This window comes from Atractosteus spatula, chromosome 9, assembly GCF_055471065.1.
Source record: "Atractosteus spatula isolate fAtrSpa1 chromosome 9, fAtrSpa1.hap1, whole genome shotgun sequence".
In the NCBI taxonomy this organism is placed as follows: domain Eukaryota; kingdom Metazoa; phylum Chordata; class Actinopteri; order Semionotiformes; family Lepisosteidae; genus Atractosteus; species Atractosteus spatula.
Genome location: NC_142714.1, coordinates 15,855,802 through 16,144,159, shown reverse-complemented (window position 1 = coordinate 16,144,159; position 288,358 = coordinate 15,855,802). Strand labels below are relative to the sequence as shown.

The window sequence follows — 288,358 nt, the reverse complement described above, 5'->3', positions numbered from 1 at the left end:
ATGGATTTCAGCAATGGCCAAAAAAAAGGAAACACCCCTCATGTATTGTATCTGAAATGATACAGTCAAACCATAAAGTGCAATATATTTAGATTTTACTACCTAAAGCACTGACACTTGTCTCACTTAAGCAGTCGTACTGTATACTTCAAGAGAAGATCACTGTGTTTCTATAAACACAAAAATGTATATAATGTATCCAAGTAGTAACAGAATATGAAAACCAGTGCATGTCTCAGTACTGTATGTATTGGTCAGTAAGTTTTTATTTACCATCACAAAACTTAGAACATAAAAATATTACGTTTCTTTTCACTCACCTAACAGAGATCCTAAGAAGATGACAACCTGCATAGACGTAGTAAAGTCCCTGTAAGTTTGCTCTTGGCTGTATCGTTGTCTTTCCAAAGGTAAAACCTCTTTCGTAGTTTTGTTGTCCCAGTAAAGCACCGAATTGGAAGTATTTTGGAAATCCATAATCCTGTTTGCTGGGGTGAAAAACTCACTTCCATTTCCAGTTATTGACTCCCAACTGCCCATATTATCTTCTTCCATTTTTGTGCTTCTAATTTGCTCTCACAAAAAGAAACGAATTAACATGTTTGTTCAAATAAATGACAGCTTTAAGCATGGTTTGATTTTTTTTCTATTATTGTCTTCCAAATACTTCAGTTGACCTACTCTTGTAATCCAAAAGTATATGTTCAAAATTATTCTAAATCGTTTATCTGACAGTAGAAAAACGTGTCGAAAAAGACGAAAAGCCGCTGCGGTTTTATTTGAAAGTTGCAAAGATAGGTGTAAATCTACGCACATTTTTCTGCGGTTTTGAGACTGTCTTTCTTTGCTAGCTTTTACCATGTGAAGACTAAAAACAGGGCAGTGTCTTGCAGTCTTCAGCCCATGCAAGGGTTCGAAGTGATGAGTAAAACGTGCATTTGCCCACATCAACACTACATAGCAGCATTTTTACCGTGCAGCTCACTTGGGCGTCTTCGCTCTCCCTTAATCTTTATGCTTCGACCCAGAGTCTGAGGCAGAGGTGCCATCTTTCGTCAGTTGGTGTTGCCAGGAGACATGCATCTGTTGTATTTATTGGAGAAAACCACATCTTCATGTCACAGATTCCCTCTTTTTGAATCCGTTCCTTCCTTTTCCGCATTGTGTTGGCTTTACAAAGCCTATGTGATGGAGAAAAAATATCACCACACGGCACCTTGCACCTAACAAAAGCCTATCCGCTGACAAAGACAGATGTGAAACTATAAACTTCGGAAAAGCTTTCTCCCTTTTTATGCCGGATATTATAAGTCTGAGATAATACTATTTTTAACACTAACACGAAAAGCGTCATGTATAAAATTTTACATACAGCCTAAACACCCAGGAGAACCTGTTTACCGCATGTAAACATGATTAGTTAGAAACAACCACTAAATATTTAATTTCATTTTTAAACTGATTAAATGAGCCGTTGAGAAACGGAAAATAAATTATATTTATAAACAGTTACAGTAGGTTATGAATCACATAGTTTTTCCTCGTTGCTATTTTTACTGATTGATTGTTTCTTTCTCTTAATCGAGGTCCAATAAATAGGTAAGCACCTTCAGTCAATATAGAACATACCCGTTCAATCCATTTATTCCCAGAAAAATAACGATAATTTAACTGCTGCTCTAAATTCACCCATTAATTGCGCTAAAGCTATAAGGACACACGATCATAACCAATGATACGTGTTAGGAGTCAAATATTTGAAAACCCGGAATGTATTTTTCCAGCAGTTATCTGCTGCTTATTAGAAAACAAAAACGTATTCATTTTCAATTGTTTCACAGCTTACCGTATCTGTCATTCTATCGTCTGAAAGGTTCAAAACATGTTTTTGTGGTTCAGTTCCTTCTCAAAATGCAGTCTGAGTAGTATGGAGCTCCTCCTTCAACAGTCGTATTGAGATGGGGGAGCAAAGATGTGAACTGTAGTACTACTGAGCTTAAAATGTGTCTATTCATGGAATATCTGTGCTAATTTCAAATATCCCGTTGTAATGCATAATAAATGTTTATATTCAGAATGACGCATCAAATGATCAAATAAGCACTTTGGTTTTAATGGGTGTAGATGATAGCCTTTAACACCAACAATTGCTGCTTTAATTTAAATAACAAAATTTAAATTTTTGTTATATTTCACGAGTTCAGTTCCTATAGCAGTATTCTGAATTTCTGGAACAAGAAACTCCCCAAAAATTAAAATTGCCAAACGTTGAGCGAAAAATAATATGCGTCTTCTGACATTGTGAATTGTGATTCGTTCATAAACAAAACATATCAGGCTTTTTGTAAGACATTTAATGTAAACTTTGTGTGCGCAGGACTGTTTTGATATTCACACCCAGTGTTTTCTGTTACACCAGGAAGGTGCCATCGGGGAGAACTGTAATCCTTGAGCAATCTGAGTTGCTCTCTGAAGGTCATTATATTCGCCCAAAACGTCCTTCAGACATCATAGAACGAAGATAACATGCAGAAGAGAAATTCCTGTTAACTTATTCACAGTTTTCCAGCTGTCCAGAATGAGCACAGTCAGTGTATGTCAATGGATCCTTTGTACAGAATTCTGTCACATAAATATTAACGTGTCACAGACATACACTAAATACAACACCTTGAGGGAAAAATCATTTAATGAAAATCATAAAATCATAAAATGAAACAGGCAGAAAACATCTCATGTATAGTGTTTGTTTTATACCAGAGGAGTGGCCACAGAGGTTGTGTAATTGAGCAACAATATTATGAAAACCTTTGACCGTGTTTGCAACAAAATTTGGTAAATATTCAAATGGAGCCAAAGGTTTCATATAGTGCTGTATCATAATCATTACAAACCATTAAGGATTCAAAAGGCAGTTTAATTAAGACACAACGTAACAACCTCGGGTATGGTATTGTGGCGCCACGCGGGGCGCTTTAGCCATGCGCACGGAAGGCGGGCTGAAAACAGCGCCTGGGGGTGGGACTACGGGACTGTATATAATGGGACGGAGGCTGAGGAACAGGTTCTTCCCTTCTTGTGTGTGTGGGTGCAGCGTTGTAACCTCTGTCCCTGTGTGTGTACCTTTCCCCGGTTCTGGTTATTAAATGTTTTGTTCAACCCCGTTCCCTGAGTCCCACGCATGTTCCACTCCGTACCCCGAAGCCCGCGGTCAATACAGTATGTACAGTCCTTGTCCATTGGGAATGTCTCCATGTGGTTCCGTTTGCTTATGTATGAAATGTCATTGTTCCATGGTGCAGTTTTCATGTGCCTTGTTTGAGCAGGTCAACTAAACACTTAAGCACCTTACTCTCCCTAACCTAAGGGAAAATGGACCAGTTGATTATTTTTGGAATCATCTGGGAAATAAGTTTGCATTGATTTAGCATGTGTTCTACAGAGTGATTAAGTCTTAGACCAGATTCTTACTTGATAAAGACACAGATTCCCTCATTGCCCTTTTAAGGTGTTTTTGTGTTTCAATTCTAAAGAGAGGTCTGTGTTTTCTGTGTCTGTACAGAACAGAAAATTGGAAATATCTGTAAATAACAGTAGTAAAACATTGTAATTGTGTCCATGACTACAGTGGATGAAATGATTGTTGAGCTTAGAATTCGCTTGCATAGAGAGTTGGCGTCAGGATTTGATTTTTGATATTCTACTGACACTTCTTATTTTATAATTATTCTTATCCCCTATTTGCAACTATTCTGTTCACATACTGTAATTAGCTTCATATTGTTCTGAGGAAAATTTCCAAAGTGCAATTAAGTAGCAAGATGCTGGTGTGACATTGAAAAGGATCAAAGAAAGGCAACGTTCTACCAAATAATGACCCATGAACTTGCTTTTTAAAATGTGAAAGAGCTGGTTAGCAAACTCTAAAGGAGTTGAGATTCAGTAGAAAATAAAAACAGGAATAAGAGCGTTCATGATAGAGGACCACCTGGTTTGCATTGACAGGCTGGATAAGCAGTGCAACCCAGATAAAAAGGTTCACTTGGAGCCTGAGAAAGATGACAGCAGGCTACAGACCTCTTCAGCCCACCTTTGAGGAACACAATTTATTTCATTGAGCCTTGGTGTCAGTGTGTTCAGAAACCCATTTTCAACATGAAAGACTGTCACCACGACTCACCTTGCTACTGTGCATTATACACATTCTTTTTATTTTCTTTACAATGAGAAAAAATTCACTGCATTATCAGCTTCTTATTCCTCACATCACAAAATGACATGAATGAGATACTTTTTCATCTTTAATTATTCCTGCCTCATTCTGTCCTAGTTCTTTACAATTGAAGCAGTCTGTCTTACTGTAATGTTCTGTTAATCCCAGATCGTTTTTGCTATGTGAGATCTCATTGTATTAATTTCCAATTTAGTTGACAAGACACATCCCGAAGGTTTTTGATAACATACAAATAGATTGATTTAAAAAAATAATGATTTAAAAATATTTTATAATCATTGCCTCATTAATCACAAGGTTCACAGTTTTATTGTCTGTTTTAAGAATCCCAGACTATACGAAACTTCAAAAGGAGGCTCAGAGTGTTTGCAAAAGGGAATAAAAATAATTTAAGCCTTTACTCATATATTTTATAAAGCTCTTAAATACACTAAATTAAACACTTAGTTATAGAAAGGATCACACATTCTTCATCTTAGACTTTGTGTCACATAATTTAAAATATTTAACAATATTTTCATATAATTAATTCATTATAATTTGTTCATTATTAAAGTCAAAAATACTCTTAGGACTTTAATTTTATTTTAAAAATTAGGAATTTTGAAATTAAAGAAAAAAAATGACAACTCACTGTAACTGATGAAAAAACAGGAATACTGGAGGTTTGGTAGTTCCAATTTTTTAAAGTAATATATATATTATTTTAGACAATATTTCTTTTAACTGCACATGTTCATGCTTTGCCTTAAGAACAGCTTAAATGGAAGCTCAGCTGTAGATTTCAGCCAATAATGTTAAGAGCGGCTGGCCAGCTTCAGCAAAGTGTACTTTGGGATTAGCCTTCACAATCCTGATGGTGACTTGACTTGACCTTTAGGTACAGTAAACAAGGGAAATGGACAGACCTCTCCGAGCAGTCAAAGATTCTCTCCCTCCCACCCCTCACCATAAGGTCAATAATAACTGTGACCACTCGGGCTCTAATCCTGTGCCACACTGAGACCTTAAGCCTTCACACATGCTTGTGTCATAAACCGTCTTTCTTGGACAATTTGCACCGTGCACTTTAACAATGCACTATCTGTTTTCATATGGCGTTGTGCACGGACGGAATACTTACAGCGTTACAGCAACTGATGCCTTTTACAAATATAATGACAGAGGATCAGGTTTTGACTTTACTACTTTTTTATGTTAGTTTTTTAATATAGTATCTGTATCAGATAACGCATCTGCAAACCCCATTAGAACACGTTTTCCCATCATCAGTTTCCTTGCACAACAGCGTTAATAATGAGACTTCGGGAAACTACTGCAAACCTTGAAACAGCAGCAGACCGACGGTAAAGTAGCACAGCCCCCTCTAGCGGCATTATGACTCCTTGCTGATACTGTAAAGCGCCCTTCGACAACATTTGTATGTTCAATACCTTAATTAAATAAAATGTTTCATAGAAAATAGAACAATTATGTATTTATGAATGTAATAATACTTTTAAGAGGAACACTGACGGAGCAAAGTACTGGTCATTCTTAGGGGAAACCTGCTTCAGACCTAAAACTATGACAAAAAACTACCTTTCAGAAGGACAATGACTTAAAATACAACGCTGCTATCAATAAGGGATCAAAACAATCAACAAGCTATATCAGAGAGCTTAAGCAAATCTGCCTAGAATAATTGGTAAAAATTAGCCAGTATACAATGTTGGTATACGCTTACCCAGAAGCTGTAATTGCTAACAAAGGTGTTTCCACCAAAACTGAAATCAACCAATTGCATTTTTTGTCTTTAGTTTGTACTGACATTAACTGTAATTCACCTCACCCTTGAAAGACTTCAGTCAGAGCATTCAATTCTTGAATAAAATATTGCATTTAAAATGATGTTGTAATTTTAGCAAATATGACACCATAGGTAAGGGCTGAATACTTTTACAGGTCACTGTAGTTTAGATCCAATATTTTCTCATTTAGAATCTTGAGATAATTGCTAAAGTTTGGGGTCTGTTTGTATTGGAGGGCTTATTTCACACAGAGGAGCATAAAGGGGTTCTAGTTTACAGCTTTACCTTACCAAAGCTACTTGCTGTATCAAGGTGCTCCCTGAAAAATGCCTGGATCTTCCCCCAGAGATCTACCTGCGCCTCCCCATGACTCTTGGGCTCGCCACCCCACACTACATATTTTCTATTAGCTGCGTGCAAAGATGAGAAACAGTGAGGCATGTAGGGGACATCTAAATAATGCCCCGAACCAGGATACAGCACTACTTCAAAGTTGTCTTTTCCGTACTCAGTCAGGCGCTTGGCTGCCTGCTCTGCAAAGAAATGACTGTCCCAGTTCCTGTCATCCTCAGCCGCCACAAACAGGAATCTGCAATCTGCTCGCTCAATGGGAATCAGCGTTCTTCGGTTCTCTGGTGCCATCGAGTTGTAGATGGTATGCTTGACATCCAGGGCTCCAGACTCAGTGAGGACTGCTCTGTTTGCATCAAACATCAAGGGAGGAATGACTGTGTCTTTGTAATGCAGAGGAAACATCACATTGGCATTGCAGCCATTGATGCAGACGGTGGCTGAGATCCCAGACAGGAATGATGACATAGACAGAGCCAGATCTCCACTTTTAGAAATTGACAGGATACCTATCCCGGGACCTTTGACCTTTGGAGGAAAAAAAAAGCATGCTAAGTAACAACACAATGCAAAGATGCAGAAAAACATGTAATGTCATGTCATTTGCCAAACGGCTTTATACCATATGGTGTCGCAGGAAGCCGGAGCCTACTTAGCAAGCAACGAGCGCAAGGCAGGGTACACCCTGGATGGGGCGCCAGTCCATCCCAGGGCAAGAGCAAGCCGATGATAAATGGTGACAATTTGGAGGCTACGTTAAAGGCCGAGGAGGGAAATTTGGCCCAGACACCGGGATAACTCCCTACTCTTATCGAGAAATGCCCGGGGATCTTTAATGACCAGTGAGAGTCAGGACCTCAGTTTAACATCTCAGCCGAAAGAAGGCGCCCACTGACCAGGCTCAAGCCTGCTTAGCTTCAGTGGGTAGCCTGTTAAGAGCTGCAGGGTGATATGGCTGCTGGCAATAGCAGAAATACAATAAGCAGAAAAATAGACCTGTACAGTTATATAGAATGTTGCCTCATGTTCAAATATACAACATAACTTTTTCCTTTCCTTTTATCTTTTTCTTACAAAAAATTTAAGTATACTATAAACTACCTGTATATAGGAAAATGGTACAAGCCATTAGGTAGGCAGAAGCAAATACAAATGACATACAGTATTTAACAAATCCCCAATACACAGTACACATATACAGTATATACAGTATACTGAGTGTAAAATACATTACTCTTGTTATTGAGTATTGGGATCTTATTTTCTTTTTCTCACACATTTTTATCTTCAGCGTGTCGAAATGTGGTGTGCTCTATAACCTTCTGACCTTCTACCTATAAATAATATTCAAAACACAGCATCTCCTTGTTATTTGTACTTAGAGCAGAGTAACTAACATTACAAATGGAAAGACACTACACTGGATTTGCTGTCATTTTAGTTTTTGTTTCATTGACAATTTTGTGTTTTTTGTGTTGTTCTTGAAATGGAAATTAAATAACAATGAAAACAAATGCAAGTATATGAAAAACAATGTAGAATAATCCTATAAAAATAAAATAATATTGAAACAAAAAAATATAAAAATGTATTATTAGCTTCTACCCTGCAATAAATGGTATTAAAAATGTGGGTATTAAAGAGAATAGCACAGTAATAATGCTTGTACTCCATATAGGTCTGTAATATACAGTACCCATAAGAGGTCTGTAATACAGAGTACCAATCTGGCGTTGAAAAGAAAACCTGACTTCCAACCTCTGGTCGTCTGCTCAGGAAACTCAATGCATCTTCAAAGTATTCCAGATGAAGACTGCTGACATTGCTAGGTGTCCCCTGGCCATATAGGGCCAGAGCAAACACCACGAAACCTCGATTTGCAAGAAGGCAGGCTCGGGTCTCTGACAGACCAACCCCAACAGTATACAAGTCCAGGACACCTGGAAAAAGGGCCCTTGCCTGCAGAAAACAGAAAAAAATCAGACTGAGACAAAGGTCAGCTAGAAGGCACACAGCATTCTGTACCAAGATATGATAAGAAATGTGTCACGCCCTCTGCAGCCAGAGGGCGCTCCTTCTCTGTCCTGTCCCTAGTTTCCTGCCTGCTGTCCTTCCAGTCCCTCTCTTTCCCTTGGGCTATATATTTCCGGGTCTTGCACTCTGCCCTGGCTCAGCATTGATGTTCGGATGTCCTGAGACCCGCCTAGCACCAGGTCGCCCCACGTCCGCTACCTGAGGGCATAGGTTTCTATACGGCACTCCTGAACTCTTTGCACGAACGAGCCCGGGCCTTTTTCCCGTTCCGCCGCTACGCATATGGGTCTTTTTCTGCTCTCCTGCCTCTCCACGGTTAGTCCCTTTGGACGTCCGTGACAAAATGTTGATCTCTTTGTACGTTTTTTTTTTACTTTTTTTTTTGGTTAGCTTGTATGTTAGCCGTGGCCAGATGGTAGGTAGTTTGTGGTGTTTTGAGTAATAAAGGGATCCATATGCATGATCCAGGCTGTTTAATTGACAGGGAGGTGGTTGTACAAGGAGTGAAGGGGCAGTATAGCTGAGAGGATAATCAGGAAGCTGGACCAGGCCTGTACAGACTGCCAGTAAGCAGGAACCGGACTGGGAACAGAAGCAGGACTGAGGAGGTTCGCAAGAAAGCAAGACATGACCAAAACACAGAAGTCACAGAACAGGGCAAAGCGAGAGTGAAGGCAGCTCAATAACCCAGCCATGAGCAATGGTGCCAAGGGGCTTAAATACTATGCTTATTAACGTTAATGAATTGCATGTGGCTAGGAGAGCCTGTCGAATCTTGGTGTGTGTAGTACCTGGTGGGTTGAAAGCCTAAATTCTAAGTTGATTCAAAACTTTATAGGAAGCTAGTGCAAAGACTCTAAGACACAGGTAAAGTGATCACTTGCACGCAACCTGGTCAGGATTCTGATAGCCGAATTCTGGAGTGAACATATTGGAGTGCTTTCAGTGTGGATTTATATTCAGTACCTCATCAAGCAGGACATTGTAGCAATTAATTCCAGAAAAAATTAATGTGTTGAAAAGAAAACACAGGACACAGTCTAGCAATGCTGCTGAGGTGGAAGAATGATGTTTTAACAATATTCTGCAAATATGGGTCAAAATTCAAACCAAGATCGAATACCACCCAAAAAGTCTTCAATTTTGATTGAAATTCAAAAACAGTGCTATCCACAGATAGGGTTACTATCTGAGGGTTACCTCAGTCATCGCAGTTTAAGTGAAGAACATTTTGAGCCATGCAGATGCTGAATAGTAGTAGGCGCAGTATTGAACCTTGGGGAACACCGGATTTAAAGAACCCAACTTCAGAACTAAAACCCCCAAGAGAAATGAAGTCTCTGAGATGAGTGAGATAAGAGTTGAACCATTTAAGAGTGTTTTTAGAAGCTCCAAACACAGTCTCAAGATGGGAGAGTAAAATGTTATGATTAACAGTTTCAAAAGCAGCTAAGGGCTAGGAGAAGTAGGATAGACAGAGAACCAGAATCAGCTGCCATCAGAAGATCTTTAGTAACATTAACAAGGGCAGTTTCTATGCTATATAATTATATGAAACCATACTGGAAGAGTTCAAAGAAATTATTTTCAATGAGGTGATTGTTATATTGTATGGCAACAGCACATTCTAAAACCTTGGCAAAAAAAGCAAGTTAGATATTGGATGAAAATGTTTAGGGTGTTTAGGTGAGCCATTTCTAAGACCATTGGTATCATTCCAATGCTCAAGGACTCATTTATGTTGTTGAGGACAATGGATGGGGAAACTGGTTTGACTAATTAAGCTGTTATGGTTGGGAAAGGTTCATAATATTTCTTTAGGCAGTATTAAATCAAACCTATTTTATTATAGATACCTACAGTATGTACCATCAAAGAATTCTGGAGGGGAATTAATTTTTTAGGGAAACAATATAGAAAAGTAGAAAAAACGATGTCTAGAAAATGACAAAAACAATCCCGGGCCTCTGCACTTTCTTCTGCTTTTTTCTGTTCATACAAGAAAATGTGTTCTTACCAGGTGGGAGAAAGAGGGTTCCATGAATTCTTCCATGTTTAATGGGTAATCTGCGCACCCCCTCAGCCATAAAGTGCCTTTCATTGATCTCCTTGGCAAGCATCTCTCTCTGTCTTCCAGAGCTGTACAACTCAATGTGAACAAGACATGGGGTGAGTACGTCCTTCTTCACCAGTTTCTTATGAGGAGTTTCTGGTTTCAGAGACCAGAACAGACCCATGGGTTCAACACCAGAGAAGCTACCACCCAGAGCTGGAGAGCTGGATAAATCAATTTTTCCGCTCACATCCGCCCTGTATGTGGCTGAAGACTGAAAAATCACATTTTTCTGATCAGTGAGTCTCGCTCTTAACTGGACCTCCTGGTAGGCAGAAAGTCCCTCCACTTTCACTGTCACCAGCTCATCGAACAAGCACTTAGGGCCGGGGAGAATCTGGAGTCGGGAACTCATGGAAGTCGCACAAAAGGGGACTGAAACCAAAATAAAATGTCTTGGTTAATCTAGGACATACAAACATCATCAATTTAAAATATATCTAATGACAATATGTTGTAATTAGAAGTGCAATCAGATGCCAGAGTGACACCTGAAGAAGGCTCCACGGCCGAAATGTTATGTTCTCTTTCTTCTTTTTTTCATCATGGAATAAACCTATTACTTGTTCCTTTGCAGCCTACGCATGCTGACGCAGCTACCCACCTGAACTACTTAGGATGTTTATATTTAGTTGATTTCAACATTTGTTCCAAAACCCTAAAATTAAAATTGAACTCTTTAAGATACTCCTTTAAGGGTAAATTCTCTTGTTTAACTATTACATAGATATTTGACATACAGTATTCCCATATTATATTATATAATTTTAGATTAAATGCCCAAAAGCCAGAAGGATCGTGAGGCCCTGCTTTCGCGGTTTGTATTCATTCTGGAAATCAAAACCAAGCAAGCTGTTGCCCTTATGCTCCACAGGAGCCTTAGGACACCTGTGTAACAGTTTGACAGGTGTACGTCCCAGTCAAATATATTCTTATATATATGTATACAGTGGTGTGAAAAAGTGTTTGCCCCCTTCCTGATTTCTTATTTTTTTGCATGTTTGTCACACTGAAATGTTTCAGATCATCAAACAAATTGAAATATTAGACAAAGATAACACAAGTAAACACAAAATGCAGTTTTTAAATGAAGGTTTTTATTATTAAGGGAAAAAAAATCCAAACCTACATGGCCCTGTGTGAAAAAGTGATTGCCCCCTAAACTTGCGATAACTGGCATAAGTCTTTTACAGCGCTGTGGAGGAATTTTGGCCCACTCATCTTTGCAGAATTGTTGTAATTCAGCCACATTGGAGGGTTTTCGAGCCTTAACTGCTTTTTTAAGGCCATGCCACAACATCTCAATCGGATTCAGGTCAGGACTTTGACTAGGCCACTCCAAAGTCTTCATTTTGTTTTTCTTAAGCCATTCAGAGGTGGACTTGCTGGTGTGTTTTGGATCATTGTCCTGCTGCAGAACCCAAGTGCGCTTCAGCTTGAGGTCACGAACAGATGGCCGGACATTCTCCTTCAGGGTTTTTTGGTAGACAGCAGAATTCATGGTTCCATTTACCACAGCAAGTCTTCCAGGTCTTGAAGCAGCAAAACAGCCCCAGACCATCACACTACCACCACCATATTTTACTGTTGGTATGATGTTCCTTTTCTGAAATGCTGCGTTACTTTTACGACTGGCAAAACGTGTAATTACTACAGACTTTCGAAACATTACTACTGCACAGAAAATGTTCAAATTGAATACAAGACCTTATTACCTTTTTTCTGTAAAGTAGAAAAGAAATTCATGGAGTCTCCCCCAGGACCCACAGTAAATCTAAACCTATATACAGTATCTTGTATTTTAGTAATTATATGCAGCTGTTTTCATTTCATTTATTGATATGTATAATTTGATATGGGTCCTCTGGCTGTAGTCTTCTCTTCCACTGTTTTCCTTGTCTTTGCTTTCCTGTGGTTGTGTCATAACATGATCTGTAAAAAATAGGCGGGTCCAGGCCAACAAACACAACTGTAAGGTTTAAACACCCTAGTGCAATTTATTTTACACTGCAGGGAATTAAAATATCACAACCAAATAAATGATAAATTAAAACAAACGCCTAAACTCTTCTTTGAGCTACTGACTAAACTTCCTAAAGTTGCCTCTCTGTCATGGCCGAGCAGTTACACTGCCTTACCAGCCCCCGAACAACAGACGTCTCCAAAACACTCTCTCAGATCGTTCTCAGATTTCCAAAAAATAAAGTCTCTCCCTCTAAGAATCTTCACAAAAACTTCGAAAAAAAAATCCCCGAACTCTCAGTTCATTCGGTCCTCGGTCAGTCCTCCCCCTGACCTTCGCTCCATGAGTGGCAACACTCAGGAATTCAGCCTTCTGCCCTCCCACTCTCTCCCTCCACCTCTCCCTCCCTCTCTAACAGCAGCCATCCACGCTCCCACACTTCACAATACGGTAATGAAGGAACGCATTGTGACATTTCTTAAGATAATGCTACAGTAGTTTATGTTGATATAACTGGCAGCAATGCCTTTTGGGATAATTTAACATAATATAACAATACATTATCAAGATCAAGTTCAACACTTTATTGCCAAAACAACCCATTGCATGGAATTTGGTTTGGTGCGCTTATACAATTAAAGACATGAAATACAAATACACAACATAAAACCGATAATACACAGAATCCACCTAACACCTTCATAAACCATCCTAAACACACACCAGTAATAAAATCAATAAAAGTGAGATAAGTGGGACCTGATAGAATGAGCCATGCAAAAATATCAAAATTAAGGTACAAATGAGAATTCAGATGCACTTTTGTCAGACTTTATTTGAGCCAATACATTATGTCCATATGACATAAGCAATGTTGGGTGGCATGGTGGTGCGGTACTGTCTTTCAGCGCTGGGGCCCTAGATTCAGTTCCTGGGATGGAGTTAGCATGTTCTCTCTATGTAGTGTAGGTTTCCCCCATATGCTCTGGCATTCTCCCACAGTCCATATGTCACGATTGTAGTCCCTCCTCCTTAAGGGCGCTCCGGCTCTTTTCACTTTGGACTTAATTCTGTGCACCTGCCCCTTATTCCAGCCTCCTTCCCGTCCCCCTTAAAAGCCAGACACTCAGTCAGTTCCGGGCTCTGCATCTGATTTCCATATCGTGCGAGCCCGGGTCCTGATGCGTCTGGCTCCGTCATGTTTTTAAGTCTCTGTTCCTGTTTCCCCTGCCGGTTCCGACCCGGTTCCTGGTTTTAATCCTTCGTTGTGGATGGATCACCTGGCCATGGACTTTTGCCCGTTTCTTGGATTCCCCGTCTGGATTACCTTTGGATTGTTTGCCTCAGCCACACCTCCCCCGTGCACCAGCGCACTTTGGACACGCCCCCCTGTGTTCATCCCCGTATTCCTGCATGACCTTTTTCCCCAGTGTTTCCTCACTACTTCAGATTGTGTCGTCCGCATAGGGTCCGGAAAGAACTGTTCCGTTACACCATAGACACTCTGCTAGGCCAATTGGCCTCTATAAAATTGGACCTGGTGGGAGTGTGCATGTTTGTGCCTGTGTATGCCCTGCAAAGCACTGGCATCCTATCAGGGTGTATCCTGCCTTGCATCCAATGTTCCTGGAATAGGCTCCAGGCCACCATGACCCTGAATTGAATAAGTGGTTATTAAAAAATAATGGAATAATGTTACAAAAAAAACAGAGACCATTTCAGCCATCTAACATATATGATTATTGGTACCTCAGAGATCCAAGTATCTCATCCAGCCACTTTTTGAAAACAAGCAAAAAGTTTCTGAGGAGCTGAGGAGTTTTTTCCAGACTCCCTATTTACTTTGTACACACGTGTAGTTTGTATTTTACTCATTACTCATTTACTCAGCTTGATTTGTTTTCTAGCAGCCATATCACCCTGCTGCAACTCACAACTGACAACCCACTGAAGCTCAGCAGGTGTGAGCCTGGTCAGTACCTGGATGGGAGACCTCCTGGGAAAAACTAAGGTTGCTACTGAAAGAGGTGTTAGTGAGGCCAGTAGGGGGTTCTCACCCTGTGGTCTGTGTGGGTCCTAGTGCCCACTCTACTGTTCTGTAAAAAGGTGCTGTCCTTCAGATGAGACGTAAAACCGAGGTCCAGACTCTTTGTGGTCATTAAAAATCCCAGGGTGTTTCTTGAAAAGAGTAGGGGTGTTACCCCAGTGTCCTGGCCAAAATTTCCCATTGGCCTTTACCAATCATGACCTCCTAATAATCCCCATCTATGAATTGGCTTCATCACTCTGTTCTCCTCCTCACTGATAGCTGGTGTGTGGTGAGTGTTCTGGCGCACTATGGCCGCCGTTGCATCATCCAGGTGGATGCTCCACATCGGTGGTGGTGGAGGGGAGTCCCCATTACCTGTAAAGTGCTTTGAGGTGAGTGTCCAGAAAATTGCTATTTATGTGTAAGCAAAATATTATTCTAACTGTTTTCAGAATGGAATAAACCTATTACTTGTTCCTTTGCAGCGTACGCATGCTGACGCAGCTACCCACTTGAACTATTCTAACTATTATGCTCTCTTCAATTCATTTATTGATATGGATAATATGATATGAATCCTTAGTAGGCAGTACTTATGCCTTGCAAAATTCAATCACCCTTTAAGGTCAGATTGGTGTGGCAGTGTCATTACTTTTACTAGAAAGGGGATCCAAATCAATACTTGATTATTGATACTGATTTTCTAATATGTGCATGTCCTCCCCAAGCAGTCCTGAATGCAAGTTTGAACTTTCCCCTTGAGAAAGCAATGTCTTGTGCCTTAAACTATTCCTCAGTAATAGTAGTAAATCCATATTCCCCACAACTATAATTCGAATTATATTTCTTACAGTGTTTGAATCAGGCTTCTACGCAGTACCGGTGTCGGATCGACAGGTGTCGTTTGACCTTTGAAGTTTTCGTACAGGCTCTTCTCCTGAGCCAACGCACTTTGTAAATGTTTTGCGGAACTACATAAATTCCCTAAAAATAACGGCGTTGACATTTTTAATCATATTAGATTAAAAATATTACTGTTTGTAACCTATTATACTGAAGACTATCCATTTTAATCTAATCATGTCTGGCGAGCTCACACTCCTCAGAACATTTCTCAGATTACATGTTGACGTTGACGTTGCTGCGGACGAAGCAAAATTCAGACTGATACGTACATTGTAATTGAGGTCACATGTATATATAAACTACTTTCTTTTTAATCCTGTACATGAATCTTCGAGTTGAGATATTATAAGACTAAAAATTCGTTAAGTTTCCCATCCAGTTATTATGAAGTTCCCGAGACGAAGTTTAAGCAGTTCTGACTGACTGGGTTGAATGTTTTTTCCTTATTCTTAAGAATAGGCCCACGACGAACTAAGACAAATTTCTATTACATCGCTAAAGAAAGGGCATATCAATTGAGTAATTTTTCCTCAAATTAAGCTAGTAATATACTGGCCTGTTTCAATCAAATATTTTACAAAGATTAACGTGTTGTTGTTTTTTTTAGATTGGGGAAGTGGCATTCCTTTGTTTCCCCTTGAAGCACTCCAGTTTGTTGATGTTTTTAACCCCACCCTCAAAATTATAATTATATAGTATAAGGCTAATGGAACTGGCGTAAGGCTACAGAAGTTATTATCATACAGGGAAAAATCATAGACAGAAAAAGCAAAGTACAAGCAATGCAAATGTAATACCATCCACGCACTCTCTAACCTTTTCTACCTTGGACGGACACCAGTCCATCGCATGGAAGCCACACAAACACAGACATGCACAACCCTCACACCTACAGGCCAATTTTCACAAAAGTCCACTAACCTGCCATTGTTTTAAGACTGTGGGAGGAAATTGGGTCACTCGGAGAAAATCCACGATATCACAGGGAGACCATACAAACTCCACGCAGATAGCAATGCTAACCACTGAGCCACTGTGCTGTCCCGAATTTAATACGTTTCAAGTTAAATTTAATAAAAGTACGAATCTGTGTCAGAGCTCAAAAGCTCTGTTTATATGTTTAAAAGATTATTATCACGCCTAAAATATTTTAGGATACGTTAGTACAAAGTGACTTGGACTCTGCGGTAACGTTCATTGTAAAACCGCCCCTATTGGCTAACTTGTAGGTATTCCCTGTCTCCCGGGGCCATCTCACTGTCATTGTCGTTAATCATCGGGTTTCACAGTCTTCAGGAATGGGAAATGCTGCTATGGTACTCATATACCCATTTAAATGTGGTACTGGTGTGGTGTTCGAATACAATCCAACAACCCTCTCCTGACAGACGCATACAGAGCACAATAGCGCAATGCTGTGACGACAGCATCTGGGCTACCAGCTGATCTGTCAAGTGTTGCTAAGAGACCTGACGTTGCGCGCGCACTCCCCCAGCCTCCAACCTCTTTGCCTGCAGGCCCTTGTCAGTTCCCATGGAGACTGGGCGAGAGCGAGGCAGCTGCTGTGGTTAGATAAATGCAGGGTGTCCATTTCCGCTATTGCATTTTGCCTATGATTCCACTTACGGAGGCGGAGGAGAAAAGATAACGACTTATTCCGGGTTTGTTACCTTGAAAACGGGGCAAAAGGGTAATTCTCTCTTTCTCATACATTCGGGGTATATGTCCCGGCGGTGAGTGAGAAGAGGGGTGGCCCTGAGGCTTTGCGGTGTGTTGGTGAGTGAATAAAAGCCTTTTTTTCTTTTTTCAGCGTCTCGCTAGTCGAGCTATTTGTTGTTGTTCCTGTTTCAGGCCTGTCTGTCTCGGCGCCCGTGAGAAGTGAATATTATACCCTGCCATCAGACTGAAGTCGGAGTATGTGACAGGAAAGACGTCTATCAGAAATCTAACATGTCGGTCTTTGGTTACATGAAAACGAGGATGTGGTATCTTTAACCGCATTAAAATGAAGTGATCTCCGTATTACCCATCCACAGTTGCTTTTTCATGTGTTGAATAGTATTGGAATTAGTATTTTCCCTAAAATTCACTATATCCTCTATACTTCTGTTTTATGCTGATGTGTGTTATGTAGTACCCAGGTTTTTGTGTCTTGACAGTCCATCCTCACGCGTCTTTTTGTAGCATCTCCTGCTCGTGTGCCGCAACTGATTACTCTGCTTTTAAATCGCTTAGAGCTTAATAGTACTCTTGCTCTTTAGTTCAAAGCCAGTTATACTTGTGACAAGTTAAATGCTGGTGGTTTTACGCTGCAGTGTGTAGCTCATTGCATTTGAACAGTAAGTGGTTGTGCTGTCCTACCACCTCGGTACTCGTACTCGTATTTATAGTCAGGCTGTCACTGTTAAAACAGACTGTTCAGTCCCTTTAAGAAATTACACAATACATTTTTTTACTTTATTTTTCTGTACAAATTCGCAATAATATTATTACTGAAGATGTTCGCCTTCATATTTTTCTCTATGTTCTCTCACTAAACATTTTCAAGCGTTTGTTTCCTGTTCAGGCTGATGTGTGTTAATATAATTTATCTACCAACCCACAGTAGACGAACACGGGCTGAAATCGTGCATCTGTTGCAGTATGCTATGTACTGTAGTTGTCTTATAGTATTTCCATTGATCGGCTGTAGCTACAATCTTTTGGAACGTAAGTGTAGTTTAAATTTGGTCTGAAGAGCTTGTGAGCGTTGTATAAAATCGTTTAACTGCCTATGTAGAATCCGGCTTACAAGAATAAATGTATCCGGCTTAAAAAAATGAAATATCACTTGCCAAATATACAGTGCAAGAGTGGGATATTTTAACTGAATTATGTGTATCGTGATTGAAATTTACTAAGGCACAAAATGAAAGTATATAGTTGAATGCTCATCTCATTCTAATTGAGTTACAATTCATGTTTTTTTAAGTAATATGATGGAGATTTGTGTTTTTTATGGTTCATGTAGCAATTTGATTTTTTTTTTTTGCTGGTAAAATAATCCTCTGAGTGAAACATCCTTTCCATATTGTTCCCTGCACTGTAATGCCAGAAACGCAGATTGTTGAACAGAATTTCAGTTTTTAATGATCTCCTGTAATGTGCTTTTGCTGGAAAGTCAAATGCACCAAAATCCTTTTCGAAATATTCAATGAGACTTTGGTTTCCAGAAGGTCCATCCATTAAAATCTAGTTTATTAAATGCACTATGTGCCAAATAAGAAGGAGTAAACCAGTTCAAATCCATGCTGTTCCTATATCGGACTAGTGTGGATTTCCAAGGGCTTGATACTTGTGTGCATTATGAGCTTGTGATGCCTTAAATGTTATGCTGTGTTAGCCCTGTGTCCCAGAAGGTTAGCAAAATGATATACCCATTTACTATGTGCTGAAGACTAGAGTGCCTGTTCTGGAGGCCAAGTGATTATTGCCCTCACCTCTATCTGGGTGCCCTGAAGGATGTAGGGGTAAATTGTTTTCTATGGCCTCCTATCATTTGTAACCTTTCTTGTATTATTACTATCCAAATACCGTACCATGATGATGTGCAGTTAAAAATCAACTTCTATAAAATTCCAGAACTATTAGTACAAACAATATATGCTTAACTGCTGTACAAAGGTGCTGGGGAAAGGTCAACCATTGCTTGCATTATGATCAGGTTCTTTAGACTGCTGCAGACATAGTTTTATTCAAAGAGATCAGTGGTAGTTTGTGTATCAGGATCTAAATACTACCACTTTGTTAGAGATGAAGAACCATCTTGTCATGCATTAAGGCCAGCTATTGGCCTTTTTTCAACTGCAAATGACCGTAGACTTGAGAAGTGAGCTAAAGCTACCCTAGCACATCATGAACTCTACAGTGACAGCAGACATTGTACTGCTTTTGGAGACAATGGTGCATTTTGTTAAACTGGTGCTGAGATGATTGCTTGGAAGAAGCTGATAAGATTAATGATTAAAGATTACTTTTACAAGGCATGTGGTGTTTTGGGCATCACAGAGACAAATGGTAGAAAGTCCTAAATAAGGACAATCTTTGGGTGTCCGTTCAATGCAGCTTGGACACAACCTTTGCCCTTTCGACTTCAGACTCAAAACACCCTTTGACCCCTTGTTACATAACGGATGATGAGCACAAGCACTGAGACAGATATCATTTTGACTTTGATGGATAACTCATTCAAGTTTAGATTCAATATATTGCCAATATATTTATTGTATGGATTCAGTATATATGATGAAGATGGCTTTAATGTCTAGCATGAAAGCCTTAGAGCTATTGTACTACTAAAATTCAAAATTTGTCTAAAAGCTCCTTTGGAGTTTTTAAACTGCAGTTTAATATTGCTGTAGTCAGGTATTGTTGCATTTATTTTCATTGCTTATTTTAAGATGAGCTTTTTGTTTAATTGATTGTTTTATTTTAAGGCCTAATTGAGAACTTTTAAAATGAGCAAAATCAGATAAAATCCTAGCCACCAGGTGTAGTTTAAGGGATTAAAGGCAGTTTGCCTCCAAAGGTTGAGGTTCTGAAAAGCTTTTGGCCACTTTGACACTTTAGGACAGCACCTCAGATTACTTGTCTGGAGGGTAAAACAACGAAGGCAACCCTGCAGAGTTAATGTGATATAATACACTGCAACAAAGGGGCTTTCTTCACTGTTTCACTGCCCTCTTATTCCATAATGCCACAGGGCAGAATTGGCTCCACATAAGCCTGAAGCATTAGCTCAGCCCTCTCAGATAGCAATCTCTTAGCATCTGTTAGCTGCTAAACGGATTCTTTCTGTTTGTAGCCACTGACTCTCATTCCACATTCCCTTTGAGGTCTGTAATGCCAAATGCTGCTTGGACAGTCTGGGACTGGTACATATTTTAGTTTCAGTGTAAATTTATTGTAATTCAAAATGGTTTTTTTTTAACTTTGCCCCATTTGAAAGCTCTTGTGTTGCCTTGTAGCCTTGGTGTTTTGGGGCTATATTGGCCTTTTGAGGGCAGAAGCCAGAGTCAGGCAAGAGTTAATCTAAGCAGAAACCTATTGGGTCATGTGATGTATTCCCTGGAACCAAAACAAGGAAGTGGCAGCTGCCTTTGTGTCATTCCAGAGCTGGGTGTGGAACTATTTCTCCTGTGGAACAAATTGTCTGTGAAGTTTCACACACTGACAAAACAAATACTACACTCCGCAACAAAGGGCTCCCAGATGGCCAAACAGTTGATTGGAAGTTTCTTTGAGTGGGATTCTTTAATTCTGAAATCCATAGAAATGCAAGCACTTATCTAAGAAAATATTAAGGAGGGGCTTCAGCTCCTCATATTGGTTTGAAGAACTATCTCTGTCAAGATATTCCAAGGGAAACCTTGGTCCTCATGGGGACATTTGTTTTGAAGATCAGCATTTTAGTCTTCCTTGGGTTTAATCTTCTGACAGAGTTATAGGTGTATTGTTATTTCTATGTGGTCCGACACTAAGCTTTGTTTTAATTGTATGAAGATATTCTATTGTTTTATTTAGTTATATTACAGTGTCCTGTTAAATTACACAGAGGTAGTTGAGTAATTTAGTGATCTTTGCTTTACGGTTCCTAACAAAGACTTCTTAGTTGACCAAGGACGTTAATCACTTAAACGCATGTTCAGACTTTTCTGCTAGTCTAAACTCTTTTATTAAGAAATTTATAAGCATGTATGTGTAGCCTAAACGAAAAACAGAAATTAGTCTAGACCAGCATACCTCTTCCTTGTAATTTTTTGTAAACCCCCATAATGAAGGTGTTTATTTGATGAACTAATCTGGTTAATGCAAAAACACTTATGATTCTGTTCACTGCCTTCTAATAAGGAATTCTGCCCGGTAGCCATGCCTCTACTTTGATTTCTTCAGCTCAGCATTGTTTTTACATCTTATCATTAGTACACGCTGACTAACCGTTCAATACAGACTAAGCCTGGACTATGAATTGATGGTTATCCTATAAATATTCCTTTGCTTCCTAAAATTGTTGTTTTTCCATTGTTGGCTCTTTTACAAAGCAACTATGATGGTCCTTGGAATTCTTTAAAAAAAAAATGATTGCAGTACTCCCGATATTGCATGATATAGTAACTTAGCTCTGAAAGTTTTGTCTTTGAGAACCTCTATTTTTGTCCCATTTATCGCCTTCTTGCCTGATCTTGAAAGCTAAGCGAGAGTGACCCTGGTCAGTGCTTCAAGGCAAACTAGATTGTGGCTGTAAGTGGTGTTGTTACTTGGAATTTCTCAGCTAATATCCCAGAGTAACGACTGGAGACATTGTAGCACAGTTCCCACAGTGCTTTAGATGCTGCACTTACTGAGGACTTGAGTATTTTGTCATTCAATATGTTGTAGAACTTCTTAGTGTAGGAATGTTAACCCTAGTTTCTTAGCTAAAGTTTCATGCTGGGTTTTTACAATCTGACTTCTTACAAAAATGATGTTCTTCCTTTTCTGCTCTGTATCACCTGGGTGGGTGCTGCACTTCAGTGATGGATAAAATGTGTCACTCTTATGTGTATATACAGTAGACTGCTTTGGGATGAAAAGCTTTTTTTTACGTTCAAGGAAATTATTCGTTTTCTCACCAGCTTTTTTTTTGCACACAATCATGATGGCATAATCAACCTACGTTGGGCTTTTTACGAGTTTCACAGCACCTCAAGTTATTATGAAAAATCAGGTGTATGAAGTATAAGACTCAACAGTACCTGCTTCCACTGCCATTCTCCTGCTACACTATAGATAACCTGGCAAGTCCAATGTTACCACACCCTAGGCACAGCATGTTTAACCATTTACTGTCTCCTACCCAACGGAGGCTTTTTTCATATTTTAAAGGTGTTGCGTGATATAGTCGAGGAAGCGTTATAGTTTATTTGTGGACTTAAAGTCCTGAAGTCAGACAAATGTAGCTGATTAAAAGGAGTGCTAAATATTCTGTTGTGATAAGACAATGTTAATACGGAGTAACTAAGCAACATGAAAGATGTCACAATGTGTGTGTGTATATATATACACACAGAGATATAAGAGGAGTGCAATATGATGTTGATGTCATTATCTCCTTTTCAACAGGGTTATATATATCTACAGGTGGTCAATATTCAAATTTTAATGGAACAGATTGTAAAAAAAATAGGTTATCTTGAATCATTAGCTGGCACTTAAGTATATACATTTTTTTAATGGTTTTTCAGCACATTGTAGAAGTTTGCCAAATTGTCTACACCAGAGAAACTGCAAATGGGACACAAGCAGACTTACTGTATTTAGGAATGCTATGGCTGAAGTTGGAAAACAGCAGTTGACTCTGGAGAGCAGAGGGTGGGGGTATAATTTAACAGTGTTGCCAAAGAATGTTTTTTTTTGCAAACATTTTCCTGTTATGGAACAAAAAGGGCAAACCGTTGTCTCATTTCCTCTAAACCTTAGCCTGGCCAATCCAAAATGTACAAAGAGACGTGGTTAGTATTTAGTGTGATTTCATGTGTTCTTGCAAGGACTGATTAATTGTCTGTTTATGGTCACCGGTTTCCTTTCTATGATTCAGATTTTTTTTTCCCCCTATTGGAATTTTGTTGTACTTGCATTGCTTAATAGTAAGGCGTCTGGTACAAAAGTGATTCAGCTTTCATGCAATTAATAAATAAGAACATTGAATTATGCTCAGTTGAGCTTCCTTAAATTGTTTTTCCCAGTATGATTGTTCTCTTTACACAATGGAATAGCTTGGGTCTTAGCGGCTCATTTTCTGTGTTATTCTCCTTTTAATTTTAAAATATACAAATATAGAAAATATTTTAACATAAACTCATTGTCATGGTGAGATGGCTTTTTTATTTTGACCGTGCTCCTACCATTGTAAGGCTAATAAATGGCAATCTTAAAATTTAGTTTTTTAGGCAAATGTGGGAGGCATCTAAGTTACCACACTTTTTTAAAATAGCAAAAGGCCATGTAAGTTTAATAAACAACGTATATTGCAAATAAAAAGTATAATTGCTAAAAAGCATGCTAGAAAAAGAGGTATTTGTTAATATTCTATATTAAGTAGTATACAGTAGGTTAATGGAGAGTATCATAGAGCACACCTTTTGTCAAGAGTCATGCTTGGAATAGATCTCATGCTGTTTCTCCTAGTTTGTATGCGTCTCTGAAACTTTAGATATAAGAATGTAATTTTAGAACCTTTTATTTATGTTGCCACCCAGTACATACACAGAGTACTGTATATGCACATACTGCAACTATTTAGGAGATTCTATCTTGCGTTAAGATTTCTAATTACTTTTTGTGACCTTGTTTCGTTGTATAATTGATGTTGCACCAAAATATATAAATATGTATACTGTATATTCACATCTTACAACAGTTGAACCTAAGCGCACTAAGGATAAAAAACAACTTGATATTGAGATTGTTTTTGAAGTCATATTGCATGCATTTACCTTTCCTGGATAGCTCTGTACCTTATGTTTTCTGAAGGCGTTTTTTTTTAATGTATGAATTGTTACAGTTGGAAGACCATTTGACCCATGTAGCTATTTTAATAGCTTAAGTGAAAGTGATCTAAGGAGGTAGTGAGAGATGTTAGATGTGCTATTTCCATTGTAGCCGTTTTGCTTCTGGTGTCTGTGTGTAGACTTAAGTGTGTCTCATTCTTCACAGGTTTAGCCTGAAAGGTTTCTGCTTTGCAGTCAGAAAAAGATGTGCAATGGAATGGTAGCACCTCAGACAAGAGCCCTCATCCCTCTCCCTCCTGTTAATGACGGAATCCCACTAGCTCTGCTGCTGCTTCTTGCCTTTGTCTCCCAAGGGCTGGCATCAGGTAAGAAGAAACACTTTGCACAGCATTACTCATTTTGTCTGGTTTCTCACTCCCACGGTTATAGCCTACTTTTGTTCTAGCTGTCAGTACTAAGTGGAACTGTAAAAGAAACATGTTTTACAACCTACACCCCGCACTCGCAACTCACATTCACAGGGATGTTTGGCATCTTTTCAGGTAAGAAAAGCTTAAGTGAAACCTGTACTTTTAAGTTTCTTTCATGGGTTGAAATCCGATTAATTTATATGCTGTAAAGGAAGGGAGGCCTGGGAAAAAATCTAACAAAAGTAAAGATGATCAGTAGCATTTATTTTGCAAAATAAGTAAATATGAGTTTTTGCCATGGAAGGATAACTGTAGTTGGATGATTGCATTTCAGGTTTCTTTTTATTAAAATGTACAGTGTTTAACAATGGATCTAGAATTTGTAATACTGTAGATAAGTCTATGTATTCTGACGTTACAGCTATGTATAGAATTTTTCACTAATACTAAGGCTACTTAGTGATTACTTTCACTATTACTAATTTTAATCTAGCGGATGTGAGTGATTTTCTTATTTTTATTTTAGAATGCTGTTTCAGTGGTTTGAATGAAAAACCTGTTCGTTTTATACCTTGTCAGAAACAGAAGGTCTTTAGGGTTAATATTCTTTTGGTACAATATATTATCCAAAACAGTCCATAATGTATTATTCTTCCTGTACAGCACATTGCTTTGATTAAGGTAATTTGAACAAAAACATTCTTATTACAGCTATATTCTTGAGCAGAATGAGGAAGCAGACACGTTTCCCAATAAGGAATTTTAGCACTCCATATTTCCCGAGTTTCAGTGTGCTGTCTGTGTTTATTTAGTTGTATTACTCACAATAAATTTAACCATTTGTTGTGGTTTTCAACATATTACTTGTATTGCAAAAGTAAGATTCAGTACGTTGGGAATACCTGTACTTGTAAGTGAGCTTGAAATAGGTTAAGTCTATTTTTTTTTCTTGCTGCCTCGGATGTTCATGTTAAAACACACGCTCACCAGATCTGAACCCAATTGAGTATTTAAGGGCTAATCTGGAAGAACTATTTCCGTCATGAGCTGATAGATACCCCCCCTGCATAATTTCAGATGCTGGTAGACCCTGTGCTATGGTGCATAAAGGCATATATGGACTGGTTGCTCATGGTGGCCACTGTTAAGTGACTTTACACCTGGGTTTAGTTCTGGAGATGTGGCACCTGAATTCTAAAACAGGCACATGTTAGGATCTCTTTGCACCAACATGCAAGTGCAAGAAAAGGCAGTGTCTAACATGATTTATTGACCCTTGACCTTGAAACTGGAGCACTCCTTCTTGACAGACTGTGTGCCAGGAGGGCCCATCTGCTGCCCGTCAGTGTCAGGTTACACAGGAAGTGAAAGGCTAAAGAACATAAGAAGGGAAGCAGAGAACAGGATGTGGGGATGCAATCAATCACTGAATTTAAGTCAAAAATAACAAGGCAGCTGTTTTTGCTCTCACACTTGCTTTAACTTGGACAAAGTTTTTGCAACCGTCTAATGTAAGCCCTGTTTAACAGGAAACCTGCTCCACATCCAATTTCTGAAGGATTTTAAGGTGTTAACTATTTTATCATTCATTTTCCCATGTATTTTAATTAAGTAATTACTTTCCAAGGATGGAATAATTTTTTGGAGTGTGTTATACAGTTTGCAAAATTACTTCTGAAGCTGTTAGAAACGTAGAACTTAATTCTACTGCCTGACAAAACTAACATAGTTAAGCAAATTCCTTAAAATGTGCTTTTGCTTTTCATATAACATAATGAAGCAGCAAGGTATTGTGATGAATTTAAAATCAAAAACAGTTTTTTATTGGTCATTTTGTCTTTCTTCTTTTTTGAACTTTTGAAGCAAACGAGCCAAAGAAATGGATTTCATTTTCAGCAAAGTCTTTATATAAGAGTGACATAAATGACTGAGCAGCTACTTTTTATAGTCGATTGTTAAATTTATACAGGTATACCTAATCAATTACAATTATTCTAAGTAACCCTGTTCCAATACTATATCCTATTAACTATATACTGTAGCTATATAGCCTTTGTTGCTGGATTGTTGGGTTTATATTTTTTTTCTTTCTCCCAGCTTTTTCTTTCACAATGTATGCACTTATGTTCAAAATGTAATGTTTTAAATCAAGTGAGATTGTATGGCAGTGCTGCAAGCCTGTAATCAGAAGATGCCATCATAATGAATAGCCACCCACAAAGTGACTTGTTAATTTATTCCATTAAACCAACATTCTCTCTCTTAAATTGCATCTTATCTTTGTGAATGTTCTTCTGCTTAATCTATAGTTAAGTCTTCTGATTGAGGCTCTTTGTGCAGAGTACTACCTAGCTTTTACAGATAATTCTTGTCTGCTGAATTATTAACCAGTTGTTGATTTTCTAAAAGCATTATATTGCTTATGTACTTGGTTCAGAATCATTACCAAAGATTTTGGACAATTCCTACATGTATCTATCTGTCTGAAAATAATGATGCTAGTGAATAGACAGGTTTCAAATTGCAATTTATAAGAGCAGGGTGTACATGTAGCTGCAAATAAATGGTGCTTTTTAATGCATCTATTTTAGGGCACTAATGACATTGAAATATAAAAGGAAATGAACTATAATCATTATTTAATAGATCTGAATTGAGATAAGAATACTGTTACTAATATAATTATACTGAGGATCAAATACATGGGTAAAACTGTTTTTAGTTTTACATTTGTGTTCAACATGTGGTCAGTACAGTACACTAGATGGTGGATACTGTCTTCTCTTTGCACCTGGTCAGGTGTTTGCCTGTTTTCTGGTCTCTGAGCCCTAGATGCCATATTATCTGCTCTCATCCCAAAAATGTTCAATTGTGCTCGATTCTGGCAAGTAGGGCATCCGTGGCATAACTGTCATATTCTCATATTGCAAGAAAGCTGTTGCAGAAGCAGTGTGTTGCCCTGCTGGAATGTTGTAAGGTGAGGAGGACCCCAGGATTTGATTTGCTCATTTTAAGTTGTTGCTGCAGCTTACCAGTGACATGGATGAAAAGATGGTAGTTCGTTTCTTGCTAGGCAGGGACTTCTTGCTTTCTTCGTAAGTGATGTCTTTCACCACTTACAAAGTGATGTGTTTAGCCATTACAGAACATCTGGAAGTTCTATGCTTGCATCTTTCCCTTTGTACATTTAAAGGTGCCCTAATCAGACAACAGGTACACTATTTATGGATTACTTCTTCATAGATGTGTTCTGTACACCCCAGGATCTGACTGGGTATTTAATAAGTGATATAACTTAACACTTAAGACCGACATTTTATGTTGGGCACTTTCAAAAGAGAAAGACTATGCCTTTGGCAGGAGTACAAACCTTATCTTTGTTTTGCTTCTCATTTAACTTCCTACCTAGAATAGGATGTGGGCAATATGAGCTTTCTGGGTTTTGCAGATGTTAAAAGAAACATTTTCTAAATGCACAGAATTGCCTTTATATTAAAAGGTTCCAGCCCAAAGGTAGAAAAATCTACAGAGCTAGAAAGTGGAAGACTGCTCTGTGGAGTTCTTTTCTCTCTTAATTTGTTCTGCAACAGTTATTATATATGTGTGTGGTAAGACCTAACAGTTTGAAAAAAGGTCATATGTACACATTGCAGACAGACACGTACCAGGAATGCAGCTGTTCTGTCACTCTTAAATATTGCACATGTATTCCACACTGTAAATGAAAAAGAGGAGAAAAGTAAAATTAGCTGATAAGTTCGTTCAAGATGACATACAATTAATTATCTTAATATTAATGGCACATAAATATTTGTACCGTGTAGCAAGGGGAAGTGAAATTGTTAAAATTAAGGAAGACCCTTTGTAAAATTAAGTATATTGTTGAGAAGAAGACTGGTTTCCGAGTGACTGAATGTCTATCACTATATGTTCTTGAGAGCGATAGATAAGATGGCTTCTTTCATTGACCAGAGCTGTTGCTTTTGAGGCTAAGTGAGAGATGAGTAAGTGATAAAAGGAGTCTGTCCCACTTTCTGATCCAGCTAGCCCCTTGCCATCTGTGGGAGGAAACAGCTGCTCTCCTCACACCACCTTGTCCCATGCCTTGTTCTCCAGAGACACTTGTTTCATTACCATCTGAAAGGGACTGAGCTCCCGCAGGGAAGGTGGCTTTTGCTGGCGACTGAGCTGGAAATGGCTGAATATTTTTACTAATTATAGCAGAGCTTCTTGTCTCGATCATGTTTCATGTCTCTCTAGCTCTGGCACGCTCTCCTTCTCATTTTCCAACTTTCATTTGCTTGCATATAAGATGATCAACAAATATGAATGTAGTCCTTCTAAAACCCCTCCATTCTGTATGTCTAATTTGAAAGCTGGCAGTAAAATGTTATTAATATAAATAATTCTGAGCCTTGTGGTCAGGGTACAGCTCCAAAACCTGAAGTGGAAAGGTTGGCTTCAATGTTCGTGATCATGCTGTTCCAGAATTCTGGAATTGTTACTCCAGGAAAGTAAGGATAAAAAAAAAACAAATAGGAAATTTAATTTTCTGCCAGGTAAATCTTATGGTGATTGTGACACGGGGAGATTTGAGACCTTAAATGTGACCTAATATTTCTAGCATTGCATGATGGAAAAGCTACATTTATTCTAAGCTTGGCAGAAAGGCCGTGCTTTGGTTTCAGAATAGCCGTTCTCTAGACATACTTCTGTCTGACTGGTATCCAGGAATAACTGCCAACCCAAACTGGGATTTCATCTTGGATTGTGTAGCCAAGATTTTGCAAGGGATGTAGGAATCCTTCTTGAGATACTGCTTTTGTACCCTTTAAAATGGTGCTTCAGAACTACTCCAGTACCTCTTGTTTTTAACATTTATGCTCTTAAGTAACAGGCCACTGAACCATGTATTTGCAGGAAGTGCCTTGGTTTTGTCTGAGAAAAGGCTGGATAACATCCTTGGCTCAATTAGCTGCTAAAACAGGTGTGATGGGCAGATGGCCTCTTCTTGTTTCTAATGAATTGGAAGAACAGTTCCAACACCACAAAATGATGTGTAATAATCCTGGTCAGGGTTAAAGTGTAGACACCCCATTTTCATTTTGCTCCAGCATTCACTTAACTGTTGTAGGTGTTCATCTGTGTTGGAGACATGCTGTTGTCAGCAATGGCTCATCAAGAGGTCATTTGCTTATTTTTGCTTGTTTTTCTACAGTTTTTGTTTTTCTTCTTTCAATTACACTAGTGTTATTGTCATTATCTCGGCTAATATTGGTGACTTTTATACAGTTGGGGGGGAACAGATTGTGTGAGAGCTCAGTGCTAACTGGTGCCCCAGCTGCAGAGACTTGAGAGTGGTTCTGTGGGGTTGGGGATGACCGAAAACTAGCTATTCTATATTGTCCATTCCATAAGAAATGGAGCCATGCACTAACTACTCTGTCAGGAGTGTCTCTACAGTCTCTACTCATAAAAGTGGAGCAAGGTTCCCAAAATGAGGGAAGCTGCTTTCAAGACGAGAGCAGCAAAGCTCTTTACAGGGTACATCACCTCAATATACTCTGTCTTACCTTCCTTGAACGCAATGTGGCAAGCTGAGATAATGGCACTTCTATTGTAATTCTATACTTTTGATTTCAGGGTCTGAGAGTTTGTATACCAACTCACTTGCAAGATGAGTAGAATTTGACCATTTTTAAATTATTCCAGGAGAGAGAGTGGTGGTTTTGGTTCTGGTAATATCCACTTATCAGATAATCCAAATGATGGAGCCTTCTGTATAAATCAACTTCTCAATGTATTTCTACAGACAAAAATCTGGTTTTCCCCATAAATAACTGTCTTTAAATACAGCATTTATTTTGCTTAAATACTTTAGTATTTAAAATTGTTTGGGAGAATGTGCTGTTGAATACTGGCCTTCATGCTTAACATTGAGTTCAAATTCCATGTTATTTTTTTTTGTGTTTGCTGGTATTGAAAATTGTCAATTGCATTATGTTTAGTTTCTGAGTGAAGACTAATCTTTCTGAGCTGCCGTAGATCTATGCATTTTGTAATTGCTATTTGTCTGCTGATTTAATAGATTCAGTATTGATCTCTGCAGACATTTCACATTGGTATGGGCTGCCTGGGCTAAAATTATATGCCTGCAGACAACTCTATATACAGACTTTTTTTTGCTGGAAAAATGAGCACTTAGAAATTTATTTTTATTTTCAGTGTTACAAAGAATCTCTGCTTGCGGGTGACACATTTCAGATAACATGAATACTGTGGGACATTACTGATGCAGGTAGATGATGAAAGGGAAACACTGAGTCTATTCAATATATAGCTTCCATGATTAATATGGTACCTGTACTAAAGAAGGTAATGCTTGCTAGCTACTACTTACACATCAGGCTGATTATTAATTGAATAGGGCATTTTGTCTATTTTATTTTGTCTTTTCCCCAGTCTGGTCACCTTCAAAGTCAGGACACCCAGAGCTAAAAAAACAACATACAGCTTTATCTTGAATGAATGTTTTAGATTTTAACTTTCACTTTGTAGAGATTTGTTCTTTTCATGTAAATATTATTCCAGTAGTGCTTGCAATGTTTATTCCCAATTCATATATTCCTTGTTTGAGAATTGAGAACAGTTCTCAATTTTTTTTATACCTGAACCACAAAAGGCATCTTAATAAAGTCCAAGGTTCATGATCTTTCATAAGATTCAGTACACTTTTTAGTATGGATTTGGAAAAGAATCTGAATTTAGACATACATGATACTGTTATTTCTTGTGACTTTTTTTTAAAAAAAAGATCTCTTGCCATAGTATTATAATTGCCAAGGATGAAAGATCCCCAAAACTGCTTAGAATATCAAAGCAAGTGGAAATCCTGACCACATATAGCTGTCTTGTTGGGAGGGAATAATTATGAGGATTTGTATCCTCCCTGCTTCATGAATGCCATCAATCCATTCCTCTGTACAGAGAATATCCCATGCAATGATAATGGATGGTTTTTAATATAGTAATAGTTTTTGTTGCATTGATTGCAGTAGTTTTAATGTACTTCAGAATATGAAGCAGTATAATGCATTAAAGGATTTATGTAGATGTAGTACATCCACCACGTGGACATGCGTATAAACTGACCTTTAGAATAAAACGTTACTGTGTTCAGGGTGAATTATTTTTTGTGAAACAGAAGCCTGAATTACTAAAATACACAATGCCCTACTGTATAATTGCAACACTGTACTTTAACAGACATGGAATTTGTGGTATTGAATATTATTCTTTTATTTTAATTGGTAACCTGTAGCTTTTGTTTTTAAGTCTCTATCAGTTTTGAAGAGGCAGTTCTTCCTTGGAGAAGCATCCTTTTTTAGGATCATAATGCGGTGGTCATTAATGCTATAGTGATTTTATTGCTTTTCTTCTGGCTTCTTGTAAAATCCGAGACTTTATTTATTTTTGGATTTCAATGTAAGTGGAGAGGAATTCCCTAGAGAAGAAAATAATGAACTGACTTAATTGACAATTTAATGTGGTGTGCATTTTGTACCTTGTATATGGAACAACACTGAAGCAAGATAAAATGCTTACATTTTTTTTTGTTTGGGATCACTATAAAAAAAATAAGCTGATGGAGCTTTGGGGAAATAATCTCATTCTTGCTCCCGGTATTAAATGGGGATTTTTTTTTGCTCTGATCCTCGTGTACCAGTAAAGGTGTATTATATAAAAGGTATAGTGGCTCAGAAGTTGGACAGTTTATCACTGCTGCTACTGCCAAGTGTGAAAGAGACAGATGGAGAAGGATTATATAGAAAAGGCTATCATTTCCCATGTCTTCAATAAGTATTTAACAAATGAGGTATGCCTTCCCTTGGGACCTATAAAGTCTGTTACTTTTCTAGGCTGTTTAGCCACATTGATTCTTGGCTACCTATGAATGTGCTAGAATTTATTTTTAACCGGACTCTCCTCCTCATTTAGGAGATATTGGGATGCTACCCCAGGAAGCTCCTGCTTGGAGGAGTGTTGGAGAAGTGGGGTTCAGGATTACACAGATGAACAGGATGATGGTTATTTTATCATCGTGAACAAACACAGTGCTCTCCTAATAGATTCATTCTCATCACTAGAAGAATTGATGCAAAATAAAACCAGTGTAGATGGCTGTGGATGACCATATTGCTCCATATCTCCTAGGGACCTTTGAGACTGAACTGCTTTCTTGATCTTATTAAATTGAAAGTTTAACTCTTAAATTCACATCTTCTAAGATGACTTGTGAGGTTCAGTTGCAGTGCATACCAAATGAGATCCCAGCTTCCGCCATTTTATTGTTCCTACAACTGATTAGTCTTTCTGATGTGATCAGAGAGATTAAGATGCTTTAAATGTTAAATGGAATGAACCCAGTGAGTTGCAGTTGCAAAAGTGCCATTTATCTTCTGGTTTTCACTAAAACTACTAATTTGTTGTCATAACAAACGGAGTGACTGCTGTCAGCTGTTTGTTGTAAGAAGATGTGAAACTGCCAGACGGATCCTTGTCATGCCTGAGAGATCCTTTTCAATTTTGTAAATTGCTTTCAGTTTAATAAGCAATTGAACACATTTTCCTGTTCTTAAGGATTTAGTGACTCTAAATATCCCACACAACAGACGGCATTTTCCAGTGACCACGTTTATTTCACAGAAGCCTCTTCTCTTCTGAAAGAATATAACACTCCTTTCATTTTTTTTTTTTACTGTCCCCGAGTTGTAAGCATGTGATCCCCAGTATGCCAGTGACGGACGGACCTGAATGTGCATAATGAAAGCAGTTACTCGGTTGTGTCATTCCAGCAGCAGTGTGAATTGTAAAAAATAAATGTCAGCCAAATGTCCTTGGATATTTGGATTGCCACTGCAGTAAAATAGTTAAAGAAATGGTAATGCTAGGAATATTCTAACATGACAAGCTGCATGTGGTAACAATATGTTTTACTTTTAGTTTTGTGATGAAATGTCTACATGTGAATAGCACTGATCTCTACTGTCCTTTGATTTTCTTTTTTTTTTTTGCTGAAAACATTTGGAGTGTGCCAACAGCTGCTTGGTTGCCCCAAATCGGGGTATTGCATCCAAGGAAAAAAGAAATCCATGTATCCCTCTGATAATTCATTTTAGTTAGCCTATGATTTAATAACACGGCCGAAACGTTGTGTTTTCTTCTCTTTTCAGCACGGAATAAACCTATTACTTGTTCCTTTGCAGCCTACGCATGCTGACGCAGCTACCCACCTGAACTACTATGATTTAAGTAGTTGTGAACATTTCCAAAAAATTAGAAAGAAAAACGATGGAACAAAGCAGGAAAAGTAGGCAGCTCTTCATGACGAGTAAAACGACAGTTTAGCCATCTGGTGCCTAAAATGAAATGGTTGTATTAATCAGGAAGAATGGACTGATCTTTTTTTGAAGCTGGCATGAGTTGTCATGGCCTGTGAGAAGCCACTGAATTGTTTTAAAGATCTCTTACCTACTTGTTTATTCTAACCATCTGGATTGATTACTATTACTCTCTCTACATTTTAAATGTTTCATTATGATGGAATTGTGTGACCAATGAGCAGCAATTTGGAAAAATAGGTTCGACTAGAAGCATGGCTCATCAAGTAGAGTAAATATGAATCCCTTTTCCTTATCAAGAGCTTGCTTTTGGTTTTTCTTTCCATTGGTTATTTATTCTAATAAAAGCCTTGTATCTGGATTAAAGGACTGACTACAAAACTAAATGATAGATCTACAAATATATGCATTATTGCTTATTGCTCCATATATGAAAATGCATAAACTTTGTCCGTTTTACACCATGTTTAACACAAATACATTATTGTACACAGACCAAGTAACTAGGAGTATGCCATTAGGTCTCAACAAAGGGCATTTTGTTTGAGTGGTGTGTTTATCCTCCAACTCTTAACGTTATTTTTTTTAGTCAGCTTTGTTAAACCCATGCCTAAGATTTCAAAGAAACTGAATTGACCACTTCTACCAATTTTTTAACCTTTTTTTCATTCCAGCCTATTGCCATCAGCTAATCAATTACAACAGTATATTTGCTCATAGGACCATGATTAATGGGATTCTTGTTTATATGATAACAATTATTCTCATATTTGGTCATAATCACTGTCCATTTCTATCCCATCATATTTCTAGTTAATCCTAAGGATGTGAACTAATGTTGCATTTTCCATTTTTGTTGAGAACAATTTAGCTTGTAAGCAAATGTCTGACAACCCCTTTTTATTATTTTATTAGCTGAATAAAAGCTTTAGTCTGTATCCCTTTCCCCCCCCCCCCCCCACCAGCATTCACCCTTTTGTCATCGAAAGGATCTCATAAATGTGACTTTAGTAATAAGTTCACCTTAATCGCTACATAATCACAACTGTAGTTGTACAGCAGGCATTTGTCCCCTAAATTAGTCTTTCCAGAGATGAAGGAAATTGTAACATTTAGGTGCATTGCTTGCATGTAGTCTCTTATTGTTCATAATTGTTTCATCCAAGTGAGGTGCTTGATGTGGCAAGTCAAACCACTGTGCCTTGCTGTTCTAGTAACGACACTGGTATGTTCTAGTGCATGCTCCAAACATGATTAATACACCAACCCTACTTTACTGATGTGCTATACAGTTAACTTTCATGTACTTTTGTTCTGAATCTTTCTCCCCTCTGCTACAAATCCTTTGTAATATTACATGACACTAGATTGTAGTAGAGGGTCTTTTTGATTGTCTAAAACAGACATCAGGCTTCTTAAACTTAGAAACCTGGAGTGATAGACCCATTGTTATACTGAAAGCTGAAAGAAGTATTTATGCTGCACAGCTGTCTCCCGTGGGGAGGGTCTTGCCCTTGGTGTGAATTTGGGTGGGGGGCAATTGGCAGAAGACCATCTGCTTCTCTGTAACTGGCAGTGGGGGGGGTGACTAACAAAGAAAACTCTGCTCTTCTGTATTTTCTCCCTTGTAATGTAAACAGGCATACCTTCTTTCATCTTTGTGTTTTTGTTTCAAGACGGTAGAAGCTGTAGATAATTAGCTAATGCACTTGTAAAAGATGGGAGGTATTGTAATCTTGGGGGTTACACGGGGTTCGTCTGCTGGTTGGTTAGGACAAAAGATTCTTTGAATAATTATTATGCAGTAATTTGAAGCTTATGAGACGAAGATGTAGGTTTAACCCAGCTAACCAAAACTTTCCAGTTAAGCTTGCTCATACACCCATCCTAATAGCTGAAACTTGAGCTTCAGTGTCTGTTTGACAGACTGAACAAATGTTTTGTCAGGCCACAGCACAGTGTGACAGTCAAGCATCAGTCTGCTTTCTTATGTAAGTTTATATGCATAGACTTGTCGCTTCCCCCACGCTTCCTGTTATGAAAGTTTGTTAGCGTGGAGACAATTGATTGAAAGTCTGTCCGTTTACTGGAATAAGAGTATCTTGTTCACGTTTTTTAGAACAGAAAAAGTTCCCCTTTTCACTTTTGCATACAGAAAGAATGCACACAACGGTGGAGATGCAGTACTTCCACACATGGAATCACAGGTTATCTGAACTGCAGATTGCCATGCATGACCATTTAACAGGAGGTTTCTCAGTGCATTATTGGAGGGAACATCCATATTATGTCTTGAAGCTAGTAATGGTGAAACGTTGAACTTTTGTACAATAGCTGAATGCTGTGAAGTTTAAAAGGATTTATCCAAGACATTCCTTAGAGTTAGTCTAAACATTTTGAATTAACATTTCAGTTTTGTTTTACAATCTAGAAACATCCTGTCTGTATGATGATGATTCTATGAAATAGGATTGTTCTTTACAAAAACATTTTGTTATGCCCTAAAGGTTAAGCACAGCAGTTGATACTGTATACTGTATTTTAATATATGGAACAAAAAAGTAACCAGATTATTCATTGTATATTTAGTCCTTTTTGACGCAGGGAATTCAGTCCACAGGCTAATATTTTACTTTTTTTCTACAAATGTCCCTTGAAATCCTTGTATTGCTGCTAAATGATCAAATTAAACCAGGTCATGGAGAAAAGAGTGTTTTCTGAATTCAAATATGATATAATATAGTTATAATGGACACCGAGAACCTGAAAAATAGGTTTAAATCCTATATCCAACATTGCTAAATTACTAAGGGATTAACTGGGTAACACCTCCCCTCCTGCTCAACTCAGGTTTAAAATCCTGCTTGAAAAAGTAATGTGGAATAGAAATATGCTGGCAGTCTGTTCATATGCAGCCAGCAACAAAACCACGAGATGATTAACCTAATGTACATGATGTGTATCTGTAGCCACTGAATCAACCCCACCAGAAGTAAATCCACTCTATTGGGGCACCAGGATTATTGAAGGCATGGTTCCTTTGTCATTCAATAGACAGCTTGACTTCTAAATCTGACGGATTAGGAAAGATGAAAACGGAAAAGGAAAAACAAAAATATTTACAAAAGCATTTGTTTTTGGGGTGTAGTTTAGATTTAAATCTAGATTAGGGATCTATTTTTGTTATCCTAACAGATATTATTGACCTCTAAGGTGAACACACTGACCAGTGAAAAGAAACTATTAGCAGCACTGATCTGGTTTTGAAAATTGTGGTGTCTTATGCCTTCTGTTTTAATCAGAATGTAGCATCCATCACTAGGCTCTGCTCTGCTCTTTAGCACATCTTCAGATTAATCTGCTAGCATATGTTGTAATTCTGAAAACAGGTTTTTGATTTGTTCTGTTAACCAAAATGTTGATACTTTTATACATAAAGTGATCAAAATCATTTATTAAGAAAACTTAAAGTGCAGTGTTAAATATACAATGGTCAGCGTTCTATTAATGCTGACGACATTGTTCTAACCGAATTCCATTTTGATTTTTTTTTCTTAAATTCAAAATAATTAGACTTTGGCTTATGTGAAAAACTTCCCAGGGAAGTTTCTTTAGAAAACTAATGTAAAATGGTACTGTAAGTCGCCTTTTACCTAGTCTCTTGTGTACTCCGTCTACAGGGTTTACACTGAAAGTTTTGATATGCCCAAAGTTTTTATGAAACTGTTCTATGGTGGAAATTTTGAAACCTTTACATGCTGAGGCATGTAGTTGCTCTTTGGCTGCATATTTAAAGTAGAGGTGTAATATGTTTTGAAGTCGCCAAATAAAATCTAAGGCTTGTTTTTAGAAGATTAACTATGTCTTTGAGACAAATCCATCGTCAGAAAAGCCTCTTAATCCTGGTAAGGTTTGCAGCTTCTGGGATAGGCTCTGTGTTGTACCAGGTGGAAGGCAGGAAAGTGCCCTGTATGGCACACACACATTGATAAATTTAGAGGCACTACAGTAGTTAACTATCCAGCAAGTGTTTGGAAAGTCGTCAGAAACACAAACATACTGTACTGGTGAAAACATGCAAATATATCCATAAGGTTTGCCAGTCTAGTATTGAGCCCACTACCAAAAATACACTGAGGCAGCAGCTGCCATACCACTTTGCCACCCTTAAGACCAGTTAACTTATTGCTTAGGTCAAAGAAATTATCTAATATTTAGGTAAATGCACAAGAAGAGTTTTAATTTGGTAATGTAAAATTCTGACCGACTTTATACTAATGACTTCTGTACAACTCTATGATAAGAGACAATTTTCCAACCCCATTTCAACTTTTGAATTTTCGGTAATTTTCCGTCTCTATTTGACCACCTTTAGTGTTGTAAAACCTCAAGGACTGTTTTTTTTCCCCTGGATTAATAGGTTAAATTGAACTGTTTTTTGCTACATTGGTCAGCCCTTGTGTTATCTGGAAATCACCAAAGGCTTAAGTAGAAATTCTTCAGTATGGGACCTCAGTATGGTTTATATAATAGTGCATTAAAAAGCAATACTTTCAAAGCGCTAATGGTTTACTTTTAGTGATTCATATTTGTGCTTCTCATTACAAGCTTTGACACTCCTTTTACAATTGTCGAAGGAAAGACAGGCACAAGTTTAATGGATTGTTTGTAATAAAGGCCTTAATCTCCTTTGAGAACCACACTAACAAAAGAATAAAATTATCATGTTGAATTGATTACAACACAGCAATGAAAGTGATCTGTTTGGTTATGTACAGATTTAAATCAGATACTAAGAAAAATAGGTATTGCCAGTCTAGTTCAATCTTTTTTTTTGTCTAAATATACAGAATAATCCAGGCTGCCAGTTTTTCCAGGAATTCTTTGAGAAGGTTCCTAACCTTTTGCCCTTAATATCATACTCAGTACTTTACTTTGTACTTAATGACAGCCCCTTAAGGCTAATTGAAAAATTTTCTTTTGTGAGGTTATTCTTTTTCATCTTTTTTTTTTTCCCCCCCCACCAGGCTGTTTTCAGATCTCGCATCTAAATGCTATTCTGAAAATTTGTACAGTATAGAGTCTGTGGTCTCCTGTTTCTTCTCTTTCATCATTTCTAGTTATTTCAAAATAGCATTAGATTGCTTTCTATATTGTAAAAAATGCACTTGTTCATTATTGATCAATAAAATGACAGCAAACAACTGCTGCTTATTATGGTACTTTTTAATTCAGAATGTTTAACAGCTTTACATTTTGTGTAAGAATTTAAGAATATTAAAAAAAAATTAAATACATGAGAAAATGGAAATAATGCTGGTATATAGATGCTTAAGGTAATATAATGATCACCAAATATACCGTATGCAAAGGGACTGATATAGGGCTACCAAGGAGAGGCAAACTTAAACCACTCTAGAATGAGAAAGCTTCCTATTTTTGGTTGATAAAGTAGTCATCTCGGAATCAACTGTTTTTTTTTCTGGTTTTAAATGGATGTAACGCATTTTGAGTCCTGTCAATGCTGACCTCACTGATTTATTTATCTGAACAGGATGTTCCAGGCCATTGCCCATTCCTCATGGCTCAGTAAATCTGACCGAGACGAACCGGGGCTCGTTCCCTGTTGGCACAGTGCTGCAGTACAACTGCGAGGTGGGCTTCACCATTGAAGGACCCACTGCCATCACCTGCACCTCCGGGGGGAGCTGGTCCGACAACCCCCCTCGCTGCATCCGTGCAGATGGTGAGCCAGGTTTCCTTGAGCACTCCCCCTCAGACTGGTGTTGTATAGCAGCACACACTTAGGTCCTGTTTCCCTTCTGTCTGAATTAGACTCTCTTCTCATTGCTCGGTTAATGACCAGTAAGGCCAAAATTTCTACAATCTTTTAAATTTTAGAGGGAAAAAAAAGAAAAGTCAAAGCAAAGTTTAAATGATTTTTTTTTTGTCACATTTGGTTTTCTGTAAAGGACAAAAATTTTTGCTAAAAATATTTTAACTATTATGTAGAGTTAAGGAAAATAAGGGTTCCTGGTTCCAAAAAATGACTTTCTAAATTTATTAAAGGTGATGTTTGTGTTGATGCAATATATCAGGGAAAACAAAGATGATTGTTTTCAGTGCCATTTCATGAATAAAGCACTATACATATAATGTCCAATGATAAAAATATTTTAAACATTGGTTTGTTTATAAGGATGCATCAGTCAATCTGCCCTCCTTTTAAGAGCCTTTCTGTTTGCAGTATGCCGACCACCTTTTGAGCCAGAGAATGGGGGATACACATGCCACCCCTCTCCCTGTCATCGGCTGGCCCAGGGCACTGTGATTGAATATTTCTGTGACGAGGGCTATGCGTTGAAGGGAGAGTACAAATACCTCACCTGCCAGAATGGAGAGTGGGACCCCACTATGGAGATCAGCTGTCTGCTGGGCCCAGGTCAGTCTATTGCTTCAATCTACTACAGTAAAACAAGCTGTCAGAAAGGCTGGATTCTAGTTTGCCATGAAGAGCTAAACCTTTCCGTGGCATTGCAGCTTACCATGTTTACATACTGGCATTAGAAGAAGTCCTAAAGATGTATGGAATCTCAATTGCTGAATTTATTTCCTTTAGAATGCAGCTAGCTTCAAGTCCCTGTTATCACAAATAGCATTTTGATAACGAGACTGTATTTCAACACATGGGCTGGTGTTTTCTTATGAAAAATATTTTGCTTCATTACATGCCTCTTAGTTTTAATTTATTACTAGCACACTGCAAATGATTTGTCTTGTATCTCTCTGTCTTTTAGATAAAGAGTCGCATTCGCCACTGGGTGTGCCAACTCTATCCATTGTGGCCTCTACAGCCAGCTCTGTTGCCCTCATTCTCCTGCTGGTTGTCTTGTTTGTACTGCTGCAGCCAAAACTCAAATCCTTTCATCACAACAGGTACAAACCAGCACCTCATTCTCAAATTCTTCCCCACAGATAATAAATCCCACTTCTAAAACAAAAAGGTGTGATAGGCAATTTCACCAATGCCAAAACAAATATTTTTAGCTTAGCAGGACTCCAGTTTTCCCAACACAGGAATTAGAGTTCTCATTGTAGGTTCTCAGTTTACATACCGATCTCATTTACTTCTTCTCCTAATACAAGCTACTACATTTACCAGGTCTGATATCAGACTCCGATACAAGAGACTTTTGTTCTGTCACATGAGGTTTCCTCTTCCAAACTTTAAAAAGCTTGGCTTACTTAACATAAGAAGCTACCAACTTCAGGCATAATTGTGTATACCTTTTTGCTCAGATTAATTTTCAACTTGCCCTAACTAGTTTTTCTCCTACATGCGCAGGCGTGAGCAGGGTGTGTCTGGTGAGCCGGTCTCCATTGTGGTGGAGGGGGTGCAAGTATCTCTTCCCTCTTATGAGGAAGCAGTGTATGGCAGTGGCGGTGCCTTTGTCCCGCCCTCGGAGTCCCGCGTGCAGATCGTGCTTTCAGAGGGCCCCCAGGCTGAGGAAGAGGACCCCGTACAGCCAGAGTGCAGTCTCCCCTCCACCTCTCACCACTCTGAGACTGTTCTGGTACACCAGGTGCCCTCATCTTCTTCATCCTCTTCCTGGGCTCCTGAACCCCCTGGTGCTGCCCCTCGACCCCAACGCCAGGATTCGGAGAGCAGCGATCAGCACAGCCTGCTCTCCCTTACTTCCACAGAGGATTTTGCTGATGGTAAGTTCTTTACTTTCTCAAAGGTGACAATTATAAGAGTCTGTCACACCGTTTCATAATAGCTTGACAATTAGTATTGTCCTTTCTTTAAGGAGCTTTTTATACGTTTAATATTTAAATTGTAATCTTCAATGAGCAAATCGGTGACGGATTCAATATCTCATCTCAAATGCTGATCGTTGCTTAATCAAAAAGTAGAAATACTCATTCCCTTATTTAGATAGACGCTTAACTGCTTACCCAAGTAATCTGTTGCTTTCTCAGTTTCCCTCAGCCTAAACCTCTACATCCTTTTAGAATTTTCCTTTTCTAATTCTATCCAGTTTTGGTTCCATTACACTGCTTTACCTGTTAGCTTCTATATGGGCAGTTCCAGGATGTGAAGTCTGACTAATTGTAGGTATTTATACATAAATACTGTAGAGAGATGGCAGAGAGAGAGCATAAAAAGGCAGATTATGCATGCCGGAATTCAGTGTTATAATCCTGCTTTTTGCACTGAAAAAATGCTTTTAAAAATTAATATATCTTTAAATGATTTTACACTTTTGTAATGTCTGGATAGCCTCATATTAATCAAAGTATATTTAAAATGTTTTCTCTTTTTCCTTTAGATATTCCTTTACTAAAGGAGGCATGAAGTCGGCTAAAGCCAGCAGTCTTCACTGAGACCGTCATTGCTGCTGCCTCTGTGGTTTACCTAGGCCGTGGTGTTTGAAGCCTTTGTTTGAACCGCCCACAGCCAGCAATCCAAAGGACGGCACACACAGACTTTCCCCGCAGAGATTTGCTCCTCGCCATGAAGAGCTCTTACTGTGGTCTAAGCCTTCGAGGGATCGGCTTACCTCACCTTTTGGTGAAAGCTTCCAGCAAACAGCAGGCACTGAGTTGTTGAAGCTTAAAAGCCTATAAACAGAGACCTTTTTATTTTTTTTGCCCACCCGCTTTTACAATGATAACCTTTGAGGCTGTGATGTATATCAGTGATTTATAATAGTTGTAGAAATGTAAAACGCACTCAGTCTACAAGGTTTTCTTCTGAAATCTGTATCTGCCAAATTTAATTTCTCATATGATAATATATAACTTTTCTGACCTTGTGAACATTATTTTATCATGATCTTGAATCACGGATGCCTGTTAAAGACCCTCAACCTATCTTGCATGTACATCACACTTCACAGAAGCATCAAAGCTACAGATGTGTGTATCGGTACCCTATGAATGATGCATGAAGGCTCAGTCACCACATTGGCACGCATTGCAGTATCTGAGATTACTCACAGCACATGTACACTTTTATCAGAGTACACAAACTGTTTAAAAAAATGTATGAATCCACAAATCCACAAAGAAATCTGAGGATTTCTTTACTTACAAAAGCTGTTTTCCCTCCCATCATTTTACTTTCAGTGTTACGGGTGTATTAAATCTGCCCTGTAGTAGAAATTAAACCCTGCCTGTGTTTGCTGGAGATGGATTAGCACACCAATTTTTGCAATGAAGATGGCTGTCCTACAAAAGAAAAACTGATCTCAGGCTATTGGCCTAAAAACGGTTCAGTGTTTTGTAAAGAAAGGGATCAATTTAATTCTTGTGGAAAGCAGCTGTTCCCCTGTTCTATTAATGTTTTTTTTTTGTGTTTGCACAAAATACAAATATCTCCCATCACATGATTGTGCTTTCTTTGTCTTTAAAGGCAAGGAAACGGGCTGGAGATTGGGTCCTTGAGGATTGGGTATAGGGATGAGGGAAAGTTCTCCAAGAGCTTTCTTTCCCTTACCTTGTAGTCCTTACTGCTGATTTTTAATTTCCTCATAAAGAGGAATATAGAAGCAAATAAGCCTTGCATCTTTCTACCCCCAGGGATTTCTTAGCATAAGCATCATAGGATCATATTGGGCTGTCCTAACGAATGACCACTTTTAAATGACCAAATCCGTGCAACTCTGACTGACATCTGACATCAGTATTTATTTGAACTCTCTGTGAATTATACAACTGAAACAGTTTCCACTTTTTTCGGCTGTGGCGTTGTACCTAAAATGCCCCATACATTAATGTACAATTTCTAAATGCCTGGGTTGATTTTTTTTTTTTAACGATTAACTGTCGGAATAGGTAATGGCCATTTTTTGTCTTGAATTTTAAGTAATGAATATTTTTGTAATCTGCAACATGTTTACAATTCAGTCCTTGTATAAAAAGAAAAGTAAGTTATTTTTATCAATATAGGTTATTGATCAACATGGTGTTGAAAATTCTAGTGTAGTACAACTTTTTTTCCAAATATATTTGTTTGTTTGTTTGTTTTTTTCCATATACCCTTTGATTTAGGTTGTGTCTCCAAGACAAAATTATTTCCTGTCACTGCGCTCAACATCGAGTGCGAATGGAGAGGCTCTCCCTCTCTGAGACGTCAAAAGCATGGCTCATATACTTACCATTTATTGTAATTGCTACTTTAATGCACAGTGCTGTATTGTAACATTATTTTAGCTTCTCAGGGCTTGAGGTTGGCTAGGAAGTTTTTCTTGGTCTTTAAAGTGCTAATTTTGTGATATTCATGCTTCAGGCCATATAAAATGTGCTCTTTTATATCCTCAGGCTAGTGCAAGTCAAAGGCAGGTCAGCTATTTGCTTTGTTTTCTGATTACCTGAGATGCCTTGAAAGGCAAAGTAATCAACAATGGCCAATATGGCCTTAAGTTATGTACAGTAGCTTCATATATGCAGACTTGCTCTTAATGTATGATCTTACAAGATACAGACTTAAGGATATTCTCTAGTGTGCTCTGATGGCCTTACTTTTATTTTCTATGCATTAGCACTGTCTTCAATACCAACAGGATTTTTTTTTTAATCATCAAACTAAAGTAGAAATATCCTAGCTGGTGGTATGACTGTGTACACAATATTTCCCAAAGCATTATCAAAGAAAGCAACTTCAGAAAGAGGTTTATTCAATTTAACCTGAGAGCCTAAAGATGTTTGTCTTTTAATTCATTAAAAAGTTGTGAAATTTAAAGAACCTACTGCTCTTGTACAGTGATTTGCTGCAATTATTTAAAGATCATATTTCCAATACTTGTCATTTAATCTTCTTTGCACCACTAATGGACATATCTGGACTTGGTACTTGTATGTTTTCAAAATGGAAAAACTGGTTTTAATGACAAATTTGACAATGGAAAATTGTGTAATTAATGATGTACAGAATGCTAATCATTATTCTTTAAAATCTTTCAATTTTTTTGTTTTCCTTTGGGACCCTGTACATTGCATTGGGTGTGAAGATAGTATTTTAATATTTGTATAAAGTTTAATTTAATTCTACTGTGTATATAACTATTTCTAATTAAAAATTTCTTTTGAAGTGTGCAATTGTGTTTTTACATTTGCGTCAAACAGGAAGTGAATGATATACTGAGTGGTGGAAAATGTTTTGATTATTAAATATCAACATGGAAATCATTGAATGGGGGATGTTTTGGGAGGTTACTGGCTGCAGATGGCCCATTCCAGCTAAGTGGGATTCTTCATCCCTTGGGATTTTTGAGGCCATGGCCACTTCCTTTATAGACCACCAGATGGCATTGGTAAAGTGACATAACTGACACCACACGAGGACAGATAATCATATTTTGGCCATCCAGGTGGCTCATGATGCACTTATTTTTGTCCTCTTATGATCCATGTACACCACTGCACATTCTGCCATACACACCAGCAGCTTTTTGGCTTTACTTTGGACTTTCAAGACAAAGGTGATATTTTGTCTTTTGTTTTTTCTTGACGATTATCCTGCTAACAACTTATCCCAACATTCAGTAGCTTGCCTGATTTCCCTCTGGTTTCTGCTAAATTCCAATGTAATACCTATGCTGATCCTTCAGCTCTGACCTGTAACTTCTCCTAGCTAGCAATAGTCCTTATGGCATTCCAGTAATGTAACTATAATAGTTCTTATGATGTAATTCAACCTTCATCATTGCCTTAGTCTTTGACCTTGTGGTGGTGCTAAATGATTAGGGATTCCTAATCATGGTCCTGGAGGCCTACACCTGCTGCTTTTTGTTTAATGTAGGCTTAATTACTTAACTGAGCTACCAGGTTGCCTCATTGGAACAGTTGGCCAATTTTGGTTTCTGCTCTTGGGTATGGAATTTTTTATTGATTAAACACAGCATTTAATAAGTGACGTCTGGCATATTTGCAAGCTGCGCCCTGAACCAGGTTTGGGGACCTGCAATCGGCTTCAGCACTTCTATTTCAGTCTTTCTAGTCTTTGCTCACGCTAATGATTGACAATTGATTATAATTGACACTTTGATTATAAGTGATCCTTAACACCTCAGTTAAGCATTTAATGAATTGATCCTTAACTTAATACAATATGCGATATCATGTAGCTGTGTGAAATGGAGGTGCTTAAGTTAACTATTGTCTAGATGATTTCACATTCAATAGAAACCTATTTAACTGGTTAAGAAGTTAGCTGCTTTCCTAAATATTAGTGTTGGGTCAACATGCTGGTTTATGAAGCTTGCAGTTCCATCTAGTGGGTAACATGAGTCTTTGCATGGCCCACGTGGAGGAAAAAGCATTGTGTTAGGTGTCTCAGCACACCGCACAAAACATGGCGGAGGCTCAAATACAGTAATATACACTATAATGGGACAAGATCTGTTTCTAGACTAGCATAATTAACTGCAACCATTACATATAATGTAAAATTATTTAACATTTCAAATTTTTTATAGTTCTATGCTATAGTCAGCGGCGATTTATTCGAAATACTAATTAAATCTAGCACATTTTACTGGTGTGGCAAATATCTATATTATCATTTTCCGTAGCTGCTGCTAGTAGATCACGAATTGAGAGCCAGAAATGCTGTTGCCGATGGGTTAGCATTTTCAGCCAATGGCTGAGGAGAAGAAGTGGGTGGACTTGTACAGTACAGGCTCCATTTTGTGTTTTGCAGCTGTGCGTCATTTAAGAGGTTATTTAACAGAAGGTAAGCAACGGTGTTTTAACAATTTAGACGACAGGTAAGCTTTCATGTTTCTGATAGGCGTGTGGTTACTAATGCCTTTGATATTTTAAAGACCTAGCGTCTATCATTTAGAAACTGTCTTTGATTTTTTTAAACGTATTTATGTCATTGCAGTTTACTCCAGGCATTTTGATAAATTTGTGCGTGGCCTTAATGGTGTGGCAGTAACATACTAACATTAAAGGTTTGTCGGCCAAATAATCACTGTTCTGTAAGAAAAGAATACTTAACCTAATATTTTCCAAAAGAGTATTTTACGTGTGAAATCTAGCCTGGATATTAAGTCCATTTCTGGCTGATAAATAGGTAACTGTTTTGTAATTTTATCACGCTATCTATAGGAAAACATATTTTAATGAAATATAACGTGGCTTTGAATTCTCTTGGTTTTTATTTGTCATAATTTGTTTTGACTGCTTGGGGTGGAATTGGTGGGATGGTTTCTTTATTGCTATCTACGTAGTTTTAGTTAGCCTGTACTGCTACGTTGAATACAATGGCCTGGGAAAGTAGGTCATTTTAATTTAACCTGTATTGCATTACTGTCTCTACATCAGATGTTTAGAATGAGCTGCAAATGAATGTGGATTATACATAATTGCTGTCATTTCTGAGCAAGGTTATTGCTGCTCAGAAAATGATAACATTTAATATAGTTTAAAATAAAGTTAGAGTGCATGTTCTATGAAACTAACGAACAATCTGAGAATAAGATATTTTTATCTATATGTATTACGTTAATGCTGAATATGTTGCTTCTTTCATGATTTCATGCGTTACATCTATGTAAGGAACAGTAAAGCTAAGCCATCCCTGACTTTTGGCTTTTCAGATACTGGGCCTGTGTTGGCTTCTGGAAGCGATGTAATTGCATGTTGTGCAATGTAGCTTTGAGCATAATGAATTGATAGTTTAACTTCAGCCTTTATTCTTATTACAATTGCTAATTGGGTGCATTCTAAGAACCCATTTCCATTTGCTATCCTATAGAGTTGAAAGAGTGGCACGTTTTGTTTAAGCATCACAGTTAATATTTTTTTAAAAAATATGTGTATCTGTACTGTAGTTGTTTATGTGAACTGCAATTATTTAAACCTTTATAGTTACAAAGACAGCTGGATTTCTGTTCTTCTGTGAAAAGAAAACAGAACATTCCCATTGTTTGTTTTGAGATACAATTGCTAACAGTCTTAGAACTGTTTCCCTTAATTTAATTCAAGTTATGTAGGCATGAGTTTGTAAAAATATAGTGTTTGTTATATAATTCTTACTTCGCAAATGATAGTTGGTGAAGGCTGCACAGTTTTGTGTGACTACAGCAACCTGGTTACATGGTGAGCACTAAAAAGTTTTTCTATATTTTATTATATTATAGATTGCCATATACAATAATTGATGACCAGGTTTGTTTTGAATGCAAATATTTAGATCTTAATGCCAGTTTGAGAATCAAACAGAGACAGAGGTTAGTGGATGGTCGTGTTGGGGATGATGAAGATGTCAAACTTAGTTTGCAAAGCTTTTTAAATATCATTTGATTTTATGTGATTGACAGCAGGAAACCCCTGAAGATGAGTGGCTGTCGTGTTTTCATTGGCCGTCTTAACCCCTCAGCTCGGGAGAAGGACGTCGAGAAATTTTTTAAGGGGTACGGGAGAATTCGGGACATCGACTTGAAGCGTGGCTTTGGTTTTGTGGTAGGTTTTCCGTGTGGTCTGGTTTAGAACCGTCTTCAGAATGCACACCCCTTTTTATAGACAATATGAACATTTGTGTGAATTATTCTCTCTGTAATGGCAGTGGGATGCCATTTATTGAGCTGTAATTGCAATTATAGGACTGACATCAAATTCATTATTCAGTAATCCATTTATCCATCATTCTTCAAATTCTGTAGACAGTGTTGGCACATTGAACAACCACAATTACTCCAGTTTGCAAAGGCATCTCAAACATCAAAAATATATATTTTTTTATTTGAGATTGTGCGCTATTCACAGGGACTTACCTTCAGGAGTCAGTTACAGAACTGGAAAAAAATACTGGTGCAGAACACTATTTAGTGTAGATTATGTATTTTAGAATACAGTGTAATACAAGGAGTTATGTAGAAGCACAGTACACATTATATGTAACTCAGGATTTTCAGCAATGTGACACTGCTCTATGTGGGAAGGAGGAGTTTCGAGCAAACAGTGGAATGTAGGCATACATTCACACTGTACATCTTTACCCTGATACCCAAGTCAAGCTCTCTGAGCAGGTTTTACACACAGTATATTGACAAAGTTGAAGTCTGATTTTGCTTTTTTCTTTGGAGTTGAATTCACTCAGGAAAGTATGTTGATGCCAAGCTGTTCATTATTTTACATGAAGTTCTTATTGTTTAAAAACATGGCCAAAAGCCTATATTTTGGCTTTCGGACTGTTTGACTTTATGTGCTGTCAATCCTGTTTGTAACGGAGTAACATCAGACAGTGAGGTGAGCCCAGCAGAGTACATTGTCTCCACTCTTGCGCTGATGGTGCTTGCTGATTGCAGGAATTTGATGACCCTCGTGACGCAGAAGATGCAGTGTATGAACTGGATGGGAAAGAGCTCTGCAATGAGAGGTCAGCTGGATTGAATCTAATACATTCCACCCGGATATAATGTGGTTCTTCCTACCAAATGAGATTTGGGTTAAGATCCTAGAATAGGAAGGATAAGAGCAGAAAAATCCGTTTTTAGTTAGTAGAGGTATTGGCATGTGTGACTTGCTGAAATTCCAGGGAAATATTGTCAGAATGCGTCCTGACAGCAATCACTGTCTTTATTTTTTCTCATCTTGTTTTACAGAATATTAATTTGGAAGAAAAAGAGAACAGAATTATAAATATGGTCATTTAAATGTAATGTTTTAAAATTGTCCATTTTGTCCATTGCCTTGTTTAATGGAAGACTGCAGACCATCAGTTTGCTTCAGGTGGAAGTGGCCCTCAGAAAGCTGGATTGTGTCATTCTGGTTGTAGGAGGAGATAATTTTACGGCGAGTTAATGCACCTTATTTTTTTTCCGTCAGAGTTACAATCGAGCACGCCCGCGTGCGGCTGCGTGGCGGAAGAGGACGAGGAGGACGCTTCCCGGACCGCTACAGTGAAAGGCCGCGGGACAGTCGGAGGTATGCAGCCCTGGCCTAAGGCTTCAGGCCTGCCTATTCTCTTTGGGCTCTAAGCATCTCCCAGAAAAATCATTTTCTCAACAGGTAGTTAATAAGGGTGTGTCCTGCTTTATGCCTGTTACTTCCCAGGATAGGCTTCGGCTCCCCCACAGCTCTGAATTGGATGAAGCAGTTAGAAGATGGATCTATGGATAACAAATGATGAGCTATGATAGTTTACTTTGTTGCTGTGCGATGGCTACCTATAATCCTCAATTATACAATGCCAAGACATAGCACACCACAGGCAAAGTCAATATTAAACTCTCTGCCTCTCGTGCAGTTGAGAGTGTAAACCATGTGGCGCTTCTTTTCTGCCCTGATTGGGTGCCTTGGTTACTTGCCGTCAGTGAGAACAGGGTCAATCTTCCATCCCACATTACAGTCCTGGGCTCACAGTGAGGACAGACACGGATGTCTTGCCTTGGCTTAATTGTGTTTTGTCTTCATTCCTCCTTGCATGGATATGGAGTTTTGGGGTATTAAAATGGGAAGCTGAAGGGTTAATCACATATACGTGCTTACACGAATTTACCATTACATTATGAACTATTTTTTAAAACAAATATCAGTGTTTATTTGGCCATGAGCAACACATTCAATTTGATACCTAAAGGTCTCTGGAGATTCTTATTGATCTGGTCCATAGACCATACTGGGCTGATTTTCTTGTTTAATAATACAAAGTACTTCTTAAAAGTCAAGAGCTAGACGCCCTTGCCTGGGTTCAATCCCAGGTAGGGGCAAGCGATGTAGCTTGTTCTAATTCCTTCCAGACAGCTCCCAGGTCCACTCAGGCTGCTTTCCAAGTGAGTATCGGGGGTTAATCCTTCTGGGGGTAATAGGCCAGCCGGAGCGTGATGCTGACCACATCACCTCCACCTCCACCTCCAGTGTCGGTTGGTAGAGAAAAATGGTGGCCCTTGCTCCCCATTCCCCATGGGCTTTTATGGCCTGAAAAGGGACCTACCTACTTATTAAAAGTACTTATTGAAATTTGTGTTAATTATCGGCCACATGAGGTTAGATTTATCTGCAGTTAGAACTTGTTGAGGACTAGTTGAAGGTCAAATATGTCTTAACATGTAAAACTATAGAATTTTAAGGGGGTGTACTTTCTTTTTCATGTCACACTATATTATATTAATGTTTCAGTTGATTTATTCCCCTCCCGGTAGGAATCCTCCTCCTCTTCGTACAGAAAACAGGCTCATCGTGGAAAATCTGTCCTCCAGAGTCAGCTGGCAGGTGCGTTTAATTTCAGTCTTTTACCTAAGGTCAGTATTAGTTGTCAGAGTTTGTTTTATTCAGAAATCTCCGAAGTGTAACGTAATTTTTAAAAACATAAGAAGATTGTGATTTTCAGTAATTCATAAAAGCATTATGTAAAAGTAGAAAATGATTGTTTTTTAATGGCAGGCAGAAAGGGAAAAAACACAACTGTTAACATTTGTACAGTTAAAATAACGATATGAAAACTGTTGACATGGCTATTCTCATTTGCACTGACTTGGTATCAGATCAAGCAGTTACAGTTCTTCCTTAAATAAGCAGGATTAAAGATGACCTTTTATGTAAGGGTCCATTAGTACATTCTTCTTTTTAATTTATGAAGTTTTTTTTCTTTACTTGTTGCCTCTGTTTTAACCACGTGTTAACCCCTTTATTTGCCAGCCTCTGTTGTTTCGTATGGAAGAGATTGCCTTCGGGCGTGGAGTTCAGGGCCTCAGTGTCGGTCTCTCTGGGTTGAACGTGGTTCATACCAGCCAGTCTGTGCTACTACCACACCTAGTTGACACGGGGGGCCTCCTGCAGATCGTTTGAGCTCTTGCTGGGTCCTCGCTGTAAAGTCGCGGGCTGCACTTCCTTCAAAAAGTGCCGTCTGGTTCCCTTTGCTGCGATCAAGCAAGCGCCAGAGAGGGAGAGTGTGTGTTGATCGATTCGTTAATTTGAGAAGCTCCAATCCTTCCCCACGTGGTGCGAGTTGGTTCCAGGTGACACAGGAAAATTCGAGGTGCGAGCTTTTTTTTAGGAGACCCCGTGTCTTGGTCCAAGGTATTAGTGAACACTTCCACCTTTCCTTCGTCAGGTGCAGAGCCAGCCAGACAGTAAAACTGAGTGAAGGGTGGAAAAGACTGACACCCTGCTAATTTGGGGCTAAATTACATTTCCTATAGGGAAATTAAAAAGGAAGTAATAGAAATGTTTTAATGCAGCTTGCAATTTTCAGAATTCAAATGCAATAGTGCTAACTTTGGGGTCCAAGAATGTAAGCTTGGTTAAATTCAATATTCCAAATCTTTGCCATTAGCTGCTTTGAAAGATATAGCTGCACCACACTCTTATAAAGTGAAATGTTCTGAATCAAGTATTTTTTTCTTATATTTGGGCATGCTGCTATTGCAATTTATAAATTCCTGGTCATTATTTCATACTATGCATTTGTGTTCTGTGTTCTGGCCTCACAAAAAGTAACTGTCTTCTGTTGCGTTATATTGGAAGGTTTTCGTGCCAGTGTTAAAAGGACTTTCTGAAAGTAAATAATGTGTGCGATATAGATGTTTAAGGATCTAAATAGACAAACCTCAACATATTTTGGGAAGGGAAAAGGGGAATAAAACTGCCTTGAGAGTTCAGCTTGTTCAGTCCTATGGTCTAGTTAAAGTGAATGTGTTCTCAAGATTAAAATATAAGAATGTGTGTTGCAGCTATTTCTTCAATGTATTTTCCAAGAAAGTGCTAAGTTTATAGATTTATGATGTTACTTAATGTTCTTGTACACTGTATGTCACTGATCAGGAGCTCTGGAAGGTGCACTATCCTGGCCCTTCAGAACAAATAAGTACTGGACAGTGCTGCTGTTAGATTGTTTTATGAAAAACTTGAAGCTTTCTTTTGAAAATTATTTTGTCTAGAAAATTAAGAACTAAAAGTCATAAATACTACCTTTAATTGGAATCACTTCATTGCCAATTTTAAGTTGGAACTGGTAGTGATCTGGGTAGCACAATAACATGAGAGAATATGATTATATTTATATAGATTACTAACTCACAACTGTGCTGAATCACATTTATTTTTAAATAAATTAAAAGTATCTGTTTAAAAAAAGTGGCTGAAATCTTAATCTGGGTAATTCTTGGACCCCTTTCCCCAGCTAGGGTAGGCTGTATCTTTGTATACCTAACATTTATTCTTTTAGTTAGCCATGAATACATACATTGATTCTGCAACTTTTTACATTAAACCATCCCTAACTAGTCTGGTCTTGTATGTAGGATCTGAAAGATTTCATGAGACAGGCTGGAGAGGTTACTTTTGCGGATGCCCACAGACCTAAACTTAATGAAGGGTAAGATTTATTTATGTCTACTGTCTAATGATGCATTATTGTCTTACATACTGTATATTAATTACATTTATATACTGGTTTTTGGGTGTATAGAGCAAGCTGTCCAGCCATGTTTTGAAGCCAATACCCTGCATTCTTAAAATAAACAGCTGCATAAGATTCTTGGATCAATTAGCTACTTACAACCAAATGGGCTAGATGGGTCAAATGGCCTTCTCTTGTTTGTAACCTTTTCATTTGCAAAAGTATTGCATGCATTAATGGCACATACAAAGTGCTACACTTACCATTAACTCAGAGGTAAAAAGTAGTTTTTACTGTGGAACTGAGAACGTCTCCACTTCTTCATTGCCTTGAAGGCCAAGCATAGGTAATGCAGTGTATGAGTACAAATGATTCTATATACCAAGTCATAAAGCGAAAGATTTCTTTAGCTTTTCTGTAAATTGTCTTAACACTATATAAGATCCATCAGTCTGTAATATGCAGTTGAAATACAGAGCATTAAAAGAGACTGCCCTTCCCAGAGGCTCCAGTTGGCTTAACTGATACATGGGTTCGAGCCTGTGTCATGTCATTAACTATGACTGCGATTCCCCAAACTGCAGGAGAGAATGGACTGGACAACCATTGTGGTTATTGTGGGTTAAGTCAGCAGCGACTCTCAGCTCACAGCACCACATGTGTAGCCCTGTCACTAAGGGACACATCACCTCTCAAGTTGGTGCTTAGCCTCTGGTAGGGGGCTGAGTTGCTTTATGTCTTTATGGGGAAAGTAGGTAGATTGGAGGAGCCTGCCATGCGTGAGATCACAGGGTTCCTAGCTGCAAACTGAGATGAGAAAAATACTATTAGCTCTTCCAGATTGAAGTAGTATAATATAGTAGCATTAAAAAAAACATTTGTATTTTGTCCAAATAAGCTGCCTGCTTGCTTTGTTTTTATAAACAAATGTTAAAATTTGTTGTCCTGTTTAATCCTTTATTTTGGTGGTGTTAGAACACTTCATCTGTATTTGTAATATTTCTCTTGACTTTAATCTTCTGAGCAGAGCATATGGTTGGTTAACAGTGCTTTCTTGCTCTACAGGGTGGTAGAGTTTGCCTCTTACAGCGATTTGAAAAATGCTCTTGAAAAGCTGTCTGGAAAAGAAATTAATGGGCGAAAAATCAAACTTACAGAACTGAAAAGGAGGTGAGTCTTTTCCTCCACTCCTCTTGGTGGTGATTCTTGTCTGTGCCATGTGTGACCAGGAGAGAGCATATTTGGTCAGTGAGCAGGGATCACTGAGTAAACTCAGGGGCGTATTTTATAGAGTAGCCAATCAAACCCAATTAGATGTCTTTTGAAGTTGCAAGAAGACTGGAGCCTTCCACTTAGTTATATAGTGTGTAATTACTCTGGATAAAACAGCATTGCATGATCGAGAAGCTTAGCTGCCTTCAGTTACAAATGTAAGGTTGGTTTGGCCCTGTAGGCAATTGAGTCATGCACTTAGGTCATTGGAGATTCGGAGACCCAAGAATAATGTCCACAGGTTCTCCTACAGCAGACATAGCAAAATGGGCCATTTCTCTTTGGGAGGCACTGGATCAAACTACATTCATAAGCACATGAGTTTGTGGCTCCTTCTAGCACTTTGCAAGGCTGTTTCAGGTTTGGAGCACAGAAACCTTTGTGACACAGGAAGCAAAAGAATAATAATAATAATAATCGCTTACACTTATATAGCGCTTTTCTGGATACTGTACTCAAAGCGCTTTACAGGTAACGGGGACTCCTCCCCGCCACCACCAATGTGCAGCCACACCTGGATGATGCAACAGCAGCCATAGTGCGCCAGAACGCTCACCACACATCAGCTGTCAGTGGGGAGGAAAACCGATTCATAGATTGGGATTATTATTTAGAGGACATGATTGGTAAGGGGCAATGGAAACTTTGCCCAGGTAGCCGGCCTTACACCTCTACTCTTTTTGAGAAACGCCCTGGGATTTTTAATGACCACAGAGTCAGGACCTCGGGTTTACGTCTTATCCAAAGGACGGCAGCTGTTTACAGCACAGTGTCCCCGTCACTATACTGAAGCATAAACCCCAGGGTGAGTGCCCCCTGCTGGCCCCACTAACACCCTTTTCCAGCAGCAACCTTAGTTTTTAATCTCTATCCAGGTACTGACCCAGCTCACACCTGCTTAGCTTCAGAGGGTTGTCAGTTGTGAGTTGCAGGTTGATATGGCTGCTGGCGAAGAAGCTGCATGCACTTCTCCCATTTTCTGACCCCTGCTAAAATGGGATACTTTTCCTGCAGGTCTAGGACTCGCTCCCGATCCGACAGCTCCTCTCGCTCCAGGTCAAGCTCTCGCTCCCGGAGCCGCTCCAGGTCCCGGAGCTCCAGGTCCACCAGCCGCTCCCGGTCGGCCAGTGGTTCTCCCGCCCGTGACAAGGACTCAAAGCACGGCTCCCGGGCTCATTCCAGCTCTCCGCCCGCGGGCGAGTGTCCGCGGCCCCGCTCCGAGTCGCACTCGCCGCGCTCCGAGGGTGGCCACTGAGCCCCGCCGCGGCTCACAGCCTCTGGACTGCGTTGGCCCAGGTCCGCACTCTTGTAACAGGCCTTCTGTCCCTGGGCTCTGCGGACGTGCTGTTGACACAGGCGTGGGCAGCGCTGCCTGTAGTCCTCAGTCGCGGGGTTTGGAGTGTGCTGTGGACTGAGAGAACTGACATCTTACCACTTCGCCAGCACGAGGTAAGACCACTTAGGGGCTGGAAATCTAGTGGTTGTGGGCTCACTGATTTAAACACAATAAACAAAAATCCCTGTGAGATTTGTTGTTTTCTGACTTCATATTTAAAATTGATTGTAAGGTTCTGTATTTGTATCTTTATTTCCCGCATCTGCAAGCTGATTTCAAACCTGCCGTTTTCAATAACCGATAGGACTTGATGGACCTCTGAGAAAACTTTCGGCAAGCAGTTCTTCCTCTCTGCTGGGGGGATGTAAAATAATGTTTGTTTTTTTTTTAATGGTTCTGTGTTTTCCCAGGCTGTTTGATATAAAAAAATCAACTTGAGCAGCTGATGGTTCGATGCATTTTACATCATATCCTGGAAAATGTTTCAGTTAACATTGTAAAATATTCTTTATGTGCAACTTAAGAATAAATACAAACAAACAAACCAGTGTCGTTCTGTATCTCTTAGGGTTACAACTTTTAGAGCTTTTTGATCAAGGATAAGGAGTTTGAATAAGTTGGTGTTCCACATACCATCCTACTGTCTGTATCAGATCTTTAAGGTGTCAGAATCAGGAAAAGACTTCAGTTAGTCTACTTATGCAGTCAATCATGTGGAACAAAATTTTAAAATGACATTTCTTAAACATTTTGTATTCTTTATAGAAAGGATGTACTAATGGGAATGAAATACACTAGAAATTCATTAAACTTGAAGTTACAGCACATTTGATGGGGAAAGAATCTTGAAATGATGCATTTTCACACAAAGGATAACTTTAATGTTTAATGTCCAGTTCTAGAAGCTGTTTCAACAACAACAAAATATTTTTAGTAAAATCCTGTGGGACTTTGTCTTCCATCTATGATTTGGAAATCAAGTGTTAACAGACGGAGGTTGTTCTCTTATTAACAATGCATATACAGTACAAGTTCAGACGTGCTGAAATGAAAATACCAATTTGAAAATCACATACTATTTCTTTAAAAAAAAAAACAACAACCCAAGGATTTTAATTCAGGTACATAACAGTTCTGGTTAATTATATCTAATGCCCTGTAATTAATAATAAGAACTAATTCTGCTACATTAATAACTGATAGAGAGACTTTATATACAATTACAGTCCACAAGTTTGGTTAAGAGTTTGAAAGATGGGATTTATCAAAAATGTTTCATAAACGGGAACAAAGCCTGGGTGAATTTAACATTTTATAACTAATTTGAAATACCATGTCCTTTGCTGTTTTGTATAAATTGTTCCAATTACAGAAGTTATGGAAATTATTTGCTAAGAGCTTCGATGGTCATGTCATAAAGGTAAATTATAATATTTTCTCCACGTAAAACATTGATGAAGAAAAAATTATATAAACCAGAAACCCCATATTTGTTTTGTATATTTAGATGGTGCTTTTATGCTTTCTGTATTTTCACTGAAATTATTAAAGATGTTTTCTAGACCAACTGTGAGTACACTATGAAGCAACAGATACTTTGATCTCACTTTCCTATTTCATAGTTCAGGTGTGACATAGCCAGGTTTGTCCATATCAAAGACCTCATGTTTTATTCTTTGTGTAACTGAGGACAATTGAGAGACAAAGTCAGTGCAATGAAGTATTCTACATTCTACAGTCCAGGCCCCTCATAAAGCCACTGCTGCATGAAAATATCTTCACAAAACAAGATGTTATTCTTGCATTGTTAAGTGAAATCCTTAAGAGATTCACAAAAAGTAAGGGTGTTCACTTAAATATATTTGTTAGCATGCAGTTTGACCTTGCTCTGGCGTATTTGCTTGTGTATTTGTGGCAGCTTCATATCTTCATTTCTTCTGCATTAATGTCAATAATCACACAGGTCGTCTTTTGTGGCTCTGAAGTGGGAGGAAAGAAAGCAAAATCAAATAATATTATTTATTGATCATTGATTGCCGTTATTATAATTGCTGTGTTGAGTGGGTATATTAAGCCACGTATTAGATGAAATCCTGTCCTGCATGCCTTGCTGTGCAGTAGCTCTTTTGGGTCAGTGATGTACAGCAGACTGCCTAAATTGGAAGTCTGATAAAAGATCACAGAGCAGAATTCCTATTTGTCTTGTCATTGCTAGGATTTAAAGGTAATGGCAAGTGCTACACTTAGTACTAGGTAGTCATTATTGGTAGTTTTTGGTCTTTCTCTGATAATGTTTTATGCGCTTTTACTCATAACTACTTAAGATGTTTTGTTCAGATTTACTATAGATCCCCAAATTCACTCCATGACATTGACTTGTGAGCCAGACAAACATTTATACATACACACACAGTTTCTTTCCTTCATACAAGCCCCAACTGCTTACATGATAACACAATAATTAAAAGTATCTACCTCTCATTCACAGCAATGTACTGTACCATACCCTGGTATTTCTCACTCTGCCAATAAACACTCTACTTGACAAGTTGATTGCTAAGTAAATAGGTGAAGTTATAAAAGGAGTTCAGTAACAGAATTGACCAATGTGCTCTTTAAAGAAAGCTTGTGGGAAATTGGATCACAGTAGAAACCTGGCAGTCCATAACTTTGACCAATCTGCTTTTCAAATTCACTAATACCCCTAATTCTGATCATGGCTACTTGAGTTGAAAGTATGTTAGCCAGCTAAATTCAAGCTGAGAAATGCCTGTATAACACACAATGTTTCTACATTCCTGTGTTTGTCTTATTTACATTTTCAGAACACGAGTAAATATGTGAAGTCTCCAAAACATAAGTGAAATATGAAGTTACAGCAAGTTACAATTTTTAACATTTTCATGAATATCACAGGCATTATTTCTAGGTGTTCCTGCTATACCAGTAGAGAATGAACTGAACTCCATCCAGTAGGACTGCTTCCTCCTGTAAAACTATTGTCAAATTTTCATAAGAATATGAAAACTTGATTTATGATGTTCATTACTAAATGACTTACCTTCTGCAGGAAGCCTAAACCTTCGGTAACATCTGAAGGCAATTATTAAGACCATGGCCTCCCCAGACTGGAAAAGGATGTATATGAGTGGGAACAGGTACAAGGGTCCAATTACTTCTGGGGGGAATGCCACTTTAAGGATGGCTGAGCAGAGCTGGATATTCTGACAGCCTGTCTCCATGGACACTGTCCTTTTACACCTGAGGAAGGGAGGGAAGAGTAACTCAATCGTTTTATGCAATGAAATTGGAAGACAATTTTAAGACGGTAACTTATTAAAAAGCAGCGTCTGGGCTTCATGAGTGACGATGACAAATTAACTGAAACTGAAACCAGGCCTTGAATGTGTACATTGTGTGTTATGTAACTGTGTAGTGAGTCATTTCAAGAGCAAAGGAGTTCCTCACAATACAAATTGAAAAGCAGTTGGTGAATGTAAAGATATCTTAAGTTTATTTTTGCAGACAAGGTTTGGTATTGCATATATTAAATAGAAATAATGCTATGATAACTTAATATATTTCCTTCAGCCAATTCAGGATTTTTTTCCAGAATTACAGAATAATTGAACATAATCTTTGTAATTATTCTGAAAAATACTTTTGTGTACAAGATGCTACCAGCAGAGTGTGATATGGGATATTTTAATCTGTTAAGAGTTGGAAAGAGAAACTGTATAAAATACATACATGTGTTTTGTCACATATTTAAGAGTTGACTTTAATGTGTCTAGAAACTGTATGTAGAGGTGAGCATTTTTACTTTGATCTTTTTTTTTAATTCCAGAAATGTTCTGTGTAGTTTTCAGCTGTAAAATGTCAAAAATAGGGTTAAGATTAGGGTTATGTAAAAATACTTTCTCTTACTGCTCGTTGAGGCAGAAGATGGAGGACAAGATGTACCCCAGCAGGTAGCCAATGAGTGGCATTAGGGAAGCTGTGGCTATGAGCGAAGGAGATAGGACAACCCAGACAGTCCTCCCTACTGTAATGCCAGAGAGGATTCCTATTGCCACTGAGGCCATCAGCAGAGCACCCAGCCCCACCTGGAAAGACAGAGCCACTGAGCATCAAGACTGCCGAAAAACAGATCAGCCATTGCCATTGGGATTTGATCCATGTCTATATTACTGTCAGTGTTCCTGATCCTGCTTTTATACCCGTTAAATCCGTTATTTGCATTTCTGAAAAGTTTATAGGATAAGAAATTGGAATAAAACCAGCAATAAGTCTGTGTTTATATTTCTAATGTTAAATATGTATTAAAAATGTATTATTTTTTTCATATTTGAAGCACATTCATCCCTTTCAACACATTCTAGGCTTGTTCATTAAAAACGTAAGCAAAACAATAATACGTGGAAGAGACTGAACCACTGAGCAACAGTTAAACTGGGGAGATTCACAGTGCTTTGATTTTAGGAAAAGCAGTTTCAAACGTGACTGATGCCTTCTTGTGGCTTGCAGCAAACTGGAATTTAATTGAGGTGAAAATGGCTTTTTAACTTTGAACTGATCTCCCCAGACAGACTTTGTATAGAAAAGGTCAATTTAAGACCCCTTTTCATTTCACACATTTCTTTCTGCAGATTGCCCTACACTGGAGGTTGTTCAGTGAAGCAAACAAACAGAATGTGTAGGCAGTGTGGAAGTCAAATGGGTATGGCGCAATGGTGTGAGTGAGAGGTGGATTCATTTTACCCGCACAATGATCTGCGAATAGCGTGGCACCCGGGCATTGATGGCTATCCCAATGGCACAGGGGACCAGTGTCATGACCAGGGCCATGGTGATGCCTCCATAGGGAACTGCATTCTCCAAATTCGAGAACCCCTGACAATAGAGATACAGCAGCAGTGGCATCATTCCCAGGGCCAGCACTGTGGAGCATGTTGTCATCACAATACTGGAAAGGAGGCACAAGAAACAGCCTTTCTTAGCTTATCAATCCGCTTTCCCTGATAAAGCCTGAATCAGACGCCAGTCCGTTACAAGGCACATGTAAACACAAACTTACACACATTCGCACCAGGGCCAATTTCACAGAAGCCAGTTAACCTACCAGCATGTCTTTGGACTGAGGGAGGAAACCAGAGCACCCGGAAGAAACTCATGTGAACAAGGGGAGAACATGCAGACTCCTCACAAATGGCACCCCAGGAATTGAACCCGGAGTTCCAGTCCTGCAAGGTAACAATGCTAACCACCGTGCCACAGCACTGCTCACAATATTTCTATCCTAAAAATCTGAAACCTATGGCCTTTTTATGGTGGCTCAAAGACAAAAAAAGCATCCATATTGAGCCTGGACTAGCCTTTTTACAAACTTCATTTGTCTAAAATAATAAAAGCCAACATAATTGATCATTAAAAACATAACAAAAATACTTCTTGTTGGTATAGGTTAATTGCTACAGTATGTATAACTTACATTATGGGTTGGGTTATTGAACATGTAATATTGCATTCAGGCACTAAATATCTAATATGGTTATAAGATATTATTCACAAAGCAGTTATTAATTTATTGACCTTTGTGAGGTTTGAAAAAACGTTTATACTTTGTGGAAATGTAACAAGTAACTGATACTAGGAATTTTTCTTTAAACTGCAAGTTTTTATATTCACTAGCCTTAAGAGACCCCAAGCTTTGCAAATATTTTATCTTAAGTTTTGCCACTGTAAGTCCATCACAGTGAGACAATGGAAATGTCATCAGCTGAACTGATCATCAGTTTTTCGCTTATTTAATAACAAAAATACACACAGGTGACTACTGATTTTTACTGGTGTAACAGCAGCATTATCCTGTATTTCTTAGTATTTAGAGTTGTGTTATTACTCTTTTTGATGTACTTAAATCATGTATTTTTTTTTTGCATTTCTGTACCTTAATTGATTTTAATGTTGGAGCATTTGGAACTTTTGCCCTTACAATTACAATACCGTACATGCTCTGGACCCATGATAGTTGTAGATGGAAATTTGCAGTTAACAAAAACAGGAGGTACCCATAATCGATACTTTGATTAGGAAATTCAAGATCTTCTGTACAAGCTGAAATGCAACAAATGCAACAAGTGCAATGGACCAAATGCAACATGAATATGTTTACTTTATGTAGATAAAATGCAAAGTAACAGATGCCGCCAAAACAAATGAGCATTACAAAAACTATGTGGAAAGTAGAGACCTCATAAAAGAAGGGGTCAACATATTAAATGGTGTTATTTTTACAGAGACGATAACCGGCGGGTGATGAGAAAGGTGGCATCATGGATGACTGTACCTGAGGTTCATATCTCCATTAATAGCAAGAGCAAAGATGTTGGACAAGTTTCCTCCTGGACAGCAGCCACAGATGAGCACGGTCACTGCTTCAATAGCACCAAGCTGAAACATTTTGGCCAAAGCAAAGGCTGTGACGGGCATAACGCCATACTGGGCTACCACAGCGATGCCTACACCCTTGGGTTTCAGAATGTGGGTTTTAATCTTGGAGATCTCCATGGTACAACCCAGGGAAATCATGGTGATGAACAGAATGAAGATGGTAATGGCACTAATGGCCTTGTCCATAACCGGTGAAAAAGGTGACTGGAAGGTCCATGAGATATTGGACAGTGAGACATTGAGGAGGTGGTTCTGGTACCAAAGACTGTCACCAGTATACTGCAACTCTGTCTGATTTATCATGTTGTCCATCCAGAAATTGACCATTAATTAATTGACCTTTAAAGACAAAAATCAAACAGTAACCATCTATTAATAGTTGTGGTTAGAAGAATATGGAGATTTGGAACCTTCATAATGGAAGGTTTTAACAGCAATCCGAAAGCAATAAAAAGGTTCAATATCACTCAAGGTGCCAGAAATACAGTAAAGTAGTTCATTAATACAGTTTTAAACAAGCATGTTACCTCATGGCACAAAAATATTCTACGATTTTAACTCTCAAAGTTCACATTGTGTTTTCTGTACTAGTATTTTTTTAAATGAATATGGAAGGCAAGCCATAAGATTAGAAAAACATCACTTAGTTCATATCCTTCAGCAGGAAGCTGATTTATTTTCAGACTCAAAACCATGTGACACTGTCCAGTGCTTTCTTGCCAGTGAATTAAAACTTCCCAAAACATTTATACATTTATGCCAACAAGAAATGTATGCATGTGAAAATGAAATAAGCTTACTGTCACCATTGTTTCAATATACTTATTTTTCCATTTTTGTTGGTTCATTAATATTTTCCATATTTATACAGTTAAAGACCTTCATATATTTGCTCTTTATCTTACACAAAATATGTTTTGAATTCTAATATGGTTTTCAGACAAGGCCTACATCATAACTCCTATCAATTAATGTTTCTTTAAACCTACATACAGAGAGTAGTTCAAGTAGGTAGCTGCGTCAGTGTGCATAGGCTGCAAAGGAACAAGTTACACACCCAAAGAAGGCTCCACAGCCGAAATGTTGTGTTTCTTTTCTTCTCTTTTTTCGGCATGGAATAAACCTTTACTTGTTCCTTTACATACAGCGAGCTCAATCTATTATTTTGACCAGTCAGCAAGCCATGAGCTGAATGTTGCCTTAAAAAGACTTTCATAGAAATCTGCATCTTTTCAATCTACTATTTTACATACATAGGCCTACGGAACTAGCCTTTCTGTCTTGACTGGTTTTCTTATTTTTTAGTTATTTTTAAGTAATGAAAAGAAGATATGAATGCTTCTACTATTTCTGAGAACAGCCACTGTATTAGAAGCCTTTCATCACTGTTTCATCCCACTGTTCAAACTGTTTCAACAAAACATTGCTACTCCTGGGCACACTGCCCTCAGTTTCTATGACAGCCATTCACAGTTTGTACACCAGCACACATTCACTGACATGATGCTAGACATTGTAAAGAATAATTTGTACTTTTATACTAGTTTTTGACTGACATATTAGCATGATAGCATAAAATTGCTCAAAATACTGAGATTCTGAACAACAACTCATAGGATCGGATACATATTGCTATTTATAACTCATTTTTAAGGTTCTTTTGAGAACTCTATCTATTATTAAGTGCCATCCATAAGTACTGAGACACTGAAGTCAACATTTGCTATTTTTGCTGTGTACTCAAGCAGTTCAGATTTGAGATGAAAAGATGAATATGAGGCAAAGTACAAAATGTCACCTTTTATTTCTGGGTAATTCTGTGTATCAGTCCCTGTCCTTTTTTCCTTTATTTTAAAGCCTTCTTAGAGTTGTTGTTGTTTTTTAATGATATGGTATACAATTATTTTTGTGTAATTCAGCCTATAGTAAGTAGGGGGGGGGGTGTTAGAGATTGTAGAAAAATGTCAAAATAATTTAGAAACCTTATTATTTCACTTGTTACACTGAGCGTGAATATGCTGCTTAGAAAGTACTTATGCCTCATGGTTTAGAAAAATGTGAATTAGAATTTCCCCCAAAAGTTTCTGAAAAGCCAACCAAGCACTGGTTATTTCTTGTTTAAATCCTCATAATACTGCTTCTATGTCTAATTAATTTACCATTTAGAGCATTGTTGATTGTTTATGGTTTTGCAGTTCTTTCGCTCAATAAGCTGCTGTATAGTTTTCCTAATTCCCACTCTTTATAGTGCCATCATTGTTTCTAACTCCAGTGCCTGTTCAGGACTTGCTTGTATTGCAGCAAAATTAAAGCAGGACACATCGATACATTAAAGCAGGACACAGGCAATACATCACCACTGTGACAAGCAAGATGGATCTCTTTCAAAAAATGTATTCAGCTGCATGACACATAACCATATACTGTAAGTCCTCAGTCAATATGCTTTATCTGAGATTTTATCGTCATCTTCACCACTGTACAAATCCAACAATTCAACCACAGTTCCACCGTTCCACACCACAGTTCAGATCGCTGTACCAAACCCATTCCAATGGCTCAGAAGAAAACATAGAGACTAAAAACAGTGTACAATCTGCTTGTTTTGATGCTGGTGATCACCTTACCTTCTCAGTAGATCACTAGTAAAACCTGTCCTCCTCTTTCTGACACTAGCTCCTGTGCCTTGGATTTTTAAGTTTCTGTTCTGCAGTGAGTTCCAAGCCTTTCTGTGAAAAACTCTGATAGAGCTCCATAAAGCCATGTTGCCATGACATTCAGCTTCTGTGCTTGATTGGATGTGCCGCCAATTTAGAACACTCATTATCTGCCCCTCTCTGTTCCCCAGGTACTCCTTGGCAAAGTGATTTTACCATCAGACTCAACTATTCAGGTTATTGTTAAGTGACCAGAAGAAGGAATTTACTCCAAATCCAAATCAGCACAAAGACTCAGATGTTGATGTTTGCACCTTTTGCACTGAACAATTTTACACGGAAAGTAAATGCTTCTATTATTGCGAACAGTAAAATGACTTTTCTTAATTAAAATGACCATTTACTCAATTTAATAATATAAATCAAATATCTTCTCACCTGCTTTTTTTGTATTTAAACCCTTAAAGTAGCAACTATTTCATGACATTTAGGGATAGGTTAAAAAAAAAAAGCTTGTGGAAACTGCAGAACTACTGTATGTGATTTTCAATACAACAAATGAATCCAAACCAGACTTTTAATATTCTGCTCTTTGCACTATCACATTTTGCAATATACAGTAAGAGGTCTAATATTACAACTTATAAAACAATAAATAGTTTTGTAGGTTCAATTGATCATTTGACTAATCATTTTCTTAAATCGTAAAAAAAAAATTCAAAAGCATTTTGTTATAGTATATTTTAAGACCGAATTTTGTACTTTAAGGCAAGAATGTTATGTACTAAGTTTTCAAAAAATAAAGATAAAAAGCAAAAGATGAAATTTCTATGTGTCTTTTTTATAACACTTCAACTTTGAGTCCATAACTTTCAAAGTACACCAAAACTGTTTCCTACCTTCATTGTGCATGCTCTGTCTTTTGCTGTGTGCTGTTAGTCTTTCTTGTTCTTTAGACTGCATGTAATTGCATCTCCACAATCACACATTCTTCACCAAAACCTTGCTCACAGCAAGCAATGGGCTGTCTTATCACATGGCTGAGTGGTCACATGAAAGAGTGTATACTTCTTTTGTAAAATGTGATATTTTAAAATCCATTCATATTGTGTCTGAAATCCTTAAACTTCTATCTTGCCCTAAGGGTTTTTATACAGTATATTAGGTGCCTGATCCAGTCCAGTAACATTAATTCCTCTGAAATACTGTGTAACTGGAAGTCCATACCTGAAACTTTTTTTTCCAGTGACTAAAACCAAAGTATTTTTAAGCAAATAATTTCAGTATACTGTTTTCATCTCAGATGGCAGAAGTTTTTTTTTACTGTATAAAACAGTAGACACGTTGACAGTTAACTGTTTCATTTAATTCACTTTGTTTACTTTTTGTTTAAGATTAAAAATAGATTCCTAACATTTTGTGCTGTGAAGAAAAGTCAATTTCATGGACAAAGTCCCAACAGATTTCCTAGTCAAACACTATAAAATGTAAGAACTTTAGTGAGGAGATAAGATTGCTTTGTAGGCAGTGGGAGAAATACATTCCAGTTTTCGTTTTGGGTGACCACTTTGTAAATGGCCCTCTCCAATACACATTTTTTTAAATACAGATATTGAGATCAGTAAATTTTATAGACATGAATGAATTATATAAATGTTGTCTAGTAAGTTAACATACTGCAAATATATCTACACTAATTCTGAAACTGTAAACAATATTCCATATGCTGTTGCTTGCAAGAATGTTTATACATTATAGAGAGGAAGGGGCAATTAACTTTGATCTGTCTCAGAAGTGCCAGAAAAGGGACAATACAAAGATCACACCAGGTCTTAAATCCTCAGTACCTTATAAGCATATTCATTTCCTTCTAATGATGTCCCATATTGTTGAGTTACAAATGATACCACTTTTTTTAAGTGAATAATGAATGAATGTAAAGTAAAAAACCTGAATGTTCACATGTTAAATGCCAGCAAAAAATAAAACATGTTGAATGCATAAGTAAATCCCCATTATTATGAGACACCTAAATCAGTTGCACAGAACTACTTCGTCACACCATTCCTTGAGCAGTCTCTGTCTGTGTGCAGTGATAGTGTTTTAAATGACTTCAGAATAAATACTCTAAGGTCCCTCATTAAGATAGTGAATTTCAAGCAAAGGTTCAATGGTTTTTTTCTATATCATCTAATGCTTTTTGCATTTACAATGAAGAACTATCATTGGCTTCTTTTTTTAAAACGAGAGGAAGACGAGCGTGGGAAATCAGCTCCACATCAAATAGGGCAATTGTCTGGGCAGAGCTCGATTGTGGCTGTGAAACTGTGGAGCTCTTTCCCTTGGCACTGCCAGCTTGTCAGTTTACATAACCGAGTCGTTAGTAATGCTCCTGCTGTTCAGTCATCAAGAGCTCAGGGACAAGGGCTACAAACGCCACATGAAAAACTTCCCAGGCAAGATCTAGGAATCAAAAATAAGGAATAATGAGGCACAAAATCTGATTGCTTTTTACAGACTTTCAAATTACGTCTGTTTTACGTAATGCTCTAACTGCAGTGAAAGGAAGAGTTGTCTCTCTTTTTTAACTTTCTTTAACGTAAGTTGACATAGCTAAACAGACTAATTTCTGCTGTGCTTTTACAAGGCAGGAATCATTAAAAGCTCAAGTGAACACAAAGACAGAAATAACAGTGTGTAAATGTTATTAACTGAAAGAAATGTTTTTACATTTCTGGTAACAGGAATCATTTAGTTGAGATTCTTTTCAAGTCCCCCTTCTAATAACATGTGAAACAGGGCCACCTCTTATTTCATGTACTGTATGATCATGCTGTGCTGTTATTCTGATGGTATTTAAAAAGTATTTTTGTGTCATTTAGATTATTTGTAAAAACAATGGGGATTTCTTTATATGACAACTGACTAATCACTCTATCCTATTTTAAACTAACTTCCTGTACTGGAATTAGTACAGGGGATGTATTTGGGGAGTACACCCAAAACATTTTTGAATATAGGTTTGAACCTCATTTGGAAAATTCATCCGGAAGGCAGGATTTGTTGTGGTTCTTGAATAAAAGTAAGCATTTTTAAAAACTTAAAATGACATGTTAAACTCAAATCTAGGGTTAGATAATTAGACTATTTGTAGTAATGATGTTCTTTTTCTTCTTTGTCTCTAGTAGGTGCCCCAGCAAACTGAGAAAGGAAGTAATTGTTAGCCATGTCTACTTTTCACTTTGAACTGCTGAATCCCTGGTGATTTTTCCCAATCTATAAGAAAATTAAAATCTTCCACAGAGAATTCAAAGCCTGGGATATAAGTTGAGTAGAAATCTTTTGGAAATGAGTAACAACTTTCTTCATTTTGATTAGAAATGTTTAAAAGGTGATGCTCAAAATGAATGCCTTGTTGGCTTATATTCTGCCCTCTGTGTGCTCTTGAATGTTCAAAGAGAATCTCAGTTTGAAAGTTTGCTTTAATACCCTTGTTTTCCCAATCAGGGAATTAAATTGGGTTGTAAATATTACCCAAGCTGGAAGGCCTAGATGCAGAGATATCTGTCCTTTTTTCTTGCAAATCTTATCAGAGTCATTTAGAATACCTAGATATCAAGAAAAAAGGAAATCAAAATGTACATTGTTAGCATAAAATATTGCCATCTTCAATTACGCAGACAGTAAACAGTGCCCTGGACACCCAATAGCTTTATTCACACTAATCTTCTTTTGTGTATTCATAAATCTTCATTAAGACTTACATACAATATTTATTCACTGGAGGAATTTATCCTTGTCCTGTTTTACACAAGTTTACTGTAGACATTTTGCTTGTAGCTTTGCTGTTTGCGGTTTTGCCTTGTAGCTTTGTGAATTCACAATGCAAGTACGATAACTTCTTTATCGCAGTTTTACTTTGTCTCTCTTAACCTTTTTTAACAATTTGCTGAGCTTTTTGATGTGGCACAACAAAGGCAAATGGTTCTATTATCTCTTTTGTCCGACATTGCGTTGTTCATCACTAATATACAGTAGCCTACATCATTTTTGTAACCATAGGAAGGAAGGATAAATCAATAACAGTGGGGTTGAAATGAATTGTTCACAATCTGTTGATTTTACTTTAGGGAACTTTTCAAGGAGAAGTTGTTCTCTTTCCTAGCATTCTTTCAAGCATTCAGTCAAGCCAGTCTGCAGTGCAAAGTCAGCAACCCTGGTTACATTATCTGCTCTTAGATGATTGCAGATTGAATTTTAGGGATTGGCAAGGGGCTTGACTTGCTTGCAAAACATGGGCTGTGGACAATTGTACCCTTTCTCGGATATTCAGGTGAGTTGTTTTCACCAATATCTTGAGGCATTGCAGACTAGAAATGGCAAACTTTGCCTAGAAACCCTCCATGTTGCAATTGACCTAGATCTCAGCAGATATGCAGAAGGGTCATTGGGTTCATGTGGAGCACAGGAGAACAAGAATACGTGGTGCACTCCAGGGCTTGCACAACAGCTGACTGAAAAGGTTGGTCATCTGACTCTCACGCAAACACAGTCTCATAAGATTTACTACAATATCCACCAAAAATATGCAATTTGCTATATGCAAGGAAGACTCCTTCCCAGACAGATTTATAAAAAACAATTTTATATTAATACAAAGCAATTGTCCTGATTTGAAACCATTTCCAATATTTGTTTTAAGTGAACAAAAAACAGGTACAATCTTCTTAAAGGTCCTTGTTGAAGAGATGAAAATTCTTATAAATTCCTGCTCTTCAGTTAGAATTTCTTTTTAACATTTGTGTTTTAAAATGCAGGTCAACAGCATATGATTAATCAGGGAAAAAAACTGTGCTCTGACTTGGAGTATTGAAATGTTGAACTTATTTTCCTGCTCTGGATACTCTTCGTAAAATGTTTACTTACATTGTGTTGTTAAAGATGCAGAATATTGTGATATTTTGTATTTTAAACACAAACATAGGGATTATTTTTAAATAATACTTAAGTAATATACTGTAGAGTTCGTATTGTTATTGTTATATTTTGGATATTTGCATTGAGTGTTTCCCTCCAGTGTGATGTGCTTGATATGTCCCCTTACTGTGTCTGAATAAAAAAAAATGAAATGCAAAGGCAACCCACAGGGTGCAAGCGCCCCCTTGTGTATGCAGACCAAATTGACACTCACTCAAGAGGGGCAGTAAGGACAATACAAGCATTCAGACCATGGAGGTATTGAGCACTATAAGACCAAATGCAGGATAATGACAATAAAAGGATATAAGCACGTAGCACATTGTACTAAACTTAAAATTAAACACTTTAAAGATGGTTTTTTTATTTTTATTTGAATATTTAAGGAAGATTTTCACCTCAATGCAGAAATCCCATTGTTGAAGAGAGGTAATTTTAAGTTATGTATCTGTATTTTTAACGTTTGAAAAATAAATTTCTCTGTTCCTGACAGCAAACGTTTGGCTTTTTCGATTTCTTTCTGTGGCCAATGGGTACAAAGCCTTCTCAGATCCATAACTGGCCCCAAAACCAGCAGGTCTTCCCTTTCCACCTGTCAGTCAGAAGCATTCTTGTTAGGGTTCTGAAATCTGCCCGTGTCTGTGTCCAGGGTGTGGTCTCCATGATGCCACAACAGGTTCCTCTGATCAGCTTCCCATTAACCGCTCTGCACATAGTCTTTTGCAAGGTTCATTGCCAGTTGAAAACAGGACTGTGTTTGACACCAGAGTGGAAAGTTAGTGCAACATTCAAGATGTGAGAACAAAAGGTGTACTAATGGCATACTGTACATACCTGTATACATTTTTTTATGACTAGCAACATCAGAAACTAAATATTTGATCTTAACAACAGCAGACAGACATCGTCACAACATTTAGGATTTACAGGATTACAATTGTCTGTCTAATATCCCTGGATTAACACTCTTTGGCCTATAACACCACAGATAACTATAATATTGTACTGTGGTATTAAGGCCTGAGCTTAATGGATGATCCCAAACAGCAAACAAGCCTATAAGTAAATACTTGCACTGTTTTTCAAAAACACAAGCTGTCTAAACTGATTTTCTTAATAAAGGAAATGTACATTTTAAGAAAGCGCCCATTGATTCACAAATCGTTCATTGATTCACAAAAAGATGTTTGACTTGTGTTTATATAAATTAACACAACACAGTAGACTAATATTCTCTGTATTAGCAATCTTTGTCATCAATTGTTGCATCAAGTAAATATTCATTTGGAATACTTAACACTCTTTTGTATTTGTTCAGTGTGATCTACTGCTCACACTATGAAGAATGCTGAGTGTAGGGTTCATAGACGGCACATTCTATAGAGCAATGTTGATGTTATGTTAAACCTTTTATCCAAATATTGTCTCGTTAAATAGAGATACGTAGAAAACTAAGTGAAATTCAGAGTTAAAATCAGCTCTTTCCTCCTTTACCATATCTGTTCTGTATCTTGGATGCATTTTTGCTGGTCCTGCTGTTCTTAAATATTAAAAGATATTAGATTGCTTCAGACTGCCATTCATTTGTTATACTTATATCAGACCAGAAAACTAGAAGAAGTTATGTCAATTTTGCATTAAATTAAAACTAATGTAATGAATTATGATTAAATAATTATTTATTTATTTAATTATACAGTGGAATTGCCTACTGGTGCCACTGAGCCAGAGTTAATTTATTGAACCATCTTAACAGTTTTTTAACACAGCTGAAATATAGGGGGGCTTTAAAAATACTGAAGATGTTACAGTACCTAAAGAGACCAGTGATGGTGGAGGGGACACAGGGCTGCCATCTGGGGTCTCATAATTATGTAAAGCTTTGTGATGACACAGGGTTTCTACCTTTTCATTTAATAAAAAGCAGAATACAAAGAATACAGCTAGCTTGGGTGGAGTGACCTCATCACTGGATTTACCTGAGTAAAACAGGTGGGCAGTGAAACCAGTTTCAACTTTGTGGTCTCAGTGTCATCGAGTATGAATGACCTTGAATGAAACAAAGGGATTTTGAAAACAGCAACAACAATGAAAACACTTAATCAATGCTTATGGGGTTTTAGAACACTGTGATGATTAATAGCAGCAATATTATTTAGTCTCTGTTTTTTTTTTAAGTATTAAGCCTCTGAAATTGATGTTGGTGAGATTTGGAGATAAGGCTATTTGAATGACTGCTGGTTTCAGAAGACATTTATTAAAACATAAACCTGCTCATCCATAACACTGTGGTTTCCTTCTTAGAAATGTAACACTTTCACATTACTTTCATGTTAAAAAAGAAAGCTGAGGCAAATTGAGAAACTATGTGTCAAGGATAAAAGTAAAATGTTGTCTGACTACAATGACACCTAGAAATACATGAGTTACATTGCTGCAAGGAGGTGTGCGTATGTGTACTATTCTGGCATTTTTTAAATAGAGTAGGCAGTGATTAGGGAACAAAACAGACAATATGAAAGTTTAAACACTAGAGGCTAGGCTGGTATTTCCTTCTTGTCATTTGCTGTTTGGCAAAATGCACAGAAGCACAGAAGCTTTCTTTCAACATTGACCGACACAGCTTGTTGCCAATGCACAAGGAAGATATGATGAAATAATCAGTACATGCTGTTCAAGGAAGAAATAAAGGTTTTCTCTCCCACGGCATTCAGTCATAGTGATTTCACACCTTCTGCTAAATGACACAAATGACTTTATAAATTCTACTGAGCTTTCTGTGGTAGAGAATGAAAAAGCATGCTTAACACAGAAACAAGAAAAAGGACATGAAAAATATCCATGGCTCCAGACATCTTAAGTTATTTGTTCAAGTGATATCAGTAGTGTGATACAGGGCGTTCCAGAGGGTTGTTGGGTGTTGAAACTCTTGAGAAACTGCTATACCATCAAGGGAAATCTTACATCATCGTTCTGAAAACATAAAACTGTAGTTATCCCTCAAAATATGTAACATACTCTTTAACAAAAGACTTGCCTTCAAAGTTTACTTATTTACTTCAAGGGATTATGACCAGTTAACAATGTGTATTAGTCATTAGTCCATTCATTACAAGTTTTATCTGTTAGGGTTTCATGCTCCCTCACTTTGAGCTTTTAATTTTTTTCAAATGCTTAAAAGCTTAGCTTTTTTGGAAACTTGGTGATACAATTGATAAGTGAAAGAAAGACAACACACTCTATGGGCATCAAATGTTTAAGTAGAAGACGTGGTTATTACAGTACCTGGATTGCATGACATATTCATTCTGAGAAACCGTATGTCACATAACAAAGTGGGATGCCATGATGCATCATTAAGCCCCTACTGTTTTCGTCTTGAAATCCTCTGGAAAGACTCTTTCTTATTTCTGAATAAGCCTTCTTTGTGAGTTGGCTCGCACTGAAAGACCCAAAAAGGAGTGGGCTGGGATAACTATTTTGCAAAACTCTCACTTTGTAAAAACAACTGGTGGAGAATAATATATTTTTGCACAGCTAACTTCACTGAGAGGATTTTGTGTGTATTTGCACGGGGCTTTAATGATGCCACCTTCCACCCCTACAATCTACTCTATAATCTTCTTATCAAGCTACAAATCTCTTGGAATATTTGTTTTCAGTATTTTGTTCTCATTTATTGAAGAAGCCAAAGTCTGATGGTATTTACCACAAGAAACATGTTTACGTTTATTGATAGACACACAGAAATTCTCCTTTTTCTTAACAGCTAAGCATAAAACCATTATAAGTTAAATAGTAATTAATTACATAGGTTTACAGTCATTTTTAGTTCATGTCCCTTGATTCTTCTTATTCGGATAGAAACATGGAGGAAGGGTTAGGTCTCTGGACTGAAGTATCAAGGGATTACATCTTGTGTTGGACACTGCTGATGTTATACCCTTGAATGAGGTTCTTCAATCAAAATTATCCACAAAATGCCGTACAGTACACATGAATTTGGTCATAATTATATTGCAGTTTCAGTGTAGGTTTTGCTCATTCTTCTTGGCAGATTTTTAAAAGCTGTCTCAAGTTGTGTGGGGATTGCTCATGGACAGCAGTTTTCAAGTCTTTGCACAGATTCTCGATAGGATAACGGTAAGGTGTTTGACTGAGCCACTCAAGAACATTCACAATCTTATTTTTAAGACACTCCAGTGTAGCTTTGGGCTTGTGTTTTGGATCATTGTCCTGCTGAAAGATTCAGTTTTTGGCTCTGAAGTAGGTTTTCCTCTAAAGTTTACTAGCGTTTTGCTCCATCTATATTTCCATCTGTCTCAAAAAGCTTCCCAGTCCCTGTTGATAAGCAGAACTATAACAAAATACTGCCAGCACCATGTTTGTCAGCAGGGATGGTTTTGACTGAGTGATGCATTATGTTGGGTTTGCACCAGATTTAACACTTTGTGTTTAGACCACAAAGTTCTTGTCTGAATACAAAGCCTTTTACCACATGTTTGCAGTATGAATTAGGTGCTGTGAAAACCCCATGCAGGATTTGAGATGTTTTCTCTTTCAGTTTGCAAGCCCAGTAAGTTTTCAAACATGTTTCCTCCTTTCCTGGGTGCTCGGTTTGGTATCCGGTTGCCTTCCACTTCTTAATGATTAACTTCACCAACCTCAGAGAGAATTAAGTGTGTTTGAACTGTTTTATACCCTTCTCCAGATCAGTGCCTCAATGCAACTTTATCTCTGAATTCATTTCATGTTTGAATCTTTGCTTGAAATTCAATGCCTGGCTGAGTGATCTTACAGAGACAGGTGACTGAAAGTTTACAAATGACAGGATGCCCATCTTGTCCTTTCAGTTACTTTTAGCTTAATGATCTAAGAATTCTTTTTCTCCCTTTCTTAAAGAAACCTATTGAATCAGCTTCAACATCATGACTTGAAAGCACGTTCTCTATGTAGTGAATTGCGTCGTGTTTTCTGTCATTAATGACCTTGAAGATGTCCCCTGAGCTGACTTGTTGAATGACTTTCAGGCTTTTGAATAACTGTAACCATTCCCCTCGTAATCTTCTCTGTTCTAGTCTAAAATCATTCACTTCCCTTAATCTGTCAGTACAGCGTTCCCTTCTGACAGGGGATTAGTCTGGTTGCCCTCTAGAGCTGTAATGGCTTTCTTGTGATGTGCTAACCAAAACTGCACACAATATTCCAGATGAGATACAGGCACTGTATAATTTTAACATAGTCATAGCTATATCACTCTGCAACTCACAACTGGCAACCCTGAAGTGAAGCACCTGTGAGCCTGGCCAGTACCTGGGAAAGCTAAGCTTGTAGCTGGAAGAGGTGTTAGTGAGGCCGCTAGGGGACATTCTCCCTGCAGTCTGTCTGGGTCCTAATGCTCCAGAAGGGGGACACTATACTGGAAAAAGGCGCTGTCGTTTGCATAAAACGTCTGACTCTCTGTCTGGGATTAAAAATCCCAGGGAGTGTCTTGAGAGGAGTAAGGGTGTTACCCTGGCACCCTGGCCAAATTTCCCCCTGGTCTTTACCAATCAATGTGTGGTGAGTGCACTGGTGCACTGGCTGCCATCGCATCATCCAGGTCGACGCTACAGATTGGTGGTGTTGAAGAGTCCCCATTACCTGTAAAAGTGCTTTGAATGGAGTGTCCCCTGTACTGTTTAGCTGGAAAAAGGGATGAGTCATAATAAACACCTAGATCCCTTTTATATACAGTACGATTTGCTCTTCCTGGTCCAGCACCACTTTATTTTAATATTTAAAATTTATGTTCTTGCTTTTTGCCCGACACTGGAGTTTGATTTCGAGGACTGAGAAAAATAATTTATAGTAACTTTTTTTTTTTCAAGAAATGTTGTATTATGGATATCCTGTATTTCATTTAAAAAGCTGAAAGTAATGGCATTTATTTTTATTATTATTGTTATTGTTGTTGTTGTTGTTGTTGTTTTTAAACATTGGCTTGGATCGGATCCGGATTCAATATATGTGGCTGTATGCAAGTTCCAAAGCATTATTTTGATGGCAACCTTTTTTTGCTAGAAGCTTCCTGAGTTCATACAGTGTAAAAATCCCCAGCGAAGGCCTGTTGGTTTTAAATTGTGTGGGCGGGTGGGTTTTCTACTTCTAATTGATCTCATGCCCTTCTTTATATATTGTCACATCCTTTCACTTTATTATGGAGTGCATCTGATCACATTTTATTTCCAGTTTATTCTCTGGTGCCAGGAGATTTCAATACTCCTCTTATCCTTTGCTTTATTCTGTCACTTATTCAAGATAGAGATTTCTGTATTTAATTCCAACAAGTCATGTTCCCATCTATAATGAAAATGTAGCTTATATGTAATTTTAGATATATAATTTTAGAAATAATAATTTTAAATAATATAATTTATTTCAAAGGCATATTTGGATGCCCATCTACAATCATGTGAGTTATAACCCACAAAAAATATATATATATATTTGGGCCTTCCCCAAATATGACTTACACATAGTATCAGGTAAGCTGTATTGAATGGATGACAGCAATAGCACTATAATTATCAACAAAAAGTATTATGCAACACGTTACTAATGGACGACCGCCATCACCCACAGCATTTTGACAAGCAAGCTAGAACTTGGCTTGCAAATGGCCATCCACGTGTCTCTATCATGGCCCCTCGATTTCATTTTTTTGAGTAAACTACACATCCCACTCGCCTTCTGCAAAGGTAAGTCCATGTTTTACGTCCCTTGGAAGCGCCCATTTGCAGGGAGTATGGGTCATGTAGTCCAGTGAGTTATGTTTGTGTATTACGGAAAGAGGCTTTGTTCTTTGAAAAACACATTTCCCAGCATTCCAAGCGCTGTCGCACATGCGTGTCACGGTGTGTAAATGTCCGTGTGTAGGCGAGTCACGTGCGGAGAGTCCGTTGATCTCGTTTCGTCCCTGCAGTGAGATTCGCTTGTTTGTTCGTTTCGGTTTGTACTTGATTTTATTTTTTTTAGCTTTTTCTTAATTAGATCAAATATTTTACCGAAGAATGAGCGACAACGATGACATCGAGGTCGATAGTGACGTAAGTGGAAGATAGATATTTCGAAGAATATTAAATATTTAGAATTAAAACGCCTTGTGTTTTTCTGAATTTTGAGCTGCTGTCGGACTGCTGGTTGGTAGAGTTCTAGGAAGAGACTAGCAGTACTGAATGAGACGTTCCGCGGTTTCGGCTTTAAAGCATATCGAAAGGAGTCTATTTTTACATATAAGCAACATATGTAGGAGTTAAAGCAATTACTTAACTCACAATTATACAATTGTACTTTTCTGTTTTGTTTTTTTTTACAGGAAGAATCACCGAGATTTCACTCTGTGGTGCGTAATATACGGAACGTTTTATCACGTTTAGACTTTTTAAAATGAAAATTGCTACTGCATTGACATTTCAGTATAATTTCCGGGTGGGTAAAAGGAAAAGAGGAGTTGGCTGTAGAGACAGCGATCCTGAATTGCAGGGGACACCTACATCGGTGACGGAAGAGCAGCCTGATTAGAGAACCATCCTTGTTGTACAGCTACTCCTACTAGGCCACCGCACAAGCCTATGAAAAAATAAAACACGTAGAAGAGTTTGAATCAACGATGTAGAAATAACAACTTACGTTGTTTTGCTTAACGCCCGTTTTGCTTAACTCCAATTTACAGTGAAATATTTTTCTACGCATCAAAGGGTAATCCCCAACCCACAAGACACAGCGCGTACCATTTTTAGCCTAGACGAAAATTGCCTGTTTCTTCACCGTTTTTGGCTCAAGATCGCTTTAAACATCAGAAGGAAAAAGGTCAGATACACAGATTGAACTGGATCTGCCTATGCTTCGATGAGTAGGGACCGACCATATCCTTTCGTTTCGCGAAGATCAGATTAGGCTGTTTTCAAAACCCGAAAAGCACATCAGGCTACTGTTCAGCAGTTACGTTTCCTGCTTTAATGGAATAGTTAAGCTGCACATACCGAAGAGATCGACAACGTATAATTAAATATTTTCTTAGGGAATACCTTTTTTTCTGCATGAATTTAAATGCTGGGTTTAGCAATCCATTATCTCGGTGCACCGGTAGATACTGGTTTAAATAGTGCTTAATTGGAATGCAGGTTAAGATTTTCGGAGGGGATTAATAGAGGATGTTTAACCTTTCAGCAAAGAAAATATTTAAGATGATAAGCATAAAAAATGAAGTGGCCGACACAAATACAAGGTGTTCAGGGCAAGTTAAAGGTGGTTCAGTTGCGTTGGTGTTCAACACCGTTTCACATTGACGGCGCAATAAACGATCGGTTCCTGTTGTATTATTTGACGTGTCTGTGCAGTCACTTTGATGTTTAAATCAGTGTACTATGATTTTTCTTTAAAAGACCGGGGGCTACATTGCAGTCTGTCCATGCCATTTTGTGTACCTACAGTTTAGATGTGCACGTTCCCTCTTCCATTCTGTCAATGCAAAGTGTTTTTTTAAATAGCATGAAACGCATGCGTAATACACTTAACAGGAAAAGAGAAGATACGCTTAACATTAACTCTGTAAATTCAAGAACACAATTACACATTGAAAACGATAGTAAAAATACACATAACAGGTTGCTCTTCCGGTCTCTGCTTATGTTTTTTGTGAAATGATAAAAAATCTAAAATTCAGAATTAGTGTTATTATACCTTTTAAAATACTATATAAAGCCTGCTTTGCTTATTATGCCTTAGATTGTGTCACATTCTAAGGTATATTTTAGAATAGAATAAGGGTACAGTTTGATTTTTTTAAATGACATTTAAAAACTTATTATTCCGTTGTTGTGATGTAGTCTGCTTTACCATTTCTCTCAAGGAAATGTGATTTGGTATTTGTTCACCTATAAACCAAATAGTTTACAACTTATGCTCTGAGTGCTCATTTAGGGATTCACTCTCAAGTTGATTGAGGGTCAGCATGTGAAAATAAAAGCATTGGAGAGTCCTCATTCACATATCCCTTGAGTTGTGCTGTTAAATAGACATTCTTCTGATACTTTTTATTCAGAGATTTCTAAAGGAAATCTGAATTACTATTGGGTTCAACAAAGAAATTACTTAAATGCAAGTAGTAAGTGCGATTATATAGATTTATGAAAGCACTGTAGTTCTGTAATAGGGTACTTAAGTTGTTAAAGGATGATTGTATTTGGTATTATAGTAACTAATTGTGGAAGGTAGCTGCTCAAAAAAGGCAGGTTAGGAGAAAAGGGCCAAAAATGAATGAGTTAAACTAAGAAATGTGACAGAAAAGTTGTGGAATTGAGGCACTTAACCTAATATGGAACTTCAGGAACTGGAATGGTAGGATATAGTAAAATTATTTTTTTTGTTTTACTCTAGCCGATGGAAGTGTTAGGAGACAGCTTTGTCTAGCAACCAGACACAAGTTCAGAACAGTTACCTGACTCGTAAGGATACAGAAGTTCATAACGTGATTTGTGTTTTAAGTATATTTTGAAGACCTTGATATGAAGCATAAAAATATGAACATAAGGATGGAATAAAGTTAGTATCCCCCTAACTAGTTAGTATGCCCTTCAAACACCCCTTCTCAAGATGTATTTGTCCATGTGAATCAGGATTTATCAATTCAGTAGATTCAGGTTAAAGAGTAATAGGGTATATAATTGCTACAGGTGCTGCAGTCAAAAAGGAAAGTGGTCACACTGACAAAAGTAGAAATGTTAAAACCATTATAGTGGTCTAGAAACACTGGAGGAAGGTGTTGACCCAAGGGAATGTTGCACCTATTGATTAGTTAGCTAAATGTTAAGCCAAGGTATCGATCATATGGAATAAAGAGGTGTGTCTGTGAAATGATGTTATTCAGGTCACTACCACATCATATTTCCAACAGATTTCCAACAGATAACTGCTGTTTCTTTTGGCCAGGACTTTGATGACCTTGAGTCAGGACTACCCTAAGGCATTAATCCTTGATAAAGTTTTATGAAGACCCCAAAGTCTTGTTAAACATTTTGTTGCCTTGTGATTGTGACTCAGTCTAAAACAACAGTGAAACCAAGTGGTTAAAGTCAGTGAGCTATACACCTAGTAAAAAGAAATTAACACAAAACATTCCCAGTGGGAGCTCTGTTAGTATGGTTTGCATTTATTAGTCATACTAGTCAAATAATTCACAGTTGCTGTGTAGTTTTAAATTTTAATTCAGGTTAGTTAATTTGATCATTCATACCATTACTGAAAAACATGCTGTTTGTAGATTTTTAAATAGTGTTCTTAGCAGTACTCCTGTGGTATTTTTTAAACATAATAAAATGGATTTCTGTGTAAACCATAGATTGAATTGTAAGGCTGGACTTTCAGTGCAGCGAAAGGATGCTGCAGAATGATATTACAAAAAGGGGATAGAAATAGTTTTTACACACTGCCCATCATATGGTGTTGCTTAACTTGCATGCAGTGGGTTTCTCAGGTTAATTCGTGCCAGGTCAGTAACAGGCACCTTATGGTCATTTGAAGTATGGTAGTTCCTTTGTTTGTCCCCAAATAGAATGGCACTTTTGGATTTGTTTTGTAACAGGTTAGTAGCAGTTATCATTGCTTCTTGACCTCAGTTCATTCATAACCTTTTCATATTTTGTGTTAATTCAAAGTGTTGCCTCAAACACAGCTTACCATATGTTAAATTAGATTGAAAAGGATGTGATGTGAAGCAAAAAGGGATTTCCTCTCTGCAGTGGAGAGCAGGCACCACAAAACATTGTGAGATCCTGAGATCTTATTTTGCAATATGAGCATAACCGAGATGTATAATGAGGTTTTGCTGCATACAGTTTACTATTCTGTAAACCCTTGGTACCATTGCTTAGTACACTCCTTGTGGTAATCTGCTAAAAGCTGTTGTATATATTTATATAAAATGTTTCTGTGAATATATATAGCTTTGAGCTACTATTTTGCATGCAAATGCCTGCCTCCATCTTCAAAGGGAATTGCAGTGAATTACATATTTTTGTACATTTGGATATTAGTCAAAATTTGAAATATTAGTCATTAGAATGCATCAGTACATTTAAAAATGATTTCAATACTTTGTGAGGAAAACTAATGGTAAATACTGCTCTGTATTTTCAGTTCTCAAATGACATGTGGAGTAGTCCGTATGATCCAGTTTTCTGAAATCTGGATTCTACCTGATGGAAACTAAACAAAGTACTGGGCTTGCAATTTGCAGTTGGTTGTTATCTTGGAATATGATTTAATTTCTGGGTTAAAACTCAGAATTTTAAGTATAATTTTGAAAACCACGGTAGTTGCTTTCAAACAAATTGTATAAAGAAGTTCTTAAAAACTTCTGGCTAGTACTTTACATAAATGAAAGTGTAAAGTTTTTCTTGTGCTGTTTTAAGGAAATACCATACATTCAAGTGTTGTTCTTGTGACATGCATTTTATTTCTGAGTCATAAAATATGTTTAACAAACCACAGTGGGAGATGTGATGATTAATGTGTTCAAAATGACATTCCTTCTGACCTATTAAGAATATTGTTATTTCATGTTCTTTCCATACTTTTGAAAACATATTAAAAGAATAATAAGGCGGTATGTTCTGTTGCGGCATTGTCATTATTACAGTCACATCTGAGCCTTGTAAAATTAGCAGGAAAAAAAACATTAAAATGTTTGAAATGTGAAGTGAGTTGTATATGGCTTTTATGGCTGATGAAAGTGTTTGATAGTAATATTTTAATTCTGTAATATTTTGAAAAGCTTGCTACATTCTTGTCAAAGGAATATTTTGTTTTAAAGACTAGTCCTCAGTAACAAAACGGAAAAATTTCAGCCCCTCCTCCATTTTCCAGAACTTGCCTCCCAAAGTGGTGGAATAAAGTTCCATTACTTGACTGAATCTGTTGTCCTCGAACTATTTGAATTTAAATTATTTTAAAATCTGATCCTCAAGACCGTTTTGCTAATAGTGGAACAATATTTTGCACCACCAAAAAGCTAATGAGCTTTACTAAAATTTCTGTATTTTTTAGAATACTGGTGTTTTGTCAGTTTTTATCAAAATCTTGTTGCTCAAGATGGAAATAAGGAAATGTCTCCTCCTGCAACAGCATTTTCAATAATGGAGACCACTCATCTATTCTGTAGGAAGAGATTTTCACCTCTGTGGAATAATATTTTTTTTTTCAGGTAGTATCAGAAACCGTTTGAAATACTTCTGAATTATGCAACCGAAGATGTTGCAAGACTTGAAACTACTAAGGACTTGAAATTAAGAACCTAAATCAGAGAAGAGCAGGAATCTTAGCTTACTCTCCTGACTCTTGTATGAAAATTAGCTGAGAACCCAGCAGCTACAGGTATTTGTCATTAAGCTGTTTTAATGAACACTGTAGTATAGTTGTACCATATGGCCAATACTCATGACCTAGCGAAGAAGACAGTGGATAGATGTGGTGATAGATGGAATGGACGTAGGCAGACTTCCTTTGAAATGTCCTGAACAGCAAGACAGGTGTCTCACGTTCTGCAGAGAGAAGAACTGGATTTTTAATGTCCACAGACAGGTTCTTAGCCAACTTTGTTCTTTCACTAAGCAACACTTCCTACAGTACAGTTCTTACAATTAACAGTTGACAGATCCTGGTCTGATGGTGCTTTTTTCCATGATTGACATACTTAGATGGCATGCATCTGCGTCAAAGGTGCAAAAGCTCTGCTTTTTAAAGTTGTATTTTGTTACAGTTTTGTGGTGATGGATGAATTTGCATTTTTTCAATCTCACTGCAGTTCGTTGAGGATCCATCCGTGTTGTTTGAAGACAGATTCTGAGAGCATGTTGTCTTAAGTTTCTACATTTATAGAAGGAGAGCCCCATGTTTCAGCTTTGAAATGTGAATTTGGACTAGGGCTGGGCGATATGGCCAAAAACATTATCACGATAAAACTTTTCATATCAGTCGATATCGATAATTATCACGATAAATGTCAAATCATTATTTCTTTCAAGTTTAAAGGCAGATTTTTTCTCCTGAGTGAAAGTTGAAGAAACCAGACAGTTAATTGGTAAATTAAACAACTCTATTTTAAGAACACAACAAACACTTTCCAAACAGCAGAAACATTAAACAAATCTGAGGTAGAGAGTATTCAAGTCTTTTTTATGTCAAAATATGCATGAGTAAAATTTACAAATTAAATATCTTAATAGAAAAATTAAATACTGCAGTGTGATAAAACACACATAGAAGGTGGCTCAGACAGACTGCAGTGTTTAAAGTGCTCTGTTTTATGTCTGATTGTAAAAAGCCAAAATATCTCCAAATTACCGAAGTTGAATGACCTTTTCTGTCGACGATGTCATCGTCCTTCGAGCTGGTCGTTGGCAGCACTACATTTGCTTCAGTGTCGCTCATTTCTCCACTCTAACTACAATCCTGTCAGCCACCACCGTGTGGGTAAACAACGCTGCGTTAGCTGCCCGGTCTGCAACACGCACGCGCACTCACGCAGTATTTTGCACAAAGCATAAACGTATATATCGATCATTTATCGAACTTTTGTTAAAAATATATCGCGGAAAATTATATCGCGATAATTATCGTTATCGAATTAACGCCCAGCACTAATTTGGACTATAAAAATGAATGATTCTGGGTAACTGGCGTGTCTGCTTTTTAACTATGATGACTTCAATAGGATGGCTGTAAGTGGAATGTACAGTTTTTAGATATTCTCATGCTCTCCTTCCCCTTTGTTTTCTTACTCTGCTCATTCACAGTATGGACTTACATATTTAAAATGGGTAATGTCAGGGCAGTTTTCTTAAACTTGTGTACATATCTGTACAAAATGTGTACACGGCCCGGAACAATAGGACCAGCTGGTGTGAGTTTTACTTCTCTTGCCCATGCACAGAGCATTTTACACTTTACATCTATTCTTTTGTAACCATTTTATTAAGCCTTTGTACACTGCATCAGCCTTCACCCTGGTATAGCTCTAGTGTATTGGGATACCAGTGCACCCCAGGTGGTAAAAAGAAAGCAAACGTGACTTGTGTAAAGTGATAGGTGGGCCACTCGTAAACCTTTGCTCAAAGCAGCTGTTTTTCATTTATCAGCAGCTGGCATTCACTACAGTTAAGTCGTGCTCTTAACCTCAAGGTGATGGTGATGAAGTTGGACCAGAAGTAGTGAGAATTCGAAACCTTGTTGAATACAATTATTTGCTTAAAAGCTGTTTGTAATGACATTTTAAATATTCAGATATGGATCGTTTTTGTCCTGTTGAACAGAATCTATTCAGACTGTCCTGAATAAAACGGAACGTGGGGCTTTAGAGCTGTGTCTTCCATGCTATGAGCAGTAACCCTGAACTACAGCAGAGATGTAGCTATTTCAGAAAGGATTTTATAATTGGGGGATTTTATTTTATTAGTTGTCCTGAGGGAGTTAACATGAAGGTTTATTGGTATATTCCTTCCCAAAAACTGTCTAGTAGTTGACATTTTGACAGATTTAATAAAAAGTTCCGTCTAGTTCCCGAGAAAGTCGACATAATTCTACTTGAAAGCAAACTGCTCGGCACACGGTTAATTACAGCCAAATACTCGGTTTGCAATGCCACTTTGTCCCACTGTGATTGTACTTACAGGGCACATAGATTGCCAGTCTGGGTTGAAGGATAAACCTGTTGAGAGTCAAGAGGATTTGAGTGCGAAAGGCTTAATTGGAATGTTTAAAAGACCCATTTCTGAACAGCAAAGTCTGAATTGGTTTATCAGGTGAAAAACAAGAGTGAAGATGAAAGGGCTGTCTTCTGCTTTTCGTAAGTTTTTTACATCCGCTTTACATTGGTGAGGTCCACCAGATTCATGAGAGTAGAAAATGGACAATGACGATGTCGGTTAACATGCATTTCTGTTCCATATGTCTTGTGAAACCTTAGGGATGAATGGGTATCTGCATCCTAAAATACACCTTTCTACATTGCATTGGTTTGCATGTGTGATAGCTTGGGTACGTGTGATTCTCTCAGGCAAGTGAACAGTTGTACTGAGTTTTTATTATTGGAGGGTGTCTTGCTATTCTGTACTGGGGGATGTTTTTAATAAGTTTATTTTTTTTACTGATGCTGTAGAAACAGTTGAAATGTGATTTGAATTTTTCTTACCCAACCTGTATGTGGTTATTTTGTGTTAAGATACTGTGAAAAGTGCATTTATAAGAGGGCCCCAAGGAAAACGTTTCTAACTTCTCAACATTTGTTTCTACTAGAGGATGATTATTAAACTCTGAGTTGCCTTTTTCATATAAAGCAGTTTGACAAGTTTGGCCAGAATCATTCTAGCCCCCCCAGTTACAGTATGAACTAAATGACATAGCCCTTCCCCATGTATCACGTGCCGTCTCTCTTGCACTCATAATCTGTTTAAACTTAAGTCACTGTTTTTCCTGTTTCCTGTTACAGTCCACCTGCTTGGCATGGAGCAGCCGTGATACATTGCTTTGTCACACTTTAATTTTTTCTTTCTCATATATGGTCTTTACGTATTGCACAGTTGTGGCCAAAAATATTGTATTTTTATTCTCCACATATGTATTGCTTTGGTTTGCAGTGAAACAAAATAAAAAAGCTGAATAACTTACTACATCTTAGCTTATTCCACAGGAAATCCTGAAATGGCCGAGACAATATTATTGGCACCTTCTACAAGTAGTTAGAGATAATTAGATTTCAAGCAGGTGATTCTCCTTTACTTTGGAATTGAAGTCACCTATGGTGAGCTGCATGTGCCTGCAATATAAAAATCACTCTTTCAACCAGTGTGAATATAGCGAAGGACTTATTCTCCTGTTTTGTGTCGCTGTGAACCACAATGAGCATGGAGAAAAGAAAGAAAACCAAAGAATTGTCTGAGGAGGTCAGACACAAGATTGTAGCCAAGCATGGACAATCTCAAGGCTACAAGTCCATCTCCAGAGATCTTGATGTTCCTGTTTCCACTGTATGTAATGTTATGAAGAAGTCTAAGGCCCATGGCACTGTAGCAAACCTCCCAGGACGTGGCTGAAAGAGAAAACTTGATCAAAGATTGCAGCGAAGGATTGTTCGAATGGTGTAGAAAGCACCTCGATCAACTACTACACAGATTCAAGCTGACCTTCAGTCACAAAGTATGATAGTTTCAACTCACACCATCCATTGCCAACTCAATGAAAGGAGGCTATATGGTAGGAGACCCAGGAGGACCCCACTTCTGAGAGAGAGACATAAGAAGGCCGAACTGCAGTTTGCCAAAACACCTTAACATGCTAAAATCCTTCTGGGAGAATGTCCTGTAGACAGATGAGACCAATTTAGCTTTTTGGTAAAGCACACTATCTGTTTACAGAAAACAAAATGAAGCCTTCAAAGAAAAGAAAAGCTGGGTATCTGTCGAAGGTCATGGGTCTTCCAGCACGGCAGTGATCCCAAACACTTCAGAAAGCACCCAGGGATGGTTCAAGACAAAATGCTGGACTGTTCTGAAGTGGCCAGCAATGTGTCCAGATCTAAATCCCATTGAAAACCTGTGGAGAGATCTGCAAACAGTAGTTGGGAGAAGGCACCCTTCAAATCTGGGAGAACTGGAGCAGTTTGCACAAGAAGAGTGGGCCAAACTGCCAGTACAGAGGTGCCGGAAGCTCATTGATGGCTATAGGAAGTGCTTGATTGCAGTTATTTTGACCAAAGGCTGTGCTACCAAATATTGAGTCTGGGGTGTCAATAATTGTCAGTGCTTTTTCTTTTTATTTTCTGATTTAAAAGGATATATTAAGTTCCAAATCAAAAACAAAAGTTCGGTAATATTAACTGTGAAATAAAGAATTGTGGAGAATTTTGATCATTCCTTTTGATCTGATCAGATATGCGTCAAAGTGGAGTCTGATGCATGCAGGAGTATTAGAAGGAAAATCTGTTTGCAGGCTTTATGTAATTGGCCATTGGCCATTAAAGCAAAATCCATTGTTATCACAAACTGGAACCCTCCAGGTACTTTGACACATTTTGTGGCTTCAGTAATTCTTTAATTTTACAGGGTTGTAATAAATGTAACATTTTCATTTCAGGCAGACAAACGGGCACACCATAATGCGCTGGAGCGCAAACGTAGGGACCACATCAAAGACAGCTTTCACAGTTTACGAGACTCTGTGCCTGCTTTGCAAGGGGAAAAGGTTAGTACAGTGGCAGGACTACTGATCCATTATTTTGTACACTGTAAAACCAGGAATGTTTGTGAGTACAGCACATTTTTATGATTACTGCCCCCACCACGATTTTTTAAAGGAAAAGCATGCTGTGTTCACCTGAAAACTGTAGTGCATTTTCTGGAAAAGGAGAGCAATAACAGCGTTTCAATTAAGAAGAGGGCTGTTTGTGCTGATCCCTTTGTAAATTTGGCTCCCAATTAAAACAACAAGGTTTCATTACCTCCATTAGTAACATTTCTGTTTGGTTGAGTTTAATTGGAGGTTTTGTGCTTTGTTTAGACCATCTATAAATTCTTCTTCTCTCACAGGAATTAGATTTTTTTTGTACTGTACATCACAAAAATGGTACTAGCAAACATTCCTGGATTTGTAAAATTAATTTCCGAACTTGTGTACCTTTAAGGTACTTGTAACTTTCTGGTAATCTGGTCATTACTACTTAAATGTTTATAAACTTTGTGGTTGAGTGCAGCAATAGGTAGAACTGTGAATCACTATATGACTGTTAAACATAAAAACATTATCTTATCATTGATATCATTCCTAGACAGGTGTTTAAAGAGGGCCTTGAAAACCTCTAATATAATTAAATATTAATATTTAGTATCTGTTGAAGTTAGAATGTTGTTAGGCTTAGTGAATTGTTATACCTTTGAAAAAAATAATTTAACCTTCAGAGTTCTGGTCTTAGGAACACATTAGTTTTGCTGCACAACTTAAAAATGAGAGAATCAAGTGCTGGAAGACTTATTGGGTTAATCTAACCACTTGTATTGTTGCAATAAACATATAACTGTTTATTCATAGTGATACATACATTGAGACATTTCTAACACTGTATGTAGCTCTTTTAATTTTAACACTTTTCCTTTCAACAAGTGAAGCAGTATATTTGTGCAGTGCTCACTGTAAAAAGATGGCAAAAAATGAATTTCCACTGAAATGGTGGTTTCACACCCTCATAACCCTGCATTGCTCACTTCATTATTGAAGTTGTTAAAGCCTGCCAGGGAGAAAATACAATTTTCACAGGCCTTAGACATTGCCACTTCCTCACATAAAGTAGATAAGACATTATTAAAGATATTAGTACCATATTTTTTATTACAGTTTTTGAACTTATTAAGGTGTCTCTCTGGCATTTGAGAACTCTTATTTAGATTCTCAGGGTATATTACACTACACTGTCATTGGTTTCCTCATGTATGCACACTTAGGACTATGGACCAGGGCAATATTTAAAGATTTATCTGACTGAACTGGCTACAGGTAGCAGAGTTTATCTGCTGGATTAAGACCCATCAAGAAAAAGTAGAAGGCTGAATAGTAAGAGGAATGGTGATGAATGAATGAAAGCTTCAAGGAATTCAGTTTTACATTCCTGTTTTTCAATCTAATTTGACAAAGTACATCTTGAAAATGTATGGTTCTATAATATGTTCTAATGGAATTTATGTTCTGCTGTATGATATTAACACTCTTTATTTCAGTGTATCAGTTTGAGTTACAGTGTGTGACAAACTCAGTTTAAAAATGAGTTTGCACTGTAGAAAATTCTCCTTTTGACAACAGAGTGCGAGATTGAAACCAGTTTCAGATTAAAGACAGAGGTATTTAGATGGCACTTAACCTAAACTGTGCCAGCTACAACCAATGGGTCCACTTTTAAAGGTAAGATGGGACAAGGACTATATGTGTCATTTTACAAATAGTTGCATGATTCACATTTAACAAAGTTGTACAAATATTTGGAAATAGTTTTAAGTAATGAATGAGTTTTTATTTTAATTGGGACTGTCCCATTTTTTTATATTATATATGTTCATGGCTTTCAATTAAGTATTTAAAAAATGCTGGGCAGCAGTAGAAATAACATTTTATTAAAAATGTTAATCATCAGATAAGTTCTTTAAAGTGACAATCTTTAAAGATACCCTTTTATCTCATACAGTACAGTAGTGACTAAACCTGAATTGTTTTGGATTTTGTCTGGCTGAGTGCCAGAACTAGCATTAACTGCCCTTTTGTTAGGATTTTCTTTCAGAACATTTCATTCATAAAGCCTTTTCTTCTGTAGAAGACAGCAGAGTTAGCTGAAAATCAACAACATTGTTTTTAAATGAATTGTTCTGATAAGAGTGAAAAGGCATGTCTTTCTGCTTATAAACCACAGCTTCCTAAAGCTAGAATGAATATGAAATCTACTTTGTTCCTTAATTTGAGACTGCAGTGCACCTTAGGTAAAGAGGCTCAGAATGCTGTAACATATAATTATCTCCTGAACAGCAGTAAGCTGGTTATTTCCTTGAACTGAACTGTTACACATGTCTCTAAGAGGAGGGAAATGTCTAAATATCCTATATATTTATAGTTATTGTAAGAGTGTCTTGTTGGGAACACTTTGGCCTATGAAATAGAAGTTATTTTGTAGTAATGAGCTAAGGAAAATATAACCCTGCGTTGTGTGTTTTAGTTTATAACTTGTTGCTGACAGCAATCTATCAAACAGGCATCCCGAGCTCAAATCCTAGACAAAGCCACAGAGTATATCCAGTACATGAGACGGAAAAACCATACACACCAGCAAGACATCGACGACCTGAAGAGGCAAAACGCTCTGCTGGAGCAACAAGGTGAGCTGCTGCACATTGCAGGTAGCAGGATGCATTGATCTCTGTGACTGACCTAACTTCCCTTGCCAGTTTAATTTTCCTCCTCGAGCTTGGATGTTGACTGATGTTGAAACACACATTTTCTCTTTTCATATACATTGCTATATTAAAAGCTGCATTTAAAAAAAAATGCAGAGCAACAAAAGAAACATGTATGGTTTCAGAAAAACATGGATTTTAAAACGTTTCTGTTGTAATTTCGATTAATTGATTAATATTCTTTGTTTACTCTGCTGAATTTTTAAAGTGGCATCCTATATACAGTACAGGCCTTTTGGCTTTTTTCTTTTAATGTCGTGACCATCTGTTGTATTTTCCTCATCAATCCGCTGATCTGCATTTACAGGTGATGCAGATCACTAAACCTAGATCCTATTTAACATGCATTCCCATCCAGCATTTTACCAACAAAGCATATACAATTTTTGCCAGTTTCTTGAGACATCTGACACTGTTCTTTAAAGAAAATAAAGATTTAGTGTAATCACAAATATTTAAAAGTTATAATGATGAAGAAAACACCCGGTATTCAAAAGACAATGAACACCTTTTTCCTAAATGGAATCTAGACCTATTTTTAACCTGTTTTATGTTGAGTTGGGTAAAAAGTGAGAAAGAAAAACACAGGAACGAAATTACAGTGATATACACGATACAGTGACGTGAGCAGTATTAGAACCAAGTTCCTTATATGAAGTCACTGTTGCATGCGGACTACTTTGAACAAGGCGTAAAAGGTTAACAAGTTGATTCTCTATTCTTCCAAATGAGCTGTTGTGAAAACATCTCCTGAAAGCTGCTCGTTTTGGATTTTGTTTCACATAGTTCGTGCACTGGAGAAGGCAAAGGGGAACACGCAGCTCCAGGCCAGCTACTCGTCGTCGGACAGCAGCTTGTACACCAACCCGAAAGGCAGCGCCGTGTCGGCCTTTGACGGCGGCTCCGACTCCAGCTCGGATTCCGAGTCGGACGGGAGAAGGAAGAAGCCACGCGTTGATGCCAACTAAGCGCAACACAGAAAGAAACTGGTGTGCTTTTACTAGAGACTCTCTTGTACTTCCCGTTTTCAGTTTGTTTTTCAGCCCTTCACGCTGGCTCAGGAGAGGGACAAAAGCCCACAGGTGTGTGTGGTGGTGGTGGGGGGGGAGGGAGCAGGGAGCAGGGGGCTTTCAGTTTTTCTTTTCCTTCTCCCTCTTTCTGACGATACAGCACTCATTTCTCAGCAGCAACAACTATTCGACCCAAGTGTGGCAGCTTTGCTATTACGGACTTGATGCTTTTATATCCTCACGGTAGTCGTAGCAGCATCCCAGGGAGACCGATGTACAGCTTCAAATAAAGCAAAAACAAAATACTACTTTTTGATAATATGTATGAACCTGTTAGGAGGTAAAGCGTTGTGAAATTTACAATTACTCTAATAATTGTCATGGCGCGATTGACCTTTTTTTAATATTTGTACTTTTCCACTAAATACAAAGTTACTTTAAAAATGAGCAGCCCACCACTGGACCCATAGATGGTTATCAGACTACATTTAAAAATGTTTTTAAAAAAAGCCCTATATTGAAAGTGATGTATTTAATGACTTCCAAAGCAGTTTAAATTGTACTTTGTCCCTTAGTTTGAGCTAGTTAAACAATTAGATTGTGGTATATGTCATAGGCTAACTGATTTCAAGATCATCATTTGGAATCGTTCTTCACAGGTTCACAGGTTTTGTATTTTACATTATTCTCATGAAACCATGGGAAGTTACTGAAATGCTACATATAGTTCTCCCAGATATATAATAGTTATTGAATGTTTCATCAATGCAGTTGAAGGTAGATACCTTTTTATTAAAGAAAAAAATTGTCCATGTCAGTGTGTTGTGCATTACACTGTAAACTCCTATTAATGTTGCTGATTTAAATTCTACAAACAAGACTGCCTCTAGAAGTGTTTTGTCTGTCTAGGGGATGTGTATATGTATGTCTTTTTTCCTTTTTTTTTCGATAGGACTTAGAGTGTACTAAATAGATCTTTGTTCATGTTTGATTCCATTCCATGGAAATTACAGGTATGTTGTACATACTGCCAACAATTGTCTTGCAAGTTGAGGCCTACCTTTACTATGAGACTATAAATAAAACTATTTTATCCTTATGTGCTGGTGTGTTTGGTGGTCTTTGGGCAGTGGGGGATGATTCTATATGACTTCTGTGTGTTAAATATTTTATTTTGTAAATTTTGTGCTTTTCTTATTAAATGCCAAGAGAAACTGCAGCTTGAGTTTGGCAATTGGAACTTTTAATTCAAAGGTCAAAATTTGAAACATTGACAGACACTGACAAATTGGGAAGAACTGCAAATGGCAGTGTAGCCTTGTCGCTTGTCTTGTAGCTACATTCTCCACTTGTGTTTAACTCTACGTGCTATAACAGCATGCGATAACTTAACACCTTTCCAATTTATTTTTTGTAGAGCCGTAATATGGCTGTACCTGATATATAAGCTTTGCCACAAATATTTGTATTTCATTTTTAACGTGTAAACTATACCAACATAATCCAAATTTCCCCATTTCAGAATGTATTATGTCACTGATATTATAGAATTGGATTATGCTCCATAATACCAGTCAACTGGGCAAGTTGGACATTGTGAAATAGCATCCTAGGTTATAAAATCTATACTTGCCGTGCTATAAAAAGGAGAGGTATTAAACTTGACACCTGAAGAAGGCTCCACGGCCGAAACGTTGTGTTCTCTTTCTTCTTTTTTTCAGCATGGAATAAACCTATTACTTGTTCCTTTGAGGTATTAAACTGATGCATCATGCCCATTGAATCATCTGTGAATCATATTGTGCATTTCTCTGGGGCCTTTTGGAGCTCCTTTAGAGTATAGCTTATTGTAATGACATAATTCATTATAAACTGGGTGTAGTGTAAACTAAAATGAAACCAGATTTCCCTTTAAAATCCTTACTGAGAATGCAGATGAACATGTTTTTAGCAAGTAGTTAGATCCAGGCACAAATGGCACAGTTTGTAGTCTGAATCCTTAAACTTTTCACTACCTCTTAATGTTAAAATTATTTCTTTGTGCATATTTTCTTCATTTATAAATTTCAACTTTTCACATCTTGTCCCCCAGAGTTCCACTTGTTTTGATACTTTCACACCTGAATGTTGTGTCCATTCTTACATGCTTTCTTTTGCTTTATATTCTTGTGCCCCTTCTTTGTCACCATCACACCTGAAAAAGGTTCAACAGCAAAAATGTTTTCTATCTGTTGGAGTGGGACTTCTTATTCTTGTTTCTTAGCATTAAAAGTTTTTATTCCTTAGATCTGTGTTAGTATGAACCTTATTTTTGTGTGAAACTGATCTATATTAGGCTTTTTGGCCACTGCAGGACCTTTAGGCACTAAGAGGGATTTACTAAACAGGATAGTCAGCATGATTTGAGGAGCTAAGGGTTTATCCAGTTCCTTCTTGTGTTAAATCAAAATGTTATATCACAGTCTCTGTTTTCAAGACCACAGTGTGGAAAAGACTTCTTAAATAGAATTGGAAATTGTGAAACTGGTCCTTCATTAAAAATAATTTATAGCTTTGGGCCCTTACATTTTCTGCAGGAAATGGATACAAACCAAGACTAAATCCTCATGGTTTAGAAGGTGCTAGATTTTGCTTGAGCTTAAAAGTTCTGCACATAAAGAATGTAATAATAATTATAATAAGTGTATCTTAACAAAAATGTCACTGGAAAAAAATACTTGTCTGTTTAGCTTTCAGCTGTGCGAAATGTTTAAACATTAAAAGAATCTTACGTGACTTAGAGAAGAGAGCAATCGGGAAGTGTTTTTCTAAAACAAAAGGTTTAATTAAAAATATTTCAAGAGGGACACCTGGAAAATGTGGTTGTAAATTAAATCAGCACTTTTGGAAGTAGTTTATATACATTAAGGGTCCAAGAAGGGCTCAGCAGTAAACAGTACTGTACAGTATATACCTGTTTGCAAATTGAGATCTAGGTATCCAAAACATTAAACTGAAACACTGTACTTCTGAGAAAATAGTTGGATTCCAAAAGTTTATTAGTAATACATTCTAAAAATAAATCGGCTGCTACTGAAGTAAGTTTTGCCCTACTCCAAGGAGTCAAAAAGAAAGCATGGCCATTCTTTTCCTATGTTAAAGCTTTTACATTGGTAGACATTCCCTGACATGTCCATACACAAATACAATGACAGCTATGTTCCAGGCCAGTATGAAGTAAACTCTGTATATTACATTTCTTACAAACCCAAGGAAAGGACATATCCCCTGCAGTCTGTTAGAGGTTGTGAGTGCTGGAGGTGGTAGCTCTCTGCTCTGGGACTGGCATCTGATGAAAATATCTTATGGCTTGAGCCACCTTTTCTGGGCAGATATTATAGACGGGGTGGGTCGGTGCCTGTTAGGACACAGAAAGCGAGAAATGCCTCATATCCAATCTTGCTAAAGGAGAAAACATACAGCACTTTAAAAGAAAAGATTTAATTCAATACTAAAATGTCATATAAACATCTCTTCACTGGGTCAGGCTTAAACATACTGCTTGCCTGGCTTAATTTCAAGGTTGAAAGGCAGTTTCACTTCAGGTAGTATTCTACTTAAACCACTAGATGGAGATGTAAAAGTTTGTATATACTGAATATCATGTGTTTGTATTTGTGAATCTGAAATTCTGGGACCTGTAAGAAGCACTGTATTGTACATATACTACTGCAATGATTCTCAAGTGGTTTATATTAAATCATTTCTTTGTGTACCTAAACCTTCATTTGGTGTTATGTCTGTACAATTATTTAAGACTTCGTATCTTTAAGTGGAGGTTGTTTGCCAGTACCTTGTAAAGAACAGAGCACTTTCTGGGTACACCAGAGAAGCTGTATGTAGTCAGTAATTATTTTGTTTGCTGGCACTCAAAAGTAAAAAACGCAGAGAGGTGTTTTTTATACGTGCTGTAGCACCACATTTGTATTTAAAATTCATTATGCTAGGTTTCCAATAGATTCTACACCATAATGTCACCACCCGCAATATTCCTGTCTGGGGAATAGCTAGAGCTTATGTGCTTTGTATTATAAAGATGTATTGCCATGCAAAGGCTGTGGTGTACTATGAACTCACCATGTACAAAAGCAGGTGAAAAGGGGCACCATCACAAAAAAGATTTACTACAGCACTTTAAAGTTCACACTGTGCGTAACATACGAGTTAAAACCTCATAATGAGTTCTGGGAAAGCAGTGGTGTGATGACATTGCTGGATGGTGTGCAATGTCCCATGGTAATCTTCTCCATTCATACCGGGAATATGTCCTGAGCTCACTGACATTAGCAAACACGCCAGACCATTTGGCCCATCTTGCTTGTTTGGTTGCTAGTAGCTAAACAACAGAACTCTCTTTACAGCACAACATTTCACGGAGTACCTCCTCTTTTCTACTCTTTTCAGAACAATTGTTCCTGTGTAAAAGCACCCATTTAGTGGAGTGCACTTCAAAAACATTTACCAGGAAACTTACCAGTCGGTTTTCATCATTGCCTAGGATTAGTTCATGGTAAATTTCCCTGCTTCCAAAATGCTGTGCTATAGAAAGACCACTTAGGCAGTAGCAGGTATGGTAGAAGTCTCTAGATCTAGGTAAAGGAGGATAATTAGAATAGATTCAGCGTTGAGGAAAACAGCATTTAAAGAATGAGTGAAAGCACTGATTATATAAAAACTAGCACTAAGGCCTAATTTCTGTGAGCGGCATCATTATATTTTTTCCAGTTTAGAAGAACTGCTTTAATATACGATAGCTGACCTTCACTGACAAGTCAAATTCTCCATGTGTGCCAATTAATGCATAAAAATTTGAAAAAAGATTTCAAATGAATATTTAAGCTATGAAAATTATTCCAAAAGATCTAAAAGGTTATTTAATCAAGACAGCCGTTTAGATATTTAGCCTTTCAACTACTTTCAAAGGTCAGACTGGCTCTTGTTAACCGTTTCTTCAATGTTGTCATCAACACAATTGTGTGACAGCTGACGCCACTCTGAGAACACCTGTAACCTGATCCACAACATTCTTCCAATCCAGTCTGTATGTATTGATTACAAGTCTCTAGGGGAGCTTGTGTGTCCTCTCTAAGGAAGAAGCTCTGATGCTTAAATGGCAGGGACTATCCTTTCCAAGAAAATGGTTCTGTACCCTTGAACTGAAAAGTTGCAGAAAAATCAAACTGCAGACTATTTGAAAAGAACATCTGTGTCACTGCTAAAGGTTGCCTTTTTTATTTGAGCAGCATAACCTAGTAGGCAGACATAAAGATAACATTTTCAATGCTGAAAACCTTCCTATAAATTATTCTGAAAAATCTGCATTTCCAGCATCTACACAGAGTGCAGTTTAAAAGTGTTGTTACTAAGCTAAACATCTACTGCTTTACAGCTGTACAGCCCTATGTGTTTCAGTACAAGTGCACATAGTTCACCAAGTGCTGCTCTACAACCATGCAGCCCTGCGCGTTTCTCCGATACTCACTTGCCCGGCTTATCCAGCAGCCCCCCGCTCGGGTTCTGACAGCACAGCAGGATATACTCCTGTAGGGCCTGCTGCTCAAACATCCAGTTGGTCATACTGAGCGCTTTGTCTCCTGCAACAGAATTTTCACAATTCCAAACTTTTGACTGTTTAATCCCAGTTTGTACCCCCCACCACAATTGGCCAATCGAAAAAACTCTGACCCAACCCGTTTTGAATCTTAAGTTTGTAACACAAATTCAGTGTCACACACAACTGCAAATTAGATTTCTGAGTGACACATAAGCTTCAGCGCTCAAAAGGTGTCAACAATTTTGCCTAATTCATTGATAAGGCTTTCTGAGCCCACCTCACAGAAACAATGAAGGACAAATGGTTTACCCCGTGTCTATTTTTCACAGAGACACATGTGAGTTAAATTCCCGATATTGAGCTCAGTTATGGATTGAGGTCCTGATAAATGTTAATACCTTCTTTGAACAGAGATCTGTGGAGAAGAGGGAGCAGCCCAGCTTGCCAAAATGAGTAACAGCCATCAACAAGCTTGTTACAGCGGCCCTGGAATCCACCCTCAAAACGCATTTGTCTGCTCGTGACCCAGCGCTACAGTCCAAAAAAACAGCACATAGAATAGAAGAATTCACATTGTTCTAGTTACATAATGAATTATTAAACCATAATAAAATTGCTATAGTTTGACCTGGTTTAAAATACTGTACCCAGTTCATGTCACTATATTATAAGAAACATTTGCTCTGGAATGATTCTGGGAAAGAACAAACACACAATATTTAGAATAGCAGGAATCAATCTAAATTCAGTGTTTTAAAAATCAATTCTGGAACTGATGAACTGGAATTAGAACAAATTGATTTTGTTGTGGGTTCAAGCATCATTTAAGGAAAATGTATAAAGTTCCTCCTTAGAATAACGTGTTTAGAGGAGGACAAGGAGAAGTCCAACTTCTTATGAAACACCACTACAACTAGGCCCTGAGTGCATGTATTATTGGCATCATGTAAAGGTCTGTTTTAAAAGCTAATCTTATTTTGATACATAGGGAAACATTCAATATGGTCTTAGGTTTTATGTGACCCTTCCGTTGCATTTACAGGTATGATGGGTCTTCAAGTACCATCCAATCATTGTACTTCTAAGATTAAAAATTAAAAAAGGAGACCCAACTGCATTCACTGCAGCATTTCCTACTGCATAACCAGGGAACTTCAAAGCTCTGTGCTAAGTATAATTTTTTATCAATGTTAAAATATGAAATAAGTCTGACAAAAAACACTTTTTAATACAGAAGTAATGCAAACAAATCTGCAGTTATCAGATGATAAACAGAGCAGTGGAAACCCATCACAGGCTCCAGAATATTACAGTCCTTTTCCCATCAAAACAAGTTACTATTCTGAGACCTGGAAGCAGCAGAATTCCTGATGTAATTATTAATTCAAAAACAATCTTTTTCACCTGACAGACCTATTCTATTTCAAGGTGTAGTTTCACACTAAAGGTAAAGGATAATGGATTAGTTGTAGAAGAGATGGCAGTTTCAAGTGTACATATTAACAGTTAAAAACAAGGCCACTTAGCCGAAATAGCCTGTTCAGCTGTTTCTTGAAGAAAGCCAGAGAATCGGCTTCAACAACACACCCTGGTAGCTTGTTCCATACACCCACAACTCTTTGGGTAAAGAAGTGCCTCCTGTTCTCAGTTTTAAATGCACTTCCACATGCACCGTTTATACCTCCATTTAAGTCATGCACTTTGATGTTTGTATCTAGTACACAGAGATATATTTTGGAAGCGTGCAGGCCAAGACTTACTAACAAGGATTTGAGGTCTAGCATATGCTCCTTTTGAAAAATGGCCATGGCTGCCAATCCACAGAAGGTGTATCCACCATGGGCCTCCAGACCCGGTACTCCTCCAATACCCCCCTCCCAGTTCTGACAACTGACAGAAACAAGAAAACAGAGCAGAGGCTCAATTAGTCTGACCAAACTATCTTGTCAAATTAAGAAGGATGAATAACTCCGTCCAAACTTATTCAAAATGAGGAATTTGACTCAGCATTAACAATGCTACACAACTATGACATTAATACATGAATAGTAAAATACAAGGCATTCACACAAGCCAGAAGCAATAATGCAGTAATTATTGGACTGTTCACCCAATGTTTAGCCAGGAGTGAAGCACAAAATGCTGGGTTTTTAGTCATTGCTTCCAAAAGCATTTCAGATTCCCTTACCTAGTAATCCAGTTTGGAGTTCCTTCAAATAGCGTGGGTGTGATGATGTTAGTTAGAGAAGCCACTGAGGCAGCACAGTATGCACTTCTGAAATACAAGAAACAGTTCACTGACACTGTGGCCCATATTAACCAGACCAACACCTGACTGCCGATATCTCACCTGAAAAACCTCACAGCTGAAAAGTAGTTTCTCTTCTTTCCTTTTACTTTTCAGCATCCCTTTATTTGCACTCATATTAATATTTCTGTTGATTTCCAGTGCAGTCATTCCAGCTTGCTAAAAGACATGCCATACTTATGACATTTATTTTTAGTCTTAGAGAGCAGCATTACCATCTCTTAACTTCATCAGATCTCAGATCTTGGAAGCAAGGCTGGGCCTGGTTTGTACTGGGATGGGAGCCCGTTGGGGAAATCTAGGTGGTGCTGGACCATACTGTGCTGTAGGAGGTGCTAACCTTCAGATGAGATGTTAACACAAGATTGACTACTTGGCAATTAAAGATTCTACAACATTCATGAGTACGGTTGTTGACACCAGTGCTCTGGCTCAATTCCACTTTGGGTATATTCAATCTGGACTCCTTACATTTCCTCCTTACAAGGGAAACTGCAGTCCCAATCTCTCAGACAGGTTATGAAACCTAGGTACTGCAAAATTCCACACATTTCAGATTAACTGTAAAATGTAGCCATGTAGCTGCAGGCAGACATGAAACCACTGGTCTTGCCATGGGTGAGATCTGAGTTTGTGCAGACTGTCACGTGAAAGTGCCCGATCCCTGCTAACTAGTTACTGTAAGCAAATGAGAAGCATGGTCTCCTACAAAGCTAATGATAAATGTATTTTAATTGGTTGGCAGGTTGATCTTTTTTTTTTTGCAATACTTAAAACTATCTAAAAAGCATATAATCTTGTGTGTGTCGGTTTCATGAAAATATTTTTTTTTAATATGGTAGCAAAATGTCGCTTGGTCTAAAGCAGGTTTCCAATGTAATAGGACTGGTTTTGCGTCATTGAAAGTTTAGTTGTCTCATTCTGAACAGGAGACAATAAAGGCAATATGGCGCTACGCGTACATTGAAACTTTGTCCCTTTTGTGATGCACATGGTATCTTGTACACATTATCGTGTACTTTGCAGTTTCATTACAGTGTGAAATGCAGTCATCATTGCTGACTCATTTCAACCCAGAAATGTAAAAATAGCATAGCAGTTCCACTTTCATTTAACTGGGAAAGTAATTACTCAAATCTCCACCTGATTTAATGTGCAATGGGGCTGTTGGTACATAATGGCTACCATAAAATCACCCAAATAACCCCACGTATATTTCTGTGTGCCAGCAGTATCACTGGGTATGGTGCAGTGGCTCTGAGAGTAAGGATCTGCGCCCGTGGCTTGAAGGTTGCCAGTTCGCAGTAAGCTTTCAGTAAGCAAGGATTTCATTTTATTTGCCTGTGGAAGTGACCTTAGAGTAGTGGGAATATTCTGAACAGAAGACTGTGAACTCGGAGAAACTCAGAGAATGCGATTGCATTTGTAGATACGCTATGAATTCCTGCATCTGAGCGAGGCCAGCTGACAGCAGTCAAGACAATGGCCGATTCTGTTTGGAGCACTAGGCAGTGTGGATGGGAAAGCTGTGACAGCTAGCGACTGGTCCTGATCAGGAGACCTGCACTTGTTTCAAGTAAGGGAACTGACAGCTACTGGACACTTTTGCTTACGAGCCCTACCCCTATTCATTTTTAGAGCTTTAGCTTTCCATTGCCAATTAATAGAACTATATAGACAAAAAAGCTAAAAAGCTACACAGATTAATCTATGTACAGTATGCCAACCCAATATAATACAAACCCAATACAGTAATTAACAATGCAGAAAAATATATGTATGGTTAAAATGCATGGTACATTATGAAAATTTAAAAAGCAGAAAAATTATTACATTATAAAATAACAAAATTATCCTTTATTACAGGATCACGGTGAGCAGAAAAAGGAGCTAGAGCTAGGATACCCCCTGGACTGGCGTCCTCAGGATGCCAGTCCATCACAAAAATCATAAGCTCAAAAAAATCTACAGAACTTCAAGGAAAGCTGATTTGGCTCAGAACAGAGAGAAATACACACAGCATACAGAAAAGGGGGAGAACAAAAGAACTTATTAGGGCTAGAATTCTTAATTTAAAAATTAATTACCAACTGCATTAAGACTTCAATGTTTTTCATCACTAATACTTCTTAACACATTTAAACACACTGCAAATAAAAAAAGGGCTGGTCAGAGCAAGCAGCAGATCCCTGTTGTTTTTACCAAAGGGGAAAACGGTATGTTACTCTGTTTGTTGCTGATAAGGCAGTCTGCTGAAAACAGAAACCAAGGCAACAGGACGTACCTGACATCCACTTCTCCACCCACGTGCATTATGAAAGAGCCGTCAGGCTGCTTCACTGAATACAAGAAGTCTAGCAGTTTTTGTCTGGTAAGAAACGAAAGTATTCCTGTATCGTTACATGAACTGTATTAATAAGTACAGAATGCAAACGCTCACTTCAATTGTTTCTAAAGTCACTTTTGCTCTATTATTCTGTTTTTGTTTAATGCTCCCTTTTTTTTTTTACCAGAGAACTGTTTCAATGGGGAACATTAACATATTTCTAGGAATGCCACCTGGGAAATCTGGGCAGCTTTGAAGACAGCAATTTGTAGCCCTCAAATGCAGACTAAATAGACTTGAAAGTCCAACTAAAACAGTGCTGGGATCAGTTCGGATTTTACGGTAAATTCATTTAACTGTGCTTCAAAAGAACACCGAGCGAATGTCATGCTCACAAAGGAGCTCCAGAAAGACTAATGGATAAGGATAAGAGTAGGTACTACCCTGCAGGACTTCAAGCCACCAGTCTCTACTCTCATAGCTGACTGTGGTAATTGCTCATGTCCGAAACCTAGCGAATAATATAATCTACTGTAGCTAGTGTGGCCAGTATTTACATCATACTTAGCTTTACTTATCTTCAAGATTAACTTGCAAGTACTACATGTGCAATTTCTTATTCTGCAAACTTTTCTTCCAATTTACACCAATCACATTCAGTTACAAAAAAAAAAACTTTCCTGAAGACTTCAGGCAGGTCTTACCTGTCAATGACGTTATAGGCCTCCTCTGTGCCAATTATACAGAGGGCATTGACAGCAGCATATGTAGGTGCCAGGTGGGCATGCTGACCTGGCCCTCCTGCAAAGCCCCCCGTGGGACTCTGACACTTTGCTAGGAATTTACAGACACTAGAAGACAAGGAGGGAATATTCAGTGCATTGCACAGCTAAAACACCAGCTGCAAGCCTCTATGTTTGTGTTCACGTCAGGTATAGAATACATACAGCTACAATAACATTGTGAAAATACGCAGTAGGAGTGGGCTATACACTTGAGATGCATATCACAATATTTTAGATGCTTAAAAAGATGTTAATATGATACTGTATAGTTTATGCCATAAATTTCTGATTCTTAGGGGTAAGTAATATATCAAAAGTATTACTATGAATATGTGGGCTTGTGTTCATTGTTAAAATGAAAAAGAAAAAACAGTGATCCCAGAAAATGAAAGGTAAATTGGTGTGACATACTAAGTTACAGTTCTTGTTCGTTACTGTTTGATAAATTTTGGGGAAATCTTTAGAATGGTCTTGCTTCAATGTACACCTTCCTTTCTGTATGCTGTCCTCTTTATAACTCAGTCCAGCTTACTGCTGAAGAAAAGACTGCCACTAAGTGAAGACAGCATTATAAAGGGTGAGTTGTTGGTTTTATTTAATGTTTTATCTTGAAAACGTTTCAAGCCTACAAAATCAAGAAATTGAGCAAATAAAGCTGTTAAATGGAGAACATAATTTGAATACTGTAATATTTCAAATCATTGACATTTTAAACCAGTTTTAATTTTAAGATAAGATGGGTACCTTAAAGAAATAAGATACTGTATCTAATCTATCTGTAGATAAATAAACAGTTACAGATTAATCTGCATTTCCGAGGTGTAGGTGAAAGTATATTTTCCCAATCTCAACTCTGTCGTCTGGGTTTCAATGGCAGAACAACATGGGGCAAAGAGAATCAGGTGTGAGGTTTCTTCCCACTCCTGCGTTAAAAAAACAAGACAACGCATGAAAAAAAATCTCAGGTGAAATCGTGCCTGGCCAGCCCTGTGTCCGAGACCCAGAGACGAGTCATCTGTACCAGCTGCAGCCCACTTTGCTCTCTCTACTCACTCTGAGGCGATGGAGGCTGGGACAGTTTCATCTAGGAGCTCAAGGCTATGCAGGATCCAGTAGCAGAGCCAAGGACGGCTGGCATCAAGACACTGCACAGTATAATCAAACGCAAAAGCTTGAACATGCGTTCGTGAATTCCAGAAACAGCTCCAAAGGGCAAAGGACATCATAACAAAATGACTTCTGTTGTTAGATTTACTTCGCAAAATTGGTCAATCATACTGACCATCAAAATATATATATTTAGGCATTAAGAAAATTGTTGAAAAAACAGATTATCAGTTATGGCTATACATTAAAACTGTTGCATTATTATCCTTAAATGGATTTGAACTGGGGGCAGACTTAGCTATTTGATTTACAAGATCATATATGATACCCTACCCTTCAAATTTAAAAATAAGGCTAGACGGGGAGCTTTGTTACAAAAGGGCAGTTTTTGAAACCTGGAATACTATTTACAGACATTAAGTAAATGCAGAATGTCATTAGTGAGCTCTGTATCTGCCTCCAGGATTGACAATAACTTACCTCGTAGGCATCTGAAAGGTAACGTAAACCTCTCTTCAGATATACATAGTGCTGCTCCCGCTGTAAAGTAGGTCTGAGAAAATAAGCAACAGTATATTGGTTTGTACCAGATGTAATTCAATAAAGCGATATGAGAGAAGGCTAGCTGGCAAGCAGAACTGAACTGAAAAGAGCTACAACTTTGTCACTTCGTGTTCAAGTCCAATTTAAATCTGCAGTGTAATAAGTCTGGAATTTCAAGTCTGTTCCAGATGGATTTCAGTCCACATCTTTAATCACTATACAAGCTGGAAATATGAGTCGATCAAGCTCTTAGTTGTGATGGGAAGGGATGAACAGACCTAAGATGTAATGTTAACTGTAAAACTGCTAACCCTCCTTTTTCACAAGGTTTTTAGATGCAGTAACTACAATAACAATAACAGTGATGAATGATGATAGTTGCCTTGCTTATTCCCCTAGTCTTGGGGGTATTTTGAAAAATCGGTCTGAACAAAATGTTTGAAACTTGATGATGGGTTACATCAATGTACACTAGAATATAAATAATTATGATATAATATATAACATATACAATTCATTTATGCAAAAACTAAAATAAATACTAAAGTACTTATATTCTTTATGTATCATACTTTATGTATCATATTAGAAAGACATGGATACTAGCTAAAATTAGAGTATTTTAACTCTATAATAAGACAGTTCTAATTACCCTTGTATCAATGCTAAGTAAATAAAGAATTAACATCATAGACCATTATACATAAGGATGTGGGGTTGCTCTGGAAACATTTAGTAGCACAAACTAAGTACCAACAAGATTATACTAGTGTTCTAAGACAAAAGGACAATCAAGGTGCATGTAGCCTTGGTTATTAGCTATAGTTTTGGGGGAACAAGAATTTAAATAGACCCCCACTTGCACAAATTAGTTCGATCACTGTACAAATGAGGGTTAAAGATGATATTTACAATAAGCTGTAACTCTTTCTCCAGTGCAGATGCAACAGGTCGTGTTTAGCCTTTAGTTTATTGAAAGCCACCGCAGAAGTTGGACTGCACGGTAACAGAACATTGACTGCTTCCTGTTATTCCATCTGAAAAAAGTCTGATCATTATAAAACAGCACTGAACACAAAATATGTATATATGTGTACTGTATGTATATATATTATATGTCTATATGTATACATCAATTGCAAAACGTATGCAAAAAATTCCAGTTTTGCAATAAAAGTGTCCAGTTGAAGCTTTCAAATTTGAATGAAAAATATTCATTTAAAAAAAACATCTTTTACATCCTTCATGATTCATTACAATTACGAAGGAAGGAGATATACTTTTGCAAAGCACTGCATCCTAAACGTTTCGGTGAACAACACCCACTGTCGAATTCCTCATACAAGCAGTATGCACTGGTGGCACAGACAGCAGTATTTTTACTTTCTTGTTCAATGTTAAATCCGAATGACTAAATTCACACTGAGGCATTTAACTGTAAAATAGTTCATGTCAGCATGTGCCAAATCACTTGAGAACAGGACAAGTGTGTAGGCATGCACTACCAAGGCAATTCATTGCCCGTGCATGTCATAAGGGCAATTTTCCACCGACTCATTTGCAGATGGATCGACACTTTATATTCCCAAAAAACCCTCGGTATAAGTGAAATAAATTAATGGCAACTCGCAGAGACATCACAAAGAACTGTTCATAGTTCATGCAAACAATGTTTCAGAGATTTACCAGTCATTTGTATTTTTCTTAAGCGGCGATTTAACACGTTAAGGGCGCTAGTCGCTGTAATCAAGACTGTCATGTTCGGAATAGCATTTTACAGTAACTTCTTTTGTCATGTAACCATTACTGGTTCTGAAATGAACTTGAATGGGATTCTTAAGAACTTTAAGCACATACCTTTTATCTATAACTATTTAGCATAATCTGTAATATGACCGATGTAATGAATGCATATTTGTCTTTTAGATACAATAAAAGGACTGCATTAATTCAGTTACTTTTGTACCTCATTAAGGATTTTTATCTTCCATTAAAACTACAGATTTCTATCAGAACTGAGGAGCTGAATCTTAGGATTCACGTTTCTTGAATCTTAAAAGTTTTTAAAAAGTTCAAAGTTTAAAATCAATTTTTCCTCATGTGTGAAATTAGGCGATTTCTTTATGTTTGAAAAGTCAAGCAAAGACTGTTTTAAAAAAAACTGTCTGACTGAATGCAATTTGGGTCTAGTAATGACTGAGTCATGCTCTTCCAACAGCAATGTCAATTGAACCAGAGCTCACTTTATATAACAGTTCCCATAGAAACCCATGAGTCAGCCTGGTATTGCATGAAAGATAATTAATTAAACCAAGCACAGGTCTATATAGTCTAAGGATACATTTGAGAATATATATAAAACATAATCCAAGATAATTTTTAGTTTTTGAAATTCTAGATGGATTATGTGCCTGCTAAATGAAAGATTTTTTCATTTTTACTTCTGACAAACTACAGCTTCACAATCACAAGAATTAACTGTGATGAGTAATGATTGATAATAATGTTGAATAAATGCTGTATCTTCACAAAACTTTAGACGGGGATATTTGCAAAAAGCTATTATGTGTTTTATGATTATACACAACATTTATCATTCTATGCTGATAATGCACTCAATTCTCTTCATTTTGGTCATGTGTAGTACTGGCTAGGATGACATCTTAATTTTTTTGTCTTTTTGCAATTAATTTTCTATGATCACATATACCCTTAATAATACCATTATAATATAAAGCAGACAGTGAAGCCCTGTATAAAAGCAGCTAAGTACAACTTTAAAACATCTATATAACACAATAATTAAGTGCACATTCAAATTTACATACACGTTGTATCATATTTTTAGACAGGCGAGAACAGTTAATCACTTTAAAATAATCTGTCTTAATACAGCAACTTTTTGTCAAAGAATGACAATTCAAGATTTAAATTCAAGACAGGAACCATATGTTCATAGTTTGTCAGAACCCTGACTGATTTGAAGTGCAGTGGTTATGGAGCTTGCAGGTGTGATTTAAGGTATTATGTCAAAACATATGGGTCTTTTTTTAACCAAGTGGGTCTCTCATTAATAGAATTGTTCTCCTATGAAAAAGACACGTCATTTTAAGTTAAAAACCTTCTTTTTCTGTATCCTGTTCCTCTTAAGGCTGCAGCTGCAATCAAGCTACTCTGCAGCACGTTTTAGAGTTATGGCCTCTATCACTACACATCACAAGGATAAAATAGGAAAACTGCCTTTAGATTTCACAACAGGAAACTGAGCAGTAAAACAATTCAGAACAATACTTACTGCGCTAATCTGTGGTTTTTCTGGTAAGCACTGAACACTTGCTGAACGCTATCTTCGACCTTTTTCTGCATAACACAAAGCATACAATGCATTTTGGTATACAATACACAATGGATTGTACGGTTCCACAAAGGAGTAAACACCATAACACATTTAGGAATTCAGTACATGTCAAATTGTAGTATAACAAAGCATATGTTGGTAAAATGCAATCGTAGCAAGGCAGTGCAGTAGAAAAACCAATAGCTGCAAGGCAGGAACAGATGGCAGGAGCTGCAAAACTGGTGTGGCCAGGAAAGTGTTGGGGACAGACAGGCAGTGCTGATGTTCCAGGTTAGTCTGTTCCTTCCTGGCAGTGAGCAGGAGGGACAGATCAGCCATGGGAGCAGAGAATGCATGTGAGGAGGATGCGAGGGGACACAAGTAGGAGGAAGACAAAAGAAAGGTGAGAAGTGCTGGAGGAGAGCATGAAGAAATTGACCTGGTTATGGGCAAATCTAGGAAGCTAGAGGGAGGTGCCAAGCAACGCAGTCCCAGGAGAGAAACAAGCAGAGCTCTGGCTGACTGGAAGACGAGCTGTAGTATTCCTGACTACTAAGAACAGGGTTATGGCCTAGAACCTGGACATTACTCAGTTTGTAAATGATTACGTCTTCAAATTCAATTTTGAATGATTTCAGTTGCCTTTGAGACAGAAGAACTTCTAAAATAACTGGCAGCTGAAACGCAGGTAGTTTTTCCAACGAGACGAGTGAGGGATCATGTCTTGTGACGATAGTGTCTGGACAAACAAGATTACTCCCTTCACGCAGTTAAGTCGGGATAGGGAGCAGTGAAGTTATAAGATAAGGCAATGGTGGATTTTACACTTATAGTGCTCTCAAACTACAGTGCCCGTCATGCAGAAAATTATCAAGGAGCATAATTACTTCCTCCCATTTATATTCTTAAATGAACAATGAAACGATTAAGCTGGGCTTCTTGGTTCTGGGTCTCAAGGGGCACTGTGTCCAATAGTTTAAAAGTTCCCTTTTACTATGCATTGTCAGCAGCTTACAATGGTCCCACTGCAAGAATAATGAATTCAATCACAAGTGAAAAACAAACTATCTTGCATGTCTCAAAGATTACAGCTGCACACCTCTGACGTAAAGTTTCTCTGTGACAGTGGTGTGAAACTAACCTCAATAATTATTCCAGTAGTGCAGATGTATTAAGAGTGGATTACGCTACATTTAAGCTCAACTAGTGATGTTTCCAATACACACTAAACACAGCAGGAATGCATAATCCCTGAGATATGTTACAATACGATAAACATGTGAAGCTTCCTTCTGATGTTAGCTGGCTTACTGAGCTGTATCCACACTGAAGAACAGGGAAATATGATACACGAGAACAAACTTTATGCAGTTGTGAATCACATTTCATGCGTGCAAGTCATCATGGACACAAGAGATGGTCACATCGAACTGTTGGAGTGCCCGCGTTGGTGTGTACTGTCACTGTCCATGTGAACAATCTTCCACATGTTCCCACCTGTACTTAGACCAACTTTTACTGTGACAGCGTTAGACAGGTTATAAAATCCTGAACACAAATTATAAAATCCTTGTATACCTAAGACTTTTCTTGGAAAATATGCCCCCTTGTCACTAAACTGGTTTTCTCTTCCAACACAAAACATTCTTTTTAATGCTATTTAAACTTTAGTACAGTAACTACTCATTTCGCTAGAACATTTTAATTGTCTTCACATAGTTCATACAACTGGTGTAAAATATACCGCTGATTCACGGTGATGTTTTTTTTGCGCACTGCTTGTGTTGACTTTTATGTTGAGTTTTATGTTGTATTTGTTGTCGTTGCTGCTGCTGTTCTGTGTTTATGCATGGTGTTTCCTTAATGTCTTTGTATTGGAGCACACATGCAGATAAGCATTTCATTGCACTTGTGCATATGAGAAATAAACTGAACTGAAAATTGCGGGAGTTTTACTCGAGAACCTCACTTGCCAGGTTAACAGCTGGACAGATCCCGACACATGACGTCATCAGCAGAGCCAGGTCAAAGCTCTTGAAATGTTTTCGATTCACGTGCTTCCTGCCGTGCTGGAACATGACTTATCCCAACATAAACCATCATGGGCTTGACGTTAGCATAATATAATGGACATTAAGGGGTTTAAACTTAAATAATTGTTTCTTGATTCTTGTTCAGTGTGCAACAGGATGGATGAAATACTTAGTCAAAGCACATTTCCTAACCTATAGATTCCCTCAACAACAGCGCTAATGTCCTTGCCGATGCTGTGCGTCGAAGGTTTAGCAAGCTGTATTTAGCTAATCACTACTAAACTCGGGGATAAGCTTAATTCAACTGCACAAAACTAAGCTCCAGGTAAAACACAACGTGTCCCTCGTGTAGACACTAAAACCCCCACAATTAACACAATAAAAAACAATCTAATAAGAAGCATTTTGAAGTAAATCCCAATGAAATAAAAATGTAACGAACGTCGGGATTGCCAAAGAATTACAAAAGTAAAACATTAACCAGGTACATTACCTACCTGTTCTACTGAAGTCACCGTTTCCACATTGTCGTCCTTAAACATTTCCATTTTATGGTTTTCGGAAAGACATCGCAAAGGGGAGATCGGCTCCTCCATAGTTAAAATGGAAAACAAATGTGTAAAAACTGTAACTATAAATGACAATTCAGAATTCCTTCTGAAACAACTGATCCACTTGCCTTCGGCTTCCTATAAACTGGGCGGCAACAAGCGAAAATACTGTACGGCACGTCAGCAAGGACAGTCGTGGTTTTCAAAACGCTTTTTTCAACACGGCCACTGGAGTACAATAACGAACTGTATAGGTTGTTGTTCTCCCCCTGTGGTGACAATTATAATGCTAACTGAAGTACAGAGAGTTTTTTCAGTTAATGTCATTAACAGGAAACAATAATGAAAATCAAAATATCTTAAATATTTTAATTAAGGTATTGTAACGCTACGGGGTACAGTATTATATATTATATGTTTATAATTGTCTTTATAACGTCACAGCAATACTGTATATAGGGATAATCCTAATATGTTTTAACACATTCACGGGACGGGTGTATTCTGGTCATATTCTGTTATATCCAAAATATTTTAACCACTCGTAACTGAAAGCCAAATTAAAGTACCCTTCAATAACTAAAGGTACAGTATGACATTGCAATAGTGATGCACAATAGGAGACACAATACTTGCCCGTTTTAAAATACAAAAACTTCAAAAACTTATTAAACACTTGGTATTAGTTGGCTCTAAGAGTAAAACATGTAATGTGCACAACTTATACGAACTTTGAAATGTGATTTTTACATTCATTTTCTGTTAATCCACTTTTAAATAGAAGACGATGTCTAAAATCTGTATTACATTTTCTGTCCAAAGGCATTTCTCAGATGCACCCTCTCGAATTGAAACCACATTTATAAATCAAAGAGCTGTCTGGACTGCCCTGGCGTTTGGATTAATCTGGGGGAAAATGCCCCAGTTTACTTTCTGTTGGTTATGAATTATTTATTGCCGACCTTGGAGTAAACTGAGATAATTTGTTACAAATATACAGAGGAGAACGGGAGATAAAGGCATTGACCTGCGGTCTCAATGGGGCTTTCCTTCATAAACCAACAGACACAACACGGATTCTTGCCATGTTTGTCTTTTTCTACTTGGTTAGGTGAAGGACAGTAATAACCGTCTGCAGTCAGACGCACTGTCCATATCTACCACTTTAACTACTGAGTTTTTTTTTTTGCCAGATTAATTGTGTGGCAGTTTTTTAAAGATTGTCTGCTACGATGGGATCACCAGACAAATTTCACAGCACATATTAGTAATATTCAAACAATATGTTAGTTCATCTACAGAATGTTACTAGTGCACCACTTACTGTGTGTAAACGTACCGCAAGGCATCTAAAAAAACGAATGACTATTAAAAAATGTCTTTAGGAGCAATGACCGAAAAAAAAACTACTAAAATTACAATTAACTATTATAACGAATGCACACTTGCAACAAAGACGCGAACATTAACTAGGTTTAAAATGTAAACTGTCAATATCCACAAAGAATAGTCATTCAAGTCGTCCAAAGCCAATTGTAAAATATGCCCAAAGTGGTAAACGGAAACACATTGACATGCAATAAAATCAAATGGAGCAAAAACCAGAGAAATAAAAAAAAAACTGTTATGTTTCCCATTCTTACCAATGTAAAGTTTTCACCTGTCAGATGTGCACTTTCAACAGGAGTACACGAACGTCTGATGAGTTTAGCTAAAGGCTCAAGTCCGATGTGCCAGCCAGTTTTTCTACATCTTTACCTCGAAGTAATTTGTTTGGTGTCGGGAGATTGTTTTAGATGTCCTTTTAGAGTTTAGGTGGAGGAGCTTTTTCGCAATGCAATGATAATTCTGTTGCCCTAAATTGAACTCTTCTCTAGCAAAAATAATCTATTGCAATCCAGTTAATACAATCATTAACACACCAGTTTACGCACATTGATCGTTTTCAGTGGATGCTAAAAATATGCAAGTGTGGTTTGATTAGTTTTAAGATTAGTAGGAGCGCTAATAGCGCTGCTATTCTAGAAATGTCACGTGAGAAGTGAAGCCCAACATATTGAATAATGCGTTTTCACTACTGCTATTGATTATTTAAGTGATTATAATTGCATTAAAATAAACGCATTATATCCACAATTGATTAATTGTCAATATTACAGAGTGTTTAAAGGAAGAAATACAGAATGGTCCAAAGGACAGTTTTTGCATTTCCAAACTGATTACACTTAAGGTCGTCAACACAGTTCCGCTCTACGGAATGTGGTGCTCTTAATGCAAAAGGTGACAATATAGCAACAAAATTCAGAAACCTGATACAACGCGTACATTAAGTCTGTTATATTGAAAAATAAAGAATGCCTTAAGGGTCATTAAAAAAAATCCACATGTTTTGCTCAGGTATATCCCCCCCTTCTCGTTTTCCCCCTCCCATTTCGCGCGATGTCATTGATGCCGAAACAGCCACGGCAGGTTTTCATCCTTGGCTCTCCATACCCCAGTAAGACAACGTGAAAATTGGATCCACCCTTTTAACAACCAAGAAAACCACCGCGTATTGTGATGATGCACTGACAGAAAAGGACAGGCAACCAGAGGGTTCTGGGAAACATCGGCTCTTGAAGGCTTTTGTTTACATTTTGGCAGATATGGGAGATAAATTTGCCGGCATTAGTGATTCGTTGCAGAGTTAACCTCCTTTCCCCTAGTACACTATGGCTAAGCAGTATGATGTACTGTTCAGGCTGCTGCTTCTCGGAGATTCCGGGGTTGGGAAAACCTGTTTGCTGTGCAGATTCACGGACAATGAATTTCATTCTTCACATATTTCTACAATAGGTAAGAAAGCACCTTCCCCGTATTTTGTACGCATCCCCTCTACTTTCATGCATGTTTTCAAAGCCATAGATGGCGGAGTCACATTTAAAATAAAAAAAAATATCAGTTTACATTGCCCCCTTAGCGAGAAAGAAAAAAATGTTTTGTTTTACCTGGAAATGGGGGATACACCGGCAATTCTTTTACGTATGAAACAAATATACAAATAAACCAGGTTTCATTGGACTGGGTTTCTGATTGCGCGTTGTGATTCTGATTAAGGCAAAAAAAAATCTTAATGTTATTTTATAAGTATTGACCTAACTGTTTTTTACAGATATTAATATTATTAGTAGTAGACCTATTAGCTTTTTTGTATGATAATTTGATATTAGCATTTTAAAAGGTTTTTTTATGACTGAAACCAAACGATGTTTCTAGTGAAGGCTCAGATTGCCGGCGTGATGTCATAAGAGTAAACCGACCTGGAGTTAAAGAATCCTTAACATTTTTCTCATTTAGTTCGAAATTAAATCTGTTATTCGTTAGACGACCATTCAATCATGAAAAATAGAATCAAGTTTTACTATTCTTTAGCTTTAGGCAACAGAAACTACTTCAACATGTTATTTCTGAAAGGTCTGTTTTTTTTCACGTTGCACACATTGTTATCTAATTTAAAAAAATAATAAAATAGAAGTGCTACCCTGCTATGAGTCTGGTTAAACACATCAGTCAAAGCTGTCAAACAGTAACCTACCATAACAAGCAAAGAGGTTAGTCACAGTTTTAATTACAACAAAAATGTGCTTTAATTCGCCATAACATGATTAAAGCAAAATATAAATTTATGACTGGAGAGCTATAAAGGAACAAGTGGAAGTTAATTCCACACTGAAAAGCAGAAGAATGGAAAGCAACATTTGGGTGTGGAGCCTTATTCTTCTTGGTGTGTTTAAGATATACATGTAGCCCATGGTTGTGGTGAACATTTTGATAGTATAATGTGAATTAAGGTGGAATTAAACCTCGGGGATCTTGTGTATTTAATTCTGACACCAGTCTGTTTGCAGACTGTGGCAGGTAACTCAGTCCATATATACAGGCCAGTATTCTACCAAATGGATAATCCAGTTGATCACAGTCCATCTACGTTTATGAACACTAACATACTGAAGCCCTTTCATTTATCTAAGCAGTTTGCATGATTACCTCAACTACACAATACTTTAATACAGGACACAGTGATTGCCATAGTCAGAAGCAGAGCAGGGCTTCTCAATCTTGGACTTTATATCCCTGAAGTGATCTTTCCAGCCAGACTCTTGGTTGCTTAATTGTTACTGATTCGACCTTTTTAATTGTTCTCTTCTCTTATAAAGTGCCCTTTTTAAAATTACCTCCTTGTATGGAATTATCATGTACTTATTTCTTTGCAATTCACTCAGTGGCACAGTTCAGCATTCTGTGTTGCTAACATATTCTGTTTTTGGTATTCATTAAAATACCTCAAAATCACACCCATCCTTGTGGGTTAAAGTGAGCCAACTTTCTGTTAGATTGTTAAAGGAAACTACATTCTATTTACAGCATAATAAAGACACTGTTTCAGGCAATGCGAGTAGAATCTGTATTTTCTGATGGAAACAAGAAACCTTTATCAGAATCCTCTTCTATTTTAAAAACAGAAGGAAATAAACTTGCAGGTGATCTATCACAACCTTCTCAGGTTTGAAGAATTATGGTGAAAATTGTGAGGCTTTAGCCAAAGTACTAATAAACTTCTTAGTGGAGATTTTGCTTGTTTCCTGTGAAAGCCATCAGCTGTAGGCCTCTGATGAAATAATGAAAAATGGGAATATTTAATGTGTTGGTAATTAGTAAGCTTTTGTTTTTTATACACAACTGTGGCTTTTACAAACATGGGCTTAAGTAGCCTGATCCTGGAGCTCAGGTATATGTTGATGATTTGGAAATCAATAAAGTATTAGAAGAGTAGAATGCACTTTGATGATACCGTATCTTACTCTACATATTAAAAGCATGCATCCATGACAACCAAAGAAGAGATGCCAACGATGAAGAATAACTGCTGTGTTGTAATTTAAACCGAGAGTTTGAATCTTGTAGTTCTGAAAACTCTTTCATACCTTTTTCATCAGTGTGATTGTTGTATTGTTTGAATTGAATAGATTCCCATGCATCTGAACAGTATTGCCCAGACAGACGTGAAATATAGATCCAGAATACGTTTCACAGGAAACAAGATAGTCTGCAGTGTGGCATGCAGTAGCTAGAATGTAATACGCAAGATGCATTATTACTAATGTACATTTGAGTGGGGGCAGAATAAGGAGGTACTACATGCCCAGCAAACACTATGTAGAACAAACTCACAGTGACTTAATACAACTATAGATCACAGTATGTAATTTTCAGATTTTAATCAGGGGTCTCAAAGCAAATATGTAAAATGAATTGTTTTAATTTAATATTATTAAAAAAAACCCAATGCCATTGTGTTCCAAAACTGTAAGTTCATCTACATGTAGATGGTTTTTAAGTGATAAGTCATTACACATTTCTAAATGTAGAAGCTCCTAAATCAAAGTCATAACCATTATAAGGTATTGTCAACATTCACATCCAAGTTTCCAGAGGGTTCCCATATCTCAAGATTATTTCTAGGAAACTTTACTAACATTTGTATTGTATTAAGCTTACAAGACCCTTTGTTTTTGTTTTCCCTTAGATGTCAAAACTTGCATGAGTCCCTTTAAACAGTCAACTTCTTATTTCTTAAAAAAAATATTTCTCCATGGTAGCATCAGTTTTGCTTTGTACCCTGCCTGAAGTAATTCTCATGGCACATGGTTTCTTGCACATTGGGAGAGGAGATGCACACAGGAAATGCATCAGTGTTAACTAGCTATTGTCAGCCAGAATTTGAGGGCAAACAAAGACTAGAGGAGGCTTCTAAATTCAGTGAATTGAGGGGTGGCATTAGAGTGCAATTAAATAAATTACTTGTTGGTGTAAGAAAAAACCTCTTCCAGTGTCCTCTAAATTATTGTTTTTCCCCATTAACATAAAGCTTCGGGCCTTGGAGCAAGCATTTGTAAACTAAAGCAATTCTGTTTGCAGACTGTGGCGATTTTTATATTGGAGATAATTCTTTTACAGAGTTAGTGTTACTAATAATTGACCTCAACACCTTATCTGAGATAACTAGGTTTGAATAAGAAAAGGCATTTCTAAATGAATAAAACAACTTCTAATCATAGGATGAGTAGCATACATAATTTAGTACAGTTTACAACATCATACTGGAAATCATTTACAAACAGAACAGTTAGTTCTGTTAATGGAATAACTAGAGAACAACATTCAGTGGAAACAGCAGGATCCACAGGTGTGGAAAGAATGAAAAGGACCAAGGACAAAGTTACAAACAAGAGAAGATCTTTCGACCCAGTTTGCCCAGTTGGTTGCTAGTAGCTATCTGAGCCGGGAAACTCTTGCAGCCGCTCCTTAAAAGAAATAATGATATGGGCTTCAACAACGTAAATGTGTTTTTCCATGTAAAAATGGTGCCACCTGTACTATTTTCATGACTGAACCAGTGCCCTCCATTCCTGTATTATCCCACCCTTTTCATTCCTTTTTGAACCAATTAAGGCCATACTGTATTTTCATTTAAGAGTGGCAACCAGGCAAGTACTCACTTTTAAGATAAGATCATTTTATTGGCCATGTACAATTTCTTGTATTAGGGATTTGTCTTTTCACATACCCCAACTTGCTCTCCATGAGACACACAGACGGGGAGAGAAGCTTGGGGTCAGAGCGCAGGGCAGCCATTTATACGGCACCCCTGGAGCAGTTGGGGTTAAGGGCCTTGCTCAGGGGCCCAACAGAGTAGGATTCCTCTGCCAGCTGTGGGATTTGAACCGGCAACCTTTCAGCCACAGGCACAGATCCTTACCCACAGAGCTACCGCACCACAGGATTTGTTGTTTTTTTTAGTTTCTAAAATAACAATAAAGTTAAATTCTAAGCCAAATAAAGTATAGTGGCCCTATGGAACAATTAAAATGCAAATAACAATAACAGTAGCTTTCTTCTTGGCTTAGGTACCTAAAAGAGCTGGTCTTGTGTTGAATGAGTGAATGTTTTTTCTCACTATTAATCGTGTATTGACACTGAAAGTATCAAGTAGAGTGAGAGAGTTGTGAATAAGGAACTACATTCAAAATGGTCTCTGGCAGATGTGTAAGTTCATAATTGACAGTTATGGGACAAGTGTCCCCTTGCAGCTTCAATATTCTTTTTTTAATAACTACTGTGCATAGTATTGTTCAGTATCTGTGATGAATAAAGAGAAAGTTTTTTGTTTTTTGAGCTTTAAATGTGCCACATGACTGTATCTCATCTTTTAGTTAAGGTTAAGAGTGCTGCAGCGTAGCCAAGAAGCAGAAACTATAATGAAGGAAAGAACAGTGTAACACTCACTTGGAAGGTACAACAGTACAATGTTGTCTATAGCAATAGGAGATGTAGCCTATTTGATATTTTGGTCAATAACCTGACATTTATCTTCTATCATATTCCTGACCAAGATGCCAGATCTTCTGCTATATTTTTATACAACTTCTTTGAACTTTTGAGTGTTTCTCTCATTTTTAACCTTTGTTTCTTCTACCATAACATAAAACAGAATACTCCTGATTTATAGAAAGGCTGGCTTGGTGCTGTAGCATTGGATAAACAATTTAATTCACAAAGAGTATATATTTTTTATTGTTGCAAGTAACCCTTTTACTATTGATTCTTCAAGGGACAATGTAATGAGAATTTTTTCCAGGACTCAATTTTGACAAATTTGTTTATGCTAGATTTATTAGCTGCAGAAATGTTCATGTGTGCATTTTGTTAAAAGGTAGCTTTTAAGAAAGAAAGGATATATACAAATATATATTCCAACCTAAGAAGGTCTTATTCTGTGTATGTGATATCCCTTCTTAAGACAATGTGGTAAATTAGCTTGTTGCTGATTTCTTTATTAGTAGAATAATGTGTACAAAACATTGAAAATGCATCAATAACACATGAATGAAAGCTTCATTTTATGATCCAACACTGAATGTAAACATTCTTCTACACAGTTTAAAGATAAAGAATGAACAATTTTACATTTTAAAATTTCCAAGCACTGGTTCAGTTTCTGAATAATAGATACTCCTGCTAAGAGTCTTTACACGCCACAAATTTTAAGCAGAATAACTGTGGTTTCTGTTGAAACAGTGAGGATGCATAAACCACAATCTTTTCAATAATCCCAAACTGAATGTGTGAAAGTGCAAGTAAACTAATGTTAAACCATGCAACAGAAATGCACTTGCTGTCTGCTTAATGTTTTTAGGGTCATAATGCTACTTTGCTATGAGAACATCAATGTTTTACCCATGACACCAAGTAATATTTATATTAATAAATAATATTTATATTACTGCTAAAGGATATAATGAGGTTGTTACAGTAATTATATTATTAGCCTACCACATGCATTACATCCAAAATCATAGCCAAAATATAAATATCTCGACAAAAATTACAGCTCTTTAAAAGTCAAATGACTATCTCCTGGAAAACAGACATTTAGTGTTGCAGTTTTTATGCATATAAATATGTATCTGTGTGCCTCTCTAGAGTTTAATCAAGCACGTTTCTACTGAGAGACATTAATAGACCAAAAAGGCAGTTTTTTCTGATGTGGCCTGCACTGTCAGCAGATCTGTACTCGTGGTGGAATGTTTGAAATGGCAGTTACTGAAGCTGCGCAAACCTAAACCTTTCTCCTGAGCCATACTATGCTGACTCAGTAGTAACATGCTTAGTTATAGTTTCCTAGAAAGAAACACTTGCAAAAATTCTCCAAAACTGCAACTTTAAATCCACCATTTCACAAAAGCAGTGCTGGATGTAAAAAGCCAGTACTGTATTAATAGTTTGCTTTTCCACATGTTAACCATTTGACCTATGGTATATTTCTCTTTTGTCACATAAATGGCTGATCTCTATAGATATTCTGCATAACAAGAAAGAAGAATCTCACGATTATCAGCCTCACTCACAAGTGAAACATCTAATTTAGCAGTTGTGCTTCTGCTTCTACTTGAACGCGTTTTCTTTTGTGTGCTCTAGCAGTACGTCTGTCAGTCCTGCAAAGCACACCAGAGATAATTTGCAAAGGCAATTTAATTCATTTTCATTCTTCTGTGATTTCTGAGGATAACACTGTAAATCCTTCTTTGTTGTTAAAAGACAAGAAGATGGAATGCTTATACCATCTAAAGGTGGAGTTAGGCTTTTGGAAAATTTGAAATGTCAAAGAAACAACTGTCTGTAAATGATAATTCTCTCTGTTTACATTTTTTGGAGGGAGGTGAAGACGTCTTTTCATTCACACTTCATAACCGACTAAAAATATTAAAGAATTTAAACATTTAAAAAGTCTTGATTGGAAGATACAAGACTGAAACTAAACAATTTTTTTAGCAGATTTATTAGACGTTATCAAAATCGTTATTATAAAATGCACAAAGCTGTGATATTCTTAAAATGTTAATAGATGCTAATCATAAGATCTGAAACATGCTGATGCACAATTAAAATGCAACAGTCGAAGATTTACATCAGTTGCCCAGTAGGGGTATTACACATATTTAATTTTGTTTTCATTTAAATACATTGGGGATAAGGTAAACAATATCATAGACTGACTGGTATCATTCTTTGGTTTGACAAACTGTTGAGCTCAAGTCATGTGATTTAATACAGGCGCTCAGTGTTTTGGGTTTGAAGTGAGTTAAAATTAATAGATTAAGAATATATGCAAGCAGCTATTCTTTCAAGATGACATGAGTTAAATTAACACAAGAACAAGGGAAAAAAACAACCAAGGCCTGCTTCAGCAATCTGTAAATGAATGCAGAAAAGCCAGGACAGAACAGATATAGGAACAGTTACAGTCAAGAGGAGAACATTCAGTCCACCTGGCTTATTTAGTAGTTAGTAGCTAAGTGATCTGAGGATCTCATCCAGCTGTATCTTGAAAGAAGCCAGGGTGTCATCTTCAACGATATGGCTGGGAAGCTCATTTCAGACCCCCACATCCCTTTGTGTATAAAAAAACTGCCTTACTGTATGTTCTTAGTTTTAAATGCACTTTCACATAGTTTTGTTGTATGTTCCCTGGTTTGTGTTTTTTGTTCATTCTGAAGACAGATGTTTGGCTGACTTTGTCAATGTCTTTGAAGCTTTGTGAATATTTGAACGAAACTATGAAGGGTTTTCATTAAAATGGTTTTTAGCCTGTCAGTGTAGGATGTTCCTCTAAACCCAGGAATATAGCTGATTGATCTTCTTGGGACAGACCCCAGGGCAGCAATATAAGTAAGGTGTTCTTGTTTACTGGTCCTAGATGCTTAATGTAAGTAAATGACGTTCTTTACTTTTCAGTCAAGAGAGGAAGTGACACACTGGACACATTGAACATGAATTGTACATTCGTTTATGTCGTTTTTAAACATAATCTTTGTTTTCTTCCTCTATATAACTTAGGCATATCCTTTTTTGTATTCTGCATTATTTTAATTATATAAAAAATAATAATTCAAAATTAAACAACATTCTGTGTTTGTTTGGAATTGCTCAACCATATTGCTTTTTAATAGAAATAAATATTAAGTCCACCCTCTCAACCTGCTGTAAAGTGACATTGTTTAATACGTTCATAGAGCCAAACTGAAACAAGAAAAAAAATGCAAAGGTTAGCTGATATGTCTTTCAAGGAGACATGAAGTTGACAATTTGGCACAATGTTTTTATAGTTTAATTGACACTGGAATTCCTTTTGCACCTTATTGATCACTGGGTGTCCACTGAGACCATGTGGCATTTAAGTGGGGAAGTGTGCATCTCTCTCTACCTTTAAAGTGCATCAGTGTTATAATTATTATTGCCAATGCTGATTGCCGACTCTAACCTTCTTTCCTTGCAGTATTTGCTCAGAAGTTATTTTGAGCAAATATTAGGATTTTCTGTATGCACCCTTCACTCTTGAACTGAATGGCTTCTGCCATTGTTGGCTTGTGCTGAATATATAGTGATGGGGAAAAAAGAAACGCAACACTTTCTGGAACGAGAATACTATACTGTAGTTATACTGTAGCTTATGTGCTTTCACAAAGTTGTCAATTTGTTTTAAGCCCCCTGACCAGCACTACAGCTTGTGCAGTGAGGCATTGCAACTTGCCAATCACACGAAAGCTTGTTAAGTGCACTTTTACCCAACAAGGTCAAGGTGGAAGAATGCCTGATCAGGTCACCTTTAAAAAGGCCTTAATTCAAAGTTTAGGTCACTGCAAGAAAAAGGCCACAATTAGTCAGTTTTCTGTGCATTCCATAATGCCTCGAATGTCACCAGAAGCAAGGGAGAGGGCCATTGGCATGCTGCAGGCAGGCATGTCATGTGCCAGCATTGCCAGACACTATGGAGTGAGCCGCTCCACTGTGTCCCAACTGCAGAGAAGGTTTCAGCAGACCGGCAAGACAGATGACCGTCCAAGATCCAGTCCCCCTCGAGTGACCACACCAGAGCAGGACAGACACATCAGACTGGTCCATCTGAGAGATCGTTTCAGATCTGCTACCCGTACTGCCGCTGAAACTGCACGCAGACACAATGCCCCCATCAGTGACAGGACAGTGAGGCTCCATTCTGCTGGCTTTAGAGCAAGGCGAGCTCTCAGAGGGCCTCTGCACACACCTCCTAGACGTCACACCCGACTGGCTTGGGCCAGACAGAGGCTGCGATGGTCTCGTCAGCACTGGCATCAGGTCCTCTTCACGGATGAGTCACTCTTCAGCCTGTTCCACGCAGACAGGAGGGCCAGAGTGTGGAGGAGATATGTTTCTTTTTTCCATCAGTATATTTTTGGAATATGTTTATAGCAAATCTTCTGGAAGCAATGCTTTATGATGCTATTTTAGTTCCTGGAAAATTAAGTCCAAAAAGAGTGTTTTTAGGTCAGTTCAGTTAATCGTTATCTTGACATATTAATGGCAACTTAATGTTTGGGAAAAAAAACTGCTTACATCTAAATAATTTTCAAATTAGTTATATGACAGAAACACTCAATATTTGTTCCTGTACCTGTGTACGTATCATATAGAGATAGTTATGCAAGAAGCTAAATCCCAAACATCTTTATTTTTTAATGGATTTATAGAACAAGAATAAAAAATATATTTTGTACACAAAGCATTAACCCCCTTAGTTATGAATTTAATTTCTGATATCATTGCTCTTTTGGGATTTTGTTCTACATTAATTTGTTTTTTATTAATGCTCATGATACGCAGGTTATGCAGGCTGTATGTTTCTCTTCAATGTATAACCAGCACAATTTATACTCAGCTAAAAAACCTACAGATTTCTTTAGAGATTAGCATTGTTGGTATGTTATTGATCAGCTGAGACTCTTGGCATAGAGGGGTCATACAGATAACATCCTGGAAGAAATATTGTCCTACAGATATCTTTGTCACTGTCTTAAAGGTGATCTCAGTTTGATGACAGTAGGTAAATGACAACACAAAAAGGGAACAACCTTCCTGACATTCTTAATTCAAGATATTAAATTTTAGTAAGCTAGAGCCAAAAAGCTTCCTGTTCTCATTTTATGATTGGTTTGGGTTCTCATCGTGCATTTTCCAATGTAGAAGGTAAATAATGTACAGGCTCATGTTAAAGTCCTCATGTAATCTGACCTCAATAAAGTGGAAGATGAATAGGAGACTCTTTTACATTGACAAATATTGAAATACTTTTTTTATTGGTGTTTAGAAATGTCCAGCAGAACTCTGCAGTTGTCTAAATGAATGTTAGACAAGCAGCTTCTTCCCTGGTGCATTGTGTTGACACACCAGTGTGTCTGTCAGAACACTGCAGGGGGACGCTGTTGACATTTCCTTGTGCAGTGGACATACCATGTAGAGTCGTGACCTTCGGATGGGAAAATACCAGGGTTTTAAGGTGTCGGAAAGAATCATTAGAACAAAACAATCTACATTTTATTTCACCCTTTCATTGGTACTGACTCATTGCTATTGTGAGACATATTTGGGTTAACGTGTTCAGTGTTTTGTGTGTGGTAATTAGTTTGGTGTGAGTGAAGTTTTATTTAATCTCTGACCCAGGGAAAAGTGTGGTGTGGACGGTTGAGGAGAGAAAGCAGGCTCACACTGTGTCCGTTATTCTTTTTCTTCTTCTTGCTTGGTCTGCTAGTTTTGTTGTTTTTTTTATCAATAAAGTTTGATAATCGGCCAGTGAAAGCTCTGTTTTCCTTCACATGAATGCCTAAAACCCTAAACCGAACCCATGTGCTGATGTAGTGTCAAGATGAGATAATACTACTTTCTGAATGTCAGCTGCAAGGAACATTTTGTTTGGGCCTTGGTTCAGTAAAATGTGCCATATATTTATATTTTTAAATTTGTTGAAAATGTTTATACTGTAGCAAGAAATAATTAGAATTATTCTCTGTCCATGTGTGAAGTATCTTCTGAAAGATTGTTCTGGTTCATTTATTAAATATGAGCTTATTTTATATTCAGCACCTATTCAGGAATATATTTCAGGAATAAAATAAATTTGTCATATATTTTTAGAACCTTGCTGTGCTCTTAGTAAAACTCTATTCATGAAGATGCATTACTTCCTCATCAAGGTGAACTTGTGCTTTTATTGACAATGACCCTTTCACACTCAAATGTTATGCAGAAAAAATGCTGCTATTCTGGGAAGCCATTTGATTATTTTATTTAGAAAAGGATCAAGTTATCTGGAAGGAGCAGTTCATTGTGTTCAAAGATATGCTCAAGCCTTCGTTCGCTGAGCATTAGGAGAACAAAAGAAGCAAATCATAAAAGTTTCATTGAGCATTCTTACCTTTTCCAGCGTGTCTGTGTCAGGAAATTAATTGAAATAGTTGTCCTGGTTGGCACAGGTGATTATATGACATTTTGTTGGTCTGTTCTAACTGGCAAGATCTGAAATATTTCAATAAGTGCAGATATCCTTAATCTGATGACCTTATTTAAATGCATTATTTCATGCATTTAAACAGAAAAAAACAAGTTGTGTTGTATGTCTTTGAAATGAGAAAATGAATCGGTACTTTAAACTTCAGTTTGAGTGGCTGAGAAATGTGTGCCATAGGGCAAAATACTGTAGTATGACAGGAAATCCTTTAAAAATCAATTTTCTGTTCAGTCAGAACCTCAAGCTACAATCTTTTTTTGACATTTAATTCTGAGTCCCAAGTTCAAACCTTGTGTTTTCTTGGACTGAGCCATCTGTTGTATACATATTAAGGAAAAAATGGGTTTATAATTGGGTTTATAATACACTGTCAAATATAAAGGCCCATTTTGCAGTTTCTTGTTCTGTTTGGGAAGACAAAGATATACAACTGATCATATTAAATAATGAAAGTCAATTTGTTTTAATAATGCTTTACAAGTTCAGTAGAAATAAAAGTTATTTTGCCTAGCTGACCATGCCAATACAGATTTGAGCCAGAGTGAACAGATGGACTATTTTTAAAAATGGTTCATTTCCTACTGTATACTTTTAATTTTTAAATAAAGGAGCTATTTCTGTGGACATTGGTAGCATATAATTAAAAAAAAATCTTTTTTAATCAGTTTGCAAGAGACTATATCAAGAGGCTTGCAAAAAATACCATTGTATTGTAGAATAGATAGCTTTCGACAGAGTCCTAATTGAATGACTAAATGTAAATTTTGTTTTATATACATGTTGACTTTGATGTAGTAACTACATGCTGCGAACAGTTTTAGTGTGCTCTATAGTCTAATTTCAGGATGTATCCAAGCAACCTTTGCACCGTGGGCCATTAAAAAGAGTATTAATCTTCTCATTACTATTCAAAGCCTCTGGCTAGAAACCAACTGACCATAGAGCTTTTTCATCAGATCATATTTGCAAAGCTTTATTGTCAAACCAAAGTCCTTGTAATTGAGTTCAACAGCCACAAAGAAAACATGGAATGATGGAGGCTCTGACATGTTGTAATTCTGACAGAATTATTTTAGAATGTTTGCTTTGTATTTTCTTAATTACCACCTAAAATGTCATCACAAAAAGTGTGTTTGAACTCCCAACGAGTACAACACATTAAAATCGTATTAAACTAAGCTCTATTAGTTATCAAACATTTCACTTTTTAGACTGATTCAAGTCCCCCAGAGCTGTAATGATGCAGTACTCTGTTGTATTTTAGTGACATGCAATGACACTGCGTGTTGTGGTTAAGTACCTGCCGTTAAAACAATAAAATCAGAGCTATGCTCTCACAAATCTCATGGTATATTACATACTTAATAAACAATACCCAGTTAATTCCATTCCACTAACACTTAAGCTATATTTCTTGGCAGCTAACCTACAGAAATAACACATGCAATAGGGAAGAATTTGAAAATCTACCCAGTCTGATTTAAAATATCACTGGCATAAGCTAAAAGTGTGGCAGTGAAAATGTTAAGATTTGAAAGTGAAGTCATGCCTGGGCAAGGGATATATTTTAATGTTTTTTCTTTCTACATCTATTCATGATTCACAGAGGGGAATTGTCTCCATGGAAACTCCTTTAGTGAAGAGAGAGAACTTAGCATTAACGGACATTTCTTCTACCCTTTAATCAAGTAATCTAAGTCATTTCTGGATATACAGTATATGATGAAATCTGTCCCAATAGGAAAAATAATTGTTTCTCTGAACTAAGTTTTAGAAGGTGGTGCAAACATCAAAGTCAAACGCACAGAAAATTAGTTTACATCAAAAAACAGATAATGGTGATGAAATTCCAGATAGTCCAGGGAAGAGAACAAACAAGAAGGCTTAGGGCTGCAAGTCATATCATGTACGGACTGGTTAAAAATTTGATTATCTTTAAAAGGGAACTTTGGAAAGTTTTGACTAAAGTATTTAAATTACTGAATTGCACTGACCAAAGTCAAACAAATGTTTCCTTAAATTCAGCTCGCACACTGGGCCAGATTGCAGAAAGGGAAATCAGGTACAGGCTGATTCGGGGTTGACTTTAGGAAAGCAGTTTTGTTATGCAAAAAGCTGTGGGTGTATGGAACAGTCTACACAAACTGGTTTCCACGCCAGTTTCTCAAGGTCCTTGGAAATCAAAAACAGCATCTAGCAGCATCACTGTCCTGCATGGTTACTAGTTGATTATTTGAAAAAGAGAAGTACCACAACGAACCCCTCCATTTTTTAAGAATGTCCATGCCTCTGTTCAGACAAACTCTTGCAGTGGTGGTTAAAATTCTCTTTTTTCATCCTCTGTTATAGGGGTTGATTTCAAAATGAAGACATTAGAAGTAGATGGAATCAAAGTAAGAATACAAATATGGTAAGTAATCAGATATAGAATAAATAAATATATGGATAATCAATAATATAAGTATTTGAATCAAAATAAATCAATAAAACTCAAGAAGAATTAATAATACGTATTTGAGCAATTGTTGATCTCATGTATCTAGTGTTTAATTTTCATTTTGCATATCCTGTTATATATCTTCTGATCATCTGTTTTCTTCCTAATTTCTGATGATAAATTAAACACAGATATGAAAACTATTCTATGATGACAAGGATCAGCTTTCTGTTTTTAATTATGCTGCATTATAGCATAATCACCCACGCTGTGGATCTGCAGCTTGTTACACAGACAAATACAGCATCTGTGCTCTGCTCTTGTTTTCTATGGAAATATTCTAAAGTGTTCAGAAATAAACTTTGTCACTCTGCCTATTGTCTAAATATGCCTCTTTAATCGTTGTCCTAAATGTTTAAAAATTAGATTAAAACCAAAATTGTTCCCTTTAATGTCATTTAGTGGCTGTTTTTTGTTTGTATTAACTGTTAATTATTTAATAATTCTTTAGAGCATCTTCTTTGGAGCACAATCTTACTCGGTATTTTTTTTGAAAACTCATCTTTTATTAAAATCTCTTGTGTTTTCTTACTTAACTCTTTTTTTGTATCGCCCATCTTTATTAGTCAACAGCAATATGGGTAATAAAATATTGTACAATATATTTCCTTAGGGCTGAATAATCACTCTGTGACATTTCATGGTGTGTGCTGTCCTGGGGAATCTCCTTCTTGGGTAGCGGCAAAACCAAGGCCAACACTCCAAAAACCTCACACACTAGGCTGTTGTATGGCTTATTATTGAATCAGCCTGACATTGAGCTTTGTGTCTCTGACAGGGACACTGCTGGACAAGAGCGCTACCAGACCATCACCAAACAGTATTATAGGAGAGCACAGGTGATTTCATTGGGGTCATGCATGTAATGACCATGAAGGTGGAACTACAAGTATTTTTTATAATTAGGGCCATGAGCATTATTATTGGCAGAAAAAATCTGAATGCCAAGTTTTGAGGAAAGAAAATAAAGATCGTTACATGATGTAAACTTATAGGTAGATTTTTTGCTGCGCTGTTTTATGTTCTTGCTAGCATTTGTGCGAACGTCAAAACATGTAATACTTTATATTATAGTGGCCTTAATTAATTGCTGCTTTTTATCTTTTCCATTCAACTTTGCTGTTTAATTCTGATTAATAAACATTACGTGTAATAATGAAGAAATACTGAAATAATAATGCAATTACATATAAATGTATATCTAACATTCTTAGAGCCCAGGAAACCAAGGATACTGTTGCATTTGCCAGCTCTGTGAGGCAGCGAACAGCATACAATTTTGACATGCAGAGCGAAGTCACATGCGTCTTTACTTTTGCAGCTTCACTTACAGCAGTGACTGAGCCCCAAAATAACTTTTTAAAAAACAGCTTTTCATTAATGGAAGCTAGGTGATTTGTTTGAAACACGTAGGACATCAAATATACAATGAAACCTTTCTGGCTTGGCACTGTGGTTGCTATGATCCGTTTAACATAGATGCCATGGCACGAATTAAAATGACTGCAGTAAAGATGGAATCTTGATCAGATCCCAACCTTTCTGAGTGTGCGGGCCGCATGTTAATTTGTTAGTTTGCAAGCTTTCCGAGGACCACCGCATAGTAATTAGTTTACACTGTTATGATAGAACGGAAATCTAACATAACGAAGAGATAACTGCGCTTAATAAACTATTTAATTATTTGAAATTCGTATTCGGTACCTTGACACATACATTTGCAAAACAGTGCAAAACACTGTTGCAGAAACAGTTGCATCAAGTGCATGTTCATGAATGTATTTATATACATATATACATAAATACGTTCGTAAGAGGGCTGGTGCTGATTTTCTTACTTGAAAATTGGAAATCAGGTTGGAGTGATGACACGTTTCACCTTAAAATAAATTTGATAACACTACAGTTTTCTTTCCCATGGCGCCATACACCGAGAGCTGCTGCTCTGACCTTTTTAGTTCCAGTAGGTTCCGTCACCTTTGAAATCGAAATCGCAATTGCCTGATTGAGCTTACAGTTTGCTAGAGACCTATCAGACCTGCTGGACTGTGATCCTCGAGCACTGTAATTGGAAAAGGTTCAATTTAAGCCATTGCTGTCGAATTGCAGTCAGTGAGGACTACGTCTTGGTTTCTTGTCAACTCTACTCTAAATGTCATCAGCAAGACTCTGATACTGAAATGCTTCTGTTGTGTCTAGAGCAGCATGATTGTTCAGTTAATGATTTTATTCTTGATTCACCAGGGAATCTTTTTAGTGTACGATATCACAAGCGAGCGCTCCTTCCAACATATCATGAAGTGGGTTAGCGATGTTGATGAGGTGAGGTCTTAATTTTTGCTGTGCTGCTGATGCCTGCCTGTCTGTCTGTACTGTATGTGTGTCCACCCATCTGTCTGTCCTACCTTTCCTGAAATTTACAACATACTTTCTTCACATTAATACACTGTATTCCAGTGCAGTTAGTATATGGAATACTGTACAATATGGCTACTGTATATGCATCACATTTTTTTTCATTGAGTTTCATTCACATATCAATCCACACATATTATTTTTTAAAACGGAACACCAAACAATGGTGTAATGAAAGTTTTTTATGATCTTCAGTTACACCATTATCCAGAAATAATTTGCTATTAAATTGAATTATCCTTAACTGAAGCCCTAGCATGCTAAAAGGAATGCACAATCATGTCATTGTGTTTCTTATTTTTCTCCATGTACTAATCAGTGCCAATAGAGATTGCTGTTACTGTACAGTATATACTGTACAGTAGCTCTTCAGGCTAAATTAGCCCCCTTTAGCACTATACTTAACCTCAGGTACCCTCTAACCACTTCGTACAAGGTAAAACTCACTTGGAGAGGGAGTGTAGACTAGTGTACACCACATCCATATAGTTGAGCCAAAGTTTTCATTATTGATTAAAAATATTGCTTGTTCTTCTACCCAACAATGAGCGTGACAAGGCTCCCACTTCTAATTTTTTTTCGTAGGTGTTAAACACCGTCATTCAGCTTCCTTTATGAACCAAAATATTTGTCTCTTTATCAAACATACAATGTTATTAATTTCCTTTTTACAAAATAAAGTATACTACAAATTGAACTGAGCAGAGATCGCTTTCAAACTGAGAAGTTCACATGTCCTGTCTTTTAATGGGACTGAGGGTTGATTTAAACACACAACTACAAGAGCTACTCTGTATTAATGAGAAATTAAATGAGTGAAAACTAGCATCAATTAACCAGCTGTCAGCAAGAGTACCCTTCCTGTAGCCACTACAGGCATCTAGTGTAATTATAATACGTTTTTTTGTTTATCATCATGAATAACAACAGATACCACAGGTGGTGGTTTCGCTCATATTTAAAAGGGTCAGTGTTTTAGATTATTTGCATGGTAAATGAGACACTTTTGCTTCACCCTGTCTTATTTCAGTATGCTCCAGAGAAAGTTCAGAAGATCCTTGTTGGAAACAAATCTGATGAGGAAGACAAAAGACAGGTGGCCACAGAGCAGGGAAACAAGGTCAGATATAATACTTTGATTCTATTCATTAAGTACAAGAAACAAAAATCAAAAACACTTTTACGACTTGAACACCTTTATACATTTGGACTATCAGGTATGACTAACCGTGTATATGCTAAGAGGCATTTAAGATGCGACTAGTGCTATTGATTTGTTGAATTTCCAGTACCTCATGGTATACAGTTCTGTGCTTATATGGCATAAAAGCAGATTACTTTGCATCAATTGATTAACAATACTAAATTTTATATTTATAAAAATATCTATGGATGCACGTAAGATTTTGAAATTACAAAGGAATATTCTGTGTAAATTGGAACCGAGTACCCACTGGAGTAAAGTTATTAAATACTACATGTGAATTTTAGCATAAAATTTCTGTCAAAAACCCAAAGATCCTGTAGGAAATAAATAACTTTTCTGGGCCCCTCATCATTTTGTTCTGGTCAGCTTGGTCAACAACCAGTGAGAGATGAACAGGACACACTGCAAGTGTTACATCACAGAAATAGGAATATGGCTTTTAATTTAAATTTAAATTGTTAAAATAAATTATGAACAGTCCTTCTCTTCCATTTGAAAATTACTGTTATGATACTATTTTGATCAGTTGATCAGTAACTGTTATGATACTGAAATTTGGATCAGTTACTTGAACACTCTCAGTACCGGTGTGCCACATATGAAAGGTTCCACATTATTCATTATATTAATTCTTATTTTTACAGCTTGCCAAGACATATGGAATGGACTTCTTTGAGACAAGTGCCTGTACCAATCATAATATTAAGGAAGTAAGAAAAAACATTGTTCATTTGCAACCTTTTACTCTAAGTATACTGTGTGTAAAAGAGAATTGTTTATCAAACAGTCTCAAACTGCAGTTCTGTAAGAAGCAACTTTAATGGAAGGGGAGAGAATCAAATGAAAAACTGCCAGGGAATTACATAGAGAATTGAGTCAAAAGAGACTTTAGGCGAAAACATCAAAGGACCAGGTGATTAAGTGCTCATACCTAAATGCCAAGAGCACTAGGAGCAACATACAGAAGATAAAGCTACTGCATTAGCATGCTATTATCATTTAATTGGAATCACTGAAACATGGCAAATGGAGAGTGATGATGAAATATACAGTGTTAATGGGTACTTGGCATCCTGGAGAGACTGTAAAGAATTAATAGATGGGGGTGAAGCACTATACATCACAAAGAGCAATCAGGCAAATGAAGCTAATCCAAATGGGTCATGTGTCTCCGAAATTATATGGGTCAGACTTACAAAACTCGTTCAAATTGCATAGTCTTAGGAGCGTTCTACAGGGAACCTAATTCAGATATTAATTCTAATGTTTTCTTTTATAATGAAATGAGAAACTTATATGTAAAGATAGAAATAATTTTGTGGGAGATATTATTTGTCCTCGTACACAGTAGATCAGGAAAATATATCAGCAGCTGAAACGAAAATGCTAGACAGTTAGTGACTGTTTTCTTATGTTTTTCAGAGCACCTCATAGAGGGAATGCCTGCGTTGATCTAGTCTTTTCTAATGATCAAATTAGACCTAGGAAAACATATGTGAGAGAACCATTCGAAAACTGTGATCATAATGCAGTATTCTTTAAGAAGAGTTTGAAATTGTACTCATAGATACAAGCTTAGAATTTATGGAAAGCAGACTATGAAGAAATGAGCCAAAAGTTTAGGAAAGTAAGTAAAAGGACAGTTAGTGATTCAGTGAATAATAGATACTGTAGCAGCATTTTAAAGAGATTCAGCTTGAAGCACACAACAGATTAATCCCATAAGAAAATGAATAAAAAATATGTAGTCCAGTCATAACCCATTCATGAAAAAATATAAAGAAAGCACTTTATAAAATGGGTAAAATATAAAAGGAGCAAAAAATAACAGTACAGTAGTTCAGATGGGTTGCTGCATCAAAGGCTGCAAAGGATCAAGTAATAGATTTATTCCATGCTGAAAAGAGAAGAAGAAAACACAATGTTGTGTTTTCTTTCTTCTCTTTTCAGCATAGAAAAAAACCTATTACTTGTTGCAAAAAAAAACAACAATACTTTTTTCCAATTAAAGAAATATAATGAATTGCAAGGGCAGGTTCTTTTGGCATTAGAATAGCAAAACAACAATGAAGAATTAAGTAAATTGTCTCGAAGATGAAAATGGAAATTTGTGTTCACTGCTGACATCTGAAGGTTATGAAGCAGAGAGAGATGAATATTGCAACAGAGGCTAAATTGTAAACATTTTTCAGTATTGCCACAGCAAGAGAACTGGATAAAACAGTGTCTTAGAGATAATAATGGGAAACGTTTAGACAAAGAAAAGAAAATATGTAACTATTCACTAAGAGGGCAACAAAACTGAACCAAGTAATTTTTGACAAATGTATCTAATTACTGTTATTTATAAGGTTACAGAAACCATAATTTCTGTGACACTACAGGATAATCCGTATGACAACGGGATTCTGGGTGACTGCAAAAATGGAAGTTAGGTCTTGCTTCATGAACTTGTTAAATTTCTTTGAGCAAGAAATGAGAAATAGCCAAACAGTCATAGAATATGGTATAAGTTCAAAAACACCACTTCATTATCATTCAGTAGACATTCAAGGTAGTGCATGCAGTTGGATTAGGAATACGTTGGTGAACAGCTTCAGATGCTCAGACTGGGGTGACGTAATTAGTGCAATGTCTCAAGGATCTTGTTGTGAGGACCACAGCTGTTCTTAATTTATATCCATGACTTAGATTCCAGTATTACTAGTAATTTAGTCAAATTTGCAACAGTTTTGGTCATCACTTTACAGTAGAGCTGTTGCTGGAATCACTCCATGGAAGAGGGACCAGGTACATTCTCAGACTCAAAGGATTGTCAATACTCTGACTGTCTAAATGAGATAATTAATGATTTAAGTAATAATAGTCACTGCACTGGACTTCTTCAGAACCAGAAGGACACAAGTGAAAGCTGTATGGAAAAGGATTTACCCCTCTCCTCCTCACCGCTGTATGAGAGAGAACATTTCTGGGGGGAGAGGTAACCTGTGTGATACGGAGGGACTTGCATGTTCTCTAGTCCTCCTAACGCCTCCTCCTTAGAAACCAGGACGGATCTAACAGGGACTTGGAAGAGTAGACATTTGTTCATGGACCTTCCTCAGAAGGGGGTCAGAGAGCTCCTATGTAGCTTGTCATTCTAAGTCACCAAATGTATTAAAAAGGTTGCTTCTCCTGCACTTTTTTACATTTTTAACATTAAAAGATCCATCTGCATACTTGCTCAGTTGTTATTACCTAACTTCTAAAAAAAACATGCATGGGTTTATATTATCAGAAGTCTCCAGCAGACAGCTCCAGGACTTCCACAGGGAAGATCCTGTGGGACCTGTTTCAAAGACTGTCCCAAAGAATATTGACCCCAGACTTATGCAGGATTTTTCCATGTGTCCTTATTTTGTGGAACACTAGTGAATGTTTTTTATCTACATGGGAGCTAGGACGTGGGTAACCTTTTTAGTGTTAAAATGTGAGACTTGCATTTGATGATCAATCTTTTTTCTATTTCCAACAGTCCTTCACACGATTAACAGAGCTAGTTCTGCAGGCCCACAAGAAAGAGCTTGATGGATTGAGGGCCTCCATCAACGATGAACTCTATATTGCTGACTTAGAGGATGATGACAACAAGAGGGACAGAAGTGTTAACTCTCAGAAAGCATGCTGGTGTTAGGAAGGTAAACAAACAAATGCCCTGAGTTGATCTTACTTGCTGCAACTGCTGTAAAGAGGTGTATATTTAGAAAAAAAAATCTACATTTTATTCAGTCATAATTTGTGATTTTTTGTTCAAAGAATTACATGCTTCATTTTTATGTTCTGCCTTACTCATGTATCACTCCTTTTCTCTATTATTTTACAGTATACATTTACTTCACACATTTCCTTGCTTGTAAGTTATAATTCTAACCACTGTGACCTAGATGGAATGATCAAAAAATATTTGCCTAATAATGCAGTCCCACAGTTTGCAGATTGTGCCACTAGAGGGCACCACTTCTCTGCTGTAGAAAATTTGCTCAAGTTCTAGGTGTTCACAAGAATAAGCTAGAGCAGCACGCGATGTTAAAAATAACATTGCATTGTGTTAAGTGTCAGAATGGGGCGGCACAGTTGTTAGCATTGCTACCTTACAGCACTGGGACCCTGGGTTCAATTCCTGAGGTGCTCTTAGTGTGGAGTTTGTATGTTCTTCCTATGTTTGTGTGGATTTCCTCTGGGCACTCCTGTTTCCTCCCACAGTCCAAAGATGAATTAATTGGCTTCTGGGAAAAATGGCCTTGGTGTGAGTACAGTACATGCGTGTTCATGACTGTGTGTGCCCTGAGATGGACTGGCGTCCCATCCAGGTTGTATCCTGCCTTGTGTCCATTGCTTGGTAGAATGGACAACGGCTCTCCAACAGCCCTGTATTGGATGCATGGATTTAAGTGTCAGAACGCAAGTGAAATGTACGAAGTAACTTTATAGTTGATTTTTGTCTTTTTTTACTAACTTCCAAGAACATGGAAATTTTGCAGAGATCAGATTTTGTTTAAGACCTTTGAAATGAAGGGACGCCTGCTTCAAATTTCCTTCTGGAGAAGCATACGGTACCCTCCCCCTGTTTTATCATAACTCCAGCCTTCTGTTTTGTCTATCTATTCCTTTGTATTGCAATCAGTTTCACTGTTTAAGATCTTAACTGTGTTAAAGTGTTCTATGATTCAGTGGACTAGCTGATAGCATTATTTCTGTGTCCTTTTCCAATTTATGTCTTCTGAATATGTTTTGTTCACAATGAAAGCCATCTTATGAGGTGTCTGTTCATGCCACTGTAAATCTGCTTAAAATGTTATCTAAGTATATTACCCTTTGGACAACTGAGCTAAAGCTCAATCCTCCATTGCAATCATAGGTGTCGGCAGTGGAACAATCAGTTCAATGGATAGTGTTAAGAAATACTGAAATTACCCTAAATAAAACTGCATGTAAAAGTAACTTCTGAATCAGTTAACAGCATTGAAGATTTCAAAGGAAATTATGTTCTTTTATCTCAAGGCAGTTAAACGTGGGGGGAGGCTACACAATCCTTTATTTTGGTGTTTGCTTGAAATAAACTATTATTACCACACAATTTGCAACATTTTCTAAAAATTTGTAATGTTTATAGCAGAAATACTTCTGGAAATTGTATGGATGTAAAAAGGTGAAATTGTATATGTATTCATTGTTGCATACTTATTTTATTAGCCGTGTCTTATTTATAAAACATTGAATAAATATTTAGATTTCAAAACATTTTTGGGTCCAAAAGTTCAAAATAATCACTTTATTTAAATAATCGTATTTATTCTTGGCACATGTGAGGGATGCCATTACATTCTTGTTGTAGCCTCCTATAAGACGGACATTTTTCAAGTATTCTTTTCACAATATCACAAAATTGCAGCACCTAGAATCATGTTTTGTGATTTTTTTTTCATTCATTTCTGATGGATATAAAGGGTGCATTTACCTTATACCTATAACTTTGACATCTGACAAGAAGGCCAAAAAATTCTCTTTTTGAACCAGTTCATCCTAGTGTTTTATGATGGTAAAGAGTTGATTATTATTAGATTAATTCCATCTATATAAGAGTGTGTATTGTTGAATGGAAAACCTGGTTATACTGTAGAAAATGTATTTCTGTGTTCTTACAGCTCATTTCTGATAAAAGTGCTCAGTTTATAAATACTGTTGGATTTTATCTTGGTATTTGTGAAAATATAAAAATGCATTTGAGATTATGATATAATCTTCATAGATGCATTATTTGCAGCAATTTAAAAATAAACACATCCAAATAAATATTTCACTATGGTTATGTTCAAAAGGTGTCTGTTTTGCAACATTTAAATCATTTAGGACATATCTAAACAAACAACATTGCTTTATTGTAAAGAATTTGTACATAACCCATTTGTTGTGTGTATTGTGAAAAAGGAAAAGGGTAAAAAATCACATGTGGACTACATACATTAACAGAAAATATATTTGAGCATATTATACAGGTTTACTTATTCATCAGTCTGTAAAGGACATGTTGAAGACTGTGAAATTCTTACAATTAATGAACATGAAATATGACACATCTTGAATTGGGCTATTGTTGGCATAATGAATCCCTCATACACTACTAAATTGCCATTCAGGTTCTGTGGTTGTGGACAATGCATGAACGCCTGCCATGATTGTGAATGCAGTGAGAGCATGGTGGACTGAAGCCTTAATCAGTTATGAATCCCTGCTTCGATGAATAGAGGACAGATAAATTAATCTTGTTGTCCATGTTTTGAGAAATGAGTTGAGGACTTCATTGGTCACTTTACAACAGACATAGTAATTTGTATATGTAGTTGTTTATGATGAATTGAAGTTACAAAATGTGTTTGTTATGTCAACAATAATACCAATGATATACCACATTGTTATCCCAAAGTCCTTATATATGGAAGGGAACCCTCTTCTTCCATAACAGAAGTCCAACACCTATCTAAGTGACCAACAGCAGCTGTTGTGTGCCAGCAACCTCACTATACAGCACATCATGTGGAAAACTGAGGAATTACTTGACTAGATGAATTAAAGGTTAAATAAAGGTATGCCCAAGGTAAGCCATTGAAGAATGACTGCTCTTCTAATCAGTCTCCTTAGCACAGCTATTGTAGTCAAGATCTTGGATTAGTGTTTCATCTGAAGGATAGAACCTCATAAAACAAAGTATCCCCTGTGACTAAACAGGTGCATTGATTTTGGAATTTTTAAATAGAGGGAAGAGTGCCACCTACTGGTACAAATACACCACCTACAGCAACCTGATTTTTGTTAGGCGTCTCCTACCCTAGTTTTGTCCAGACCTTACCTTGTTCAGCCTCCAAAATCCGTTGAATTGAACACTGAGGGATATTGGTATGGTGGCCTGCCCTTTGTAATTTATATGTGTATATTTACCTTTATAAGTGTGTCCCTATAACTAGTCTCCATCTTGTTTTTGTTTGGATGGCATGTAAGAGAAATTAATCACTCTTTAGACAAATGGAGCTCCTATCGCATATTTACACACTTATCTATTGTCCGAAAGCTGCTCTTAAACTGGTGGTGGGAAGTATCATTTTCTACAGAAGGATGGAACCTTTCTTGAAAGCACAGGACTTAGACTGATCTAAGAGCACACAGCCATAAGGTAATTTCTCATAGCCAATTCAGCCTACTCAGTTATATGATGAAGTATAACCTGAAACTTCAAAAGAGTCCCATGGCAGGAACTGTTCCCTGGAACTGTGCTGCAACACCTCAAACCCCATCACTGTACTGCACCTTGAGGCCATTATTGATGAATGATCATGTCTGTTCATGTGGTGTGGTAATCCTTATTCATCGGTGTGTAGTACCAGTGCACTAAAATCTAAATACAAATTTAGTAAATTCTATGCATTTAAATAAAAGTTCAACCATGGTTTTTAAACGGTAATTTTAATAAGTGTCATTTTCAGCTAGAGTATAGCTTTGCATTATAATATTGACATACCTGAAGCTGAAATGTTATATTTTCACACATCAGACCTCTTTCAGTCATCGTAGTTAATTTTATAAAAGCTATTTTTGTTTGCTGTTGCAACCTAAGCATTAATTCAATATAAATGAATAAGTTGTCGCATTCCTCCAGTGGTCAGGTTATATGATTATATTAATAAACGGCTTGTATTAAATTAAGGCATTATTTAATAACCTTCAAATAATTTGATGGAAAGAAGTTAGTTTTACCGTGGACTTTGCATCTTGTGTGGTGCTTTTTATTTAGCACATTTACTATTTACATTCTCCACTGAAACCTGGACCATGTGAACTGTCATTGCATTTTTGTCAGCTTTCTGTTAGAGGAATAGTAAGAGCTGTATAGTTCTGATAAACTTGATGCAGTTTTTATGAACCAGGAATTCGATACCTTTTCAAGAGCCAAGACGGAGATCCAAAAGGAAACTTTGCAAAGAGAGTTGTATAAATGTACTCTGACATTTTTGACCACCAGAGGTCATTGCTGTTCAAAACTTTATACAGTACACTTTATACAGTTTGTGCTTTAAAACTATATTACTGACAGACACGTCTGCCAAAGACAGGTTCAATACTATATTAAAGTTTGTTTTAAATATTATTACTCTGTTTTCACTCTATTATCTTTGCCTCCACCTTCAGTTTACAAATTTCAGATGTATATATGGTTGTCCTGGTCCTGGAGGGCTAGTGTGTTTTTCATTCCAATTCTGCTCTTAACAGGCTAAACCAGCTGGTTACTTTCTTAACTGGAGCTGGAGTCTATGAGCTACACCCAGCTCTTCAGGTGCTGCTGATTTAAAGAGAACTTCGATTACTCTGACACATGCAGCCTTCAAGACTAGGTTATGGGATTAATAGTGGACTTCTGTTTAGTCCAGAGCCAGTCAATTCCATCTTTGAATTTTTTTTTCACTAAACTGCAATGGAAAACGGGCAGCCTAACATCACAATGACCGAAAAAGAAATAAAACACAAAAAAACAAGATAAAAACTATGGGCTTGTAGAGTACTGTATATAGATATACATGATCGAACTGTATACATCAAATATCACTTAAACCAAAATCACAAACAAGTGTGCTTTTATTAGTATGACCCTCAAAATCGGTGCTGGTCTTGGTTCATATTCTTTAAAAGTTATTGCTTCTTTCATCCCTTCTTAATAGTCACCTCAGCTGCAGATGTGCTACAACTATCATGGGTTAACAAGCCTCTGAGAAAAAACCAATAGGGCTTCCTACCTGTTCATATGAGCTACAGTATACTGCTGCTTCCCCCAAAAACAATGTGCCTTCAGTACTTCTATAGTACTTCTGTGCAGTACTTCAATGTTGCTATTTACTGTTCTATATGTAACTTTTATGCAACATTTCCTCTTCCTTAAGAGGCGTAATCTAGTAACATTTAAAATAGAAAATCTGACCCAGTATTGAAATGATGCTATTTTTTGCCAATGTTTCACTGCTAGTGGCAATAGTCTTATTTAAATGTTTGTTGAGCAAGCATATTTTTGAAACAGCTGGAAGTAAACAGTCATTGTAATTTCTGTATGCAATAATCACAATCTGCATTGCATGATTCCGGCCAGCTCTAAACATCTTTATTCTGGTATGTATAAACATCTAAAAAAAGCCTTGAGAGTTGTAATTATATGAGACACCTTGGTGTAGAAAGTATTTTGTGGAGATAGTGTGTTCCCTGTGTTCATGCATTTTTTAGTGCATCATCTGAGGAGAACAGCACAGTTCTCTGAAAGAATGAATGTTTTATAACAAAGAAACTGATACCTGTCATTGAATTACTGCACAGCCCAAGGTATACGATTTACAAAGCAAGTGCCTGATCTAAAGGAGAGATCCAGAGATGTCAGAAATATATTTTTGTGTGATGTATTTTATCTATGATTTTATCTGCTCACCTGTATAATAAGACTTTTAATCTTGCCGACAAGAACAAAAAAAAAACTTATGGCTTTGTACCACTTGGAACAAAAAGAAATGAGGTCAGGAACTTGAGAATGCAGAGTACACTGTATAATCATTTGTTGTATAAAAATTATTCACCATTTATCTCCTCCATAATAATGTATAACAGCAGATTCACCTCTGAATGCACTGTATAATCATCTTGAAACCAACCCAGTGGGACCCAATAGAAGGCAAAAATCATGCCCGATTATGATGGTTTGCTAGCTTTGTAGTAATTACAGTTAGTCACACATACAATTGCCAAATCCCCTTGCATTCCCATAACACATCTACTGTATGTGATTTACAGTAATAAATGTAACAAAGAAGCTGTATCTCACTCTCAGAACTTTGTTCATCCTAGTTTTGTGTAGTTAAGTTATTTTCCACCTGAAGATTTAAAGAGAACAAAATATATTTGAACAAGTAATAGGTTTATTCCATGCTGAAAAAAAGAAGAAAGAAAACACAACGTTTCGGTCGTGGAGCCTTCTTCAGGTGTGAGCCTGACCCACCTGACCCACCTGAACTACTACAAAATATATTTGTTTGTGTTCCTGTAATATAACTGAAGGAAATGCATAGCATGGAATGGGAAATGCTTTGTAAACTGTTAAACTGACAAACCAACAGAGCTCACAAACTTTTACAAAGGCTTCACCTGCCTGCACAGTTAATGATGAATGAGTCCTGTCTTGTCCTGTCCTGTGTTAAAGGGTCTGAGCAGTTTCTTCCTGACATGCGTAAAATATCCATAAAACATTTTGTAGTTTTGTAGTTGCTATTTTGATATTTAGTTTAATATTGATATTAAATGTTTGCACATTTGGATTTTTATTGTACTATTAAAAGAAACTAGCCAAAAAAAGTGCAGTGTCTTCATGCAGAAATGTAAAGATAACTTAATAATGTACTGTAGAACTATGAATAAAACCTCATTAGTACTGCTTTGATTGAAACAAAACAGCTACAACTAACGTCTTAAAAGTACATTGTGGTAAACATTTAGGCTCAAAAAGGATTTCAGATTTTTTGTTTGTTCGAAAAGCTCTAATAATAACACAGCACAAATCTGTGTTGAAATCCTGCAATGTTGCTGTTTTATACCTTTGCTGTGAAAATTGTTCTCAAAATCATGCCCCAAACTGTGACCACCAACACATGTTCATGGGACATTCTAGAACATTAGAGTTGGTGTGGTTTTTAAATATTTCTTTTTCACAAAAACGTAACTTCAAAGTAGTGATGATTTAGCGAAATTGAAGTCACCCCACTTCCTTCTATTGGCCATTCAGGAGGTTCAGTGACCGGTTTCATATCGGATTTCTGCAACGGTCATTTGAAACCAAACAAGGACCTTGTGTACCTGAAGTCAGGTGATCACCTGCAGAAGGATTTAAACAAGACAGATTTTCTCAGAGAATAGCATTCTAGAGTTTCCGTGCCCAGCTGAAACGATGGCTTACATTGCGAAGACCTTCTATGACCTCACCGCCAAGACACTGGAGGGAGAGATCGTGGATTTCAACGTCTTTAGAGGCAGGGTGGTCCTGATAGAGAATGTGGCGTCTCTCTGAGGAACGACCACCAGGGATTACACCCATCTGAATGACCTCCAGAGCAGATATCCTCATCGGCTGGTGGTGCTGGGCTTTCCCTGCAATCAGTTTGGATACCAGGTTGGTGAGACATGCTGTGACTAAGGGTCCAGATGTTGTTGATTACAGGTTCCCACATAACTGTATGGGAACATAGTTCTTCTACAGGGGTCAGTATTTAAAGTTGGAGAGAAACTGAAAATACTGAAACTGCATGATTTTTCTTAAAACAGGAAGAATATATCTACTATGAGAAACACAAGGATTGAAGAAGGGTCTGTAATCCAGGCAACATCTCTTTGGGAGATGTCAGAAGTTATTTTTATGTATGGTTTTGCATTGCGTGCTGGGTTTTCATTGTGTGTTTCTTGTCATTTAATCATGTAATTCAATAATGAATAAAGGGAAGTGTATTCAAAAGTAATAGCCATAACTCATGTGAAACCATTTACATTTAATAATGAAATAAAGATTCATACAATTTCAACAGTATAAGTGCTATCAAAACTAAAAAGTGCAATTTGAGCATTAAGAAAGATAAAATACACCATGGTAAATTATTTTTTTATTTATTATTAAATATTATATGTACAATATACAAATTTTCTTCCATAAATTAATGAGAGAATCATTTACAATCATTTACAGGGAATCAAAAAACAGGTTATTGGAAGTTGTGAAGATTCTAAACCATATTTATAAACTATTTGTAAACCTTTGAAAGTGGTCAAAAATTGTAAGAACAGATTTGAAAGAACAACAGTCTGAAAATGTTGTCAGTGTTAATATTATCAACATTAATCATTCATAATAATAATGTCCATACAGGGAAAGCATCAGGAATTCTTCCTCACTCCTGCAAAAACAATGCTAGTTCAAACACCTTACATTGTTTAAAACTGCACCGAGTTTTGGAGTTCAGTTAATTGTCCTTTTTGAAATCCAAATGGTGAGAAATTTGATATCATGCAACAAGACTCAACTATTCCTTTTTATAATTATTTGGATTCAAGTGATGAATAACAGCCTGTTGCTTGCCAGAATAGGCTCTGGACCCTGTATTTAATATAGTGGTTAGAAAATGGATGGATGGTTAATAAGATGGAACAATTAAATGATCACAAGGTGTCCTTCCTCTTGGCAGGAAAACTGTCACAATGAGGAAATCCTGAACTCACTGAAGCATGTTCGGCCAGGAAGAGGGTTCCAGCCCAACTTCACCATGTTTGAGAAATGTCAGGTGAATGGGAAGGACACTCACCCTGTATTTGCCTATTTGAAAGACAAACTCCCATACCCTGATGATGACCCGACTACCTTCATCCAAGATCCCAGGTTCCTCATCTGGAGCCCCATCAACAGGACAGACATCTCCTGGAATTTCGAGAAGTTTCTGATCGGACCCGAAGGAGAACCCTTCAAACGCTACAGTAAAAACTTTAAAACCATTGACATCGAACCTGACATCCTACGACTGTTGAAACTACCCAAATAGAAATTAAGAAAAAAGAAAGGGGTTTTCTCTGCTTGTCAGTCCCCGGCCTTATATCGTCAACATGGACTAGTAAAAAGTTGGCTTCCTTGTGCACTTGAATCTTACTACATGACAGTATTGTTCTAAATGCCTTGGGAAGAATACTTGAAACCTTGTAAAGATTCAAACACTATGGAATTTACTGCTGGAAACCGTTCTGTAACACCACTTTATCTGAATAAAAAACTTAGCTAACCCAAGCTCTGGATTATTGTAAATTATTAAAAAAAACTACACACTCCCCATTACATACAATCAATGACCTTGTGTAAATAATATATTTGGTGATTCAACTACTGGTTAAAATTAATATTTGAGATTTGTATTAAATACAGACAGAAGGTCAATAATAACCCGTATCTTTACAAAGCAATTACATTCAACAGCCAGCATTTTAAGATTTTTTAAAGATCTTTAATGTAACATTTCTGTTTATCAAAACGTGGGGCAACTTTAACATTGCCTTTGAGTACAAGATTTAATACTCATTTCACATTATCATGAAGGGGTAGGGCTTTGATGTGCTTTTTAAAGAAAGTCTGTGAGTTTAAAACATTTTTCTCCTTTTACAAATAGTTTACAGTTTACAATAAAGCTAGAATATTTATAATAATGATTGAATGTAGTTCCTCACTGAAGCAAAAACACATTTTAGGAGGTAAGTTATGACCGATAAAATACACACATATATTTGTATGAGGCCTACATTCAGGAGTGCTTTATTTGACTGTGTAATCTGATAGTTGTTTTCAACAACTCCAGTAAAGGAGAATGGAAGCCATGGGAACATGAGCAGTTTAATTGAAACCTAATCACCTATCCCTTTAGTTGGTTTAGAAAATGAATACATCTAATCTGGGGAATATTAGCTTTGTCATTATAATCATTAATAATGAAGTTACTGATATTTATTAAACCAAATGAATTAGTGAATAACACGGTTTCAGCTACAGGGAGCTTTTTTTCTGCAGCGTTTGGTTTTCACAAGTCCTGGAATTGTATTGGTTGACTTATGTGGGCCTTTGTCACTTTGTTCCATTGTGGTAAAATCCTTTTAGGGATGCTATATTATGAAACCACACATAACATCCATCTATCCATTTTCTAATCACTTTATCCTATACATGGTTATGGGGGAGCTGGTGCCTATCCCAGCAAGCAACAGGCACAAGGTAGAAACACTCTAGATGGGACACCAGTCCATTACAGGACAGACACAAACAAAGACATGCACACTCACACCAGGGCTTCCAGAAGTCAATTAACCTACCAGAATGGCTGTGGGAGGAAACCAGAGCACCCAGAGCGAACACTGGAGAACACCCAGTACAAACTCCATACAGACTCTGTACAGATACCACCCCAGGTCTGGAATTGAACCCAGGACCCCAAGCACTGAGCCACCATCCACACATGATATCCACATCATCCACACATAACATATTAATTTATATTAAACATAAAACATTATTGAAAGCCACAACATTATTACTCTAGCTATGCAAGTCTTTCATACGTGTACTTGGTCCCTGTCTCAAGCAGCTGGTACATAGACAGAAGAATAAGGAACCTCTTATCCTCCCTCTTCACATCATTAGTAAAAGTCCACTGAGACCTTATTTAAGGCTGGGCTTTAATTTACTTCTTATTCTCCACTTCAGCATCAGTTCCAGTGAAAGCTGTAAGTTTAGGTTTTGCAGCCAGGTAGATGTTTCGCTTTGTAAAGCTAATTTTCAGTCTTTATGCTGTGTAACAAAATTAACGTCCTTTCAGCCCAATGCTGTTCAAAGTGAATAGCAGGATGTGATCATTATGCGTCTAAACTGTATTTTTTTTACATGAAACCGAGTTGAACTGAACAATCCCAAAAGATTAGAAACATCTTTCATACTCACATAACTTATAAAGAAGTTCTGTTTGTAATTATGTGATCTGGGTGATTGCATTTCTTCACATTATTGATTGAAATTAGTTAAAGCAGTCTCTCATACTCATTGTATTACTTGCAGGATTTGTAGCTATACAGTAGGCTGGATTTATTCTGTGTTTATAGAATTTAGGTTTTTAAACAGATACAGAAATAATACTAATGATTAATATTAAGGAAAATATTTTCATAATCCTGCACAATTTGTTATCTTGCTGTATTGCAGTTGAATTAATGTTTAAAAATATTTGTGGTTGGTATTTTTAAATGTATTTATCCTTTTATCTTTATCTTTATCCTTTATCCACATAAGTGTTATCATAAAGCAGTTTGAGAACTTAATTTAGTATAAATTGGTCAATTGTACTATAATGCATTTGTTTGCAGGAACCTTTCCTTCAACCAAATGAAAAAAAAAATTGGACAACTGGGGTGTTTTTTTAATTAGTTCTGGAATTGGAGTAAAATTTCTTAAGGAAAAACTAACTGAATAAAGCTCTCCAGAGCCCTTTTACTGAAAAGAATAAACAAACGTGAAGACAACATACTGTACATTTGGTAGGAAATTGGTTTAAACAGAAAAACCCCAAGGTACATCAAGGATCTTATTTAATGATCTCTGTTTCTTTCACATAGGCCTCCCTGTCTGCCCTTTCAGGAGGAATGTGTTCCTTTTGTATATGAATCTAGGCCAAAAACAAAAAGGCACAGACAAAGAACTGGATGACACATTTTAGCAGTCACACTGTACCTGAATAAAAGGCATAGACAAATGATTTCTGTCTTGATCTGCCTAGTATTATCAGCTGTGCCAAGTAATTGTACTGTTCTGCTTTTCAATAGCTGGTGCGCATTTGCTTTTTAACACTTTCTACCTAAGTGCTTTAATCCTAAAATAAGATGTATAAGTACTTTTGTAATTGGGACATCTTTTTTATGGAGTTTGATTTTTGAATGCCCTGTACTTCACATAATGCATGTGGATGGGGTGCGTGTGGATAGTTCCCTCTTGAAATGATCAATTGCAATCACCAAAAAATGCAAAGAGGAGATGCCACATTTTTGCCCTTAGTAATCATTGCTGTGACAGGATGATCATATTGTTAATTCTTTTACAACAATTTAATTCCAGAATTTCCTTCTTTCTTATTACTAACCGAGCAGAGTGCTTGCTTCGTAATTAGAATCCCGTCAAACATCGCCACAGCACATTAACTGCAATATTCTTTTTGGTGCCTAGGGGTTGTCAGCCGAGTCAAACCAGTTCTTGGCATTTTAATGTTACATATATGTTACTGTTTCTTCCTTCATCTTCTGGCTAAGGAGTCCCCCTGGGCTTTCCCATCTGGACAGCTGCACAGTGCAAGAGAGTTAAAGGATTGCTCACATTTGATCATCCAGAGCAAATCACTAGATTCTGGATATTTTACTCAGAATTGCTTGACTACTTAGTGTTGCGTGCACTTGTGAGTTATAATAAAAACTGTAAGGCTCTCAAACTGAGCAGTGGAAATGAGAATTCCCTCAAGCTTAACACTTTGGCTTCTTACATCTCCTAGAGCTCTGGCCTTAATTAAAAATCTCCTGCTTTGCTCAGCAGAGGGCATTCTCTCTGTCGCATTTTCACTGCCTGCTTCACTGTTGCAAATGGAGACTGCACTGAAGATATATTTTCTCAGCAGATAACAGCTTTACATCAGAGCGGATTAAAGCAGCAGGATTAATGAATAGGGTGGGGTGAATAGCATCCTAACATCACAGCATAATGTTTGCACAAGACGTAGATCATCACGTACAAAAGGAAGGAAAAGGAATTGCTAAGAGATCGAGAGAGGAAAGCCACTTGAATACCTTGAATACCCGGGCTGAATAAAAAAGGTAAAAATAATGAAACAACTCCATCACTAATCTCCTTTTAACGTTCTCTCCTGAATCACATTACAATTGCAAGGAAAAAGTTGCGGATTAATCACCCGCCCTTTATCCCTGCTATCGCTGCATCCCAGCAGTTGGACTTTATCCCACACTGGGTTGGAAAGGGCTGAAATTGAGAAAACTAACTGTCGCCAAAGGACAGCCAGCACCAAGAAGTCTTTGTCCACCTATTTAAATTCTGTCATACCTTAGCCGATATCAGCAACCTTATTGGCTGCATTTGCTTCCACTTCTCCTGCATTTTCATATAAAAAAAATGTTTCCTCAGGACAGCCCGAAAAAGATGTTCTGTTTTATTTTCAGCTGATACGCAGTTTGTGGGGGTGTGTGTATGTGGGCGGGGGGTCCTGCTTCAAGGCACTTTGAGAGAACAGAGTGATGTCATTTCACTCCCACCTCCTCGCAGCACAGTCACACAAGAGTGAGTCATACAGAATCTTAAGCTCCTTAGGTATCATAAATATGAGCTTCTCCAGGTTTAACCATCTTTTCTCCTAACCAATTGCAAATGTTTTGTATCATTTTTCTGCCCCCTCCACCCCACCCCACCCCCCAACAAACTGTCAATGTATATCATAGTTAACCCAAGATCTCTATAGTATAAACCACACCAGCATGCCATGTTCACACTCCCTCAACTGCCTCTGGTTTCCAGGGGGCTCCATGCTGCTCTGTGACTTTGACAATATCTGCCTTGAAACCACTAGCTCTTGAATGTGGATCCATTAAGATCTAGACCTTTAATTTTGGTTAATTAACCTTTCTCTGAGGATGAGTTTTCAACATTGTATAGTTAACAAAGGTGCCATTAGTGTTTTACATTAGTAGCAATAGAACCCATGAGGTACAGATTATCCTGATGCACAATACAAATGCAATGGCCTTACATGAATAGCTCATTGGGCACATATTTAAAGCTATTTAAATTTTATACTGAGCAGTTAGGTTTGTTGATTATTTGGCAAGTGTTGTTCTTTTGGCTAGCAAAATGCTGAACTCAAGTCATGTGTTTCAGAAAAATAACCTCATGTTCACTGTTACAGATTGTAAGTTGAGTTAAAATGATTGGATCAAAACTCTGTTTAAACAGCCATTGGATAATTTTATTAACAGAAGGAGAGTGGAAGATATGACAGTGCCCTGCTTGCGCAATGAAGAGCATCTGGTTCCTACCAGTATGATTGAGTAGACTAGACTATGATCACTAGACTGGTCCAGAAGAACCCTGAAACCAGCTCTATCAAGGACAGAACACATCCTGATAGACAGAAGGTCACCACACTGTCCCAGGACCATCATATCACATCTAGACCATCTGCATAATTACTTTCAGACTGCAGACTACTAGACTTTAAAACTTACTGTAGGTGTAAAAGTGACCTCCACACTTTGAGGCTTATTTGGAAAACTGCTCACAATGCTCAAATGCAGTGGCAAGTGTTTTTGTATCCTATAAAAATAGATTAAAGTTGCACTTATCTTTATACATCAAAGCCTTCTCTACTCTTCAGCTCAACATCATTTTAAAGGTCTGAGATCATTACGGTTGTGCTCAGGTTAATATTAGAATGTCGTTAAAGCCACCTGACAAGTGTTTAGCTGTCAAGTTTAGCTCTGTGTAACTTGCTGATCCCAATATCAGTGAAATTCAGCCACCCCTTTTCAAAGGTTAATGAATAAATTATAAATCACGGGAGATCAGGTCAAGATGCTATAATCCCCTACTTCTGTTTGATGAATTACTTTAATTAGTGAATGGACTCAATGCTTCTTTAGAACAAAAACTTTAAAACTTTAATTTTATTTAATTTTTCTCAGATGCAAATTTCACTGAAGGATTCTGAGTGGGAGTTTTTGAAAAAAAACTTTCAGGAAAGAAATGAATTTACATCTTTTCCAAGAATAAATCTTCTGTGAAAGATAAGGAGGTAGTTATAAATAAGAATGTTTAATATATTTAACTTTATTCCTTATTTGTTTGCTCTAGAGGAGATCAGAGAACAATATTTGAATGTATGAGTTTTTAAAATTGGAATTGTTTGTGGTTTGACACTGTTACGAGAAGATTTCTGCCACTAAAATATTGTAGTAATAGTGTGAAACTTTAAACAATTACAGTTAAAACAGTTTAAAAATCATGCAGTGGCTCAACCAGTAAAGCAATTTGCTTAAGGATCAGCTGGGTCCTACAGCATCTCTGATTTAAATCTGCACTATGACATCAGATAACTGATCGACTGTAACTTGGATGTCCCATACGGCAACGTGGAAATAGCCAACATGCAGCAGGACAGTCACCTCTAGGATCTGCAGGGTGTTTGTCAACCTGCAGCTTGACAGTGAGAGACATGTCACTCCTGCGATGGTGATAAGCCTCCTTTAAAGCAGATCTCACAGCAAGTCGAACAACATGACTCCCACTTTTGTCCCCCTCCTGATACAAGAGGGTATAAAATAAAACTGTAGCAGCTGACAGCAATTAGTTTGTTACATAAAGCATTTGTGAATGGCAATGAAAGCTGTAATGTACTGTATGGTTCTGATGTCTGAAAATTCCAGCTCCATTAAAAACCATGAAGATCGAAAATGGAAAGGTGATATTATTACCTGTTTAGGTTTATTTTTTATATTTCTTTCAACGTAATTATGCTATACAGAACTGTGTATCATTGTTATTCTTCTTGCAAGCTAAAATGATGGATACTCTATCTTTAAAGTGATAGTCCAGCAGCAAGATCTTATCATGAGAAATGAAAACAGGACACCTTTAACTCTGCTTTCAAAGTCTGTCCCTTAGTTTCTGTCCTCTCAGAGAAACAAAGTCATTTTCTTTTTTTGCATATGGTATGGAAAATAACCAATAGTTCCTGCCTTATGTCAAAATAAAAGACAAGCAGCTTTCCAACTCCAGTGGTCCTGGTGTGGGTGTGCACCTCCAGAGATGAGGTCTCTTCTATTTTAACTGTCAAAACTGCCATTCTTTCTAACTCCAGTAACACTTGATAGCACAGTTGCAAAGATTGAGCTTACTTAAACATCTACCATAAGTATTTCTTCAGAAAATGTATTACCCAGTTTTGGACTGTACATTTAATCAAAATTGGGCCTCTGTCTGAGATTATCCACCCTTATCTTCACAGAGCAAAAGCTCAAGTGCTTTAAATAAATTGCCAACAACTTGATAAAGGAAAGGGTTAAATTAGTCTTGTTAACACTTATCTGGACCAATTTAAGCGTATTTTCTCTGATCTCAGGCTGTTGATAGATGACAGAGACCTATAAAATCTTCTGACTTGAAGCCCTCAGGGAATGGAGTTTGGAATCTCTGGTCTAGTCTCTAGGTACCTAAAATTAACTTTCATACAGCATTTATTATTAATCAAGACATACTGTAAGGATATTCATTGGTCTTATGCTTCCACTGGCTTCACATACTATAAACTTGGTGTTTTCAGGGTTGGAATTTTTCTATTTCTCTTGGCATCAGATTAACCAGGGCAGAACCAGGCTTTCTTCAGGCCCATTTTAAATCTAGGCCAATGAATAAAATATGATTCAGTCTCTACAAAAATGGAATGTTGCAAAAACATCAGAGCAGATAGGCTTTTGACACATGGCAAAAATAGTTATAGACCCACCAACTCTTTGGAGACTACAAATGCTTTTTCTCATGATTATTCTGCCAGATGACTTAATTTCATCTGCAAAACTGATGATATAGCTGGCTTAACAAAATATATACTGCGCCATTTTATTTTGGGTTTATCAGTGAAGGGCATTATATATTTAAAAAGTACTTTCTATTTATAAACATTGGGTAAGAGTAGCTGTAGGATAACTGAAGAAACCTAAGAATTACTTTAGATATTTTGAAGTTAAATAAGAATGAGGTAGTACTTTGCCTGAACAAAATGTATCAGGCTGTGCACAAGAAAATTCTTTAAAAAATGATGGAGATCTTTAGAGCTGCTGACTTATGTTTTGGTTCCCGGGACCTTAAATTAATTTGACAGAACATCCTAATACAACAGATCTTCCCACTTCTTAGATTTGAACAACGAGCAATACGGACTATCATGGAGCATTGTGTGTGAAGTCTCTGGTCTCATATCTGGTGGGCTGAGGGTTCAGGTCCTCTCTGCAGACCCTACTGCTACTGTACCTTGAGTGAGGTGTTCTACCCTTGTTGCTCCAGTCCACCCAGCTGGGACCAGCATCCTGTCCAGGAGGGTGGGAGAATCACATGCTCTCTCGTCTGCCTAATGCCATGGAAACCAGGATAAGCTGTGGCCCAGATATGGAAATTACCTACCTACACATATACAGAAAATGAAAGAGGGAGAGGATTATTAAACAGGATTATTATCAGAACAGCACCTTTTCAACAGCTTCACCAAGTAAACCCAGTCAGGTCTTATACATTCATACAAAGTTCAAAGTTTATTTAGTAAATTTAATTTTATATAAGAATCTATTTTAAAGATTCTTAATTTCTCAATGTATTACAATATTTTTTTTTAAGTATGAAGGAAGAAAAAGATACAAAGTATATTTCCTGTGAGCATATTCAAAATAATACAGAAATATTTTGATAAATCAAATTAATTTGCTGAAACACTAAATACAGTGTTTGTGGAGTGTTAGTATTTCCCATCAGGAAGAAATATTAGGATCTGTAAACCAGGTTAACTTCTTAATTTTTGCATGTACAAAATGATTTTTTCTAGATGAAAGCCACAATGTAGACTTCGGAATTGTATTATTTTTAAAACTGTTGTCATTCAAAAAAATGTTTGTTGTTTTTGTCTATGAGAAAATAAAATTGCAACAATTTAGAATGTACTCAAATGAAGAGGAATTTTTCTGATAAAAGAAAATTGACGCAACAAGCCAAAAAACATACCTCTTATGTTTTAGGACTAAGACACTTATTAAAAAAACTTTGAAATACTTAACCAGTCACAAAATACAATCCTGGTACTTAATTGCAGCATTCCTTTGAGTAGAAGACAAAGCCTGTGGAGAACAGAAAGCAATTCTGGTAGATGTTTTGATTTTGACGACCTCAGTGTGAAGCTATGAATGAAAATAGCTCTGCAGAGGGGGCTGATGAGTGGTATTGTTGCCTGGACCTATAGCTGCAGGCATACCGTTTTAATCTGGAAAACACAAGGGTGTTTATTTCAATACATTTAGGTAAACAATTACTTGAATTTCACTTCAATTTTGTGCAAAAAAACTCTTGTGATTTTGCTCTTGTTTGACTGTTAGTCTGCAAAGTTTTCTTTGTTTGGAGGCAGGGAAAGGACTTTCGTCACGTAATGGTCTGTTCCAGGAGGTGCAATAGCAATCAAAGCAGACGTGCTTGGATATTTGTGTGTTTTACATATTTTTGAGAGCCGTGTCCTCTCTTACATTTTAATAAAAAGAAGGATTTTAATTACCTGCATTCTACTGTTCTTTTTTTCTGCTCTCAGCAAGGAACAGTGACACTAACAGTCGCTCCTTGTGCTGATTAACAGTTTAGCTCATGTCAAAGGACCCAGGACTGGAAGGCGAGGTGGCAGTATCAATGTGTTAAAGCAGGAGTAGCAGCCCAGGCCCAACTGCAGACCACTCTTCTAAATGAAGCAGCAGGCAGGGGGGGTGTGACAGTAGGGAGAGAGAAAGAGGATGACTGCCAGCTGGAAAAGAGAGGACAGTCACTGAGACAGAGATCTTCTGTTAAGTGGGCCTGCTACAGAAACAGCCAGAGAGAAGATTAAATGCATCTTTCATTGGATTACTGCAGAACAACCCCCACGCTGATTATTTACTTCACAGATCTTCTTTAGCCGCATTAGGAAGGAATGTAAAATAAAGATGAGCAGTGGGAAGCAGAGTTACAAAATGAAGCGTCTCATGCATTCGGCTCCTGCATTGCAATGGATAGGAAGGGCTACAACCAGCTCATTTTTACATTTCAGGACACCACCCAGGTGCTTGTCTTCACAAATTCATGTATTATCAGCGGTATTGCAGACAGTATAGACTCACCCATTGATTAATGGTTCATGCTTTATTCTGGGTAAAAACATGAACTTTTACAGATTTCTTGTCAGTAGATTATTTCAGACCACCTCAATGCTAAGGGGTTCAAAGAGCAGTTTACCTTAAGGCTCTGAAGCACTAGAAATTTCCCACAATGTGGGTACTGTAAACATTTGACATTTTGGATGGTATTTTAAGATGTAAAACTGTCTTCATCATACTAACGATATACAGTATTTATGACATCATATGTTGTGATGTTATAAGTTGTGAAGATGTTAACGGAGTGGTCTAAGAGTGATTAGCCATCACAGCTGAATGCTCCTTTAACAAGACAGCACATTAAAAACATTTGAGAACTGAACTACATAACACGATATAGCTTCATTTGGATATTGAAATTATACAGTAAAAATGCCTTCAAGGCTGTGTGGAGGTAAATCTAATCAAATGTATTTTGTGTGACTGTTTTTTTTGTGTTTTCTGGTTAAGTTATGGACAAATGTTAAGTAGTCCATAAGAAATAGCCATGTTGTTATATATATACACTAAATTTCCATTAATTTTTGCACAAACAAAATGGCAACTCAATATTCTCTACAAATTTCAAATTTGATAATGAGGAAATATTTAGTTGTTAAAGACTAGATTCACTTTCTCCATGTTTGAAATGAGGAAATAATTTTGTTGTTAAAAAGCACATTTGATGTGGTCAGATATGAACGTTCCTCTTTTATTATACTGACTCTGGAGAGCATAGAGTCTTGCAGTTCAGCCTTGAAGGTTATTGGATTTTGCAAAGGTGAGTATTACTTCAGTTTTAAAATAATAGTTTGATTCCAATCATTCGGGAAATTAATGCTAATAAATACATGCTGGAATACTTTGGGACTTTCTTAATCAACGTAAGACTGCTATGAAATACATTAAAATGACAGAGCACCTTTTTACTTTGACTTTTCTTCCTCCTATAAATGCCTTATTTTAACGTAGGCGCAGTCGAATTGGGATTTCGTTGCCAGACAAAACGTTTGTCATAGGAAATTCTGACTTATCAAAGCCACTTGTAGTTTCCTACAACGACTCTGTTTTGGTATAAACAACCTGTCACATTTTCATGTCATTTTGCATTAGTTCGACTGCCAAGCAAGAAAAGTTGATGAATGGATCCATTCTTCGCAGTATCGAGTACGGCTTTACATAGGAATTCCACCGACAGAGGAAAGGTCAAGCATGCAATCATTTTGTCAGACTCTAGAGGGAGCAGCACACTATTCCAGAAACGTTCGTAGACGTTGCCGCTGTTAACCACATTTACTTTTTTTAAAATAAAAAAAATGCACATAGACAAATCACAAACGCACTTGCTTTAGAATTAGGGAAGAATTAGATTTAAGGATGAGTTTTCCTTTGTCTGAATGATATTCGACACCTTTTGTCCCCTCCTTTCCAGGAGCAGAGATGAAAATCACTTAGAGTGCTTCAAGACGTTTTTTTGCTGGGCGGCTACACTTTAAAACCAAATCAATTGATTTATGTTTGACTGTGCTTAATCTCTGAAAGGACGGTAATCCGTGTCAATAAACCTATATAGCATGTAGTTCTACGAAGTACATTTTTTTATCCTAACTTGTTTCAGGCATAGAAGCTTTTCAGAAGATCAGGAAAGATGTGTTTCTGAAGTGGGTGAAATATCGGTTGTACAGTAGCAAAGGTGCCTGTCATGAGTCATCATCCACATATGTTCATCCTTGATATATCAAGACAATCTTCATACAGCCTTCCTAAAAGGATTTTTTTTCTAAAGAAATTAACACTGAGTAAAATCTACACACCTCTCTTTATTTTCTGAATCTTCTACATTTCTGGTAACATAATTCATGCTGATTTAAACAAGGCTTAGTCCGCAAAAGCTGAGACGTGGCATAATGTCATTTAGGAGAATTGCGTCGTTTAGGGAGAGCTTATAGTTTTCTTTGAACTGGTGAATACTTCTGTACTATATCTAGGATTCTGTGTTATATGTGGTACCTTATGTGCTACCGTAATGTATTTTATCTTATCATCTGTCACTTGCACACATATACAAGGAAAGAGCTCATGTCAATTTTTCAGATGTGTTAAAATAAACACTGGAATACAAGATTGTGCCTGCAGAACATCTCAGCAATTAAACGTGTGCTTCGGTAAGGGTTGTGGCCTTCCTATATAGGCTCTCCAATATGCTGGGGCTTAACAGTTTCTGAGAATCCAAAGGACTGCAGAAAAAAAAAATTCAACTGGTGACCTTCTGGTGTGGACGCTGTTCAGATTGCTTTCCAAGGTGCTGTAAATTGAAAGGCGATTTTTCCAGAGACATCCTTCATTTTCCATCCTTACCAACGTTCAGATATGGAATTCAACCTGAGAGTGCACGTTTACTTTCTCTGCATATGCTCTTTTCTTTAAGAATTGTTAGTACAGTTGCATGAGCAACTCAGTATGACTTTTATTTTCCCTCCACTTCTAATGCAATAATGAGCTTTTCTACTACATTTCTTTTTCTTTTCAACAGTTTCGTCAGATGAGTTCTGAACTTTACTTTTACCAACCATATTTGAGGACGAAATAAAACTAAAAATCCACAGATGTGTAGCACGGCTGTCTGGGCAACATGTGCTTGTGTGCAGGACTGGAGATGCTTTCAGTTGGTACAGTGTGAAGTGTGAGTCAGTGTGCCCAACCAGAACACGTGTTGGTTAGCATTATGCAAGAACCAATTAAATTCACAATATAAGCTCGCCTGAAAATGTAGACAGGTCACAATGTTGGCACTTCATTTGTAATGTCATAGACATTTTTACACTAATTATAATCATGTGTTGGTTGATTAAATGGCACACAAAGCTAATGCTGATCCTGTTTATAAGAATTTCCACTGGAATAAACAATCCAGGCTTGGGGGACATTTGTCTAATTCAGTTCGAATGCCAATTAGTGCTTTATTATCAGTTTCAATATAGCAGTCAAGTCTGCAATTGTCCAGTCAATTGAATACCAGCAAAGAAAGCTGATATTCAATGCTCCCAATTTAATTAAAAATTGGATAGGAGTATTTGTTCTAAATACTCTAAATACTTTGCTATGTAGATGAAAAAAACTTCTTTATAAAGTAGAACTCTGGAAGATCATTCCAAAGACAAGAAGGCACATGTATATAAATCTATTTAAATGCAAACAGGTGACATAGCATAGTGGAATCTTAAATAAACATGTATTTTTGTGCTCATATGCAAAGAAAAAAATGTTCAAAAATAATCAAGTGGCACTGATCAGCGATGAACTTTTTTTTCTAAAAAGAAAAGAATGCAAAGCATTTTATATCTGTTATCATTTTCAAACTTAAAAAGGACTCATTTGGAAAGGCTGTTACCACATGTTGAAGAGACTAAAAACTAGAAGGATCAGAGAAAATCAGGAATGCATTACTGTGTTTCTATCTCTTCCTTTAGCTTGTTTAAAGGAAATAATGAAAGGCAAATCCCATCTGTTTTGCACAAAACAAAACCTAGCCTTCTTTTAACTTCTTTTGTTTTTCTTAGTGGTCTGCCATAACCACAGAATATAAGAATGCAAAAAGGATTACAAATAAGAAGTCCTCTTTGTATTCCCAGTTCTATCCCATTAAAAAGAGTAAACTATTTAAATTTTATTTCATTAGACGCTTGACAAAACCAGTCATACCACTTGAACTAATGTATTGGAAAACAATGCAGGAATGTGTAAGGGAAGGCTTTAAACAGCCCTTCACAGACTCTTCACAAGCCTACGGCAAGTTCATGGGTGGGACACGAGAAGTGTATTATTACGCCGAAGTACTGTATTTCCTTCACAGTTCTAACCTTTCCACCGTAACTTTCTTTTAAATACTATGCATTTGATTTTACGAAAAAGAGAAGCGTGGGCGTTAGTTTGTCCTCTTGTGAGCAACAATGCAGCGAGAATAAGCTACTTTTTATTAATTTTTAAACGCACATTTAGCACTCTGCGTTTCTTCACCGTAGCTGGAATTAACGGAAAGATGCAGGTGCAGTCGCATAAACATCGTAATAAACAACGATAGCAAGCCAGCGATAGCAGGGGTCGCCGACAGATGCGCATTTTTCTTACTCGGTGATTGTGCCCAGCATCTGCCAGGCTTCTCTTGTTGTTTTTAAGAAAGCGTAGCAAATCCCGACAAAAACACCAGTTGCATGATGACTGCAGCGGTGCAGTTTTGCAGTTGCCAGAGCAACGCTTTCAATAGCTTTCTCTATCCCCCCGTTTTTTCCCCTTCTTTTCTTTTCGTTTAAGCCAAATCTCGCTCTCCCGCTCTCGCGAGATATTTGCGATAGGAGTGGGAGGGGGGGATCTGAATTGCAGTGACCTCATCTCTCCAGCAGCTGCAGAGCGAGGCGGAGCTGCAACTTTGTACGAACTTCCAAGTTCCAACTGCATCGAGATACTGGGACAAACTGGACTTTTACTGGGGAGGGGGGAAAATCGGGGATCTTATGGAGAGAAGCGTAAGATGAGCGGACTCCAGTCCATATTTTTACAGGGTCGGACCGTTTGGTAGTGCAGAGGAGACGTTTAGGATTTTGTGCACAGACAAACAAAAAACGGCTGGAGAAGCAGAAAAAAGGTGAGTTGAAAAAGGGTTGCCCGTGAACTGCAGTGCCTGGGAGCGATGGATGGGGCTGTTCTCTGTGTGATGGTCGATACTGACTTCACGCTAATGTGGGATGGAAACAGATAGAAGTTCACGTAGTAATGAATAACCTAGACAGTCATTACGTGCCACTACCGGTGAAATGGTAAGCTCCTTTGTGCTGCGTGCCCAGGGGAACCGAGGTTTTTAGAAGTTTGAGTTTTTTAATGCATTATTTTTTTCCTGCCACGCTTGACTTAGTGCCTAACACTAATGAATGTACAACAGGTTTCTGGTTGTGGGTGCATCCCGCTTTAATCGCTTTCTTAAAGTCATTTTGGTATGAAGTGTCAGGTTCCACTTTGTGTTTTGTGTCGAGATTTAATGGTTTTGATGCTTCTTCACTACGTGTCTTGTCTATACGTATTCCTTATACATGCGGTTTTTTATATGGTCATAATCTATTATAATGTACCCGTTCTTTCACATTGCTAGCTTTGTTTCTACGTCACGACTGATGTCTTACAATTAGAGGGACAGAGTGACAGTTTAGCACTTCTCCATTCGATCTTTGTTAAATGTTTCGTGTAAACGCTGTATAAATTCTGTTTTAGCTAGTATATTTCATATCAATAGTAACGGGGAATTTTGACAGCGACCTTTAGACCAGAGATTGAATATTGCATGAATTATGGAGCTGGTTAATAGAGCACAGATTCCTTTTGCAAATCTTAGAGCGAAAGAGTGATTCTGGCTGAGGATGGACACGGGTTTGTACTCGCCAGGTTAAAGGGCACGTGTTGTAATATTTTGTCTAGTTGTATCCGTTCTTCACAATACATTAATCTGACACATGGACGAGTAAAACCATCCTTTTATGTACAGTTCTAAAATAACTCCCAAGTTATTACTCATTAGTCCGAGAATGAGTGTGTACTCTTGTGAAATGTTTATACATTTCACATCTGAAGATGAAGATGGATTAAAATATTTTATTTAATAAATGATTTATTGTGACTCTTACATAGTTCTGCTAGACATTTTTAATTCACCCCGGTCCTTAATAAGTCGCAGGTTGAAGTTATATAGAAAAATTGGATTCAGATTTTTCAGAATGTGTAATAAGGCTTGTAAGGAATCCAATGCATTATAGCACTAGTACAGCATTAGTCATACAGTAGGTACATAACACTAGGTATATAGAGGTTACCATACGTATGTCTCCGGGGACTGAAATAAAAGATTTGAAAACCCAGAAGCCAATACATCTGAAACATTTTGAGGTCTTGATTTTTTTCTTTCAATGGGTAACCTCTTTTCATACAGCACACAGTTTCAGCAGGTTGTGAGCATTGTTAGTGATTGACTTGCAGTCTGTTGCTGTTAGGGATTATAGAGGACGTCTATTGATTATTAGAAAAAAGAATCTTATCTTAGATTGATAAGGTTGCCTAAATGACAGTTTTGAAAGAGAGCTCAGCTCAGATCAGGTTATTTAATGCACAGTTATTTCCTTATGATTAGTCATTTCTGCCCCAAAGATGGAGGTGGTGGGATAATATATAGTGGTTGGGACTGCTGCTTTTTTAATGTTGCATTTTATAACATTAGAACATTTTTTCTCAGTTCATTTTCTTGGTTTGTTCAGCCAGGGGTTGATTTGTTTTTACTTTAGTAATGGATCCACTGGAATTCTAGGTAGGGTGCACTTATTTTTGTCCTTCAGGTTATCTGGATTAAATAACTCCCCAGGAGCAATTTTCAGGTCAGTTACACCTCTCCCATTGCTTTCCTGTGCGTGGGCGGTTTAGTGAAAGTGCTGTAATCAGAGAGGGGCACAGGCTTATAGTACTCCAGTAAGGAAGAGAGTGAGGGTGGAACTTTGTACAATACTGTTCTCCCCAGTTTATGACTAATAATGCTCCTGGCTCAGTTTTTGAGGATGTGTTAAACGAAGGGAAGTATACCTGCTACCTGCAAGAAAATCTTTCTGCATTTGTGTCTCACTGTGTTTTTCCTTTTAATTTCTGTACCATGTGGCTTCTCGCCAACACAATAAAGGTCAGTTTGTCGATTTTCAGTCTTTCGGTTTCTTAACCCGCTGTTCTGGTAGACTCATTTTTTATCTCAGTGCCAAATGGGTAATAGTCACCTGCATCGAGCTTATTTTGATTGGATAACCTTATCAGTACGTGTCACATATACCAGTTTATTTATTATAGAGCAACTTGAGAAGACACATTTCTGCTTTACGACTCATCACTAAAATAAGTAGGTAATGAACATAGTGCAGAGCTAAGGTCAGATTCCATCACAAATGGGCACAGACTGTTCTAAATCCGGTGGAATGTCCATCACAATTTTACATGTTTAGGACACAATGCTGTTCAGAGAGTATTGTAAAATTGACAGTCTTTTATGCTTATCTGTTGCACTCTAATCTAGTCACAGGGTGCTTAGAAGAGTTAGTTGCATTTCTTAGGTTAAATAGGATCAGGAAAGAGCTGCCCAGGAAACAACATTAATGTTTTTAGTGATGAAAACATCTTCAAACTAAAAAAAAATGAACATCCAATTAAACTGGATTATGTGATGAAACAATAATAAAAATGTGGCATGAAATTTAAATTAATTATCAATAATACAATAATATTCATTTCTTTTTACAAGTAACCTTATTATAATTCATATACATTAACATCTTACTTTGTTCTATATGAATATGTTTGATACAGCCAGAAATAGGCTTCTTCTTGCAGAATTACCAGAAAATCGGTGCTTACAATTCCAATAAGAATGTGAAAGATGCAGTGAACAAGAAGTAATTCACATTTTAATGTTAATTAGCTCAATGTAATAGGGAGTGTAGGTGGCTGTGCATGTCTTGTACAACACTCTCCCATTGCTAAATGCAGACTTAGTCAATGATAGATGAGCAATAAACAAGTGCTGAATTCTTGCAAAAGTCACAGAATTTCTGCACTGAGTGTGAAGTGTAGGTGAGAAATCTTTATTGAATTTTTGTCCACAAGTTTTCAATTCCAGGTTCAATAATAGCATGTGCAGATTTTCTGATATGGATAAAATGAAATGGCTCTTGTAGTAACAGAAAATGTAAGATAAATGTAACTGTATACTGACCAAAATTGCATAACATTATTTGAAGTTGCTGCCTGAAATTCCAAGAAGCACGCTTTTTTTTTTAGTATACAACAGATTTGATGTATGTACAACACCCCCTTGCCCTTGGTTCTCAGAATAAGGCAGTGTTGTTTTTCAGGCTTGTCTGGTATTTAAAACACTAGATTATATTGTATGCATTTTGTGGCAGTATCTTTACTAGCCTTTTTCAGTTACTATGTTTTTTTTAAATGTGTGATATGTCTTCAACAGGTTTTAACTTGGAATGTAAACTATCCTTACCCTTCGTTTATCAAAGTAGATAGGAAGTGGCAAACTTTGATGAAATGTAAGTAAATTAGTGCCATGAAAAGCAATGGATACCGTTGAAAAATCTTTGAAAAAAGTCCACAATTTTTTCCCTTTAAATTCAGCTTTGAGAAGTCAGAATGTTTGCTCTGCATTGGTAAGTTAGCATGACAAATAATCTAAGCAGAAACAGCAGAGTTTCAAACAGTCTACATGTAATGGGAAATTCACCAAGCAAGAAATTAAATAAAAGAAACAGAGATTGTATTTTACTCGTTTAATAAAAATGCTGTGGGGCTCCTGGTGTTTTGTTTTCTTGGTAATATATTAAAAATTGAAATTCTTGCTGGAATGTCTGAATTGTTGCCAAACCAAACATGCCAAAACCCATTTTCTTAAAAACAATTGTTTTCCACAAATACCAAAACAATTCTTTTAAGGTTTGTCAAAGAGTGTTCCTTGTTTATGGGAGCCTTTCTAATGTGTGCTTTCAGGAGATTCTTGATCCTGTCATTTTGACCTCAGAACCACATCAAGCTTATGGGCTACTCACTGCTGTGGCATTTAACACTTTTACCTCAAAATGGCTCTTCCAGTAAAAGCTCCAAGGTCCTAGGTTTTATTCCAGTTTCAGGCATCAAGATATCGAGAGTTTGCAGGTTTTTCTCATGTTCATTTGGTTTTGGCTCTGGGTTCCTAGCCACCTTCCCAAGACATTCAGGCTGGGGTGGATAATCTGTTCCACATTGTACCTCGTTCAGTGGCCCTCTGGTTGATTGGTAGCCTCCTGAAGCAGATTTCTGCTGTCTGTCCTGCCATGTTCCCTGTACTTCTGGGATAGAAATTGGCTTTTCACAACCCTCAGCAGGACGAGTGGTCTTCTGGTGATGGATGGATGATGACTTGGACCGAGAACATTGTTCTTCATTTAAATATCTGAATACATTGTGGGCAGCTGTTTCAGTCTTGAAGAAGTTCTTTCCTTCCTTCCATTTAATTCTAGCAGGGCTTTGCAGTTACTCGTGGTTTGCTTAATCATTCTGATGCCCTGAAAGAGTTTTGCATCCTTCTCGTGAATCCCATGCCATACCCCCTGCACAGCAAGAGCAAACCAATAATCCCTTTAAAATCCCATTTGTCAAGAATGATTGAAATCCTCCTGAAATCAAGTTATCTGTTGATTTAATTAAGAAATGCTGATGGGCTAAAGCTTTAATGGTAGGTAGACCAGTCTGAGAGGCAAAATCTAGTGCTCTGAACCCCAGATATAAAGTTAACAGACAAAATCTGCTTCTTCAGTAAAAGAGAAGGATTCCATCTGACTCTCCCATTGATGCTTCTTTTAGTACGCTTCAGAGTCTTGTTTTCATGCCTTAGGCTTAAAGGGAGCATTGCTTTGCTACTGTTTTGGATACAGAATTTAAAAGACAGCAGTAAAATTGGGGTCTGTGAGTCCTGATGACAGCTATTTTGAATGTTTTATCATACTGGGAATTCCTCATTATGCCTGCAACACTAGTCCCCTAATCCTTCAGTGCTGAAAGGAAGTAACAGGTGGAGAGGATATCTGAATAATGAGCGAAACTGATAGGAAGTGGCTCTCAGCTGGTATAGCCGGCCCACTCCTTCCCTCAGACTCCCAGATGGCTTGTGTGCTTCACTTTTTACTGTGCTCATTCTCTGAGTGGACCGGTGACCTTAGGGGAAGACTTCTAGCAAACACTGTTGCAAATAACACTTGGCTTGGAAAAGCAAAAAGAAATCTCTTCATTTCCATACTCAGTTTGGGATACTAGGTTTATACTTAGGCTCCATTTTAAATCAATTTTTAGTCCTAAGCATTTAAAAATTTGAGAATTTGAAGGTTTGTTTCCATGTGCCAGAACCCTCTCACTTGACTGCACTAAGAAGGTACCATTAAGTGACATGATTTGTAATTAATGGGTAAGGTAAAATAATCTTTAACCAGACCCTGGTCCTCCTCAGGAAACTACCTATTTTTACTTCTCTTTTTATTTTTCTAAATAGCTATGCCTGATCATTTTACTATTGAAAACAACTTACGTTCTCAGAACATTTGGTGCAATAGATTCAGATGACCTTGTTAATTAATATAATAGTGCTTCAAAGATGCTACTCACCAGTTAGCTTCCTCCATGGAGTGTCCTGTATGGGGAAATGTTTGTTCTGGTCTTGTTTTTCAAACCTTGGAGTTGAGGAGCACTGGTCAGCTCATATTTAAACTGTCATTGGAGAAGCACTTGTTTTCTGTCATAACAAGTGCCTGTTTGTTCTTAACTGTTAGAAGAAACAACATTCATTGAAGTGCAAGCAAATTGTTTATAAAAGAATTAAAAATTGAGCATTTGTGATTACTTGTCAAACAGAAAGCAGATTTGTGCCATTAATTAGCTTGTTGTTGTTGGAAAAACACTGTAGATTTTCAGAGGCTCTGTAATTATAGACTTGCCTAATGGATGCTATTTTTTTGGGGTAAAATCTCAGCACAATCTGTAGCTCCACCATTATGGAATCATCAGGTATAAAATGGCTTCTTAGAAAAATTGAAGATGTGAATGATTCTTTCCCTTTAATAGCATAGAAATTGTCAGATTTCAGAATCTTTTCCTGATGGTCTCTGTCAATATGATACATGGCAGATTAGATTGTACATGACTGTAGTCCTGGGTTGTTGTTCCTTGTGAAAATTTGTTGAGGCTTTCCAGGTAAAAACTGCCATAGTAAAGTGTAGTGGAGCCCAGTAAAATCATAGTGAAGGCATAGCATAGGCAGTTTTTAAGGTATAGAGAGTGGTAAGCTGAAGATATCACAGTTTAAACTGTCATTAGGCTTAGATCCCAATTTAACTATTGACGTTTGCGGAGTGTGGGGATCAGTACAGTTCAGATGGTTTAGATTTTTTAGTTGCAGGCATCATTATTGTATCTTTTTCTTGAGAGTAGGAGTCCGTTGTGCCAAATTTGTATCGTTTGCTTATTTTGTGTTGCTACATATCTAACAAGCCTTTTTAACTCATTGAATCTCATTTTCACCTATTGAGAAGAAGGCTGAGGTCTTTATGAACAGTGTAATAGAATGGACGTTAAAGAGAATGACTTATGAGACATCGCTAGTGATTTACAAGAGAGTCATTTTTCTGGATAGGTGAGGTAAATTCAGTGTCATTAATTAGGGAGCTGTAAGTTGAAAATGCAGAGACACTTCATGTGAATAAAAATACTAATACCCTGCAGCATAAGCCTGAGAAATTGAATGTAACGTCTGACATATCTCTGTGTGTCAGTCACCTTCATTCCAGTCAGACGGCTCAATGTAATTTTGTTAACACCAGACCAGAGTGGTGTAGTGTCTGAAAGCAGATTCACAGTGATGCATTGTTTAGATGATTCACACCCTGGATTAGTACTAGACGTGATGCTCTGCTGCTCAGGAACAAATCCATAGATGTTAATCCAAAATCCTGACTGCATGGTCATTAAAGATCCAGTGGCATTGTTTGTAAGAGGAGGTATGTGATTTCAATGACCACCTGGCTAAATTCTGATCTTGTTCAGTTTGGCCGCATTCTCCCTTAAAAAAGTTCTCCCTTAAAATAATAGGTGCAGTGTTTTCTATTTTTCACTTCTCTTCCTGACCTGCTGTGTAGTGGGCCTCCTGGCACATAATGGCTGCTAGGGAATGCCAGGTGGATTTCAGTGGTGAATAAAGTAGGCTCTTCCTGTTCGGAAAGCATTTTGGAATCCTTCGGGATTGAAAAAGCTGTAAAAATGTAATGAATTATATATTATTTTCAATTGGCTGATAGCAGGAAAAGATAGGTGAATTAAGAATTGCAGTTTTTGTTTTGAGACATCATTTTAAAGTGCTGATACATTGATCTTGAATGTCTGCCTCAGGTATTCTGGGCAGTTTGTGTAAACTGCTAATTAGTCTTGGAGATGAATTAATGACCAATAATTGTGAAGGAAACAGTGGTTTTGAGATTTTTTTGTTAATTGCATGACTATTTCACGATGAAAGGTTAATGGAACGTTGCATCCTTTTTCAACTGGTTTTGCATCTGCAAACTTGAACAGGTTCTCTGTCTCTATGACCAAGTCATTTTGTAGAAGCATCTGAATCAAAAAAGCTTAAAATCTTAAAATTGTTTACTTAGGCTAAGTAAACAATTGCAGTCATAGTGTTTCGGTGAAGTGTTATTCGCAGTATCATAATTCTGTTGCTTTTTTTCTTGCATTATGCCTGATAATTGTTTATACAGTCTTAATACAGACTTAATCTGGAAATTATAAGGAGAAGCCTGTGTAACTGGATATATAGTAGCATACTCTGTTTGCAATCAGGAAATGCTAAATCTGTGGCTGCCAAGCTTTAGAATATCAGAGCCCAATGGTTTTTTAGGGCTTGTTCTTATTCCTAAAACATATCCTTTGTACATAAATTTGTATTTAGTGGTTTATGTGAGTACTCTAGCTTTTGTTATAGACAATTGGTCAAATATGCACATAAGTACATAAGACTTCAGTTTTGCAACAGGCTGAATCCTGGATCTTACTCTGTCATCATTATTACTGAATAAATAAACACCAAAAAGCTCCAAAGTGCACCTGTTAGAACAGCACATTTTCTTTCTGTTTCTGAACATGGTATTAAATGTAAAAAGGTAAGATGTCTAAGCTGAGCACAGGGAATGAATAAATCGCAGAGAAAATGAAATATTGCGCCAGGTGTCTTCAATGAACAGTAAGGTTCTACTGAGGCTGCATGTCTGAATGAAGTGCTACAGTATTATACATTAATACTGCACAAGTTGTTTTAATTGTTTTTAAATAATGTGACTGGTTTGCTTTAGGCAGCACTGTTTTCATTTGCACGAGTGTTAAAAGTTTGGTCAAAGTAACTGTTGATGCCCTTCACACCAGAAATAGCTTTAACAGTTTTGTGTTCAAGTGGATTCCATAATGTTTGAATTGTTCTGTATAGACCTGAATCAAACTGTCTGCTTACCATGAACTCATGTGTGGTAGCAAGGTTGGTCACTGGAGCCTTTTGTCCTCGAGAACTTCTTCAAGATGAGAGGAGGGACTTTAAAAATACCAGCAGCATAACTTCCAAGATATTTGCTCCAGTACAGACTTTTTCATGTTTCGATCTTTCAGGTAAAATCCAGTGAAAATTTATTTTAAGTGAAAACACATTAGCTTGAGCTATATTTCATGCCAACCCTGTCTCCTTGGCTAAATTAGGACCTTGATTTTTCTGCAGAAGCTTACAAAGAATTGGGAACACAATTTGCTCTGGAGCAAGAAGCTTTGAAATTTGACAACCATACATCTGCGGGTGAGCTTTCTCTGAAAAGGCATGAATTACTAAGTGTTATTTTGTGATAAATTGTTCTGTTTTAAGTCATTGTTTTCCTTCCTCCCCCTTCTTCCAAAAGGGACTAAATTTAGTAAGCATCACAGCTGAGCTTATAAAAGCATGTTCCAATCTCTCTTTGCCTCTTTTATGTTTATTTGTGTGGTATTTGCAGAAGATTCTAACATCTCTTCCTTTTGTGGGTTTGCTTGGTAATCTAAAGTTTTAGTGAGTTGAACATCAAAGTGGAGGTTGCTTCGAGTGCTGCTGATCTTCAAATATGTGCAGTAAAAAAATGACAAAGCTTTGAAAAACCTCAAAGGTTTTCCAAATTCTGAAGAATGTGTCACACAACAGCATTGTGTATTCTGTTCCCTTTTTTTAACCTTACAATACATTGAGAACTTTTTAAATATAGCAGACACTTTCCAAAAAACAGCCAGCTCGTATCTGAGGCAAAGTGCACTTGGCACCTGTAGTTCAGAGCAGGCTTACAGATCTCCTGCTGTCGATGTTACTGGCATTTAAATTGCCAAACCAAAAGGCTGGCACTTAAACTGACCTGTTGTATGTTCTTATTTTAGTTTCATGCGAGTCAGGGACTTCAGCCTTAATTTTTTAAGCACGTGTTCTGTAAAGTAGGCGTTGAGGTCTGCATAATAAAATTACTAGCACTTCAGTTAATGTTTAAATGCTTGTTGAATATAAAACAGTACTTCCGACAGGCGGTACATTTGAATAAGCATGACAAATGACATTGTATTTTCATGGATGCCAATTCCCCATTATTTCCCTTTGACTGTTCCTTTTGACTTTACATTGCCTCACATCCAAAGGGGTAAAAATAAATAGGGTGAAATCTGTACACATTATGGAAGTTATGGAAGTGGTGAAACTGGGTGCAGTGATGGAAGTAGGCCAGCTGAAAAGCTGCATTAACAAAATATGGTTTTATTAAGTGGCTTCAATTTAAATAAGCATGCAGCAATTACACTAATTGTTTATAATGAATTGCTGAATGTAATTGTTAGGTTTGTCATGTAATTTATGAAAGGTGAGTAAAAGCCATTACTTTACAATGGAAATCTGTCAGGTGTGCAGCATCTCTTCATCAGTTGTGCCCTTCAGGGGTGGAAATCTAGAAAGCAGCACACGCTGTTCCCTCATTACAAAGCATTTCTGAGGCGAACTTTGTGACAGTGTCCTTATGTCTGCAAGAAGTGGAAGACCTAATCTCAAACGCTGTTTATTCAGGTTAGAATACCTTAGGAGCGACAATTAATTTTAATTTGCACATGTGAACTGAACTGTCGGCTGGGATGTTTCACTTAGCTGTTATTAGACAGTATTCTTCTGTTGTGTACCGAAGGAAATGCTCTCCTAAACAATGAAATAGATATATAATAATATAGAAATAGATATAACACTGTCAGTTAGCATTGCGTGAAGTGATTGGCAAGTTTTCAGACTGACACAGAATACATGATTGGTTCATGAACGTGTTTTGAGGGCAAATAGTGGCAGCTGCAGTCAGAAACTAGACAGGGCATCTAATGAAATGTCACATATTCTTCACTGCCACACTCAATCTTATTTGTACATGCTGGTCAGTCACCCTGTTGTAGACGGTCAGTTAAGAGGTGGAGCTAGCCAAGAGTTTTTTAGGACCAATCTCTTTATCTCTATACCTATTTTTGTCTTTGCTTTTTGTTTAATGTTCAACTGAACTGTTAGTCATTTATAATAATATTGACCTAATGGCCTTATCCAAAGTAACTGAAATGTAAAAATGTTTCAAAGATTGGACAGTGTAGAGTGATTTAGCAGGAAATGTTTAGAATTGAACATGATGTAATGTTATAATACAACACAAAATAAGAAAAAAGAACAATTCAAGAATCACTGATATGAGTGTCCAAGCAATAAAAAGTGGGTAGTTTATTAGCGGTGTTCCACAGGGTTCTGTGTTGTGACCTGTACTTGTTTGTATTCACTTGCAGCTTCTTAGTTAGATCTTTTGATTCATACACTTGTCTTTCACTGCATATTGATACTTGCCTCTATTTCCTCAGGAGTAGGTTAATGCAATGCCTTACATACTGGCTTATATGTTTTAGTATGGCTCTCAATTGTATTACAGGGGGACCCCTTTGTCTGCTGTTTTTTGTTCTGATCGGTTTCATTCCAACTTCCTTGATTGCTGGTTCTAGTTAGTGTCTGTAACTCATTTACTTTTTTTTTTCCTGCACTCGGGCCTCGGTTTCAAAAAATATTTCCAACAATGCTTACAGAATGCATACAGAACTTTATGAAGTCTCTCTTCAACTTTGTAATTAATTAATTTTGCTCCATTGTTTGTGAATAACAGGCTCTTATTACGTGACCAGTTTATGCTGAACAAACACTGGTGGGAATGACAATGTGTCGGATGTTTCCATAGTGAGTGTTTCTCCATTTGCGTCAGTCCAATAGGTTGCAGTTCAGCTCACCAACTTGACAGAGGGCTGGTCTGAAATTCACTAATGCACATAGGGTCGAAGACCAAACACAAATTCCCATTACATTTTTAAGAGCTGAAAGGAATTTTAAAAAACAGACCTCAAAAAAGACTTCAAGAATGTAGCTGGAGAAAAAACAAGAGGATACAGGGGTCTGCCAGGACCAAGACTATGAACAATTTTTCAGTATGTCCAGAATTATATGGTTTGCGTACTAAATAGTACTAATCTACTTCAGTAATTAACTCATGCTTATATCCACATTTCATTGGCTTCCACTGAAATTTACAGTGGATATCAAGGTCTGCCTATGTACATGAACCTCTAGATTTATTGCACACGTATAGTCCTCTTAATCTGAAATCTGTTGATTTTTAGAAGTTCAGGCTCTGTGCATTGGGCACAGAGCCTTCTCGTATACTGCACCATGTGTGTAGGACTGATTGCCAAAATCCATTGGGGACTGCGACTATCAGCGTTTTCAATTATTTGTAATGAAGTTTTACTCTTGATTTCATAATTAACTGGGGTTTTTCTACATCTTTTTTGTGTCTGTTGTGTATTATAAGTGTAAAGTGCTTTAAGTTTGCTGGAAAAGTGCTCATAAATAAAATTGTATTATTTTAATTTTGTATGAGAGTAGCATGACCTGTGCAGACTTCATTTAGTATGGATAAAATTCAATAAACTAAATTTAATAATCAATTATTTGCTCTGAAACTAAATCAGAAGTAGACCTGCTTGTTGCATTGTAAACGTTTGAGATTTGCACTTCTGAATCTTTTGTCCATATTGAATTTTTACTTGCATTTGTTGTTTAAAGCATTCAAGTGATTTATCTTGTTAAAAGGTTTCTGCATTGTCTATTGTTTTGTTTAGTTATCACCTGTTGACATAAAAAATGCTTGAAATCATTTCGAGTCACCAATGTATTTGTACAGTATTTCTTAAAAGGTATTTCTAATTATGAGCTGTACACATTGCAAATGCTTGCTAGTTTTTTAGGCTTTTCTTCTAGAGTTCTTATTGATACATTGCTGAAATTTTGATAGTTCCATGTGTACTAGCTTAAAAGACTGAAATAAAATTTGTGAAAAGATATCTTGCAACAGTTATATAACTTACTTTAACAAATCTTACACCTGATCATTTCATATTGAAGTAGATAGCTTGACCAATGAACCTCGGGCTCTTATAAGGACATTTTTGATTATATACGTTAATCGATGTGTAAACTTTAATTCCCTGTGAAATGTCAGTGTGTGTGCATTAATATTCCCCAGAGTGCTTTTAGATTCAAAACATTTCAGCTGGAATAATTTTTTATACGGAAATTGCCACCGTTTGCTATAGTTGCTAATATACTATGCATTTTATTATAGTCTTGCTGATACCAGCAAATGGCGGTTGGCTGAAAGCCCTTTCAGCGTACAAAAGCTCTTATTCAAGAGAAGATAATGATGTACGGTGGTCGGAATGTGTCCCTCAAAATGCAGCTTGCAGTATAAGGGATTATTCCGCTCAAAATGTCCTGCTTTTGTTGTGCATTGGAAAGTACATTGTTTTGCTCCAGTAGGCATTGGAATGGGAGGCTACTATTTTGCCTCCAGCACAGTGCTAAAGCGCCTAGTATTGGCAGAGCAAATGCTTCCAGACATTGGGCATGAGGTTTAGGCCATTGATGTGACGAGCTAAGTGCTTAGACATTTGGCCTGTAGAAAGGAAAGCGGTGGTTTGGTTTTTGCTCCCATAGGAAAGATAGAGGCTTGGCAATGGCATTATCTCCTTGTAGCCCGATCTTGTCAGAGCTCGGAAGCTAAACGAGGATGGGCCTGGTCAGAACTGGCTTGAGAGACCTCTAGGAAAATCCGGTTTGCTGCTTTAAGCGGGAATGTTGGATCCGTCGGTGACTTTGGACTGGAACTTCCAAACTACTGTCCCAATAGGGGACACTGTGCTGTAGGAGGTGCCATTCTTTTCTCCAAAATCACACCACTGGAATGCAAACTCCCGAATCATTCTCTTTCTTAGCAGTAGACCGTATCAATCAGAACTGTACAGTATTGGAATCATCTCTCAGTGATCAGTATGGACAGTGTGCCACATAGTGGAATGGAGTGTAATCTGAATTTTATTTTTTGGCAAGTAAAAGATTAACAGCATGTGTCTGTACCTTTCCACCTCCAAGGCTGACCTACTGGCAGAAGGGCTATAGAGTACTACAAACAAGTGTTCAGTATTTGGGGAAAGTCATACTTAATTGGATTGCTAGTATAACTGACTAAACGGTAAAAAGAAGCTGAGCCATGCAGGTAATAAGGCAAAGGTATATCCTGCCCACTGGCAAGGCTTGGTGGAAGCGGCAATGTCTTTGATAATGTTTTCTCATCAACCTTTGGAATCCCAGGTGCCTGTGAGGGCGGGGTGGTCTGTGAGTGCCAGCTGATAGGATAGGCCAGAGCTCAGGGTGCACAATGGAGATGAGGTCATCTCTTTCAGCTCTGGAGGGCTGAGGAAAGCTGTGCAAACAGAACAACAATCAAACTTGGCTGCCCCCCCCCCCACATGTGTGTACCTTTCAATTTACAGAAACACTAAGTAAACATTTACTGTGGGGATTAATGATTGTTTTTTTCACTGTTTGAACAGGCAGGTGTGAAGTGATGTGTGTGTTAGTCTAAAAGGACACAAGCAAACTATGCACTGCTTTTTATTTCTGTAAGCTTTAAATAGTGCTGGTGTTGTAACATACTATATCAATTGCTGTGAAGTCAACATATTTTGTACTTGGGATATAAGCTGCATCTTAAACTCACTTCTTTAATCCAGTCTGATTTTTACTGTAGTTTAAAAATGGATGAACTATAAAGCTAGGTTTAAAATTCAAGAGAATATTGTAAAAGAAACATTTAGATTTTCAAGGCTGCAGTAGACAACATCTAACAGTTTGTAGGGTTGAGTGCCTTTAACCATGAGATCCATAATTTTACATCAGAGAAGTGGCTCACAATAGGTGGACTGATATCCTGTGGTTTCTCCTTATAGGGTTGGATGAGAAATCGTGTTTGACCACTGTTGGTGCTGGAAGACTGGTCACAGCTTTCAGTAAAGTTAGTTATGTGTCAAGTAAAAACTGCTACTAATGGTTTATATAGTTCATAGTGATTTCTGTTTGTGCCCATTGAAACAGCTGGAAGTTTTACTGAAGCAGTCTTAGTGAAGTGCCTTGTTAAAGGGAGCAACAGTAGTGCCCCACCCAGGAGTTGTATCTAAACCCTTTCTGTTAGGAGTCCAGAGCACTAAACACTACTCTGCACTGTCGCAATACACCAGCTAGCAACATTCTTTTTCCTGGGGGCGTTCAGGTTTATTTCTTTTTTGCTTGGTGATGCAGCAGTTTGTTCACCTTGAGAATTGCACTTTCCACATAGAGATTCTGAATAGCAGAACACCGTTTGGGGTGAATATAAAATTCAAACAACAAAAGAATGTTGTGCCCAAGAGCTGTTTACAGACGGCAAAATGACTGACTACATTGTTGAAGATAATGAAAAAAGTGTTGATACATGGAGAAAGCCTTTAGAGCATCTCATGTGAAACTGGTCTTGGCATGGTGGGTGTACAGTGGGCAGTGTTAGAAGTTTTGAGTAGGTTATCTGTGAGAGCTCTGCTGTGCCCTGAGTTTCTCAAGGCTATAACTAGAAGCTGTACACATCTGGGCTGGGGATGATGGAGATTAGTGCGCATTATGGTAGCTGCGTGTCATTTCTCAGTGCCAGCTCTTGTCAGGATACTTTACTCACGGCAATATTTTGTAAAAATGACCTACAGTGCTCTCAGCTGTGATTACTTGTTTAGCTGTATTGAAATTGCTGCTTTGCTCTCCTTCATGATGTTGTCAGGCACTGAAAGGGATAACATGTTTTTCTGATGCCACTTAACTTCATCGCAAATCAAGCTTATATTTATACAAGTATTTAAAAAAAAAGTCCTAAAAAGTGTTTTTAATATATTGCTGAGCTACAGTGGTTGGCAGAACATGCTGGTCATAGGTGTGTGTACAGCTGAGGACTGTATAGTATTTTCTATCACTTACATAACCACTCGGCCTAGTGCTGTCTGTGGAAATTCAGGCCAGGCTGATGAAGCGAGGAGGAGATTTGTCAGTTTGCTTGAGAGTTTCACTCCAAGACTGTTAACAGATCATGTCATGGTGCTACAGGAGATGGAAAGCTGCAGAACTAGCTTTTTTAGGATCAGAAACTAGAAGCTTTCAAGTGGCATGTATCCTATTCCATGTGAATGATAAAACTTTTATTATACTTCCTGTTAGAGCTGCTACCCAGTAATTACCCATTTAACCTAGTAACTGCAAGACAAATATATTTTGCTTCAAATCCTGAAAAGATACAAGCTTTAGGTATGCTATTTAAATTTTTGATGCTCGTTTAAATAGGGTAATCTAGGACATATTTTGTACAATTGGTATTCCATACGTGAATGACGTAAAACGTTAATTTCATATGTGCTGAACTAGAAGTCTTCAGTTATGTGTACATACGGAAATTGAACCATTAAAAATTCTGTTTAGACTGTTTAAGCCCCTGGACTCATAACTGGGAGGCTGAGGGTTCAAATCCTGGTTGCCACAATGCATATCCTAGTACCCTAGAGTAAGGTACTTCAGTCAGACTTCTTCAGTTAAGTGCCCAGCTGTATAATATGTGTAAAAATTTACACTGCTTTGGATGAAGGCATTAGCCAAGTATATCAATAAATACTGATTTGTATAAATTGGAACTAGCCTACAGAATTGACTTCTCTTCACTCTTAGTTAATTTGAAAGTACAATTTCTGTATATTTTGAGTTGTTCTTGATTTGCCACAATATAAGTTTCAGTGTCTCTCTTGGTGGAATATACTGGGGAATTAGAAAAATGATTTGCTCTGATATTGTCTTTCAATAGTGTGTAAACCTAGCCAGCACAGGGAGCATCTGAAGCAGATAGACTGACTTTAGACTGAATGGACTAAGGAAACTATACCGTCCAGTAGTTGCTAAAAGTACACATCAGGCTGCATATCAGTGTGACTGACTACCAACTTCTTCGCTGTGGCCTCACCGACACGGTGCTGTTCAGGGTTCGCGGTGACACACTGACCACAGTCATTCTGTACAAGATTATGTTTTTTTAAGCTTTAAATAAGTCAATGACATGAGAAAATCTGCAAAAATCATGGCATATTAACTGAAAAATACATACAACTAAATACGAAATGTGTGCCCCGTAGTATTCATCTTTGATCTAACAGAGGGGGTACAGTCTCCATTTTTTAAAGGAAAGGTCATGCTGCAGTGATAAAATATGAACCAGATTTAGTCAAAAACAACCTGATTCAATAACTGTAATAACTGGACTAAGACACTTTATGAGGACACCATCTAAGCATGAATTATTATGAATTAATTTCATAATATTTGGCTGAATGTTTGCACTTAAAATTGTTACAGGTTCTATTTTCCATATTTTCCAACAATTTGCAAGAATACTGTTTTTGTATCTGAACATTTCTTGCTTAGCATAGTTAATTATATTATTTATACATCCGGTTCACCTAAGGTGAAGAACAGCTCATAGTGTGTTTGTTCAACATCATTTTGTGCCTGTTTGAGTGTGGTAAGGAGAGTTCAAGCAGGTCTTGTAGGTTGGATTACAAAGTAACTTCATATCACTTGGTGGGTCATGATCACGAACAGGTGTCCTTTCCAAACCCTTTTTCTTTACCCCACAGACAGGAGATGTGATGACTTAAGGAATGTAATTTCTTGGTGCAAACCCTAATCACCTAAGATAAAGTATTTTATATAAAATACCCTCAGCTACTATTACTCATTTGGCTATATTGTTTTGATGTCTGCTTTTTTGTTTTCCTTTTTAAGTATGCTGTTGTCAGGCACTGTTCGAGATAAAAGATTTTAAAGATGCTGCTTAATATTTAACTTCTTTATATACATCTGATAATGTTGAGCTTCACTAGGTTGGTAGAAGACATCAGTCACTGGTGTATGTACAGCTGAGGATTCACTGAGGAAAATGAACTTTTGTGGCTGAAAAATCTTGTGGCTCATGGACATGAAGAGATGTTCTTTACCCATCAGACAGAAGAACTCAAGGCATTATGTGCTGATGGATATTGACAGCATAGGCTCAATGACTGACTACAGCAGTACAGGTTTATATACAACGTGAGTCCCACAGGTGATAGTTGTTGCATTCCATTTAGAGATTGGATAATTCTATCCCCAATGATTTGGTCCTTGCTCAGAATTGAGACAATTCTGCATTTTGAAGCTGGTAAAAAACAACCTGGTGTAATTCTGTAATTAAAGTAGGATGTGCCTGGATTTACAGTAATTTCGTCTGTAATGTTAGTAGTTTTTTTTCTTATTTGTTTAGTTAATAACCACACCTTAACTTAAGAAGTGCCCAACTAAGATGTTGAAGTATGTACAGGTCACATTTACCAATCACTAGGGTTAAATTCCTGAAAATGCCACTTATGGCAAACAGTAAGAAAACAGTGGTCAGTAAATATTTCCGTAAATGAGAAGCAGGCGGTTATGTTCAATGCAAACAAGGTGTTTCTCCCTTAAAATTACAAATACAATAACTGGAATAATAATTTAAGAAAGTAACACAGTCTAACTGATAAAGGTAAATAAAAAAGGTATAAAATAACAAAATTAAGTGCTCTGTAGTCTACAGCATGGCTTCACTTCACTATTCACCCTGTTCCTGCCCGGTTCAGAAAAGATTCAGTTGCAAAGAAAAAGGAAAATAAATGAAGACTTATGCAGTAGAAACAGGTATGTAATGTAAATATTCCTTCATCCATCAATTTTCAGCAACTACTTATATACTATATGTATATGGAAGACTGTGGTGAGTCAGGCAGGCTGAGGTATCAAGATGGGACTACACTGTGGATGTGACACCAGTATGTACTGTAAATAATACTTTTCACAGTTTGTACTCTTTGAATAATAATGCTATGTCATCTTTAGTAGTCCTTATTTTTTCAGTGCGATGGGCTGGGGTGCACTGCTATAGCAGGTAGCTTCTAAGTACTTGGCTATGGTGCAACATGTAGTCTGTAATCTGTGAGGTTGTATTTTGTGTACCTAATTGCCATAATTTGCAGGAATTACATGAGGTTTTATCTTGTAGCTCAGAATTTATTTTCTCCTCTTAACTTTAAAACTTATTTACAGGCCACATAATCCTGAGTGCAATGGGACTTCATAATTGTAATGCGAAGTTAATTAAAATCTTGTGTGTTGAAGAGGGAGTGTGTTGAATAAGTAAAAAGAGTGACAAGACAACGTAATGACTTAGGTTGGCTTTTCTGATGGTTCTATAGCTTGACATACGATAGCATTACATTTTTTAAATTTGCATTTGTATGATCATGTTTTTCAATTGAGTGTTTATTCCTGGTTTAGGCTAAAAAAACTGAAATAGTCAACAGGCTTGTGTACTGAAACCACACTCACTGCATTCCATGAAGGTTACACATTAATGGTGCTTTTTCTTAATTGGATTGTGTTTTTTATTCCTCCTGAAGCAAAGAAATGAAATGAGTTCCAATACATTCTGGGCCTGTGTGTACAGTAGGAACCTCTGGTAAACTAACAAATGGACGTGAAAATCAAAATGTTTCTTTCGCCTCGGGCGAATAATTCAGGGCAACTGTGTTCCCAACCATTTGTGATGATTAACTGGTTTAAAAAAGTCAGGTGCATCAGTCTGCTGTAGTTTATAGGAATTGGATTATAATAAAATTAATCAGAAACAACATTACTTCACTTTGACAGGCTGCATATGTCTACGGCCACGTCTGTTTCAGTGAGTAAGACGGTCGTTGTGCATTCACGGGTCTTATGTGTGATTAAGACATTTTATTGCATCGTGTGTTGTGAAACAGCTGGAAGGTACCCTATAAAAAACAGACGAGAATTTCCCCTCAAGGGTCTCTACCTAAGTAACAGCTTGTGTTGTGCAGTGTAATAGCATGTTAGAGCCACCTGCTACCGCATCACTGTCTCGGGTGCAATACTGGGTGAGTCACATGAAGTGTTTTGTGAGTTGCTTATGTATTTATTAAGAGGCACTGTAGCCAAAGAACAGTGTCTGTTGTTGGTATGGAAAGTTAAATGAACTCTCTGCTCTCTAATCACATTACACAGGTCTTTTAACACCCTTGTCTTGACAAACGTCTCTGTGTTATACGTAATGAGAATCGCTCCATTTGAATTATAGTACTGCACACTTTTTCAATTTATTAAAACATTTTGAGTAACATTTGCAGATCGGGTTTTCATTACAATCTTGTATTTTTAATAGAGCAGTTGGAAACTTTTCATGGCCTACTGCAAACATTGAGTTGGGGAAATCTGCACCATTTCAAGCAGATGTTTAAATAATGAGCTGAATCTCCCCACTCTAGTCTACTTCATTTAATTCCTTACAAGATCATTTTGAACCTTTTAATTAACTGCTCTAATGGCACTTCTGCAGGTGTCACCTGAAGAAGGCTTCACAGCCGAAACGTTGCGTTTTCTCTCTTCTCTTTTCAGCATAGAATGAACCTATTACTTGTTCCTTAAGTAACTGAGGTCAGTCTACGTTCCTAGGTGTGCCAGCTTTATAGGGAGTAGAACAACGAAGATGCTTGAGCAAATTAAGAGAAAATCATTGTTCTGACTTAGTTTTCACTACATTTTTTTGTAGAAAAATGAGAACTGATCATGTTTAATATATATTTATATTATATATAATATATAATTAACATTATTATTATTGCTAAGAAACATAATCTAGTTATGTAAGTGTTTTAGTCTGTTAATGAGAAATAGAAGAGATGTCTCCTGGATCATTGCAATTGCAAGTGAATTGTTTGTCAAAGCTTTTTTTCCTTCTAGGCTGATTCTTAAATTACATAAGACTCCCACACACTGGATGTCATTTTGATTTATGTTTGATTTGATCTTTTTGAAATTTTTATCAAATCCATAGAGGTGTCCACCGTGCAGAGATATTGATGAGACACTTATATTTTTGTGAAACTTTATTAAGGTCAATTTTGGGCAGTTCTTTAGTGCTGTGTGGACAATTGAAGTTTTTATTGTGTCAAATGGGGAAAATATAAACCACGAATTCTCCTACCAGAAATATTCTTGGTCATATGTAGGACTGTTTCTAAAAAGCTTGCTCTGTTATTTATTTTATATTAAAATCAATAACAGGTGTTGGTTTTTTAGTAATAGTTATGTCAGCCACTTATCCGGATTGATCTGTACTTCATTCTGTTAGGGGAGCCGTGCAAACTGTTTAATCTGCCTTAGATAAATCTTAAGTAGGCAAGATGACAGTTGTAACTAGGAAGTGGTACAATCCATTCAGTTGTTGCAGTTGGGTAAAGTTGGACAAAGAGATGGAAAGCTCGTCAGTAGGTCTGAAACAGGTATTATCCCCATGCATTGTATCTTCTCTAAAACTCATTACCTTCTTTGTCAGCGAATCTCAACTTTTCTAACCCTGCATTGTGTGCACCACAAAAACAAATTAACAAAACAAGCTCACTTAAACTCATAAAAGTTAAAAGCACGCAGGCAAAACTTTTAAGTAGGCCAGGCAGACTGTAATCTGGCTCATGATTACTAAAAGACTGATTGCTTAGTCTCTTCTTGAATTGTAGTAATTAGTAACATGTTTTATCTAAGTACTGTTTTTTTAATGCCATATCCATTAATTGGATTTTTTTTATTTTTTTCCTCAATTTAGCAACTCTAGAGGGGGAAAAAGTTCTTAGTAGCACCATTATCTTGGCACGTGGTGGGGTAGCATCAGTACCCACTTAACCAGCCCCTGCAGTTACAGTACTTTGATAAACAACACGTCCCTTTGGATATATTGGGTCTGCCTGTGGCATACAGTGGAACTGCCTTGTCAAGGACTTTATGGGAATTGTGGGATGCGGCTTTGCATTAGAATGAGTCTCTCTATGATTAACTACCTGGGAGCCCAGGGAACAGGGAGGGGTGAAGCGCACACAGGGTATCGCTGAGTTGTGTAATTGCAAATCACAGAGTTTGTTAATGAGCATGAGCTTTGTAGTACGTTTCTAGTTTTTTTAACTGAAACATGGCAGCACACAAGAGCCAACAACATGCTTGTACAAAGCAAATAACAAAACCTTAGTAGGAAGCTGTTGTGTGCTAGGTTATCGAAGTCTAAACCTTCCTATCGTTTGTGTTGCTTGATGGAAGCTGTCTGTGTTGGGAGTTTATGAATTTGGCATTTTAGAAAAGAGAAGCACAAGGAAGAAGACATATGTTCTGCATGAATTAAGTAAAGCTCTGTAAACAAGTGTGTAGCTCCTCATGTTTTAAAAAAAAATTGTTAAACACAGATTTTGTTCCTTGCCTACGACTCATTCTTGTAGAATTGATTGTTTTTTCTGAGAATTAATGATTTTATTACATGTATAATCACAATTCATAATTAACCAGTGCTGCTGAAAGTTTGGGAAAAAAGCATATAAAAAGTTTAGTTTGGATATCTTTATTTTTTTCTTTAAGTAGTGGCAATAAAGGGAATTCAAATATATGCTGATTCAAAGTCTCAGCCGAGAATTTAAATCTTGGCTTTTTTTTGCTCCTTTGTCTGTAATATCAGAACCAAAAGCAGACTTTCCCCTTTATGCCTTTAAGTTTGTAAAAAAAAAGGGCCTAACAATTAGCAAGAAACTGTGGATTCCATATTCTCTCTTTATTGAGTAACACAAGAACTGCCTACAGGAAGAGTTACCTTGTATTTTAGTGCCACACATTCTGTTGGTAATGAGCACAATGCACAGATTACGCAAGAGCAGAATAACTTCTGATTAATAAGAACACAGATGAATGATTAGGTTTTATATATTAAAAGGTTGCTGAAATACAGTGAATTTGCTGTTCAGCAGAGCAGTACAGTACAACTTGTGATAAAATCATTTTAATGGCAGCTAACTTTACTTTAATAAGTTTTTTTAAACTTATTGTCTTGGATGGACAGTTTGTAGTGATCAGGAATAAAGCTGTGCTTCACTGTGGTGGTGCAGGAGTTAACGGTACACTGAAGAAGAGCTGCCCGCTTCTCACATAGGGTGTCTGTGAGTGGCTGATTATTTTTTTTATAAGCCTCTGTTCAGTTTTCCTACTTTGTATAATTATGGAACAAGAGTACTTGTATGTTTAACATGAATACAGAATCAGTTTTTTAATGATTTCTCTTTAAACACTTCACCTCTTTCTCATATAAACAATTTGCAAACCATATGCCTGTACATTGTTCATACTGTTAATGTAAATCATTCAATTTACATTAATGGTATGAACAATAGGAGAAGCAGTGGACTTCAAAAATATTTTCTGTGTTTCTCTTACGTATGACAGAATTATCTGGAAACACTGTTGTATAGTAAAAGTTATTGTATCAAGTTGTATATCCTTTTCCAATTTGTTAATTCTTCTAGGTTGTACAGAGAATTCAATTCAAAATATTTTATTAGTCCCTGGGGGGCAACAAAACAGAATAAAAACCGGCGTTGCTAGGAAAAAAAGTATATACTGTACGTAAATAGCAAACAGCAAGCACTGTGAAAGAGATTGAAAGTAACAATGTTGTGTATTTAAGAAGGTATTAAAGGTATTTGTAGAGATAGACAGATAGAGAATGATGAAGAGGGAAATGCACTGCCTGTTCGTTCATGTTTCTTATTTTTTCACAGTAAATTGTTGTGAAAGACAAGGGCTAATGGTATGGGTTAGATTTAGGCATGGTGCCTTTAGCTGCTCTGTGTTTTTACTCACTCCCTTGGGCAGCTTCTAGAAGGTACAGTAAAATCCTTTGGTGAATATCCATCGGGCTCTGTGCTTGTGGCAAACAAGAAATGCAGACTTTTTTCCCCCCAATCTTCTCTGATTTAAAGTAAAAAAAACAGCCTGTTAGACTTGAGGCCATGGGCTGGAGTCGAAAGCAGATCACGAGATGGAGAAAGAGACTGCGTTGAAGAAGGAACTGTCCTCCTGTACCTGACTGCCCCGGAAGAATGAAGACTTTGATGCGCTGGGATGTGGATTTCTGTTTGAGCTCTGCAGTGAGGGCCGCGGTCTGTAGGTTTTCCTCTGGCTGCAGGGTAGGAAGATGGCAGGAGGAATGTGACCCTGGAGAGTGGGGGAGGTTCCAGTGAAACTGGCGCAGGTTGTGAGGTTGTGTGGGAGTCTGCTGCAGCTTAGGTCCTACCTCTTCTCACTCTCATTCCTCAAGCAGTCGGCATTTTATTGCGGCCTGTGCATCGATTCTGTAAAATTTCTTTTTGCCAACTGCATTTTTTACAGCACTTTGCCGTGTCAAGAAGTTTAAATGTATTTTTTCAATTAGATGTCTCCTTTAAATGCTTCTACATAGGTTTCTGCCCCAGTTGTTAACGGCTGATGTTAATCACAGCTAAGTGCATTGTCCAGGAGTCTGTTCCAATTCTTTCTCCAACGAATCCTGCATAAATTGTATTGGCCAATGTGTTTTTATTAGCTAGTGTCAGAAAGGAAGCTAATGCATTTTATTAAGACCAAGGCATTTATCTTTCTTTATTGGATGAGCAAACATATTAATGAACATCAAGATGCTAGAGTGCGATGCTGAAAAAGGAAGAAAAATGTTACTTTATTGAGACTTGCTCGGATGTTTTTTTTCATTTCCGTTTTCTCCTGAAAACTGGTCATCCTGGTCTTTAAAAAAAGGGACAGCTGTTTACACAAGAAAATTAATTTTTAGTTTGTGAGAACCTCTCTTTTCCTGAATGTAGTCCACTTAAGATTGTCCAGTGTGCGGCCTATAGTCATGGGACATTGTGTTCAATAGGTTTCTTGAAGCAATAACTGTGTGCCTCTCCGAGCTGAAAGATAAATGGTTTTGAGCCCCTGCAGTGAAACCAGACAGGTTGTAATTTTCGTTTCAGATGGTCAACATGCTGTGAAAGTCATGTGACTGGTAGAAGAAGATATATTAAAAGGGATATTTCACATCCCCAGTGACAAGTTGTTGCCTTGGTGAGATAACAGCAACAACCACAGAGGAGCTGTCTGAACATGCAGAATGTGTCACTTGGTTGGGCTAGACCTGGTTTTCGGTAACAGGAGATTCCAGTCCAGCCACTTGTGCAACATCAGGGCGAGTAGGTTTTTAATGCATCGGGATGTAACAGGGCAGAGGTACCTGGGAGACTGATAGTACTCCTAAACACATATTGGGGTTTACGTCAGGAGTCTGGTGTTTGATGTGTTTTTTTGGAAGTCCTGTGATACACAGTGGTAATATCACTACAGGTCCCATGGGTTGTTAATACAGCTGAATAAGACATGGCTGAAAATGAGTTTTCGTTTCTTTTTTTTTAACAAAAATTAAAACATGTCTGTCAGTTGAAGAAAACCTCTTTTGTTTGAAGACATTTGCTGTAAGACAGGAAGCTGTCAGATTTTTTTCACTGATAAACTGAAATGGACGTGGTACATCTTAAGTGCTACCGTGAGAACAGGCACCAATTGCACTGGTACCATTTAATCGTGCAGGCACTTAACACTGGTTACTGTTATGTGACCAGTCAGGGAACTCCCAGGCATCTATGTCCTATTCAGTCGAGGTACTGCAGGGCCAGTTTTAATGTTAAGTTAATGAGAACTTCTATATCCAGGCTTCGAGATTTAGCTTGTTGAGCCAGTAAGGCACTCCCTACTGAAGTGATTTCAGGGGGGTTCACTGTTTTAAGCCTTCACATCCAGCATGTGTTCAGAACATTTTGAGTTAGACTCCATAGCTACACGTAGTGTTTGATCTTGGCTGGGAATCCTTAAGTAGTTATAAAATAAACTGGTTGTACAGGGGTTAAGGGTGGAAAACAAACATGAGATAAACAAGGCAGAGGTGGGCTTGGTTAAAAATAAATATGGAAACAATGGTCACATACTTAGAGTTTGGAGTTATTCCATCCCTGCCTTTGATGGAAGCTATGGCTAGCTGTTTCCTGGAATTTGCTAATGGCAAAATAGGCAGTAGGAGAAGATCAAGATTATATTGTGGTGTTTATAGTGATTATATTATAGAGTAGTGTCAAGATTATATTGATCTTATAGTCAGTGGTTGTTAGTTGACTCTTTTTTCACAAGTGTCATGAAATGCTGGACATTTTTCTATGTCCTTGCCGAAGGATTGATGCATTTTTAAGCTGTGTAACCTGGAAAGAACTTTTCCATTAGTGTGACTATTCTCTTCTTGTTTTTCTCGTATACTTCTCAGAACAGGAAAGCTTCTGTCATATGCTGTAATAAACTTTCATAGATAATTGTAAATCTTGGATGAAAAGATTGCAGTTGGATAGTATGTCCTGTTTGGAACTGCCAAGGATCAGTGTGTGAGACTAGATTTCAGATATATTTCAGCAATAATGGACCTAGTGGAAACTGGGAAATGTGTTGGCTGAGACAATGTCGTTAACACTCAGTCGTTATTTACTGCAGGTGCTAGATGATACTTAGTCTGCTTCTTAACAGGGAGACAAGAATCAAGGTAAGGTTTTTAGTTCAGTTTCTCTATTAAAATATTGCTATGAATGCAGTTCACCAAGAGAGCAAGGAGCACTATATTTAGAACTACTCTTAACAGTAATGTTAATCATTAACAGCGGCTTCTATGTTGCTTAACTTCGGTCTGGTTTGGTGATAAGTAGATATTTGATCTGAGGATCTCAAGAAGCCGCGAGTGTCAGCTTTGACCACGTGGCTGGCCCCCCACAACTTGCACTACAAAAAAGTTCCTCCTGGTCTCCATTCTGCTTGAATGTTGCTACTATTGTTCTCTGGTTCAGGTTTCATTGTTGATTAAGTTAGTTACCTTAATGATTTAGTGTAGAATGTTTCCTTTAGGTTCTATAAAGGATCAGGAATGAGACTGGACCAGTGCAGCAATATCTGCTTTGCATTGGAGTTACCACAACTATACATGAGGTATTACCAGTGCATAATTTAGAATTTTAACATGTACTATTTGTCCTTTTTGAATTGTGTTCAGATTGTCTACACTGCAGTGTAGTAGTATAATTTTCAAATAGTATTCTTGTAAAATAAAACTGGTATCGGAATCCGCTCTGACTGACAGGTGATATGAATCATGAGACATGCTGCTGTTGTAATTGCTGTTTGTATGATCTCTCCCGATGATTGTGCTGCTCTGTGAAGACACCTCCTTACGGTGATTTGCAGGTGAAAACACCCCGGCCTCTTTTAATGATGTCATGCCTTATGAGCACAGTAAAGATGTGCAGAATGTGTATAAGCATCTCAAAGCACCTCTCATCTATTTATTTCTGTAGGGTACTAAACTGGGCTATATGCATAGACTTTTAGTGCTCAGGACTTACTCTGGTATCGAGGGGTTTAATGTGTGCTCAGTTTAACATTTGGGTTTGGTTTGTAGGCAGCAACAGCCTGCCCATGAAGATAGGGCTATCAGAACATCTGCAGTAGGTGGAGACGACCAGGGGGTTTTCTGCAAGAGTGATGATGGGGTGGAGGGAAGGATGCAAAACCGAGCTCTTGGAAAGCCACATAGTTATGCTTAGTTGGGCATGACCACGTGTTATCCCTACACTCTTAAACACCAGTTAGGAAATCCAATACAGTTTGTGTTTAGGACAGGAAGAGTACCTCAGATTACGTCCTGCATTAACTAAAACTTTTCAATTGCTTAGTGATTGGAAATTTGAAATCCAATGTTGACATAAGGTTTCTGATGGCTAGGTGCAGCAGGTCCCTGCCATTGAGTGACATTTGGAACGTAACGTTTGGAAGGGGGAGCCTCAGACGGCAAGGGTGTCTTGCTCCTGACTGGAAGGTCCCGGGTTCAATCCCAGGTAGGGGCAAGCGATATAGCTTGTTCTAATTCCTTCCAGACGGCTCCCAGGTCCACTCAGCCTGCTTTCCAAGTGAGTACCGGGGTTAATCCTTCTGGGGGTAATAGGCTGGCTAGAGGGTGATGCTGACCACATCACCTCCACCTCCAGTGTCAGATGGTTGAGAAAAATGCTGGCCCCTGCCCCCGATTCCCCCCAGGGGCCTTTATGGCCTGAAAAGGGGACCTAACTTACCTACCTTCCATTTGGAAGGGGGACAGCGTTTTAATACAATTCCAGGCCTCCATTTTTGTTGAAAGTACCCAGTACGGCTAAGAAAATACTGAACTGTATACCAGCCTGAAGCATATAACAACAATTAAATCTAAGGCATAATAGACAACTTGATAGGATGCTTTTATAAAGAATGGTAATGGTGCAAGCAGACCACGTTTCAACTTTAAAGTGTTTTATTTCGGGTTTTAAGTTATATATGATAAGGAAAAGAGGATATATAGTCTGATTCCTTTGCTGCAGGCTTGACATTTTTCACATAGAAAAATATAAAAAAGTATTGCTGTTACTTCCTATCTGGAGGGGTATATGAACCAGTAATTAAATGATTTTAACTTGTGTGCTATAGTGCAGATGGTGGCATACACATACATTGCTTTTATCTGCATTATAAAGCAGGAAAAAAAGAAACCGCTCATATGTTCATCAAAATGGAAATATGAAGCAGAAAGTAACAGGACTACACAGGATGTGGGATAAACCCAATTACTGACAACCAAACCTGAATTTTTAAATTCATTGTTTGCTAAGGGGAAAGAATTTAGGGTTGTAAAATGCCTTCTTAATTTCTTCAATCTCATTTGAGATGCAAATAAATTGTATGCAGCTTCTGCTCACTATGCAGATATTCACATTTTTGAAAATACATCAATTCCATTAGATGTATTTAATAATTGGAAGTTTTTTTTATCCACTTCACGTCTTTCACAAAAGAGAGTGTTGGGCTTTTGTTTCTGTAACTGACTAAGATGTGTTCTGTGTATGCAGCAGGTTTGATTGTTTGGAGTGTACAGAGTCAGCACAGCATGGCTCAGAGAGAAAGGAAACCCCATTCCCTGCTGTTCATTGTTTTATTTTGTCAGGAACTGCCCAGATGCCTTTGGTTCTGCATGTGTGGCTTTATAACTTTTTGACCTTTTAAAACCTGACAACAAACGTGAAGGATAGCTGTTTAGGGAAAGGAATCAGCAAATTGGATCCTAGTGCTTTTATTGAAGTGTGTTTGTGTGGGGTTTGTCTCACATCAGTCAAACTGTCTCCCTGCTTGCTGATGATTTTTCTCACTTTGCAAAGGCAGAAGGACATCTGACCCAAGCCAAAAGCCACATCTCAGTCTTTACTGCAAGCACAATGATACATTTTTAGTCTCTTTACTGGGTACAAGAATATTCCTGTCTGCAGGACATAGTTATGCACTTCCTACCACTTAGCACCTCAGACCCTGGACATTTTCTTTTCTTCAGCCATGAAAGCTTTATGAACGTAACTAAAAAAAATCCATGAATAGGATCACTGAAGTGCTTTGTGACTGAAGCTTGATATTACTAATAAATGGAAGGATCACTCGCATTGTTTGTTTCTTGTGTTTCTGCCAGTGTTCCATTTTTTCCTGTTTGAGCTATTCCAAGGTTCCACATCCTTTCTGGAATCCAAGCACGTAATAAATTTCCACACCCAAGGTTTGTCCTCAGTGTTAAGTGTGGATTGAGATCAGGAATGCGAGTCCTTGGCTTAGCCTTAGACCATAACCTTGACCTGTTGACATTCTGGCCCTGTATTGGAGCTGTAGCCCCAGTATATATTCTAACCTGCTCTAATATTTGCAGCTTGCAGGCAGGTGAAGATGCAGCGGGGAACCGTAGTTGTTTAATTTGGTACTGTAGTTTTTCTTGGGATAATAGGCACTTCAGGCCAGTTGTTAGGGCTAAGCAGTGGGAATATCCCTTTGAAATCAGAGCACCAGCCATGGATTTCTGGATCACAGCAAAACCATATTCTTGGCTCAGAGTCTCCAAATGGGGAAGAGGGATTGAAGGTTTAGTTTTTTTTTTCCAGAGAACCATTCAAGTGTGTTAAGAAGCACTTTTTGAGATGCTTCATTAAATGTAAGTCTCTAAGCGAAGTAGGTTAAAAACTGTATTTTGTACGTTTTGCTGACTGGACTGCTTACTTTGCGCTTTGCGTTATTAACTTAAAAAAAGAGACATTAAGCTATTTGGGTTTCAGCCCAAAAGTGATTGGGAGATTTTATTAGGAGCAGCAACCTGAAAATCCCAGTTTGCATTAATTAACATCTAGGGTTGATATAGTGGGTTCATTAACAGAGCATTACTGTGTTTCAGAGGGTTCTGATGGAGGATTCAGGACAGAGTTATTATCTTCAATAATGTGATGCCAACAAAGTACACTGGTATTCTTTGCTACATTTTTGCAGGGTGGTCTTTGCAGTATTCCCAAGGTTAATCATTCCTAGAAACCTGTGTGTGAATCTCCATAACCCCTGGTCACAGTTCAGGAGAAAATGGACACCTCAGTTTTCTGCAAAGGATGTTTACAGGAGACTAGAGTTGTAGATTCTTTATATGAAAAATGGGAAGAAAATCTGAGATTAATTAATATTACCTGATTTTACATTGAACCTCTTTACAAACATCCATGTTTTTTCCTAATAAATTGAAAGCTGGAAGTGAAGTTTCTGCTCACGTAAGTTACTCTGGGAGAGTACTGTAAGTAGTACATCAGCATAAAAATGGCACAGTTTTCTGTCTTCACTTGTCTTCAGTTTAATCCCTGCCTCTCCGCAGTATCTTACTCATAAGGGTGGAGAGGTGGTGTTCAGCGAGTCTTTCATCATCTCATCAATTTCCCAGCCGATTAATATAATTTATGCAGACGGCTGCACTTTTGAACCCAGGTGACTGTGCTGCAGTGCAGTGACTTGGATGACATGGATTCACTCCTGATGCTTTTTCTTTCAGCTCTGCATCACAGAAGGCTGTTGCTAGTTTTTTTTTTTTTAAAAGTTGGACTTATCTAACCATATGAGTTACTGCATGCACGAACAATAAACCAATTGTAATAATGATTAGATAAATTATTTGTTCTACTTTAGATAGTCTGTGTTGAGTTCATTTGAGAAATAAAGGCTTACAAAAGCTAACTTTCAAAAGAAACCAGGATTTTTAATGGTAATGTACTTATGTTTTCTTTTATATAAAATTCCCTGCCTTACCCATGTGCCTGGAATGAATAAACATAATTAACTTGAGGTGGTATTCCAGGTTTTGCTTACTGGCAGCGTTCCTTTGTATCGAACAATTTATTCCAGGCTGAATTCGCTAGAAGCTTTATGGCCCATGTCAGATGTAATAGTTCCCAGCATACAAAAAGTTCCCAGGCATACAATGTACAAAAGTGTGGCTGCTTGTTTCCTTGACAACCAGTGCAGAATAATGATACCTCACATTAGCTTCAGATTTACACAGTCTTTAACTTTGGGTGCTTAAAAACAAATCGATTATAAACATTCTGTGTTCCTCTGAGGGACATGTAAACTAACAATCAGGCTTGAAGCTGTGAAAGAGAAAACTTAAAAGATGTAATGCTAATGTAATAGCAGTTCAATTAAATAAGATTGAACATGCCACTACCACTGTGCTACCACTGTTTTAACTAAATTAAGAAGCCTTCAAACCTAAGTGTTTCACTGCAGATCTTATATAATAGTGGTGTGGCATATCTATTATAAAAGACATTTTGCGGTGTGTTGGAACATTATCAACAAATATGAGAATAGTTTGTTTAAGGTATGGTAATTTAAGCAGCATTCAGATTTACTATTGAATATCCAAATAATGGGTATAATTTGAACAACATGCTGTTTAAATGATGCTTATAAACATACTCGGGTACTTTTACAGCATTTATAATATGAAGGCGTTTAGATGCCTTTCTGTGCAAATGTCTGGGAATGTTCTTGAAAAGAATAAGGTATTGAAATATTTGCACCTGCCCGCTTCAAGCCCTTCTTCAGTGTGATTCAGCTTGCTGTCCGATACCCCGTAATTAATTATCTTTGAAGTGAATATTCATAAAAGATTTTGGCTGTGGTTAAGTCTGTACAGGCTTTGTGTAAAAGCTGAAAGGTGTTATTCACACATTTCTAAGGAAAATGCATGCTCAGATTTAAGATGCTTTGAATGCGGCAGTCCAGTTTTTCATGAATTTCTTTCTTCATGCAAATAGATGGTAATTGTAAAATATTACATAGATTTAATTCCTATATTTACACACCTACACAACAGTGCCTGAGGTTTCATTTAGGAGCCCCTTGTCAAATGAATAGTCTGTGTCTGTAGTAAGTACTGCATTACTGTTTTGAGATACATGAGAGACTGTTTTATTGCTCTACTTGGCCACAACAGTCTCTAGATATCAGTTTTGTTGAATTCTGAAAGAGGAGGGATGGACAGTTCTGTTTCTGCATACCTTTACTCTTATTACAACCTCTGCTCAATCAGATTCTGCTTGAAAAAAGAGGGCTGAGCTCACAGCAGTTCCATATGTTGTTGGGCGTTCCTGATATTTCAGCCATTAAGCATGAAACAGAAATTGGAGAGAAACCTTAAAATGTATTATTTATCTGTGGTTATTCATTATTCAATTTTATTAATTTGAATAGTTGATGCTCCTCACAGAACATTTTTTTTTCAACGTAAACTTTTTTTAAATGTATTTCTTTACTGTTTTCATCTTGATGGGGAATAATAATGGCATTATCTCAAATAGTGAGATAATGTACATAAACAGTAATTCATTTATAATGAAATGCTGATGATCATATACAGTGGTGTGAAAAAGTGTTTGCCCCCTTCCTGATTTCTTATTTTTTTGCATGTTTGTCACACTGAAATGTTTCAGATCATCAAACAAATTGAAATATTAGACAAAGATAACACAAGTAAACACAAAATGCAGTTTTTAAATGAAGGTTTTTATTATTAAGGGGAAAAAAATATCCAAACCTACATGGCCCTGTGTGAAAAAGTGATTGCCCCCTAAACCTAATAACTGGTTGGGCCACCCTTAGCAGCAACAACTGCAATCAAGCGTTTGTGATAACTGGCAATGAGTCTTTTACAGCACTGTGGAGGAATTTTGGCCCACTCATCTTTGCAGAATTGTTGTAATTCAGCCACATTGGAGGGTTTTCGAGCCTTAACCACTTTTTTAAGGTCATGCCACAACATCTCAATCGGATTCAGGTCAGGACTTTGACTAGGCCACTCCAAAGTCTTCATTTTGTTTTTCTTAAGCCATTCAGAGGTGGACTTGCTGGTGTGTTTTGGATCATTGTCCTGCTGCTGAACCCAAGTGCGCTTCAGCTTGAGGTCACGAACAGATGTCCGGACATTCTCCTTTAGGATTTTTTGGTAGACAGCAGAATTCATGGTTCCATTTACCACAGCAAGTCTTCCAGGTCCTGAAGCAGCAAAACAGCCCCAGACCATCACACTACCACCACCATATTTTACTGTTGGTATGATGTTCCTTTTCTGAAATGCTGTGTTACTTTTACGCCAGATGTAATGGGACACACACCTTCCAAAAAGTTCCACTTTTGTCTCGTCAGTCCACAGAGTATTTACCCAAAAGTCTTGGGGATCATCAAGATGTTTTCTGGCAAAACTGAGACGAGCCTTTATGTTCTTTTTGCTCAGCAGTGGTTTTCGTCTTGGAACTCTGCCATGCAGGCCATTTTTGCCCAGTCTCTTTCTTATGGTGGATTCATGAACACTGACCTTAACTGAGGCAAGTGAAGCCTGCAGTTCTTTGGATGTTGTTGTGGGGCTTTTTGTGACCTCTTGGATGAGTCGTCGCTGAGCTCTTGGGGTAATTTTGGTCAGCCGGCCACTCCTGGGAAGGTTCACCACTGTTCCATATTTTCACCATTTGTATATAATGGCTCTCACTGTGGTTCGCTGGAGTCCCAAAGCTTTAGAAATGGCTTTATAACCTTTTCCAGACTGATAAATCTCAATTACTCTGTTTCTCATTTGTTCCTGAATTTCTTTGTATCGCAGCATGATGTCTAGCTTTTGAGGATCTTTTGGTCTACTCCACTTTGTCAGGCAGGTCCTATTTAAGTGATTTCTTGATTGAGAACAGGTGTGGCAGTAATCAGGCCTGGGTGTGGCTAGAGAAATTTAACTCAGCTTTCCAAAGATGTGATAAACCACAGTTGATTTATGTTTTAACAGGGGGGGCAATCACTTTTTCACACAGGGCCATGTAGGTTTGGATTTTATTTTTCCCTTAATAATAAAAACCTTCATTTAAAAACTGCATTTTGTGTTTACTTGTGTTATCTTTGTCTAATATTTCAATTTGTTTGATGATCTGAAACATTTCAGTGTGACAAACATGCAAAAAAATAAGAAATCAGGAAGGGGGCAAACACTTTTTCACACCACTGTAGTTCCTATTTAATTGAATATGTACAGTATATGGTCATTTATAATAGAATATTAGTTATAATGTAGTTTATATAGTAGTTTCTGCACATGAATATCATTTACGTGCATATCATTGACTGCTCTTAGCATATGTCACTGTAGTTGCTGTGCAACAACCCTCGACATGAGCAGTTTATTTTGGTATTTTTTTAAAAACCTGGCTTTTGCACCCAAACAGCTGTTTTCACTATTGGAAAAAAAGTCTTCCAGTAAGCTTCATTAAGGCATGCAGTTTCCAGGGGGGAGATTACTGAAGAGGTGGTCTCTCAGTGCTGCCAGTACTGTATTTTGAGAAAAGCTAGAGACACCAAGTAAAGCACTCACTGGGTTCACAAACCCAAATATTCACAAATATTCTAAGCTCCAGACTGATCTAGATGTTCTGCACTGTAAAATGTGATGTTAAGTACAGAAGTGATCTCTTAGAAAAATTGAGAGGTTTACTATTTTTGTAAATTATTGCATTAAAGGTTAAATGATATTCTCCTTATAATGAAACAAGACTTCAAAGCAACTTCATTTGTATTTCTCAGACTCATTTAAAGATTTCAGGGGCATATTGTCCGTTTCTTTTGGCCCATTTCACATTTGAGACTGGTTCAAGCATTTCATCGACTTTCCAGAAACCAGTGAATAGGCACATTGTTGATAAATATTATTTCCATCTGAGTGCCTTGATTATAATGTCAGCCCTTCCTTTTTACACCACAAATGTGATTCCTCAGCTGTTCTGTTCAGTGAATAATATAAAGCACAGTGCACAAGAATGTAGAGGGGGCAAAAGTCCTGTCTGTTAGTGGAATTTAAATAAATTACATTCTTGTGCTCCTTTGCTTCCTGCCTGTGTGTGGAGTGCAACCCTTTAGTTCATTAGTGTCTCAGTGGGCAGTGAGATACGCTTGAAAATAAATGTCATGTGTTTAACACCGATTTGACCTTTTCTGACTCGATTTTTTAAAAAAACCTTTCTTTTATAATGTAGTTTTTATGCTATACACAATAGAATAATGATATGTAGTCCCAACTTGGAGAGAATGTGAAGAAACACTCCGTCTTTTAGTTAGAATATCAAGGTTATGTGGTTTCTCTAGCTATTTCCTAAGCTTATGTGTTGTATTGCTCATTTGCACGTCTTCCAGGAGGTATTCAGATTTGAATAATTAAATATTACCCTTATGTCACTACCTTGCTCCATCTGTTTCAGTTTGCACCCTCATTCAGAAATCCCAGAGCCACTCTAAGTTGAAATGAGCTATTATGAAGGTTATTCTGAACCACAAAATAGAAGATGTGGAATGCATAACAGAAGGAGTAGAAATTTTTTTTTGCTCACTTGCCAGCAGGTGATTTTTTATTTCCTTTTTTCCCTTGCCTAGAGCAGTCGCTATGGTTGTGGTTTTCTTTGGTTAAAACAGTTTTTAGCTGGTATGTGTGTCTAGTTCACAATGGATGTCTTTTTCTAAATCTAGGTTTGTTGTTAGGTTCTTTAAACATTATTTTGATTTCTTTACCTGTTGGGTGTTATTTCCAGGACTTTAAGAGGAGGTTCTGAGTAATTGTGATTTTTTTTTAGTCTGGTGATACGACAGTGTTTGAATGGTGAAGAGAACAGAGGCTGGCTGTAAGAAATCAACATTGGTATGGTTTAAGAAGGTTAATGGCATCGAATCCATAATTTTAACGAAAACAGAAAAAAAAACATAATCAGAGTGGCCAACTCAAACAAAACCATTAGTCCTGCTGCTGTTCAAGAATGCAAAGAACAGATTTTGCCTCTTTTGATAACTTTGGCAGCTTTGCTGTGAAAGCGTCAGTAAAGTGTGGTTTTGGCTTTGGTGGGAAGGCCCTCAGTGCTATGGCTTTAACAGGACCGCCCTACCACAAGATGTGATTTCTCCCCTGCCTCCATAAAGAATGCAGACAGACTGTTCTCTGGAGGAGCCTAGTGTTCTGTTTTCCCAGCTTCTCCTGTACGATGTGCCTTTACTGGGTTTGGCGGTCTCCTTCGCAGCTGTGATGCAGTGCCGCTCGCCTTACCGTCCCCACCGGGTGATTCATTGCTCTGACTGCATCCTTCCTCTGCTGGTCCGGTTCAGAGACAGGCTGATGTGCAGTTAACTCTTTCTGAATGTGTGGTACTGCTAGCAAGTAAAGTGCTAGTTCATAATCCTGCCATGCCCATTATTAAAAAGTCAAGCTTTAGGATCATCTGGAAGGAGTCATCAGCTGGCAGCCTGTTGAGCCAGATGATAACAATGATAGCCAGATGATGGCATAAAATGGGTTTGGTGTTATTATTATTATTATTCCTAACCCTTATAAAGCACTTTTCTGGGCACTCCACACAAAGTGCTTAATGGGGACTCCCATCAATGACCTGTGTGTAGCCCCCACCTGGATGATGCGACGGTAGCCAGAGTTCACCAGTCTGGTCGCCACACAGCTATCAGTGGGGAGGAGAAAATAGTGATGAAGCCAAGTTATAGATGGAGATTATTAGGAGGCCATGATTTGGTAAAGGCCTATGGGAAATTTGGCCAGTATACCGAGGTAACACCCCTACACTTTTCAAGAAACGCCTTGGAATTTTTAATGACCACAGAGAGTCAGGACCTCTGTTGTACGTCTCATCTGAAGGAAAGGACCCTTTTTACAGTATAGTGTCCCCGTCACTATACTGGGGCATTAGGAGCCACAGAGACCGCAGGTTGAGCGCCCCCTACTGGCCCCACTAACACCTCTTCCAGCAGCAACCTTAGCTTTCCCAGGAGGTCTCTCATCCAGGTACTGACCAGGCTCACACCTGCTTACCTTCAGTGGGTTAATATTGAACCAGTAGGAGTTCCATTGAGAAAGAATCTGACTCTTCTTAGGCTTTATGAGACATAGGTACTCATGCAGCCATAGGTACCATGTTTTGAGTAAATATACAGAAGCATGGAGTTAAAATATGGAGCAGAAAAGCAATACAGCTTCTAAGTACAATCTGTACATGAACCTTCTGCTCTTAAATGTATAATAGACTAAAATTGTTATGCAGTGGGAGTCCTATTTGCACCCCCTTGTTTGCTCCCTTTAGTTTCAGCGTAACACATATGGAATTTCTGTGTTGTCAGTGTTTGTTAGTGGACATTGATGTCTTGGGTAAATGACTGGCATATTTTTTGGATAAATTTGACTGCATCTTATTGATAGATTATGGCCTGTGGACCACAAAGTTTGATTTTGCGATGATAACTGTACAGTGGGCTTGAGTGGATCAGTGGTTAGCACTGCCGTGCGAAATTAATGAGCTTGTTTGATGGGTGGATTCAGCTGAGGAGGCTGTGTGGGTGGCATTGGGTTTAAGGAGCTCTGTGGTTAGTGTTCTCGGCTGTGGTTGGGGGCAGGCAGTTGAATTTTGCTGCTCAGTGGTTAGAAAGCTGCAGTTGCTGTGCTGTAAGTTTAAGTAGCATAGATGGGATTTGCTCTACAACAGCATGAAAGGCAGTGAGTATAAACTCTCAGAGATTTGATTGCTGGACTGTGGTTTGTAAGCATGATTTTTAGTTTGAACGTGCGTGGGTGTGAGTGAGAGACAATCAAAAGTACTTGGATACACATCATTCATGAGGCTTATAAGTGGAAATACTGGAGCATTCTGCTGCTGGGATGTGTTCAGTAAATCTAGAAAAAAATGCAGAACTCAGTTTTGTACTGTGAATTTCTCTTGGAAAGAGCAAAGGAACAAGGATGTGCACCATATCAAAAAATGGTTTTAGACCTTTTTAATGTGAAGGTTTAGCATTGATTAACTCTATCATAAAATCTTCAGGAATTTAAGAGAAAAGATTTGATTTTTATTAATTCAGTACTTTAACTTGGCACTTGACAATGGTGTCTTGAAGTGAGATTAAATTTTCTATGTAGTCTAAAAATCAGAAAATCTTCTCACCACTAGATATGTTTTGCTTTGCTGAGGATTTAACACTGTATAATCCTTACACAATGGTTGTTTTGGAAACAAATTGTGCTATCTAGTGAATTATTTGGGTTATTTTCAGCTTTTGTTCTGGAAAGACACTTAGTGTGTTCCGATTCAGTTTGTTTTAATTGCACTTCATGTCATGCACCATTTCCTTCCAGCATAAAAGCCAACCTTGCATAAGAGCAGGGTATAAAAATACATATGTAAATGTCCTTGATATTCAGCGAAGCAAAACTTTTCTACCAATATTGCGAGATACATGGCTACATAAAGTGAAATCTGGGCTTTAGCTTCACTATGGAAAACTGTTCTGCCAAAGTTCTCGAGAGGAAATACAGTTATACAATGGAGAGGAAAATAATGGATGGATATATTCTTCAGCTTTACTTAAAACGTTTTGGAGCAAGTTAGATGTGAATATCAGTCCTTTTGTTTGTTTCTGTCATTCATCTGGAATTCAATGCTTTGTGGAAACCTGGAAGAGCTGTGCAGCATCAGAATGGAAAAAGCCTGTGCATCACTGGGAGATGTGAGAGTTTCATTTGTATTTTGTTTTCAATCTTAGAAACCACAAACGTGAACCTTTAAGGTTTTTCTAATATCTGTGATTACCTGCTGCTCTGTTCTTTTGTCTTCTCCCAAATGTTTGAAATGCCCAGTTCACTGAACTTCTTTACAGTCTTGCCCAGTAGTCCGATTTCTTTTCCCCTGAGCTCATATACTGTAGCCTGTCGGATTGTGATCTCTGCCGGGTATTTTCAGGATCAGTACGGTAGGCTCCAGTGTCCTGTGGCGAAGTAATTGCATTCAGTGTTCAGTGCAAGCGGTCAAATTTCTTTGGCTTTCAGGTCTTCTAACTTTTCTTCTGTGATGCCCATCTCTGATAGTTTCCTAGCCAATTGCTCCAGTTGAACATATTGTCTGTTTCTATTTTAGGTCTACATGAGTTTTGCATTACAAGTACTGTATCTTGAACCATGTTTCCATTTTAAACTTTTAGCCGTATAAGGGCTGGAAGCAATGTTCAAAAAGTGTTCATTTAAGGAAATAATTAAAGTGGATTAATTAAGTGATTAAGAGCTTAAAGATCAATGCATACCAGAAGTCACTGGCCCCACAAGGACTGCAGATTGATAGCCTTACAAACCAGATCCAGTCTGACAATACTGCAGATCTTTTCTCGGTACCCTAAAAGGAATTTAAACTGCATGGCCAGTGCATGTCATACAGTGATGTGCGTTCAATGACAGAAGGGCTGGTTTTTACCTGCTTCAATTACCAACCCTACTCCAGTTTACAGCCACCAAAATGAGAAGGAGGGATTAAATCATGTGAACATTTATCACTCAAATCAAAGACACAAAAGGGTGCTTTGATAGAAGGTAATCTTTCCCTCAGCAATGTGTGCCTGTTTTAGTATTGTCTTTCATCAATGTATTAGAAAAGCAGTTTGAATTATGACTTACGAGGCACTATTTATAAGTTAGTCTCATCCACGAGCTTATTAAAGTAAGCTAATTTTGTTTATTACATTTTTATTATATACATTGACTAGCAAATTATAAATTGTTCCCTTACGCACTACAAATGTCACAAATCTGCTCGTTATAGTCTTTTTTTGTAGTTTTTTTTTACGTCAAGTGAAATAATGGCAATTGATTGTTTTTAAATTTAAAGTATTGATTTTTAGAACAGTTTTGACAGTGGGGGTGGCTGATCACAGTCAGCCTGTCTTCATTATGTTTGATGTCTACTGTCAGGAGTGGATGAACAGATACAAGAACATTTTTCCTTTTAAGTATGAGTGTTGTGGTGCTTTATTTTCAGGAGTGATCACAGTGTGCAGAGCAAAATTTCAGGACTGTCATAAACCATAGAAAAATGTGCTTTTTCAGGATGAAAGGCTGAACTACTTACCAACCATTAAAAAAACTTCAAATCAACAGTTTTTACCTTCCCATAAATCCTCTGCTTTCCCAAAAAACTATTTCTTCACCAGTCACTCTTTGAAGCATCACATTTTTCAGTAGGCACAAAAGACTGTACTGTGTTTCACTAGCCCTTTGTGTTATGTCCTGAGAAACTGCTGTAATCAACAACATCTATGCCTAATAACCCAGCCTTTCAACCATCAACCATCCATCTCATTCCAAACACATTCTTGGAAATATAGTCTCTTCTATTATGTATTACATGGGAGAACTAGACTTTAGCATGCAGGGTTATAAAGGCTTCTTAACATGACTCATAATACACTCCCTCCTTAAGCTTGCTCCATTTTCTGTCAATATAACATTTATCTCTGGATAGGAGTGTGAAATCTCATACATGAAAACCTCAAATAGGTCTTGTCCAAATCTTTTGAGTGAGTTTTGTCAGTACAGTGGCAATCAAACATCTGTCCAAGTTCCCCATTTTACTTCTCCTAGCTGTAATCACACCTGACAGATCTGTCTACATCCTTTCACAGAGATTTAAAAACTTCTACGTCAGAAAGGCATCAAAAAACAAAATTGTACTTGAACTAGATCAATGCATTCACCCAACTCAACGATTGACTACTAGTTTCCCCCCAAGTATCTTTATTCATTAAAATGTTGCTAACAGCTGTATTTTCCTTTGAATTTGATGTCCAGATTTCCATCTTTTAGCTCTCTTTTAATATTTACCCATCAATCCATTTTCTAACCACTTCTTCCAGTTCAGGGTCGTGGAAAAGCTGGAGTCTGTCCCGGCAAGCAACAGGCACAAGGCAGGGTACACCCTGGATGGGACACCAATCCATCTCAGGCAGAGACACACATATTCAAACCAGGGCCAATTTTCCTATAAGCAAATTAACTTGAGACTGTGGGAGAAAACCGGAGCACCCGGAGGAAACTCACGCGAAGCTGTGGAGAACTCCACACAGATATCACCCCAAGGCCAGGATTAAGCCAAAGGCCTCAGATCAGCGAGGCAGCAATGCTAACTACTGTGCCACCATGCTTGCCCTTATACCCACCCCTTCTCACTTTTTCTTTGCCTTTCCCCAGACCTTTGTATCTCATTCCTGCTCTCTTCGACATTACTCCATATGCTGCAGAGAAAACGTCTGCAAGTCTCTTAAGTTTGATCTGTTTTCTCATGCATTTTAAAACCAAAAAATGGAATGAAATCTTCATGTTATGAATGTATAACACAAAGATATGTACAGTATTTCTATTATTTAATTAACCAAATGATCCAACACTACAGAAATAGGGGAGTTTTGTGACTCATCACCAATTTCTTTTACAAGACAGTATAGAGAAATGATCAAAAAAATGTGCTTGGTAATATGAGCAGTATGAATTTAAATCAAGGGAAGCCATTGACAATTATATAGTGCATTTAAGTTTGTGTCCAGTTTTGGTCACTATGCTCCAAGAAATGTGTTGCTGATTTATAGGAAGTATAAAGAGGAGCAATCTAATTCCTGTCTGCAGGAATGTTGTACTTCGACAGACTAAAGATAGCTGAATCTTTTTAGTGTGGAGTAGAGTGTACATGTGGCCTCTTCTTGATTCTTGATCTCTTCTTTTCTTTATATTATTGTGGTCAGTAATTCAAGTAGACTATTTTTGAACATTGGTGTTCCTGTGTTTACATAGCTACAGATTCATGATAGAAGAACCTTTTTATTCATGTTGTGGAAAATGTCATGCAATGAATCATGCAATTAACACAAGTTTATATGGCTCTTATTTCCTGCTTTAGTTTCTTCAAATATTTGGAACAAATATGCTTAAGAAGGGTGATGTGTTTTGATACCATTTTAAACAAGCACTTAAAATGTGTACGATACCACAGGGTTCCTTCAGGACTCATTCAGAAAATTGATTTTAAATTTAATAGTAATCTTATGGGGAAAGATCAAAATCAAATGCAGTGTATGTGTAGTACAGAAGTAATAAAAATCAAAAAACACTTTCCTGAGAGGACTCTCTTCCTGAGTATCCTGAAAGAACAATTTCTTGAGACTTGACCATTCATCCAGAGTTTCTTCATTTATATATTAGCTAGTTGATACTACATGTAATGTTATCATTGTTTCATTGCATTTTGAAATATTTAATCTTTTTTTGTCTCTTTTGGTGTTTCAATTTGTGGTTTCTTTTGTATTTGTCTTAATGTACTTGTGGGAATTGATACTGCCTTTCAAAATATTACAATCCTACTCATTCTTGTGACGCTTAGTTTTTCAAAACCTTCAAGGAAGTAGCAAGAGGTGACACCGATGTTTTTTAATATTGACTGCCCATTGTAGGCAGTCACGGAAGCTACATTTTATAGCAGTGTTCTGAGATTAATCCAGAATGAATTCATGCTGATCTAATGTTACGTTTACATGTTCAGCCTGCCTCAAAGGTCTCAGATCTAAGACAAAACACTGATTTTCTCTAATCGTGTCTTCTGAAGAAAATTCTATATTTGCAGCCCTGGAGATAATCTGCTAGAAAATGATTTTCCGTTCTCATGTAACAATACACATTTTGACCTTAAACCTCGTAGGTTTTTCATTACATGCCACTGAAGGTTGTGCTGAAGTTGTGCCCAGATTTGACATGCTTTTGCGTGTTTTTGCTTGCCTCAACTGTGTGAGAATTGTATTTATTTTTTGGAAGTTCCTTGCCACATAAATCTTTTTCAGTGGAGTAGACAGGAGTGATGCATTACCCACATTGTAGAACTCTACGTGAAGGTTTTAGATCTTGTAGCTCTTCTTGTTAGTTCAACACCACTTTGTTAATGAAAGTTTTCTTGTAATTTCAAATGACAGGACATGTTTGCTGAAACCTTCTGAAGACATTATAAGATACTATATATAGTGAATGAGCTTGACCTGGTCTTTGGAAGCCGTCATAAATGTTGCAGTAATACGGTTTAGTTGTATGTGCCTATATAATTAAAAAAAAAGATTTTTAACAGCAAATTTCTGATCTGGATTTTCTTGAAATGCATGAAAAAAAGGAGTATTAACATTTTCAAAATCTGGTTAAAATATAGATGCCCAAACGCACATTTAGAGTAATATAGTAAATGCCTCGTCAGTCATTTTAAATGTGTTTTTTTAACCACAGAAAATTGGAAGTGGAAATAGTCGTATTTGGTACTTTTCTACATGAGCAGCATACGCTATTTACTGTAGTTCTTGGCACACATTAAATACTTAGCAAGTTTATTCCAGTCAACACAAGTTAATCACGGATGGAGAACAAAGTTCTGTCAGTGATGGCTTTCATAGTCTGTACGGAGATCCCTGCTTAATTAATTTAGTTACCTCAGACTTTGCTCCTATTGAATTTTCATCGGTTCCTTCTTTTCTTTCAGATCCATCAGAAAGGCTATAAGAGCAAAGATGAGCCTGGATTGAGGCTTGAACCTTCCTGCGAGTTACACAACTGACCGAATACTGGCAGAAACCACCAAGACTGCAGTGCTGTGTATTTGGGATAGAGGTATGGTTTTCAGACCGCACTTAAATCATTTGAAAAACATAACCGCCGTAGAAGAAGTGGACAAAAAACATGAAAACGTCAATGTAAAGTCAATTAATTGGGCGTTTCAACCACTATCAGCAGGAGGGGTGCAGCACCTTTCTTCTACAACAAAGATGATCAGCCCAAGCCTGGTTGGTGGAGGTGGAAAAGGCATTGCTTCAGAATATACCCACTTCTATCCCATGAGTGCTTGATTGAGATTGAGATTGAAATTGGATGATTGAGAAGTCCATGATGTATGGATAGCATCAGTACTATGCTCATGAAACAATGCAGTATGCACTTCCACCTACCGTTGCCCTTTACTGTTGTCTTTCCTGTGTGGTCGTCCTTATTTTCCATGCACTTGGTGCCCTTCATTTACTCAAGTTTGCATTTTTTTGTCCACATGCCTTCAGTCCTGTCAGAAATTCACTGACTCACCATGTTACTGGACCTCGGGATGTTTCTCTTCTGCTGCAAGGCTTTCTGCTTTGTTCCTTGATGCAGACTGGAACTCGAATGTACCCTGCTTTTATCGTGACTTGAGACTGAAAGGATAGGAAACTCTCATCACCAAACTATTTTTAACTATTTTCCTTTCTTTTCTTTTTTTTTGTGCCCACATCATTGATATCAATTTAGTCTATACATAGTTTTGCATTGACTATGATGATATTTATAATCTGCTTTATTAATCTGTGTTTACCAAACATTAACATTTTTAGTAACTTGAAAATTCAGAGAATTAACTGTTAAGCTCGAAGGAGAGGAATTCAAAACTTAAGCAAGTTTCAGACTAGCTTTGTTTAAACTGTCTAATTCTGACCAAGTCTGTCCATAAGTACAGAGGTTTTGTTCTACTTATAGAGATGCATCTCCTGGGTGATTAGTGCATTTCAGTACAAGAGATAGTAAAACAGTAGTTGCAAAGTCTCTAATTTATTTAATTTGACTGAGGATTGTCATTTATTTCATATAATTATTTCACTTTGCACAAGGAAATCGTTTTACTTAGGTTTGTGTGAAGGCTCTGCAAATTGTAGACTTGCATTTCCAGTTTGTGAAAATGACTGGTGTAATAAAAAATGGCATTCATGTGCTTAGGTGCTCGTGTTATGCACAGCTCTGTAGTTTGTCCTACTATCCAGAACCTCATCCGAATTTTTAAATGGTGAAAAACATGCGGTACTGTATATGCAGATTAGCTAAGTAGATGATACATATTCTAATTCTAATATTAAAAAAAGAATTTATGTAGGTTGTAGTAATTCACAGTAAATCTGATTATAATTTGTTATAGCGATAACCAGTTTTTTCTGGATGTTTCCTTTATGCTGTGCACGAAAGGTGTAATAATTAACCCAGTACAATATTTAATCCACAAAATCTTGTAATTTGAAATTGTGTGATTTATGATCATGCCAAAGGATTACACTGCAAATATAATCTGTGCACGGAAAGTGAAGACTGCAGAAACAAAAATTTGCATGTACTCAGCCCAGCGTCTTGTTTTTAATCTGGGATTGACACATGAAGTATAGTATTGAAGCCAGCTGGTACAGCAGGATTGTTGAGGAATGTGTCCTTAGAGATCCGTCTCTCAGAAACTGGTCTTTCTAAACAAGGAATTGCAGAGCTTGCGATGCATTTTCACACAGATTCTCCGTCATGTCTTTAAATGAAATAGTGTTAATTCAAATGAACATTTGTGCCTGCCACATTTGGTATTTTTTCCCACTGCACCTTAGTTAGCATGCGTATGTCGACATCATATCTAAATCTTGAGTCTTTGGATTGGTTATGTTCTCTCTCTCCCATTCTTTGAAGAGATACTTTGCTTTCTTTTGTTTTACTAGTACCTATTTCAGTGCAGACTTGTGCTTCAAGCAGTGTTCGAACCAGACTGTATGACATGGTTAGCAGGTTTTCTCCAGTCTACAGAGAAAAAAAAATGTTCCCTTCCATACTGTTAGTGTTAATCTCCTGGGATACATTTTGTTCTCCACAGTATGAGAAGCTGATTTAATAAAACATTTAGCACCACAAACATGTACATGAAGTGTTTTTTTTTTGCCATAATTGTTACATAAGAGTTGTTTTTTGGCAGGAATAATCGGAAAATAATCTCATGGCGTATTTATGCAGGAGTTTGGAATAATGTTGTACATATTTAATACCGTAATAAAAACCGTCTGGCTGTGAGTGGGTGTTTTGCAAGGAATTGCTTCTAGTGGTGAAATGTGCTTGATTTTCCATTTTCTCCATTCACAAACCCTATGTTCTTCTTTGTGAAAATGTATATAAAGTCAGTTTACTGCTTTTTTTTCAAATCACTCGCTTATTAGGGATTCTAAATGTCTCAGTATAAAACAATCTTCAGACAGCAGCAGACACTGAATATTTGCAGTTTGTCAGTGAAAATGCTGAACTGCAGAATGTCTGTTTTTTACATAAATTCTTTACTATGTAATTGGACACACGCAGTGTTCCAAAAAAAAAACAACCTTGCAGCTTTATTTGCACTAGTTGAATTTATGCTTTGGACTGCCATTGTCCCTTCTTTCATCTCATCATTTTAATTAACACTCATACCATCAGATTAAAGTTGAGAGCTCAACTTTACAAAGGAGAGTGAGGAGGTGGCAGGAGGGGGTGGGGGTGTTCACATTAATGCACCCACAGCTGATCTGAACTTTCAAAAGTTTGCTCAAACAAAAGAGCCGTTGTGCAAAATCGCTGAACAATGGCTGATCGATGGAAATACAGTAGTTCTCCTTTGCTGCATGGCAGTTCTGCTTTGTTAATAAAGGCTGTGGCAGGGAAGGTGATGCGTCTGAATCATTACAGGTCTAAGGGGCAGTTAGTGAGAAAATGATGAAACCTGCGGCTGCTGCTAAAAGCTTACACTGAGCTATTTTTTCCACCCAAGCTTTTAAAAGAGTTTGTGACTGTGTGGCTCATTATCAATCAGTCTTATTCTGCAGTAGATACATTTGTACATTTGATTTGCTGTAGATATATCTGAATTGGACTTCAAAGTGCTGTTTCTTTGTTTCTTTTGAAAACTGGAAGACTGCAAGTTGGCCTTATTGACATGTGTCACTGTTGCAACCAGTTTTACACATTTTATGAAGGTGGCAGCCTGATAGCACTTCTCTGGTGCCCTCTGTGTGTTTGTGGGAGTACATGCACGTACGTGTACCCTGCAATACACTTGCATCCTTAAATATGTGTTAGTTTTTAAACTGAAACCCATTTCACTTTAAGGTATACGTTTGAGATTGATGATTGAATCCAGCCTTTTAGGATGTCTGAAAATCCCATTTAATTTTTGGAAAAATGGATCATGTTAAGACACCTTAAAGACCTTGAGATCCTCATCCTAAGAGCAACCAGATACCTTCTGGGATTTTAAGGGAATGTCATGCACTGATAGGCTGAAGGAACTAAACCTTTTTGGTGTTTAGTGAAGATGCTTATGTGGGGACCTGTCACAAGTTTTCAAAATCCTTAAAAGTACCGACAATGTCTTGTGTGGGTTTCTTAACCACAAACTCCAAAACATGAACCAGAGGTCACAAGTGGAAGTGGATTTAAAACTGAGAACAGAAGGCACTTCTTACCCACTGGGTTATGGGAATATGAAAAAAGATCATCCACTGATGTGTTTGAAGCTTGTACCCTGGTGTCTTTTGTGAAACTGGCTGGATACGATCTTTGGATCAATTAGCTACTCATGTGTCCTTTCTAGCTTAGTGGCTGTAGCAATACATGTACATAACAGCCCACACAGATGTGTGTATACCAGCAACGCATCTAACGTGCTTACAGTAGCTTCAAATTATTTAACCCAGGTTTTTCCCATTTGTTTGGGATCAAAATAATGCTGTAAGGTGACATAATTCCTGCAGGATTTACAACTGAGAAGATTGACTCTTTAAACTTTGGCCTGAGTCCAGCTCTGTGTGAGTGTGTCTGTGATTGTGTATGAATGTGCTGTGCGTCCAACTGATTTTTCACGCGCTGGGCCATCTGTGGACTCCCAGTCGACTGACAGATCTCCCGATTCCCCAAGGCAGAGATTAGATGAAATTCGCCCACCCTCGGCTCTCTCACAATACTGCAGAATGAAGTCCTAATGATGGTGTATTGGCCTTTGTCTAAAGCAAATGTGCTTTCGCATGACACCCACAGCTTTGAAATTAGCAGGTACTGAAGCAATCGCTGAAGCTCTTAAATTCTCTTCCTCGACCTGGGGGCTATACTCAACAAAAACATTCAACGCAGTGCTCGGTTTACAGTTGTGCTTCATACAAACAAAAGCGAGCAGCTTTTTTGGAACAACAGACAGTTTCAGGTGTGGATGTGGAAGGTTCTAATGTTAACTACTTGGCTGTTTGAGAATAAATTGATTAAAATGCTTTTTTTGGAAAGAAATGCACATAAGTGCATTGGAAAAGCAATTCGTTTCATAGAGAGAAGAAAGATAGGTTTGTGATGCAAATTAACCTCGAAATATGCAGCATCAGATCTTGCAATTTAAAGATGTAAACAATGATCTGTGTCTAATATTCATTATGATTTCAACTCCACTCCAGGTATACTTTTTTCTGAAAGATATCACCATATTGGCTACTTTTGCTTGACTAATGTTTTCTGTATTACAAAGATTTTGATAATTTAGATATTCAGTGATACCAACATTGAAACAAAAAGGTGTCACAAAAAAGTCCACTCTGTTGCTGTGCTGTAAGGATCCTGTGAAGTCACACACTAATAGGATGTGGTGACCTTTTTCGGTAGCACTCCAGAGCATAGCAAGGATGGCTCTCTGCCAGCTTTGTGTAGCTCACCTCACTTGACTTGCTTTTTTATTCTTGAAAGGCGAGGGACTGCTGTCATGCACAATGAACTTGCAGAGTTGCAAGTTGATAATGCAATATTTATGAGTGAGTCTACAGAGTCCATGATATCATAATATTTGTTTATTTTATGATTGACTCGACTTGTGTTTCTTCTGTGTCTGCTAAATGTTTCACTGCTGTGTTTTCCCCTTTACTATCAAACCAAAGAGTGTGGCCAAAAAAATGGAAATGCCAAGTATATTGAAATCAAGTGCTTCCACAAAAGTGTGGCTAAGAACTCTAAAACTCTGAGTTCCTGCTTGGTTCCAACAGTGAAGAATTCTGGTGGTTCTCAAATGTTGTGGTAGACTTTTTGCTGGCATTTTTTGGGTGTGGTCATTATCTGAGAAGGCAAGATCGATGCTATTGACTACTTAATAACACTAAGTGATTATCTTCACCCATGTTGCAGCATTTGTTTCCCTCTTGGAGAGGTATCTTTCAGGATGGCAATGCCCTCATCCACAGAGCCTGGTGTGGGTTGTCCAGTGATTTGATGAGTGAGCACTGATGTTATTTATATGCCATGGCCTTCTCAGTCACCAGATCTGAATCTAAATGAGCATTTATGGCATATTCTGGAAAGACACCTGTTATGGTGTTTTCCATCTCCATTAGCCAGGTATGGCTTTCTCATGGATAAATGGTGCCACATCCCTTCTAGAGATTGCAGATTTCCAGAAGCTGATAGACTCTCTTCGGTGGCACGTATATGTGGCACTGGCTGCATGTGATGGCCTGATGCCCTGTTTAGTGACTTTGCATTGGCATGGTGTACACACAACATCTTAACACTTGCTTATCTGGATGACCTAAAATCTAATAGTGTTTCTAGTATTCCATTATTCATCTAGATGGTTTTCTGTCCTTAGTGTTGTCAGTCTCTCATTAATCAATAACTGAATTCGCAATTCATTGTATGAATTGTACTCATAAATCAATAGCGACATTGGGAATACAGGGAATGCCTTTTAAGTCATTGCCTTTGATCACTCTGAATTTGAGAGGGAGCTACTGGTACCCCATGGTACCCCCAATCTCTCTTATGCAATGTGGCTTTACCATTCCTTTTATGCCTCCCCAGCTCAGTGAAAAAATCATGTTCTGACACAGCCTCTCAAACTGTATGAAAAATGTGCGTTATTGATGTTCGTTTCCTTGACAACTAAAGCTTTGTAGAATAAAAATGAAAAGAGAGCATTATGGAGTCGGAGGTTATCGGCATGAGAAAATTACAGGCAATAGGTACCATAATAACAGCATTCGAGGATGGACTTGTTTTTAAGGTCCTGAGGGTAAAAGGCTAATCTGCCTTTTTTGAAAGGAGAAAATCCTTTAAAAAAATTATGTGGGATTATTTGTATTAAACCACTTGTTGCAAGAAAAGTTTTGCCAATGGTCCTTTAGGGTTGTTTTATCAAGACTACTTTATCCAGTAAATGTTTTTTTTATCTGTAGGTATGGACATTGACAATTTGTCTTGCCCATGCATACATATCTTTTAATTACAATCAAGCCAATGAAGGGTGATATCTCCATATTAAGTGGACTCCTAATAAATGTTTTGGAGCATTCATGAAACCTCTTCTTGCTCATTGACGAAAAAGCCCAATGATTTCTTTTTTGGTCCTGTACTTACTAGAGTCAAAGCTCCTGCCCACACACACAGGAGTCAATGCCAAAACAGTTTTGTCAGCTTAGTTTCACTGCATTAACGTCAGTACTCGCTAAGTTGAAACAGAGCTGTTATGAGCTTTATTTGTTGTCCTTTCTCTTGACTATTGCCTTATGAAATTGATTTTGTCACTCATGTTTATATTACATGACAAGATGTTGGATCTGACTTAAGGTCTTAAGTTGTGTGTTGTAAAATGGGAGATCGCAAAATTAAGGACTTAATGGCAATAGCAAAATGAAATCTCTCTTTTATACCTTTATGTCAAAGAATTAAAGTATTTATGGACATTGATAACCATGAATTTAACATCTATTTATTGTTTTATTTATTGCAGTTTGGTGTCCGTTTATTGAACTCTTGCCAGAAAGTACATTTTGTTTTAAACAACCATGTGAAAGATATGACCTACTAGTACACAAATTTTATTTATTGCTGTAAATGAGGCGATAGAGAATGCTGCATATTTCCTTTTGCTAACAAATTCAAATCTAGAGATAGAGAAAAGGAAATGGGAGCCAATGAACCAAACACAAAAGGCTTGCTAAAGATTTCTTCATTGACTTTACAAACAGGATTCTTCTTGACTTGAATTACCACCTTCAATATACATGTTTTTTTCTCCCTTCACAGTGGGCCATATCAGTCACTTGTTGGCTATTCTTGACCTTTGCACCTTTTAATTTGTAACAATTTATTTTTCATTTGATATAAAAATATTACTGATTTGCAGTTTTGCTTTCCCTTTACTTTTCAGATCTTATTACAGAGTGCTAGGGGAGATGTTCCATAGGAACAGCTATTATTTCTTGACACGCTTCTAGACTGATAACCTGTGAGGTCTTAGAGGTTTGACTTGACTGGCTGTGAGTGACCTATCAAAAAAAAATGTGCTGAGAATTTCATTTTCATTTTTGGGCTTTGTACGTTAGTAAGTTTCTCCTCCTTTAAAACTCCAAATTACTAAATGGGACCAAAACAAGAAAAATGCGATAAGCCGTTCTTATTGACAATGAGCCCGATTCTGTGGGGATTTTAAATTAACTTCAAGAAGCTCATTCTTGCTAGATGTGGTGTGTGGACAGCTTGTTCACTTGCTCTCTCAGAATATTAGTGCTCCTTTGTATGTGTTCATTAGTGCTATCGTGCTGTTCTATATTGGTAGCCATTTGAGGATGATTACTGTTACTTTTTACTGTTTAATTTGAATTTTTGAGGAGTTTTATTGTGAATATTTGAATGCTTTACAGAAAAAGGTGACCTTATCAATAATATTAATTGGGCAACCAAACCCTTATTTCATCCATTTCTTGTTTGAATGCAGGATGAGAAAGGGTAACAGACTTTATAGATTTTTACAGTGTTTTTCTCTTTCGCAATGCTCTGATCTGCAGTTTCTTTGTATTCTAATAATAGGAAAAACATTTTGTGCCTGTTTTATATACAGATGATATTTGCTGCACTGAGATTGAGTGGTAGGAAACAATCCTCTCTGTTTCCGGGAGGCCTGGTGTGGTGTGTGGCCTGCATGCATCCCCACACTCCCAGCAAGAGGAAGAGCAGCCACTGGCCAGCAGCCAGACAGCTGCCGTGTCTGGCCTCAGCTGAATGTTTAAACAGCTGTTTGTTAAACACTGAAGTGTACACAGCTCCATAAAAGTCTCCAGTAATTAAACAAGAAAAAAAAGGTTTGTTTTCATGACAGGCTCATTTCAGTATACTGTTATAGCACATTGCAAAGCAATTGTCCTCCTTGGGAATCTTGCTTGTTGTGTTTAACCTCTCACTTTCTTACTGTGTTACGATTGCAAACAGTAGCTTAAAAAAACTTGTTGCACTGTGATAAGCCACTTTTCTTTATAAAAGAGGTCTTAAAAGGCTTATTTCAGTGGGATTTACTGTCCACTTGAAACTTATTAAACTGTTCTAGACTGTTTTTATATGATGCTAAATGGTTGCATTTTGAGAACCCCCCCCCCCCCCCCCGGCCATTTCAAACAATTATCCTTTACCTTGTGAATTGTATCATCTGGTCTCTGTCAAGTGGTAGTTAGCTGGTGCTCATCTCTGTCTCACGCTGTGACTGAAATTACACAGAGTATCCTTGATGAATATGGCTGACAAGGATTTAGACCATAATCGTTGGAATCCAGACAGATTCTAAAAAGTGTAGTGCAGAACATTGCAGAATTAAAATCTATAGTGTCAGAAAATCCCTGTGCTTTTGCCCTGACTGTAATTCCAAAGACGTGCATACCCATTCTTCATGACCTGATCTTTTTGGTCTTTCTCCTTTGAAATTTGCAAGAAACGTATCCTGAAAGGGGCAGCATGGGGGCACAGCTGTTAGCATTGATGCCTCGCTGCTCTGGGTTCAGTAGGGTTTGTGTGTTCTCCCTGTGTTAGCGTGTATTTACCGCAGGTGCTCCGGTTTCCTTCCCACAAACTAAAGACATACTGGTAGGTTAAATCGGCTTATAGAAAAAATGGTCCAGTTGTGAGTGTGTGCTCTGTGATGGATTGGCATTCCATCCAGGGTGATCCAGCCTTGCGCCTGTTGTGTGCTGGCATACTGTAGGTTCTGGCTCCTCGGCAGTACTGAATAAAGTGGTTAAAAAATGGATGGATGATGAATGTCTTAAAGGACAGGTAGCTTATAAAAACACAGAACAATTAATGCACATTGTTCATTTTTATCAGCCATTTTCAAAACCTTTTTTCATTCGAATGATTTGATTTTTGTCATGGAAATTCCTTGAAATGTGAAAGTAGTGTTAAAAAGAAACGACCATGCTCTGGGTCTACATGACATAAATATGCTTCATCATTTACCTTTCTTGGCAAATTTGACTTTCTAAAGCCTGCAGTTGAATTTTACTTTCAGCTTTTGAAGAGTTTCCAGTTGTAAGAGAGTATATTGACTTAGAGAAGACATAGTTTTTGATCTTCTGTTTCACTTTCAATTTCTTGAGCCTCAAGATATTAAAATAATAGTGTGCGCTTTTGTTTATACATCTGATCTAATCTGTATTTTGGGAAGTGTTTTTGAATGTATCGAGCCCAGTTTACTGTTCGGTGTGTTTTGGAAAAAGAGGCCCATGCCCTTATTTCTTCTAGAGAAGTTGCTTGCTCACACTGCAAGCTACTTTTGAGTTGCAACTCATTTCAGGACATAGCCCTGTTTTGAAGGAGACACCAGGTTGATTAATGGTTAGAGAGGGCAAACAAGCAGCTGTTTTAGGGAAGCGTGTAATTTTCTTGTCTCATTGAGAACAGAGGGAAGTTCAAGATTTAATAAAAGACTTGCTAGCTGACTGCATGTCAGTGTATGAGAGTATACAGAATGGAGTGGGTGGGTTGGATGTTTGAAGCCACAGACTGACAATTGCTGACCAGAGATTAATACAAAAGGTCCCTTTCCATTAAACTAAACGATGTCATGTCTTCTTTTGACATCTTATCCAGAACATCCACATATGGGTAACAGCCTTTCTGAAAAGGATGAGAATTACAAAAAAAATCCGTTCAGATGTTATGGGGTGCCGCTGAGTTAGTTGGTATGTCTTGTTTGTGGGACTTGTCTAATTCTTTGAAAAATGCCTCATTCCTGCAAGTTGTCGAGTGCCATCTGTCATGTCAGAGCTTTAAGAACAAGCTGACTTAATTATTTTTATATTTTAAAAAGGTAAGTAATTACCTGGGAGGTTAAGCAATTACACCAACTGTGCTTATAGCGATTATACTGTAAATATTGAAGTAAATTGATTAAGTGAGTGCCCATTTTAATTGTGACAAATTGGCATTTTGAATGATGACAAGTGGTACAGTTTTTCTACTTTCTCCTAGTCACTGATTGACATATCCAGAGAAGGTATATTTGAAATAAAACAGCAAGTTTCCCTGCATTGAAAATAATCTAATTTGATTTTCTTTTCCAGTAAGATGTGGTGAAGAATAAGTGAAATAAATTACTTGAAAGTGAGTTAACACCCCAGTTCCTTTATTCCAGAATTCCCTTTTTTCATCCCGCAGGTGCGTGGTGACAGTTTAGGTCTCTTCTTTTAACTGCCTTTTAGATTTTATTTTTCTCAGACTCCTTTTTAACATTTGACTTTCTTAGGTTTTTTTTTACCCATAGTTAAGAGTTGCTCGATGTACTGTAACCTCACAGTACTTTGTGAAACTTGTCTGGTGCTCTGCAAAGCCTATTTCTGGAGTGGGTTGGCTCCCTTTAAAGCCATCTTCCTAAATGCATGTCAGACCACTGCACTAGCTTTTCACACTGGCCCACATGAGAAAGTAAATGCCTCTTATTGCACAGGAGAAGCTATCATCTATCACTTATGGCACCGAGTGAAAAATGATTTCATTTCAGTCTGAGGCTTTGTCCTGCATCGCTGTGCTCAATTTTGGTTGCTGCCAGCTGTTTAGAATGTCCTTTTCTGGGGATGCAATGTCATTTTGTTTTGTTTTATTAATGAAAAACCTGATCCTGGAGTTAATATATATTAAGTTTTTAAAGTATAGATCTAATCTAACAGATCTTCCACAAATTAAAAAAGATTTGTTACAGCACAGAGAATCAGTTAAGCACCATAGTTATGTGTGTTTCTATACTGTATTTCTCAAAACAAAAGTCAAGCTTGCGAAATTATGCTGTTTGCAAGATGTTTCCCTTTGGCTCTTATGTAAAAAGGAAGGATTTCTTTGCTCTTGTGTCTGGTCACAATGGGCATTCACACTTGTTATCAGATGACAGCAGTTACTGTTTTTACAGTTTTGAACCCCCACGTGCTGTTCGCTGGCTGTTTTGGATGTGTCTTAGGCAACTCTTCCTGCTAACTTTCCACAGCAAAACTACTCTTCAGACTTCTGACTTTTCAAGCAGCACAGATTGGAAAAGGCAAGGTTTTGAAATGTTATGTAATTGAAGATGCACAAATTGAGGAATAGGGCTTGCTCAGAGCGCTCATGACAGCTCATGTTCCCGGTAGAAGAAGGATTAGCATGATGACCTTACAGGTTGGTCATGAGCGGTTGTGTGGAAGAAAAAATTAGTCATGGCTCCACCCAGTGGACGTGTATGCATTGTTCTGCTAGGTACCCAATTAGAATGTACAAATAAGGCATTGTTGTAACGTCTGTCAGTCTAGCAGAAGTATTCTTCCCACAGAACTAATGATACAATATTTTCAACTTTATCCGCAGTCAAAAAGGAATTTTGAAACCCTGGTGATATCGTTGCTTATATATTGTGATATTTCTGTAAAGATGTGAAGTCAATTGAATTTCCTAAATAGATTTAATTTAATTACCACAGTGGTTTAGTTGAGAATATGTTAGAGAAAACATTTACAGAAGTAAAAAAATAACTCTTTACATGTTGTTGTTTTTTAAATGACTTTATCTATGTCCATCAGCCGCTGTTACCTCAGAATACTTAAATGAGATTTGACAAAGATACTGCCAGATCAGCCTGTGTTTTCACCAGTACCAGTCCCCTTCAAATTTAATTGTCTGCTTAAAACTTACTGGGAGTTTAAATTCTGGTACAGGTATTCTTTTTTTCAGATACAACATTCTTAATATTTGCTACTATTAGGTCAGAGTCGGAGCTACTACTTTTCATTAAATTAAAAGTTTTTCTTATGTGGTGTTTTATCTGAATACGTATCTAAGGTCTGTTTTCACTGCTGCATCGTCTGTTAGAGAGAAAATGTCTTTCTGTTACTGTTATGCTGCTTTATAATATATTGTAATTGGGTCATGCCGAGCTGGTTAAGGCCACTCAAGGCCTTTGGTCAACAAAGTGGGCTAACCATTTCTGACCCCTTAAATAATGTTTTTTTCAATGAGATTGTTGTCTTGAAACTTTGGCAGTTCTCAATTCCTATTACTAAAAGCTCTTTTCTTGGAACTAACTGCTGCTTTTCCCTAGTTAAAGCAAATGACAAGGAGTAACCCTGTGTGGGATAGTACAAGAAGTGTGATTTCTGCATACTCAGGTGAAATGCCCAGAAGACTGGCTCCCAGGCTGAACAGTGCAAAGCCTGCTGGAGGAGGATGGCATAAGAGACCAAGCTGTTTCCCGTTGTTCAGCTGTGTTTACATAGCTCAGGATGACTCACGGGCTGGTAACTGCCTGGCTTCATTGAGCGCTGGTGTCTCGGTAAGATTCCTGAGGAAACTCTGACAACAAGTTGGAAGCCCAGCCTTTTCCAGACTCTCGAGTTTGAGATCTCAGGAAGCAAGGCCCAGGGAAAACTGAAGGGGAAAGGAACAGGGTGAGTGTTTGTCCTGGCTCTTTGCACCTCCATTCATAGCGTACATCTTTCCAGGGAGAGGCAGAGTTAGTGGAAGAATGGAGAAGGGGACATTTTCCAGATGTGATGTCCTTTGTTTGCTGCTGAAGGGTTTGAGTTTTTTCTTGTTCGGTAACCCACCTCTATTTCTCCCACGTTTATTTGAAAGAGGAGCAGGTCCAGCTGTTCTGAAGTTAAGGTCGGTGCATAAAGACCTTTAATTTCTGGAAGATATTTTTTTTTTACTTCTATATTTAAATACACTACAGAGCCACATGAATTTGGAAATAGAGGAACACGGATATTTCCTCAGGTTTTTTTCTTCCAGCGAAAAGATGTTTTGAAAAGCAACGAAGGCTTTTACCTTTTAGTCCCCCTTACTTATAATGAACATATTAGTTTGTGGGCTGTTTATGCTGCTTTGTTGAAGGTTTGAGTTTTAGCTAAGATAAGTAAAATGAATGATTGTTGGCAGAGGCCCAATACTAACTGTCAGAGGGTGGATAAATCAGAATTGACTTGTGCTTGCGGCAGAGCTAAGATGGAAATAGCTTTTCTTTGTTTGACCTGTTTGCATAAAGACTAGTGTATGCTTATTTATTAATAAAATAAATTACTTGAAAAAATCATAGGAAATTGTAGGAAAGCGACTGATAACGTTATGTAACAGTGCAGAAAAATAGCTTGGTTCAAACATGGCTTTCAGTGTGCAAAAGTTTGTTAGCAGTATTTGTTCAACTGATATGTGGCACAGCATAATGGTCATGATGTACATGATGAAAAGCCAGCTACTTCAAGACACCCCAGGTTACTTTCAGTCATGTTTTGGCACTGATAGCTGTGCAATCTTGCAGTGAAGAATGTTTTTAAAAAGAATGCTTTGCTTTGTTTTGATTGCGAATTACTGCAGTCTTAAATGGATTTGATAGCAGCTTCTTGAAAAGCCTGATCTTTGGCACTTCACCAGCCTTTGCTTCAAAAACCCTCTGAATTACATGGTGCAGGCTGTTTTTCAGCCACTCTGTTAATTATACTGCTGGGTATCACTGCTATTTTTGTCTTCTCTGCGCTTGTTGCCTTGTCAGTGTTGCTAGGGCCCTTTGGAAATGAGAATGATTTTCTCAAGGGGAGTCTACTTGCTCAATAACAAATACATGTTTAATTTCTGACACTTGGAAGATATTAGCCCACGTTTATATTTGCATGGGGACATATGCTGTAGTTTGCATGTTCTTACTCCCAGACCACCTGTGTATGACAGTAACACAGGGAATGCACTGTTGCCCTCAGCCTGTCACTGCTCTGCTTAACCAGTTAAAAAAATTGGCGAGTTGGCTGAATCCTGCAAGGTCATGGAATAGGGCTTATGAAAGTTTTGACTATTGAAGTCTTAGGGTGGGTTTGTACTCTAGTTCAAATTGAATCCTCGTTTGTTTCGAGTTGTTTTGAAACAAAGCATTGCTCTGTAATCTGGAATGAAGTGAAAGCCACATTCACTTTGCCAATGGAAACTTGATTTTGGAAAATGCTTCAGATGAAATCAGATGTTCACAAGATACTGGATTCAGTTTGGTGCCAAAGGCCATATTCCCCTTAACTGTTAATGAGGTTTAAATGGGAAAAAAAGGAGATGTTGGAAAAACTTAGACCAGTAAAGACACAAGTCTGAGTTTTCCTTTCTCTTTATCCTTAGTAAAACAGCTGCGGCTGTTGGCAGTTAAAACTGAAATTGAGACTTCTAGAAAATAAGATTCTCGGGAATTATACATTTGCTTCCTTAAAAACATTTCAGAGTTTTTTTCTGTTTTCATTTATTGAAATAGGAACTATTATTCCGAGTATATTAGGCGACGATAGCATGCGTGTTCTTGGCTGTATTGTTGATTCCTTTAAGAAACATAGGAGATGTCTTTTTCATATTTGATACTTAAGAGGTGACTTTTGAAGCTGTAAGTTCATTTATATGAAGTGAAAGATAACTTTTGGGGAGGCCTTATGAATGCAGTTCTATGTCAAAATATTTAAGATGCTCTTGAGAAGCATTTAATATTTCATAATGTATTTCATTCTGAATTTTCTCTTCGTAAATATGTTGAAGGTAATGTGGGATTTTGTATTCGTTTGTGACCACTCCAAGTGGATGCTAAGGTGAGAATTGTTTGTTGGTGAACACACATTTAAGTGAGCTACAAATATCTTGTGCAGTTGAATGAAGGAGGTTCTCTGACCCTGTAATTGTAAATAATGCAAGCCTTCCGTGCTTCACTGAAGATCAGAAAGTTCCATTAGAGCAAGTTGACTTGACCCATTTAAGATGATAGGTTGAGGCCGGAGCTGAAAGGTGTCCTGAGTATGAGTAATGCCTAAATGCTTGCAACACTCAGCAATAGGGTGTTTCAGAGTTGGATTGCATAAGAATAAAACGTGTGTGTACTGTGGGGGTTTAACTGGGCTTGAAGAAAGACAGAAAAACAGGACAAAGTCTAACTAGAGACTGTAGCATGAGACTAGCTTTTATATTCAGTGATGTGTAATGGTTGGCTTTAAAAAAAGTGTCTTTGAGCTAAACATTTTGGATTCATTTATGGTAAATTTTACCGTGCTCAGGGTCTCTTTCAGACACTCTTATGCACTTGCTCTTCTTAAATGGAAATGCATTATTTTGCATCAAACTGCTAGCAATTCACTTTGAAAGGCAAATTCATTTTTGTGACCATCTGTTCACACTGCCATCTTCAAAATGTTGTTACTTTTCCGTTTTATACTAAAAAATACTTTTGTACCAAAAATGACAACTTCCTGAAGCGTATTGAAATGAGATTTTGAATGTGAGAACAGCGTTTTAAATGACAGACCCATTCAGAACAGCTTCAAGACAATCGTCAGGTTGTTTTTTGGAGTAGGGCAGTGAGATGGCTTCCAGAACATGGGTTGTTTGTTACATCGAACACTCATGACAGTGTTAGGAAATCCCTCCTGTTCTCAGTCCTTCATCTTAAGCCCATTTTAGCCCAGTATGCCTGCATCTGTTCATCTATTTTACCCCAGCATGCTGGATCCGAGCTATAGGAAGCGGGAGCTGCTGTTGCGTCCTACGGCTCTTGTGTCCTCTCTTCAGCTACCTCTCTGTTAGCTCTACGGCAGCAGGTGTAACTGCCACGGCGGCAGCTCGGACATGACTCGTTGGTCTTGTGGAGATTGTGGCATTTCAGTTGGCTCTGCCTTTGACTCATATTCCTCTGATTCAGCTGCGGGAGCTGGCTCGTCGTCAGGATCAGTGTTGATGTGGACTGCGCCCAGGCTAGAGCTAGCTGCAGCTAACCTATTAATGGCGGTTGTTGTAGCACTGGCTGCAATGTTAGCCGTAAGCTGGGGGTCGGGGTCTGGTTCAGGCTGACTGGATGACGATCCAGCAGACTTGAAATAACCATCGATTTGGGGATCTTTTTAAGTAGATCCTGCTCACACTGCTCTTTTCACTGCTGTGCTTTTCGCTTCTGCATATTTCGCTTCTTTCATATTTTCTGTCACACATTTTGATGCTAGCCAACCGTAAACTTGCGCCAGAAATGACCCGCTGAGTGACTCAACAGCGATACGAAATCCGCCAAAATAAATTTGAACTCCGAACCAATTGCATCTAACCAATCATCGATTCACAAATTATTCAACGTTGTTATGGACCAATGGGGGCCCACAGGTCAATTTCAAATTCCATTCATTAATCTGCCTGTGATTAGCACCGCTGAACTGAGTTTATCATGCCAAACAGGAAATATCTCGGCCAGGAGCTACATCCTCAGCACACCTCGAGTCTCGGGTCTTTGTGAGGTTCTCGTTCTCAGGCACAATGCAGCTGTATTTGCAGAGTAAAATACTGCAAGACCCGGGGTGTCTACCTCATAATAGATATGTGGCTGAAAATATTTTATTGACATCACAGACCAATTGTAGTGTGCTCTACACACTAACAATTGTTATGTTGATTTTTTAGTAATATACATAGTGCAAAGAACATCAGCAGTACCAGCCAAGGATGTGGTGGTGAAGCCCCTGGGTGAATTGAATTGAAAATTATTGGGAAAACTCTTGGAAATACACCTAATAACCAAAGGTGGAATCCTTATCACAGCTCAATGCTATTTCAGATTGTATTTTTGATGTCCAATTAGTTAATGAATTCTCTGATTGTTCAAAATTGTTTTGTGAAAGAAAAGCATTTACGCATGAAAGACGGTGTTCAGATTCTCATTTCCTTGGAGTTAATTCTGTGTTTTGATTTGTGGCAGAACACAGAGCCTGTTTTAAAATCATCAATACATTGTACTGCTGTTCCTTCAGATGGCTGTTAAAAGAAAATGTAAAAAGGTTCAAGTGTCAGCTTCCAGTGGTGTCTGGAGATTGACTAAGCACAGTAGGTTCACTGCTCAAGACTCACACAGTAGGTTTTAGCTAATGACTGCCAGAATTCATAAATAAGTCGTGTCGCAATCTGAATTCAGAAAGTTGGAGGTAATAAAATTTCCTAATTGTTTGATGTGTTAACATCTGTCTCCATGTGTTGTATATGTTGTAAATATAAAAGTATAAACACTTTGTCAAATTCTAAAGTAAGTGCACGACTAATTACCGAAGCCTTTGAAGAAACTGTATCTTCAGTAGAGGGGTGGGTAACATAAGGCTCTTGGTCAAGAAGACTTAAAATCCACAAAGAATTATCTGTAATTAAAACAAATGATGTGCCATAACAATACAGTTGGAGCAGTGTTAGGCTTTATTCTCTAAAATTATCATTAGCTGCACCACTACAACACTGTAATAATTTCAATTATATTTTATGATTTAGTGCATTTTTCACATTTGTGTTTTATGCTTTGAATTTAGACTAGTACAGGAAAATTCATTTCTCAAGAAACTTACTTTTGTTGTGCATAGAGCCTGAATTGAAAACCGCTTTTACAAATGGACCATAATTTTTTTACAATCCTGTATGTCTGATATTTGATGCTACCTGTGTTGTTTCCTCAGGCTTTTACACAGACATAATTGAAAAGCTCTGCACTACAGGATGCATTAAGGGTGGTGCTCTGTATTTTCCACTGTTTGTAGCAGATAAAATACATATGAAAGTAGCAAGGTTAATGCACCTGAAAAGCAACTTTAAAACCCACAATTATTACTCAACACCTGTCTCACCCTATAATCAAATGTCCCTATTTGATTATTTTATATTGGCAAAGGTTTGTTAATGTGGGAGAAAGTTCCAATATTGAAAAGACTGAAGTGTTTATAGTACAACACACTGAAGTTATAGTGACAACAGGCAGACAAACCTGCATCTCTATCTTTACAGCAAAAATATGGTTTTAAGTTACCCTTGATTTTTGACGTGTTTCCCTGCTTAACTGAGTCAGTCTTATTTTCAAGTCTTCAGTCGTAACTGTTGCTCAAACTTAACAGTGCTTTGATTGTCTCACTCTGTACTTGTTTGAGTTCATAACAGTAATTTGAGTGTGAAAATGGAACAAGTGACATTACAGCTGAAAAAGAACATGATAAAATAATGGAAGGGCAACAGAAAGCAAACAATGGAGAAAAGAAGACCCTGAGGTGTCAGCTGTCAATTTGTGGACAGCTGCATTGCTAAACAATTTTCCACGTTTCCTTTTTTAGCCTTTTTAAATGTAGGCATTAGGCTTAAACATAGGAGCTAAAATGGACTTTTTAGGATTAATGTTTATGTATTGCTTGAGAAGGGGTTAGACAAGCTTCATGAATAGTGCATTTCAGCTTGTGAAAGTGACCTCTTCACACCACTAGGTTTGTCTTTAAAACCAAATTTTAATTCAAGTTATGTTTAAATACAGCTTGAAAGTGGAAGCATTTTAAAATTAGAAAAGGCCCCAAGGATGCATTATCAGTGTTCTGCTCTTCTGGATCCATGTTCTTCAAGGTTAGATGTTTTACTTTTTTGATCTTGCAAATATCCTATACAGTCATATTTGCAAAGTTGAAAAAAATACTTTTCATCACTCTTTAAAGCCTTTTCTAAGAGTATTGGTAACTTAATATAGAGACCTAACCTAGTCAGGTTTCACAGTTTATTGTGCTCAGCTGGTGTAGAATACAGTCTAAATACTTGAATATGAGTAATATATGTCTTCTGAACTTCTTTCGGGAAATCTGTGAGTGGCTAGATTTTAAACCTGGATAATGTGCTGCTGCTGTTCCATCTCTAATGCTCAACTTCGTGAGTAGTGACTGACATGTCAGTATGCTTTACATGCTGTGTTGTAGATTAATATATTGGCAGCACCAGGGGGTATGAAATGGTGCAGAGATTTTTATTCATTCATTGGGTCCTGTTTGTCATGTGTGAGTCTTGAGAGAGCAAGACCACAGAAACCACATCCAGCTCAGAATTTTCTTTTCAGTGGCATATGCATGGTCTTCCACAAGAATAATATGACATTGTATCCTGAAACCAGAGGGTTTCCCCAGACAAAACAGCTGGACTGAAATGGCTCCCACAAAACGTTGAAAATGTTTAATACATTTGTGCCAGGTTTTGTTCCATTGTATCATGGGTAAAATAGCTCTGTTTGTTTGCGTAAGTGTATATACTGTTGTTTTGTTTACCTAGTGGCCCAGTGTTTCGCTTTGCATTTTCATAGGAGCCATGTTTGAATTTAAAAGAAGGATTTGTTTTTGATCATGTACAGTACATATTTGGCATATAAATATCACTATGTGATCAGCGTGTTTCTCTTCAATTATTGTGACAGTCCTGGTCTCCATACAGTAAGATAAAATATTACTGGGTATGTTTTCAGGAATTTACAATGGTTATTTAACTGTGCAGCTCTATATCATATGAAATTGCAGGATGACTGTCAGCTACAGCTACATTTTCCTGACTGTTTATTTTCTACAGAAAAGAAGAATGTAAAGTGAAGAAATGAATGATGGTTTTGTAAGTAATGCACTTACTGATGTTTCTTCTTACTCTTTTATATAAATTGTTAGTTACTGATGCATGATATTCAGTGTGATCTGTAGTGCCACATAATAGTTTTAATTCAAGACAGCACTACAATAAGCATTTTGACTTTTGTTATGCATCACATGGTTATTAGAGCCAAATAGAAGCAGCTTTGCTTAAAATATTGTATAAAAGCACATTTACATACATGCAGAAATGTGTTAGAAAATGTGAATTTGCATTTCTAGCATTGTTCCTCATATTCATTTCTTTAGTTTTTTTTAAATGAGAAGGATTAACCTTTCGGAGATGTTTTTGCATTAAAACTTGAAATTTCTTTTAACTGCTTTAACCGTTTTATTTCATTACACTTTATATAGGAACATTGTTCAATTCTTAACAACAGAAGATATGAAGTAGAGCAACCCCCAACGAGAACATGAAAACCCCTAAATATTGATCTGATTCTTTTTGTTTGTTATTGTTAACACAGGCAGTTTGCAAGTCAGCTCTGACCTTTTCACTTTCAGCGTCTCTTGGGCTGTCCTGACTCGCTGCTTCTCTGCCACCTCCCACCCACTTCCTCTCTTCCACACTGATATTTTTTGAGGTTGCATCCAGTTATTGCTTGTCTGCCAAAAGTTTTGTGTATTTGTCATGAGTTACTAGATTCCCCAATTTGTTTAAAATGACAGGTTTATGTTGGAGCTCCGGGTAAGTGCTGGAAGGTGGAGTTGGGTTTCATTTGCACTGCAGATGTTGAGATTCCAGTTTTCTTTTTACCTTCAATTTGAGGCGGCTTCCATCTTCTCTTGCATTGACTATATTGTTCTACCCTGTTGAACTCATAGGGAGAGGACAATAATGCCCCTTTCCTGGGTCCACCTTCTGTTCAGTGAGGTGAGGTCTCTTAAAAAACGTCCTTTTTTATTTTAAGAAGTGAAGACTAAAATGTCAAGACACCTTCAACCCAATCTTAACTGACAAACCAATTCAGAATCACTGATAATTCCAAAAGAAACATCAGAGCTTTCAAGATTAAATAATTAGTTTTACTGATCTTTCGGTCTTGTGAAAGGAAAATGTCTGAAAAGATTTTTTTGGAAACATTGAACAGTGAAATACTGTAGATTAAAGAGACGCTCGGGGAAAGAGAAACTTGCACCTAGAACAAAGGCATGCAGTGGCTTGCAAAATGGAGAGACCTTAAGAATAAGCTCACTTTGTTTTTGTAATCACTGTGAGATTACAAACTGTTACTGTTTGGAGAGAACTTGATTATGAAAAAGGAATTTATGTAAATAAAACATGCTTGTAATTAAGGCCTCTGAGGCAATTCACATGGCTAATAAGGTCTTGTATTTTATTTAAGCATAAAACAAACCCAAACATGAACTTGTGTGCTTGATAAATTCAAGACTTTTTAGTTTAGCTTGTGGAGTATTTAAGACACTTGTGGAATTTATACAGATGTTGAATTTCTTTTTTTGAAATAAAAAAATCCAACTCTGAGACTGCTTGAAGAGATATGAGTAGCATAAACACAAATGCTAAAGTATTACCCAAAATGTTTTGATTCTGCTGGGCTAATTGCATGTATTTTGGGCTGCTTAGCTAAAGGGATGTTGGGAGAATATTTTTCTTTTATCTGGAAGGAATTCAGACTTGTCTGGTGTCATTATTGTATTACACTACAGTGTGCTGCACAGTGACTCTTGTACTGTTATCTATATAAATAGCAAAACCCATAGATCTCTGGTCAAGTGCCCACAAACACAGGAACTTAATCTGCTGCTTAGCCGTAATATGAAGAGATTAGCCAGAGTGTTCCATTTCCTCCTGTGACAGAGATGACAAGGAGTGTTGAGTATGTTTTCAATTTCACACTTGAAAGGAAAGATAATGTTGAGCTAAAAATACTAAAAGGGCATTTTACATGTTTAGATGGGAATAGAACTCTGGGGTGCTCTAGACTAGGGTAAAGAAATAATCAAGTTTTACAAGCGATTTAATCATTTTTAACAACTGTTGCAAATTAGCAATCCTTTTTGTATATGATCATTGCTAGACCCCAACTACTGCTTTGGTAGACCAGTATTCCAAGAACCTTGAATTGGCAGTATATGTTATATACAAAAAAATCAGTTTATACTTAACAAATGCCACACAGCATTATTACAGGGCTAGGATGAAGACAGATTTGCAGTCTGCGAAAGATTGAGCGTCTTTGTGTTCAGATCAAGATCTCACGATATGCTGCATGAGCATATTGTAAAATAAAATAATTTGATTGAACTCATTTGGTTTGTCACTAACATAAATGTTTATGATGACAAGTTTATTCACCCCTATTGCTATGGCAGTTACTAAAGTAAAAGGACAGTCTTAAACCACAATTGCTTAGTAAAGATCATGTTTTTGCTGAAGTAGTGCCTTTGTGATAGTGGTAGAAACTGCCATTATATAAATGTTTTGATTTTTACAACAGGTGTACAAGTTACTCTTCAAAACAGGAAGAAATTCAAAAGTTCTTTTATGTAAATCACATCTGCAAGACTGTTGGTAATATGGTTTTTACTTGTATTCAGAACAATGCACTTGTGAGAATTTAGTTTAGCTTCATACAGAATTCCCATATCTTGAGTTCTTCACCTACTGTTGGAATTTCTTTATTGGAGAACATTGAATGTTTTATGGCTGGGAAAAAAAAACAACATTTCTGATTCATTCTATCAAGCAGCTTTTTTCAGCTCGTGTTAAAAGTATTTGCTTTATGTTACAGCTATATTCTACACATTTGTACTCTATATAAGGATGTTGTGAGGTATGTGTCCATGCTTACTAAAGGATTTCCAAAGGATTTCCAAAGCAACACTGGGGTATTTTGCAACATGCATCAAAGAGGAGTAGAATACAATTCTAACTGTAAATGTATATATGTACATATTTTGTGTGAGAAAATGTGTGCCCACTTGATCATTTAGGATTAGACTTCTCATTTGTGGTAGAGGCCTTTATGTTGTGTGTGTGTGTGGCATTGATTCATTGAGCTAGTGCTGCAGCTGGCTGGTTGAGTCGGTATCAGACTTCTCTTTCTCTGTTTGGTGACAAAATGTGGACTTGGAGTTCACAGCTAATTCATCTCATTTCTGCACAACAAAGAATTTTACCGCTCTCATCGGCAGAGGAATTCCAGGCATTCACCTTTTCATCTCAGTGGTTTGCTCACACATTACCATTAGGCTTGTTGGATTTGCTTTTCACAGGCTCACTTCTGAGCTCTCTGTATTAAATTTACTGGCTCTCTGCTCACCTTATTAGACCTCTTTATTGAATTTGTTGGCTCTTAGATCAAAAGTAGGGAGTTATCTTTTCACTTCCAAATACACTAGGTTCTTTTGTTGTTCAGTATCGGTTTTGCCAAGCCTTCATGAAAAAATATTCTGTGAGTAATTCAATGAGTAAATAAATGTTTCGTAATATACTCTAAGCATATTATGCATTGTAAACAGCAAAATAACGAAATTGAACTCCAGTTTGTCTTTTGTGTGATGAAGAACACTAAAAGCCTCTAGCTCTTGAATTTACAAGTGCTATGCCTTCTAATACTGATTCACAGTAAGTAATTAAGGCTGCTTAATCTAAATGTTGTTATCCGGCATTTATTTGTGACTTGTGCAATTAGTGCTTTTGCAGACACTTGTATCCAGAATGACTTAGACTTGCAAGTGAATCACTACTGCAGAGCTCAAAAAGTTGCATTTCCATATGGTAGCATATCGTGAGTCAAATAAGTAGCTGGGGTTGAAATGGAAACCTCTTGATTGCAAGCCCTTTCCCTTAATCACTGCATCCCTTTTTGACGTTTCCTCTTTCATATAAACCAAAAATTTAAGATCAAACATGAATTTTTTTTGCTGTTTAAATTCATTTTCTTTACGGGCTGAAAAGAACCTGGACTGGAATTCCACAGCCAGATGGCAGCTATATAAAGTAACAAAACTACTACACATATGCTCAAAGTGCAGAAATTCTGCAGGTATTACATAAATGAAATCGGAAATGCTTAGTGTGCGTAAGAGACTTAACGAATATAAGAATGAAAACAAGCTTCTATGAGCAGCAGTATTTATCTCTCCTGCCGAGTCAAATGAGGTGATTCTCAGGTGTCTGACATTGCATTTCTTCTCACGTTGTCAGGCTTTTATACCTCGTGATACCATGTTCAACTTCTCAGATGTCACAAAAGTGGTAATGAACTTTGTGGAAGGAAAATAATAACGATCTTTTTTGCCGCTTTTAAAGGAAGAGATTTAAAACTCTGCGGGGGTATTTTCCTGCCAGTGAAGAAATTACTGCACCTCAGAGTTTGAAAGGAAGCGGAGTCTTGAGTGTCTATTTAAAAGAGTGACGCAGAGTGCTTAATCTCCGCTGGGCATACACTGTGCTCTCCGGCTGTTAAACCGGAGATGACCTGCTAATCGCAGCTGCCGAGACAGGACATCTACCTGTCTGGAGCCATTACAGTTGTACATCTTTTTCCTCTAATTAACTTTCACATAAACATTCACAAACTTTCCTTGTCCTTTTCTCGCTTCCTTGTCCTTGTTCGCTTTTTATTCTGAATTCCGACTGGCAGCTTTTCATCCTTCCTCTCATATGTTCCTTTTCTCCTGAATTCTGTTTTAAATCCTTTAAACATTTTTATTAAAAGAAATGTTTGCCGTCTCAGAAAGCTGTCAGCCATGCTAAACAGAATTTTCTTTTCCTGTTTTTCCTGACACATCACCCACTTCGTCTTGATAATTTTGGTCACCACGTTATAGAAAATATATTTTGTCTGGAATCAATCCAGGAATGTCCAGGAAAGCGCGAAGAGATGCATTCTGGAGTCTTAGGAAATATCCTACACTTCACAGGCTGAAGCAACTTGAAAACTCTCAAAAAGAAAACATTGTAAAAAGACCTGATGCAGAAACTACGCACGTGTGCATTTAAAACTGAGAGAAGGAGGCACTTCTTTACCCTAAGAGTAGTGAGAGTATGTGACAAGCTTCCCAGCCATGTTATTGAAGCTAATACCCTGACTTTTGAAAGCAATGGCTGGATGAGATCCTTGGAACTTTTATCTGCTGACTTCCAAACAGGATATACATTATGGGGAGAATGGCCTCTTTTTTAATTGAACTATTCTTTGGTGAAGCTTTGTAAACGAACTGCTACATGTTTCATCCAAAGGTGACATTAGATAAGATGTTTGCTTGATGAAAGAAAACAGTTATGTCAGATATCATCACTATGGCATTCATTCACAAAATTATGAAATTTGTGAATATAAGTGAGAATAACATTTTTCACAATATTATGTGCATCCCATGTAAGAGGTTAAAATCTACTGTGGTTAAGGGCCTTGCTTTTCCTGCTGATTTTGTTTTTTAATCATGGGTTAAATATTGACAGAATGATATTTATGGACCTCTCTTTTTCATGCTGTTTGAGTATAAAAGGCAAGAAAGCTTTGAAAGTCTCATGTTAATGCAATTTACATACGCTTTTTACAGGTTGACAGGAATGGCTTGGCTCTCTAATAGTGCAGGGAGCATGAGGGATGACAGTAAATGCGGTAAAATGATGTGAATCGTAATGATAATTAAGGAGGCTAGATGAAAATAAAATCTTCAGTTTTGTATTTCTCTTTGTTTTTTTTCTCCTGTTCTCAGTCTGCTTGTCCCCCTCTCTCTCTCTCTCAGAGGCGGTTGATTTACTCCTTTCAGCAACTTCTGTGTGCCCAGAGCCAGGCTCCTATCAATGGTTTCTCTGTGCTGAAGAGGAGGGCCTGAATGCAGCACAGGGACTCCAGCAGGGAAGTACAGAGGGGACATTGTGTCCGCCACCCTAGAGCAGAAACCAGGGCCCAGCAAGACAGAGTGTGCTACATACCTCTTTGACAAACAAGGTGACCCTGTAGTGTCAAAGTCCCAGCCAAAAGACTCGACTTAGAGACAGAGGGGAAGCAATTACAGCTTGTCGCGCAGGAGCCCTGGCTGATTGTCTTTGGAAGTGTGATCCGGGACAGTGGGAAACAAAAGCTCTGCTCTGGGTCGTAAAATGGCCTCTTTTGAATTGGCGGATGTGGGATGCCGCTTTTAGGCAGCGGCCCACCTCTGTCGGGATACCTGCCACACAGCACTAAAATGAAGTGCGCCACTGCCGTGCACCACTAAATAAATAAAAGCTCTTGGCAACGTGTTCTCTAGTACTTACCAGGGCAAGGCTTATGCTGGAGACCTTTTTTGTTTATTTGTCTGAATTAAGGACAGGGACTCGAAAGCAAGAGTCCCTAAAGAGTGGGAGATCTGAAAAGGGCTAGGGGACGCAAGTTAAAGACAGGATGTTTCAGGTTTAGCTTAATTGGATCTTCTGTGCTTCTCCCACATTTCTTTTCCCCCCACATTTTTGTTTTTCAATACCTTTTCTGTAGTACAGAGTTTCAGACCAGAACCTGGCATCTGGGCGGTGATATTTCATCAAGGATACGTAAAGGCTCTTAAATTACATTGAAACTTGTTTTTTTACCAGTATATTGTAATCATATGTAAAGAGGGCAATATTTTGTTTTTCATCTTGGACAGAATATTTCATATTTCAGATAGCCTGAAGTGGTTGTAATTAAACATCTTAAACAGGTAGAGATGGTCAGGATTTGAATACTGAAGATCAAAGTAACTTTGATTAAGAGTTTGTCTTGATGTTCTTTTTCTCCATTTACAGCATAGAGTCATTCTTGATACTTGAGTTAGTTTGGAGTTAGTAAAATTTCACAAACCCGAAAATATTCGTATCCTTTACTGTTTGGGATAGATACCCTTGTCCTTCACAATTTGGGATGTTTTCATTTTTTTTCAAATCATTTAGAGTAATTTTAATGTTTCTAAATATACCACTTATTGTAGGCCAGATTGGATTGTAGTATACAAGGAATTTTTCAATTTGCAATTACAACTTTTATTTTGTTGGTTTTGATTTAGTGAACTGATTGATGCAAATCAAAAATACTAAATTAATCTTAATTTGATTGAGGACATCTGTTGTTTTCTTCCATAGAAAGAATTTCAATCTGAAATTCTCTTTAATGGGGATGACCTTGCATGTTTTCCTTTGGGAACAGTGTCCTCTGCAATGAGGCTGCAAATTGAGCAATAAATCCTGTTACTGTTGTTAGATTGCTGTTGTAAGATTAAATGCTATGGATAAAAGCATGCACTTAGGAAATGTTATGTTGTAAACCTATACATTCATGTGTTGTATACTAAGAGATGCAGACTTTTCCTTGAGTAAGGCTTTGGTAAATGACCTCTGGCTCCACCAGGGAAGGAGCTCAAACTGGACAATAATACTTTGTTGACAAGAACAGAACACTTCATTGGATTAGAGTCAGATATTACTTTTTGTACTTTTTAAATCCTAAAATTAAGTATAGTAGACTAACAGAGGCTATAGACAGGCACCCATCTTTTCTAGTATAAAAAGTTTTTGCTGAGATATTAAATGACAGAACAATAGTTGTTCTCTTAAGTGTTTTTGTTTAAAATAAGATCAGTTTAACTAATTGCCATGTTCTTCTTCTTGCATTAGTTCATCAAAATCTAGATTTTGCTGCGATTATAGTAGAATAGGCAATAAAAAAGATATTTTCTTTTAATTACAATTGAACCATATCATTGTTCTCTTAACAGTGTTTTTGTTAAAAATAAGATCAGCTGAACTAATTACCTTGTTCTTCTTGCATTAATCCACCAAAGTCTAGATTTTGCTGCAATTGTCTTTTAATAAATCATCTCTTATCACTATAATAGCACTGCAGAAAGCATATATTTTGCCACATGTAGAAGTCTTGACAGTGATAACCATGGTACAGTATACTCAAGCCAGACAAACCAGAGCTGGAAAAACAAGTATATTTATGCTTCGTGGTGTTAGAAAATCTTGGGTTAAGTAAGATGCTCAGTTTTATGTCACATATTCTGAGGTGGGTTCAATTGTATTTCACAGGAGTTATTGTTATATCAGATACCAGACAGTTACATAATGCAACTTTCAAAGTCTGTAATATAAATGTTGCTTAAAATAAAGCTACTTATAAAATTATACTTTTTTGTGGTATTATTTTAAATATTTCTATCACCATTTTGATTAGATGTTTGTTAATGACTGAGATTATTTAATATATATAATATTGTGGTTACATCTTAATTATTGTTTGGACTTGCTCTGTGTTTATTCCATAACACTTTTAACCCCAGTGCAGCAATTGAAACTAATAGGCAGTTGGTTGCTATGATACACAGTGTTTTGTTCTAGTTACATAACACTTCAAATCCATCCAAAAGGCCTTTAATATTAACGTCTGAAACTTGTATTTTAAACATTTTACCTTTCAGAATGCATTTATGACTTATGTTGATGTTTCTGAAAACTCATATCTTCACTATCAGTTTGTCCAGCAAAAGAATGTGGTAACTTTTTGCCGTTTATCAAAGGCAGTTTTAAACTCTGAATTCTGAATTATTCTTTGTCTGAACTCTGAATTGATGTGATGTTCTACTAAAGCAATGCTTAGTTTCTTTTATTTTGTCGCTCCATTTTGTCATACTCGCTATATTTAATGTGAAAACAATAGTATTCACTTGATATTTATTGCAGAGTCACCTAAGCTTGGAAAGTAAATTGCACATAATATTAATTTAAAGTTTTTACTTCTTAATACAAATGATAGCTGTGTCTTAGACTGCTTAGCTGATGAGCTTTGAAGAGAATTGCTGTACCTAAGAGAATAGTCTTATAGCAGGAGTGATGTCCAGCCAGATGTTACATGATTTCCATATCTGAGCCACAGTGGTTCATCGGCCCAGAGCTAATCCTGGTTTCTAAGACAGTGGATGGAAGAGCATGTGACAACCCTTATCAGGTGGGATGCTAGTCCATCTTGGGGATTACCCCCAACAACACTGGTCCCAATTTATCCAGCTAGTTGGACTAGAGCAGCTGGGGTAAAGTACCTTGGTGAAGATACAACAGCAAGGACTTGAACTCATAATTCACCAGTTAGAAGACCAGAGACTTAACCACTCCCCTACAGTGCCCCCATCTAGCCAGATATTGGGTTTAATAAATTCATACACTTTTAATCTAAGCATGAAATATCACAAATGTTCTATTAACTCTTGTTAATAATATATCTTGTTATAATATATGCTTTTCCTTTTACATTGAATTCCCAGTAATCCTACCACAGAACATCCACTCCTGTTTTCTGTGACTTCCCCACCACAGAGAAAAAAAATCTGACCTTTCAGCATTCCCAAGCCACTTCTTATCTCTCTGTAGATCAAATGTTATTTGGAAACACATTTTACAGGCCCTGCATTATATATTTTTTTATAATATTAGGGTTAAACTTAATGTTCTCATCAAATATGATCAGATCAACCTTTTAGACTTTTTTGAAAACGTATCCAGTTATTAACTTCTGTCGTGATATTGTTTGTCGGCTAAGTTGCATATGAAAAGGTAATTGATACAGATATGTAGGTGCCTAAAAACAGATCTGCATTATGTTCAAATTCAGAAGGGATTTTTATTCTGAGCAGTCACTATGTCATAAACTGCAAATTTTAGTCCTAGCAGCAAAAGTAAATAACTGCAAGATATTGTACACAGATGCTTTTTTTCTTTCTTGGAATCTGTTTTGCTTTTATGCTTACGGCCATTGGTTTTGTGCAGATTCTCTGAAAATTTGCTTAAATTGCACATTTGAGTGAATATCTTTTTAATGAATAATGAGGAGTGGAAAAACATAACAGACTAAAATATTACCTATGCGAGAAGCTGATATCCCTTTCAAATGAATCACAAAATACACTCTTGTGGATATGTTCAACGTGCACATTGCTTGAAGATGTTACTTTAGCACTCCTAAATATAAAAATAAATTGAAGGATTAGAATTTTACTTAGCTTAAACTAAGCTTAAACCGGAAATTAAACAACTGATCTGTAAGGGGTGACTTATTATCCCTGACACTGATCCTCTCTTGTACAGAGTATGTGACTATGCCCATGATAGGTGCCCTAAACAGAATGGGTGAGAAAGTGTTCTTAACTTAAAACTTAAAACTCCACTTTCAATTCAAACTGTGAACCAATGGGGTTTGTTGGTCAACTGTGAATTTTGAAAAACCTTCTCCAGTGAACTTAAGAATCTGTATTTACATATAGAATTTATACTCAAGCAAACCAGAATATGCCACTCTTGTGAAGGCAGACACACCGCTAATCAATGGTGAACCTAATCTCTGGCACGTTTAGGTTTTCTTTAACTGAATCCACCAAGTGCTGTCTGCATTGGCTCCATCTTGACTCCATAGGTGTGTCCGGATTCCTTGTTGCACAACCCAAGTTCAAACAAACCATCATCAGTTTGGAGAGCAGTGTTGACGCTGTCTAGGATTTCTGTAGGACCAGTCTACTGAGAGCTATCCAGGGTGCTGAATATTACCCTTGAGAACTTCGCAGGTTATGTTTAAGCAGCAAAATCAGCTTTGTCATAGAGGTTCAGAGAGAAACTTCTGTGACAGTGGTAGATATGCCTTGCAAAGCAATCACCAAATGTTGTGAGAGCGGTTCATTACAGTGAAATTGCACATGGAAAAAAAGGATGATAGAAATATATAAGTATATTTATATTTTAATATATATATAAATATATTTTAGTTGTGAGCTGCAGGTTTGAGCTTCACTTTTGTATTTTGATTAAATTAATTTTCATACTGAGCAGGAGTAGGATATTCCTTCTGTATAATTTCTCATTTTCTTAAGGTAATACAATTGTTTTGAAAGGTTAAATCATGTTAAAATATTTCAAATTAAACATAACCTAAGCAGGGAATATTAGAAAACCTAAAGTGTGGTCCTAAAAATGAATTCACAGGCAATGTTAATTTGTTCTTTTCGTGATTGAATATTACCTCTGTGGTTTTCTGTCTCTCTTGCGTTTTAGTTCTTCTTTCATTGCTCAGTCCCCCCCCCCCAAAAAAAAAACAAACTTAGAAGACGCTTCATTCAGTTTTAGGATTTCTGTGCTTCCATTATTTGTATTATTATGAAATGAATAATGTGCATTTCTGTTTGAGAGACTCCATGTGATTATTTGACCTATACCTGTGACCTATAACAGTGGTTTAAAAGGACATAAATAGCATTCAGTTATCTTAAGGCTGAACTAAATTTTATAATATATGGCAATTCAGGCTGATATAGTATTTTAAGCCCTTTTTCTTTGTTCTTATTATTATTGATTTTCAGGAATTAGAATAAAATAGGCCCTCCTATATGTCTAACAATATACCAGCGCTGTGCGTATTTGTTTAAATTAACTTTGTCTTTTGCTTTTCTCATTTTAAGGTTGGAGTTTTCAGTAGTGCTATGGGACAAATCCAGTGCCAGAGACTCAAGCAGTGAGCAGTTGCAATAAAGGTGGGACAGACCGCAGCATGCAGCAGTACCGCACACAGGATTGAGCTCGCCTAGAGGAAAGCTGCTTCAATCTCTCTCCCCGTGATAGTTGTGTGGCGGCCCATGATCTTGGGGAGCTGTGTGCAGAGGGCGTGGCCTTACCTGACTGGCAGACATGGTCTCCTTCTGAACACCAGGGCTACTAGGGACCATGACCAGCTTGAAGCGTTCACAGACTGAGCGGGCTGTGGGTGGGTCCGTCCCTGCCAGCGATGAATTCTACACCCGGCGCCTGCGTCTACCAAATGGAGGGGCGCCGCCCCCCCGCAGCGAGAGCGCCCACCTTTCAGGATGCACCCCAGGGGTTCCCAAAATGGGGGTACGGGCAAGGGTTGCCGACTGGCCCCCTCGGAAGGATGGAGGAGTTTGGCATGTGACTGTGGAAACGGATTCGCCAAGTACTGCTGGTGGGGTTCAGAGCAGCTTGTCGGCCAAACTGGGTCACCTGATGAGTCCTCAGGATTCGAACATGCTGCGTAACATCCAGAACACTCTGAAGAACAAAACGCAGAGTGGGAGCTCCAGCAGCACGGATGGTCGCTTCCTTTCGCCCGATGGCTATCTGGGCTCACCCCGCAAAGGCATGCGCCGCATTCGCCAGCGGAGCAACAGCGATATCACCATTAGCGAACTCGATGGCAGTGGTGATGGGGGGGAGGAATGGGGTTCTTCTGGTTTTAAGTGGTCCCCCTTACACCGGGAGTATGGCAGCACCTCCTCCATTGACAAGCATGGAGCCTCGGGCGAAAGCTTCTTTGACATGCTGAAGGGCTACCAGGGAGACAAGCCAGACCAGCGCAGTCCAGCGCCTGAGAAGCTGGGAGAGCTGCTCACCGTGGCGCAGAAACAGGCGAGTGGTTTTGACCTGCCAGATGGGCCCATGTCATCTGGGGCACAACGGGGGAGCCCGTCGAGCAGGCTGAAGGACCGCGAAAAGCCCCTGAAGAGACGCTCCAAGTCGGAGACGGGGGGCGACTCGATATTCCGTAAGCTGCGGAGCGTCAGGGCCGAAGGCGATTCTTCTCGGGCAGGCTCTGATGTGGAGGATGGGAGGTCAGATGATGGCGGCCCTCCTCCAAAGCCGTGGACTTGCCAGAAAGGGTTTGCCCACTATGACGTCCAGAGCATCTTGTTTGATCTGAATGAGGCAGTGCAGAACAGGCAGACTGCTGTCAAGCGCCGAAATACCACGACCGGTGCCTCTGCTGCTGCGGCCGCAGCCTCCACATCCTCTTCCCTTTCCTCGGGCCAGAGTGGGGCCTACAGCTCTCCCTCTGGCAGCCAGGAGGAGCTCAACTCCAAGGATAACCCCAGTCTGGACCCGGGGGATGACAAGAGCAATGATCTGGTGCTGAGCTGCCCCTGCTTCCGCAATGAGATTGGAGGAGAGGGTGAACGCAAAATAAGCTTGTCCAAACTGGGGACTATCGGAAGTGGGGGAGCAACAGGCAACAGTGGAGGGGAGCCCAGCCCCTTTGAGTCCTCTCTTAGCTCCCACTGCACTAATGCTGGAGTTGCAGTGCTAGAGGTGCCCAAGGATAGCCAGTCACTACACAATGACCGGGTCAAGAGATACATTGTAGAGCATGTTGACCTTGGCTGCTACTACTACAGGAAGTACTTCTATCTGAGAGGTGAGTATCCAGGGTTCTGTCACACCAGTAAATTAAAATCTAGCATTCGAAATACCTGTGAAGGTGACTTCTTCAGCATTAAGCGATTGCGTAAGGATTTTCCGAATTTGGATAGCTAGTGAAAAATACAAAAATAAAATGCACAGAGCCGGAGGATGACGTGTTACTCTAGATGTGTTTTACTTTTTTATCTGATCTATGTTACATTGGCACTTTTCATGTTAAGTAGAATAGTGACCACATTCTTACCTGGCTTTTCTCTGTATTCCAATTACGACAACTCTCCCAGTTCACGTTTCACATGTTCTTTGGATCTGCCAGTTTGAGAGGGGAAGAATACATTTTGAACCCCTTATTAAAACCCACTTTCAAAATCATGTTGAAAACAAGCTTACAGTTTGCCACAAGCGGTTACTAGAACAATTGACAATTTGTAAATTATGTGTAAGAAGCTTTCAAAGTACTAGTAATGGAATTTTAATTTTTTTTTCTTCTCAACTCATCCTAGCCTTTGGGGATGGAGTTCTGCTTCACTGTGAAGCAGTGTTGAGATGCAATGACTTTGCTTTTAAAGGACAGAAGTATAATGTGATGCTGTGATAAACAGTGCCTTTTTATTCTTTTCCTACAGCTACAGGTAGCTCTAAAAATAATGGAATGTTTTTGATGTTAGGGACTTCTGCATGCAAGATAGGAGAGAGACTCTTGAGACCATAACATGTCTCAGTAGTGTCTGTCTTTGAAGTAGTACTATTACAGTAGGTTTTCCAGCACACATTGATTTATCAAACTCATACATTGGCCATGGATAGCTCTTCCTTCTTCTTTCTTAGTAAATTTCCCTGCTGTATTCTCTAAATAAATATTTTTAAAAAAAAAACATACAAAGATAACCCCCATGCTATGAGTGGATACCTTCCTTCTTTTTGGTTCTTCCCTAAGGCCCCATAAAAACGTATATTACAACACAGGAAAAAATATCAAACTGGGAAATGAGTCCAGTGATGCCAGAAAAGGGAATGCATAGTCACATATCAGAAAACCAGCATCTTTTTAGTGGTGCTGAGACCATCCAACCACCAACCACATGTTTTTCAGCTGCTGTGAGAGGCCAAGATTACAGTTCTCCTTTAGTACTCCTCCTTGAGTACTTGCTAAGCGAGGACAAGGAATATCCTTGTATAGAATAGTGGCCAAAGAAAAGAAAACCTGTTTCTAAAAACTAGCCAAGTTAACATGTCAGAAGGTCACAATAGTGCCTCATGGACAGAGAAATACGTAAGGGATCACAGACAAGCTTCATATGATCAACAAGTACAGTCTATGTTAAAATTTCACTTGAATATTTCAGTGATTAGGATTTTTCAAAGATTAATTTAAATTGTCCTGAATATCTCTGCTCTTTTTAGTGGTTTTTAGAGAAAAAGGTGCATCAGTTTCCTCTAGCTGTATTATATACGGTAATCAGCCTTGAGCACAGTCAATGGTTAACACCGAAATTGGTCTAATTGTATATAAAAATATTTGTCTCTGTATCTGTTGTTCATCTTCTCAAGTGCTTGAAGGGAAGCATATTTAGACTTTCAGGTGAGCTGAGCTGCTTGTCTTGTAACATTATTTTTCTAGCTTAGTTTTTAGTGGGCCAGTGCCTGACAGTTACAATTGAGTATCTGTCTGGCTTGTAATGGGTAATAACATGTAATAAGTAATGGTGTAGTTTAGGTGGGAGCACTGTCAACTTTGACGTCAGTACATCTTGAATTTCATCACTACTTCTAGGCAGTGACTGCTTATGATCGGTAGAAATAAAGATCTTCCTTCATTCATCATCAAGTCTCTTAGCTCATTAAAAATCAGTTCTAAACCTTTTGTGTACATGGAACATTCAGGAACATTGGTTCCTAGTGACCCATTTTAAATTGGATTTTAAGACATTTTGCACTAATTTATGAATTTGTTGAAAATGTTATCATTTATGAATTTTAAAAAGTATGAAATAACTAGTGATGCAGTAGATGTTCTTGGATTAAACATTTGTTTTTTTACAGCCTTTTGTATTGACATCCGTAAATTGCAAGCTTCAGCATTTAAAAACTTAATTTTTATGAGATTAAAAACTTGCAGGAGGAGATATCTAAATACATGTTTTTTAAGCTCCTATGCTGCCTAATTCTTTAGGTATTTAGGTACTGTAATCAAAATTAACTGCAAGTAAGGGTAACTGTTCTTTTGGGGATGGGGAACTGTTCACAGTCCTGGCGTTTGTGATTCTGTGATTGAACACATAGATCATGCGATAGATCATATACATTATGTGGAACCCCTAACCCAGTGTGGGTCATTTATGAGAGAGTTAAGAAATTGAATAATTTAACCATTTTAGAAAAAAAGACTTGTGTTCATCAGGAGATATTTCGAGTTGAAGAAACACGGGCTTCTTTTTGTCTGTGCCCCAGGAAGAAAGCTCTGTCAGAGGAGCATATATCATATTGCCTGTTCCATTTCCCCCTGACTCCTATACCTCAGGGAATCTCTGTGCAAGGGGCAGACCCTGTCAGAATCGTTTTTCCTCTTAGGTATCGCCTGCAATTAGTTCTGAGTGTCTAACAGCCCCTCTGGGTCCTGTTTCCCTTCAGTTCGCTCATAATAAATAGACATGAAGACAATTTACCCCATTAGTTAGCAGTTCAGCCCTCATCTCAGCCTGTCTCTGGCTCCTTGATGAAAGCAATACCTTTTTAATTCTTGCACTGACTGGGTGAAAACACAAGTGAAAAGAAAATTGTGCTGCCAGTCTTGTTAAGAAGGAGCGAGATCCGGCATGAAGGAATGATCTGGTTCATCATAGTGCAGGCAGAAGAAGCTCTTTCTCTTACTCTATAACTCTATCGCAATTTGCATTAAACTCCCTCATTTCTAACCGGCGTCCTATACCTCTTCCTTCAGTTCTTACCAATGAATTCAGTTGTATTCAATCCATCAGCTCTAATCACCACGTTTTCTCCAATTTCCTGGGTCTAAACTGTTGACTGTTTTTAGGACCCTGTATTCCTATCTATCACTTCCCACTGTCTTTAATTTAACCACTTTTCTGGTGTACAGGGAAGACTGGCTCTTGTCTTATTATTTCTCTGATTTGTCTTCCTTTGGTGTCTCACTCTGTTCTCTCCTCCCAGAGCACTGGAATTACTTTGGGGTGGATGAGAGTATTGGGCCAGTGGCCGTGAGTCTCCGCCGAGAGAAACTCGAAGACAATAAGGATCATGGACAGCAGTACAATTTCCGCGTCATCTTCCGGACCAGTGAGGTAGGAGCCACACTGCAGCCTATGTGTTTCAGCCTCCTGCAGGGCCTTAAGCAGTAAGGGAGAGTATTGTCAGATAAAGGCACTTCTCCACGTATACTTTCCTGAATCCAAGGAGCCTCTTCTGAAGCAAATCTGAAGAGAATTCTGTGAAAGATGCAATAATTACAATTTAGCAAACTGATTCGGTCAGCGTAATTCCATGATTAGTCTTAACAGAACAACAACATAAGATAAAGGTGTTACTCCTGATTTATAACTTGCAGTGGCTTGAACTGATATGTAATTCTGACACCCATCAAGAAAGAAATAAGGCTTAAGTAATTTAGTCTGAGGTAGCCTGCCATGTCTGAGTGAGGAAAAAAAAACATTGCTAATTGAATATGCATGTCTTATTTGTTTAACCTGGTTAATGTTCTATACCATTTTATATAGTCCAGCAAGTTTTGAAGATTTCCCTGGTCTAAAAGAACATTTGAGTAGAGCTTTGAGTTTATAGTTCTATATATTGATATATATTTTATTAAAATTATTTTTGTTAGCTTTCATTTAAAACATTTAAAACATAAAACAATTTAATGTGATATTTAAAGTGTTTTGTAAAGTATTCAGGCCCTTGCCCAGTTTTCATATTTCATTGCCGTCATGACATGTTGAAGTACCAATTAACATTTGTTATATATACAACCTACTCCACACATCACGAAGCAAAAAAAAAGTAAAAAGTGATTGCTATGAAAGAAAAATGGAAAAGTCATGCTTGCACAAGTATTCTGACCCTTTGCTGTGACAAACCTAAATAAATTTAGGTATACAAAATTACCCTAACAAGCCATACAGTTTGCCATGTTACCTCTGTCTGTGAGCAATTATAGTGGTTTAATTCAATTCAATTCCAAATACGTGATTCAGCCCCAGGATTAAAAATGTACATACCTCTCTGTATGGTCCCTCAGTCAGATAGTGAATTTGAAGAACTGATTCAACCATGAAGACCAAGTAGCTTACAGAGCAACTCGGGGATTATGTTGTATATAGGCACAGATCAGGAGAAGGTCCTAAAACAACCCTTAATATTTATTTGAGCATAGTGATGCCAATCATTAAGAAGTAGAAGCCACCCAGATTCTGCCTACTGTAAATCAGGATGTCTCTCCAGACTGATCAGCCGAGCTCGGAAGAAACTGGTGAGGGATGCTTCTATGTGTGAGCACAACAGCAACTTTAAAAGAGTTCGAGAGTTTAGTGGCTGAGACAGGAGAAAATGTCCATGTCTCAAAATATCCCAGTCACTCTACAAAGGGGGCTTATATGAAACCATATAATCATATCCTGCATGGGTTTGCAAAAAGGCATGTTATAGTTTAATTATAGTGCAAACATGGCAAAACTTTTTGTAGTCAGATGTCAAAATTGGAACTTTTTTATATAAAACTGGATCTTGTGCGATCCTAGCGATGTGCATCACTCAGTCAACACTGTCCCTGTTATCAAGCATGGTGTTGGCAGCAGTGTGTTATAGTTCTGCTTTTCATCATGGTCATGATACCAAATATCACAGGTCTGAATATGTATGCAATCAGTAATTCAATTTTTTTCCACATAACATGTTGACATTTGCTTTCTTACCCTTAGAAGTCCTTTTAATCTTCAGGTTTTGGAAAACAATATTACATTTAAACAAATGCATATGCTTGCCTTTGTAATTTGTATTACCATTAGAAAGTCTAGTTTCTTTTGCAGGGCAATGTAGTATCTCAATAATTTCCTTAAAGGTCACATTGTAAACAGTATATAAATCTATAATATATGTGTATATTTGTATGCTATTTAAAATATTTTTTTAATAAAATGCATTGTCAAATCATTTTATGGAATGCAAATTTAACCTGAACGGATTTCCTTGAAATGTGCAAACAGTGGGAAATTTGATATGGAAAGACTGGAAAGATCTATTTGTTTTAAGCATTGTATAGAACTACATGATACTACATTTGTCTTTACGCTCTGACCCCAAGCTTCTCTCCCTGTCTGTGTGTCTCATGGAGAGCAAGTTGGGGTATGCGAAAAGACAAATTCTGATTACAAGAAATTGTATATGGCCAGTAAAGTGATCTTCTTCATCATCATGATGAATGTGAGGAGAGTTATAACATGACATCATGTGTTAAGTGACTGATATAAGATCAGTAATGGTAACAATCTACTTCACCCACACAGTGCAACTGTTTGTCCTTGTAAGCATACTGCAGTGTCAACTGCTGTTAAGGCCTCATCATTTTTTGCTGTAGTTTGGAAAACTAGAGGAGTCTGCCTTTCAGTACCATTATTCTTGACCTTATTAGGTTAGGGTTAAAGTAGGCCATTGCTATCTGCTTTCACTCCCATGAGAGAAGAGGGTTTCTTGCAGGTGAGAATATAAAGCTGCAGCCTGGAAAATAATAAATTGCCTCTTCTCACCTAACATTGTTTTACCAAAAAATTGGATGCCAGGTTTAATGTGGATTTTCTTCTGTCACAGGAAGAGGCTTTTTACCATGGGCACAATATCCCTTTGTTTTGTGCTGGTGGTTTGGAATCAGGGTGTGCAAGAGAGAGACGTCTTTGCCTTCTGAAAGCATATGAAACCAGAGTTCATATACAGTTCAGTCTACTATGAACATACTTTTTCTATTGGGTTCCAAAATCAATCCTAAATAATGCACATTATTGTCAGGTCACAATAACGCATCTTATGGTTTGCAGAACAAAGCACAGTAGTTCCTGGCTGTTCCACACCCTCGTAGCAGTCCGTCACCTCAAGTTGTTTTGCTGTTGTAAAATGAGAACTGTTGCCCTTTGTTGGGAGTGCTGAACCCAGAAATGTCTTCAATAGGGATTGCTTTCATGGGGTTTACATTTATCATGTGGCCTAGCAAAAGTGATTGAGGTAAATTCCCAGAGATACAGATGATCACATAGAAGACATTTTGTTCCTTCAGTCTCTGTTCAATTCTATTCATTTTCTGAATCATAATAAAACATAAAGGTCATGTGCTTTACATGATCCATTGATACTCGGGCTCACTGAATGGCATTCCCCTTCTCCTTTGTGGCTCTGTAACCTCTCACTTGCTGACCTCTGTGTCTTTAATCCAGTTGACCACATTGAGGGGGTCCATCCTGGAGGATGCGGTGCCCTCCACTTCGAAGCATGGCACAGCGCGTGGGCTTCCTCTCAAAGAGGTGCTGGAGTACCTTGTGCCAGAGCTCAATGTGCACTGCCTACGCCTCGCCCTCAACACGCCCAAGGTTACTGAGCAGCTGATGAAGCTAGATGAGCAGGGGGTAGGAAAAACATCAACACTTTGTTTTTTCCCCAAAAGAAACGCATCTTCTGTTTAGTGAGATAACAACAAGGAGAGTTTTTGTTGCCTTGTCAAACTGCCTTCACACGATAATAGCTCCTGGTGTCATGTCTAGAATTCAAGATGATTCATAGTAAAGTAAAGAATTGCAGCATGGGGTTGTTGAACAGATGGGATAGGTGAATGCCCATCTGTTGTAGAAAACGGAGCTGCTTTATATGTACAGTATATGCACAGTGTATGCATATATTTTGTATATATTGTGCTGCTAAAAAATATAACTTTAAAAAAATCATGCTGAATTTTTATGCTGTATTGAAATGTAAGCATCCCTTGTTTTTCTTGGGTTCAAATGATGCCTCTGATTTTAGAAGAATTAGTGGGATAGTCTTTGCTTTGTATCAGCCTAACTGGTCTGTTTGCGTTCTCCTTCCTTAGCTTAGCTTTCAGTTGAAGGTGGGCATCATGTACTGCAAGGCGGGCCAGAGCAGCGAGGAGGAAATGTACAACAACGAGTCAGCAGGACCAGCCATGGAGGAGTTCCTGCAGCTGCTGGGGGAGCGGGTTCGACTGAAGGGCTTCACCAAGTACCGGGCACAGCTCGACACCAAGAGTACGTCCTGCCTGGGCCTGGTGGGGGGGGGGGGGTGATGCTCAGAGAATTAAGAGTTGCTGTGTGCTCTGACTGGGAACAGGTGAGGTCAGGAAGAGATTTTATATGAAACCTGTTGACATGTACGGATGCTTAATTAGATAATTGCTAACCATAAATAACTAAAGGATGAAAATTAAATTCCCATAATACATCACTAAAGCCTGACAGGCAGTCTTCTAAGAATTGATTCTCTGTTTGACACACTCTCAATGGTTTATTGAATCATGGAGTCAGAAATTTAACACTTTCTATAGAATCACAGAAACAAGTGTCTTTTGGATACTTGTTTTTCTTTGCTGCTGTTTGTTACAAGCGGCTTTACTGAACAAATGCCCTTTCATTGCACACAGTTGAAAGTGCAGCTCTTCCTAATGCAATAATGTATTTACTGGTGCTACAGTTGTCAAGCATGATCCACTACTCTGTTTATAGCAAAAAATGAGTTTTAGCAATGACTCTGATTGTAATTATAGATTATAAGTATAGTGCCATTGACCTGTTGGTGTTTTGGAATTTGAGGTAGGAAATGGGGTGGTGAGATTATTCTCTTTGAGAATCAAAGAGAGATAAAGAAGTGCAGAAGATGTAAAAATACCAGCATTAGTGGTGATAAAGTGGAATTGAAACTCCTGTCTTGCTTAATTACAGCGGATTCCACTGGGACCCACTCTCTCTACACGACATATAAAGACTATGAGATCATGTTCCATGTGTCCACCATGCTGCCCTATACGCCCAACAATAAACAGCAGGTAACATTACACCCCATTTATTTAGTAGTATTTCACATATCAGGCCTAAGTGTACTTGAATACTCAGGGATGTTTCACAGGCAAGGATCAAGAATGTAGTTTTTTTTTTTCAGTGAGTTTCAGTTAAAAGGGAAAAAGCATTCAACTTGTTTGTAGACAATGTGTAACTGCAGTCCACTCCTTTATTTCCTCCCAGTCCCATCTTTTGTTTGTTAGAATACTTGCAGTGAGGTTTTCCTTTGCATGTAAAGTCTTTTAAGTTAGGGAGAAATGCATTTAACTAGAATTGCTTTTCTACATAAGCTAGATCTTGCTTGCAGTAGTTAGATTTTTTATTTTCACACCGTGTCTCTGCACAACAGAGACATTTATATACAGTAATTTGCTTAGTAATAATTTACTCAGTATAATGTAACCTCAGTTTGGGTTTAGAATGACAAGGCAGCACCATCTGTAAATGAAGTGGGTTTAAGGTTTCTGAAGAAGTGCTCAGAGTACCATTTGAAAAAGTCTCCCTACACAAGCACCCGCTACAGGTTTCCTGGTCTTGCAGCTGCTGAGGAAACGTCACATCGGGAACGACATCGTGACCATCGTGTTTCAGGAACCTGGGGCCCAACCCTTCACCCCCAAGAACATCCGTTCCCATTTTCAGCACGTCTTTGTAATCGTCCGGGTACACAACCCCTGCTCAGACAACACCTGCTACAGGTAAAGCATAGCACCGTGGAGCACGAGGTTGAATTCTGGGTTCATTTTAGCACAGTCCAGCTACTATTTTATAAATAATGTGCGTAGGCAACAGGTTGTGCCATTTTGAAGTTTTCCCAATAGTTGAAAATACAAATTTCACTTGACTGTAAATTCAGATTTTTAGTTATGCAATAGTATTAGAAATGTTCTGTTGTATCCTGGTTATAAAGAAACCAGGATAACAGCTTTGATGAAAGGGTTGGGAATCATTATTAAATAGTGGGTTTTGTAGGGTTTGAGTTTTAGTGGCCTGCCGGATGTCTGTTTTTTATTAAATGGAATCACCATTTGAAAAATAATGTCTGTATTTAACTGAAACATTCAGACCTAATATAGTTAATCAAATGTTTTAAATTTAGATATCAAAATCACTGAAATTGTGAAAAAATGAAGCTCAGAGAATTTTAGATTGAAGTGTGATACACTGTCAAAATAAAAACATTACAAAGGTAATTTAAGATATGACTTTTCCTGAACATTAACACGGTCTTGCAACAGTGACTTAATTATCCATTGGAGAGACTGCTGTGGAATATTCTGCCACTCTTATTGTGCAGCTGCAGCCGGCTGGTAAGGATTTGCCATTCACAGATGTCTCCTGTTGGTGATGAGGGCAAGTTGATTCCATGGATATTGTATTGAAGCTAGCTTAAGAATTAAGACCTCAGCATTGTTCTCCTGAGGTCTTGTCGTTGTAATCCTGGCACTGATTGTGGACTTGCATTGCCCTATTAAGAAATACTTAAGTATTGGCAGGTAGGAAAAGAAACAAACTGACTTTGTCCCTGTACCTCTGTGCTGTAAGGTTGCCCTCAGTCTCTATCAGAGGTTTTCTGGTATTAAAGGTGCACCTTCTCACATGATTGCATTTCATCTACCCCACTGGTTGGCTTCATCAAAGCAACAGTCAGCATAATGGTCATCATGGCATTTTCCACTAGGCCTGTCATGGGCAAAGCTACAGTCATTGGTACTTAAACATATCACCTCTCTCACCTGCTGTCAGAGAGGTGTTTCTATGTCAGGGCGGTTTGATTCCTCCATCTGGTTTGTGTGCAATCCTTCTGCTATCCTCCATCCTGTACATTCTTTATACAGTTTTATGCAAAAGTTTGGTTTTAATTTTCTAAGTGAAAAGAAGTTAACATAACCTCTGCAGCGAGCAAACTTAAACTTGACATATTTCTGCAAATATTAATGCACAGTTACTGCTTATTTGCTAAATTTAACATATTGAAAAAAATAAAATAGTAAATGTGGCATGTGAAAAAGTTTGGGCACCCTTCCAGTTGATCCACTAGTGTTATTTTTTTTGTAAGGTCTCAGAACTTAATTGACTCGTTAGGCCTTGATCTAAGTCAGGTGATGACAATTCTAGAGCTTCATAAATTCTCTGACTCTTCAAACCTCTCAGGGTGTTGTGCTTACACTCAACAACCATGGGCTCCTCTAAGCAGCTGACTGAGGATCAGAAAATAAAGATAATTGACTCTTACAAAGCAGTGGAAGGCTATAAAAAGATATCTAAACGCTTCCTGCTTGTAATTTTCACTCTCAGAAATGTCATGGAAGTTAAGGGGAGCTGTTTAAGTGAACACAATCTGGAAAACCAAGAAAAATATCCAATAGAACTGCTCTTAGACTGGTCAGGAATCCAAAACAAAACTCCCATATCACTGCAAAGGACCTGCAGAAAGGTTCAGCTGGCACAGGAGTAGTGGTGCACCGGTCCACTGTGCAGTGTTGCTTGCACAAACATGACCTGCATGGAAGAGTCATCAGATGGAAACCTTACCTGCGATCTCATTACAAAAGTCAATGTCTGAAGTATGCAACACAACACTTGGGTAAGCCAGAGGCATTTTGGAACCAAGTGCTGTGGTCCGATAAAGTCATAATTGAACTCTTTGGCTACAATCATCAAAGGTACGTTTGGAGAAAAAAAGGAGAAGCATTTGAAGAAAAGAAAACCTTGCCAACTGTCAAGCATTGGGGTGGATCTATTATGCTTTGGGGTTGTGTGGCAGCCAATGGCACTGGAAATATTGTGTGGGTAGAGGGAAGAATGGATTCTATTAAGTATCAACAAATCCTGGAAGCTAATGTCCCACAGTCAGTGAAGAAACTGAAGCTGAAAAGAGGTTACATATTACAACAAGACAATGATCCAAAACATACCTCAAAATCAAGCATGAACTACTTCAAGAAACAAAAGATTAAGGTTTTGGAATGCCCTTTACAGTCCCCAGACTTTAATATTACTGAAAATCTATGGGTAGATCTCAAACATGCAGTGCACGCAAGATGACCTAAGAATATTTCTGAACTAGAAATATAGTGGGAAAACTAGTGGGAAAAAATTCCAAAGCAAGAATAGAAAGACTGTTAGCTGGCTACAAGAAACATTTGGAGGCTGTGATTTCTGCCAAAGGGGGTGTTACTAAGTACTGACTGATACGGGGCCCAAACTTTTGTACTTGCCACATTTACTATTTTATTTTTTTCAATCTGTTAAATTCAGCAAATAAATAGTAACTGTGCATTAAAATTAGCAGAGATATGTCAAGTTTAAGTTTGTTCGCTGCAGAGGTGGTGTTAACTTCTTTTCACTTAGAAAATCAACAAAATGTGTAATTTGGCCAGGGATGCCCAAACTTTTGCATACAACTGTACATACAGTGGTTTGGACCATTTAACTTCATTAAAGTTGATGATGCCGCTGTCATTATCTCCTCCAAGATGTAGACACTGACTATAGGACTCTGTCGGATTATTTTGTTGAATGGTCTAACAACTATAATCTGTTGATTATAGAAAGCAACCACCAGTTGTCAAACCAACAGTCATTTAGGAGCATGAAATTTTCAGCAGTTACAAATATCTTGGCTCTGTTGTTGAAATGCCTCGTTAACCGTTGAATGACAAGTTAACCATTGAGGAAAATACAGATGCAATATGTAAGAAGAGCTGTCAGCAATTGTTCTTCTTGAGAAGACTCTGCTCTTTTAATTGAGTGTAGTACAATGACTTTATTCTAATAAACTTTGATTAAATCTGTTTTAACATTCACTGGTAGCCTGCTTTTCGGTAACTTGAGTACTTGTCATGAAATCAGAGTGAGGATAGTGAAGGTAGCCAGTAGAAATTTTGCTGCACAACAGCTACAGCTGGCTGACATCTATATAATAGTGTGGAAGGCCATATAAGCACTGACTGCCATGACCGCCCCTTGCACAGTAAGTTTGAGCTTTTTGCATCAGGGTGTTGATTAGACTACCTAGATTAAAGTGCAATAGAACGATGTTCTCTTTTATTCCTACGGCTGCTCAGTTTGCGCAAGTAATTGATTGATATATTTTATTTTCATCATGTACCTGTATGTATTTTAAGTATCTGTTTTGCTAACTGATGCTCCAACTTCTTATGTATTTTATGTTAGACTGTTTATTTTTTTTAATAGATTCATGTTGTGTTAAAAGTATTATGTCTTGTGTCCATCTTTTTGTCCCCCTGCAAAACAAAGTTCCCGTCTGGGAAAATAAAGGAAGTAAGCAAGCTGTCCACCTCTTATGTCATAATAGCCTTCAAGCGCTTCATTTTTATTCACAAGGCACACTGCGGTCACTGTACTGATACTCAGGTTATTTCTTCCTGCAGTTTTTCATGCTGTAGCTTCTACAGTCTAAAATGATTACACAGACTGATGTGATGGTCCCAGGCCAGTGTGGTGATTCTCTGTCCTTCAGGATGTGCTCGGTCCTTCACAGTTCCTAGTTTCCTAGTGTCTCTGGATTACTGTAAAGGTTTTTTGTGCTAAATGTCTCACTCTGCAGTGTTTTCGATGGAAAGGCAGCCATAAATCGTGGTGATAGCCACCAGAAGCTCAAGCAGGGCGTGGTAGTTATTTTCTTTTCTTGTGTTAATTAAAATCGTGTCCTTTTTAATGGCAGTTTATATAGATGTTTGCTTAATGCTTTTTGGCAGTTTAAGCTCAAAATGTTATCCAAGCAGTCCTACTCAGTCAGTCTGCTCAGTATTTAAATGTATGCATGTACATGGTGGTTTAAAATATTTCTGAGTTTGAGAGAGAGGGTCTTTATTATCCCCAAGGGGGCAATTTGTTTCACAGCAGACAACAAAAAGAAAACAGCAGAACATAGACATATGAACAAGAATCATCTTGTTCTTAAACCTTAAACTTAAACCTGTTTGTTTTTAAATTGGGAAATCTGTAACTGCATTCTGAGGTGAGTGAAAATGATTCATTAATCTAATGGTGTTAAGCATTCCCTAGGATGGAATATACTTTACGCAGGATTTGTAACTGATAGACGTGGGGTAGGTATAGCACTCCTGACTTTCTGATATAGTTTGACAATTCAGGATTTGTATTGTTCCTGTGTATGAAAATGTTTCTTTGTGCTCTTTAACACCAAGTTGTATTTTATTGTGACAATTTCACAAACAACATTTACACCTCGGATAAACCTCATAGGCTATGATATTGGCATGGCTTTAGTTTACTTAACTTATATTCTACAGTTTGAAATGTAATTTTTTTGTTGGATTTTGTAGTTTGAAAAACAAATAAAGATTTGTGTGCAATGTCAGATTTACACCAATAAAATTCTTGCTAAGGTGAAAGTTAAGCTGTTATCATGCAGAACTTAAGAACTTAATAACAATGGCAATGCAAAGAAATAATGATTTATTTTGTTTTTTAAAGACCTTTTTAGACACTAAGAGGAAGGTTGCAGTGTTCAGTTTCCTGCCTTTATTATAAGTCACATTGTGTTGGTTTCCTTTGAAGAATCTTTTTAGTAAAATGAGTAATTTCTCTTCAGTTTACAGTAGTAGTTTTTGCAATACTATGCCTTTAATAATAAAGAAGATACTAATTATTTTGTCCAAATAATTTTCCTTAACTGATTGGATGGTTGGTAAAGGGGAGTTAAATGAATTATGTGGTTGTGGAGGCAGATCTAGATTTCTTAGATACAGGAGTTTTTGTTTTAGGAGGCTTGTTTGGGGGGGAAAAAATATAGTCATAAAGGGTCGAATTATTGTGGAAGCAAATCTCTCTTCATTAATAGGGAAATTTCCCTGACGGCGATAAAAGACCATCTTCAAACTCATTTAGCAGATGTTTTTTTTTGTCTACTTTATAGAAGAGTCTTTGAAATTCACCAAGTAGAAATGGAAGTAGAGCAAATTAAAATGTCATTTTTTTTCTAAGCCCTACAGAAAAAGGGAAGCTTTGTAATCATGAAGTAGCAGCAAACAAGGCAGACTGTCACTTCTAGCACCATTGTTCTTTCTTTTGCTTAAGAACATCAAGCTAATGGGGATGCTAATTGCTAATCAGGTTTATTACGCACTAGTCTAATTGTTCCCCTGGGGAGCCTTGTTCCCTGGCTAAGTGCACCGTGTGGCATTTTAAAGAGACAAAAACCTATTGCAGACAAAATCACCGTATTGAGTGAAACTGCCAGCCTGCGGCCTTGTTTCCTGCCAACTGCACCTTTCCCCAGAGGAGCTGGTGTCTGGATTGTGTTGACAAGTGACGTGCCATGTTCCAAAGCCTTGCAGAGTTTTTTTTTCTTTCGCCCAGTTCTTCACCAAAGAACCTTACCTCTGTCTAGGTACAAGTACATCTCTGTTCTCTGCACTTGTCACCACAGCAGTAGAGCTCCATGGGAAACTGGCATCTGAAAGGGAACAGGGCTTCCTAAGTGGAACGGGTTTGACCGCTGCACTCTGTGATTGTAAATAATTATAACCTGTCGTAGCCAAGTGCGGAATATGTGGTATATGCATTCATCTCAGCAGTGGAATCTAATATAGCCAAATGTCAGTGGATTTAAATGGGGCTGCTGGCATTTCTGCTTATTTTGAGACGTGTTGGACAGTAATCTAAAGACAACTTGTGGGCAGTGGTTTTATTCAGCAGCCTTTCAGATTTGTAGACAAGAGCTTGAATGTAGTTCACTTTGCAGCTTTTTTTTAGATACTCAGTGTTATCCCTCAGGGACATACAAGTCCTTACTACTCAACTAGATGTGTGCAGCCTTGGATCTTCCAATCCATGCTGTTTTAGAACTCTCTCTAATACTTTAATTACTCAATTGAGCACTGTTTGATTAACATAGGTTAATTAATTAAGGAATTGGAGTGGATTGAAATAGAAGAGTTTATGTTGCTTCCCCATTCGGTAGCCTCATCATACAGGCCTCTTGAGCTAATTTAGAGGCCATGTTAAGACCAGAGGGTCAAAGGTCAGCATTAACTCAATTGCTTGAAGCAATTAAGCAAAATATCAGAAATGCTAAACAGTACTTGTACAGTATATGCAGTATATATGAAAGAGTATTTATTAAAATATGCTTTTGTCTTTTCCCTTTAGTAATTTTTATTGGGGGTATTTCAGATTTTTTAATGCTTTGCTTGAGTCATGTTCCCTCACAGTTTTCTCTGTTTAAGACTAAACATTTTCTTTTAATTTAGCCTATTCATTTAGGACATAACATACCTACAAGCCTGGGAATATATCTAAACTGCTTCCCGATTATTTATGTAATTCTAGAATATTATTGAGAATATTCCAGATTATTTAAGTGAGGTGATGACCAGAGTTGTGCATAGTATTCTGAATGAGGTTCTGCTGTTTGTATTCTAATTAAAATCTGCTGTTAACAGTGTATCCTAACATTTTGTTTGCCTTTTGTGTTTTTGTTCCAGTCTTAAATATAAATATATCTACATAAAAATATTTTTCATAAATACTGAGTTTCAAGCTCTGTGTTTCCAATTTTATATTTATTCAGTAGTTTGTATTTTATAATCTGTGAACTTGATTATAATCTGTATGATATAAATGTGGAAAAATCAGTGGTCTAAATTCTTCTGATTTCACACCACGGCATTGTGAGAATTCACTCATTAGTTGTACCTAATCTGGTTCTTTTATAAGGAACTTGAGCAATAGCCTTCCGAAAATTCAAACAAACTATAAATATGGTCTATTTGTTTGTTCCATTACTGCTGTTGATTGTTCAGAGAATTTGTAGCATGACCTACCATTTCTAAATCCATATTGATTATTTTGTAGTCTTACTGCCAAACGCGTGTTCTAGGGGGTTGAGTTGTAACTAATTTTTCCATGATGTGACATGTTAATGAAATACAACAAATCAAACAGATGAACCAAAACAATTTAATTGGTACTGGTTGTGAAAAACTTAAGTCAAAATAACAGTAACTTTTCTTTAAATTCAGTGCCTGCATCTTTTCAACTCTCAGGGTTTTCAGTTGTTTGCAGAAGGGAATTTCTCTCCTACAGTCAGATATAAACTGATACAAAGGAATCGTCTGCCACACAGTGATGACACTTTTTTAGAATGATGCAGTCTCTTGTTTTATTTGTTAAATAAGTGGGCTTTACTATGAAGGTTCCTGCCATTCATTGACATTCTCCTGCAACTCCTCTGTGGGGTACCCAACTAAAAGCTACCGTGCTGTGTTGGACGAAAGTGTTTCTACTTTCTCATGCTTTTTTTATTTATTCTGCATGAGCAGGGCTTTGGCTTTCCTCCTGGTTTAGGAGGTAGCAGTATTCATGTCTTTCAGGGCTGTGTAACCAAAGCTACCTTTAGAGAGTTAAACCCTTCTGGTCTGGGGTCTCTGGATTGGATCGCTGTTTTCCCCTGTCTCTTTGACGAGTTTGAAGCCCGTTTTTTTTTTCCAGAAACATTGTCAAAACAAACTGGATTTCATTCCTTCCCTCCACAGATCCAGCACTGGGTTCTTTGCATACCAGACAATACAGGAAGCTTTAGATGTCCGTTCCAGCAGATTAATGAAAGGAAGCCTGTGTGGGTGTGTGGGGGGGCAAACTCACTCCATGTGACCAAATTTTATATGCAGTAATGTAGCGGTACCTTTGTTGAGGCGGCAAACCTTGTAAATATTAAAGGAGGAATACCACAAACATGAAATAAGGGGAAAGTTAAGGCAGCACAATAGCGTGTTTCACATTATTAAAAAAGAATGTTGTTTTATCCCAATCAGCCCCCATTTGAATCCTCTTTGTGTAAATTGTAATTTAGGAAAGACCTTAAGGGTATGGGATGGTAAAAAGAAAAATCAAAATATTCTGAAAGCAGATTTTTTTATCTGCTTGGATATTGTATACCATTAAAGATGTATACAAAAGCAAAAAAAAAAACATTCACATTCTTGGTTATAAATTTCCTAGTTTTATCTTACTGCCAGTATGCAATTTGTAATTCCCTTTTATTAAATGTAAGTTGTCATAGGTGTCATCAAAACAGTAGTTGGTAAATGTTCAAAGGAAATATTTAGTTTTTTTTGTTGCAGTATATCTTTACATAATCCTCCTTATTTGGTTTCCAGAGGTAATTCACTGGTAAAAGTCTTCACTTGGGGTGAACATTAAATCCTACTAATATGGTCTAGAGACATTACAAGCCCTGGTGCAGGACACCATCAGGGTCTTTTTGTTGATTTTATCCAAACACAGCCCACTTGAATTGGTCATAATGGTTATTTGTCTTAGGTATGTAATAACAGTGGCATTAAGTACATTTGATAACGATTTAGCTGCATTTGATATATCTATAAAATTCGAAAATGCCTGTTGGCTTCCCCTGCTATTGTCTTAGGCACAATATATTAGCTGCAGATACAGTTTGTGTGATATACTATGATGTCATCATCTGCCATTTTGTGGCATTCCAATTTTGTTAGAGCATACCCTGTAGAGGAGTGTTTTTGAAACAAGTTCTTGCTTAAGGTGTCTGTGTAGTTGTGTCCATGTGTTTTTTTAGAACTTATACATGGCACTGATATACCAAGGGTTGTACGGTTTCAAACTTCAGAATTTCCCAAAGCAAAATAAATTCTGAAGTTGTGCCCTTTTACAATTCACAATGGGTATTTTTATAAGTGACTGTTCTGAAATGTTTTTTAAAATTCTGCTGGAGGAGTTATTTTGAAGGTAAGCATGTAAACTCCTGTATTCAGGATACTTGTTGCACTTTGTAGTCTAAATATTGCTGGTTCAGACTGATTTGTTTTCATTACCTGATTAGGATAGAGACTGCTCAGATGCTAGCACAGAATTACGTAAGTGCCGTCGGGAGGTTTTTGTTGTGCAACAGTGACCACTGTGGCGTGCCAGTTACTTTGGGTTTTGCAGATTTATGATCAGTAGCTGCATCAGTCCTTTTTTGATGCCTTAGCTGTGCTGTATGCTTTTTTCATTCAGAACTGAAAATTACACAATGGCCATGCAGTACACATTTTGCATGGCTGGTGTGTATTGCTTTCATCTCTCTTGTGCTGCTGAAAATTGTAGCAGTAAGCTTAGCTGGTTAATATTTGGTGATTACAAACAGCAGAGCATTAACAGAAGAAAATAATTGGTGACAAAGTTAATGAAACTGATTATAAAATAGTGCCGCAGCTTTCTTTGGGATTAAGCGTGTCCTTCTGTCTTGCAGTGTGGCTGTTGCTCGGTCCCGAGATGTGCCTTCCTTTGGGCCTCCAATCCCTAAGAACGTGACCTTTCCCAAATCGACTGTGTTCCGGGACTTCCTGTTAGCTAAGGTCATCAACGCGGAAAACGCTGCACACAAGTCGGAAAAATTCAGGGCCATGGCTACGCGCACACGCCAGGAGTACCTGAGGGACCTGGCTGAACGGCATGTCACGAGTACCCCCATCGACCCCTCGGGCAAGTTCCCCTTCATCTCTCTGGCGTCCAAGCGCAAGGAGAAGAGTCGCCCGTACAGTGGGGCTGAGCTGCGCAGCTCAGGGTCCATCTCCTGGCCGGTACATGCCGAAGACTACAGCTGTGGCTCGGAGCTGGACTGCCTACTGGCCATCTCCAACGAGTTCATGGTTCTCATCGACCAGGAGGCGAAGAGCGTGGTCTTCAACTGCTCTGTGCGTGACGTTATCGGCTGGACCCTGAGCAGCCCCGCCTCCCTGAAGGTGTTCTACGAGAGAGGGGAGTGCATCTCTCTGCGTTCAGTGAACAATAACACCGAGGACTTCAGAGAGGTCATCAAGCGCCTGGAGGTAGGTATTTCATCTCTCTGAGTACAGTATACAGTACATATATTTCAAAAGGCTGAAGAAAAAATGTGCCTCTTCAAATGAAGTTAGAGTGCCCTTCCATTTAAACTGTCATCAGATATATAAAATGTAACCGTAAGCTATTATTTTCTGAATTGGATAATTTTCAGAACAACAGAGGGCCTCTGTTTGTAGTGTCTGGGGGTAGAATTACTGTATTTAAACATTACAAATGCTGGGTTCCTGCTATGACTACCTTTTTATAACCTGGGGTCATGAACCTTAAACAGGTAGATAATAGTCTGTTTTTACTTAGTTCTATTATGCTACAGCTACATAAAATACTTTTATGTAGCCTTTAGTTAGGTTTTTTCTTTCAAATGCACAGCACTAACTGATCTTAACTATAAAAATTGATTTTTATATTTCATCAGTGTCACAGTCCTTTGGGGATAGTTCCATTCTGAATTACACAAAGAGTTGATGAAAATGTTTGTATGTTTGTTGTTAAATCTTGCAGGAAAGTCTTCAGTCAATGCCTTGAAAGTTAATAAGACCCATGTGACTTATGGTGTTGTAAGACCTTTTTACTCCAGTTCTTAATAATAGTGCTCCTGGCACTTTGGGTCCATCTAGTCCGTTTGGTCCCCTAATCCTCTCTTTTAGAATGGTTAATGGTCTTGAAATAAATAAGTCCTCCCGTTGTCTGTTTTGTGCACTTCCACACAGTTTCCATTTGTGTTCTCATGTATCACTGTTCATTATGGACAGACTGACAAATCCATTGGGTTGACATTCCTCTTGAGCTGGTTAATCAGTTGTGAGACAGTTCTAGATTTTTAAAAGCAAACAGGAATTCCACAATCCCAGTGACAAATGCAGTGGTGTTAGCATTCTGTCTCATATCACAGGCAAGAGCAGTGTTGCACTCTTTGCCTTGCTTCTAAACCCTTTTATTTTTTCCTTCAGTTGTATGCAGTTCTTGGCTATGAGGAGCACTTACTACAAGTGCTTTCCTTATGGCTTCCCTCACTGTTTTACAGACTTAAGAAGTTGCTTTTTTGAGAAGTTTACAGACTTAAGAACTTGCTGACTGCAGTGGGTAATGGACTCTGGGGTGCAAGTCACATGTTAAATATTAAAAAAAATCCAAACTGTCATTATTGTTTTGTGACTTTTCTTGTTATATCGTAAGCTGATATGCCTGACAATTCATTGACATTTTGACATTTGTTGTGGCACAAAACATGGATCATTTGTGAAAAAATACATTTATAAAAATGTGAAATTGCTCATTTTTTATACAATCTGTAAATTCTCCCATATTCTAGATTTCTTTCATTATTTCTGATGCCCAGAAAGCACTGATACCCTGGGGAGTGATCAGCAGTCATTTAATGTCTCATTAATTCTTGGCCAGGACTCTAGTAGGTTTCTTGACAGCGTCTACACAATTATGCATAGCATGCACCAGCTTGGTTTCCTTTGTCAGCAAAATGGTGAGTGACAGTAAAATCACTGGAGGACTTCATGAAGTTTATCCTGTTTATCCAGCATTTTTTTCTCTCTCAATATAGTAACTAGGTCTTGGACTTTATTTGGTGCAGGAGATCACATCCAATTTTGAAGTACTGATTCTGACTGCCTGACACTTGAGCTAGATATTAATTCTGGCCTAGAGTATTTCATTCAGCTCGTTTACAGACCCTGCCTTAAACAAACGCTTTGGTTTCAGTTCCTGACAAAAGGGTGTGAGACCACGGAGATGACGCTGCGGCGCAATGGGCTTGGTCAGTTGGGCTTCCATGTGAACTATGAGGGCATCGTGGCCGAAGTTGAGCCCTACGGGTATGCGTGGCAGGCCGGGCTGCGCCAGGGCAGCCGGCTGGTGGAGATCTGCAAGGTTGCGGTGGCCACGCTGTCTCACGAGCAGATGATCGACCTGTTGAGGACATCGGTGACCGTGAAGGTGGTCATCATCCCGCCACATGATGATGCCACTCCCCGCAGGTACGCTGAGAGGCAAATACCTCCTCTTCCAGCAGATCTAGATCGATTTTAATACAAATATTAAATACAAATGTAGTTACAAATGTCTGCAAAAAAAGTTTTTGCTGCCTTTTTTTTCCTCTTTCCATAGATCAACAGATATGTTTAATTAATTTAAGCGTATATTAGGATCCAGCAAAGGCCCGCACTATCAAGATGATGAATTCTGTGCTTCTGTGCTCATGCATGTTATCTTAGAAAGCTAGGATTTGATTTTTTACGCAAGGAAACTTACAGAATGTAAAAAATATGGCTCATTATCTTGAACTTTGAATTAAAGAAGGGCAGAGGGAGATATAAAATTTTGTTTTTAAAGCTGACTAATGCATTTTAGCTTTTTGGCACTGTACAGCGTACTCTTGTTAGTATGTAAATACTGGCTTCAGTCTAGTGAGAGCTTTTTTGGCAACCTTTACTCTTTATTCTTAAAAGAAATGGAAAATTAACTTTTTGTTCCAGTCTTCAAAATGTTTTTCTCAAGCTTCCCGAATCATTAAACCTTGCAGAGGCTGCTCTGAGATGTACCGGATGCCAGTGGTGGAGTACAAGGCCAATAACGAGGGGGTGCCCTATGAGTACAAGTTCCCTTTCCGGAACAACAACAAGTGGCAGCGCACAGCCTCCAGCCCTCAGCAGTCCCTCACCTCATCCCCACAGAGCCATGCGGGCACACCCAGCCGGGCTGTCTCTCTCGGGGGCAGCATGGGCAAGGCCCAGCCTCCAGACAGGCCAGAAAGAGCTGGCATCATCCCTCGGAGCGTGTCTAGTGATGGGCGCCCACTCGACCCCAAAAGGTACCTGAGGTGCGACTGTAGCACTGGTGGTTATACTGTAGGTTCTCAAGATTGGATTTGAAGATACAAAGAGGAGTTTGGCACGTGCATTGCCGCTTTTGAAGTGGGAATTTACAAATATTTTAGTCATATGGTCTAAGCCTGGGTGCCATTACAAACCCATTTAATGGTATGGCACATAATAACGGTGAAGGCCTGCAATAAATCTGTGGGCCATCTAATTGTTTTGAACATCATCACCGTTCTGTTCATTGTAGATGCGGATAAATGCATGTTAAATGCAGAAAAGGACAGATCTCCTTTTTGTTTGAACTTAGGTTCTCTCCTGGTTCCGAGAGTAACTATGCTCTGGTGTCCTCAATTGTGATGAGTCGCGCACAGCACAACAGGACTTCTCCCAGCAGCCTCTCCTACTCCAGTGATACTGGCTCAGGAGGCAGCTCACACTGGCGTCAGAAATCCATGCCTGAAGGGTAAGGTCCTCGCAGGCTTGATCTGTTCTGCTGTGCAGTTTTCATTCTGGAACCTTGCCGTGAAACATGCTATTCTGCTGCAGTCTTTTCCATTTCAATTTCAGAATTTATTTCATAAATACTTGAAGGACAACCTTTTAGAATTAAAATATTAGCTTTTAAGTTCTGTGCAACCTAGTCCACAGTAAAAGCCTTAGGTAAGGTTCCCTACTTGTCATTTATTTGTTATAATTACATCTTATATAATTCTTCAACTCATTCCATTCAAGGAAACATTGAAGTGTTACCATGAGAAAAAAAGCATTGCATTTTGCTCAGGTCATAAAGTGAAATAAATTATGAATTGGCAAAAGCAGATCAAAAGGAACAGTGTCTTAACAAAATTATATGGGGAAAAGTCAAACTATTGTGTTGATTTCTTCTGTTCTCAGAATGTCTGGGAACAGAATCTAGTTAGCCTTTTATTTTTTATTTCTTTCTTTCCCAGAACTTGGAATTGCATTGTGTCTGTTTAAAAACACTCACTTAACAAGAAACCAGACATTTTTATTGCATTCACTTGAAAAGCAAAACAAAAAAAGAACTACAAAAGCAGTAGGGATTTAGAACTGTTTGGGGGGGGGGGAAGACAGAGAACTTCAGCAAACTCCTGTGACATTGATAAACCACAGGAATGTCCAGTGTTTGTTCCTGTTGCACACATTGTAGTTAAAGAAAATAAACAAAAGTGCAAAACTGTTGCATTGCATTGACTCCTTCCACTGTTCTGGTTTTAAAGGTGTGTGACTGCAAGTCTCTTTGAGGTTAATTTGGCAAATTTGTTTATGTAAATGTCTTGACTTTATAAGGAGACATCTATAAAATGAATGAAGATGCTAGTGCTGACTGTGCCTTCTTTAAACAAATTCTGTTTAGAATTATGTAATACAAAAAATGTCCTCACTGAGAAAAGACCTATGTTCGTGAGAGCAGGCTACAAATTATTAATGACTTTGTTAAAATGCCTTTTATTTAGTCATCTACCTTTCTAAATATAAGATGTTGCATTCTTTATTAATACATCATTTCATCTAGTTTTCAGTCTTGCCTCTTCTGCTTGATTTCCTGGGTACACTTTAAACTTTGAAAGCAAAGGATGTACAGTAGTTGCATTGGATTTCCACTATATTTTAATTTTGCTAAAGCATTCTGAGATGCCTGTGTATGAAAGGCTCTATATAGGAATTCATTTACATTATATATGTATATTACTGAGGTGTCTTTCAGAATGGGACAAGCTGCTCATTGATTGCCATGTCAGAACCAGGACACATTACTTTTTGACCTTGTCTTCATGATTCCCAGAGGTGGTCTTGTGTATCCAGACCTTTGTATTACCTCCATTAGGCCTCTGATTTTGCTCAGAGGTACAAAGATATCCCAAGAGATAGAGAGGTTAATGCATGGACAAAGAAAGGAATTGCAAGAGCTCCAAAGAACACCACTTCATTTGTGAAGTGCCCGACCCTGGAACTGGCTCACCCATCTTTATTGAGCAGCAGAATGAATTTGAACTTGACAGAATATTTTGTCAGCTTGTATAGACAAAAATGCTTTCATATTCTTTGGGCGGTGATTCCCAGTGTAGCATGACAATGACCCAAAAGAAGTCATTGTCAAAGAACACAAAGTGGCAGCAGCAAAGCATCTGAAACAGTTACAAAAAAAGAGTTTGCTGAACCCAGGGGTTGGCAAACTTCATGCAGTTATTGATTTAAATGGGTTTGCAACCAAATACTGACTTTTACACTCAATCTAACAACCAGGTTCAACATAAAAAAAGTATGATTTTGTTCTAATATGATTAAATGTATTCCCGGAATTGCCCCCAAAATAAAACATTTATTGTATATGCATTCATAGCAACCTTATGATCACAAAAACAAGTTGAATGATTAAAACATAAGTAGGAGTGTTGACCTTGCTGCCCCAATATGTTTGGAGTGAACTGTAGTTGCTTTTTTCCTCCTTTGGAAATAGTGGAACCCGTGAAGACAGGTGCACCATTTCACTCCTGCTCCCTGACAGGTTTGGTGGCAGCCGGCACTCCCCTCTTTCGGTGGATCGGCAGAGCACCGTGGAGACGGGCAGCAGTGGCAAGAGCACCCCGAACTGGCAGAGGACTGAAGAGGCAGGTGGCACTGGGACTGCTGCAGACAGAGTGCCAACAGGTGAGACAGTGTCTGTGGTTTGGAAAAAGTCTTTAGGCAGGTGAATTGTTCATGGCCACTGGTTCTGCTAGTACTGACAGTCATTTGATCATCAAGAAGACGCGAGTGTATACGTAATGCACCATTAATTATGCCTCCTATAATAAGAAGGGATAGATTTAATTTAAGGTGTCTCACTCCCACACACAGCTGCTTATCAGATCTGTGTGTGAGTGTTCCATTAGTGTAGTGCCTTCTGGTACATGCTGCCTGGTCCAGGTGCTACAGTACAGAATGTTTTAAATAGAAATGAAGGTGCTAGGACTGGCCTTTGTCAAGTACTTCATATACATCCTCCGCAGCATGAGCCCGGTGAATCATACCTCAAAATGCAATTTGGCCTCTGCAGATACCTTCCATTATTTATTGTGACTCCAGATTTCTGTTGTCGTTTTAGTCGGTTGTACATTGTTTGACTGCATAATAATTTAATTCCTTTATGTATTCAAAGTAATTACGTGCCTGAAATTCTTTTCATGCAGTGCCTGCCCTAATATCTGAGAAGTGCCAACAGATACTGTATGCCAAACTCTTGCTGAGTGTTCTGTGCCCAACAAGTTCAACAATACAGAAACCAACAAAAAGTTCTAATGCTTCTCCAGATCATCACGTACAGCTGTTTCAAGTCATTTTCAGTTTTGTAGTTTGTGTTTATTTCATGGCTTATTTTAGACCATTCTTTGCTTTTCAACCTTGAATTTCAGAAAACCGCTCACAATTGGTTAGGAAAGTTAGAATACTGTTAGAAATGTTCTTGTCATGCTGACTGCTTTAGCAATTAACATAGTTAATTGGAGGCTCTTGCGGGTCCTTGCATCTGGTTTGGAAGATAATACCAAGCTTTGTTTTCAGAGCCATCTGTTGAGTGTTGGAATCCTGCTATTATTCTGCATGGGGGTAACATTGTGTAGGGAAAAGTGGCAGAATCCCCTGCTGACTCTATTGTTAGAATAAAATCAACTTTGAACCCCCCCACCTCCCCTCCTCCCTCTCCCGCTGCGCACTAACTTTGCGTCACATGCCTTTCATGAATCCTTCATTCCTTAGATCCGTGTTTTTACAGGTTTCCTTAGCAACCTTCTCACCCCCCTCACCCGTTCTGTGAAAGCGTACATCCGCAACAATCGGACTCATTTTGTTTTTTTTTGCATTTTAAACTGAGAAAATTACACAATTAAAGTGTCTAAATTTAACACCTAATTTCCTAGTGTTCTTTTCCCTGCCTCTAGTGTTTTTTGTTTCTAGCACATTAATACAGCCAAATCTGCACAAACATCAGTGTGGTAAAATGATCATCACAAAAGCTTCTTCTTGTGTGTTTAATGATCTTGTGTTTGAAGTCAAAACTTTAATAGGAAGGCAGGATAGATGCTGATGAAGGTTGTGAATGCTCTTTCTTGATGGTAGTAGGATCGCACATGGTAGGTAGTAGACCATAATGCAGTATCAATATAAAATCTATTTTTGCTTTGTTTCTTATGGCCTTTTACAGCTAGATCTGGAATATGTGGAGTCTGGGAATATCACTTCTTATCCCCCTCGGTCTGTCCTGCTTACCTTCAGGGTGGAGTTCCCTGCTTTCCAGTCATTTCACTTTTTTCATTTTATATTTTATAAAGTGGGTGTTCCCATCCGTTTCCAGTGTTTCATTTCATTCCACATTTTTCTTTTCAGTTTTTCTCCAGCTTTTTCCAAACTCCTTCAAATAAGACATTTAAGACTAGACTTTTCCTTTTTTTCACTTTAGTTTTGGGTTTTTATAAGCTGACCGCCTCTCTCTCTGTCTATTTTATGTGTCATTTCATGTTTTATGTGGGTTTTTTAACCACTGCTCTCTGAACAGATGTGCTTTGTACTGATTTTGTCCTCAGTAAATTATTTTTCCTCCTTGTATACTGTTTGTGCTTAGTTTTTTAAAACAAAGCTTTGCTTTGTTCCATCACGGAATCGGAAAAAAACCTCAGTGAAGTCATAAATTGACTTTTACAGATCATTAATTTGTTCATGCCACTGTGGAGCATGGAATTATGAAATCTCCTGGCAAATAGCTCCACTAGTTAAAATTCCTCTCTTGTTAACAAGAAGCTGAAAATACTTATTTCTTTTGTTCTGAATTACTGCGTCTCTAGGTGTACTCAGATGTTCTGAACAGGTGTTAACAAGGTAAATGGTACTCCAGATAGTGGTAGTTTGGAATCTTAAGGTTAATAAGAAATATACCATAAAAAGAAGGATAAAGGAGCCTTTTTTCATTACAGTTTCATTATCTTCATGGAGTGATTCTGAGAGGTTTAAGGTGTTAAGGTGTCCCCCAGAGTGCATATGACCCTTCTTTTAGGAGAATGTGGCTTTGAATCTGCGAGCTGCTGTTAGCTGGTTTTTATCAAGATTCCCCTAAAGGTAGCTGGTGATAGAACATCAATGCGACTGGGTAGGGTTGACGTTTGGTTATGGATTCCTTAAGTGCCTGAACAAGAAGAGGGTCAATGATAGAACATTGAGGAGCACTGACACTACACAGTATCCCTCTCGGAATTATACTCGCCCACTGAGACAGATGGGCTTAGAGTTTAAAGATAAGAAACAAGCCCATCCAATATAAACAAACTTCACAAGAAAGACCCAGCACAAGGCTGGATATGACTTAAACCCCTGTGGTCAGTAGTGTCAAGTGAAGCAGAAATATCTAACAAAAATTCTAAAATGTTTTCAACATGCCCCCTGTTCTCTTTTTTAAAAGTACTTCCCCATTCCTGTTCCCTATATAGTAGTGTCTGCTAATTTGCATTTCACTGTTGATTATCATATTCCATTATAGAAACACTTATCTATTCTTTATAAATGAGAAGGGATTATGAAAAATGTAATTTGTATTGCATACTATGGTAAAATCTGTAAATTACAAAAAATCAGTACATTCATGGTTTTTGGGTAATAGTATTTTGCTTATACAGTATGCTTATAGTAATTGTGACTAATATACTCCTCCAAATTGTTGCTTTAAAACACTAAAGTTGACAATAGTTCCATAAAACTTTTGTCAGCCAAAGATAAATAATTCCTTTGGCCTCTTTCTACTCCTTATCCCGGATTTAAGCCTGGGCTATCATCTCATTTTGTTTGAATGACAGATTAGGTCCCTGCTGAAGAGAGTCGGGTGTCATGAGGAGTATTTTGGGTCTCCAGGTAGAGGCGGTTTGTCTGTGATGTAACAGTAATATAGGAAGAGTGTTTGTTTACCCCAGATCTCCATGCTAAGACCAAGACATCTGATTTTTGTTGCTCTGCAGCCTACTATTTGAGGTTATATTGCTTTGAGTCTTTCTCTCTGAACTCGTTTGTTTAGTTTATTTTTAATATTAAACCTGGAGAAGCCCTCCATGCTTTTGAACTTAGGCGCAGTATTTCACAAACTGCAGACTTCAGATGATTTCTTTTCACATTGCATTGCATAACACAGTGACCTTGCAGCAGAATAAGGGCCTATACATACCCTACAAAACCTTAATTAAAATAATTATTCTAAAAGAACATTATAAGAAGATAGCATTGATGATCAACTGGTGAGGCATGCAACATCCCAATGGCAAAAAAACCCCGAAATGTATGCAGTTATATAGATTTTTAATAATGTAATCAAAACTCACTTAATGCAATTAAATCATAGTTATGTAAAGTCATCAAATATAAATAACAATGGCTCCTGTCCTTCACCTTGCTTTCATCATAGTGAGCTTTTATTAGATCAAATCTTAAAAATATACAGAGGAAATTCACAGTAAATGAGCATTTTCTTCTTTATACTTTTTACAATTTTGTGAAAAATATGTTGTTTTCATGTTAAAGAAATGACCCTTGACAGCCTTTCAGGTCATTCCTAAGACTAAAGCTGATGTGTATTGGAAATTAGGTGGTGGCACTGATTTTATATGAGCTTGTCTCTGTTCTAACCCTGAGGTCCTGTGTGTTTCAGAGTCCACAGCCACTAAGTCTGGGCCCCCTTATCGTGATCCATCTAGTGCTCCACGTATCCAGCGACAGGAGCAGGTCATCCACCTCTCTCCTAACAAAAACAGCCAGGTAAGCCTATTGGTCTAAAACAAGCACATTTCTCCTTTTAATGTACAAGGTACACTAGCATATAAACCCATTGGTGTTCTTTTAAGGTACATTATAAACCTCACTTTATGATATATGACAAACCTCAATTTTATTTTTATTTATTTTTATAACTGCAAAAGCTTTAAAATTATGTGGAAGGCTTATGTACCTGTTACATTTCAGAGTTGTACTGTACATTTAGTTGCATGTTCTGTTTTTTTTTCTATAGTGGCTAATCTATTGTTCAGGCTTTTCAGATATTTGAACAATTGGGTATGGTTTGGTCAGATTTAATCAGAAACACGACTTTTATCCTTGAGCAATTGAATTCGACACTCACCCTCCCAAACCATTTTCGACATCTTTTGTTTGACTCACGTCCCCATCTGTTCCGTTGTGCTGTACAGCCAGAAGCTCCATACTCTAGCCACTCCAGCAGCAACACTCTGTCTAGCAACGCCTCCAGTGCTCACAGTGATGAGAAGTGGTACGAGATCGGAGGCGGGGCAGGCGAGAGGCCAGACGCGGAGCTCAACGGCTTCGGGGGCTACCTGCAGGGCGCGTCGGCAGACAGCGGGATCGACACCACCTCGTACGGCGCCAGCCACGGCAGTGCCGTGTCCCTTCTCACCACTGGGGCTCCGGGTGCCAAAGAGAAGACCGGCTCCCCATGGCAGAGCCCAGTGGAGGGGGGCCGGAGGGTACTGGAAAGATCCCCCCCAGCCGCGGAGTCCCCTGTTCCTCCTGGCAGTGCCACCGAAGGGCCTACGAAGAGCCCTTCCTCATACCCTTTGGTACGGGACAACAGCACCTACAGCCTCAGCGATGTGGCGTCACATTCCAGGTACTGCACAGCAGCACAGAACGGTCTTTTTTGTTGCCCTGAATAAGACAAGTTCCATCCAGTTCAACTGGACTTCCAGCTCCAGATATCTGACAATTTGAGAGACAAAGGGTTTTCTTTTCTGCAGTAAACTCTGTTAGTATTGGTTTGCAATAAACATCGAGACATATGTTTCCCATTTAGGCACTGGTAAATTTTGCACGGTTTCTAGGTCTCCAAATACAGTATATGTTAGCATGCTAGAACCTTTAGATAAAGACAGAGATTTTTTTTTTAGAAAACTGGAGCTGTCTGCTACAGTAGTTACTGGAAACACATAAATGCATGATCGAATTTAGCCACTCAGGTTTCTAGTACATTTGATGCCAAGCAATCCAAACTGTAAGCACACATTCATATGGAAAATTATTTCTGTATTTGTGCTCTCCCTTGCCTCTGCAGAGGTAGAATAACTTGAAAACTAACAAGGTTACACTCATTGTCTTTTTTATTTTTTTTTCTTTTGAAAAGGACTGCTCTGTCTCACTAAGCATGGCTCCTTTCTTTTCTTCAAGCTTTGACTAAGTGTAGATGATCCAAACTGTTATAAACAGAAAAACAAATCACATTTTTTGGACTGACATCAGTGAGCATTTGTCCTTGTTGTTCTTTTTCTCTCATTGCTTTCGTTCACTGCATAAAGCACTTCATTTCAAAATTAAGATGTTCTTTTTAGGCAATTGAAAGTAGGATTTTTGTGCAAATTCAGTATGTGCTGACTGTAAAGCCTGTGTAGGACCCGCATATACAGTACCCCACTGACCGATGCTACACATTTTAGAGCTCTCGAATACTCAAGCTAAATTCTAATTTAATTTCAGGTATTTTTCTCTCATAATTTTACCTTTCCCTTTCCCATCGTTAAGCTGTAGGGTTTGCATCATGCAGCTGTAGTTTGGTTCACTGCAGTCATGCAATAGTCCATTCTCATGTTTAGTAGGGGCTCAGCAGGTGAGAGCTCACTCTGTTGTGTTAAGAGAACTGAGAGTCATGACTCCCATTACAAGGTAACTCCCAGCAGTGGTGGTAAATAGACTTATGCAACACTGACCTTTCAACTGAGTTATTGGCAATTATTTTCTTGTATAGTTTAAAAGGCCCTTTCTATGGATTTCACACTTCACAGATATACTGTGATGGTGCACCTCCCATTCGATTCTTTTGTTTCTTGAGTGTGTAAAGGAATTGGATATCCCAGTTGTGCAGTTACATAACTGACCCAAATCCCCTGCAGTATCTCTGTGCTTCCACTCCCAGCACCCCCGTATTGTCTTTATTCTTCGGCTCACAACAGCCCTCTCCCTCCCTCGCTGTCGCAGCCTATCTCCCTTCCAGATGTAATGAGAAAAGGCCGTCGACTGTAAATCAGCAGGGATGAAGTGAAAGAACATGCTGCTTCGAAAAAATACCTTCAGATCGCAAGGTTCCAATTATTTTTATGCCAAAGTTGTTTCCGATTCTAAAAGTTTTGTTATTCTTTTTTTTATCTTTGCATTGCGTTGAGACTTTAACTACGACGTTTCAAACTGCTGCTGTGATTACTGCCTGCTGTAGCTCCACCTCTCCTGCTGCAGATACATCCTGCCACACAGGCTATTTTCTTTCCAGTGACAGAGGGGGCTACATATTAATGTGCATTCATCATTCTGTGCTGAAATGTCAGTCACCGCGCTCTACCCAGCTAGGAGATGATTGGAATGCTAATGTTAATGCACTATATGCAGCACTGTATAATTGGAGCACTTGGACCCTGCTGAGGGCTGAACCTTTCTTGTACACAGCTTGCTGTCAGTTTCTAAGAGCTTTCAATATCGTTTTTTTTTTCTCTGTGCGGCTGCACAGGTGCAGGTAAATACGCCTCTGTAAATGAAATAGGAACATTTTAATGGTAAATGAATCAGGTTTTTTTTACTGTCCTGTCATGTTTGAAGAAATTAAATTTCAACTCACTTAGCAACTCACAAGCGTGTTTAAGAAAGGAGAGCCCGTCCCTGTCAGTTACTTTCTTCAAAAGATGGGTATCATTGCTTTCCATCTGGAAATCTGAAGGAGAAATGCTTCTAAATGCTTTTGGTTTGTTTTCGTCTGTGGGATAACAGCTTCTTTTCTGCTTTAATATGTGCTTTCAAATCCAGAGACAGACATTCCCTCAACTATTTCAAATACTCCCTTTGATGAGTCTTTTTTTGTGTGTATACAGTATGTATAATTTAGCATTGTTTATACTTTGTCTGCTGTTTCAAAATGAGAAGTCTAAGGTGTATTCAGAGCATGCTTAGAATAAGAGTACGTTTTTGGAGATTAACCCTTTTTCTCCACACAACCCCATTCACCAGACATTCCAAGCGTAATGTTGTACAGTCACATTCTGTGTGAACACAGAACACAAAAATGATTGAAGTAGCAATAACAGTGCTATAGGTGCAGTGTATGAGAAGAGCTGTTCACCGTATGTGCAAACTTTTATGCTTGTTTGAAACCTGAAGATGGCAAGAAGGGCAACTTCAAGGGTGGCTACAGTTAAAAAGTTTCTAACTACATACATACAAAGTTTCTAACTGCTCCTTAAACTTTTTTTGGTGCAAAAAACAGCAAAGGTCTCTAGAAATTAACAAAAAATGGGAAGCACAAATGAAGTCAAAATCAGAAACTGCTGGACACTTGAGGACTATCCTTTTAGCAGTCATTTAGCAGCCTCATCAGGCCCTTGGAATCTACAGTAGACCTCAAGCTTTATTTGATCAGTTTATTGATTTTCTTCCCAAATTCTTAACAGTTGTGATATTCTAGAGAACAATGAAACTTGTTGGCCTGTGGATTTCATTGGCCATCACTGCTTCATGGCAGCTAGAGTGCTCTCATTGTCATTGATTTTCTCACTGCTAGGAAATTCTGGTAAGGCCATGTTTAGATGAGTAAGACTAGTCTTATATTCTGAGGTAATTGGAGGATTGAACTCATTGGGGGGAAAAGGATCTTCATAGAACAGGGGTTCCTGTAAGATGTTGTTTATTTTGGTTTTTGTTCTAACCAGACTAGTCAAACAATTAACCAAATTAGTTTCAAATGTAGTCATATACTGTATAGTACACTATATCTTTTCTTTTGTAAGGTCTTTTACAGTTGATTACACAAGACATTCACTTAATTCAAGTAACATTTACCTATAAATCACCTCAGAGCCTTGTAAGGAGTATCATGGTTATGCAGCTAATTAAATAATTAGGCCAGCTATCTAACTGAGAACGTGGGTGGAACAGAAGCCAGTAGACACTAAACTCTGCAGGAATTGAGTTTGAGAACGTTGTTAAGATAACAGTTGTACCACAAAAAAGCAGTTCCTGGTGTTTAAAAAATACTATTAAGCTGCTCACAACAGGATGTTCTCAATAAGGGCTAATGTTTAACTTCAGAGCGTGTTCTGTCTCTCCCCGGTCTCAGCACTCTGAGCTCGCGGCACTCGGGCAGCCCTGTGATCCTGGGCTCCAGCCGCAGCTCCCCGCGAGAGGAGTCCATTCCTGCCACCTCCCCCTCCTCCCAGTCCTCCCTGTCGCCCGGACCCAAGACCTTCTACCCCCGTCAGGGCGCCACCAGCAAGTACCTGATTGGCTGGAGGAAGCCAGGGGGCACCATCAACTCCGTGGGCTTTGGGGACACAAGAAAGTAAGCTCCTTTTTTGTTGTTGTTGTTAATATATCAGTGTGAATCAACCCGTGGAAAAGGAATGCACTGTTGTAAAATGCCAAATATGTTTCTTTGTGAAACATTATTTGAGGGATATTTCATAATGTAGAATCCATGATGTGTACTATTTGTTCTGTATTTTCAGGAGAGCTTTGAATTGACTTTAGATTAATGTATTGGATTTTGCCTAATATTGAACACGTTAAGCACTTCTCTATACTCCACATATACTTTTGTCATTATTTATGTCAGAATTTACAGAACATCTTTCTGAGCTCTTTTCTCCATTGCATGTGCACAAGCTCCACCTTGTGGATATATAAAGTATTGCAAGGAAGATCTTTTTTACTTTGTTGACTGGAATGAGGTCCAGACTCCAGACTTGATATCTTTTCCACTTTCTAAGATTTTTAAAATGCCTACATATGATGCACCAAGCTGCAGATCCAGCTGTGTGTATCCCATTGTTGCTAGCAACATTTAAATGTCTACATTTTATATTAGCCCGTTGGAGTTAATTGATCTTTTTGTATTATCCCTTCTTTGTGTGATGAAATTCTTCTAACTTTGATTCCACGTTCTGTGCGAAACGTGCTTAAATGATAAAAAGAAATGTGCGGTGCTGCAGGCGACACCAAAGTGATGGTCTGGAGGCTGGCATGCCCCAAATGCGCCCGTCTATGAGGGACCTGCATTCCCCACAGCGCTTGACCAAATCCACAATGGAGGAGGATCTGAAGAAACTGATCACCCTGGACAGCCCACCCCCTTGCAGAGATGAGCAGCACAAGGTACGTCCTTCGGTACTTCGCAGTTTCAGGGGTCCTCCAATTACTGAACGACTTCAATCAATAGGGGGGGAATTTCTGTGTGAACATGCTAGGGCATTCACCTGCCATTCTGCTGTGCATTACTGAATTTAGGCCTGTAGCAGTTGCACAGAGTGCCAGTCCTGGAGGGCCACAGTGTCTGCAGGCTTTCATTCCATCTCTACTTTCATATGCATTATGTTGCTGATCTTTAGTTTAATTGGAGCAGTTTAGCCCTTTTCAAAGGTCTGCAGCTGTTGATAATAGAGCCCTAGAAATCCTTCTGGATAGACTCCCTCGGAGAACGGAGTTATGACTGCGTCTTTGACCTGTTGCATAAAATCAAACTGCATGGGCTTTGATATTTACAAAGCCAAACAATTAGAAAACAATCCAACTGTTAATTTTGCTTCACATGCCTCTGATGTTTAATTACAATGGCAATTTAGCATCCAGCAAGTTCATTCCAAAGAAATGAATTTAAAAATGCATCAGATTTAAATGGTCAAACAATACAGTTAGAAATGAGTGATTATCATATTACAGATTTTCTTTTTAGAAAATGGGAAGCAGTATACTGTTACCGGTAGGTAAGAAGCTCCTTTACTGTTGAAATTTGTGTTGTAACTGGTCGCAGTGTTCAAATGATAAAAACGTACTTTCGTTTCCTGAGTAAAAAAAAATCTGGAAATGTCAATACAGTGTGTGAAAAGACCAGCTCCAAAACAGTGCGGTGCGAGAAAAGATTCTCTTATGCGCACAGTTATCAGCTTCACTTCTGACCTCAGTGGGTCAGAGCTTAGGTGAAAGAGTGACATGACAGATTTAAGCCATACCTCATGTCCCATCATCAGACTTGCTTGTAAATTTGCTTGCTTCTTTTAGACATTTAAATTTGAGAAAAAGTCATGCAATTTAGTGTAAGAAAAACAAAACATTCTCCTAAAGCCGTCTTTTACAGTACATGTTAACTGTTCCAAGCATGGTTTGAAAGTTCTGCCTAGTTTCTTTTTACATTATTAGAATCTTAAAAATAAGTAAAAGATGTTTATTTAGCCAGAATGGAAGACATTTGACATTCTTTGTTCCCTTAATAAAAAAGGAAGTGGTTATTAAATAGAGTGTTTTCGGAATATAATTTGCAAGTCTTAATGCAATCAAATATGTCCAACTAAATTTAACATGCGAATATATTTTGTAGATGAACTGCTTGTTAATTAAGAGTTTTAAATGGCAATTTAAAAGGACAGCTTTTCATAATGACATTTTATACATGGTAGTCAAATAGAAATGTGCCTAGCTGTTACCATTCCTGTAAGAATGCAGTCTGCCGATCTTAATATAGACCTGTCCTTAAGCACTTTGAAGAAGACATCTGCATAGGACTCCAGCTGTGCTGAATAATTGTACTGCAGTGAACAACTACAAACTGCTTTTTTTATAAAAAAAATTGGAAAGGTTTAGTAAATTTAAAGAAAGAACCTAGTATTTGGTTAGTCAAAGTGAAGAAAGAGCTTGAAGTAGTCAACAAAACCAATGTAGTGTTGAAATTAAATGCGCAGTACCTTCAATGTGTTGGAGTAAAACATAATCGGTTTGTTTTTGTGTAAACGTTTGCCGTTTTGTGCTGCTACCATGGCCTTTAGTTTTACATTTTTAACATGTGACAAACTCTTGTCCTGATCTCAGCAGATAATCATTCAGGATGGATACATGAAGAATAGATCACCAGTGGCCCATGTTCTAATGATTTATGCACTAGTTATGCTGTCTGACCTTGTGGCATTTTCTGAGGTACTAGCAAATATTTCTGTAGTTTATTTTGCAGCATGTTACATTTAGCTTTTCCTGCTCCTCTCCAGCCGTCATTTCCCAGCACGCCTTCCTGCAGGCGATCGATCCACAGGACCCTGTCTGACGAGAGCATCTACAGTGGTCAGAGGGACCCCACTTTCGGGGGCTCCCTGCTGGAGCAGGTGCTGCCCAATGATGTGCTCTTCAGCTGCTCCACAGTTCCCCGCTCCCCCACCACCAGAAATATGCCCCTCCGACGCCCCTCATACACCCTGGGGGTGAAGTCTTTGCATGGTAAATGCCCCGGTCTGGACACAAATCTGTAAAATGCAATTGTTTTCCCTCTGTTATGTTGAGGCTTGCCTGTAATAGCTATTGTAACGTATTGCTGATTAAGGAAAATAGTCATACCTTTACATGCATTCAGTATCTCCATCAAGTGGGTCACTTTTTATTTTCTTGGCATTGTGATATTAAAGTGCTGAAACTAGTACTTCTCCAACAAAATAATCCCAATGGTCATTTTTGGTCCCAGTAACTAAAAATATTGGTTACTGGTTAGAAAAAAAGCTCCACGTGTTCCAGCACACTTTTATTGTTGACTGGCCAGTGCAGTGATATAATATCCAGTTCATGGAGAGATCACTTTTAATCCTTCCAAATCTTAAGTGATGGTTTTATATCCTGAACCTGAACAGACCTTGAAAAAATCTACAATATGTTTTGATGACTCTTTAATCAGGACAGTTAAGTCGGTGGAGAATGAGTTAGAATGAAAGTCAGTGTATTCAAATATTCACATTTGACACACATGGGCCATTTCAAACATATCGGCTCTTTAGTGTGGAAAAGAGACTAGAACTCTGACCAGAACAATTTTACGCACTGAAACATATGGAATTGACTTGGCTGACTTGATTAAGTTCAAATAGGTAGCTGTGTCAGCATGTGTAAGCTGCAAAGGAACAAGTACAGGTTTATTCCATTATTCCATGCTGAAAAGAGAAGAAAAGAAACACAACATTTCGGCTGTAGAGCCTCCCTCAGGTGTGAAGAAGAAGGCTCCACAGCCAAAAACGTTGTGTTTCCTTTCTTCTCTTTTCAGCATGGAATAAACCTTTACTTGTTTAGGCTATTTAGGCTAAATTACTTAAAACCCGGGTCCACAAAGTCACTGTAAGATGTAATGTGATTGAAGTAATACAGTATGTTACGTATGGGACTGACATGGGCTTTGCTTGCTTGTGATGAGTGGCTTTGATGTCATGCTGTCTTCAGGAGACCTTTCTGCCTCGGACACCTCTCTGTCAGAGCTGCATGACCGGAGAAGGCAGCCCCTGCAGGACCCCTGCCTCATGCCCCTGCCAGACACCGATACTGGCCTTGACTGGTCGCACCTGGTTGATGCTGCAAAAGCTTTTGAAGGTAAGGAGATCATAAGAACAAAAAAAAAATCCCAAACTACAGAAACCTCCCTTGTGCTGTAGTTGCAGATGCACGTGTTATTGCAGTGCTGTTGAATAGTTTTCCACAGGTACTGAATTGTCAAGCACTGCCATTTTTAAAAAGCTCAGTTCTGGTAAATCGCAGCCTGAGTTCAAGAAACGTTTGATTTATGTTTTGCAAGAATATCCTCACAGCAGCGGACCTCAAAACAAGACATCTGTTTACTTTTTAAAAAGTATTTACTCAGAAATTCTTATGAATTACTGCTAGAAGCTGAATGGATCAGTATTCATCTTTTCATTTAGATGCAAATGGTGAAGTAACAAAGCAAATGCAAAAAAAGTCCTCCCTGCTGCTGCTTTTTAGGGTTGAAATTGACATGTTTCTTTCTCCCCCAGACCAGCGAGCCTCATTATTTGCTGCTAAAGAAGTAAACCACAGACCTGAGAGTGCTGCGTCCAGCCCTCAGCAGCCAGATCCTCAGCCTCAGTCTAGACATTCCCCCAGGTAAATATTCCCTTTAACTCTTTCATGGTAGGTTCACGGCTTTGAATAGGACTCTGTTTCTCAGGTCTGAGGAGAGCTGTTTTTACCTGTTATATTAAATGCATATGAATTATATACCTGTAAATGGCAAGAGGGGGTTGCTTGGTTCATTTGACTTGTTTTGCTGGTGCTGTAGTAGCTAACCCTCATCCAACTACTTTGTGAAGAATCCCAGCGATTTGTTTACAACAGCATGGCCCAATAGTTTTGTTGAGACACCCATGAACTTTTGCATGGCAATGGCCTGTTGTCAGGCCTCAGTGTATCTGCGACTCTGAGTCATTGATTAGTTTTTGACTGTGAAGTAGCACCTAACCATCTTCCTGCGGTCTTTTCTGATCAAGGTTAAATAGAGTCACTTTCTTTTAGCCTATCTGTGTAAGTTTAGATGCATGAGTCCTAGATGAAGCTAGGTCAGATTCAGTGTAATACAAATAACGTTTCACTCAAGGTGTGGATGAATACTAGGTCAGAAAGCATGAGCAGACATATATTTCTAGAATCAAGTCCTTGAGATGATGACATGTGTCATTACAAGTCAAAGTTATGATGGACAAGTAGAGGTTATTTTAACCCTGAAAAGAAAAAAGAAGGGCATGTAGCGTATCCTTGTTTGTGGAGGAGAGAGGAAGAGAGCAGAAATACAAGACACAGGGCTTGTTTATGATCAGGGAAAAACGAAAGTGAAAATGGAGCTAAGAAGGTGGAAACCTGAGTGATGAATTCCAGGAGAGACAGCAGTGTGTAAATGAATGGAGAGATTTAGAAATAAATTACTTGCTGATTGAGTGCTAGGGGAATGTGAGCCAAGGTTCAATTTACGATGTCTTTCTAGTAGAATCCTGTAAAAGGTCAGTTTAATCATTGTCTGGAAAGGTTATCGGCTTAGAGAGATTTTTGATCCTCACTGCTCTGACATTCCCTGAATTTTTATTGAAATGCTTGGTCAGTCTTCTTACAGGTTCTCCATTGTGAAAGGGCACTTTCTACAGGAGATGCAATAAAGTAGATTAATGGACAAGCACTCTGGATCTTGAGATGGCCAGAGTGGCCGTGCATATGTGTGAATATGTCTTTGCAGGTGATGTAGGTTGACTTCTGTTATAGCCAGAAGTGCCTGGTGAGGATGCCTGTCCTTGGAGAGTTAAGTGAACTGTGGACATGAAGGCTGTTTAGATTAGGTGGATGAAGCATGAGAAGATTAGTGGGTCTGTATACAAGGTTCTATTTGAAGAGTCATTCTGTAAAACAGAGGAGTTTTTTTTTGTCCTTGGGAATAGAAAGGATGTTAGGGTAGAAGGGGAGGATAAGAGGAATGCAGATCTGATTGTGGGTGTTCCTCATGGGCCAGATCTTCTGTGGGCTGGTTTGTATGAGAGTGAAGGTCCTGTTAATTCTGTGTGAAGGATATTGCCTGCCGATGGAAACAAAAGCTTTGCCACTTTTCGTTGGCATTTTGAAAGCATACTGCATACATCAGTGAAACATCCTGACAGCTAGTTCAACAAAAAGAGCATATTTGTAATATACTGTAAGTATTAGTGAGATAGTGTCAAAATACCAATATCAGAAAATGGTTATACTGGTTATATATATATAAAATGGCTGTTCATGCAAAGACTAGAAATTATGTATATATATTTATGGGACTGTAAAGTCTAAATCTATTCTCCACCTCATAATTTTAATATTTTTCTCCTATAAAAATTGGTGTGTCAAAAGTAATGGGATTCCCAACTAAAGGGTGTAACACCAGTATAATTAGTTCTAAAAAATAAATTATTGTACTTCTTTATACCTTACAAATAGCAAGAAGTGATGGGTACATTATTATGTGACTTTTTCTATCCCCAGAGACCAGTTTTTTTCTTATTTTCCAAATATAATTAAGTATGATTGTAATTTACTATATATTTCTATGGCAAGTAGTCAACAGCATTCAAAACTTTCCACTAAAACTGCTGGAAAGTGGCCTGCACGTTAGGTTACGTCTAACTTGCTGTTTCAGAGGGTTCACTTGCATTACTGTATGTGCACAAAAAATGAAACCTCTGTAATAAGCTTGTTTTTGGCTCATGCAGTGTTTTGTAGATTAGCATATATCATACGAACTTCACATTTGGCAAGACGTTAGCTTGGTCTTTTCCGCAGCAAACCTGTATAATTTGCTACTGGCCAGCAGAATGGCCTTTGAAATGCGAAGACTGTTCCCTCCAGGGTAGAGCTGATATACCTTCTCAAAGGAGTGTGAGAAAGCCAGCGCTGTACAGTTCGGCCTATTCTTTGTTGAGCCCTTTCTTTGATTATTCATGGTTTCATAACATCCAGATTCTTTGTTTTCTTTACTTGCAGTGAAATTCCTTCCAGCCTCGCTGGGAAAGTGAGTCAGCTGGAAGCCATGGTCAAACTGCTTCAGGAAGATTTAAAAAAGGTACAAAGACCCGCTGTGCTCACATTTGACCACCGGAGTTATTACAGTTTTGGCAGAATTTCAGGCTTTTTCAGGACTGTTGTTTAGCATTCTTTGCTCTTCTCAGTTAAATTAAATTTTTGTGCTCTGGTCTGGGTGGATTGCCACCTTTATTAATAATTAGCTGAATTATTATAGAGATCCAGTCTATTCACTGAAATCCATTGGTTGTGTTACAGTGCTATTGTGGCATGGAGGGAAAGGGCCTTAGGGTCTCAGAAGAACTGTGATGATTTTTGGGAGATTGACCAAGCAGAGACACAGTAAGGCTGACCCAGGGGGTTTCTGTATTTTGACACAGGAAAAAGATGACAAAGCGCTTTTGCAAGCCCAGGTCCAGAGCCTCCGCGAGGACAACCAGAGGCTACAGGAGGAGTCTCAGAATGCTTCGGCCAAACTGAAGAAATTCACTGAGTGGGTTTTTAACACCATCGACATGAACTGAGCTGTGGATCAAACAGACCGAGGGAGAACAGAGGCGCTGTCAGTGAGGGCTGGGTGTGAAGGAAATGTCCTGTGGCTTCCAGAGATGTAGAGGAAGACCCCTGGGCATGAGGGGAAGTTGGAAAGAGAGCTAAGGCCTCTTAATGTGAGGCACTAATGTATGTAGATTTATGGTATGACTTAAAAAATAATTTAGAAAAGGTTCTTTTGAGGCCTATTACTTGTTTCCAAATGGAAAATAGCTGAATGTGAAAGGCCGCAAACTCTGAAGATTGTCTCTGTTATTTACAATATAAACCTTTAACCAGAAGGTTTTTTTTCAAGACTGCTCAGTAAGTTCTCCTTTTATTTTGCACCTGATCATTACAGGAATGAATGGTAAATTACATACAAATTGGTTCACAAAACTGTTATGGAAGTATCCCACTGGTAATTCCTCAAAAGCTGGATTGTTCACTCTTCCGTTCATCATAAAGTTCAAAGTTGTTTTTGTTGGCAAACCTACTACTGTGTTTTCCTTCATTCTTATCAGCAGCACATCTGGAAGATAAACTGTTCCTTGGGACAGCTTATATCAAGCTCTCTCACTGTGGGAGCTGCCTTTTCTCTGTCAACGTGGAGTTTAGGATCCCCTAAACCCTTTCTAAAAATGGCATAAAGTCTTTCAGCCAATGAGATTGCAAGAAGACAGAGAAAACCTCAAACATGACAAAATGACATGCAAACGTTGCCTGGTTGCTTTTTTACGTCCTGCTACAATCATTTCAGTGTGAAGAAAAATGACCAGATGTTTTCCAGCTTCCAGACACGGGTCATTGTAGAATGTCGTGCAAGCTCAGAGGACTTGTTGCTGGCAGCCACAGGGTCTTGTGTTTTTAATAGTACAACAGGAGGGAATATTTTTGTATATTTTTTTCTTTTTTGTTGATGGTGTTCTTAAACACATGATTAGAGCAATTTATTTCTTGATACATGTCTGATGATGCAGGCAGAAAAAGCTGCTATGACATTCAGAATTTTTTAGGAAAGATAAAAGGAGAATATCTAATGCCCTCTGCAGTTTTGGGCAACATGTTAAGGCTTTCTTGGCCTCAGTACATTGAGGTGTGACGTGGCCAGTGCAATGCCCCATTGGCTTAGACTGCAGCTGTTTTTAGTGATATGTTTGACTTCAAAGTTTTTTTGGGTGCATTCCTGCTGTACATTCCAGCTGTACAGTTCTGCATTGCTCTCCAGCTTCTCATGTCACATAAACAACAAAAACGTTCCAGTTCACATTATTGCATTTTGTTGTGCAAAAAGATATTGCTTTGGGTGCCATATAGTAAAATGATGATGATGCTAATCAAGGCTATAATTGGTAATTAAATTGTAATGGTGATTTAAATCTTAAAAAGCAATAGCAGAGGAGCTTCTTGTTATCATTTTCTTTTTCTTGAGAGGGGGTTACTTTACAGTTATAGGACTATTTTATGCCAACAGGTTGCTCTAGTTTTACATCTGTTTTTCAGTAGTACGTGAAAGAAACTGTGCCAGCGCATCTCAGTGGTCTGTGGTATCATTCTGAAGGAGGTAATGAATTGAAAGTGTCCTTTGTCAGTACTTCAGTAACGAATGTTGATATTTGACTTTTAATACAGTATATGGATAAGCTAGTTATGGAACTTATCATTTTCAAATGTATTTTTTGTATTCTAAACAAAAAAGATATCTGGTTCTAACATGTAAAGTTTCAAATAATGTCTAAAATAAAAGAAAAGTGATTTTAGATGGATCATTGGTATAATCTAAATGGATCTTATTATCAAAAAATGTTTTTAGTATGTTTGCAATATTTGTAGTTGTGCAATTCCTGTCTTAAGATGTTAAAACGGATGCACCATCTATTGACATAAAAATGATGTACTGTGCTCTATAAAAGTCAAAATGGTTAAAAAAATATCTAAATTGAATATCTTTTAAATCCACAGAGAAATCTGATCCTTGCAAGGTTGATAGCACTAAAGGATATCCTTGTTTTGTCTCAGCTCGTAATCATATATTGACATTCTCGGAACAGCTGTTGTTACAAGAAGTCTGATATCACTGCAGTTTGATTTTATTTCATGTGACATGATAAAAACATTGAGTGCTTTTAAGATGAAGGCAAAAGTTGAAGCTTTATTTTCCCATTCATAATAATCTCCGCCAAAGTTCTTTACCGCTTTAAGTGGCAAATGTCTCCTTTCTGGAGATCGTGAGCTGGATATGCTTCACAGGAGTGTGGATGTGTCACCTTGTAGTTTTCTGTTTAGGGTTGTGATAGGAAATACAGTTGTCTCTAGGCAGAACTGATGAAACACTTCAAAAGGTCACGTGGGTCAGAGAGACAGATAATATTATATTTTGTTGTGTGGAGTCCAACTGAGTTATGTTGTTTTTCAGAGGGTTCCTGACATCTAAGCCTGTAACAGCACTTTCTCATAACGTAAAAATTGGTTCCTATTCCGTAAGTCACTGTCTGAGCTTTGTCTTTAGCCAGTTGTGACTGGGATTTCCTTTGTGGTAGGGCACAACTGGCCTGAACCATTTTCCATTTCCATTGGCTGCAGTATTGTGTTGCAGCAGCTCCTGTGGCTCTCCAGGTGTGTGGGATCTAGCAGTGTTCCTGGAGAGACCTGCAGCTCCTCTGTTCAATGGCGACTTTGCCACAGAGGGGTGGAGGCTGGCAGGGTGTCCTGAGAGTGTACACATCGGGGGAGCCACACGTTTTCATCCCTCCTGTGCCTTGTTGAAGGAGGAAGCGTGGTTGATTAACAGCTGGAGATTCCAAAATTGGGGGAGGGGGCTACGTAACAAAAATTGATACATTTGATTAAATCAAATGAAAAAAATCTATATTTTTTTGTTCTCCGTGGTCATTAGAATAGACATTCTAAAGTTAAGTAAGGAAGAAGTTCATTATGATGGGACTTGGCTTGTCCTGGTCATTGGTTGTCATAAGACTACCGCACAAACTCTGTGGCACTCTGAAAACTTCACTTGTAACTCTAATATCTCACCAAAATTGTCACCAATATATCGGAACTGAAGTGCTTTCATCACTTATTCATTCAAACTGTGGTGACTGGAGTCACATGAATCGAAAATGAGGAAAAATATTTGTGTGGCATTAAGTCAGGTGATTTTCTTCTTAGGTTGTGCCTTCAGTCCTGTGAATCTGCACCTTGTGAAAAAAGCAATCATCATGACTCTAGATACTAATGTACTGTAAACTCTTCCACAGGGGGTGCTTTCATTTCATTTATACTGTGGACCACAGGCAGGGGAATAAAGGCCTGTCCCTCAATTTGAATTTCAAGGCATGTTTGATCAATTTATGCACTCTAACATTTAGAGGTGTTTCTGTCTTGTCTTTTAACCTGCATTGTCTTGCTTTCTTTTTAAACACACCTTGATAATTCAAAGAAATCATTTTTTTGTCTGTTACTATTTAATTGATTTTAAATAATTTGCCAACACTGTTAAAAGAACACCTTCTTTATATTCTCAGCCCACAGACAATGTTAGGGCAGGATCCAACACCTTTAAGCAATATTAAAAAAAAGGATCTGTCCCTCATGACATTATTTTCTACTTATCTTGGGCAGCCCTCGAATGTGCAGGTCAATGAATTTTTTGTTATCCAGACCTAAGAGTGTAAATGGTTGTGATATATCCTGTTACAAAGTATTCCTTGAAATACTATATTCTTTAGAAAAAAAGTCAGGAATTACACAATTCCATTTCCTCTTACATTTAATCCCAGTATATGAAATGGAAAAGGTCCAAAATTTAAATAATCCCAGGCTGAATTTTAAACATTTAGGATGAAAGCTGTTGAAAGTGAAATTGTGAGATGGGAATCTAAAAATGGTGGTGTTCTTGAAACAGACATAATTGTTGTAGTAGAAGAAAGAGTAGGTTTGGGACTGGGAATTATTTTTCTTTTCTGATTCTTCTTAAAAGATACTTAATCCATTCTTTTGCCGAAATGACAAGAAGTGTCAGGAGTGTTCTGTCATGGTGGCCACAACTGACCAAGTTTATTCATTTCACCAGACTGCTTTCCCCAGCTGCTGCGTTGAATAAGCACTCAAGGAGCAGTCATCAGGTACTGAATGTAGAGAGCAGTTCATCTTTAAGACATTTAAAGCAGCTGGGGTTTGGAGGGCAAAGAAGAACAATAGTCTTAGTTTGTTTCTCTATAAAGCTGCTGGCCCTGAGGAGAGAACTGTTCATTTGTAAAGCGGAGAAGATGATGGCATTTTTCTAGACTTGTAAAAGATCCCATGTGGGGTTTGAGTAACTGGGGTAAGAACAGAGAGAAGATTGGCAAAAAGTCATCTCAATAATTAGTTTTTAGTTCTTTGGAGCCAACTATAGATATTCCCTATTTATTTCTTTATTTCAGTTTTTTGCAACTGTGGATTTGTTAGTGGTTTAAACTGGTGACCCAGCAGGCCTCCTTAAATAACCTTATCTCCAATGTATGCTGTTTTGCTGCAATGCTCATGTAGAAATATCTGCTATACTGTATATAACCATGCTTGTAATATAACATAAGCACACAGCTCAACAGTAGTCATGAATCACATTCAGCCCACACAAGTGAAAAACAAGACTGCAAAAAGATCTGTTTTGTGGGTTTGTTTTTGTATTGGTTGCTATTATTTCTGTTGATATGAGAGTAAAGATAGCCAAAAGCAGATAAAGAATTGAAATGCCAAGTGCAGAGCATTTTAATAAGCCCAACATACTGTAGGCAACTGTTCAGCTGGGTTTGTTATCCTGTAATGCCAATGTGTGTGTTTTTTTAATTCTAATAAAAAAAACGAGACATTTACAACATGGATTAAAGACACAAGTATAACAAATTGGTAATAATTTGCAGTATTGTTTGGTAAATTAAAAATATAAAAATGGACTAATATTAGAAAACTATTCCACTGGGAAAATGCTGTTAAGAATTTGTGTTCACACATATTTTATAACATTTTGTGAAACTTCCTATTAAAAAAAATCATAGCTTCATTCACTGAGTAAATACATAATAACTATATATTTACTGAATAATTGTATTGTTATAAAAACTTTGAGGACACTTACTGTACTTGCAATACAGGCTCTGGCTGACACTGAAGTTAGGCAGCACTGCAGAATTTTGCACTGCAGTGTGTACTACAGGCTCTGCCAAGAATGTTTTCATGTTTAAAAAAACATGAAAAGTAATCTTCAGAAAATGACTTGGGTGGGGGGGAATTCAGGTTTCATAAAAACCACATGTCCATGGTATGGAATCTTCTCACTTCTATAATTGTTGACCAAGAGTGATGAAAGTTTCTTAGAGCAATGGTTCTGTTCTAGGAATCATAACTCTGCTAAAGACCGTTATTTTGTCTACAGACTACTGACACTTCTCTTCTAGGAGCGTGGAGTTTCACAGGTCTTTCATTTTGAAGGTTGTTGTCCAGATTAAGAATTATTAGGTTGAACTGTTTTTTTTCATATTCCATATTGCCATTTGTAAAATGTGACAAAGCACCTTACAACTTTATTTCAATGAGAAGCAATCATCTTTTGAAGAAGTGAGCTTTCCTGTTTTTAGTGATCGAGTTATTTCTTAATAGACCTAAAACTTACATGATTTTCAGCTGTTGATTTGTTCAGTTGCATTTGCAAGGGTGATCTGCCTTTCTGTTGAAATAGAATCAAAATTGCTAAAAAAAAGAAATGTGAATGTTTTCCTGTTTTTACTTTTCTTTGCACATTGTCAGTTTTGTACAAATGATTATTAAAAGCTAAACTTTTGTGGAACCACATTGGCTATTTTAGGTTTTATTCCATTGTCCCTTTATGGAAGCTTGATGGTGGGTCTCCAAGTGGCTTCAGAAATGTATATATTTATAAACATAAAGTCAGTGGACATAATCTAAGCTTGTTTTCTATACATGCTGCCTTTAAAATGCTTTGGTATTTTCTGATTTTTTTTTTCCTAGTGAAAATGTCTTAAAATCTTATTCAAATTATATGCACACTTAAAGAGTATAATTAACAAAGTACTGTTTACATATTCTATGACTTTTGTAAAATGTAGAGGTTAAATAAAAATAAATTTGCAGTGATCACAGCATTAAAGTTTCTTTAAAAAAATGACCTGCTGTAATTTTTGGCGTTTTATGGGCTTCTGATCAGCGTTATCTATAAATCTTTGCAAGCAGTATTGGATAAAGTGCTCTTCAGATGCTGACAAGGTCAATAAATTAATTTATGTTCCATTAGGAGAGCCTGACTAACGTTCTTGTGTGTTTTTGATTATACTGTAGTACTCAAATCACTGTAATAGTGCAAGGAACATTTATCAAAAATCTGGTTAATCTGTCAAGACGTTTGACCTTTTGTTGTCTTCTTTATATTGATGTTTGTTTCTTGTAGTCAGAAATAATTTGAAGTTTTTTTCTCTTTATTTTTGCATTCTAGTTCTGGTGGTTAAGTATTGCTCTACAGGTGTCAGCTGATAAATGCAATCTACAGTCAGCAATCAGTACAGAGAAGAACAAAACACTTCTTCTTCCTTGTAGTTCAGGTCTTGATTGCTGTTTTGTACAAAGCATCTGAAATCTTTAAATGTGCAGTGTTTAGTTTTCAAGGTTATTTTTCTTTGTACTGTATGTGATCTTTATTTTATTAAAGATCTTTATTTCTTTAGATTTTTATATAGTTCTTCTATATCACTTTTTGCTAGTTTTGTACAAGCTATGTAAGAAGCTTGTACTTTATCATCAAGACAATTGTAATCCTTATATTGTCATTGTTTTCTGTAGATCTCACATTATCTTGATAAGTATATATCCTTACCTTACTCTGGTCTGAAATGCCTTCTATATGCTACCAGTTGCTAAGTTCTAATTTGTAATACAGCTGTTAATCAAAGGAGAAACTGAATTTTTGTTTACAATATAATTTGCCATTTTCATTAACTGGCAAGGAAATTGACAGTGAGTCAATGCAAAGAGTGAAGAGTTTTTGATAGTTGTTGTTGAACTCCTCCTTTCTGAAATGTATAATGTCCATTCAAAAGTCAATGTAATAAGTGCAAAACATTAGCGGTACAACTGAGAATCTTGTGGGTTTTTAAGGATAAAAATTAAACCTGTATTAGAACTTTGCTAACAAGCAGTACTCTTGTTTGTTAGCCTATTGTTGCTTAAAGTGTGCAATATTATCAGAGAGCATGGGGGATTTTTATTATTCATGTTGTGTGAGAGAACCTGCCTCATCAGCTCTTCAGTGTTGATGGATTCCAGTTCTGCCTCAAGTTAAAGGAATTTTCTGTACCTGAACTCTGAAAGTTCATCATCTCAGAAAATCTCTTCTTCCTGTCAAGCTCATGATTTGATTAATCAGTCCACGTTCAGAGGTAAGCATCTCATCTTTTTTTAATTGACTTCTAAATCCTAAGGGTGTAATATTTTAATCTGCTCTTTTCTAATGATGCACTTTAATACAAATTCAAATACCAAAAGATCATTTTCTTACATGGTCTCATCTCAACGTCATAATCGTAGAACGCTTTATAGATCTCTCAAATAGATTATTATGGCGTTTCACAAGAGAGGTAAAGTTTGCAAGCGTTCTTCACCAAGTCAAAAAGGCATTTCTACATTTTATTGGTTCTGACCTAATTGCAGTCGATTCTACTTTTGCACCACAGTATTATTCTTCTAAACAGTCCTCGTCATTCTCCAGACACAGAATGTTGGGTTATTTCAGATCACTGAATATTGTGTATGCTGTGCCCTAGTTTTAGTCCGTTATTTGTACGAAACAAGTCTGAGGTTAATGAATTCCTCTTTACTTTATAAAAATGTCATTTCACATTTTTCCTGTAATGCCTCTGACCTACAGTACGTGTGGAGCATTGTAAACAATAAAGATAATTAACATTGTCAGCTTTAAGAATAATGAGGCTGACTTGAGCTGTACATCAAACCATTGAATATACCAGTATCACTCAAATGGGGAGGTTCTTCATACCAAAATAGAGGCATTACATATGAAGTAGGTATTGCTAATGGACTTAAACTTGGACAGATGGAGCCCACTGGACGCGTGTAATGCTAAGACTCAATTGCATTGGTTTGTCTACAAATTACAAGCATTATCTCAAGCCAGCGTGCTGAATAAATCGGACTGTGTTCTATAGTTCATGAAATCAATGCACAATATACTCTTTTGTTGTGGATCTGCTGGATAATTATAATATTTTTTCTGTCATTTTACTCGGAACCAAAGGTTTAAATCACAGTATTAAATTCTGTTGTGTGTACTTAGTTGGCTATAGAGCCTAAGGACTTAATAGTTTTAGTTCTAACTACAGCAGCTACTGTATGTACTGGTACTGGCATAATATTTTTGATACAGTAAAGTGCACCCACAGAAATGCCTGCAAGCCTTTATATTTTGCTTTTTGTTAATCACAGGGGAATCTCTGCCACTGAACAGAATAGCTCTTAGGATACAAAATTGAATTTATGAATATCCTAGGTCCAAGGTGGGAAAAAAAATCTTTCTAAATGCGTCAATGTGTTTTGACATCACACATTATCAACTCATGATATCAACGTGTTGTTCTAATCATTCACATGAAAATCACAGCACAGGTAGATCATTTAAATGTGTATAGGTACAGCTTTTCCCCTGCTTTTCTCTTGTGCCTTGTGCTTTGGTAAAAATGTATCTCAGATCCCATGAGACTGGTTGATCGCTAACAGATCTGAAGATGATGGCAGGGACAAAAGACTACACGTAATGTTATGTATTGTGGGGAAAACATTTAAGGGTATATAAAAATAAAAATACAGAACTGCAGACTGCAGCATTGTAGCATAGTAATTGAAATATGCAAACTATGGATTACAGTAGCTGCTGTAGATTATAGTTTTAAAGGACTGTGATTTCATAGGTTATTGTTGTCTCTTGTCTTTGAGTAAGAAGATTTTTGTTTAATATATTCAGGTTTTTTGTGAATATGTTCCTAAGGTTATTTTTTGCAATTTCTCTTTATTCTCTGTTTTTTGGTCTTAAAGAACTGCCTTATCATGTTATATAGAATTTAGAAGCTTGATAAATATGGTTACCGGCGATTTATATTAAATATAGTAGTAGTACAACAGTTTTCCAATAATTAATAGAGCTTCTCTAGCATCACAAATTCTAAGGGTTATTGTCATGAATGGGTGATCAAGTTAGAGAACATACGAAGATGAAAACAGGTCATTCCACTCATCAGTTGCTGTTATTGAAATCCTTGTATCAATTAAAAAAGAGTTTCCTGAAGGATCTCATCATGTCAGCTTTAATGTCTGGTTGCTCGGACTCATGTTGTCCCTTGTGAAAAGAGGTGTCTCTTGTTCTCAGTCTTACATGCACCTCTTTGTAATTTCCGCCTATGTTCTCTGTTCCTTGTTTGTTTAACATGAACATTCATAAGACCCACTTGTCCAGCCTGCATCCGTGGTTTGGTTCAGTGGAGTCAACAGCCACTCAAACATCTCATTCCATGCTGTTCTACTGTGTATTGATCAATTAATGGTCATTTGGCAAACAGGACATGACTATATGGATAATTTTGCAGTAACTTGTTTTCTCTTTTCCTTGTTCAATCAAAAAGAACGTTTTTATATTTAAATGTAGTGGCATCTAAAAATGACCTGGCAGCTAGTTAAAGAAGCTGTTCACTGAGTTAATCTATAGGCATTAAAGGAGGTGTGATTCTATTGATGGGTCTGGGGTCAATGGGGCACCTCATAGAGGTGTTAAATGCACTATACACCCACAGCCATATGGAAGCAGAAAGAAAGACAGGAGAACAGTGGGAAGACGCTGGAGCTCTTGAATGCACACTAAATTTATAGCTTGTTTCTTAGCAACATAGCCCTCATCTGAGGCATAATCATGCAGCCTCCTCTGATTAGTAGAGGAGGCAGCTGGAGAAATGAAGATAATGACCCAGCAGCTCAGAATGGAGCTGCCTTTAATTAGCTGCGGCACTAAAGCGTCATAGGAGAAATCCAAAGATTACACAAAAAAGGCCACTTCTGAGGGAAGCACATCACACTTAAGCTGTAGCAGGTTCTGACTCATTAAATATAACGTCTTGAAGTTCGTGATGAACACAGACTCTAGTCCTAAAGCTCGTGGGCTCTTTTCGCCAGCTCTTTGATCACATGGCATTTTTTCTGTTCTGATTTGAAATGTGTAAGCTCTGTCAGGGTAAAGCAGTTCATTATTCCTCACATATGATGAAGCATGATGATCTTTATAACATTAAAGAATTTATATTGGACAAGTACTACTTTACCCAGTGATCTTTTTTTTAAATGTGACAAATATGAAAGTAAAGAGTAAAGAGCTGCTAACTTAACTTCATTCCTTGGACAAGCTGAGCAGCCAAAACAAACTCACAAACCTTATTTAAAGAACATACACTTTAGGCCTACCAAACAATATGTGCAAAAATGTACACGTGCCACCTACTGGTATCATTCAGTATTACACTCACTTTATTAACCTAAATACTGAGTGTGTAATAAGGTACTTAAACATTTCAAACAAATATTTTAAACATTGTCTGTTTCTGATCCCCCATTTTGAAGAGCTTAGATTTGCTATTACAATTTACTCCCATCTTTGAGAATACATTACTGTTTACAAAGACAGACCGTAAATGCATTTTCTTTGGCTCAGTCTGTGTCCATTAGTGCTTATCAATTACAGCAGAGCCAGATGAATAGGCTGATATGTATCCAAAGTTTGTGAGACTATTGTTTGAAAGAATGCAATTGCTTAGTTTTGCACTATATTACATGCAAAAGCTAAACTGCAATTTGTTCTGTTCAGACCAAAAGGTAAACGTTTCTCATTCAATCTTTTTTAGCTAAACAACAGCAGTAGAATAAATGCAGTATGACCTATCATTTGACATTGTCATTCTATCCATCTATCATGTTAAATCATTCATACAGAAAAATTGTTTTTGCTTCTATCCTTAAAAATGAAGTCAGCTCTTTAAAAGGTTAGAAGGTTAAATGACTTAAATGACTTGCACAAAATTCTTGGGTATGTACATTTGTACTAGATTACAAAAAGCAGCGCTTCACTGAACAAGGAAGGAAAAGCCAATCTGGGAATTCCGTTTTGCTTGCGCTTTCAAACCCTCGAACCAGCAGCCACATAAAGTGCTCCATCCCAGGACTACGGAGAGATGTTTTACTTTGGGTTTTGAAATCGGCATCTATTATTGTAGTAATTCCACATCTCTGCGGCTCAACAAAATCGCCTATATTTCAATGAAAGTTCTCGAGGAATATTTTATCGGCTGCTATTTTGTACAGTCAAATTCTTAAGAAACAGCTGCAACAAAGGGATTGTAGTCCTGGTTTTCCTCCACCTCGGAACTTCAGTGACTATGTGATTATGCATGAATGCTGCAAATGAATGTCTGTCTCAAGGAAACAGGAGGCCAAACACCAAAATAGGGATTTTAATTTGTTCCTGTTTCATTAGGGCTATGAATACGTCTAGAGGGCACTGTATATCCACGGAACAGTACAGATGAACAAATTGGCTGTTGCACTAAATAAATATTGATTCTAATAAGGGGTCTTTTTGTGGTACGATTCCGAAATTCTGAAGTTTTCCTGAGAGTGTCCGGGACCAATAGTCTCTCACACTGTCTCTTGCTCAGCAAGATCTTTGGCTGTAAGAAACTGACTCATGTGAAGTCTTGCCTTTTATTTGCTTATTTTGTTTTGTGACAGAACAGAGTAAACATACATATAGACACAATATGTGTGTCTGCGTATAGGTGTGAGCCATAAAAATAAGAGACACTAAGTCAATGAAACAGAGAGATGAGATAAAATAAGAAGTATGATAGTTTCCAGATTTGGTAGTTTCTTCTTTTATGCTCTAGACGGCTGTGGGTTATTTGGCTGAATTAAAGGGTTAAGGAATTCTGCTGCACTGCAGCACTTCCTCCTTGCCCAAGAAAAGATTTCCATTTGTCTCTCCACAAGTGGCTGCTACCCAGGGAGGCTGCCATGCCGCCTAGTGCATTAAGACATAGCAGTTAATCTCTAACAGCCTTTATCTTTGGTGCTTAATTTGCTGACTTCTCCATTTTTGCTTCATAATGCACTCTGCTGAACTCACAAATACCGTATGGGAGTAAATACATTAAATGGACAGCTTTTGCAGTGAAAGTATCGTGGTATGTGCAAACGCCACATACTTTTCAGAGATTGATCCATACTTAGCTTGACGGCCTTGATCTACAGTCCTGTCGTTTTAAGAGATGCCTGCTATCCATTTTCTCTTATATGTAAGAGAGATTACTGATTTATTAGCTGCAGTAAAAATTCATTTTGTATTCGCTATATGCCAATGTAAACTATGTCATTATGTATGTATGCAAACCTTTGCACTATATCTACACATTCACTAGCTTTTTGTTGTTGTTTTTTTCCTCCATTACTGTTGCAAGGTTTATTATAGGAACGTTTGTCCTCAAATGTCAGGTGGGATTTACTAGTATTCCTTAGATAATATCAAATGTGTAAATAATATCCAGTGTTCATATTGTATTCAGTGCCTTGCATACAGTAAGTTATTACACTGCTACAATTATCAAACTGTAATGATGTAGAAATAATGTATATTTATATTTTTTCGTTTTTTATTTTAAACTGTGATCTCTCTGAGATTGATGGTTACAAGTTAAATGTAAGCACAATCTACAAAGAAAGCTTACAAATTGGATTTACCATTTTTGTAAGCTCAGAGCCTAAGTCAGTACTTGATGGAAACACCTTTGGCTGTGTCCATTCTCCCCTCAAGGGCTCCAATGCTAACCACTGTACCACTGTTTCACAATTCAGGAATGTATACTTGGCATATTCCACTGCCTACAGAACGATAAACCTCTTTTGCATTAACTGTACAGTATTTCTTGGATAATGCAGTGGAAGCAGCATGGGATGAAAAAGAACTTTTATTTTGCTATTTAATTTCTCTGTCTCTCTCATTAGTGGACATACATAAAGTCCAAGCTGCATAAATAGAAAAAAAGAAAAGATTTCTCCCTCCTCAAGAGCCTTCATCCTTGTAGCCCGCAAGGGTTGGGGAATCCAAAAGCACAATGCAGTATTGGAGGAAACGAAGAACAACCAAATGGAAATGGAGTCATCTCTCACTTGTGTCTTTGGGTGGGGAATGGAGGGGAGTGCCATTCCAAGTTTCCAGTTTAGTCATGCGTCATTCTTTGTCTGTTCTATGGTGTGTGTAGTCTTCCAAATATATTTCATACCTAGATTATATACTATTTTTATTCAATGTAACTCAGATGAGCTGCCTCACCCACAACATTTCATCTATATACTACTGTATATCACTTGGTTTATATAGTACCTTACCCATTATATACTGCTAAATATTTCCTGGGTTGGTTGCAGTGATTGACTGCAACCATCACACGTTAATAATAGTCATTTTATTTCTGTAATGGAAAAAGACAAATTAAGAAATTTAAAAATCATTACACTACGTTGTCCCATAATTACAAGTGCAGTTGATTGATAGAATGCTATTGGTGCAGTTTTGCCAAGTCTAAATTGACAGGCTTCAACAGGAGCTGCATACTAAGATTAAAGACTGGTGGTGATGTTGTTTAGGACTACCTCTGATATTGGCTTAAGTGCAGTTTTCTTATATATAATTTTATTTTTTTTGCCACTGGAAGGACACAGACTCTTAACATTGAAGGCTGTACGCACATTCCTGGAATATTAAAACTTTCGTTCTTAAAGCCAACTGAAGTTATGCCTGTAGATGATGTGCCACAGTGATGATATTAGATATGAATGCTGAGACTCTGGGAGAAATCATCTTGATGGGGGTCAAGAATGATTAAACTGCTGACAACCAGATGGCTTTCTCCCTTTGTTCTCTCTCCCTTTCTTATTTTCTTTTGGCTGTATTTATTTTTATGTAGGTACAGTATTTAAAAAGAAACGCAGTTCAACTTTACTGTACAGTACAACAGGTGATAAAATTAGTGTTGCTACAAAATGAGACATTTATGTTCATCGGGCATATTTAGTTTTATGTTTACCTAATATTTATCAAATCTTGTTGAACAGCAAGGAAGTAGCTGCTCTGACTCTCTCTTTAAAACGTTGAAACCAGCTTGCTACAGTAAATATGAACTCTAGGTATTACAGTAGGTATTTAAACTATATTCATCTCTGGAATGTGCTAAATATACTTCAGCTGGGTCTTCCACTTTGCCATCCAGGCCACTTTGTGGAGTGACTGGGATATGGTTGACCCATCACAGCCATAGAACTCTTTCAGGGCGGCCATTGGCCTCACTGTGGCATCCCTAACAAGGCTCCACCATTGGGATTTCCCTTTCTACATTTGTCCCTGATTTGCTTTGTAAGGTCTTTAGTCTTCATTTGAATTTGTACTGGAAATTCACCACCTGACTGAAGGACC

General features: G+C 37.7%; 10 protein-coding genes across 18 annotated transcripts in view; 6 read left to right on the top strand and 4 right to left on the bottom strand.

The window, feature by feature from the left end:
• gpr176 (G protein-coupled receptor 176) overlaps positions 1-1,897 on the bottom strand; it is an 18,530-nt gene extending 16,633 nt beyond the window's left edge. The window contains exons 1-2 of the mRNA XM_088925403.1: positions 1,847-1,897; positions 321-1,181 (exon numbers count right to left, since the gene is read on the bottom strand). Coding sequence (XP_088781529.1) covers positions 321-555 — 235 coding nt within the window. The 5' untranslated portion in view covers positions 556-1,181; positions 1,847-1,897. The remainder of the gene's footprint in view (positions 1-320; positions 1,182-1,846) is intronic.
• Positions 1,898-6,297: 4,400 nt separating this feature from the next.
• Positions 6,298-10,901, bottom strand: acot20 (acyl-CoA thioesterase 20). The gene is made up of 3 exons (XM_088925865.1): positions 10,409-10,901; positions 8,127-8,315; positions 6,298-6,896 (listed from the first exon to the last, which is right to left on the bottom strand). Exons 1-3 carry the CDS (start codon positions 10,875-10,877, stop codon positions 6,298-6,300), a joined length of 1,257 nt encoding a protein of 418 aa, XP_088781991.1. The 5' UTR covers positions 10,878-10,901.
• A 6,058-nt stretch (positions 10,902-16,959) lies between these two features.
• On the top strand, positions 16,960-44,859 carry susd6 (sushi domain containing 6). Its single transcript, XM_088924935.1, has 7 exons — positions 16,960-17,196; positions 24,154-24,313; positions 39,314-39,505; positions 40,007-40,201; positions 40,557-40,695; positions 41,105-41,478; positions 42,093-44,859. Exons 2-7 carry the CDS (start codon positions 24,193-24,195, stop codon positions 42,116-42,118), a joined length of 1,047 nt encoding a protein of 348 aa, XP_088781061.1. The 5' UTR covers positions 16,960-17,196; positions 24,154-24,192; the 3' UTR covers positions 42,119-44,859.
• A 1,232-nt stretch (positions 44,860-46,091) lies between these two features.
• Positions 46,092-56,265, top strand: srsf5b (serine and arginine rich splicing factor 5b). Of its 4 annotated transcripts, none has more exons than XM_088924930.1 (8): positions 46,092-46,498; positions 48,093-48,234; positions 49,080-49,150; positions 49,600-49,698; positions 50,916-50,985; positions 53,016-53,089; positions 54,179-54,283; positions 55,400-56,265. In XM_088924930.1, the coding sequence occupies exons 2-8, from the start codon at positions 48,109-48,111 to the stop codon at positions 55,638-55,640; spliced, it is 786 nt and encodes a 261-aa protein (XP_088781056.1). In that variant the 5' UTR covers positions 46,092-46,498; positions 48,093-48,108; the 3' UTR covers positions 55,641-56,265. The 4 variants fall into 4 exon arrangements, with proteins under 4 accessions (XP_088781056.1, XP_088781060.1, XP_088781058.1 ...); XM_088924934.1 differs by having other exon boundaries at positions 46,444-46,498; positions 48,096-48,234; XM_088924932.1 differs by having other exon boundaries at positions 46,458-46,532.
• A 314-nt stretch (positions 56,266-56,579) lies between these two features.
• slc10a1 (solute carrier family 10 member 1) lies at positions 56,580-64,946 on the bottom strand. Of its 2 annotated transcripts, XM_088924929.1 has the most exons (6): positions 64,802-64,946; positions 62,071-62,513; positions 60,483-60,687; positions 59,649-59,827; positions 58,783-58,982; positions 56,580-57,700 (listed from the first exon to the last, which is right to left on the bottom strand). In XM_088924929.1, exons 2-6 carry the CDS (start codon positions 62,499-62,501, stop codon positions 57,642-57,644), a joined length of 1,074 nt encoding a protein of 357 aa, XP_088781055.1. In that variant the 5' UTR covers positions 62,502-62,513; positions 64,802-64,946; the 3' UTR covers positions 56,580-57,641. The 2 variants fall into 2 exon arrangements, with proteins under 2 accessions (XP_088781055.1, XP_088781054.1); XM_088924928.1 differs by lacking the exon at positions 64,802-64,946 and having other exon boundaries at positions 62,071-62,529.
• Positions 64,947-76,688: 11,742 nt separating this feature from the next.
• On the top strand, positions 76,689-91,938 carry max (myc associated factor X). Of its 4 annotated transcripts, none has more exons than XM_088924925.1 (5): positions 76,729-76,896; positions 77,166-77,192; positions 86,978-87,085; positions 89,631-89,754; positions 90,619-91,938. In XM_088924925.1, exons 1-5 carry the CDS (start codon positions 76,861-76,863, stop codon positions 90,798-90,800), a joined length of 477 nt encoding a protein of 158 aa, XP_088781051.1. In that variant the 5' UTR covers positions 76,729-76,860; the 3' UTR covers positions 90,801-91,938. The 4 variants fall into 4 exon arrangements, with proteins under 4 accessions (XP_088781053.1, XP_088781052.1, XP_088781051.1 ...); XM_088924924.1 differs by having other exon boundaries at positions 76,738-76,896; positions 89,616-89,754; XM_088924927.1 differs by lacking the exon at positions 77,166-77,192 and having other exon boundaries at positions 76,689-76,896.
• A 1,078-nt stretch (positions 91,939-93,016) lies between these two features.
• On the bottom strand, positions 93,017-109,559 carry fntb (farnesyltransferase, CAAX box, subunit beta). Of its 2 annotated transcripts, XM_088924923.1 has the most exons (13): positions 109,372-109,559; positions 106,800-106,864; positions 103,442-103,514; positions 102,908-102,999; positions 101,774-101,920; positions 101,028-101,111; positions 98,624-98,710; positions 98,196-98,325; positions 96,834-96,966; positions 96,364-96,475; positions 95,356-95,470; positions 94,090-94,239; positions 93,017-93,036 (listed from the first exon to the last, which is right to left on the bottom strand). In XM_088924923.1, the coding sequence occupies exons 1-12, from the start codon at positions 109,468-109,470 to the stop codon at positions 94,120-94,122; spliced, it is 1,257 nt and encodes a 418-aa protein (XP_088781049.1). In that variant the 5' UTR covers positions 109,471-109,559; the 3' UTR covers positions 93,017-93,036; positions 94,090-94,119. The 2 variants fall into 2 exon arrangements, with proteins under 2 accessions (XP_088781049.1, XP_088781048.1); XM_088924922.1 differs by lacking the exon at positions 93,017-93,036 and having other exon boundaries at positions 93,645-94,239.
• A 2,313-nt stretch (positions 109,560-111,872) lies between these two features.
• On the top strand, positions 111,873-135,316 carry rab15 (RAB15, member RAS oncogene family). The gene is made up of 7 exons (XM_088924921.1): positions 111,873-112,260; positions 125,696-125,756; positions 126,622-126,682; positions 128,088-128,165; positions 129,289-129,378; positions 130,110-130,175; positions 132,980-135,316. Exons 1-7 carry the CDS (start codon positions 112,137-112,139, stop codon positions 133,136-133,138), a joined length of 639 nt encoding a protein of 212 aa, XP_088781047.1. The 5' UTR covers positions 111,873-112,136; the 3' UTR covers positions 133,139-135,316.
• A 5,154-nt stretch (positions 135,317-140,470) lies between these two features.
• Positions 140,471-142,343, top strand: gpx2 (glutathione peroxidase 2). The gene is made up of 2 exons (XM_088924920.1): positions 140,471-140,692; positions 141,756-142,343. The coding sequence occupies exons 1-2, from the start codon at positions 140,471-140,473 to the stop codon at positions 142,104-142,106; spliced, it is 573 nt and encodes a 190-aa protein (XP_088781046.1). The 3' UTR covers positions 142,107-142,343.
• Positions 142,344-156,460: 14,117 nt separating this feature from the next.
• Positions 156,461-279,616, top strand: sipa1l1 (signal-induced proliferation-associated 1 like 1). The gene is made up of 22 exons (XM_088925535.1): positions 156,461-156,700; positions 199,909-200,036; positions 231,386-233,130; positions 236,307-236,437; positions 239,573-239,761; positions 240,220-240,394; positions 241,085-241,188; positions 241,742-241,899; positions 251,463-252,042; positions 253,775-254,049; positions 254,595-254,882; positions 255,200-255,355; positions 257,375-257,565; positions 261,578-261,684; positions 262,113-262,549; positions 266,030-266,251; positions 266,901-267,063; positions 268,944-269,169; positions 270,154-270,300; positions 270,720-270,828; positions 273,220-273,298; positions 273,639-279,616. The coding sequence occupies exons 3-22, from the start codon at positions 231,648-231,650 to the stop codon at positions 273,780-273,782; spliced, it is 5,364 nt and encodes a 1,787-aa protein (XP_088781661.1). The 5' UTR covers positions 156,461-156,700; positions 199,909-200,036; positions 231,386-231,647; the 3' UTR covers positions 273,783-279,616.
• The last annotated feature ends 8,742 nt before the right edge of the window (positions 279,617-288,358 follow it).

What these genes read in the sequence shown, in the direction of transcription:
- acot20 (XM_088925865.1), bottom strand. Translation starts at nt 10,877, where the DNA reads ATGAGTTCCCGACTCCAGATTCTCCCCGGCCCTAAGTGCTTGTTCGAT. An exon ending in TGGTAAGAACACATTTTCTT is followed by an intron (nt 8,316 to 10,408) that starts GTATGAACAGAA and finishes CCCTTTTTCCAG; the next exon opens with GTGTCCTGGACTTGTATACT. An exon ending in CAGACGACCAGAGGTTGGAA is followed by an intron (nt 6,897 to 8,126) that starts GTCAGGTTTTCT and finishes CAAAGGTCAAAG; the next exon opens with GTCCCGGGATAGGTATCCTG.
- susd6 (XM_088924935.1), top strand. Translation starts at nt 24,193, where the DNA reads ATGTGCAATGGAATGGTAGCACCTCAGACAAGAGCCCTCATCCCTCTC. An exon ending in TCGCTGCATCCGTGCAGATG is followed by an intron (nt 39,506 to 40,006) that starts GTGAGCCAGGTT and finishes TTCTGTTTGCAG; the next exon opens with TATGCCGACCACCTTTTGAG. An exon ending in AAATCCTTTCATCACAACAG is followed by an intron (nt 40,696 to 41,104) that starts GTACAAACCAGC and finishes CTACATGCGCAG; the next exon opens with GCGTGAGCAGGGTGTGTCTG.
- srsf5b (XM_088924930.1), top strand. Translation starts at nt 48,109, where the DNA reads ATGAGTGGCTGTCGTGTTTTCATTGGCCGTCTTAACCCCTCAGCTCGG. An exon ending in AAAGAGCTCTGCAATGAGAG is followed by an intron (nt 49,151 to 49,599) that starts GTCAGCTGGATT and finishes TTTTTCCGTCAG; the next exon opens with AGTTACAATCGAGCACGCCC. An exon ending in CTTACAGAACTGAAAAGGAG is followed by an intron (nt 54,284 to 55,399) that starts GTGAGTCTTTTC and finishes CTTTTCCTGCAG; the next exon opens with GTCTAGGACTCGCTCCCGAT.
- slc10a1 (XM_088924929.1), bottom strand. Translation starts at nt 62,501, where the DNA reads ATGGTCAATTTCTGGATGGACAACATGATAAATCAGACAGAGTTGCAG. An exon ending in ATCTTCTGCCTCAACGAGCA is followed by an intron (nt 58,983 to 59,648) that starts GTAAGAGAAAGT and finishes TCCCTTCCTCAG; the next exon opens with GTGTAAAAGGACAGTGTCCA. An exon ending in GTTTAGGCTTCCTGCAGAAG is followed by an intron (nt 57,701 to 58,782) that starts GTAAGTCATTTA and finishes CTCCCACTTCAG; the next exon opens with AGCCACAAAAGACGACCTGT.
- max (XM_088924924.1), top strand. Translation starts at nt 76,861, where the DNA reads ATGAGCGACAACGATGACATCGAGGTCGATAGTGAC. An exon ending in CACCGAGATTTCACTCTGTG is followed by an intron (nt 77,193 to 86,977) that starts GTGCGTAATATA and finishes TTTTCATTTCAG; the next exon opens with GCAGACAAACGGGCACACCA. An exon ending in CTGCTTTGCAAGGGGAAAAG is followed by an intron (nt 87,086 to 89,615) that starts GTTAGTACAGTG and finishes TGTTGCTGACAG; the next exon opens with CAATCTATCAAACAGGCATC.
- fntb (XM_088924923.1), bottom strand. Translation starts at nt 109,470, where the DNA reads ATGGAGGAGCCGATCTCCCCTTTGCGATGTCTTTCCGAAAACCATAAA. An exon ending in ACCTTTCAGATGCCTACGAG is followed by an intron (nt 103,000 to 103,441) that starts GTAAGTTATTGT and finishes TATACTGTGCAG; the next exon opens with TGTCTTGATGCCAGCCGTCC. An exon ending in CAGATCTCTGTTCAAAGAAG is followed by an intron (nt 96,476 to 96,833) that starts GTATTAACATTT and finishes ATTCTGTTGCAG; the next exon opens with GAGACAAAGCGCTCAGTATG.
- rab15 (XM_088924921.1), top strand. Translation starts at nt 112,137, where the DNA reads ATGGCTAAGCAGTATGATGTACTGTTCAGGCTGCTGCTTCTCGGAGAT. An exon ending in CCACAGAGCAGGGAAACAAG is followed by an intron (nt 129,379 to 130,109) that starts GTCAGATATAAT and finishes TTATTTTTACAG; the next exon opens with CTTGCCAAGACATATGGAAT. An exon ending in CCAATCATAATATTAAGGAA is followed by an intron (nt 130,176 to 132,979) that starts GTAAGAAAAAAC and finishes TATTTCCAACAG; the next exon opens with TCCTTCACACGATTAACAGA.
- sipa1l1 (XM_088925535.1), top strand. Translation starts at nt 231,648, where the DNA reads ATGACCAGCTTGAAGCGTTCACAGACTGAGCGGGCTGTGGGTGGGTCC. An exon ending in GATGATGCCACTCCCCGCAG is followed by an intron (nt 254,050 to 254,594) that starts GTACGCTGAGAG and finishes TAAACCTTGCAG; the next exon opens with AGGCTGCTCTGAGATGTACC. An exon ending in TGCTGCAAAAGCTTTTGAAG is followed by an intron (nt 270,301 to 270,719) that starts GTAAGGAGATCA and finishes TTTCTCCCCCAG; the next exon opens with ACCAGCGAGCCTCATTATTT.